The sequence below is a fragment of the Pinus tabuliformis genome, chromosome 1_1 (genome assembly GCF_031772625.1).
Source record: "Pinus tabuliformis cultivar Carrire ecotype Pingquan chromosome 1_1, CPIR1, whole genome shotgun sequence".
In the NCBI taxonomy this organism is placed as follows: Eukaryota; Viridiplantae; Streptophyta; class Pinopsida; order Pinales; family Pinaceae; genus Pinus; species Pinus tabuliformis.
Genome location: NC_142297.1, coordinates 940,355,880 through 940,644,237, shown reverse-complemented (window position 1 = coordinate 940,644,237; position 288,358 = coordinate 940,355,880). Strand labels below are relative to the sequence as shown.

General features: G+C 38.3%; 1 protein-coding gene across 2 annotated transcripts; it reads right to left on the bottom strand.

Moving 5' to 3' along the window:
- Positions 1–72,385: 72,385 nt before the first annotated feature.
- CSTF64 (cleavage stimulating factor 64) lies at positions 72,386–259,312 on the bottom strand. 2 transcript variants are annotated; one of them, XM_089393003.1, is made up of 11 exons: positions 259,016–259,312; positions 215,098–215,176; positions 168,880–169,054; positions 162,427–162,460; positions 162,009–162,259; positions 161,825–161,902; positions 74,309–74,344; positions 73,661–74,197; positions 73,359–73,457; positions 72,844–73,272; positions 72,386–72,760 (listed from the first exon to the last, which is right to left on the bottom strand). In XM_089393003.1, exons 1-11 carry the CDS (start codon positions 259,044–259,046, stop codon positions 72,617–72,619), a joined length of 1,893 nt encoding a protein of 630 aa, XP_089249129.1. In that variant the 5' UTR covers positions 259,047–259,312; the 3' UTR covers positions 72,386–72,616. The 2 variants fall into 2 exon arrangements, with proteins under 2 accessions (XP_089249129.1, XP_089249130.1); XM_089393004.1 differs by having other exon boundaries at positions 73,359–73,454; positions 259,016–259,310.
- Between the last annotated feature and the right edge of the window lie 29,046 nt (positions 259,313–288,358).

Genomic DNA, 288,358 nt, shown 5'->3' with positions numbered 1-288,358 from the left:
AGTTTTTCAATTTAAGTATCATGGTCCCATATTCCAACTTATTTTTCAGTAACCCATTAGGCTTTGTAGCTTTGAATAAATCCATGTCTTTTGATAAGATCCTCTTCCAAATTAGAACGCAGTTTCCTTTTGGCAATAACCACATACAATATCTTGATTTCATTATTGAAAAAATAGAGGTTGTGAAACAAGCCTGTGCCATACAAGGACTTGATTCATTGATTATGTATCAATTATGGCTCTTGATGTAACAATGTCTTGATTTTTTTGCTTGAAAATATAGGTTATGCTTTACTATTTCACATAATTTCTTACAATCTTTCCATAAGTATTGATTTTTAATCCCAGTCACTAAGGGATGACAGTAATGACAAAGGTAATATTCAATGGTTTGAAGTTCCCCTCTTACTAAATATTTAAATATATCACCACAATTTAACTGTTAGTTAAAGGAATTGTATTTGATTTGTAAACAATTCATTGCTTGATTTATAGATTTTAATTTTTTCCCTTTTTTACTTTTTTCTCAGATTTGGTATGAGATATCTTCCAAGATTTGGGTTCCCTAATTTCCCCACCATAGCGATGAGGTTCAGATGCTATCGTTAAATATTCTCAGAATGTTACAAATTTTGCATTAAGTGTGCTTTGAAACATTGTTGTTGCTTTTCCATGGTGTTAATGCAAATAAGCACTGCAACTAGTGCCATTATTTAGATTAAGTGCTGAAATCTAGGTGGTCTTGTAATGATAGAGTGATTGTTTTCTAGCTACTAAGGCCATATGCATTTTTATCTCTTATGTTGTCCTAAGATATTCAAATTCAGAATAAGAATTGAGGTCTCGTTTCCATTGTAGATTGTAGTCAGTTTCTTGAACATAATATATAGTAGATTATCTTTTACTAATCAGCTGTGGATGTGATCCCTTGCAGGAAAGGAAATTCAAAGTGACTTTGATTTCACGTTGATTTGTCAAAACATCCACACAGGAAAGGAGATTCAAAGTGACACTGTTTCACACTGATTTGTCAAAATGGAGGCAAGAGAAAAGGAAACTTTGTATTCAACAATGCTCTTAATTTCATATGTACATGCACAGACATATTAGTAGAAAATATTGAAGGGTTGCCGAAGTAATATTTTCCATTCCACTACATTCTTTATAGCTTGTAAATAAATAACTTGGAACAATTCATTACACTACTTGTTATTCTTTATTTATCAGTGGTTAATATTTTGATATTAAACTGGCTAAGATTTTTCTTCCTTCTATGAAATTGTGTGTTCTATAATGCTTCTTTTCCATTCACTATGTATAGCATATAAAGTGTGTCTAATGGAATAGGAAGATTGGAAAGTCTTGTGATCCTTGAACTATGTTACAAGGCAGAAACCCAACGGAGCAGGGTAGGTGCATCCCCACAAAGGGGTCACAAATACCAAAGTTGGTATTGGCTAGTGCCTTGAGCTAGAAAATTTCCTTTACCCTTGTATTAACAATGAATTTGGAGAGGATTCTAATATTACCTTTATAAGATTTATATCAGTTAAGATTGATGAACAAAATTCATGAGACATGAGCTAGGATGTCCTTGCAAAGTGGTTGTTGGTTATTGGAAGCTATGATGGCCATTATGTCAGGCCAGGTGGTCGCACTCCCTTGATCATGAGCACAATTGTGATCAAGATGGAAGACTTCATGGTCTAGATTGATTGTTTAGCAGTGATAGTTAGTGGGCTCATTCACAAAAGCTTCTATTTCACTAATCCTTTTTATAGAGTTGTCAAATTCAATTTCCAAAGGTTTTAATTACATTATAGAGTTGATTTCTAAGAGAGTTGTGATTCACAGTGTTAAGTATAGCAGCTATGACACTTGAATGAAGACAAGCATAGTAGAGGTATCAGACTCTGTTATAAGCTTACATGCATATTATAAGGGACTTGGTTGGCTTTTTTATAATTTTATAAACAAGTTCCATGTCGTGGAAATGTGAAAAAAAACAGTGATATTGCCATCATGTGGCCCTTGTCATATATGGTTTTATACTTTTTCAAAAAATTCTCTAAGAAGTTCACAATGCTAAGATTCACTAGGACTTTACAAAGTTTTATTATTTAGTGAAAGACTCGCCAAGATCTTACAAGATTTTATAATTGAGTAAAATATTCGCCATGCCTGGTGAGAGATTCACCAAAAAATTATATATACATATTATATTATTAATAAAATCGCCTTCCATTTTTCCTATATACCATGGAGATTTGCCCATTTCTTATACATATAAATTTTTGGGGGGGGGGTTTCTTAAAATTTTCCCTGGTCCTCCTCTAAATGGTGCCAGTCTACTTCATTGGTTTGTTTCTTCAGTTACGTCGTGGATGAAGTCTTTCCTCCACTATGGCTGTCAAACGGATTCCAAATCCTTACAAATCGCAGCGTATTCCTTCGTTGATTCCGCTTCCTCCATCAAGTTTGATCTCAGCGGTCCGATCTGGGGCCTCCAGATCCGATGCCATATGCACGTCCCACACAGTTGACTTGCTCGATCGATAATGCATGATCAATGGGAATCTTCTCTCACCTCTACTTGCCACGCGTCGATCATTGAGTGGGATCACTCCGCTTTTGTCCAAAACTATTTACCATTTGAGGGTGCCCTGATCAATACCACCAGTTTCCAGAGCACAAGTCCCACCTTTGTACGTTTAGCGTTGTTTTCCTTTTCCGCTCGTGGTTCTCTGGTTCGCCATGCGTCCGTGTGCTCAGGCTTCCCCCACTTTGACCCTGTTTGCTCAGTGATGCGTAATTAGTGCTAAGCGCTAATTGCGCATCAAAAATCCACCTCCTTTCCTTGATTCGAAGCTCCCAGGGGCTACTTTGACCTCCTGCGCAGTCTCCATGGGCCTCGGTTAGCATGCTTTGACCATGGTCCTCGTCGTTCCAAGTTGGCTTCCATTTCCACTGGTTCAAGGGTGTTTTTGATCGCATTTTTGGAATTCTTGAGAGATTTGTCCCGACCTGATATAGTCATGGTTCTTGACAGTATTTTATGGCTCCAATTCGGATCACAGCCTTCCCACTGAAAAAGCTTTTGGACCACCAAAAGTTGGTTTTATTTCAAGCATCGACTAAGTGAGGGTATTGCTTTCTCACTTGTCCAATCTCAATCCACTCTGCACTGCTCGTCTTCGAACCTTTGAGTCCAATTCTGAGGTACTCAAAATCTCCTCTGTGTGTTTTCCTCACCTTCCTATCCAAGATTGTGTCTTCCTGCAATTCATTAAGATATTCAGGTAGAAGGTCATCAATAGAAGGCAATTGACTTTGCTCTTTACGATCCTCAATCATTGAAGGTTCAAACAATCTCAAGCAATCTGCATTTACGACTGAGTAGATGTGCATGTAAGCTGGTAGATCAAGGCGAAAATCATTTTCACCAATCTTCTCAAGTATCCTAAAAGGTCCATACCTGATAGGCTTTAGCTTCATACCTTCACCTTGCATCCTGTCCTTGCTGATATACAGCCAGACCTAGTCTCCAACTTGAACACTATGCTCCATCTGATGCTTGTCATGCCTAGCCTTGTATTTAGCTTGGCTCTTTTCCAGCTATTCCTATACTACTTGGTGAATCTCCTAGATCTGTTCAATGAACCTAGTTTCCTTGTCCATATCACTATGTCCATCAACCATGGTATCTTTACCAAAGACAAAATCCTAGGGAGATCTTGATATCAAACCAAAACAGGTCTCAAAAGGAGATCTCCGTGTAGAAGAGTGTTTGGCTCTGTTGTAAGCATGTTGCACATAACACAAGTGTTCATCCCAAAGCTTAGGATGTTTGTTGCAATATCCCCTGAGTAATTGGATCACTGTCCTGTTAACTACTTATGTTTGGCCATCGGTTTGTGGATGAAAAGATGTGATTTTCTTCAGTTGAGTGTCCATCATTTCCCACAGACTTGACCAAAACTTCCCCACAAATTGGGTGTCTCGATCAGATACAATAGAAGTTGGTAATCCAAAATGAACCCATACATGTTCAAAGAATAACTTTGCAGTTTGTTCAGCTGTAATCTATTTATTACAAGGTATCAAAATACACATTTTGCTGAACCTATCCACAACCACATATAGATAATCATGACCTTTCCTAGATTTAGGCAGTCCTCCAACAAAATCCATGGAAACACTTTCCCAAGGGTGAGAAGGAACTAGTAAAGAAGTGTCAAGCTTAGTTTTCAATTGCTGGGCTTGCTTTTAGCACACATAGTACACCCTCTTACATGTCTAGAAATTGTCTCATTCATTTTCAGCCAATAACAAAATCTTTGCAGTTGTGCAATTGTTTTACTTACCCCAAAGTGACCTGATATCAGAGAAGTGTGTGCCTCTCTAATTGTCTTTACTCTCTTTGTTTGTGGAATGCAGAGTTTCCCACAATGGTATAAGAGTTGGTCCTTCACATGATAGTCCAATTCTTCTACCTTTTTTCCTTCACTCAAAGTTGCATATACATCTTTAAAGTCCATATCCTAAGCATATTTTTTTATGTCGCTTTCATGTAGCACAAAATTATGCTTAAGTATAGTAGATGCATTTATAATGGGTCTAGATAACATGTCTGCAACTTTGTTGTGTATGCCCTTTTTATATCTAATGACTAGATGAAACTGTTGTAGAAAACCCATCCATATGTAATGCCTTGATTGCTGCAACTTAGTTTGGATGTGTAGATATTGAAGTGGTTGATGATCAGTATGTATTACTGTCTCTTTTCCCATTAAGTAATGTTTCCACTTTTTCACATTCTGAACTAGTGCATACAATTCTTTATCATAGGTAGGATAGTTAGCTACTGCAGGATTAAAAGTGTCAGAATGATAACATAGGGGTTTACTGTGCTGTGTAAACATTGCTCCTATGGCATAGTCACTGGGATCTGTTTGGATTTCAAACGGTCTTTGTAGATCAGGCAATGCTAGTACAGGTGCCATACTAATCTTTTCTTTGAAGGTGTCGAAGACTTTCTGATGTTTGCCTCCCCACTGAAACACCTTGTTCAATCCTGTCAAAGCATGTAAGGGAGCTGCAATTGAGGAAAAGTTTCTAAATGAACTTCCTCCAATATTGTGTTGCTCGTAAGATGCTTCTCACTTCTGTAGCAGACTTGGGTTTAGGCCAATTTACAATGATTGCCACTTTAGAGGGATCTATTTTCAATTCACCACCCCCTACTATATGACCCAAATAATTTAGAGATGTTTTGCCAAATTCACATTTTGAGAGTTTAACATAAATTTTTTCTCTTTTCAAAACATCTAATGTTTGCTTAACATGCTTTAAGTGTTCTTCCCATGTTTTACTAAAAATCAGAATGCCATCCATATACACAATAACAAAACCATCAAGAAAAGGTTTGAGTACTTCATACATTAATCTCATGAAAGTAGCAGGAGCATTGGTCAAGCCAAAAGGCATAACCAGCCACTCATACAATCCCTGCTTTGTTTTGAAAGCAGTCTTCCATGCATCTTGCTTTGCAACTCTGACCTGATGGTATCCACTGTGAAAATCCAGCTTGGTGAAATAAACAGCTTCCTTTAATTGATCTAAAATATCATTTATGCCAAGAAGGGGATAACGATTTTTTATTGTTATCTTATTCAGTGCTCGGTAGTCAATGCACATTCTCCACGAGCCATCTTTATTTCTCACCAAAATGATTGGTGACCCACATAGTGATGTACTAGGCCTAATGAATCCCTTCTCGAGCAACTCCTGCACCTGCTTCTTGATTTTAGCATTCTCTAAAGCAGACAACTTGTACATCCCAATGTTAGGCAATGGGACATCTTGCTACAAAATAATATCATGTACTATTTCCTTTTTGGGTGGCAGACCTTTAGGTTCCTGAAATAGGACATCATACTCTGAAACAATGTTTTCTATATCATCTTGCTGCTAAGCATTACAGCCCTCAAATACATTAGTTCTATCAGGTTTCTTTTCCTTTACAACCATTAGTAAGAATTGTTTGCATGAATTTATCATTCTTTTCATCTACCCATAATTTATGAGATATAATTATTCTTGAGCTTGTGAGCTCTTAAAAAGTATTCGATTCCATCTTTAACAAGTAGATACTTGTTCTCAGCTCTATAGAAAATAGCCTTTCTATCATACAAGTAAGGACTTCCTAAAACAATTCCACATATATCCAAAGGAATTATGTCTAACTCAACCTCATCTACAAATGCTGAACCAAAAGAAAACTTGAGTTTGCACTATCTAGTCACTTGTAGTTGTGCTTTATCATTCAACCATCCTAATGGGTATGGTTTCTTGTGAGGTGTAGTCGCTAATCCCAATTTCTTTACAATTTCTTCAGAAATCAAATTTACTTGTGAGCCACTATCAAACAAAGTATCAATCTTTTGATGCTTGGAAATAACTTGAATATGAAAAAGCTCATGTCTTATTCTCTCATGTTCTTCATCAATAATAATTTGAGCAAAATTACTAGTAGATGCTTCAGAATTCTTACCTTTTATACCTGTGGCTGCAATGATTGTTTCATCTCCTGAGTTTGACCCCAAATCTTTCTGAATAACTACAACAATCTTCTTCTTCTTGCCCTTGGACTTCTTAGGTCTCAGCTCTGGATGCAAAATCCAATAGTGCTCATCATCATGCCCCTCCTTTTTACAGTGAGTGCATGAAGCTTTGCTTTTCTGTGTAGTGTTAGCCTTCCTTTCTTTCCACTTCTGATTTCTTTTCTCCTTGCTCTTTCTTATAGCGGGTTGGGATGGTCCCCCAACTTCTGGATTTCCATTCTTTCCTCTAGCTTCTAGATGAGTAGCTTGTATAGACACCTCATCTATACTAGTTGGATTAAACATGAGGATGGTATGCCTCATGTAGCTGTGTAGACCACCAATGTACTTAAAAAGAGTCTCTGGTGAGTCTAATGGGATGCCCAACATCAATGCTCTCTTTCTGAACTCTTGAGTATACCCTTGTACACTTTTCCCTTTCAACTGCCGAAGAGTTTTCAAACTCATCATGGCTTCTTGCATGTAGGCCAATGGATAGAACTGCTTCTTGATTGCAAAAACAAATTCACTCTAGATAGAGATGGTCTTACCATGTTTCTTTATGTCAGCTTTGGTTCTGCCTTCCCACCAAACCAAGGCAATGCCTCCTAGGCATAGGCTTTCCAGCTAAATTTTTACTCTTGTCTAAGTTGATGTTTTTCACTCTGCAATACACATCAATTTGTCTAATCCAATTGTCCAACTTTTCAGCATTTAGCTCTCCATCATATATAGGCAAATCAAATTTAACATCTAGCTTAATCAAAGATGCTTTCTTATTATGCACAGGGCTATTAGGAGGTGTGAGAAAGCTTTCCTCTTTCCTTTTTCCTTTTGAGTGGTCATGGGAATGAGACCCATCTTCTTCTTTATCTTGTTTAGAACCTGATGAATCTTCATCCTTGTGCTTTCTAAAGTCCCTATACATTTCTTCTACCATAGACTTTATAGCTAGGAAATTGTCTATGAATTGAGGGTTTGGCCCCATAGAACCTTCCTTTGGCATTATCTTCTGAGGATAGACTCTCCCAATTTCAGGATTAGTTTCAACCAACTCTCCTTCTCCTAACTTGAGCTTTGATCTAGTGAGCATTCAACAACTAAACCAACACAAGCTTGTCTAACCTTACAACCTAAAGCTCTGATACCTCTTGATCTGATATTCACCCTATGAGTGACATCAGCTGAAAATTTAGTGTTTAAAGGTATTACAGACTCATGTGTTGGTGTGTGTTATGTGTTACTGAAGCAATGGATCGATCAGATTGCCAATACATAGACAATAAAATGGAAAGACGGCAGAGAAATACAGTAAGAAAACACAAAGACACAAGAATTTTTAAGAAGGAGTTCACCTTATTCTCCAGGGCTACGTCTTCAGTCTAGCTTTCAGTGGTGGCCTTGTTTTATTGTGTCTTTAAGCAGAGAATTACAATACAGGGACTCAATGTGAGTTCTCCTAAAGTAGGTTTTGCTTGGTAGGGTGGTTCTTGGATTCCCCAAGCCACTGGAGTACACAGACTCTTCTTCTTCTTACCAGCTCTATGACCTTCTGGTCTATAGTGGCAAGAGCCCAATGTGGTGCTCAGCCTGGACAGATTCCTCTATGGGACAGCTTGAATATCTCAAGCTCTGGTGCTCGACGTTTCCGCTGGTCAGCTCGGCCCTCTATCTCTTTCTGCTTTTGCTTTACTACCTTCTTCTCTGGTTTTTGTCTCTCAATGTTCAATCCTCCTCTCGGGGTTTACTCTGATTGACTCTACTATCCATTATGTTTCACTGTTCATGGCTTTTAGCCATTCGAACTCATGTCCATTTGGTTCCTCTTCCGTCTCTGTCAATTCACCTTTCGCAGCTGCGCTTGGATTTCCCTGTTCGGCGTCAGCATGAACACTCAAGGAGTGGCCACATGTCCTCTAAATGGCGCCAGCCTGCTTCGTCGGTTCGTTTCTTCAGTTACATCGTGGATGAAGTCTTTCCTCCACCGTGGCAGTCAAACGGATTCGAAATCCTTACACATCACGGCGTATTCCTTCGTTGATTTTGCTTCCTCCATCGAGCACGATCTCAGTCATCTGATCTGGGGCCTCTAGATCTGATGCCATACGCATGTCCAGCACGGTTGACTTGCTCGACCAATAACACACGATCAACTATGGTTTTATCTCACCTCTACTTGCCACACATCGATCGTTGAGTAGGATCGCTCCGCTTTCATCCAAAACCATTTACCGTTTGTGGGCGCCTTGATCAATACTGCTGGTTTCCAGAGCACGGGTCCCGCCTTTGTACGTTTAGCATTGTTCGCCTTTTCCGCCCGCGGTTCTCCGGTTCGCCATGCATCCGTGTGCTCAGGCTTAACCCACTTTGTCCCTGTTTTCCCAGCAATGCACGATTAGCGCCGCTAGTCGCGCATCAAAATCCACCTCCTTTTCCCGATCCGAGGCTCCCAGGGGCTACTTTGACCTCCTGTGCAGTCTCCATGGGCCTTGGTCAACACGCTTTGACCAAGGCCCTCGTCGTTCCACGCTGGCTGCCATTTCCACTGGTTCATGGGTGTTTTTGATTGAAGTTTTGCAATTCTTTAGAGATTTGTCCCTACTTGATATAGTCATGGTTCTTGACAGTCTTTTATGGATCCAATTCGGATCACCCAATTTATGTGTTTATGTGGAAGGGGCATATGTAGGCACCTAGGTTACAATGGTAGTGATCGAAATTGATGTTGTATCACGCGAATACAAAACTGGTCTAGTTGATGATTCCTCTAGTTACAATTTATACCGATTAAAAAAAACAAAAACTAAACCCTAGGATTTGTATGAGAAAATAACAAGAGCCTTTAAGATTATTCTTTTGTGTGAAAGGATGGGGCATTGGTTAGAAGGGTTGTAGACATTATATATTAGTTGAATATGAAATTTGTTACCCAAGAACAAATTTTTAAGAAAAAGAGCGAAATTTTGGTGGTTAAAAGAAAAAAATATGAGTTCCTCAGTGATGTCTTAGGCATGGGGTCTAAGGTTCCACAATAGAGAAAAATGCCAAAAAAATAGAAGAAGGGCACGCAAGCTGAGAATTCCAAGTTTCACACCCACCTATTCTTTAAAAAGAAGTTATTGGTGCCAAAACGCCGCATCAACACACTTGAAAATGTAGAAAAATGGATGTGTTCTAGCTACAATATTATCATAAAATAACTGTGAATGTATGCTACCAAATATAGACAAAGAAATAGCCAAGGAACTATCTCAAATGATATATTTTTATTAAAGATGAAGTGGAAATACCCAGAACACCGGCATAAAATACACTTGGTGAAGCAACCTTGAGTGATTTTGCACAAAATAGGGTGAGATTTAAAATATATGGCAGATATCAGACCATCCATAAACTATATGCAAAAAAAATCAGATCCCTAGTATTCAAAGCCTCAACAAAACATAATGATGGCAGGGCGAATTGAATAAATAATTCTAACTTCAACCCTCCATATAATGATATCTAAAAAGTTAGGCCCACTAGAAAGTGTGCCTTGTAAGGCTAAAAATGTTACATTAAATACATTTTTGTGGGGCTCTAAAAATAGTTGTTCCTTGTCCTTTTTTAGTGATAAAAATAAATTCAAAATCATAATTTTGGTGGGCCCTAATGAGATGATACCTTCCTCTTTCCTTGCTAAGTTGGATAAAATTAAATATTACATGTGATCTATTAGGCCCATGAAGGTTGGCCCCCTTTCGTTAACTAGTTGAACGTATCACACAAATGAGGAAATGCCCATATGGACCCAATTCCACGTGCATGGTAACAAATTTTACAGTTGTATAGTGTTCACCAATCCCTTGATTGTCCCTAACCATAATGTCTATATTGACAAATTTGATCATTGTTGGATTTTTGTAGCTATGGTCGGCCTCCATAATTGGTATTATCCTTCCAAAATAAAATGAAATGACAAATATGAATTGTGTCTCAAGTTGGCTCCAACAAAAATAAAATTTGAATTTTTCAAATTGTGAATTTGTCCTCCAAAAATGTAAGGTTTGCTCCTCCATAAGCTTGTTTCAACTCAGCACCACAGACACACCACTTGGGGCACTATTGATCACTATAAATAGACCATTAATCCTCTCCATTTGGGAAAGAATTTGAATCACAAAAACTATATCTCCTGAGGTATAATTTTGGGCTTATTCGAGGCAATACAAGAGGACAAATATGAGGTAGAGATCGAAGGATGAATTTGAAACAGACCAAAATTTCAGGGGGGAAAATTTGTATTTATTTGACCGGGTTTGAAATGGTTACTGGTCAATTTGAATTTTTTGTTGATTGCAAAATCATATTGTATGCCTTGTTGAAATCAATAAATTCTCTAAGAAAAGGTTGTTGGGATTTTCCCATGATAATTTTTTTATCCCTTTTGTTTGGTTGTCTCTTTATGTTTCTATTGTTATTATTGTTTCAATGCTGAATTAATGATGAAGTGACATAATTTAAATAATGAAGAAATCATTGGAAGTAATTACCAATCTAGGAAATCTTGATACATCAACATGGTATCAGAGCTATGGTGTAAGAGATGCTAAAAAGAAAGATGGTTTTTAAAACATGATTGATTGAAAGGAAATACTATTCAGTTATTTTTTTGTGCCTTAAAAGAGGGTTGAATCCTCTCTCTATGACCTAAATCCCATGAACATAAGCATAAAAGAGGGCCACAACCAACCTAAGGCTAGGTCGCAACCCTAGTACAAGGCCAAGAATCCTAGGAAGAATCCTCAAAAAGTTGAGAGATCTCTATTACAGAAGGCCGAAAAGCCTCAAGGCTAGTTACACAGTGTCGAGGAACCTATGGACTAGGCCCTAGGCCTAGTAAAATTCAAGGTGAATTATTCTATGCAATATTGATCTGGTAAGTTAAGCTTTGTGAAATCATAAAGTCAACTCCCTACAAATTTTGTCTCTGAATAATAGCTTGTTAAAATGGGGACTCTATGGTAGTCGTAGAAATATGTTATAAGGTATCTATATCATGTAATCCACCTTGGTGTTGAAAGAAGCAATGAGATACTCATAAGCCTTGAATTTGGACTATGATAAGATAAGGACATATAACAGAGATGGACCAAGTGTGATGAGAATATTTGGCTTCCCAAAGTTTGATGTAGGCTAAAATTAGTAAAGGAAATTTCCTTTGATATGTGTTCAATAGAGTGTTGTCTTGAAATTGAAGAGGTCTAAGTCTCTAATTCTTTATACCTTGTACTAAATTGATATGTCTTGCATTGCACTATTGATAGTTTGTTTTAGATAAGAGTTTTGAATATATTGTAAGGTCACTTCCTCACAAAAATGAATGTATATCCATTATTCTAAGTTGTCTTGAGAAATAATGACATCATCACAATGTTGAGTTTTGATTTCAAGAAAAATAAGGTATGCTGAAAAGGGTTGACCAAATGAGTGGTATACACTTATGTTGAGACCATTTGGATTGAATTTTTGGATATTTCCTTTGATTACATCATATTGCAAGACATTTGTTCAAAAATTTTGAAGTGTTACTTTGAAATTGCTAATGCCATGACTGAGTAAGGGTTTCTAGTTAAATGATGCCTTTCATTATATTATTGGGATTATGATTATATTAACTAAAATATGGTGCCATTACTTATATGGCAGAACTTTATAAATATTGTAATCAAAGTATACATCACTAGTTGATCCACCAAGGAAGTTCCTCTCTGAGCTAGAAAGAGTTAAAAGGGAAATTAGAATAGGGTTTCCTGACTAAGAAGTCAAATTGTTGCCATGATAATCCTTTGAAGTAGTTATTCAACATTTGAGAAGCTTAGCTATTAGCACAGCTAAATCTGAAGAAGATCCTTTTATGGTCACTTGTTGAGACAGATTGAACATTGAATGCACTTGGCTCAAGCATCTTGATCTGTTAAGGGATAGAATTCAATTTTGTAAAAAGGTCATAATGCAAAAGAGGTTGAATTCCTCAGCAGTCATTGAGACTAAAATTTTCTTGATGAAAAAGGACAAATCATTATTATTGTTGAATGGTTTTGAAGAGGCTAGGATACTTTAAAGGCTAAGTCATTTCTGGAATTGAATATTTTCCTTAATATAATAGTTGTGAAGAAACAAAGCTACTTAATTTGAAAGGGACGAGAACAACCATCTCTGTGAACAAGATCGGTGGACAAAATTTGCTATTGATTCTAAAGGAATTTTATACCTTACTCATTATTGGAACAGGTTCTCATGTATGATGCTATAAGGGACACTACAATATCATTCCCTCCTTGAATATTTGTATCTTGTTCTAAATATTTGCATCATAATATGGAGGATTTTAGACCCAAATCTGTCAAGAAACTATAGAGTTGGTTTGGTAAAATTCTAGTAGACATTTTTTATGAGAAATTGTTGTTTATTTCTAAAATTAACTAAATGGTCTGAGGAAATTCCAAACCCTAGAGCAGGACCTAGATCAATGCTTTCACTACATGAAGAAACCATAGTAAAGAAAGGAAAGGAAAGCAACATATTGATGATGAAAAAGGATGAATATTTTTTCATATGGATGATTTCTACAAGATGGAAAGGATCAAGAGGGGGCTAATAAATTCCCCTCAATCCTCAAAAGACAAGTATCTTATATATCTCTTCCTTGATTATTATTGTTATCGTTTAATATTACTTAGCCAAGGCTCTGGTGGTAGATGAAAGTATTGGAAGAATGAAACAAAATGTGAGACATGGGGATTCTCCCTGGAGTGATTTGAATTCAAGAGGGAGAAAAATTGTATTGGTATCTCAAATCATGTTAGAAGGGTTCACTGGAGAAATTTTAAGGTTAAAAATGGGCCTCAAAACAAAAATGTACACAAAAATAAATTTTATACGAACCAATAAGATTCAATATGATGTTATCATTCTTGGGGGCTGATTCACAATTTTTGTAGTAAAAAGGATAAAAAGATGAAAAAAATTTGAAAAACTACTTTTTCAACTTATATCCCTACGATTTTACTCAAATTTAAAGCAGGAGCACTTGTTGGATGCAGAATTTAATTTTTCATCCAAGGAGTACCCACGTTGCATATTTTCAATGGTAAGCTACATGAAAAATGTGAAATACATGAAAAAATGTGATTGCAATGACGTTTTTTCATGTATTTCACATTTTTTTGTAGTAGGATCCATTGAAAGTATGCAATATGGGTACACCTTGGATGAAAAATTAAATTTCACATGAAACAAGTGCTCCCACTTGAAATTTGAGTAAAATCATAGGGAGATAAGTTGAAAAGTAGTTTTTTTTATTTTTTCCCTCCAAAACGTGATGTTGTATTCTAATCTTATTTTATTATTTCAAGTATTATTTTATAATATTCGTTAGGAGGCCCATTTTAGAACTCAAAATTTCTCTAATTTCTTGTTCAGAAGAAGTAGGTTAGCAAACAAAATTTGAAGGTCTCATCTATCAAAGGGATCAGTGATTGTAGAATTATTTTCCTTCATGATAGAGGGAGCAACCTAAATCACTGGGATGACTGAAAAGAAGTTGTGGTAATGGATCCAGTGAAGAAATGTAGTTTATGATTGAACCAAAGCATGTGTTGAGTATGTTGAAAATTGGTAGTTATGGTCAGAATTTCATCCTCAAAATGACAAGAAAAATTCATAATTATGGGTTTTTTCCTAAGACCATCAAGTCAGCCCCACAGTGGAAAGGGGTCCTCCTAAGACACATGTAAATAGACCCCTCGTTTACCTCATTTGGAGCATCTCACATCACATCAATCACATTTGAAATCGAAAAGAAAGTTTACATGTGTGAATGGAGGAGGACATTTTCTGTTTGACCAAGATCTGACCTTTTTGTTTTGTTTCTGCCTACGTTGACCAACATTGAATTTATCTGACTTCGGCTATTTTCTATTGCTTTGACCGAGCTCTTTGGTTGTGGTTGAAGGCCAAACTTTGAAGGAGACTTTGACTCTTTTTGATACCACTATCCTACGCACATTAACAGAGATTGACCGTAGGTCAACTCTCTCCTTTGACTGAAAATTACAGGCACTATTTGACCAAGAAATTAATTGTTGAAAGAGGCTGAAATTGTAGGGATATTTTGACCATCTTTGGCTGAAGCTATCTGCTCTTGTTCTATTCCATTGACTTGGTTTGACCATAGGGTTGACTATTGAGTTTGACTAAAAGTTGTAGGAGGCTGACTATGTTGAAAATATGAAACTATGGTAAAATTCTACTTTGGACTACTCATTTGATGATGATGGAATAAGATTCCTCTTTCTGAGAGGACCAAAATTGACCTAAATATATCCTCATTTGGACAAGCAGAAGTTGAGTTATGAATCATTTTATTCATACATAGATTATGGATCAGGATGACCCTATGCACATGTACCAATGGACAGGTCAAGTGGACCCTCATGGAAGCCTATAAATAGAAGAGACCTCAAGCTCATTTGGATACACAAAAGCTCTCTTCTTCTCTTCTATATTTTCTTGGCTCGCACAGGTTTGATGAAGGAATCTCGCTCAAGGATTCGAAACTTTAGGATGAAAATTTGGGTCCTTGGTCGCTGGAACAAAGTCTTCATGAGAGCGACCAGGATTCTGGGTCAGCTTGGTCCCCGGTCGCTCACACATAATGGTATGGGAGCAACCGAGCTGTCACAGTTACTATCATGTTGTTCACATAAAGTGACCATGTCTATCATATTCACTTGCACAAATCTTCCTCCCTGCGACTAGGACTCCAAGATGAGATTGCAGTATTTCGAAGATTTTTCTCAGTGACAAAAGTGTTCAACAGCAGGCTACAAGCAGTGAGATTACATTACAGTTATATAAATCAGAGTTTTGATGTTTAGATGCATTTCATGGATATTCTAGTTGTTGTGAAGATATGGATCATTGTACTCTCTTTTTCTTAATCATTTGATGACAATCTATTAGAAGAATATTTGCAAGGGTTTCCCCCATAATGGGTTTTTCCTTGGTCTCTGACCAATCCTAGTGTCTCTATGTGCGCGTGTTTTTCTTCTCTTGTTCCTTTATTTTTCGTTGCATTGATGATGATTTTATTGTTCTTTCTACATAGTTTCATATGGTAATGATAATGATGTAAATTTAAACAATGATATTATGATATGGGGTGAACTTAATGTATTAATGAAGAAATTCAATTATCAAAGCTAAGAACATTGTAGCCCTATGAAAAATTAACATGGTAACAGAGTTGGGCTGAAGAAAAGCCAAGGATATCACCTCCATGGAGACACTTTGGATGGAATCAAGAAGAGGATGGTGGAGACCTAAAAGAATGCTAGGGTATGAAGGAAACCCTAGGTAGTTAGTGCATAAGGATTTGATGGTTATGGTTTAAGAGAAAGCATGGTTTATGGAAAAGACTTGAGATTTGATGTATGAAACTATAACATGATCTATGTGAAGATGCTCAAGCACTTGGGACAGATTTGATGAAACCCTAGATGGTCGGTTGTTGATATAGTTAATTGAAGGCAACGTCTCATGTGGACTCTAGATAGTGATTATTCTTGTAGGCTAGTTCAAGAGGGAGAGGATCACCTCTCATTAAAGATAATTACTCCTTGACTTATGATGTTTCTTTGTTCTTTACTCTTGTTTAGACTTATGGATCTCATTATTATGATTATTATTTTATTTCTTATACTTCCTGCATATGTATTTGAGTATATGAATGTATCTAACCTCCTTGATGAGATTTGATAAGTGGATCCCTCTTGAGGATCATTTGAGATGTAGGAAAGAAAAGATAGATCTCAAAACAGGTAAACAGGAACTTAATGAAAAGGTTACAAGCACTATAAGCCACATATGAGAAGGTGCATGGGTATTTCAACACTACAAGGTATGAAAAGTATATTGTTATGTTTCAGCTATAAAATTGGATGACTAGGTAAGCCTTATGGTATGTTGAGAATGTCTCCTTTGTAAATGGCCCATGCTTGCATATGAAAGAGATTTGGATTTATGTTTCTTATAATGAAATGATGCACCTGGTACAGGCCACTTATTGTTGATCTTGGATATAGTGGCACAACTTGATGTTTGGCTAACATATGTTGCTCTTAGAGATCCCGATTCTGTAAAGAAGGCTAGTACCTTGACTCTAGTAACTAATACTCTTGACACTTGACATGCATAAGACATTATGGATCTCTTATAGAATATTACCTCATTGATATTGATAACGATTGTGATAATTATGATAAAAAGTATGTTGACACTTGTTATTTTGGTAAAGTTTTATTGAATGACCTGATTTGATCCTATGGTAGCCTTGATGATAGAACTATGAGTTTGATACTCTAGATATCTTATTAATTGTGGTCATGTCTTTGATATAATTTATGACATATGGTAAAACTGAATGCCCTAACTTGATGGATTGACTTGATAGAAGTGATATTGTGTTCATGATATTTGAAGTATGATGACACACCTGTCCGTTATTCCTATAATGTGAATCTAACCTTTGATGAAATATTGATGTCATGATGTAATGATGTAATAGCTAACGTGAGCATGTTATGACCATGATGGATATATGTTTGATTCTATGATCTAACAGATCTATTCTTGCATAACTCTAGTAAAAACGATCTGATGACATGAAAGAAGACGAATGAAGTAAATTCCCAGTCAGATAGAGAGTCTCTTCTCAAGATTCTTACTCTTATTATTATTTTTATTATGTATATGATTTATGTGCATCTGAAATTGTTGATCTGCAATAAGGTCTCAGATTTGAATCATGTACATAAATTAGGGTCTATTCTCTAGTCGCGGGCATAGAAATGGGAATACTCATCCCTGGGCACACACATGCTAAGGCTTAGGTAGTGTCCACGTAGCTAAAGTTGCTTCCATGCTAACCTAAACAGAGCGACCATAGGTTTGACTAATGTTGACCATCATCTGAATATTTATAAAGCTATCTGAACTCTGAATCAAGATGTTCACCTAGAGGATTTCAGTTCTGCAGATAAGTAGAAGATATCCGAAATATTTAAAAACTGGTAAGTTTGAATGTTTTCAAGTGACCATGAAATACATATAGATATGTCATTGTGTTTGAAGTTTGTGCTATAAGAGTTTAACATGATTTGGTTGATTGATATATGAGTTGTATGATGTTTGATGATGACCTAAATATTTGACTTAATGATTGAGATATGTCTTGGACTATAGATCTTACGATGATAACAAACTTGGAAATTGACATGATGTCTAATATTTTGACTTGGCGACTAATGATTTTCCTTGATGATATATGAGCATAATGACTTCTTATTACCTATATTATGGGAGTGAATTGATTGATATTGTGTGGTTGATGACAACTTGTTGGTATGATAATAGATGATGACGTGACTAGATGAAAGCCCTACCTATCATCTGGTTCAAAGAATTGACACTGAGATATTGATGACTTTGATATAGGTATTGATCTAGTTTCTAAACTTTGATGAAGAGATTTAGTTGATTTGTTTGGATTTATGAAAGGATATGGTTTGGTAAAGTGTTATGGTTGCAGTGAGCATTTCATGAAGCAAGTTCCCCCAATCCTGACATGTCCACATTGATAGATATCTGACGAAGCCAGATGATGTGTTGATTCAAGCCTTTATCTCAAAAGTGTTCCAAGGTATGACTTTGATTTTGGTTTTGGTTTTTATACACTGGAAATCTAATATTGTCAGGTAAAGAGCCTCTAATGATATAAGTAAGAGGGAGATGGCTTCTAAAGCTAGTAATCACGTATCATGGCATGACGAATCGATTTCTGAAGTTGGGAAAAGATAATCTATATTGTGAAGAAGCATTGGAAACTAGAAATGAAAATCCTTGGACACTTTGATTTGAAGTCAAAGATGTTGTTGAACTTGACATGGCATAGACAATTGATTGAAGCATTGATGTTCTATTTTTAAAATCCATCTATATCTATATATATATATATATATATATATATATATATATATATATATATATATATAGATATATACATATATGATATGCATAGAACCTAAATAAGTTCATGACTAAGCCGCTTCATAAACATTGCATTGTCTCCAATAATCCTTTGAGATGTTTGCATTATATGATCTACTCTTGATCTAGGATATTCTTATATATGATTGTATAGAGATGTTGATGTTGATTATTAATAAGCACATATGAGTGATGCCTTAGTACGAAATCTTCCATGATGAGAGGTGTGTGACACAACCGAGGTTGAGTACGATTTTGCTAGCATGACTAGCTATGAGAAGGATGCATAAGCTCCTCATAGAGTTGTCTGAGCATGATCTAGATATGACATGGATACACTGTGATACTAAAGAATGGGATCTGATTGGCAAAGAATCCCATATACATATATAGTTGGGACTGTGATACTCTCATATATTGAGATAGTACAAATGTGCGAGATAAACTTAGGCTTTTGGTTGGAACCTCCTTGAGATGGAGAATGATTATGGTATTCTTTTGTGATTTATGTTGTAGTATTTTCCTCTCAAAGATGTACGAAAAGAAAACACTTAAGACTATGGATGCCAAACAATCTCAACAATATAAATGGCTACTAAACATTGTATATTTATAGCAACTGATAGAAACAAAACCTATCAAAGTCTTGATCTATGCCACAATCATAGTTAAACAACAAAAAGAAATAGTAATAATTCCCATCATCCAATGGAAACCAGATATACAAAGAATAGATTTTATTATAACGTCTGCAAAGGGAACAAATAAACGTTACCAATCCCCCTCTATGGGATGGGTTCTTGGCTATACTCAAATGTCTTTAGCTTATTGATAGAGTCTCTCTCTTCTATAATGTGTAAACCCAGCAAATAAAATGTTTGAGCTCAATGGGAACTCAAATGGAAGAAAAATGGTGTGCAAGAGTGATAATAATCAAAGTTACAACAATGAGTGCAACAATGAAAATAATCAAAAGTCCCTTCGGACAAGGCCCCATCACTTGCCCTTCGGGCAAGACCACTGAAATGAATAAAGAACTTGCCCGAAGGGCAAGTCATTGAGCCTTCTAATGAATGGAAAACCCCCCTATTTATAACAAAATATTGAGTTATTCTCGAATAATGAGCAATAATAAAATATCACTAACCCCATTCTTGGGATAACGACTTAGAATATTTTATTATATTTGGTTAGGAGGGAAAAAGAATTTAAACTTTTATTTAGAAATAATAAACAAATAATGATTTATTTAATTATTCCTAAGATATTTGGTCAAACTTGACAAAGAATAATAATTAATTAGTGATTAATTAATTATTCTTAGAGAAAAATAAGATAATTAATGATTTAATTGTTTATTTTTCATAACTGGGTCAAATATGATAAGGAATATTAATTAAGAAATGGTTTAATTGATTATTCATAGAAGATAATTCAATAAATAGTGATTTTTTAATTATTCTTCATGGGTTTAATTATAAAGTACTTTAACAGATATGGTTTATTAAGTAATTTCTCATTGTGAAAGCAATTTTACTATAGTAAAATTGGCCTTATATGGTGTACTTCGATCCATCTAGTAAATTAGGCTAGATGATCAATTTTTTGGTGATAATAGATTCCCCCCCAACGTACAAGTGTTAGGAGAAAAACGTATGACCGAAGTACGTTGTAAAGACACAATCACTAGACAAAAAAGTGGAGTCAGAGAGAGAGAGAGAGAGAGAGACCAATAGAGCTGAAGCGAAAGAGGATAGGGATAGAGGGGGCAAGACCAATGCAAGTATCCTTTTATGTTGTGGTACCAGACCTCAATGAGGTGGGGGAGGCATACCTATACCCACCGAGATAACTTAGTGCAAAAATAATGTTGTGCCTAGAAACATAAAACTGAGCAATGAAGTACATGCTGAATCGTACATGACACACTAGCATAACTGAGCCAGGAAATAATACAATGTGTCCCATATACATAATGCACCTGGAAAAATATGAGTCAGGACTGATTACAATAATATTTGGGTACATGAGGTATAATGGCCCTTCCATAAAAAAAAATTGGTGGGAGGGAGGGTAGAACAAATAAAGAAGCCCTGCTGAATAGGGAAGTGATTTGCAAAACTGAATGGATCATCTAAAGGAGATATGCATGCTATGAATAGTGCAATCAGTAGAAACTGAACCCATCAAATCTGAAAAACTACATCTGAGGATGTAGCACAATAGGAATGAATCTAGTCATGTGGGGGGCTACCTGAAGGGATACCCCCTCATAAGGTCTGAAACATCTCTCACACACCCAGGAATCATTGGTCCAATCTGCTGCATCATTGGAACATCAAGTGTAAGAATCACGGACATGAAACAACCAAGTCAAACAGAAATAATGAGTCCCTCTGCTCAATCTGAGGCATCGAACAAGAATGGAAGCTGGAACTAAGATACACTGCCCTCTAGGTCGTTCTTCTAGAATAAATGAGCTGATGTTGATAGAATAGGGCCCGTGATAGGTGAGGTAATGAGGATCCTCAACCAAGGCATGAGGGAACATAGTAATGTGACTGATGGACTGATACCAAGGACAATGGAAAATGTGGGACTGAGGGGCAAACATACGACTTCCATTTTTAGAGCATAAAGTGCATGGTTGACCTTGCAGCAACTGACTTGACTCTGGAGGGGATGGGGGATAGTACGACTAGAGGAAAAAATGGGCAACACATGATGAACAATATGAAAAAATGGATGTAATACTGTGACATGATATAATGGGATGCGAAACGGACTCCATGTATGCTAAGGTGACTCATCGCGGATGCTCTGAACAAGAGTGACTCGATGACGCTACCATAGAAAATAGGCCCAATGGGGACCATGAAAGCATAAGTAAATGATGGTTACTCCTAAATAAAATCAACAAGTGAGATGAAAAACACCAATCAGATAATAATCCCACTATAAGGGTTCTAGGAACATGACTAAAAGTAATCGTTTCAAATTCATGTACCAACATCTTAACTCATAGATATTTTCTAAATAGGACTTGTTTATGCACATGATACACACCATTCAATTGCATGACAAGTAGCAAGGAATCTAAATGAACATGAAGATGAAGGATTTGATGAGCGAGGGCATCGACTAACATACGTATCATTGCATCATATTCAACCTGATTATTGGTGGCAGATCCAATGCACATTGTTGAGCCTCAAAATTACTCTTTCCCTAGCAACTCTTCTCATTCCTTTTATTTGTTTTTTCCACAAGAAAAATGCATTCTTATCATTAATAACTGGTGTATACTGTCTTAAGGAGGAAAATTAGTGATTTACATGTTATGCTTTTTATGTTTTTCTTTTGAATAATTTTTTTTATATTAGCTACAGAACGCAACCTATTCTGCAGCTAACCAGTTGTTCCGCAACTACCTCCATGCTTTAACAGGTTCTAGGTGTCAAAAGGAGAAACTAGCCACATGGGCAACTCCGAAACCACCATGACATGGACCTTGTCCTATTCATTCAACCCAAGTCGACAAAGAAGATGAAATAAGACTACGATTAATGGATAAGTCAAATGTAAAGAGATTGAGAGCAACAGGACTTTGCTTTGTGGTTAATTAATACGTTTCACAGTGATGGGAAGCGTTATCTAGAGTAACCACCTGTACCTACGGACTCCAATAGCCACCTCTATAAACGAATCCAACAACCACCATGTCTTGGATTTACTTCTCCAACAGCCAAGGAAGAAATTTTGCATTTTTTTCTTCTACATGTTTGACTGTAGCATGCTTTTCTCCACAAATAGTTATATGATTTTTCTTATAAATACATGTGTAAAGGATTGAAGAAGTTAATAATAGTTTTTTTGAAATCGAAGTTCTAGACTCTGTAACTTTTGGACGTTTTGTGTCCTTGTTTTAATAGAAGAAGACCACACGTTTTTTATGAACATCTGAAGGAATTTTCTTGGAGTTGATTGAGCAAGTGTAGCCTAATCAATTGCAGAGGACCCCTGCACTGAAGAGGTTTCATTTTATTTATTTTTCTTCTTCTTGTTAACTGTAAATTCATCATTATCTTTCTAAAACAGTGTTTATAATCATTTTATTACTAACAGTGTTTATGATGCAATTTCCGTCATTTTCTTACTAGCAGTGTTTATAATTTAAAGCAGTTTGCATTAGCTTGATTTCTTTAGAAGATAGAACTCAATAGTGTAATCTTGTTTCTTCAATTAAAAACTAACCTTGTTTTAGGATGAAAGTAAGATTGAAGAATGATAAGGATACATTTTTGGATAGTTTACTTCATTCACTATTTTTCTAGTTTAAATTCTGAATTAAACTTATCAGTGTCATTTACTGTTTTTTCCATTCCATTTCTAGTTTAAAATACTAACCCATGGTGTTAACGAATGTTTATGGAAAACCCTTCAAGTTGATAATTCATCCTTAACTAAGTGGTTGAAAACTTCATCTACGCAATGAGTTATTTCTGCATCTTTGTATTTTCTTTCTCTTGGATTACTGAAGTACATAAATACTTTAAATGTTAGCCCAAGGAGACTTTCTCCCAAAGTTGAGAGGCAGAGTAACCAAGTATTTCCTTTAGTTTTATTTTTGTAATTAGTTAGACATCAATTGCAAATTTCACTTTCAGTTTTAATTCATGCTTTAGAAATAATGATAAAAAAAAGAATAGAAACTTTGTTTTCATCTCCTTCTTAGCTTTGTTTTCATTTTTAGATTTGGAGCAATATTTAAGAAAGTTAGATTTAGTTTTGATAATTTACAATGTAAATCATTAGGAATTAAAAGACCAAAAACCACCAAAACAACATAAAACATAGAAACAACGAAGTAAGAAGGGTTATCTAGCACAAACAGTGCACTACACTTCATCAATTTACGATACCCGGATTGATAATTTATGGAGAGCAATTTAGGACACTAAATTGACCAAACATTTGACGTTGTTGCTGGGGAAGTGTAACTAGGTAACTTTATCTCTTACATCCAAAAAAAAAACGACATGCATAGAGAAAGAAACTCTAAGGGTAGATTTATAGCTAGGGGCAAAAATTCAATTCCTACAACACCACCTACTCTGCCAAGAACAAGAAAAGATACACCTCCATCTCAAAATCATACTCCCAATCATAAAATTCATGAAATTACAGGGTTAGAAATCCAATCAAAACAATATCCTACTTCATCTACCAAGTCAGTCCTAGGGGAGAAAAATATTGAATTGCCAACAGTAGGAGTAGCCTTTTTCAACTCCCTATTAATAGAAGAACAAGAGGAGGAGACAGTAACCTTGTAGGTTGAACCCTATACTGACCCTGAAGAAACTATAATGGAAAAAGAAGAACAAGATGGAGAATTCACACTGTTTGGAGGAGGGGGTAGAGGAAGAGGTAGAGGAAATAATGGAGGAGGTAGAGGAAATATGGAAATAGATAATTCTTTTGGATTCCCTATAGTGGATGAGGAAACAAATGCCACAACGAAAAATATCTCACCTTCTGCCCTCCCAAACTTCCATGGGTTAAAAAGTGAGGATCCTGAAACATTTTTATTTGAGTTTGAATTCTTGTGCAAAACCTATGATTATCCAGAAGACTCTCAAAAACTTAAGTTGTTCCCTTCAACATTGAAAGGATCTGCTTTGAAATAGTTCATGGGGTTAGTCACTCAATCCATTAGAACATGGAATGACATGAAAAAAGTGTTTTTGGATAGGTATTTGGATTATTGCATGCCTACCAATCATAAAGATCAAGTGTTCAAAATGATGCAAAGAGAGGATGAAAACTTAGAGGATTTGATTGAGAGATTCAACTACAATTTGAAAAGAGCAAAGATGGAAAATTTAGATGAAGATACCTTAAAAGCTCTTTTATTAAAATCCATTAGAGATGAGTGGATATATATCCTTAACATGATGGGGAAGGGAGATATCTCTCAACTTCCATTAAATGATATAGGAGAATTATGTGTTCATCTTTCAAGAGGGAAATCTAAAACTAGGAAAGGTCCAAGAGATCCTTCTCTTGTTAGAGTAAACAAATCTGCAACTGGATCTGTAAGTAGGGAAAAAATTGGTAATATGCTTGATGAATTTAAAACTGACATTCTAGGGAGTCTTAGTGAACAAATAGACACCCTTAAATTACAAAATAAGAAGAAAATCGAGGTTGATGCTTTAGCCATTTTTTTTCCAAAATGAAGAAAAAAACATGCTCTAAGAGAATGCCCTTTAGATGCAAAAGTTGTAGAAACTTGTATGATTTTCTCAAAAAGCCATGAGACCGCTTAAGAGTATCTTTCAAGGGGAAACAGTCCCAAATTTTGTAGAACCTCTTTGTTTTGTTGCTAGAAGACCTTGGCAGGGGCCACAAGATCAAGGATTTAACAATCAAATGTATCTTCAGCCCCCACCAAATTGGAATTCTTGGCAGCAACCATGGCCTCAACCTCAATCTCAATCTCAATCTCAATCTCAACCGTGGGCACAAGGAGTAGAAAATCCTTATGGGAGATTTTCTCAATATTACCAATATCCTCCATCATATTAGAATTATCCTCCCCCACACATTCCACAACAAAATCAGCAGCCACAACTTCAAAATAGAACCCTCAACTTTCATTACCAAATCCACAACAAAACAAAATCCTCAACTCTTACTGCCATTTCAGTAGAAACCAAATCAGCTACCTGCCCAACCATTACCAAACCCCAACAATAAAAATCCTCAGAATGCTTACATGGTAGAAGGACAATAATTTCCAACCTATATGATTACTCCTCTACATATTAATGATGTTCAACTAAGATCTGGTAGAATATTAGAAAAGGAAATACCTTCTGTAGTTATTCAAGAACAAGATAATTCTGAGGAAGATTCTCTAAAGGTCAATAAAAGTTTTGAGGGAATATCTCTCCAAAACCAAAACATTGAAAAAGAAAAACAAAAAGAATCAGTGAACACAACTCCTATCATTGAGCAGCCAACATCTACTACTATACCTTCTTTTCCTGAAAGATTACAAATTGATAGAGGAGTAGAAAAGCAGATTATGCTTCCCAATTATGAATTTCTAGATGAATTGAAAAGTAGAAAAGCAGATTATGTTGCCCAATTATGATTTTCTAGATGAATTGAAGAATGTTTGTAGCAAAATCCCTTTGCTACAAGCCATTAAAGAAATTTCGATTCTATCCAAAACAATAAAGGAGTTGAGCATAAAGAAACTAGGAAGAAAGACAAAGGAAACAAAAAGAATTCACCTGGTAGGAAAAATAGCAGACATAATCATGGGAAAAATTGCCATACAAAAATATGTGCATCCAGGAAGTCCAATTGTGAAAACACATATCAATGGAATTGAAATTCCAAATACATTGATTGACTTAGGGGCAGTAATAAACATCATGAGCAAACAAACTATAGAGCAACTCAAGCTTCCTAATATTCTTTACACACCTACCTTACTGCAACCAACAGATAGATCAGTAATCAAACCAAATGGAGTGTTAGAAGATATTTCAGTATCCTTAGATTCTTGGGAATATCTTGTTGATTTCATGACCTTAACTCCCAAGAACAATCTAGGAGCACATCCACTCATATTAGGAAGATCTTGGCTGGCCACATCTGATGCTTTTATTAGTTGTAGATCTAGTGACATGTATATTTCTGATGGTAATTCAACCAAAAAATTTACTCTATATCCTTTAGCAAAAGAAATCACAGAAATAGATGACAAAGAATGGATTGATGATGAAGATGATATTCAGCCTCTCTTTACTATTTCAGATATTAGTGAAGATAGTCAAATTTTAAATACATTAGAAAATTTGAATCATCTTCAAAATATGACCATGAGCAATTTCAAGAAAAATCTAATGTTGAATATTTGTCATCTAGGCAGATGTCTCTCTATTCTATGGAAGAGTTTGGTAGCTCTACCATTGAAATTTTTCCAGGTAGGACATTGAACATAAACAAAAACTTGAAAAAACTACAAGAAGAAGAGTTAACCAAAACATTACAAAAATGTTTTTCTGCATTTGCATGGGAATACATTGACATGAAAGGCATTAATCGTAAGACTTGTATCCATCACATCTACATTGAGGAAAATTGTAGACCTATCAGACAACCTTATAGAAGGATGAATCCAAATCTTAGAGAGATTGTGAAAGAAGAGCTCCAAAAATTACTAAATGTCAACTTCACTTACCTAATTTCAGATAGCCAATTGGTTTCTCCCTTCATAATTGTGCCTAAAAAGAATGGTAAATGGAAGGTGTGCATTGATTATTGAGAACTGAATAAAGCAACCCTTAAAGATCATTTTCCTTTTCCTTTTATAGATAAAGTGTTAGATACATTAGCAAGTAAGAATTATTTCTCATTCTTGGATGGTTTTAGTGGTTATAATCAAATTCAAGTAGCACCTAAAGATCAGGATAAAACCACATTTACTTGTCCATGGGGAACATATGCCTACCGAGTACTTCCTTTTGGGTCATGTAATGCACCTGCAACATTCCAAAGAGCAGTACTAGGAATTTTTTCTGATCTAATACATGATTGTGTAGAGGTATATATGGATGATTTTATAGTCTATGGAAATACATTTGAAGAAGCTTTGGAGAATTTGGAAAAAGTTCTTAAAAGATGTAAAGAAGCAAACCTCTCACTATGCCATGAAAAATGTTTCATAATGTTTACAAAAGGTATTGTTTTAGGACGTCACATTTCAGGAGATGGGATTAAAGTTGACAAATCTAAAGATGAAGTGATCTCTAAATTATCAATTCCAAATTGCCAAAAGGATGTTAGAAGTTTTCTAGGATTTACGGGATACTATAGAAGGTTTATAGAAAATTTCACTAAAACAGTATCCCCACTCTTCAAATTGCTTACCAAAGATTATGAATTCAATTGGAATTCTAATTGCCAGTTGGCATTTGAAACCTTAAAAACAAAAATTTCTGATGCACCCATTTTAAGAGGTCCAAATTGGAAAATCCCTTTCCATATTTCAATAGATGCTTCAGATACAGCTCTGGGAGCTATATTGGAACAAAATATTTGATTCCTTATGCCATTTACTATACAAGTAAGAATTTGACTCCCATTGAGTTAAATTATACTGTGACTGAAAAGGAATTTTTAGTTTTTGTTCATGCAATTAACAAGTTCAGACACTATATAATAGGCTATGAAACCTTTGTTCATACAGATCACTCTACAATTATATATTTAATGAATAGACCTATTACTAATGGCATAGTTACAAGATGGTTTTTACTTTTGCAAGAATTCAACATTACTATGCTAGATAGACCTAGAAAACAAAACACAGTTGCTGATTTCTTGTCCAGGATTCAGAATATCAAAGAAGATTCTCCGGGTGAAGATAAACTTCCTGATGAATATTTTTTTGCAGTAACTATTCAAACCCCTTGGTTTGTAGATATTGCTAACTATTTAGTCACATGAAAGTTACCTTCACACTTGTTTCCCAGAGAGAAAAGAAAAATTATTCAGGTAAGTGCAAGGTATTCACGAATCACTAACGAATTGTATAAAACAGGCCCAGATCTTATGATCAGAAGGTGTGTCAGGGAAGATGAAATGCGTGAGATTCTTAAGGCATTTCATGATGAGCCATGTGGTGGAAACTTTGCTGACAAGAGGACATCCTATAAAATCCTTTCTTTAGGATATTATTGGCAATCCATCTTCAAAGATGCTAAAGAATATGTCAAGAGATGTGACAGCTGCCAAAGGGTAGGGAAACCTGCTCCCTCAAATGAAATGCCATTACAAATTCAGGCGCTCATCGAACCTTTTGAAAAGTGGGCCTTAGATTTTGTTGGGCCAATTAATCCTCCATCTAAGCAGAAGAAGTATATATTGGCATGCACTGATTATGTCACTAAATGGGTAGAATCTAAGGCATTACCTTTTGCTAATGAAAAATTTGTAGTAAATTTTCTTTTTGAGGACATCTTTACTTGTTTTGGTGTTCCAAGAGAAATTGTGAGAGATCAAGGATCTCAATTTACATCTAACATGGTGGAAGGGCTTGCAGAAGAATATAAGATCAAACATAGGAAATATACTCCTTATCATCCACAAGAAAATGATCAAGTAGAATCTATAAATAAAGTGATTGAAGGAATCCTCACCAAGACTGTGCATCTACATAGAAGAGATTGGACGGAAAGGTTTCCTGAAGCTTTATGAGCCTACAGAACTACATGGAGGAACACAACGAGACATACAACCTATGAACTTGTTTATGGGAAACAAGTCATGTTCCCTATAGAGTTCCAAATCAGAACTTTCAAGACAGCACTTCAACTGGGACTAGATTTATCAGAGGCACAAAAGCATAGACTGGAGCAATTAAATGAACTTGATGAAATCAAGCAAGAGGCAGTTCAAAGGACTAGTATAGTCCAACAACATAGGGCTAAATGAAATGAAAAATATATAAAGGATAAGATATTTCAAGTCGGAGATTGGGTGCTATTGTTTGATTCAAAGTTTAAATATTTTTAAGGGAAGTTTCAAACTCATTGGCTTGGGCCATATGAGGTTGAAAAAGTCTTTAGCAATGGAGCAGTGAGGATAAGAACAATAGATGAAAGTAAAACTCCTCTTCTTGTGAATGGACATAGATTAAAGATATATCAGAAACCAATTTCAAAAGAGGAGTTCATTAAGATTTTCCAAGACAATTCTAAAATGAAGCTAGGGAAAAATAATTCTTCTTCTCCACTAACTTAGTCTTTATTTTTCCTAAAAATAAATAAATAGTAGTAATAAATTGTATAAGATTGAAAATCAATCATTGATTGGCATACTTATATAGAAAATACAAGGTGAAAATCAAAATTTTCTGACACCCTATATTTTCCATTTTCTTTCTGTAATAAGTAGTGACGAAAAGCTATAGTCACTCTGCAGTTTAGATTCTGCAAATTCATCATCTCATCTCACCTCACTCTATTTTATTTTTGCAGTTTCACTTCATCTCATTTTCATATTTCATCAATAAATTTTTCAATTTTTCCTTTCACAACTTTCATTTCATTTTCCATTTCGTTTATCATCTTGTCTTACATCTTATTTCATTTCACTTACATAGCCCCTTCCATTTCACTCATGATCCATAAGCCATATTTCACTTTCTTTTTCATGTTCTGCAGCTGATTCTGTTCCACAACTAATCTGATTCTGCATCTACAATTTGTTTATCAATTCAGGCACAAGTGTACAGCTCATAATAAAATCATGAATGCAGGGAATTGAAAAGAAAATCAATTTTTGAAGACCAACCATACTCAAGGTACCATGGATCAACATCAAACAAATTAGCAAGTGAAAGGTAAAGGTTCCAAAGGTAAATGCAAGGATTTATTTCAAAAAGAAATTTGGAAACATAAGTTTGCATAGTATGTATAATCACATGTCTCCTTAATCGACCATAATTTGATTTGACCGCCACTACATCTCCACCATATCTTCCATCTTTAATAACAAATGGTCTCAATGATTCTTCCATAACAAATCTCCGCTCCAAACTCCATAACCTGTACTCAAATGGTCCTCCACAACTTCACCTGTTAATGATCAAGATGACGATGTGACCTACCTATCTACGACTCTCTAAACCTTTATTGTCTATTTATTACACACAAACCCTTAATTGTATCTCTTCCATAACATGCAGTTATTCTATTACATAGACAACAGTCATTCCATTTTCATATACATACAGTCTTTCCATTTTCATATATACGCAGTCATTCCATTTCCATACTCACAGTCATTCCATTTCTTAAATAGCACTCGTTTTATAGACAGTCAATGTAATTTTGAAGGTGAATTGAAAACAGGAGATATGGGACTTATTGTCAGGACAGAGCCCGTAGGGGTAAAATATATGGAGGGGTATCCACAGCTTAAAGGTATGTTATAGAAGTTCGGATGGTTAATTTTATTGAGAATTTTGATGGCTACCACAAGGAAATTACCAAGTCTTTTGCAAGGTCATTTGAAGGCACAAAAGTGGAGATAGGAGATATTAAATTTGCAGTCACAGAATCCTTCATAGAAGAAGCAACAGAGCTGTCGAGACAAGGAGAAAGATGGTTTAAAAACAAATAATTTCATGTTGAATATTGGAAAGTGATCCTTAGAAACCCAGGTATGGATTTTATAGTATTTAGGAAGGGAATTCCTATTTCAGCACTCAAGAATAAATGGGGTAATATGCTGTTGATATAACAAAAATTCAATACATGTGAAGGAAGATTTGAGTCTATGTATGTTTACCATATACACTTATTAATGAATTTCTTAGAAAATGGAACCATAAACCTTCCCTTCTTCCTTCTAAATAGTCTAATAAGGATGGCTACAAATGTTCAAAGGAAAATTGAATCCATAGAAACAACTATGTATCATCATGGATTAGTGAAAAAACTAGTTGAATTCCATTCGAAAAGTATAGGGGATACCTGGGAAGATTTCTTGGTAAGAAATTTTTTCCAAGATGTTTTAGAGTCACCTAAAGAGAGTCATGTTAAGGAAAGTAGGAGGAGAAAGATCAGCATTAACATTCAAAACAAATCTGGAACCTCCTCACAAAAGAATGATGCAGAGACAGCTTCTAAACCAAAGGTTATAAAGCAGACTAAACAAAAATGAAAAATGAAAGAGCAAGCTAAAGAAATCAATGAAGACATTCCTGAACCTTCATCACCACAAGAATATGAACAGTTACTGTCCGAAAGACTGACCAATATTAGGGATCAAATCAAGGAAAAGAAGGAGATAGAAAAGAGGAAGAAGGACACAAGAGAAGAAACCATAAGCTTCCAAAACCTGAGAAGGATCTCTAGAATCTGAGGTAAGGTGAGGAAGGTAACATAAAAAGGATCCCAGTTCATAAACTTAGAAGAAGAAACCCCATTTCAATCTCTTGACAGTATTTCACCTGAACAGAGTCCATAAAACTCTCCTCCAAATAATTTTGAAGGCAGTCGAAGCAAAGCTTCTCTTGACATAGATCCAGTACAGCAGCAAGTCTATGAATACATAGAGTCTTTAGAAAGGAAGGATACCTCAATGGATCCAGGATCCTCAACCAATCTAGAGTAGCCTGTCAATCCACAAGAACCTCTAACTACCTCTCTCAAACAAGAAATCTTTGAGTTAGAGATTTTGAACAGGCATATTCAAAAATAAAATGAAGTCTTAAAGGAACAAAACACGTTGGATAAATCCATTCATGACAACACAATGTTGCACCTAGGATTATGGTACAAGAAAAATAGGAAGTTGAAGAGGAAAAATAGGAACTTGAGTAGAACAATTATCAACCTCAAATACAAACTTCTTATGAAGAAGCCCAGGATGGCAGTTAGTGCAAGAAGAAGTAAGAAAAGGAAGTTAGATGTGCTGGTAGAAGTGTCAAAATAGATGCAATAGGAGAGAGAAGTTCACATTTTTTAAAATTGCATAAGGACATGCAATAATTTTGCAGTGGGGGTATGTTGAGCCTCAAAATTACTCTTTCCCTAGCAACTCTTCTCATTCCTTTTCTTTGTTTTTCCATAAGAAAGATGCATCATAATCATTAATTACTGGTATATACTATCTTGAGGAGGAAATTTAGTGATTTACATGTTATGCTTTTTATGTTTTGCTTTTGAATAAATTTTTGTATATTAGCTACGGAACGCAGCCTATTCTGCATCTAACTAACTGTTCCATAGGTACCTCCATGCTTTAACAGGTTCATGGTGTCAAAAGGAGAAACTAGCCACATGGGCAGCTCTGAAATCATCATGACATGGACCCTGTCCTATTCATTCAGCCCAAGTCGACAAAGAAGATGGCATAAGATTACAGTCAATGGATAATTCAAATGTAAAGAGACCGAGAGCAATAGGACTATGTTTCATGGTTAATTAATATGTTTCACAGTGATGGGAAGCGTTACCTAGATCAAATGAATCCAACAACCACCATGTCTTGGATTTACTTCTCCAGCAGCTGAGGAAGAAATGCCGCATATCTGTCTTCTACATGTTTGACTGTAGCATGCTTTTCTCCACCTGTAAAAATGAATCCAATAGGAACCTATACAAATGAATCCAACAACCACCATGTCTTGGATTTACTTTTCCAGCAGCCGAGGAAGAAATTCCACATATCTGTCTTCTACGTGTTTGACTGTAGCATGCTTTTCTCCACAAAGAGTTATATGATTTTTCTTATAAATACATGTGTAAAGGATCGAAGAATTTAGTAATAGTTTTTGTGAAATCGAAGTTCTAGACTCTGTAATTTTTGGATCTTGGAGTTGATTGAGCAAGCGTAGCCTAATCAGTTGCAGAGGGCCTTTGCACTGAAGAGGTTTCATTTTATTTATTTTTCTTCTTCTTGTTAACTATAAATTCATCATTATCTTTCTAAAACAGTGTTTATAATCATTTTCTTACTAACAGTGTTTATGATGCAATTTTTGTCATTCTCTTACTAGCAGTGTTTATAATTTAAAGCGATTTCCATTAGCTTGATTTCTTTCTAGTTCTTATCAGTAGTTTAGAATATAGAACTCAATAGTGTAATCTTGTTTTTTCAATTAAAAACTAACCTTGTTTTGGGATGAAAGTAGGATTGAAGAATGATAAGTATACATTGTTGGATAGATTACTTCATTCACTGTTTTACTAGTTTAAATTCTCAATTAAATTGATCAGCTTCATTTACTATTTTTGCCATTTCATTTTTAGTTTAAAATAACTCCTGGTATTAATGAATGTTTATGGAAAACTCTTCAAGTTGATAATTCATCTACGCAATGAGTTATTTTTGCATCTTTGTATTTGCTTTCTCTTAGAGTAATGAAGTACAAAATTACTTAAATGTCAGCCCAAGGAGACTTTCTCCCAAAATTGAGAGGCAGAGTAACCAAGTATTTCATTTAGTTTTATTTATGTAATTAGTTAGACATCAATTGCAAATTTCACTTTTAGTTTTAATTCATGCTTTAGAAATAATGATAAAAAAAGATTAGAAACTCTGTTTTCATCTCTTTCTTAGCTTTATTTTCATTTTTAGATTTGGAGCAGTATTTAAGAAAGTTAGATTTAGTTTTGATAATTTACAATGTAAATCATTAGGAATTAAAAGACCAAAAACCACCAAAACAACATAAAACATAGAAATAACGAAGTAAGAAGGGTTATCTAGCACAAACAGTGCTATACACTTCATCAATTAACGATACCCCGATTGATAATTTATGTAGAGAAATTTAGCACACTAAATTGACCAAACACACACATCATTTGAAAGGACTAACGTATGCAAGATGGTAAAAATGGCCCAGGCTGTCGAGGCTAGATTCCTTGAGAAGCAACTCACACCGTTGGCATAACCGATATACGGTGTAGATGATGGATCCATTTGAAAGGTGCAAAATAAAATGGATGAGATGATGCAATCTACCTAAATTCATGGCAGAAATAAAGACACACAAATAAAAGTGATATGCTATGAGTGATATTTCTTGAGGTAGAGTGCATTGAGAGAATTAGGAGGGAAATGGCCTTCAGAATCCTCCAAAAATATGCCCCCTTGCCTAAGTGCAAGGGTAATCAGGGGTAGACATAGCTTCCATGATGTCCTCATCAGAATGGAAGATAGGCAGACAGGAGGAAGACTGACTACATGACGCAGCGATGGTACTTGGTGCATCAACCTGAGAGAGAAGGTTCACACATGCATCATCTAAAACGATAGACAACAAGCGAGTATATGGAGGATGTACGGATTTTGAGACATGGGATTCTATCATATGAGGTTTGATAGAAGTGCATGGAGAAACCTTAGAAAGGTTTTCTTGCAAGGAACTCAAGGATGATGACAGGCAAAGGATATGGTCCATGGAGTCCATCATCTCAACATCGAGGGGAGGGATCACGATGGTGGGGCCAGAGTCCCCTTGTTCTGGTTTACCAATGGTACTAGAATCCACGGGTAGAGGAGTAGGTGATCCACTATAAGTCATCTCGTATTCGCGAAGTGCCTCAAGGAAATCATGAAATTCATTGAGACAAGGGCAACAATGGGAGTAGTGACCATGATGATCACACAAGGCACAAGGGTGATTTGTGTGTAATGTTCTGAGTTTCTTGGCTAGACCCAATAAGGTAACATGGACCTCAGGGATATTTGACTCAAGGAACGTTTCATGAACCAAAAGTTTGAGATGAGGAAGTTCAGGACAATTATTGGTGGCCTACCCAACAACTTTACACAAAGTGCATGGAGGTGATGGATTTGGGGCCTTGGGGGTTGGAGTATCTTAGGTAGCCTTGTCCTTAGGTTCTTTCCTCTTAGCTTTGCCCCCCTATCTGAATGCTTTCACAATAGGAGTGGGTTCATGTTGAGGTTGTAATGGAACTAGAGCAATGGCAGGGGTAGTAGGACTAGTTGAACTGGGGTCAAAGCATGATAAGGTCTTAGGTGACTAGGCAGGATGCTTGTAGGGGGATCTATGTACCATAATGGGATCCCCAAAGTCATGTTAGGAAGGACCATTGAAGCCACAACAAGGACAAAAAATACTCCCGTAGGGGGAAATAAGAAAGGTATCAGGCCTGTAGGGTAATGTCCCAACGAAACAACTCCTGGATGGTTGAGACCTGGAGGAATAGTTCATGGTGGGAACATAGGAGAGGCACCCACAAATGGAGGAGGTCTTGGGGGGATGGATCTGGATGGCTTGGTTGAGAGGGTAACAACAAGGTATTGAGGAGATGGTTGTTGATCAGATGTACCAGACCGTTTGAGAGCAGCTCATGACGCTTGTAACATGCAATCACTCAAAGAGTTAGGCTCTTAGATGAGAGGGGGAGGACTAGGGAAAGCGCTCAACAATGAGGAATCTTTATAGACTCTGGGTGAAACACCGGTAAGAGGAGTTAAATACTGCTTGTCTGAAATTGACGAGATAATGGACTTGGGGGAGGTCGCAGATATTGGCTCATAGTAAGTCAATTGATCGATGGTAAAGATCTTCCCTTCATGGGCGAAGCACATCTTGCAAAAAACCACAAATGCAATGACTGACATGGCATATGTGTAACGAAAACCCAAGAGAATGTTATAATCTAAAGGGGCATCAATAACCTCGATGTCTACATCGACAGTCTTGCCCGCAAGAGTTACTGGATAGTTGCGGTACATGCCAAGAGGTTGGGAAGAGTGACCATCCCAAGCACACAAAGTGATGGTGGATGGGGACAAATCAGGTGACTTAAGTTGTTTCCAAATGGTAGCGGACATCACACAGGTAGATGATGGCATTACAGACTCAGACTAGTATCTAGAACGCAATGGATGAAGGTAATGGGGGATGTTCTTATGTATCAACTAGGAATATAATCAAACGTCGTCGAAAGGATATAAAGTGTCCAAAGCAGTCAGTAGAGATTTCTTTTGAGATGGGCATGACTAGAGTACCTCCAGTGTCGACATGGAAACAGGTGATTGCGCCAAGTTGTCTACTATACTACATCTATGGGCAGCTTGGTTAGAATCTGCATTACGACATAATGGTCCCTTTGGGATCTTGGGAATTGCCTCAACCTTAGTCTGAGGGAGCTGTAATAGACCATTTGGTGTCATAAGAGGCTTAGTAGATGATTTGGTTTTGGACTAAGTGGCAGACGAAGTCGATGGCTTGTCATATTGATGTGACCGAGTTTGCAGGTTGATATCGGAGGGATTAACCTCATCAGAATTCATCATGAGGATCTGGTATTCACTAGGACCAGAAGGTCAGGGGGGATGGGTTGCTTGACCTAGTTGAGATTGAGTAGAAACAAATCCTTGCTAAGGGAAAGGATTTGTAAGCACTTCGATTGAGATGGCCCAGGATTCTGAGGCGATTGTTGACCTTAAGAAGATGCTTGAGCTACCCACATTTGGTGCATCTGGGGTAAGAGAGGACAATCATGTGTATAATGGCCATGTACACCACAACATGCAAAAGGCTTATTCATACAAATAGCCTTGTTCTGCTTGGGTTGACTGCCCTATTGCTGGTTGTTAGTGTTAGGTTGGTTCCCCTGGGGTTCACTAGGTTGATTACTTTGATTACCCTGGTTACCCTTGTTACCTTTCCCCTTAGTATTTTTCTTTGAATTTTGGGGATTAGTCGCACTCTGTTGCACAAACACTTGACCCTCAGGGGGTATTGGCTGCTAGGGCTGAGGATGCATGGGATACTACGGCACTAATGCTTGAGGGGCTATAGCGCTTGGTTGTGCATAAAAAGGAGCAACAGTTTGGTAGATAGGTTGGGGCCCTACAAACATGTTACTAGCAGGAGGGGAAAAAGTGTTGGATGAAATTTGATGAATATATGGCGAAGGATGTGAAATGGTTCCAACAATACCGTCTATGGCATGAGGTGCCCCTGGTACATTGTCACCTCCAGGATGGGGGAGGTCTGGAATGACGGTATAGACATAACTTGATTGCGTATAAATCAGGTCATATCTCATAGTTGTTTGGAGAGCTTCTTCCTCTATTTGAGGAAAATAGGGCACATCTTTTCCAATGGGTTAAAAAAGGCTCCTAAGAAACTAATCTAGACAGACACGGTCTTCAAAGGGCGGGGCATGACATGTGCTCCTCCTTCTACACCATTCTTGAACATGATCGGAAAGATGAGTGGTAGAGGAATGACAGAATGAGGTCAATCGCTCTGTACCAGTGTCATATCGGAGTGGTAACTAAAAATATGAGAGGAATGCTTTAGAAAGTGTTACAAAAATGAAACGAGATGCGATGGGTTGGTCTACATACCATTTTTTAGTGTCTCCAGTGAGCGTGCGTTGGAACAATTGAAGACGAATGGATTCATCGGTAGTGGAGGTGGATGAACACCACATGTGGAAGGAGGAGACGTGATTGGTAGGATCCTCTCCAGAATTACCCTCAAACTTTAGGACGTCTGAGGGAAGATTAGCCAATATAGTAGGCCAACTAGCATCGTGGTATATAGGGTTGTTTATCAAATGGCTAAAATCCAGGAGACTTAACCCAACCATAAAAGGGATCATGGGGGTTATCGATATGGTCCCTAAGGCAGTTCCACTAGATGTGACCAATGGAGTAGAAATGGAGCCAACACCAAGTTGGGTTCTTACACCAGCTGTGGGTCCATACATGGTGTCAATATGCAGTGAAGAAGGCTCAAAATCAGATGAGGAATCAAGTGATCTAGGAGAAGATTCGGTATGGGGACTTGGAGGGTTATGAACTCAAACCCTACGGGGAGGAGTAATATGCCCAAGTGGAAACTAGGGATGAAGGCCTAAGAATCTCTGTGAAAAATGCCTTGGTAGTGCAATGGTGGTAAGACACACGTGACATGGAAATGGTGAACGGAGATCAACAATATGCCTTTGTCTTTGTGAGGGGAGATAAATTTATTATGTTAAGTCTTAGCTTGGTGGTGTAAACCAAGTGCCCTTTGCTTAAGGTGTGTTTGTGTGTGCAGGTGTGTTTATTGATTAAACTTAGATCATGTTTGAAAAAAGAAAAAATCTTGCTGAAAATAAAATGAAATTAACAACAGAAAATGAACAACAAAACAATTAACCAAATCCCACCCAAACTGGGTTTGCAAACACCGTGTTGGCTAGTGGTGAAATCGACTAAAAACAAACTAAAAAGGTCAAGATATCTAAGTGTGGGTGTGACTGGGATCAAATGACACTAGGCTGCTGGAAAGTGGTGCAACTACAACAAAAAACCACAAAGGAAGATCCCTGCAAAAATATAGGAAGATGGGTGGAAAACCTAGGGCAACCGAAGGGATCCTAAGGCTAATGATAAAACAAGGTTTAATATGAAACTATGGATGGGAACAACTTGTCTTTGGAGATATGAAACAAAAGGGTACAAATTTGGTAAATATGGCTGAAAGTGATGCAGAAACTCAGACTACTTACTCAACTAAACTCCTCCTATAAAGGTGGAAGCGTACTAGAAGCCCTAGGGGGGATAAACTCCACTTAAATGAGTATATCATAGTATATCAAGGCCTAATCGGGATGAAACAGAGGTCAAACAACCCAACATACAGCTCTCGACAAAACCCAGAAATAGATTTGACAAAAACCCGAAAACCCTAAAAAACACAAGTATTGACCTGATTTCAGGGGTGATCACACTTTTTGGATTGAAAGGTGCACTTTGGACTCCAAAACACACTTTTTGGGTAGAAAAGTGTGATTTTTTCTCCTTGATTCCTGGTTGGAAAATCTTAGAAAAATTGTAGTCTCTTTTGCAGTTGATTCATGTGACTTGCGGAAAAGACCAGAAAACTTCCAGAAGTCATAAATTTGATAGATCCGGGGTTAAAAAGCTAGTAAACAACATTAAGGGACTGAACAAAATAAGAAACCCTAAGTCAAAAATTGAAGGTCACCCAGGTTTCTAGATCTGAAGTAAAAATCTGGTGGATACACCAATTTTGTTGTAGTATTTTCCTCTCAAAGATGTATGAAAAGAAAACACTTAACACGGTGGATGACAAATAGTCTCAACAATATAAATGGCTACTGAACATTGTAGATCTACAGTAACTGATAACAACAAAACCTGCCAAAGTCTTGATCTATGCCAAAATCATAGTTAAACAAAAAAAAGAAACAGTAATAACTCCAATTGTCCAAAGGAAACCAAATATACAAAGAATAAATTTTATTATAACACTTATGAAGGGAACAGATAAATGTTACCAGTCCCCCCTCTATGGGTTGGTTCTTGACTATACTCAAATGTCTTCAGCTTATTTATAGAGTCTCTCTCCTCCATAATGTGTAAACCCAGTAAATAAAATGTTTGAGTTCAATGGGAACTCAAATGGAAGAAAAATGGTGTGCAAGAGTGATAATAATCAGAGTTACAACAATGAGTGTAACAATGAAAATAATCAAATGTGAATAATGAATGGAAAACCCTCCTATTTATAACAAAATATTGAGTTATCCTCGAATAATGAGAAATAATATATTATTAACCCCATTCTTAAAATAACCACTTGGAATATTTTATTATAGTTGGTTAGGAGGGAAAAGATATTTAAACTTTTACTTAGAAATAATAAATAAATAAATGATTTATTTATCATCTCAAGAAATTGGTTAAGGAATAATAAACAAATAATGATTTTTTAAATTATTCCTAAGGGACTTAGTCAAACTTGACAAATAATAATAATTAATTAGTGATTGATTAATTATTCTTAGAGAAAATAAGATAATTAAGGATTTATTTGTTTATTTTTCATAATTGGTTGAAATATGACAAGGAATATAATTAAACAATGGTTTAATTAATTATTCCTAAAATATAATTAAATAAATAGTGATTTATTCAATTATTCTTCATGGGTTTAATTATAAATTACTTTAACAAATATGGTTTATTAAGTATTTTCTCACAGTGAAAGCAATTTTACTATGGTAAAACTGGCCTTACATGGTGTAGTTCAATCCATCTAGTAAATTAGGTTAGATGATTAATTTTTTGGTGGTAAAAATTTATATGATTATTTATGCTCTAACATGATACTTGATTTGACATCATGTATAAACAGGTAACAACTGTTACTAATATATGATGACCACTTGAAACAATTATGATCATATGAGTACGATGAGAGCAGTGTTGATCAAGGACACTGGGCCAAGCTCTTCCTCCCTATTTGAGCTCCCAGGGTGAGGAATTAAGATAGAGGGATCCTGGGGTTGAGGAAACTCTGAAAAGTAGGGTATTACCCCTATCTGTTACCCATAGGGTTTGAGTAGTATCTCACCCTATCTTGGTCTTTGCAACGTATAACCCAGTTGGAATCATACCCACAAGTTGGGCTTGTTGGGATTACTTCTCCTCGTCTAGCCAACGAGTTGAGAGTATACTTGGGGGTGTAAAACCCAAAGTGATTATGATGCAGGTGTTCTACCACTTGACTATTCGGGGTTATTGGTGGGAAGATCAATAGGAAATAGGATGGTTTGAGTAGTAGCTCCCCTATATCACCAATTGCTCGATATGGGGTTGTAGTAGTAGCTCCCCCATGAGGTTATGGGTTGAGTAGTAGGTCCCTAATGTGGTTCTAGGTTGAGATGTTCTCTTTGATGCCATGCTCTCTGATGATGATGCATGTCATAGATCTGAATCACCATCGGAATTTCTGAGTAGTGTCCCAATGGTATTTTCGGGTAGTAGCCTAATGACATTTCCAGGTAGTAGCCTTATGGTATTTCCAGATAGTAGCCTGATGAAATTTCTGGGTAGTAGTCTAATGGTGTTTCCGAGTAGTAGCACGATGACATTTCTAGGTAGTAGCCCACTGGTAGAGATTTCGAGTTATAGCCCAATGAATAGAGGGTCGTAGCTTAAGCTCCCCTCAAGTGGAAAATTCTTCTTCATCTATATTTGATAATATTCATCGTATGAGACGGAAAAATCGAGAGATGATAAGGAATAAGCAAGAGATGTGCATTGATGATATGAAATGATGAGTCACTAGATACAGGACGTATGACATGTTGATTGATGGTCCGATATTGGCAAGTGTAATTCTCCCTAGTTGAGAGGGAGTGTTGAAAATATGCAATTGTGGTAAAATTCCACTTTTGACTACTCATTTGTGGAGATCATGATGTCGTCAAATTCCTCTATCTGGGAGGATGAAAATCAACCTAAATATCACTTCATTTGGACAAGCGAAATTTGAGTTATGAATTATTTTATTCATACATATATTATGGATCTGGACGATCCTATGCACATGTACCAAGGGACAGGTCAAGTGGACCCTAATGGAAGGTTATAAATAGAAGAGACCTTTATCTCATTTGGAAACACATAAAGCTCTCTTCCCCTCTTCTCTATTGTCTTGGCTCGTAGAGATTTGATGAAGGAAGCTTGGTCAAGGGTCTGAAACTTTAGGATGAAGCTCACACTGAACTAGGGTTTTCTGATTCAAAATCGCTAGCAAAAAACTGATCATTTGGGTCTTTGGTCATTGGAACACAGTGGTCATGAGAGCAACTTTTGGTCCTTGGTCATTGGCATAGAGTCTTCATGAGAGCGACCGAGAATCTAGGTGAGTTTGGTTCCTGGTCGCTCTCATAGAATGGTATGGGAACGACTGAGTTGTCACAATCACTAATATGCCATTTATAGAAAGGGACCATGTCTGTCATAGTCTCTTGCACAGTTCCTCCTCCCTACAACTATGACTCCAAGATGATATTTTAGTTTTCCAAAGATTTCACTTAGTGACAAAAGTGTTTGGTAGTAGGCTACACGCAGTGACAGTACATTACAACTATCTGAATCAGGGTTTTGATGTTTAAATGCATTTCATGGATATTTTAGTTGTTGTGAATATATGGATCATTGTACTCTCTTTTGTTGAATCATTTGATGACAATCCATTAAAATAATATTTGCAAGCATTTTCCCCATAGTGGGTTCTTCCTTAGTCTCCAACCAATCGTGGTGTCTCTATGTGTGCATGTTTTTATTCTCTTGTTCCTTTATTTTTCGTTGCATTGATGATGATGTTATTGTTCTTTATACATAGTTTCATATGCTAATGAATAATGATGTAAATTTGAACAATGTTATAATGCTACGGGGTGAACTTAATGTATTAATGAATAAATACAATTATCAAAGAAAAGAAAAATGTAGCCCTATGAAAAATTAACAGACTAAACTTCCATGGGCTGAAATTTAGTCCTCTATTGCAAATTATGATCATTGAACAAATTTGACTTTCTCTCTCTCCTTTTATTTTTTTTACTTGGTTGACTTGGATATTCAAAGGTTTGACTTTCACTAGTTTATGGATGTATTATTGGATTGTATCTCAGCTGAACATTTGAAGAATATCTAAGAAGAATAATAATTGATTTGGGTTTCCCCCTTGCGGGGTTTTACCCTGGTCTTTGACAAAAAATATTTGTGTCTCATTGTGCATGGTTGTCTTCTATTATGCATTATTGTTTATTGTTCTATCTATAATTGTTTAACTGTTACTGGAGTGAATGAAAGTGAATGCTATATATTTTTTAAGTGATTATATCATCATATAACACTGTGAAGAATCAAAGATGAGGTGCAGATCAGCCATTGGAGACCAAAGAATTAATGCATTGAGACATTTCTCTTGTTAGTTGATGACTTGTTCTATTGCTCAAGGTGACCTCCTCCTACTTCAATATTGAAGAGAAATTGAATGATACCTCCAACTTTGCAACATGGAGGGCTATATTGGATCTTACCTTTGAAGAGAACGATGTGATGGATTATTTGGAAGGAAAGGTAATTGAACCTCCTGAGAACTCCAATGCTAGTATCAAATCCAAGTACAAGAATGGTGAGATCAAGGCCAAGAATATCATCATTAACACTCTTAAGATCATCTCATAACTTATGTGTCCAAGCTAAAGAAGTCTAAGGAGATGTATGACAAATTGATTGGGATGTATGAAGCCACATCATTTCCTTGAAGAGTCAACTTCATGACATCAAGATGACTAATTCAGAATCTATAACAGAATACATGATAATCTTCCAAACAAGATACCAAATTCTTTCCATTGGAGAAATCATACCTAGTAGAGAGCTTGTGTAGATGACCTTTAGTGGGATCCCCATGTCTTGGGAGAAATTTATTACATGGATTAGTAGCAGAAAGCTCCCTTCATTTGATGAACTCTTGGGTTCTCGCATTGAAGAGGAATCTAGGCTCATTTCCAGAGGGAGAATTCAAAGACAAGATGAGGGAGAACCTACAACATTTGCAACCAATGTCAAGAAAGGAAAAGGGAAATGACATTAGAGAACTTTTGAGGTATAAAATGGGCCTCCTAAGAAAAATTTACAACCAAAATAAAATTTATAAGAACCAATAGTATTTAAGGTGATGATGTCAACCATGGGAGATGATTCACCATTTTTGGGGTTAAAAGGTAAAAAGATTAAAAAATAATAAAACTACTTTTTCAACTTGTATTTTCAACTTCTCTCCTTGAGGTTTTACTCAAATTTTGGATGGGAGTACTTTTTGGATGAAAAATTTAATTTCTCATCCAAGGAGTACACATGTTGCATATATTTTATGGTCCCGGCTACACGAAAATGAGAAATACATGAAAATTGTGATTGCAATCACGTTTTTCATGTATTTCTCATTTTTCATGTAGCAGGGTCCATCAAAATTATGAAACATGGGTACTCCTTGTATGAGGAATCAAATTCTGCATTTAACAAGTGTTCCCACTTAAAATTTGAGTAAACCCATAGAGAGATAAGTTGAAAATGCAAGTTGAAAAAGTAGTTTTTTCTTTGTCCCCTCTAAAATTTGATGATGTAATCCAATCTTATTTTATTATTTCCACTATTATTTTATAATTTCCTTAGGAGGCCCATTTTAGACCTCAAAATTCCCCTAATGATACCTTCCAAATGGAAGTCAAATAAGCGAGCTCAAGAATTCAACAATATTGGAAGGGACTTGTCCAAAGTCCAATGCTACAAGTGTGACAAATTTGGCCACATTACCTGAGATTGTCCTAAAAGAAGAAGTGCTTTGAAGCCCAATACCAAGAATAATGGAAACAATGACATCTTCAACAATAGAAGAAGAAGAGAAGGTCTAGCAACACATGCAAGTGTTGAAGAGACTCATTGCCCTCAAAAGAGGCTCAAGAACACAAGGTATAATGATAATGCTTCTAATACATAATCTGAATTTTATCTTGTTGTTGCTCTTTCTAGTTCATCTTCATATGGCATTGTTAGTTGGTTGGTGGATAGTGAGGCATCTAAACACATTACTGGGTATTGTGAAATCCACTCAAATTTTTTTAAGAGGGAGTCTAATTTGAAAATTATACTTGGAGATAATTCTACTCATCCTATCAAAGTGTCTGGCTTTGTTTCTTTTCATTTGGATTTTGGTGAACCCCTTCATCTACAAGATGTGTTGTATGTGTTGAGATTGAAGAAGAATCTTTTCTCCATTTCTAACATGGAAGACAAAGGGTTTAGAGTTGCATTCATTAATATAAAATTCCTTGCTTGGCCAAGGAGATCCACATTGAGGGAACCCTTCACACTTGGTGTAAAAAATGACGGCCTATACAGAGTTTGTGGATGAACAATTTAGGCATTGGTCCATGATACCACTGATCATTGTGAGCTTTGGCACTGGAGATTTTATCACCTTCATCATAAGGCTCTTCCTGACTTGAGAAGGATGGTTACAAGGATTCCCAAGATTCAAGTGGATCATGAAGGTGTATGTTGAGGATGTGCTAATGGAAAGAATGTTAAGGGACCATTCTCTTTTAATAGCAACATATCTAATGATATTCTTCAACTCATTCATTCTAAGGCCCTTTGTGAGCTTATGCCAGTGACATCTCTTGCTCATCAACTCTTGGGGGACAAGACTCCCAAATAAATTTTTACAGGTTTGAAACTGAAAGTTGGACACTTGAGAAAATTTGATTGCCTTGTCTACTTTCATGTACTAAAAGATGGGATATTGTTAATTTTAGTTAACAATGGTATGTTTTATGCTTAGCACAATTTACTTAAATATTCCTTAGCATCCCAATAACAATTTCCAATTTCCAATAGAAATCAGAATAATCAAATTAACAGTAAAAATAGATAGAACATAAAACAAAATGCAGAAGACAAGCCTAGACAAGAGAATGCCAAATTTGGCAAATGCTAGGGAAAAACCCCAATGTGGGAAAAACCCTGTGATAAATTCTTCTTATCTTAAAACTTTAGTAGAGAGAGAGTACAAAAGTCAAATTTACTAGCCCAATACAAAGTCAAAAGAACCCTGTAAATTTCTGCAGTCAAACTTCAACCCTAACTAGAAAGTCTACATTGGTCAAAGAAGCAACAAATCATCCTCAAATAAACTTGGTTTTCCTTAGTCAAACTCAACCTGAGTAGGAGGATGAGTTCATCCCAAAAAAACTTAGTCAAACTTAGTCAAAGGAGAGAGAAATTTTTTGTAATTTTTCTGTGGTCAAAAAACAGTCAACCTTGAATTCAACGTAGGTCAAACAACCCAAAATTTCTCGTTTTTTGTGCCCACAGATGTGACTTAGAAAAATCGAACCTTTGACCCCAAAAATACATTCAAACTCGGTCAACAAATCCTTGGTCAATTCTAGTCAAACCTATCCCAAAACTCTAAAATTTTGGTCTGCAATTCTGCCCAGAAACTCGTCCTCCTTACCACACGTGAGAGAGAGAAGCTGCCCAATATTGTACAAACCAATCAAATGAAGAGAGAAAAGAATGTGTGAGTGATGAATGTACCAAATGAGGTATGAAGTCTCTTGTATTGATACAATTCATTGTGGATAAAGACACATTCATTAGGCTTCTTGAGCCTACATAATGATGAGGTCAACCTGATCAATTTGCACGTGTGGGAATAAATTCAAAATCACACTTATACTTGTCCAAATGAGATGATATTTATATCAATCTTGGACCTCTCTAAAAGAGGAATATAATACAATCATCATCTCCATCAAATGAGTTGTCCCAAGGTGGAATTTGGCCCTAGTTTCCAATTTTAACACTCCCTCTCAACTAGGGAGAATTCCACCTTCAAATCCATCCATCATCATGATTCTATTCTGTCATCATGTATTATATTTTTCATGTCATATATGCTATGTTGAAACATGAAGTAATAATGAAGAAGAATCGATCAAGAGTGAGTCATAAGACCTTACCACTTTCCACTAACAAAAGTCAGTCCAGAGGTATAACCTCAAATGATCTCAAATCAAGTTGTTGAACACCATGCATCCTAGACATAAGGAGTACGACAATACACGATGCGTCCATTGGTAGTGTTATGGTCCCTATCCACATTTCCTAACTCATTGTCCAGATGAGAGGTATTTCCCATGAGTCTTAGTCTACATGGGTAGGATGTATGTGGGGCATCAACAAGAGAAGGTGAATCACTCATCCTACTCATTGCCATAGGAGAAGGTGAACCACTCAAAGGGAAGATGAACAACTCACCCTACACACGTTTCTAGTAGGGGAAGGTGAACCACTCATCCTACTCATTGCCATAGGAGAAGGTGAACCACTCAAAGGGAAGATGAACAACTCACCCTACACACGTTTCTAGTAGGGAAAGGTGAACCACTCACCCTACACACATGTCACCATGGGTTATCATAGGGGAAGGTGAATCACTCACCCTGTACACAATGCACCACATAGGGAAGGTGAACCACTCACCCTATGGTCTCTCTTAGCTCCAAGAAGTACCCTAATCCTCTAGGAGCTCCCAGAGCTCAGTCTCCAACTCAAGTGGGTCCCTTGTGGGAGGGTCTTTCCAGAAGGTTAAGAAATTGACCTTCCCATAGGCTTTGTGAGGATATCTACAACCTGTTCATCAGTCCTGATGCGTTGGAGCCTTATTTCTCCCCTTTGTACTATATCTCAAATAAAGTGATACCTGATATCAATGTGTTTGGAGCAGTCGTGGAACACAGGTATCTGTGAAAGGTGAATCCCACTATGCTTTTCACATAATATCATGGTGGTATCCATCACATTCTCAAATAGCTCACTAAAGAGCTCTTCAACCAAATAACTTCACAACAAGCCATACTAGTTGCAATGTATTCATCTTCGACGATTCTTAGTGCAACCGATTTCTTCTTCGTGCTCATCCAAGAAATTGAGAAGCAACATCCAGATGTGCTCTTACAATCCACCACACTACCAACCCAGGTAGCATCTGTATATCCATGCAACCTTAAATTCTTGACAGTGTATGTCAGTCCATAATAGATTTTTCCCTAAACATATCTCAAGAGATTCTTTGCAGTAATCCAATGTCTGTGATGAGGTTTGACCATAAATTGACTCAACGTGTTCACAACAAAGCATATGCCAGAGCGAGAGTTGACCAAGAACATCAAAGTCCCGACAAGTTGTCTATATTCAGAAGAATTAGCCAATTCAGGCCCAACAACACTTCCACATAGCTTCTTGAAGTTGAGTTCCATCAAAGTAGACATGAACTTGCAATCCACCATCCCACATATCTTGAGCATCTTCGAAATATATTTTCCTTGAGAAACGAAAATATCACCTGCCTTTTTCCAAAACTCCAAACCTAGGAGGTAGTGCATTAGTCCTAGGTCCTTCATCTCTAACTCCAAAGCCAACTCCCTCTTGCATTGATAAATGAGAGGGTCTGCACCTATCAAAAAGAGATCATCCACATAAAGGACCAGAATGAGAAGCATGTAATTCTCAAACTTGAAATATAGGTTAGGGTCAGCATTACTCCTTGTAAATCCAAGATTCATAAGATATCTATCAATCCTTTCATACCAAGACTTGGGGGCTTGCTTCAACCCATAGAGAGCTTTCGTCAACCTGCATATGTGTGTCCTTTAATCCTATACTTTGAACCCCTCAGGTTGTTCCAAGTAGACTTCCTCCTTAAGTGAGCCATGCAAGAAAGAAGCCTTCAAATCCATTTGATGTAAGATCCATCTTTGAGAGTCAGCAAGAGCTATAATCAAACAGATAGTGGTATGTCAGGAAACTGGTGCAAATATCTCATGATAGTCCACCTCTTCCTTTCGAGAGAAGCCTCGTGCAATGAACCTGGACTTGTATTTTTCAGCACTCCCATCAACTCCATGCTTGATTTTCTAAAGCCACTTAGACATGACAACATACTTATCATTGGGTCAAGGAACCACATCCCAGATATCATTCTTCATGATTGATTCGTACTCTTCATTCATCGCATCCTTCCCTACTTAGTATTTCACGACTACTTCAAACATACAAGGCTCATATTAAACAATGGTACTCATAGCAACAAGGTATCCTTCATACCTAGTGGGTTTCTTACTTTCATGAAATGTTCCTCCTGGAGAAATATGCCTTTTATCATCTTCGAGAGTGCCTTTTAGCCACAATAGTATTTTATTTGAGGTAGAGGGATCACTAGGAGGTGGATCAATGGGATCCATTGGACCTTTAACATCGGGCATATGCTCATTAGATGAAGGTTTTTCTTGCTTTCTGGAAGCATCATCATTTTCTTTTCCTAGAAAGGGGAGATCTTTGGCTCTCCCAAGAGTATTGTCTTCATCAAATGTAACATCGTGGCTTACTTCCACATCTCATTGACCAAGCACATAGATTCTATATACGTTTGGTTTTTCATTGTAGCCCACAAAAGTTCCTTTCTTCCCGCATGCTCCCAACTTGTTTCTCTTCTCTTTAGATACATGAAAATATATGGGATGACAAAATATTATAAAATGATAAACATCAGGTTTCTTACCAATGAAAACTTCTTTGGGTGTCTTGAAATTCAATGCTTGACGTGGGAACCTATTTTGAACATATATGGTAGTATTTGTAGCTTCTCCTCATAAGAACTTTAGTAGACCTAGATCATGAAGCATGGCACGAGTGGCTTCCATGATCATTTGATTCTTCTTTGAGTAACTCCATTTTTCTCAGGAGTGTATGCAATTGTTTTCTCCCTCTTAATGTCTACTTCTCTACAATAGTCATTGAATTTATTTGATTCATATTCAGTCCCATTGTTGGTCCTCAATATTTTGATATTTTTTTCAAGGCTTTAAAAGCATGTAACCATTTGAATACTTCATTCTTCTTTTTCAAGAAATAGATCCATGTTTTGCAAGAGAATTTATTTACAAAGATAACATAATATAAGTATCCTCATAATGATGTTACGAGAAACATACCAGATAGGTCATAATGGACTAGTTGAAGAATATCATAAGTTTGACTTTCGCTTGAGGGGAATGGTCCCCTTGTAATTTTTCTAGCTACAAAATCCTGAAAAACACCTTCATGATTCATGTTGAAATTGGGCATACATGTGACCATCTTCCTTACCCCAAGTAAGGCTTTGTAATGAGGGTGGGTAAATATTTGCTGCCACAATTCACATTGAAGAGAAGTGTCACAAGACATAGCTCCCAAAGGACTTCCTCCAACTTGATAAATACAATCAATCCTAAATCCAAGTGTAAATGCATATTTAGGGTTTCTTTGCCAAAGACGCACCTTTCCATCAATGAATGCCACCTTGAAGCCTTTATCTTCCATCACAAAAATAGATACCAGGTTCTTATTCAAATATGGCACATACAATACTTCTTGTAGATGAATGGTTTGACCTTGATTCAAGTGAAGAGTTATGGTACCTATTCCTTTCATGGGATAGGTGGTGTTATCTCCAAGTATGATTTGCAAGTGAGTCTTATTTTAAACCAAATTTGGCAGGGCCTCTTTATACCTAGTGAAGCGACTTAGGGCTCCACTATCAAGCAATGATCCACTGTATCTGAAGGAGAGATAGTAGATAAATATGAAATAAGATAAAATTCATTTTGTTTTTCTACAACATTAATTTCCTCATACCTGGAGTTTCTTGATCTTTTGGGAGGACGACCATTTCCATATTGAACAACAAGAGCATTCGTCTTTCCTTTGTCATTGAACTTGTTATTCCTTTGATTTTCATTTCCTTTGTAGTTGTTGTGGTTGTTATTGTCATCATCTATTGGAGTATCCTTATGGTTAGGACACTCTCTGGAATAGTGTAAAAACCCATTGCAATTGTAGCATCTTCCTTTTCTTCCTTCTTTGAATCCCAACTTAATTCCTTGAGCTTGTTTCCTTCGACTAGCATTGTTCTTCCTCTTAGCATGAGCGGAGAAAGAAGTAGGATCATTTCCATCTGAGCGCTTATCTCTCTCCATCATCATTATTTATTCTCAAGTGCATCTAGCCAATAATTCATCAAAACTTGGAATCTTATCATTGTTGAGGATGGTGGTGTTAAACACATCCCATGCTCTTGTAAGACCTCCAAGTGCAATTAGAGTGAGCTCCTTGTCACCAAACACTTCTCCAATAGATAGAATATCATTCTTGATTTCGGTAATCCTCATGAAGTGGGATTGAATAGAATCTCCTTTATTCATCTTGATGTATTTAAACTTGTTCTTGACAAAGAGGACTTGATGCATTGTTTACTTTTAACATCCCAACCATCTTATCATACATCTTATATGTTTCCAAATCCGAAATATAGGCAACCAAATGTTTTTGAATGGAATCTACAATAATTTTCTTAGCTTTAACCTCACCTTTCTTGTACTTTTTCTTTGTAGAAACAGGTGCATTTGAAGGAGTCTCCACCACTCTTCCCTTTATATAGTCCATAACATCATTCTCTTCCAAGGTCAAATCCAAAGTCATCTTCCATGCATGATAGTTAGATTTGTCCTTGAGCTTGTCCTCGGATTTCAAGTATGATGTAGTTGTCATTGAATCTAGACCAATATTCTTGTCCAACAACTTTCCTTAGTGATTGAATTATTTTCTCACTCTTGCTTGGGCTTTGTCTTCACTCGGGCTTTGATACCATGTTAATTTTAGTTAACAATGGTATGTTCAATGCTTAGAAAAATTTACTTCAATGTTCCTTAGCATCCCAATAATAATTTCCAATAGAAATCACAATAATCACATTGACAGTAAAAGTAGATAGAACATAAAACAAAATAGAGAAGACAAGCCAAGGCAAGAGGACACCAGATTTGGCAAATACCAAGGAAAAACCCCAGTGTGGGGAAAACCATTTGATCAACTCTTCTTATTATTAAATCAAAATTTCAGCAAAGAGAGAGTACAAAAGTCAAATTGACTAGCCCAATACAAAGTCAAAAAACCCCTGTAAAATTATGTAGTCAAACTTCAGCCCTAACTAGAAAGTCAACATTGGTCAAAACAACAGAAAATCATCCTCAAAGAAACTAGGTCTTCCTTGTTGAAAAATGTAACTAGGTTCGGTCTTCATAATAACAAGTAAATATGATTTTATGTAATGAGATGTAAATAAGAAAAATAAAATAATTATATTGACTTGCTTCATGGGTTTCATGAGCAAGGTTTTTTGTTTTCGAGTCAAGCCTCCCATTGAGAGTGTTTAGGATAGTCATAAAATGCAACAGTCATTGTCATGTAAATGAAGTCATGTTGCACTTTGTAAAAGGTCAATATTGTCTATGTGAAATATCCTCCAAGAACTTTCCACCTAACCTCTTCAATTCGACCTAAAAACAATGGAGAAACTTCTAGAACAAGTCGACCTAAAGACCCAATGAGAAGGTGTATATATAGGAGAACTCGGTTTCCATTCAAGCAATCAATTTCGATATGGTTTCAGCCTAAGAGAAGTGTGAATAAGGGTACAAAAGGAAGTGTGAAATAAAGGCATTGAAAGGGTTTCCTGTTGGGTTATGAATCTCACTCTTCTGGGGCAGCGAAGAAGGGATATTTTTTATCAACAAAGAAGGGAGTAGATAGGATTATTATGGCCATGTGAAGAAGGATTCTTCTAGGACCCATGAAGTAGGGTTTCTTCTGGGATAGGGAAGGAAGGTATCTTCTGGGGTAGCAAAAGAAGACTACTCTAGATGATCGAGAGACTGAGTTTCTCTGTAGAATACCTAGAGACTGAGATTCTCTAGGGAAGTTGTGAAGGTACAGTAGAAAATATAGAGACCAAGTTTCTCTAGAATAAGTCGAGGTGAAGCAGTTCAAGGTCAAGAAGAAAGGCAAGGAAAGAAAGAGGTAGATCATCAAGGTTAGTGACAAGTTTCTTTGGAGGATACTAGAGCCAAGGGTTTGTGTCATGGTCTTGGTACTTATCAATTGAAGATCTAGAAAAATAATTTTGATTGGGTTTTCCTCTCAAGAGGTGAGAGGTTTTGGCCCTAGATGGAGAAGCCTACACTTTATGTCACTTGTCCTTTATGCATATTGGTAATTGTCTTGATGAAAGAACACATTAATAAGCTAACACAGAAAATACTTTAACATAAATAAGTAAAATTACATCACAAGCAATTATCAAGTAGAGACATTGTTAACTTTGAATGTCCTAGATTTCTCAATATGGTATCAGAGCTTAGGTGTTGAAGACAAGAAGGGGTAGTCAAAGCAAGATGACACATAAGAAATCGATATTTAAAGTGGACATCAAAGTAAGTCGAAGGTTATCAACAAGATCAAGATATACATTGTAGAAGCCTTAGATCAAAGAAGGAAGCAAGAAGAAAGACCAAAACCCTAAAATCACTTCAGATATCGTCACATCATCAAAAGAGTGAAATCTCTCCAATTCAAGAAGGATCATGAATCAATCTCTCTCTCATCAATCACTCAAGAAGAAGGTCCTCTATCAACATCGAGATCAAGGAGGAATCAATAAACAATATTAAAAGTAAGTCTATGACTATATCTGATAATATCAAAACTTAATTTTGCAAGGAAAGCAACAAATTTGATGGGGCTATAAATTTGCTTACATGGAAGAAACGAACTAACCTAAATCTTATTGAGAATGAGGTCATGGATCACATTAAGGAATCATTAACCCAACCTCTAAAAGAATATACTCAAGCTCATGCTAGATACATGAAGGGAGAAGCGAGAACCCAAATGATTCTTATAGAATCTATAAAAGACTCACTAATCCCATATGCATCAAAATTAGAGACTACAAAAGCTATATATGAAAAACTGGTAGAGTTTTTTCTATGTAAGTACTACAGGAGAAGTAATCTCCTTAAGGCAAGAACTCTACAAACTAAATATATCCAAGGAATATGGAATAGCCTCATGCTTCATGAGGATATCGAAAATTCAAGATTAACTACAAGAACTAGGAGATAGAGAGATGACCATAGTGGTACTAAATGTACTACCAGAAGAATAGGGTAACTTCACTTCAAGATTATATGGGAAGAAAGAGACTACTCCATTTCAAGATCTATGGTCACTCTGCAAAATCAAAGAAACATTACTAAAAGAAAAGATTGATGTTGGACCAAGTGAGCAGAATCAAGCATACACTGCAATGACAAGAAGAAAGGGAATATTTGGAAAGTTTGGTCCTCCAAAGAAAAGAAAGAACATGGATAAGATAAGATGCTTTGAATGTCATGAAATTGGGAACTATAGAAGAGATTGTCCTAATCATGGTAAGGACAAGAGGAATAGAGAAGAAGCACACATTATTGAATAAGTGAAAGAACTTGAGTCAAAGAAGCCTAAAAATGAAGAAATAAAAGATCTCTACTATGAATGAGATGATCTTCTCAAGAAGGTACTTTCCACTTGTAAATTATGGATAGAGTGCAGTGTAAATAACATAGGATGCATCAAATTAGAAAATAGCATGATAGAAGCATTAGAAGTAGGAGTTCATGACATGGGAAGTAAAAAGTATGTTTGGTACAAATTCTATTAATTACAAAGAATATGAAGCTCTTAGGAAACCTCATTAATACCTCTAGAAGCAAAGGTCATAATCGTCGAGTATCATCATAGAAGAAAACATCTGTCGTGTGAGGATATCAAACATCCTCTAGTTTTTCTAATAGAATTCTCATCAAAGGATTCACCAATGTAGAAATGAAGCAAAGGTTTTCGTCAGGAATTCCAACTCTTGGGATTCAAGGAATGATGGTATGATGACATAACAAGAAAGCGGGTTTGAAGGATAAATTCCTTTCAAATGAAGTTGCTACAGGAAGTCTGGATGACCGAAAATTAAGATGAGGTATGTATGCTCACATAGACAATTATGAAAGTCATGTCATATGGTTGCAAACAATATGGATCACTATGTCCATCCTAGGAAATAGGATCAAGAAAAGAAAAGATCTCCTCCTCTAAAAGTCACACTAGATGAAATCAACATAATATGTTCTCATATGAATCATAAGGAAGTTGAATACAACCAAGTAACTCTGATCGGAAGCTCCTAAGAATAAAGTGTTTGAAGAGACAGGAAGTGATCATGATAATATGCAATGATGGTAGAAGGCATTCAACATCTAAAGACCAAGAAGATGTGACTATAATATCTCCTGGAAAGATGTGAAGACTCTGATGGAAGTCGGAAAAAGATAGAGACCTTTGACACTGAATAGTTGTGGGAAGATATGTCAGTCTACATGAAGGATGCTGATACTTACCAGAAGATGTCATGGTGAAAGGTCATCACAAAGGTAATTTTGATCAGAAGTAATTGATTATTTTTGAACTAACATATGGTTGGGCTTATGTAGAATTGTCAAAGGGAAGATATGTGAATGAATTCTAGGCATACCATATAGAATGATATAATTTCCTCCCGAACATATGGCATGAAATCCAAATGAAATAAAGCAAATCTAGATTAAAAATTCAAATGGATAACTTTCTGATGAGTTAAGAACATGACTAACTCGTGGGAAAAAGTGATGGATGATTTGAGCCCTATATAGAAGTTCCCAAAAGTTGAATACTCCTTAGCAAAAAATAAATTCATGAGATCAAAGGAAGGAGCTCCTCAAACAATTGGTAGTTACATGATCTCCACATGAAGAGTTTTGATAGGTCCCTGGTTAAGAGGGAGCCTGAGAAAATTTTTCTTACTTGGAAGAAACTTGGAAATTCCCAAGCAGGTAGCTTAGGCACATTCCTCTGTGATAGGAATGAGTACATTCCTCTAATGGAATAAAATCTCCTGGTTTGAAAGGGAGAGATAGACATGTTGTTCTTATCTTCACCTAGGAAGATAGAATGGAGTATTGTGTAATAATTTGGCATTCGATGCTCTTAGGGGATGAAATAGGGAATCCCATGAAAGACTAGTCATGGAGGACCAATATTATTTGACGGACTGGGGAGTCCAAGAAAAGAATATTCCTTTTGGATCATATCCTGAGAGAACCCAAGTGGGGTATGTTCTAAGAGAGACAATAGTGAGTGTGTCTATAAATCATTGGTCTCACTAGCATTGTGCTCTGATCTTGTTGAGAGATAGAGTTGTTATTCAATGTGTTGCTATATAACAATTCTCGTTGATATGGTTCTATATAAATGAGTTACAAATCCAAATTCTTCTTAAGAGATTCTTCAGATTGAGAAAGTCCAATTACCATTATGAATACCTCCCTATTTAAGAGGGAGCGTTGAAAAGTGTAACTAGGTTCAGTCTTCATAATGACATGCAAAAATGATTTTATGTAATGAGATTTAAATAAGAAAAATAAGATAACTATATTGACTAGCTTCATGGGTTTCATCAGCAAGGTATTTTTTTTTAGTCAAGACTCCCATTGAGAGTATTCAGGATTTATTTATCATCTAGTCATAAAATGTAATAGCCATTTTCATGTAAATGAAGTCATGTTACAATTTGTAAAAGGTAAATCTTGTCTATGTGAAGTATCCTCCAAGAACTTGTCACCTAACCTCTTCAAGTCAGCCTACAAATGATGGAGAAACTACTATAACAAGTCAGCCTAACTGTAGCTGTCAAGTCAGCCTAAAGACTCAGTGATAAGGTGTATATATAGGAGAACTAGACCTCCATTCAGGCAAGAAATTTCAATCTGATTTCGGTCTAAGAGAAGTGCGAAGAAGGTTACAAAAGGAAGTGTGAATTAAAGGCAGTGAAAGGGTTTCCTCTAGGGTTACAAAAGTCACTCTTCTAGGGTAGCAAAGAAGGGATATTCTGGATCAACAAAGGAGGCAGTAGATAGGATTCTTTTGGGCATACGAAGAACTATTCTTCTAGGACCTATGAAGTACGGTTTATTCTGGGGTAGCCAAGGAAGGTATCTTCTAGGGCAGAAAAAGAATACTACTATGGGTGATCGAAGTAGAGACCGAGTTTCTCTATAGAAGACCTAGAGACTGAGATTCTCTAGGGAAGTTGTGAAGGTGTAGTAGAAAATATAGAGACTGAGTTTATCTAGAAGGAGCCAAGGTGAAGCAATTCAAGGTCAAGAAGAAAGGCAAGGAAAGGGAGAGGCAAAGCATCAAGGTTAGTGACACGTTTCTTTGAAGGATACTAGAGTCAAGGGTCTATGTTATGGTCTTGGTACTTATCAATTGAAGATCTAGAAGAAGAATTTTGATCGAGGTTTCTTCTCAAGAGGTGAGAAGTTTTGGTCCCGGCTAGAGAAACCTACATTCTGTGTCACTTGTCTTTTATGCATATTGGTAATCGTCTTGATGAAAGAACACATTAATAAGCTAACAAAGAAAAGGCTATAAGATAAAGAAGTAAAAGTGCATCACAAGCAATTATCAAGTAGAGAAATTGTTAACTTTGAATTCCCTTGATTTCTCAACATCCCTTAGTCAAACTCAGCCTAATCAAGAGGATGAATTCAACCAAAACAGCTCTGTCAAACTCAGTCAAAGGAGAGAGAATTTTTTTTAATTTTTATATTGTTAAACAATAGTTAACCTTGAAGTCAATGCAAGTCAAACAACCCAAAATTTCTCATTTTTTGTGCCTAGAGATGTGGCCTAGAAAAATCAAAATTTTGACCCCAAAAAGGTGGTCAAACTCTGTCAACAAGTCCTCAATCAAATATGGTCAAACCTATCCCAAAACTCTGAAATTTTTACCTACAATTCTACCCATAAACTCGTCCTCCTTGCCACACGTGTGTGAGAGAGAAGATGCCCGATATTGTACGAAACAATGAGATGAACATAGAGAAGAATGTGTGAGTGATGAATGTGTCAAATGAGGTGTGAAGTCTCTTGTATTTATACAATTTTTTGTGGGTGAAGAGACACATCCATTGGGTTTCTTGAGCCTACATAATTATGAGGCTGACCTAATCAATTTGCACCTATGTGGGTATAAATTCAAAATCACACGTTTTCTTGTCTGAGCGAGATGATCTTTATATCAATCTTGGACCTCTCGAAAAGAGGAATTAAATGCATTCATCATATCCATCAAATGAGTTGTCCAAAGGTGTAATTCAGCCCTAGTTTCCAATTTTAACAGAGATCAATGCAAGAGGCTTCATGAAATAAAGGTACATTTGTTGGTCATTGTGAAAATTCTAAAGCTTACATGATATATGTGTCAGGTGAGAGGAACATTGAGTTTAGTTGGGATGTGACCCATGATGAAGATGTTTCCCTTGGAAAAGCAAGGGACCCTTGTCCCTACCAGCAGTAAGAGAAGAGATGATACTATGGATGTAGATGCAAAGCCATCTATGCATGGTCCTAACCTTTTGAGATGAGCCTATGGAAGCCATGGATCTTTTAGATCCTCCTCCTTGTAATCCCCCTTCTAGGAAGATACCTTTGTGGTTGTGATACATTACAAGATGCAGAGAAACATGTAGTTGATTGTAGCATTGGGAAGTTCAAAGTGAGGCTCATGGCTCGATGATTCTCCCAAAAGAGGGAGAATATTATGATAAGATATTTTCACCCATTGTAAAATATGCTACCATTTGATCTATTATTGCTCTAATTTCTAATCAGGGTTGGATTCGTCATTAGATGTATGTGAAGACAACCCTTTCTTCATGGAATACTCAAGGGAGAAGTGTACCTAGAGCAACCACAAATATTTGTTGAACATGACAGGGAAACCCTTGTGTGTAGATTGAAGAAATCCCTATATGGATTGAAACAAGCCCCCAGGGCTTGGCTTGCTTGGATCGAAGAATATCTTATGAAGCTTGGATTCAACATAAGCAATGTTGATCTAAACCTTCACTTCAAGGTTGTCCAAGGTATGCCTTTTATTTTGATTTTATATGTTAATGACTTGTTCTTGACAGGAGAAGAGCCTCTAATCATCTAGTGTAAGGGGGAGCTTGCCTCTAAATTTGCAATGAAATATCTTGGGTTGATGCACTATTTCTTGGAATTAGAGGTGTGGCAGAGACCTGGAGATATTTTCCTCAAATAATGAAAATATGTTGTCAAACTATTGGAGAGATTTGGGATGGTGGATTGCAAATCCATGGCTACACCGATGGAGGCAAACTTCAAGAATTTGTGTAGTGAAGTTGTTGGACCATATCTAGCAGATCCTTCCATGTACCAGTGGTTGTTTGGGGCTCTAATGTCTTTTATCAACAAAAGACTAGATTTATGTTTTGATATTAAAACAATGGGCCAATTCATGGTGGAAACTTTGCATCTCATTAAGTGGCCAAAAAACATGTGTTGAGATACCCACATGGGATGATCATTTATGGACTGAGACATGCCTTTGGTGATGATTTGAGACTGCATTGACATACAAATGAAGATTAGGATGGGAATGTTATCGACAAGAAGAGCACATTAGGGTGTTGTTTTAGCCCGAGATCTTCCATGATTTCATGGATTAACAGGAAGCAAACATTTGTTGCTCTCAGCACAGCCGAGGCAGAGTATATTGCAAATAGTATGGCTAGTTGTGAAAAAGTATGATTGTAGAAGATCTTTGCATAGATGTTTGATCATGTGCCATATACGACTGTGATATATTGTGACAAGCAAATTAGGATTAGATTTTCATAGAACCTAGTATTCCATGACAAATGGAAGCATATCTATATCAAGTACCACTATATCAGATATATGGTATAGAAAGGAGCAATGAGGCTCCAACACATTTTGACAGATGAGTAGATTGTAGACATTATAACTAAGCCTTTTATGAAAGCGAAGTTATTATTCTTCAAAGAGAAGCTTGGAGTGCAGGATAATGTATCCCTCCCTGAGAGGGAACACTGTTGATCAAAAACACTAAACATATCCTCTTCCCTAGTCTTTTGACTAGCCATGGACTTAGTTGGGGGGCGAATGAGCAATGAGGTTCCTAGGTGTGAGGGTACTCCTTGAAGCCATGGACCTGGATGAGTACAAGCCCTAGTATGCATCCTAACCACAAGTCACCTTCATGTCTTTATTGACTAAGGGCCATATTGGGATGGTTAAGCTTTCCAACATTTCCACCCATCTAGCCAGTGGGTGAGGAGACTTGGTTTTGTGTGATATTTACCAAAGTCAGATGCCACTACCATGGACTTGGTTAAGGTAAATTGATCTCCCTAAGTACTGGATGGAGGTGTTCTACCACTTGATCATAGAGGATCAGTCAGTGGACATAGTGTTCATCTAATCTTTAGCAAGGTCCATTTATGATTGCCATGGAATTGGTTGTGGTAAATCGATCTCCCCTATTATCAGACTAAATTATTCTTCTTCTTCTATGGATCAAGAAATCATTGTTCAACTAAGATGAGATCTATGATATACTCCTTTAGGTCATGGAGCTTTACCTCGAGACCATAGGGTGTGTGTGATATTTGCCAAGGTCATATATTACTGCCATGGACTTCGTTGTGGTAAATTGATCTCCCCTATCATCGACTGTGGATCATTATTTTCAATGAGATGAGCTGAGACTAGATGAACTTATGTCATGATGAGACATATACATCTAATATGAGACTTATGGTGTAGCTAGAAATTCCTCCCTAGCTGAGAGGGACTGTTGAAAGTTGGCAGCTATGGTCGTAATTTCATCATCAAAATGACAAGGAAAATTCATAACTGTGGGTTTGTCCAAGTCGTCCTTAAGACCATCAAGTCGGCCCCACAGTGGAAAAGGGTCCTCCTAAGACACATAAATAGACCTTTCGTTGACCTCAATTGGAGCATCTCACATCACACCAATCTCATCTAAAATCATAAAGCAAGTTCACATGTGCGAAGAAGGGAGGATATTTTTTGTTTGGCCGAGATCTAACTTTTTATTATGTTTTTCCTGTGTTGACTAGCGATGAATTTCTTTCACTTGGGTTATTTTCTACTACTTTGACCGAGCTCCTAGTTTGTGGTTGAAGGCCAAACTTTGAAGGAGGCTTTGACTTTGTTTGACCGCACTATTCTCGACACATTGACTAAGGTTGACCATAGGCCAACTCTCTCCTTTGACATAAAATTACAGGAACTATTTGACCAAGACTTTGATTGTTGAAAGAGGTTGAAATTGCAGGGATACATTGACCATTTTTTACTGAAGATATTTTCTCTTTTAGGTCATGGGTTTGATCGGGAAACCATGGTTTATGGTTGGAGAGATTGGCCATGTTAGCATTGAGGTCTGGATTTCTCTCTCAGTTAGTGGGGTTCCAACCATATTGCCATCGGGTTTGGATAGTGGGTTTATATTTTGCATTATGGAATTAGTCAGATATTTACCATTCAATGACATGTGATGACATTTGGGAATAGTAGATGGGCCCCAGGTTTCACCATGGGTTAGGTGGGGTTCCTAACATGCCTCCAAGTGACCACTTGTTGAGCTAGTGAACTAGAACTATTGGGTGACTAATTATTCCTTTGATGATAATGTGGAGATGCTCTCCTCGTGGTTTTATTGTTGAACATGAGGTAGATGAATTCATCAACATAGATGAGTTCATTCAACCTTTTCTTGGAATAGAGATTTTTTCAACAAGAGAACACCTGAGGAATTCACTATGAATGCCTCCCTAGATAAGAGGGAGTGTTAGATTTTTGTAGCTATGGCCGGTCTTCATAATTGTTCTATCCCTCCAAAATAAAATGAAATGACAAATATGAATTGTGTCTCCAAGTGCTCCAAAAGAAATAAAACTTCCTCCAAAAATGTAAGGTTGACTTCTCCATAAGCTCATGATGGTTCATCCCAGTAAACACACCACTTGGGGCATTGCTGATCACTATAACTAGACCATTCATCCTCTCCATTTGGGAAAAATTTCGAATCACAAAATACATCTTTTGAGGTAGAATTTTGGACTTATCAGAGGTAGTATAAGAGGATGAATATAATGTAGAGTTAGAAGACAAATTTCAAGTAGACCAATATTTCAGGCCGAGGCCAAAATTTTAGGAGGCTGAAGTTTTAAGAGGTCAAAGTTGTCTCTATTTGACCAAGTTTTACTTAGGTTTGGTTACTAATCAGTTTGACTTTTTTTTTTAACTAGGAAAACATATTGTATCTCTTATTGAAATGGACAAATTCTCTAAGAAAAGGTTGCTAGATTTTTCCCTTGGTTTGGTGTGTTCCCAACATAAATTTCATGTACCTTTTCTTTTGTTGTCTCTCTATGTTTCTACTATTATTATTATATTAATGTTGAAGATTTCCTATGTATAATTGCTTAATGGTGAAGTGGAACAATATAAATAATGAAGAAATCATTAGAAGTAATTATTAGTCTAAGAAATCATAATAAATCAACAATCACAACCTTTATTTGTTACTCGTACTTGACACATGTACTTAATGATGGAAAAACCATCTTATTGTATGTAGTTTTTGAAGAACTAGTAGAACCTACTGATCATATTGTGCATGCATGGGGTATTGGTTGGATTACATAAAAACAATGTTTTTATTTTTTGACAATATTTCTTTACTAGCATTAAATCACTTTCAACTTCAACATTCTATCATCCACTGTCATTTGTTTGCAAATTATTTTTGGTCAACATTGTGGCATTTTAATTTCTATGTTGACTACTTCTGCATATGATATTTCACAATTAGATTTGGTTTTCCTTGTGTTTTGTCTGACCAACCCTTAAGAGGTTCATGCAAAAGTGTTTTTTGGAGGCTATACTTTTGAAGTAGGGGACCATGTTTTTATTGTGAATTCTGAAGAGATTAGTGTGAAGGTTTTGTTGAATTTTCAAGATTTTATAGATTGATAATTACTTCCAATGATTCTTAAACCAATCAAGCTTATACCACATTCATCATTGAGTAATTATACAATAAGATATTCAATAGTAAAACATTAATGATAGTAGATACAACTAAACACAAGAGACAAAATTTATCCAGGTAAAACCCCAAACCAGGGGAAAAACCAACAACCTTTTCTTCGAGAAATTTGTCCAAAACAATAAGTAATATAATTTGAATTCCAGTCAAAACAAACCAAAATGAATAGTAACCAAACCCAGGTCAAACATGGTCAAACTTCCCTCAATTAACCTTAGAATTTGGCCTTCCTTGGATAATTAGGTCTACCTCAGATTTCATCCTTCTTTTGTCTCCCGCATATGAATATAAGTGATATGAATCATGCCTTAGATGATCTGAATTGGATTCTCAAATAGAGAGGAAGAATGCTAATATATAGGTGTTGAATGAGTCAAGTTTGTGTGTCCTTTCTCTGGGACCGACTTGAAGTTAACCTTACATTTGGAGGCAAAATTTCAAAGTAAAAATTCAAACTTTCTTCTTTTGAGGCAGACTAGGAATCCACATATATATATTTATCATTTCTTAAATATTTGGAAGGATAAAACTTGATTATGAAGACCGACCATAGCTACAAAGTTCAACACTCCCTCTTACCTAGGGAGATATTCATAATGACTTCAACATATGTTCTTTTGTTGAAAATTTCTCTATTCCAAGAAAAGATTGAATGAGGTAAACTATGTCGATGAATTCATCCACCTCATGTTCAACACCAGAACCATGAGGAAAGCATGCATGCATCAGCATCAAAGTAGGAACTAGTCACCCACTAATCCTAGATCACCAACTTAACAAGTCGTCACTTGAAGACATGTCAGGAACGCCACCTGACCCATGGTGAAACCTAAGGCCCATTTACCATTCCCACATGTCGTCACATGTCATTGAATGTTAAATACCTACCCAATGCTATGAGGCGCAATCTCAACCCGCTAGCTAAACCCCATAGCAATATGGTCAAAACCCATGACCCAAGGAGAAATCAAGCCTTGATGCTCACTGGGCCAATCTCCTCAACCATAAACCATGGTTTCTCGGTCAAATCCAATTACCTAAGGGAGATTCTCTGGCCAAAGATGTTATAATATAATCATTCCCTTCAACCAAGGGAATCATTCTCAATCATTCCAAACTTGTCCCAGAAGTACCCCAACTTCATCCAGGGATAGAGGCTTTGTAAGAATGTCAACAACCAACTCGATCATAGCAATAAATAGGAGTTTCAACAAGACTGACCTCAAAACGTTTTCTTGAGATTTAGTAGTGTTTATATCCAAGATTCCCTTTGAATATGACGACAATTTGTCCTCTTGGCTCACACAACTCTATGTTCATTCCAATGTCCTTTCTTAACTCCCTTTAGCTCAAAGAAGAATTTCGTTGGTGAATCAGTCAGAGATGTATTCTTTGATTTCCATATTTATAAAGCTCTACCATATAAGTAATGGTATCATATCTCAGTCAATACATTCATACTCACAACAATGCAATGCAAGACATATCATTGTAGTACAAGGTATAAGGCATTAGCGACTTTCAAATCCAGGGCAACACCTTATTGAACTGATGTCAAAGGAAATGTCCTACACTAAACATTAATTTCAACCCACAGCGTACTTCAGTAAACCAAATATACTTTGTCCATCTCCCTTAGTCATCCAAATTCAGGGCTTATAATGATTTCGTAGCTTCTTCCAATACCAAGATGGTTTACATGCTACAAAGACCTTATAACATCTTCCTATGAGTATCAAAAAAGAAAAGAAAAAGAGCCATAGAGTCCCCATTCTTCACTTCATTTTGACTGCCTTGATGATATGCTACAAAGTCCAATAAGTGAATCTCAATCTAAGAAGCATATTTTTTTCTTTCGCAAAAATTATCAGCAAATTTTGTTTAATGTCCTAAGGCATCTTTTGCATACTTGACAAAGGCCCTTACATATTCATTGCATTAACAACTTCAAAGTAACACTTCAAAATTTTGAACACGCCTTGCAATTGTAATCAAAGCAAATATCCAAAACTTTAATCCAAATGGTATCAGTATAAGTGTATAGAACTCATTTTGTCCAACACTTTTTTTTGAAGGCCTTATTTGCCTAAAATCCAAACTCAACATTGTGATTGAGTTTATAATGTCTTCAAAACTCTTAAATAAAACATAATCTTCAAGTCTTATAGGGTTTACAAACCCTAAGACAACTAAGATCATAAAAATTTGTCATGTACAAACTCTCTTGTCAATTCATCCAAATCATAAGAGAATAAGAGCGTACCGTGGAGTCCTATTCTTCTACATATTATCCTTCAAACAACAAATGTTTCATCATGCCAACAAAACAATTGGAATAAAGATAAGATGTTCTAATGTCTTCCATAAAAGTCTTCCAAGAGAGCTAGCCCAATCAACCGAGGCAAGAAAACAATGTTTAAGCTAGGATCAACTATACTGCCCTTGACTCACAGGTAGGAATGAACACCTTGATTTTTCTCTCAACTTGAGTTTGCATTTTCAACCTTGTTTGAGATACTCAACTATGTTTCAGTGAGTGCTCACATTCCAAGGATTCAAAGAGGGACATCAAACCTCAAACTTCAGTAAAATTCTTATAGCTTTTTTGGCCTCTTTATATGTATGTATGCCCATGCCTCATACTTAGCATTGTGGTGTCCCATGAGCCAAACAATAGGCTTTGATGATGTATCTTTTATCAGTCCTTAGCCTAGAACAATAGCGCCTTCCACAATCTAACGGTTACAATCCACCTTGTTCAAGAAAAAATTTAGCAAACCTTATGCACAAGAGACAACTTGCTCACTTTTTGAGATTCCTCAGCCTTTGATGTTCAGACTAAGGCCCTTTTTGAATTTTGGCCTCCTATTTTGCCTCGACCTCCTATTTTTCCTAGGGCCTACCTTAGACAAGTTGAAACCTAGTTATGAGGACTTTTGGCCTTCCTAAGGCTTGGACTAAGGTTTTTCTTGGCCCTCCTGCGGTTGGGACTAAGGTCATTTGGTCCCCATTCTAGGGCTTTAACCCTTCTTCAAGCCTATTCAAAACCATTAAATACAAAGAGGGTTTGACTTTCACAAAAAATGTTTATTCTTGGACAAGGATGAGGGCATTGTGATCTTCCTTTCAATCGTTTATGGCTTTAGTTTTTCTTCTGGTTGTTCTATAACCTGAGCTCTGAAAACATTTTGAATTTTCTGGATTTTCTAGATTGATAATTACTTCTAATGATTCTTAAACCAATTCATCATTAAGTAATTATAAAAGAAAATCTTCAACAATAAAAAAATAATGACAGTAGAGACAACCAAGCATGAGACACAATTTATCCTAGTAAAACCCCAAACGAGGGGAAAACCCAACAACCTTTTCTTAGAGAAATTTTTCCAATTCGACAAGGAATACAATCTGAATTTTATAGTTAAAACAACTCAAACTTGCCAATAACCAAACCTAAGTAAAACTTGGTAAAACTGCCCTTCATTAGCCTAAAAAAATTGGCGATAGAGAATTAGGTTTGCCTCAGTTTTCCTCCTTTTATTCTTCTTCAGATCTGTCCTCCTTTTTTCTCCCACGTGTGAATAGAAGTGATATGAATTGTACCTCAGGTGATCAAAATTGGATTTCTCAAATGGAGAGGATGAAAGCCAATATATAGGTGTCGAATGAGTTTAATTGGTATGTCTTTTCATTGGGGTTGACTAGAAGCCGACCTTACATTTGGAGGAAAAAAATCATATTTTCTTTTTTTGAGGCCGACTAGGAATCCACATATATATTTATCATTTCTTAAATATTTGGAGAGCTAAAACTTGATTATGAAGACCAGCCATAAATACAAAATTCAACAGGTTTTGGAGGCTGCAATGCTAAAAATTGACACTCAATTAAGAGTTGTTTCTATGCCTTTTCATAGTTGAGGATTTGTCAACTTGATCATTGTTTTATTCCCTACCCAATTAAACATGAAAGAGGAGATTATAGTAATGTTTATCTAGCTCAACATTTTTAACCACCATCTTTTGCAAGCATGAATATCAAAACGGGTTGTAGGGATGTGATCCTTACTTGGTCACTATTGTTGCACAAACTAGTGGCCTTAGTTTGTAGGCTAAAGCTAGAAGGTACAACAACCATTTAGAACAAGGCCCACTATCACCACAACCTATGTCCTCTTATGTTCTCAGATTTTCACCAATGAGAGGAGTCCCAGTGACCCTCACTTTTGATTAGTATGTACATACTAGGGTTTGAAGTGAAGCAAGGATGGCTTATTCAATGGAAAGATTCAATTAAGGTGTGAGTTTTGGGAGGACATAAGATGACTTTCCATAATAAACCCCTTGAGAGAGAGACTATACGAGACCTAGGGTTGAGAGATACACTAAAATAAATTTTCATCCAAGGTCAAGATAGCTAAGAGAAAAGGTTTTCAATGATAAGCTATAACTTGTCAACCTTCAAGAAATCCACAAGTCAAAGTAGCTTCAAGGCTCCCACTTGGTACAAAGGCTAGGGAATTAATTATCTTGAGATTCAATTGTGAGAATGACCCCAAAATCAAACAATAGCTAGGGGAGACACCAATGCGGAAGCTTGTCCAATTAGTTTTACAAGATCTCACTCCTAGAGGATTTTGCACCAAGCCCTAGAGAGGCTAGCAATCCTTGAAGGGAAGAAGAAAAAGAGGAAGAAAAGGTGAAAGGAATGATGTCTCATTGAGGTATTATGATCACCAAGGATTTAAGACCAGTGCCTAATTATTGGGAAGATTAGTGTCAAAATAATCAAGACTCAAGAAACTTCGCTCTTCAAAGAGGCCTAAAGAAGTAGTTTCAGTCTCTACGGATACAACTACACAACAACTTTAGACTTTTATACTTCGATATGGAGTTTCAAGGATCCACATGCAAACAATCAACGAGGAACATTCATTCATTCTTTGTCCAATGAGTAACTCATGCAAAAATCTTCAATAGTTTCAATGATCCCATTAATTTGCATTAATTAGGGCACATAAATTCACCATAAGAAAATAATTGCATGCATTAGACTTCCATTAAAACATAAATATAGCATTATATTGCACTTACAAGACAAAGAAAAGTATATCCATCCACAATCTTGCCAACAAGAAGCTCCAAGAGAGAGTGAAATCTTTCCACACATTAAAATGCATTTATTCATCCAAATCATTCCACAAATTGTATGTCAAACACCTCTAATGAGAGGGCCAAAAAATCCCAAGTGTGATGTCCAAATACAAATGAAGTCTCTTTAATTTATATGAGCCTCTCACAAGTTTGATTTGGTCTAATTAGCTAATTAAGCCCCTAACAATATTTTAATGTGCAAATAACAACCCTTTTGGTGACCAGTCCAGTAAATAGCTATGAAAGTGAGTAATAAACCATCGGAAGGGGGCCGAAATAGTGCATAATGGAGTAGGAAGGGTCGTTGGAAGGCCAAAATGAGTCCTCTAAGGGCCATGATGAAGAGAAAGGCTCCAAAATTTATGATCAAGGGTGTGGCCCCTTGATTTCCAAGCAAAACATCTTGTGGTGCTCCCAAGTGGCTGTGGAGCATAATCCATGGTATCATGGGCCTCCAGTGGCTCAATAACAAGTCGATGCTCCATCAGTAAGGACTAGAAGATGATGCATGCCCTCCTATGTCTCTCCAGATGAGCCAAAACACCATCTGGACCCTGGATCATCTGCCAAGTCTAAGGTACAAATACGTGGTCGATTGGGCAACGTGGTCCAAGTGCATCATCCTCTCTAAATTGCTAGGGCTCAAACATAAATGTGTGGTGTTAAAGAAGCTCATGGTGTGGCAATCAATGCTCTGTTGTGGTGGAGGCCCATGGCTCTCAACACTCACTTTATAAGTATTATTATAATCCTTTCAGAGGGTTTGAATCATGTTTAGGGAGACCAAGTCCAAGATAAAGACCCACTTGCAATCTTGTATAAGATCCAATGTGTCTCCTTACCTTCCAGTACAACAATCCATTAGTGCAATTGAGTAAATAAGCTTGCTAATCAAGGACAAAAGTGGACACTTCATAACAACATGCCCTTCCAAATGGCCTTTAGAAGGTACAGGTGTTTCCTTGCTCGACAAGAGAGAATAAAAGACCCTATTAGGTGGATTCAACTTCAAATGGCAAGTGTCGTGTGAAATGATGATGGAATGGAGCAAGGATAGAGGGAAGGCTTTGTTGAAATATGTAACTAGGTTCGGTCTTCATAAATGTATTTGAGTCACAATGAAATGTACTTATCAAAAGAAGGAAGAAAATATTAGTATTATTATTATTATTATTATTATTATGACTTATTAAAGCATGAGTTTCATACTTGGGTCATCTTTTTTAGGTCAAAGTCCCCATTGAGCGCTTCTAGGATTTATTCTAATTCATTAGAGTCATTTTCCATTAAAATAGACCCTTTGTGAGCTTTCAAATTATGTAGAAAGAATTATTTTTTAGTCAAAAATAAATTTAGTCTCCTGTACACCAAGACGACCTCAAAAAGATCAAGTCGGCCTCAAGAAGGATAATTCAACCTCATTGGAAAGCTATATATACAAGGTAGTTCAAATTCATTTGGAGAAATTCACTCTCTGTCATAGTTCGATGTCCTGAAGTTGGAAGCTAGGAAATGTGAAGTTGAAGAAGGGCTAGAAAGGAGTTGTAAAAGAGTGCGAAATTTTGGAGGTAAGAAGAAGTCATCAAGATCAAAATTTTGGGCCATCTATCTCTCACTCAGGAGGAGTATCTAGGGAGATCGGTGTTTTTCTTTGTCTAGTCGAGGTGGTTGTTGTTGTTGCTACCAATTGTTGGGTCAAAGCTGCTACTACAAGTTGTGTTATTAAGTCCAAGTCGCTATTGAAGGGCTATCATGGGCGAGAAGGATTGAGGGAGGAAGTCTTTGTCTAGGTCAAGACTCTTGGATTATCTCGAGAAACTATTGAAGGAAGACTTGTTGACTGGGTTTTCCCCTATATATGGGTTTTGCCCTTATAGAGTGCCTACATCTTGTGTCTTGTGTTTTTGTGATATTTATGCGCACATAATTTGGTAATTGCTTGATGAAAGATAATATAACAAAGAAGTAAAATAATGCAACATATTTCACAAGTAATTATCAAGAAAGAGAAATCTAACTGTAATTCTACTAGCATTGATTTCTCAACAGGCTCCAAGCCACATGCCATAAGACAATGGTAGTTATGATAAGGAGTGCCACATCTTGGGTATATGAATGTAGAAGGGAGTAATCGTGTTACATGAGTTACCCCGATTTTCATTTTTCTATCTTTTTTCATATTCCTTTTGCTTCTTGTTGATTTTTCTTTCTTTTACCACTTGGGGCTCAAGAGGATGAGAGCATGATGTGTATGATGATGCAGAGATTAGTTGGTCAGTTCATCGCCCACCAGGGTTTGTGACAGAGCTCCTTAATGATGTAAAGGGCACTCGTAGGGGCCCTAGGAACCAGGGTGATGGGCATAGTGATAGGGGGTAGAGCTCATGTTGGGCTTATGCCCGCGTGCTAATTTTTTATGTCTCAACCATCTTTTGCATTTTGTGGTACATTTCTTGTTGTAAGCGACCAAATTATACTTTTAACATTCTTTTTTGCTACATCTACCTCTGGGGCATCACTCGAGTCCCAACCCAAAGTGTGGATAGGGGGAGAGGGAGGTTAACACCTTGTGGACCCAATGGACAAATGTGAACCCGAATAATAAAAGTTCGAAAAGGGGTTATAATGAGCGGAAGGGAGTGAGATATATTGTGTCAGGAAGTGGGACCACACAACCAAAATTAGGGTTTCCCATGTATTTCCACTCCTAAAGCTAGTGGCCAATAGAGAAGATCCCACAAGACTAGGACACAAGATTAACCACTAAGTTGGGACAAGGGAACAAGAGTAAAATCTAAGCTCATACTTTCTGTTGAATCCCCCCACTAATCCATGTCCAAATGTGCCCAAGAAAAACAAGCATAAACACCCAATAACATAATGAAAAGTCATACCTTTGGGGTTGGAACGCCCACCTTCAAACATAAGATCATAATAGATGATTGAAGGCACATAATGGTTTGCTCAAGTGGCAGAGAATAGTGGCACATCGAACTATTCGGTGGCTGCAAGGGGCTACTGGTTGTCAACTGAAGACAAATCTAGGAGAAAAATTCTCTTATAGGGGTCACTCATTGGTGGTGGGTAACAATCACATATGTAATCACTTTGTAATCTTTTTCACATTGCCCTTTTTTATCTAAGAAAAACTTTAGAGAGATGTTTGTTTAATGATAGTTGCACTGGACTTTGTGGTCTCTTAATGGTCATTAAAGTCCATTATGACTCGACCTGAGTGGGCAGTTATAACCCATATTAAAAGTTAGAAGGTGCCCTCGGTGTTCCCTCTTTGATGTGGTGGTTGAAAGGTGACCAAGTGCTCTATATTTAATGCAGTGATTAACTTAGATCTAAAAAGCAATACATATAAAAAAAATTGTAGCATTGTGAACATCATCTCAAATCTCATTCTTTATGGCAAAGTTTATTTGGCTTACACGGTTATCTGTACCCAATTCTAGGGTTGTTTGTTTATTTTGCATATGCATGTTTGGAGGCCATACTTTCCTTGTAGCTCTACATATATGTGTGATGCACCTTGATTTCAAAAATGGTATCCACATACTCACATTTCACTCTCATGTACCATGGTTTCAAAAATGGAATTCCATACCCACACTATGTGCATTGTGTGTGTGTGAGAGAGAGAGAGAGCATGTACACTCAAAATGATCACATCAATAGGGATTATCCTTTTTTGTGAGATAAAGTAGCTACTTGATCTTTTGTGATGATATTTGTTTGTGCATTCTTTGATTAAAGATTTCTTTATCTTTTAATATAAACACCTTTTGTGATGATATTTGTTTGTGCATTCTTTGATTAAAGATTTCTTTAACTCTTAATATAAACACCTTTTGTGATGATATTTGTTTGTAAATTCTTTGATTAAAGGTTTCTTTAACTTTTAATATAAACACAGATTGTATAGTGCTTTAATAGAGTGTTGCAAAAGTGTTGCAAACATCTTGATTTTATTATGGAAAAATCACAAAATCATGGTTTTTTGGCCTAGCTGATGTTAGCCAATTTTTACCGATATTTTCTCAATTTTTATGATTTTTTTATTTTCCAAACCCTTGCCGATTTGATCCCAATGCCAATGTTTGCAACATTGCTTTAATACAAAAAAAGGGGGCTCTACTAGTGTAGTGTCCTCATGCAGTGTCCACAAACATGACAAGAAGAAAGCTCCAAAAATATAGGCTGACTTAATCCAAAACACTTGCAGCCAAGATGGCTTAAGCCACAGCACTTGCAGCCAAACAACCACTACCTAAAAGTCCATGGTCCAAAGAGATCTATGGTATGTAGGACACAAATAGTTGTAAAATCTTCCTATAATGAATGTACTCTTCACTGAAGCATGTTCCCTAAGTATTACTCACCAATGATAATATCTAATAGCAAGCTTGAATGGTTCTAGTATGATTTGCGGAATAATATGATCTATTTGGTGGAAATGGTAATAAAATACGTTTGCAAACACCATATCAGGTAATATTTCTTTCTAATTTCAAACATTGTAAGGGATTTTACCAATCCTGCAACTCTAGTAGGACTATTTTGTTAAATACCACTGGCTTGGGCACAAATAGCAGATACTTGAGATGAGTCAAGGCAGCGTATGTCAAAATCCCGCTTTAAAATTTGTAGAGATGATATGCTATAGTGTTTAACCATTTTCAACTTTTCACCAAGGAAAATAACCATTATTTTTTCACAATTGTATCACTGTTCCTTCTACATGATAGTAAGGTCAACAAATGGGAACAGAAATAAAAATTGTTTTACAATTTAAGGCACTTGAAAATGGTGTACTACAACTAGCATCATTCCTTCGCAAGTCTTTATTCAGCGGTTGTGTGGATTTGAGTTACATAAAGTAACATGACTTAATAAGGAACACCTTGTGTCAATATCATCTGCTGCAACATAAGTACTTGTTGTTGCTGCTCAGGCGGCAAAGCATTTATCTGTTCTGGAGTAAGACTCTTCACTTGTTGCAGTAATAAAAGTTCTTCTTGAGTAAGTGGAGCCTGAAAGAAAAAAAAAGTAATGTCAGGACCAAAAAGGATTTTTCCAAAAATAATTCAAATATAAAGAATAATCCATGATGTACCCCATGGGATGCAGGCTGTTGCAGTTGTGACATCCCTTCAACAGATGTTTGGCTGGGCCCTTGAGAATGAACAAGGCTAGTTCCTACTCCACTGTCTGAAGACCTAGAAGCAATCCCACCATTTCCACCACCTGCAGCTGTGTAGACCTTGCTTCCATCTTCTATAATAGGTAACCCTGCAGAAGTAGATGCAACTGTTGCCAAGTCCCCACAAGCACCACCAGCTGATTGTGGGAACTGAGACCAAGATACATCAGGAACGCCACCCAATCCTTGAACCAAATTAGATCCTCTTCCCAGTTGGAGTGCACCCTCAATGCCTAAATTTATGAGGCCAGCATTGCTTGGATAGTTGCTTGGGCCTGTACTTGAGTGAGTTGCATCAGAACCTACATGTAGAGCCGTGCCAACTGTACTACCAGATCCCATCTGCAAAAAGACAAAATCTAAGGTGTTTCAGATTGCCAATTGGAAAAGAAAATTTTCAATTGAACTGTTGTTTAGAACCCACTTACCTGATAAGACTGCTGTGGAGGTGGTAGATTGCGCAGTGGAGGTTGGTTGTGTTTCTGGAAAGGAATCGCCAAGGTATTCTGGGGATGGTTTCCTGACTGCTACCAAAAGAGTATCATTTCAAACAGCTGAAAAAATCATGACAAGGTAGACCCTAAATATGACAAACTAATGTGAAGGGGTTCCTCTTCTACACAGTTTGTTAATGACATCAAGTCTGAGGATGTAACAGTACTATGTATAGCTCACCGCTCCCCTTAATTAACTGAATGAAAACGGTATCTAATGAAAATAACTGTCATACCTGAAAAGGTGCCTGTGATGGCAGTTGGTGTGGCACACTTGATGGTTTGAACGCCATATTCTGAGTTGGTTGATTTTGCACCTGGCCTGCAGGTGGAAGAGATTGCAACAATGGCCTTGGTTGCTGTGGCAGTGGTGGTTGATGTAGACTCCCCAGGCTTGGCTGGTTGGAAGGTTGTTGAGGCTGACCTGAAAGAAGAGGAGGAACTTGAGACTGTACTGTGCGTGGGGGAGACTGCATTGGCGGTTGTACTGGCAAATTCAAACTTTGAGATGCCGATTGTAGAGACTGCAATATTGTCTGTGGCACTTGAGGTTGAGTTGGTTGGATAACCTGAATTGAAGACTGCACTGGAGGTGGTTGCATTAACTGTTGCATTGGAATGTTTTGGGATTGAGATTGCTGTAACAATTGGACCTGACTGTGCTGCCCAACCTGCATCTGGGTTTGCTTCCCAGGTTGAATCTGATTTTGTGCTAAACGCATCTGACCCTGTTGACCAGACTGTATTGAAGGATCTGGCCGGAAGTTGGGCAACTGCAAATGTGCCATTCATAACATTTATTAACTTATAGGAACTATATACTCCTTTTAAAAGAAATTCTATAGTCAATGATATACTAAAAATTAATAGAAAATTGAAAATACCATTTGTGGGGTCACCACTCCAAGCATTATCTGTGCCTGAAATATTCAGAGAAACAAAACAATTCAGTTGAGATAGCAGAATGAGTAACACATGAAAAAGAAACTGAAGTGAACAAGTTCCTTCTTAAGATTAATTACTCCAAAAAACTCGGAATATCAAATTATCCATTAAGGATATAAATATTATATTAAATATGTGAATAAGAATAAGAATGAATAACGAGAGGCTTGCTTATATACCAAGCAAGTGTCTCTTCATGAAGAGTCATGTCCTATTAGACATGCCTGTTCAACCTAATTACTAGCTTAACTAACTATTATTTATGATTATTATCTTTTAGATTATATTTATATTATTTATATATTTTATTCGTTACATTGCCTCCTTTTTCAAAAAGCTTTGTCCTCAAAGCTTGTCGATGAAAAAACGCTTGATCTCTTTTTCGGCTTTGAAAGTCTTTCTCTCTTGGAACAGTCATCTTCATCGATACAAGCTGATATGATCTTCTTAGTGACAAACAAAATTGTCGCACTGAGAAGGGATCAAACCATCCTAGATTAATCTTCTGTATAGCATTCTGATCACTAAAACTTTGTAACGACTTGTCCTCGTAGCACTGGGTTGAGGTTACATTACTCTTTTTTGGAACATTAGTTTGTTGTTTCGGTTCTGACTGGTTCAAATATGTAGCATGGTTGATTCATCTGTTCTCATGATTTGGATGTCGATATGGAACTTTTTTTGTTTGATTTTTCCTTACTGGGCATGTTCCAATTTTTATATTTTCTTCTAGCGAAGATGTTGTTGAGTTGGTTATGAAACATTCACTGGGGATGTTCATTGTTTGAACCAGTGTTGAAAATATCAGTATTGGCAAAATATCGGCGAGGGTCCAGAAAATATCTTATCGGCAATATCGGCGAAAATATCGGCAAAATATAGGCAAATATCAACAAGCATAAAAAATAATTTTTTCAAATTTTTAAATATAGCCGATATTTTCAAAATATCGCGATATTTTGCCGATATTTGCCGATATTTTGAAAATATCGCGATATTATCAAAACAGAAAATATCGCGATATTTTCTCGGCGATATATCGTTTTGCCGAAAATATCGCGATATTTTCGAATATCGCCGATATTATCAACAGTGGTTTGAACTGCAACATCCAAGCGCGTGTTTTCTTCAACTTGCTCGTCTTCTTCCTGAGTTGTGACATCCACTGAATCGATATTTGTTGTTTTGTCATCAACTTGAATTCCTACATTTGATACTTCCTTCTTGATAAGTTGTTAGACTTGGCTTTCTAATGACTTCTTATTCTTCTTAAGTTTCTTAATTTGTGTCAACAATTTTTCGCTATGGTTTTTAAATCGAGAAACTTCCTCATTTTTGTCAACATTGATTTTGTCAATTTCTTTTTGCATATTTTGTAATACCTTTTTACCTTCTTGAGACATTACTTTTGAAATATCTGAGATATCTTCTGGTGTTACTGAATTTGGTTTTAGTGTAAAATCTTCAAGTGTTATTTTCTTTTTCTTGTAAGAAAATGTTAAAAACTTCTTCTTTGTATTTAGAATAAAGGAACCTAGAGTTTCCATCCAAGGTAACCCCAAAATGATGTCACTATCAATATCGCTATCGAAAAAACATAAGGTTTTCATGGTGAATTTTGAGGTAAAAGTATAATCTCCAATATGTAGGTGTAAATTGCTTATGTCATATTGTTTGTCATATTCGCCAAAAATATTCTTTTCAACTATATTTGATTCAGGAATCACCAATTGGTTAGCACATTTAGGACTAACATAATTACTTTTTTCAGCAGGACTGATAGTAATTATAATATCTAGGACTGATAGTGATTATGATATCTCTTCCTGCGAGCGATCCTTTGATTTTAAATAATGTATCAACACTTTTACTAAAGGCTTTAGGAAACCTTTCATTACTAGTCTCCATTTTACTCTTTAAATATTAAATACCTTTTCAAATCACTCTTTTTTTTATAATAATTTTTTTTATATATAAAACTTTTTTTCTTTTTAATTTTATATATTCTCTTAATTTATAAAATATATTTCCACTTCTCTCTTATAAAAATCTATATATATATATATATATATATATATATATATATATATTCTCTTCTTCTTCTTCTTCTTCTTCTTTTCACTCTTTTAATAAATTTTTTTATATAATAATAATTTTATTTTTATATATAATTATAAATTACATATATTATATAATTTTAATTTATATATATTATAAAATTATAATTATATAAAATTTATATATACTTTTTTGAGACCCACTTTTCCTTTTATATGTAACTATATAAGGCTTATATAGTATCTTTTTTTATAATTATAATAATATTTTTTTCCGAAAATTTGAATGAGTCGTGACTAAAAGTTCATGGAAAAACCAAGTAAACCACAGGGACACCATTGGCAGAATTTATATGATGATAATGGGGAGCAAACATATATACAAGTGCGCACCAGTTTCCTCTAGCTAGTCCTACAAATAATAGGCATTGACCACAATGGCCAATCCATGTTTACAACGTGTTGTCGCACAGAATGTCCAGGCACCGTGATAACAACTCAGATCGGGGGCTATCACCTTGCTCCCCAATCTCTACATTTAAATTGTCTCCCTACAACAGACTAAGCGGGGTGGACCCTACGGAAATGGAATGAAAGAGGACTAGTTGGGAACCAACCAGTCCAGGAGACACAGTTGAGCAACCAAATACTTTTAGATCTAGCAAGACTAAAATGATTCAATTTATACAATTGATACTAGTGCCTTGTGGAGTCAACTATCTTGCTAAGAAATTTAAGACCAAGTACATGATGGACAACTGCTGCTAAGGAAAATATTATTATGATGAAAAGAGATGCAAGATGCGATTAGCAAAGGGATGAGTGAGTAGTCTTGAGGTATGATCATTTAAAACTTAAGTACTTAGTATTGATTAACTTTATGACAAGATTACTTAATGAAATGAAGAGACAATTTTATACAAGACAAAGTGCCAAATATCTCAATTGCCAATAAGATACACGAGATATATGCTCTTAAAGAAAGATCACTAATACGCCAAAAAACCACAAGCCAATAATGATATTAATGTTAAGAAAGAGGATTAGAGCATTTATCCAATTTATGCTTCAATGACAATTACTTGAAAATTCCAAAACTACTTAAGAGATATTCAAATAGCCCAAGTTTTCTATTAGATCCAAATTGAATGCAAGCCTTTACAATGATACTTAGCTCAATAGATTTCAAAATATTTACCATCCACCAAACAAGAAAACCTTTGGGCAATTTAAAATATTAGACTTCTCTATTCCAAGTGTGTGAAATTAATTTCCTTTAGGCAATGAGCTTATGTGTTTGTGATTCAGAAAGTCAGAAAATAAGAGTTTAAACTTGGATTTTATTGCCAATAATTGTACCAAAAATTTGTTGACCTGAACTTATGCAAACAGTCATCCAAAAGCAGTTATTTTCAAAGATTAGATTTAGGACAACAGCGAATTCTCTAATGACAGCAGTAAAATTAAAATGCCAAACATGTCAAACAAATTCTAAATTGTGTTATAAACTCAAATCACTTGAAATTTCAGAATTTGATCTATGGCAGCGAATATGTTTTAGTGACAAAAAACGAGCAGCAGAAAGGACTCTTTAATAGCAAGGAAATGCTTGTTACAATCAAGAAGATCACCCTTCAAGATTCTTATGATAGTTACTTCTACAATGATATTAAAACTCTTAACATTTAGAGAATTGTTTTTTAGGACAGCAACAAACAAATGTTATGACAACAGCAATATAACAATGAAAACAGTAAGGTATAAATGCTATTTTTATACCAAAAAATTCTGAAAATTTTCCAAACTTGCCCACATGAATTATCAAAAAATTTCAGCCTATTATGATGTGATTTCCAGAATTATATCAGATTTGATATACTTATTATAGTCAGCAATTAAAATATGAAATAAGCTTAATGATGGATTCCCAACTCAAGAAATTAATTCCTTAATGTATTAGACAACTTAGGAACTGATTTTAAGCTAACCCACATGAAATTTTGCCACCATTAAAAAGGTATATGATCGTTGTAGCAAGCAGTGAGAAAAAATAGGATTTAGTGATCAAACCCTTAGGCCCTAGGCCCTGAAGATCACTTGCCCAAGTTGCCAAAAGAAATTTAAAACCTGAAACACATTTTTTACCAATTTTTTTGCAAAAAATCACCAATGATCAGCTTCAAAAAATTAAATATTTAGATCAGAAATGGAACAAGGGGAATCTAGGGCCAACGAGGGCTAGCACTAGGCCCAATAGGGCTAGAGTTGGGCTAGGAGAAGTCAGATCTGGGCTTAAAACCCCCAAAACTTGAAACTTTTTTTTCTAAAAAAATTATTTTGCTTCAGATCTTCAAATTTGTTGCAAAATCTTTAATGGTTGGCCCTGCAAAAATATTTGGGACAAGATCTTGCCCTTCAGGGCCTAGATCTTTCTTAAAACCCCCATATCTCCCTAAAAACTCTCAAATCTAAAAATTTCCTGGGATGATTTCCCAGATCTATTCCTACAAACAATCTTTGAGCCTACATCTTGCCCCCGAAGGTCTAGATCTAGCTCAGATTTGAAGATTTCCTTGGCTGATTTCTCAAATCAATTCTTGCACAACTGAAAAGAGAAAAACCCAATACCCAATATGTACAAAAATAGAGAAAATCCCAAAATCCCAAGTGTTAAAATTCAAAATTATGTTATAAAATTTCAGATTTACACAAGTAAATAACAGATCAATACAAATAATTTAAACATCTATCAGATCTGAGGAGTATGAATGCAACTCCGCTCCCAGATCTGATAATCTCAAGCTCTTAATAGCTAGATCTATCAAATTTTCCACAAAAAAATTGATTTTTAAAATTTTAAAAGGAGGTGCTAACTCAAAACCCTGTGTGTATCACTAACAAAATCTTATGTTAAGCCCGAATCTAATTTAGTTAGGCTCTTCAGAAAACATATATTAAGAGTTGGTTGGTCCAACTAAAAACTTCCCCTAATGCCCAAGGATCTAAAATCAAGATTTTTCTGCAAAACTCAATCCAACCATAAAAATAAAGAAAGAAAATAATAATAAAATTCAGACAAATAGAGATACCTGCTATTACGTTCAAAATTTAAATTATTCAAACCCCATCAATGGCTTTTGTAGTGCCCTAATTCCTAATTTGCAGTAACCAGATAGACACGCATATGAAATTTGAAAACAGTAATACATAAAATTGAAATCTGCACCTACCTGAGCTGCTTGCCGACTTCCGATTCCGCTGCTGAACTGGTAATCCTTTGATTCAATTTCGAGATGGCCAATACCACCCGACCAGACAGAGCAACCTGGTTGCCCGATCCAGAGAAGCTCTCCACAGAGGCTCTCTGTCCCTCCGTGCCCAGAACTCAGATCACTCAAAGCTCTTCCACTGTAAAATCTCTTCTCCGGGTTTCCTGCTAATGAGTCTATACTTCTCTCGTTTTTCCGCCCCCCTGCTCCCGGCTCAGGCTTCTGCTATATATCCCCCCGCCTGGCGGTGGCCGCCCTCCCACTTGCAGCCACCGCCTCTCAGCATTCATGTCTCTCTGCGATATTTCTTTGTCATAAATCCTCAGTAGGTAGGGTAGTCTTTATGAGTTCAGATATTCTTTATACGATCCATTATATCTGATATATATATAGTTTGATTGATATCTACGTTGACACGTTATTGCATAAGTTCATAACTTTAACTTATATATATATTCATGACATTTCTTTAATACATGGTATAACTTTAATGATATTTCTTATAACATTTCATTTAATATATTTTATAAACATTAAATGATTTTTCCTTATAACATTTTATCAAGTATATGTTATAAATATTTAATGATATATATATACTTATAACATTATATTTGTAAAGTCTAACTATATAGCATAAAATTTAATGTATATATATAGATATATTCATATATTATAAAGTTTAACGTTTTTATTAATGGGTCAATTAGATGGGTTGTTACAGCTTTAGAAAAAATTATGAATGAAAACAACACATCTTACAGTATTCCCATGAAGAGTAACACTAACAGAATTTAACCCCAAAATCTTTCTTTATTATCCAGAAAAAAGATTACACCAGAGCTTCTTGCTAGGCACACGATCAAAAGATTAGATGGATCAACTGACAAATGACTTCTTATTTAAAGATAAATCCTCTAATAGCTAGTTCGAGTGATCATTGTTAAAGCAATCTCGATCGTTGATAAAGATTAAAATTTCTTAAAGATTAAAATTTCTTTTAATCTCATCTGTTGAAATATTTAAATATTTGGGGAAATTCGAAATTTTTAATTAAATGCATTTTAATTAACTCAAAAATAGAATTTTTGAGCTAATTTCCCCAAAAATTTGACTTTGACTTAATCCCCAGGAATCAAAGCTTTAAAATTTAGTAAAATAATTAATTTACCTTAGTCTTGGGACCTTTTAAACTTTAATTTTTTAAGACCGACCAATTTTTCCTTTGGAGAATTTAAGTTTACCTATGACCTAGAATTAATTAAATTTTTGGCTTAGGATTTTAATTAATTCTTGAGCAGAAAATTTAATTAATTAAACTGAGGGGACAAATTATTTTTCAATGTTCAAGACACTTTATATCATGATTTTCATATTTTTTACATTATAAGAGGGAAAACCTATTTGTAATAGGCCCTCACAGAGCACCCATTTCTGTGACACAAATATAATCCAACAGACTAAGCAATTTGTAATAACCTAACCTAACCAAATAGTTAGGACTATTCCCAAATCACTTTTACATAGACTCAATCTAAAACACTAAGACTCGCCTAAGATTCTAGCGAATAATTCCATGGATCAACTGACAAATGACTTCTTATTTAAAGATAAATCCTCTAATAGCTAGTTCGAGTGATCATTGTTAAAGCAATCTCGATCGTTGATAAAGATTAAAATTTCTTAAAGATTAAAATTTCTTTTAATCTCATCTGTTGAAATATTTAAATATTTGGGGAAATTCGAAATTTTTAATTAAATGCATTTTAATTAACTCAAAAATAGAATTTTTGAGCTAATTTCCCCAAAAATTTGACTTTGACTTAATCCCCAGGAATCAAAGCTTTAAAATTTAGTAAAATAATTAATTTACCTTAGTCTTGGGACCTTTTAAACTTTAATTTTTTAAGACCGACCAATTTTTCCTTTGGAGAATTTAAGTTTACCTATGACCTAGAATTAATTAAATTTTTGGCTTAGGATTTTAATTAATTCTTGAGCAGAAAATTTAATTAATTAAACTGAGGGGACAAATTATTTTTCAATGTTCAAGACACTTTATATCATGATTTTCATATTTTTTACATTATAAGAGGGAAAACCTATTTGTAATAGGCCCTCACAGAGCACCCATTTCTGTGACACAAATATAATCCAACAGACTAAGCAATTTGTAATAACCTAACCTAACCAAATAGTTAGGACTATTCCCAAATCACTTTTACATAGACTCAATCTAAAACACTAAGACTCGCCTAAGATTCTAGCGAATAATTCCATTCCAACTTTGGGGTAAAGACTAGAGGAGAAAAATCTATCAACCATTCAAGAATGAATTGGTGAGATAAAAAACCTCCCAGAATGGAGATCATCACTAGAAAGGTAGGTTTACCTGAGTTGTTACATATATGACACGGTTTTGCTGAGATTATTTACATCATATACATGAAGATTGGGTTTACATTATAACATGATGATCAAGTTGATGATGATAGCTAGACGACACAGACACATCGATCAGGCGCTATCCATTTTGCGAAAAAAGGGGGAGTACTATTATGGGTCGTTGAAACGTAGTGGTCAACACAATGCATTCCAGAACCAATAAATCACCCTATGGCATTTCAACTAAGGAACATGATGATATAATCTATATGCAACAATAAAATTGCAACATAATCACTAACGCTACCAATAATAATGTCACAGTCACCATCAGGTGAAAAGTCATAAACTAGGGCACGAAGAATAGACCAATAAATAAACCATAACATTATACAGTAACTAGCCACAAGGGCTAGCTCAATTGATAGATGCTCTTGTGCAAAGTTCATAGAGGTCTTGAAGCAACAAAAGTTATAGCTTGTTGTCTTTAACGTAAAAATACACAAAAAATATTTGTAATAATAATTTATTATATATAAAATGTACGAGTGATGTTGAATGTTACAATGAGGACTCGAATATATACCTAGGCAGGTGTCTTTTTGTGACCGGACATGTCTTTTAGACATGCTATTTCATTTAATGATTGTTTAACATAATCATCATTTCATTATTTATTATTCATATTTATTTTATTTTATACAATTTATGCTCGTAACATTGCCCCTTCCTTTAGAAGCTTTGTCCTCCTCACTTTTCTTCACTTTTCTCATGTTATTTTGACCAACGTGACTGGTCACTCGTACCAATTTTCTTTGCTTTCGTCATTTTTTCTGTTTTTAATAACTGGTATTATTTTGTAAATAGTTTTTTTTAATAATAATACTATATGTATATATATATATATATATAGATATATATTGAAAGAAAAATTATTAAATAATAATTAAATGAATTGAATGAATTTAAATAATTAAATCGAGTTTTAATTATATTTACATTAAACATGTTGAATCGAATCGTTGTTTGACCGACTCGACGACTAGTGACAGCCGCCCGTGACAACACTTAAGACAGGACGTCGGGCAAGGGTTTGAATTTTGTGATGGATGGACAGAGACAAGAGATAGGGATAGAGGTGTCGGATGGAGGTCGTGATAGTGGGGATGACTCAATGGCAACGATAGTTGAAACAATGGGAGGACAGGCATGGAGGCGTCAGATGGAAGTCGTGACAGTGGGGACAACTCGAGGTCATCACTGAAGCGACGAATCTTGTAGCTTGTTGACTTAATATGCAAAATACACAACAAGTATTTGTAATAATTTTTAATATATATATATATATATATATATATATATAATGTACAAGTGAAGTAGAATGTTAAAATAAGGACCTGCATATATACTAGGCAAGTGTCCCTTCACGATTTAGAAATGCCTTTTCACTTAACTTGATGACTACTTAACATAATCATTATTTGATTATTTATCATTTAAATTATTTATATTTATTTTATTTTGTTATGAATTATATTCATAACATTGCCTTCCTCTTCAAAATGTTCTCCTCAAATCTTATTCATTAATAATTTCCTCCTTGCCCACATCTTTTTGGTATGTGTAAGTCATCGGTACTAATGTCTTGGAATCCGGGTATTTCAATTTCTCCTTCAGATTTTTTTTAATAACAATATTAAATTTTTTTATATAATAATATATATAGATTTTTTAAATAATTGAATTAATCAAATTATATAAATTAATTAACTAAATTAAAATTTAATTAAGTATATATATATATATATATATATATATATATTAGTGTTTAATTCTATATATTTTGATAATTATATGATCGAACCACCAAGTGACTCATTGTAATTATACGCTCTAACCACTAGATGATCCACGATATCCACAAAATATGACACGCTGTATGTATATCTCGAGCCAATTATATGCTCATTCGAATGACCCGACGTCGCCATTGACCTTTGAACCAGTGCTCAACGGCGGATACCACGACTTTTTAATTGTATCAGTTTGTCTGAATGGCAAGGAAAGTTTGCAGTGGATGGTCCTCTGTTCGAAAGGCCTGACAGTACAAACCAAAAAATGTGGCGCAACACAATGTTTATGTTGTCGCAGAAGAAGCAGCACTTGGGAATAATTATTATGGAGAAGATGGGTTCCTCGTTATCCCACTAAAGAACACACAAGACTTGTGCTTTTAATGAGATTAATGTCGCAAGGGTTAGTAAATTTGCCCACGCAAGAATGAGTCACAACAGTGAGTTTGTGAGTTGTGAAAACATAGTTCCAGACACTCATTTTCTTCCTTGTTAGAGACTTGAAAATCCTATGTTTTGTTTTTTTATTACATAGACAAACTTTTTTCCATTCAACTTCAATATGCGAACACAGTCACATCCCTTGTGCTCCACTAGCACCACTTGCCCATTGTAATCAACTAAATTTTCACTAGAAAATCTACATGCTTGTGGCAACGGGACTTTTGTCCAAACTTTGTTAGAAATATTGAAGGTTATCATGAGATTCTTGGGATTGGGAGAGACACACACCTAGTGAAACTTGCCCTTAAAGTAAATCCCCTTTCTAATAGGCCGAATATGGTCGGTGACCCTCATTGAACTTTGAGTCCATGCGTTGGATTCTGAATCATAAATCCACATCACAATTCTCCTTCGGCGGGTACAATAATTGTCGAACATAAGAGTGCAATGCCTTGTGGAAGAATCGAAAGCCAATCCACTAAGAAAGAAAGCAGATATAGGAGGACGAGGCAAATGTCTCCAATTCATGGTACCAGGAATGCCTATGGAAAGATCCACCTTATCACCCTTGCGATGACAACAAAAGGTACTCTTGCAAGTATCCACAATGAAGTGATTGAGCGCAGGAACTTTGTACATGTCTAAATCCTTAAGTTCAATACTTTGTTCATTTTGATCATGGTTTTCTTCCTTCTCTTCCCCATATCCACTTTTTATTTTTCAATAATATCTTCTTCTTTTTCTTTTTCCACATTTTTCTCTTCATCATTATCAAAGTCTTTTTCAACATCTTCGTCATTATTATGATATTGTTCATCTTCTTGTTTCTCAAGATAGTCCTCATCCACATCATCTTTATCTGGATCCTCATCTTGATCTATATCAGCCTCATTGGAATCATCATCTTGATCTTTTTCTTTTTATCTTGCTTCACCTTGTTTCATTTCTTCACCATCACTATCATCTTCCTTATTATCGATTTTCTTTAGACATGCTTTAAATTCTACATACGATTTGTCCCATTGCTGAAGTTTTTCTTGAATTTTACTAAACTACTCACTGAATTCAAGACGTAAACGTAATAGCATATTGTGCGGCGAACAACATTCAAAGACTCGCATGGTTATATTGTGCGACAGATAATGTTCAAAGTCTTGCATGGCTCCGATACCCACTAAAACAACAAAACTTATAGCTTGTTGTCTTTAATGTAAAAATACACAAAAGGTATTTGTAATAACAATTTATTATATATAAAATGTACAAGAGATGTTGAATTTTTTTTTTGAATCTAGGATAATCGGTAACTGGTGAGAGTTATCCTGAACAGGCCCAGGATCAAATCCAACTGGCTACCACTATAAACCTAGGCTAGGTGCAATAGCCTGCAAGCAGCACACAATAGCAATTAACATATGCCTCAACAAGAGCCGAGACGACTGCTCGGGGGTCGCCTACTCTTCTAGCCAAGACACAACAGGCCATATACTCAATGAGATTTGAACCTCCATCACGTGGGTTTCACCCAGCGAAACTTATTGTTAAACCCCATATCACTGTAAACAAGAGATGTTGAATGTTGCAATGAAGACCCAAATATATACTTAAGCAGGTGTCCTTTTGTGACCAGGCATGTCTTTTAGACATGCTTTTTCACTTAACTTAATGACTATTTAACATAATCATATTTCATTATTTATTATTTATATTCATTTTACTTTATACAATTTATGTTCGTAACAGGTCTTTGGATCAATTCTCATTTGTTCTTTTGGAGTTACCAGTCACTTCTATGGTTGATAGTCAATCTGCTATCCATCCCGAAATTCCAGGGAGGAAGGGGGAGCATCTTGCAAGGGCCAGCCTAGTACTAGCACCCCCATTCTTCACTAAAGTATGTGAGGGTGGGATGAGATTGTTTCCTTGGATAAAACATTATATAATCACCAAAAGAACAGGAATAATCATGTGACACCTATCAAAAGGGCTAAATATATATTAAAACGCAATAAAAAAAAACCAAGTTATGGTTTGAGTGAGGGAAGGATGAGATTATTTCCTTGGAAAAAAACATTATACAGTCACCAAAAGAAAAGGAATAATCATATGACACAATCAGAAGGGCTAAATATATATTGAAATGCAATAAAAATAACAAAGTTAAGGTTTGAGTCAGGGTGGGATGAGATTGTTTCTTTGGAAAAATAACATTATACAAACACCAAAAGAACAGGAATAATCATGTGACACCTATCAAAAGGGCTAAAAACATGTCAAAATGCAATAAAAATAACAAAGTTATGGTTTGAGTTTAGTTCACTGCTCTAGGTCAACTTGAAAATCCCTATGTGCAGGTCTGCATCAAATCTGACCCTAAAAACTAATAGCTATTATCTAAAGTCCCAACAAATATAGTCCACAGTCCAGAAATTATAGTTGAATTTGGACAATGGAGCTCTAAAAGGCTCCCTATAGTAGAGTACAATTGAAAACCCCAAGATATCAAGGTTGTTGCACAATCTAACACCTCATATATATTATACATGTTGTGGTGTACATTAAGATGCAAATGGCGCCCACTTGCCAAGATTTTTTTCAAAATGGAATTCATTGTAGATATTATGGAGGCTAGTTCAATTAGTCATAAAGGTACTGTTGTCGCACAGATTGTCTAGGTATCGTGACAACGCTCAGATCGGGGGCTGTCACCTTGATCTCCAATCTCTCTGTTTAAGCTTTCTCCCTATAGCAAGCTAAGGGGGGTAGACCCTATGGATAAATGGGATGAAGGAGAACTAGCTCGGAATCAACCGGCTCGGGAGACACAGTGAGGCAACCAAACCTAGTAATGATATTATTTTCAATGAAATCCATAATGACCTTTTTAGTGGCATTCTTAGCAGGGATAGCTTCAACCCATTTAGTGAAGTAATAAGTAGCAGTCAAAATCCATGAGTAGCCATTGCTAGAATTTTCATGAAACTTCCCAATGAAGTCCAGACCCCAAAGCTGAAAGGGTGCCTCCACAACGACAGGTTGTAAGGGCAAGCCAACAAGCTTCTGTTTCCCAGTGAACAGTTGGCAGCCTTGACAACTTCTAGCAAACTTATGCACATGAGAAAAAATCGAAAGCCAATAATAACCAGCACTCAGAATTTTGTGGGCAGGGCAGTAGTTCTAGCAGCATAATGACCACCACAAAACCCTGAATGAAACTCAGAAACTAAGTTCTTGGACTCAATTTCGTCAACACACCTAAGTACTATGCCCTCAGGATTTCTCCATCCAAGGCCATCCTTCATGAGGCAATACTTAGTGGCTTTTAATCTAAGAGCCCTTCTCTTATGAGCGACTAAATGGTTAAGGCATGTAAGATTTAACAATTAATAAATAATGTCCTTGTACCACTCATGCTCTTCTAATCTTTGCAGCTCAAGTGAAGATGAATCGTTAAGACAAATCAAACCAAGAGCTTTTTCATTACCTTCAATCATGATTTGAGCCAAGCCTTGGCCTTTGACTAACTTAGTGGGTCTAATCTCTAAATCATATTCTTGTATTTTAGTAACCCACCTAGCACAAGTCCCTAAGCAACCAATTTGAGTTAATATATCTTTAACCGCAGAATGTGGGACAAAAGCAATGGATTTGGAACAACCCACATAAGTCTTGAAATGCTTAAGAGATTTGACTAAGGCATAGGCTTGCTTTTCCATGGTATTGTATTTTAATTCATAATTTTGAAGTGTTCTACTCATGAAAGCAATAGGCTGCTCGTGACCATCCTTATTTTTTTTCAATAAGACACTAGCAATGGTATTTTCAGGAGCGAAAAAGAAAATCATGAAATCCTTAGAATAATCAGGGCTGACTAAAACAAGGGCTTTTTTTAATTTCCTAAAAAGTCTTTTTGCCATCTTCTTGCCAAACAAATTTTACATCTTTTTTTAGAAGACTTTGAATAAGCTTAGCTACTTCCGCATAATTTGGAATAAATCTTCTAAGAAAATTTGTTTTTCCAAGAAAAGACTGAAGGGACTTAAGATTATGGGGAAGAGGAATCTTTTGGATTGCCTCAACTCTTTCAGGATCAATCTTGATTTCGTCTTTAGAAATGATGTGACGAAGCAATTTCCCCTCAGTTACTCCAAAAACAGACTTAGTCGGATTTAAAGAAATCCCGTATTCTCTACATTTATCAAAAACTTGCCTAAGATGACTTATATGGCTAATACCATCCTTAGAAAAAATAGTGAGATCATCCTGATAAATTTTGATAAATTTCCCAATTAAACCTTTGAAGGCATAAACCATGGCCCTCTGAAACATAGCCCCAGCATTGGTTAACCCAAAAAGCATCCTAATATATTTGAAAGTACCCCATGGTGTGGTGAATATAGTTTTGTGATGATCCTCCTTCTTAACCCATACTTGATTATATCCAAAAAAATCATCTAGCAATGACATCATTCCAAAACTAGTTACTCTTTGCAACATAGACTCCATGTTCGGCAAAGGGTAATTATTTTTCTTACATGCTAGATTAAGGTTTCAAAAATCAACATAAAGTCTTATTGTACCATTCTTTTTCCTAACAATCACCAGGTTGGAACACCATGTTGAATGCCTCGTTTGAGCAATAATTCTTGTTGCAAGCGTCTTTGAAAGCTCCTTTTGAACCAAAGGGGCTAACTTAGGATTTATCTACCTAAGCTTCTAACGAAATGGTTTAACATTTTCATCTTTCAAAGGGATAGTGTGTTCCATGACATCTTCCCTATAACCTTTTAATTCATCATAAGAAAATGGTAAAACATCCTGATATTCACGAAGTAAATTGGTTAACTTTTTTCTTTCTTCAACATTAGTACCCTTACCAATTTTAATAATCTTTCGATCCCTAGAAGTACCTGTTAGAGTCGGTCTTCTAGCCCTCCATCAGCGATCAAAGCTCTTTGCATTTGCATAAGTAGGTGTCTCATCAGTGTCAATTTTTGCATTCCATTAGGCATGCCATAACCCTGATGGAGGAGCTGGTGTCCTTGTCCCCCTCTTGGCATTGCTGGATCAAAGTCATTTCAGTCTTTAGTCACTTTCAAACTTGTCTTGTCTTGTCTTGAGGTCAAATTCCTAGGTCTAGCGTTTTGGTCAAGTTTGTTTACAAGGTCATGTCTCTGAAGGTCAATAAGTGCCCAGCAAGCCAGAGGGATGATTTTAAAGGTGTTTCTTCGCAAATTTCAATCTTGTACAGTTAATCTTTACCTTGGATTTAAAAACTCTGTTTTTAAAGCCAAGGTTATTTTTCAAATTTTTGTAAAAAGTAATGAAATTTCAAAGAACTTCCAGAGACAGCATGTACCCTGACTCCCTTGCCAAGATCCCTCAGATGATATCCCTGCAAAAAGAATTGAGCAAAAACAATAAATCAGTCAATTTCAGGACAAAGGAAACCAAGAAAAGTCAGTTTTATAAAGTGTCAAAGAAAATCATTATAAAGTGGGTTTGGGCATGAAATTATTTCAAATCACAGCTATAAAGGCCCAATCTCCCTCCATCGACCCTCATTGTGCATCCAAGTTATTTGCAAGAGTGATTGAGTCAAAGTTTGAGCGAATTTGGGAGTTGGACAGCGCGCGTCGACACGCGACCCGTCAGCAGCCTTCCAGCAGTGTAATTTTTCAACGGGCGCGACCCGTCAGTGGCGCGCGACCCGTCAGTGGCGCGCGACCCGTCAGTGGCGCGCGACCCGTCAGTGGCGCGCGACCCGTTGGGTGAGGCGCGCGACCCGTCAGCGTCCTCCTTACCAAAACGACTGCAAATTTATCCAAGGACCCTCCGAAATCGCCAAATTGCCTAAGGTAGGCTCTCCAACTTAAAAATGGTTGCTGGTTATGGTTAAAGACATCATGAATTTATTTTTAAAGATCTCCTTGTGCAAGAGAAAAAGCTCCATGTTGTAAAAATGCTTAGGGTTTTATGCTCTCTGAAAGGTATTCCCCTTGTAATCATTTTCCCCATTTCCCATGTCATTTTCCTTGTCTTTCTATATAAATTTCCCTTTTAAATTTGTAAAGAAAAATCCAAACCCTACCCCTCTTCCCTAACAAGTAAAAATCAAGCCCTAATCCTACCCCTCATTATGCCCATGTAAACAAATGTATATAATGATGCATATGCAATGATTTTTGCAATGTTTTTTCCCTTGAATCCCTGTTTTATATATTTATTCCCATTTTCCCTTTAAAAGTGTCCCTCCCCTAACATTCCCCTCATGCTCCTTGTCCCCTTGAAACAGCATATAAATCAGCATTTTACAAGGCAGAAACAGCAGTACATTTTGGCCACTCTACTCCTTAAACAATGTCAGAAACCAAAACCTATGAGCAGAGTGATGACCAGGCATCAGCTTCAGAGATTGAGGTACAGAGGAGGCCACATAAGGGTGGAAAGGGTGGTCATCATAGGCGAGAGGAGCCCACCTCTTTGACAGATTTACAAGCTTGTCCTATGGCAGTCTCATGTTTCCAGTACATGTCTTGCTATGAGTTTTGTGAGAGGATCTCTCGGATTCAGCACCACAGAGAGTTGGCTCGCCTGTTTGTTTTACACTTGCATGATGGACATGTCAACCTTGCCGGGGTGGACTTTACATTGACACCCGAGGTGATTTCACAGGCCACAGGGATACCTAATGTCGGAGAGGTATGGAATAAGCGCAAGGTGCTGGACAGTGTTCATTTTGAGCCTTTCGTTAGACCAGCACTCATGAGACACTTGACAGGAGTGTTTCCCTTCAGATTTCTCAGGAGTGAGTATGCTCCCATGATGAGGCTCATCATGCTCTATTTTACCTGTGAGGGCAGATTTTCACAGGTATATTCATACCATATTCGCCTATTGATGCACTTCACACGGGTACGGATGATGAACATCCCTGTTTTCTTCTATCAGAACATTGAGAGGATGGTGTCCATGATGCAGAGGAAGAGCCCGGCACAGCAGTATAGGAGCCTTTACCATTATGGTTTGATTCAGCTAGTGGTATTACATCAGTTGGCTCAGCAGGGCATCTCATGGGAGGAGTTCATCTCTCGTGAGCTTTTCACAGCACCACCACCGCCACATCCTGAGGGTGTTCACGAGGAGGGAGGACCATCACAGCAGCATGACATCCCCGTCACTAGACATGTCAGCTCCTCACCATTGGTCACTTATCAGAGAGGCCAAAGGGCCTTATTTGCAGCAGCTCGGCGAGTACTTTCTCCACAGCATGTGGAAGGGGTCTCGCCTTCATCATCAGCTCAGCGAGTGTTATCTCCACATCAGGTGGAAGGGGCCTCGCTTTCTTCAGCAGCACAGGTACCAGGGAGGGGCAAACAGCCCAAGATTGATGAGGGACCATCAGGTGTTCCGGATATAGAGCTTATTGATCTTGATGTCAGTTCTCCTAGCCGAGAGTCAAAGGAGATCATTCAGCACCTTAGAGATGAAAATGAGGTATTACAGAAGAGACTAGAAGGGGCACAATGGACAATCTCATACTTGGAGCAGCGCAACAAACAGTTGGAGGATGAGAAAACTCTTGATGAGTTATGGAGGATTCGTAGTGACCGCATCTTGAACCGAAGAAGGCCCGGTGATTTAGTGCCAATTGAGCGGGAGACCATGCTTATCCGGGTCAACGCACACTTAGAGAGGCTGTTGGCTAAGGCCAACCAAGATAAAAAATTGTTAAGAAACATGAAGAACCATTATTGGGCGAGAATGCACGTGTGCAAGGCAAAGATGAAGATGTTCCAAAGGCGGTTGGCCAAGGCACAAAAAAGGAGAAAGAGGCCCGATCCCCTCCATATCTTGGCCGAGGCTTCACTGAAGGACCAAGGCACTAAATAGCCCAGCCACAGCACAAATCCCAAGAAATTTTGAACATTTTGGGTCAATTTTGATTTTTCAGGCAATTTACAGGTTTTTGTCCATTAACGGGTCTCACCCCCCGCGCGACCCTTCATCCCGGCAACTCCATTTTGCAAAAACTCAGCATTTCCAGATTTGTCATGAGAAGTTACATATGCTCATCAATGGACTTGAGATTTTATGAAGTTTTGAGCCTCCAGAAAGTCAAAAAAGGAGCAAAAAATGACTTTCTGCCACATTTTTGAGACACAGAAAGTAGTCTTGGGAGATTGCACTTTTGAAGGGGCAAATGACCACCAAATTCAGAAATTCCAGTTGGGTTGGAAAGTAGACTCACAGACCTTTCCAACAAGCCTACTCTTGCTCAATTTGGACACCGGGAAGTGCCCCAAATGTGGTCCCAAAGGCGCGCGACCCGTCAGACAGAGGCGCGCGACCCGTCAGGCAAACTTCTCCAAATTTCAGTGTACAGCTCAGAAAAACGCAGTTTGACCCTATTTGACTTTTTGGGGTGGATTATTATCCTCTTTGATGTAATTAATGTATTTTTATAACACTTTTACTCTTATGTACCTCTTCTAGAAGATTCATTCATGAAAAAGGTGAAAATTAAATGAATGAATTGGTTTCCTAGCTTATAGAGGCAAGTTGTTTTGACTGCCTAGTTTGTAGTGCTTAGTTTAGAAGTGGTTGAAACAGCTCCTAGGATAGTGAGCTCGACCCATGGAGGCAGGGAAAGAGGTTAGATGATCTATATTATGTACTTTCTTGCTCATTTTCATGGTTGGACTCTTGAGGGATAAGCTATCATTGTATTATTCGCTGTATCTCTGCAATTTTTTGCTAAGGAAGACCAGGGTTTTGCAGTCCTCTTTGGGATTCTTGTGGTTACATGTATTGATGGTGTTTTTCTCTATGTACCTGTAAGTGTGTTATGTGAATCATTTCCTTTCTTTTCCTTCTTCACATTAAACAAATGAAGTGTTAAAGTAGAATTCATGACTGTCATGCTCTGTTTTTAAGTTTGTTTAATTTCAATGTTTTCTACTGTTTAAGGAGTATTCAAAGTTATTGTTTGCTCTCCTTAGCTCCTCACCTGTCTTTCTCATCCATCCACCTCAATCTAAGGCATCAATACTGTATCCTATCTCGCCCCAAAGAACCCCCTGCGAAAACTGTGTCCAATCCCCGCACCTAAAATTGCCATTTCACCAATTTTCCACCAAAAACCCTAAAAATCCCAAATCAACCCTTTTGATCAGTTTACTAGCCTAAAATCAGTGTTACCTTATTGGTTATCTCGCCCATTGAAGATCTTCATCGAGATAGACCGAAGAGAGCCCTCTCTCGCCTCGTAGGGCTAGCTACGAGGCTAAGTGGTTTGATGTTGCCTTGAGGTTTACCTTTCTCAGCCTGAGGTGAAATTTCAAGCGCTAACAATACCAATGTTTTCCTCGATGTATTCGCCTGGATCCATTTTATTTTCCTCTTTCATCTTTGTGGCATCATGTCGATCAAAGTGTTGTTCTAAAGAAACCACATTCCTAAGAGTAGGATTTATGATATCTTCATGATCATCAGATCCATCCTCCTTAGAATCTATCCGAAAATTTTCAAACTCATTCAAATTATCAAGAAAACGAATCACCTATTTCTCGTCATCAAAAACTTGCCAATGCTCTGAAATGGTTTAACATTTTCATCTTTCATAGGGATAGTGTGTTCCATGACATCTTCCCTATAACCTTTCAATTCATCATAAGAAAATGGTAAAACATCCCAATATTCACGAAGTAAATTGGTTAACTTTTTTCTTTCTTCAACATTAGTACCCTTACCAATTTTAATAATATTTCGATCCCTAGAAGTACCAATGTTTTCCTCTTTCATCTTTGTGGCATCATGTCGATCAAAGTGTTGTTCTAAAGAAACCACATTCCTAAGAGTATGATTTATGATATCTTCATGATCATCAGATCCATCCTCCTTAGAATCTATCCGAAAATTTTCAAACTCATTCAAATTATCAAGAAAACGAATCGCCTATTTCTCATCATCAAAAACTTGCCAATGCTCTGAAATGGTTTAACATTTTCATCTTTCAAAGGGATAGTGTGTTCCATGACATCTTCCCTATAACCTTTTAATTCATCATAAGAAAATGGTAAAACATCCCGATATTCACGAAGTAAATTGGTTAACGTTTTTCTTTCTTCAACATTAGTACCCTTACCAATTTTAATAATCTTTCAATCCCTAGAAGTACCAATGTTTTCCTCGATGTATTCGCCTGGATCCATTTTATTTTCCTCTTTCATCTTTGTGGCATCATGTCGATCAAAGTGTTGTTCTAAAGAAACCACATTCCTAAGAGTAGGATTTATGATATCTTCATGATCATCAGATGCATCCTCCTTAGAATCTATCCGAAAATTTTCAAACTCATTCAAATTATCAAGAAAACGAATCGCCTATTTCTCGTCATCAAAAACTTGGCAATGCTCTGAGTTATCTAGAACAGAAGGCCTAAATATAATTTCAACTTTTATCTTATCCTTAATCAGCTCATCAAACAACAACAAAGTAGCAGCAGCTACAACAAGCTCATCTATCAAATTATTCCGCTCTCTTGGGATAGCCTCAAGGTCAAGGGCATCAAAGTGTTCCATAGTATGCCATACAACATTTCGATAATTCCTTAACTTTTGATTTTTACATGTAAATTTATTTTTAATCTGCATGATAATTAAGTTAGAATCCCCCTTGATGCTAAGCAACTTAACTCTTAAAGCCTTTGCCAACTCAAGACCCAACAACAAAGCTTCATATTCAGCAATGTTGTTGGTTACTTCAAATTCCAATCGATAGGCAAACTTGAAAATATGACCAAGGGGTGATTTTAATACTATTCTTGCACCTTTACCATGCCTAGATGATGCCCCATCAAAATAGATGTACCAAACTTTATCCTTGAGACCCCCAATGTTTTTATCAACCTTATCATTGGGAAGAATGACGGAATTAAACAGGATAGCATAATTTCCAATGTCAGATTGTTCTTTAATTATTTATGAGGTCTCCTAGGATCTTCAACATGGAATCTTCTCTCAAGCTCTCTATTAAGTCTCACAAAACCATCCCCTCCAGGAGAAGGAATCCTAGCATATGACCAATTCATTTGAATACTACCTCCTAGATCAGAGGCCCATTTTCTAGATAAAAGCATACCCCAAGCATCAAGCACATCAACAACAATAATGTCCATAACAATCATAATGTCAGGGTAAACTGATAAATGAACTTGTAAATCCTTGATCAGACCGTGAACTTCAATCTTCTTAGAATCCATGGCACATATATTGTAGTAGGGCCTAGAAACACTTAAATTAAGTTATTCCATGACCCTCTTGGTCATGACACAAGCTGACGCACCAGAATCCAGCATGCAATTATTTAATTTATACCCATTAACCATCAAAGTAATAAAGAACCACTAATGATCCTTGTTATCTGAATCTAAACTTTGCAAATATATAGGAGCATCCTGATGATCAACCTCAGGAGCCTTCTGTTGAGAAACATTCAATTGAGGAGCTTCAATAGCTTTTAGTAACTTAGCCCTTTGGGAAGGAATCTTGGCAATCTCGGATATAGGAACCCATATTTTTGCATTATTAAACCAACTTCCCATATCGACATCTAATCCAGAGTTTAAAACCGGGTTAAAAAGTCGAGGGAGAATTTGATTCCCACTTTGATCTTTATCCCTTCTCTGATAAGTTAAACATTTATCTTTAGCAATTTCCATGATTCGCTCTGGAGAAGGCTTTTCACCATATAATTTAACCATCATATCATCTTCATTCTCAAAATTATTTATACTAAGCGCCAAGGTGGGAGTTTTAACATCTCGATTGTTTTCCTTAACTTCCATCCAGTCTTTCTTAGACAAAGAAAACTCTTTACCCACACAATTTATTTGATTCCCTGCCCCAAACATTCCATTATCCAAAATCCTTCTAACTATGGGGCAAGTTGCCTCCTCATGAAGAGACAATAAGGCGAAGCATCATCAACCAAATTAGTATCTTCAAGCGGATTAGATGGTCTCTGCTCACTAGATTGATCTTTTTTTTACCAATTATTATTTCAATCATTATTATTATTCCTAGGCTAGAAATTTTGCATTTGAGCTTTTTCCATTTGGACCAACCTATTCTACAAAGGAGTTAGTTCTTTAGAATAGTTAGAGGTTAATTTCGCTTGGTTAATCTCCATGCTTTCAAGTTTTTGCAGTAATTTCTGAACAAGGTCGTTATCAGATTCTTGAACCTCTTTTTTTTAGGTTTTTTAATTTTGTTGAAGCCCTATCAAAACCTGGGATTTCAGACTTCCTAGTTGCTGCCTTATCCTTTTCAAGCTCTACTTCTAAAGCTTGACAATTCCTATAATTAGGCAGTTTAGCACGTCTTAACTCATAAGAAGGCTCAATGCTAAAGGCATCAATATAAAAGTCCCGAAGAGATTTATCAGTAGGTTTGTAATCTTGAGGTAATTCCTTACTAATATCATTGAACCTCTTGTTAAATTCTTTTGCGAACTCATTTTCTCTCTTTTTAATGATACTGATAGCTTTTACAAGATGCCTCCCTTCTCTTTTATCTCCATACTTTTCCTTAAAGGCATTAACAATCGATTGCAAAGAATCAAATGAAGTTTGAGGCTTTTCCATAAACCAATCTAAAGCAACCCCCTCTAAGGTAAGAACAAAAATGGTCAATTTTACATCTTCATGATTAAAATCAGTAATCCTTACATACTTACCTAGCCATGAACTAAAAGATTTTAGATGAGAATTAGCGCTAATTGCATTATTGCCCTGAAAGATAGGCAATTTATCCATCCCATGCTTTGAAATATCATTGGGATAACCTTGAATGTTAGCAAAGTTACAAGGGGCGAATATGTCCATGATGTCGTGCTCCACTGGGCTAGTAAAAAGCAAATGGATATCAGAGAGGGCTTCTTGTCCGAGATTAACAAGAAGGGTACGAGAAGAGAGCTTGTGTAATCGTACTCTGAGAGCCCTTTCAGGATCAGGAGCAGGATTAACCAAACTGCTTGGATGTCTTCTAGTATACACTCTTGCAGAAGATAGATGAAGTGGAGTTGCCACCCAGACAAAAAGTTTAACTCGAAATAACCCGAAAGGAAGGAGACAAAGACTGGAAACTTATCCTGGGAAGAGACAAAAGGATGAGAAGAAAGGAAAGAGAAGAACGTCGAATAAACCAAGGACAGAAAAAACTCTATCTCGGCAACGGTGCCAAAAAATGTTGTCGCATAGATTGTCTAGGAATCGCGACAACGCTCAGATCGGGGGCTGTCACCCTCATCCCCGATCTCTCAATTTAAGTTGTCTCCCTATAGCAAGCTAAGGGGGGTAGACCCTATGGATAAATGGGATGAAGAAGAACCAGCTGGGAATCAACTGGCTCGGGAGACACAGCGAAGCAATCAAATACTTGATTAAGGCTTAGCAAGATTTAAAATTTGATTAGATTTTAAATGATTAATACCAGTGCCTTATGGAGTTAATGATCTAGGTAATTGATTATCAACTGCTACTTAGAAAATAGAGATATGAAAACTCTTTAACAATCGCTTGAGAATATTTGCAAAATGTCTAACACGTAACAAGCATTAAATAATCCAAGCAGTGACGATAGATAGATGCACAATGTTTTAGCAATTAAATTTCAAGGGATACAAATACATTAATCAACCACGAAATTTAAAAGCTAACCAGTTCAAAATTTAAATGATTATGCTTAGTGACCCAAATTTAGGAAATTCACCACTTTCAAATAGTTAATCTTCAGACATAAAAAATTAAGCACATTTAACTATAGAGAAATGGAAAATACTAATACCACAAAAGTCTCTTTTAGATTTTACCCTTGATGAATGTGATTAGTCTTAGGAAAACTTTTCGATGTACTAAGCAAGACTAAATGTGGTAAATGATTAATCAATATTTTCTTTTAATGTGACCAAAGTAAATCAAGAGATTAAATATATATATTTTTTTATTTTTTTTATGGGCCAGAGGCCACATAAATTAAAAAAAATAATAATAATTTAAAATCTTTTAACTCTAAAAATTTACTTCTAATTTAAAAATTTAGGATCTCTTGATATCGCAAAAATTGAAAACATTTTTCTTATGTATTGAGTTTTATTATTTTTTTAGGGTTTTGAATTTTTTTTATTTATTTTATTTTATTTTTATTTTTTGAATAATATAAAAATAAAACAAAGTAAGAAAAAAAAAAAAAAAAAAAGAAGAAGATAAAACCAAGGTCAGAATAATGAAATATCAAAAGAAACCAAAATCTTTTGAAATTTTTAAGTTTTAGATCTCAGAAAATTAAAAAAAAAAATGAAAATGAAATGAAAAATATCAAACCTAAACCAAATCATAAACCAAAAAAAAAAACATATGAAAGTATGCCAAATTGAAACCTACCTATCTAACCCCAACCAAAGCATACAAACAAGAGAAAGTGGGAAAAATAAAAATCACAAGTCTAGCAGCAGCATGGAGATCAAAGACGACATAGAGAGGAGGAACAGTGAAAAGGATGCAAGGGGAATGGATGCGCGTGACGAATGGGATGGACGCAGGTTGGTGAGAGCAGCGAGGGAGAAGAATGCAGCCAATGATGAGGGTTTTCAATAGGCTGCAGAAAGAAGCAAGGAGCTTAGAAGATGGACGTAGGGAGCTGTTAAGAAGCCACGGTTTGCAGGTGGACAGCTATGTAGTGTTTGGGAGCACCATGTGAGGATAGTAAGGGAGAAACTACAGGCAGCGAGTAGGGTAATGCGCTGCGGAATAGATTGTGGGTGTGCGTTTGCTGCAGGGATACGTGGATAGTGTGGAGTGAGTAGAGAGGAGCTACGATGGAGTAGAGATAAGAAGTGAGGATTGGGCAGCGATAGCACCGTATAGGAACGAAAACGCAGGGAACAAGGGATGGCAGCAAGTTGCAGAGAAAGGGGTTAGTAAGTTGTGGGCTTTACTTGCAATAAATGGAGCTGGAAGCTTAAGGTGGCAGCTTAAAGAGCAGATGGGAAAATCGACGGCAGATGGGGGGACGCAGGTTGGTGACAGCATGCGAATGGAGCTAGAAGGGCAAAAGGCAAATGATGGGCAGCATGGAAGGATTTTAAGGGTTTGGAGATGAGAGAGGCGTTGTGGGCAAGGTTCTGCAGACAGTAGCAAAAAGGCTGTGCGCCTAAAAAAAAATTCGAAAATTTTTTAGGGAACAGAAATCTGCAGACAGTAGCAAAAAGGTTGTGCGCCTAAAAAAAATTCGAAAATTTTTTAGGGAACAGAAAAATTTGAAGATCCCACGTAGCAAACAGGGAAAGAGAAAAGAAGCCCAATAAACCCTTAAAAATTTCCTAGATATTTCTGAATAAAATGTATATGTTCTGCTTCAGATTTACTACTTGAAACCCCTGAGAAATCATCTCCAAATAAAAAATATATAAAACCCTGGACTGCAAAAATAATGCCCCTGCAAGAGACAGCTTTGAGGCCAGATCTTACCCTCCAAGGCCTAGATCTGGCTTCAAAATCAAATCTCACCCTCAAATCGGCAACCTGTACCTGAAAACACAAACATCCAGGATCCGAATATGCAAAAAAAAAATGAAACCCCAGAAAACCTAAGTTAGAAATTTTTTAAAAAAATCACAGATCTATGCACGGGAGTAGCAGATCTACCAGATCTGGCGAGTGTGAATCCAACTCCGCTCCCAAATCTGACAATATGAGGCTCTTAAAAGCCAGATTGATCAACTTAGCACAAATTTTTTTTGAGATTTTAAATTTAAATGGAGGTGCTTCGCCCAAAACCCTTTATGCATCAACAATGAAACTTCTTATGATAAGCCTGGGATTCAATCAAACTGGGCTTTTCAGAAAATACTAATCGAGAGTTGGCTGGTCCAACTCAAAACTTCCTCGAACGCCCGATGATCTAAAAATCAAAATTCCCTGCACAACTCAATTCGACCATTGATGTAGAGCGAGAAAACGATAATAAAATTCAGATTTAATAGAGATACCTGCCATTATATTCAGAACTTAAATTACAATTCAAACCCCAGTGATCAAACAAGATACCTGTGCTTAAATCACTCTTCATAAAGCTACCATCAATGGCTGAAAGGAAATCTATGCATGAAAATAACACATCTTACAACATTTCCACGAAGAGTAACACCAGTGGAAATTAACCCCAAAGTCTTATTTTATTTCTCATTAAAAAAAAAAAAAATTACAAAAGAGAACTCTCTCTTAGCACACGACTCAAAAATCGAATGATCGACCTCCTATTTAAAGATAAATCTCCCAATAGCTAGTTCGAGTGATCCTTGTCAAAGTGATCTCGACCGTTGATGAAGATCAAAAATTTTTTTAATCTTATCTGTCAAAATTTTAAATATTGAGGAAAATTCGAATTTTTCAATTAAATGCATCTTAATAAATTCAAAAATTAAAATTTTGCATTTATTTCCTCAAAATTTTGACTTTGATTTAAACCTAGAGACCCAAGGAATAAAATTTAGCAAAATAATCAATTAACCTTAGTCCCTGGACCTGTTAAGATTTAATTTTTTAAAGGATCCACGAATTTTACCTCTGGAAAATTTAAATTTACCTAGGACCTAGGACCTATGAGGGGATAAATTATTTTTCTAACCCTCAAGACACTTTACATCATGTTTTTTACATTTTTTACATCTCAAGAGGGAAAACCCATTTGAAAAAGACTCTCACAGACTACCCATTTCTACAACACAAAAATAATCCAGCAGGCTCAGCAACTGGTAATAAAATAACCTAACCAAATAGTTAGGATTATTCCCAAATTACTTTTACATAGACTCGGTCTATAACACTATGACTCGCCTAATATCATGGGGACAAAATTCATTCCAGCTTTTGGGTAGGACTGAAGGAAAACTCTGCTGACTATCCGGGAATGGATCGATGAAACAGAAAACCTCCCGGAATGTAGAGTGTTACCAGCAAAATAGGCTTATCTAGGCAATTACATACATTACACAGATTTGCTGAGATTATTTACATCACATATATGCAGAATGGGTTTACATTATAGCATGATAATCAGGCTAACGATGATAGCTGGACGACATGGACACATGGATCAGGCGCTATACCTTTTGCGAAAAAGCGGGTGTACTGCTATGGGTCATTGACACGTAGTGGTCAACAGATACAACCTACTCTCGCTCAACATGCACAAATGAATAAAAGATGAAATGCGAGAATTAGGGGCATATACAACTTGAGTTGGCCTACTTAAGCAAATGTGTTTCTTCCTTGGAGGTCACAGGTTTGAAACCTGCAAGTGGGGGTGGGGCAGTACACCTTTGTAGACTAGTCAGTGAAATTACTACATGGTGGGGATCCTTGCCCTACAACAATGGGGTCTCATGTCAATGTTTCACATCTGGCTAAGCTATGACCTTAAAAATAGTTATTATTATTATTATTATTTGGACACCTTCCTTTCCAAACTATCATCTAATGGGATACAACAAATGTGAACTTGTAATAGCATGCCCCCCAATAAGGGGACATCTACTTTATCAATGGTGTCCAAACAAGGGGCTCTTTAACTTGGGAAAATCTCTATCATTATTAATCAAAGCCTTTATTAATTATTCGGCACACAATATTTGTTAGTATCAATTAATGTTTTTTTATTTAAATAGCTCTAATCTACAACATATGTCCAAACATGGAGAACTTAGTTGTCACACATCAATTAATTTATTTTTATGCACAAAGATTTCAGTGCCAACACAAATCCACGTATGGAAAACTTATTTCCCATTAACAATGCCAAGTTTTACAAAAAAAAAAATTGGCAGATTTAGAACGTTCCCTCCTCAAGAGACACTTATCATACTATTACATTAAAAAGTTCTTAAATTTTTAATTTCACAATGTTTGATCCTTTCAACCATAATCCTAAATGCATCACACACATCTTGTTCCACTTCTCATATACCCATCAAAGTGGCCAACATATCATCATATATTTGGATAATGTATCTTTTAAGAACACATTTTCGAACTAGGGTGGGAATAATGTCCACCGAAGGAGAGATCCTAGCTAGTGTGGCAAAGAGATCAACCAAAACTACTAAGGATTTCACTTGAAATCCTCAAGACTAAAATTCGTTTGCGCTTCTCTTCAATGGCAATGAGAAATGATGGGAAAAGAATCAATTTATCAAAAATGGTCGATCCAGTGGTTTTTTGCCCAAAATCAGTCTGAAACGAGCCTCAAAATCAGAATAGGCCGATTCAGTGTTGAACCAGCGCATTCCACCAAACCCGCCAGTTCCAAACTAGTTCGTATAGCCCATACTCGTGAGGCCAAGTACAAAAAATTGCCTTTTTTATTTTTTTATTTATTTTTTTGTTTCATAGTTTCTAATTTTTTTCTAGCCCCCCTAAACTTATTTAAACACACCCACCACCTCTCTTTCGCTCACACTATTCATTTGAGTCTCTTGACATTTTTGAGCTTACTTAGGTGAGGTGAATTTGGAGAGTTTTTTGCAGGATTGTTCTGTAGGAGTTTTTTTGCAGATTTGAAGAGTTGATTGGAATCTTGGAGAGTCGTTGGGAAAATTATTACGCGAGATTTTTGACGTTCTTCAAGAATTGTCTTTTTCCCAATGTTAACTTTAAGTGCTTTTTGGAGCTAGTTGAAGGGTCATTTTTTTATTTTGTGGAGGCTGCTACAAAGCTAATTTGGGAGGATTTTGGAGTTGATTTTCTTGGGCAAGTCAAGGTAATTTTTGCTATCCATTGTTGTTCTATTTTTCTCCGGAAATTTGTTCTTTTTTCCCTAAAAATTTAAAAACCCTAGTGTTTTTAAGCAAATTTGTAATTTTTATTTGCAAAATTTCTTACGACCACTATCTTCTTCTATTTTTTCCTCAATAACTGTTGTTTTCCAAGGTTATTTTGAAGGACTTCATTGGCAAATTTATAAGGGAGATTCTGATTGAAGAATTTATTTTCTAATTTGTGGGAACTTTTTTTCTTCTCAAAATTTACAGATCTTCTCCAGGTATTTCATGGCTTCTATTCCTCTTTTATTTTTCTCGAAAAAAGAATTCCCTAGAATTTTAAAAACCCTGCGATTTTCTATGCAATTTTTCATTTCTTCTTGTAGAAGTTGCCATGGCCCCCAAAAGCATGAATGATCAAGCTTGGGTTCACTATTATTTAAATGAACAAGGGATAAAAATATGCAGCTATTGTAGGAAGAAAGTTAAGGGTGGGGGAATCCATAGAATTGAAGAACACCCAGCACATTGGAAAAGGCAAGTAAAACCTTGTGACAACGTTTCTGGCAATCTTAAAGCAGAGATGCTAAGTCTAATTGAAGACTACAACAAATAAAAGGGAAAAAACAAGAGAAATAGAAAAGATATAGGCAAAAGTCAAAAGGATGATGTTGTTCTTAATGACCCTAATTTTGAAGAATATATGCCCAATTTTAAAAATTCCTCTAGTTTCCCCGCTAGAGTTGGAGAGGGTACTTCTAGCCCTAGTTCAAGTGCTTTGAACTTGAAGAGGACAATAGCTTGTAAAGGTATTGACTCCTCTTCGTACCCTACACCACCCCTAGTTCTCAACCCACCCTTGATGCGAAATAGAAGAAGATAGAGAAGGAAGTTGCATATGAATGCATTGCTAGATGGTGGTATGATGCAGACGTACCTTTTAATGTCGCTAATTCTGCAAATTATCAGCCCATGATTGAAGCTACAACTTCATGTGGAACAGTCTTCAAAGGCCCTAGATTTCAAGATATCAGGGGGGCACTTTTACAAAATGAGATTCAAAGAATACAATGGTACCTTACATAGTTCAAACAATCATGGACCAAAACAGGATGCACAATTATGTCTGATGGATGGACTGATGGTAGATCTCGCACCATATTAAATTTCTTAATTGCTTGTCCAAAAGGTACTATGTTTCTCAAATCTATTGATGCATCTAATTAAGTGAAGGATGCACAATTACTATTTCGTCTTTTGGATGAAGTAGTTATGGAAGTAGAGGTTGAAAATGTTGTACAAGTGATCACAGATAATGCCTCTAACTATGTTGCAGCTAGAAAGATGTTGGAGGAAAAACACACCACCATTTGGTGGTCTCCATGTGCAGCCCATTGTTTGGACCTCATGCTTGAGGATATTGGCAAAATTGAGTGGGTGAAGAAGTGTGTGGATGATACAAAATCTATGACCAAGTACATCTACAACCACTCATGGGTTTTGAACCTTATGAGAAAGCACATTAGGGGTAAAGAGCTTGTTCAATCAACCATTACACGATTTGCAACAAACTTTCTTTTGTTGCAATCCCTTGTTCAACAAAAATCCAACTTGAGGAAGATGTTTTCCTGTGATGAATGGAATGCATCTCAGTGGAGCAAAAAGGCTGAAGGGAAACAAATGGTTGACCAAGTATTTGACAAAAAAATTTGGTCAAAGGCAGAGGAGATTGTGTTATTTAGTGAGTCTCTTGTCAGAGTTTTGCAGATGGTGGATAGTGATAAACCTACCATGGGTTTTGTTTATGAGGCCATGGATCAGTCCAAGGAACAAATAAAGGCAACATATGGGGATAAAAGGCAAAAGTGCATTGCTCTATGGAGAATCATTGATGAAATATGGGACAAACAACTCCATAGACCTTTACATGCGACTGGATACTACTTAAATCCAAGGTATTTAATTTTGGACTTCAATGCCTATAAGTTTTAACTTTTGTCATTCATTACTAATTAGAAAAGCTTTACAAAATATTTGAAATTAGTTGATGAATATGTTTTTGTTATCTAAACTTTGAAGATACCATTACACCACAAATTTTGAGGTTGATGGGGACGCATTAAGGGAATTGTATAAATCCATTGAGGGCATGATCCCAAATTCCAAGACTCAAGATCAGATTCATAACAAGCTCTTGAATTTCAGTAAGAGTATCGGTACCTTTGGCATTTCTATTGCTATAAGAAATAAAGAATCTACCAGGTAAGAACTGTAAAAATTTGCAAATTATTATATTACTCATTTCAATTTGCAATTGTTGAATCCAAGTTTCAACTTTCAAATTCATTTGCTAATGCTTGTTTTCCTTCCACCCTTTTTGCAGCCCATTGGTGTTGAAGTTTCTAAGTTTACTTAATTTAGAAACCTTTCATGCACTTTTCCTGATTTATTCCTACTTAATTTTCCTTTAACAAGTTATTTACAAAGTAAATACTAAAAATAAACACCAGCGCATGCTCAACATATTACAGATCAACAACTAAAAGAAACAAGAACAAACACACCACATGACACCATTATTTTTGGACCAACGCCCCCGGAAAAACCCAATACGGGAAAATTGGTGCAACTATTTGAGGGTTTTCTTATTAAGCAATATCAGAGTACAATCTGGATGCCGAAACTGGCCTACCCAACAGAGAATTTCCTTAGCAGCGATACCTCACAATTTGAGAGAAATCTGCTTGCTGAAAACCCGAAAAACCCTTCCAACAACTCCTGAGCACAAACTGCTCCTGCAACCCCAGCGTCTTCCCAATCTGGACTGCGCAGCCCCTCTTAGTCTCATGTTGGTCCTGCGTCAGCCCTAGGAGGCCCTACATCAGCTCTGGGAGCCTTTGCCCCTCTGGTGCTCTGCGCAGCACTTGGCTGCCTCTACGTGGCCCTACGTGAGCCCCTACTGGCTCTGCATCACCCTCCTTGACTGCTGCACTACTCTCCTGGCACAATCTATGCCTTATCTATTTCTCTGTACTCAATGCCCCTCAGCTACTCTCCCGATCATTGATTCTATCTCTCTTAGCAAACCTCGCTCTAGAGAATAGCATGATTGATCATCTGGTGTGATCTCCAAATGACCCTCAAGCCTCCTCTTATACTTTTCTTGTTGAGGATTCAATGGCCAAGATTAAGTCCCTAATCAACGACTAAGATTAGATTTGGTTTGATCCATGTCTTTTGGACCATTCTAACACAGATTCATAATAATACACATTAATATTTTATTTTCCATAAGTTTAGACTTAGGAACTCCATTAAAAATATTAATTATTTTAATATCTCATGATCTGTTTAGAATATGCCCAAACCCTTTCTGAGTATTGGAGATCTCATGTACCCCAACCTCTCCACCAAATTTCATGGCTAGAGCACATCCAATGCTATCCCAAATTAACAATTGGTGGCAATAATTTGGTGGTGAATGCTCTCAATTGCAAAAAATTGCAATTCGAATATTGAGCCAAACATGTAGTGCTTCAGGGTGTGACTGGAATTAGAGTGTGTTTGAACTTATACACACTAAGAAGAGGAACCGTTTGGAGAAAAAGCAGTTGAATGACACAGATTTTGTTGAATACAACCTTAGGTAGAGGCGCAACCAATTGTTGAACAAAACCCCTGAATCAAACAACATTGTCTTAGGTGACTTTGATCCAACATTAAAACGAGTTGTGGAGAGTCAAGCACCAACATTTGACAATGAAAACTTTTCTTGGTTGGACTTGGACCCACCTCCATAGGTTACAGAGGCAGATATATCAGAACTACCAATACCAGCTTCAAGGCCAAGGGAATCAAGTCGTAATCCCATTGCAGACTTGGATGTTACTCACTGTAAATGAGGATGAGGAGGATCAAGTGTTGACTTGTGGTAGCATCGGATGTGCTCTAGACATGAAAATTGGTGGAGAGGCTAAGGAACATAAAGTTTCCAAGACCCAAAAATGGTTTGGGGAAATTCCACCCCATTGGGGAGATATTAAAATAATTAATATTTTTAATGGAGTTCCTAAGTCTAAACTTAGGAAAATTAAAATATTAATGGGTATTCAAATAAAACTTCGTGAAAATGTTCTAAATGACATGGATCAAGCCAAATCTAATCTTAGCCATTGATTAAGGACTTAATCTCGATCGTTGAAGACTCAACAAGAAAAGTATAAGAGGAGGTTTGAGGGTCAGTTGGAGATATACACCAAATTGATCAATCAGTTCGATTTTCTGGAGCGGAGTTTGCTAAGAGAATCAAACTAGTGATCTGTTGCAACAGGGAGCAGTTTGGTATGAGGCCGAGAATACATAGCAGAGAGGAGGCAGAGATAGTACCAGAGAGATAGCGCAGAGCCTGGAGATGCTGACGTAGAGACAACTGGGAGCTACGCAGAGACTGAAAATGCTAGCATGGGTGATGCAGAGGGTCAAAGCATTGATGCAGAGGCTTCAGTAGTTGCGCAGAGGCTAGCAGAGTTGACGCACGGCCAAGAGGCAGTGCCAAGAGATTTTTCGTAGGCCAGATTGAGTGTTGGTAAGCAGAGAAGGGTGACATAGAGCAGCAGAGAAGCTTGGAGCAGCTTTCGCTGTCTAGCTAAGGTGCTGCCATAGTTGTTGTGTGTTAAAATTGGCAATTAAGGCCAAACTCCATGTGGGTCATCTTATTCATGGCTAATAATATTTTTATTAGACTCCTCTTGTTGAGAGGTGTAGGATTGATCTAAATATCATCCGATTTCGATAAGTATTTATGGAGATATGAATTTATTTTGATTATGGAATAATTATCAAGCCTACCAACAACTCATGTAGGCTCAGAAGCCCAACAATCGCATCTATTCAATTATCATCAGATGTGTATAAATACAGGAGGACTTTTCCTCATTTGGACTCACTCAACTCATCACATCTCTCTCTCTCTCTCTCCAGCGCAGTAAAGAGTCTCATCTCTCCTGCAGAGTAGGTGACTCTCTCACACAGGTGGAAGGAAGAACGCAGAATTTAGTGCTACAACTGCAGAACCAAAGTTTGACCAGCATTGACCAGAAGACTCCCTCCTTAGAACTGCGCTGCAGGTCCATCTGAAACTCCTCTGAAGGCTACATTTTTTGGTGGTGGAATCAAGCCGATCTGACGATCGATTTGCGAGATATCGACTACCCTAGTTTTGATGATGAAGCCGCTAATGCTGATGTTGTTGATCTAGTGTTTGCTACTGCTGATATAAATCAAATTTTTGTACTATTTCTCTCTACTGAATTATTGAAGATAAAAGAAAATTTGATCAAAGGGTTTCCCCATATTGGGGTTTGTCCTTGGCTAGCCGCCACATCTTGTGTCTCGTCTTGACTTGTTTTCTGTTGATCATTTAATGTTCTATCTACACTTTACTTATGCACATGTGATTGCTAATCTGTGAATAATAATAAGAAAGAAAAAGTAAATTGCTCTAAGCATAGAACATACCATAAATTAACATGGTATCAGAGCTGAGGTGAAGACAAAGCTCGAGAAAGAGCAAGAGCAATCACCAAAGAGAAGATTGGCAAGGCTATCCTAAAGAACTATGGGGTCCTCAACACTCTTCCCTGCCGAAGACAAGCTTTGTGAGAAGTCTAACTATCACGGATGGAAGATGTCTATCGATCTAACCTTAGAAGATCAAGGAGTGTTGGACCATGTGAGAGGCAATATTATTGAGCCTCCATCAAATGCACCTGCTGCTGCGAGGAACAAATGGAAAAACGGCGAAGTCAAAACAAAGAAGATCATCCAAGACTCTATCGACAAGCATTTGGTAGCCTACATCTCTGATCTAAACACCTCCAAGGAAATCTAAGATAGACTGATGAGTTTATTTAAAGTTAATGATGCAAATCAAGTTTTGTTTCTCAGAAATAAACTGCAGGAAATTAAGAAGGGCAAAGATGAGAGTATGCAAGCATACTTCTTAAGGATCACCAAGATTAGGAACGATCTCCTATCTATTAGGAAGCCTATTACTGATAGGGAAATGGCACTCACAACTCTTGGAGGATTACCATCCGAATGGTACGTGTTCAGGACTACTCTTCTGAACAATAATGTAATTCTTGGTTTCGAGGAATTAATGGCTAGATGCATTCAAGAAGAAACAAGGGTTGAGGAACAAGAAATGCCCATGCCTAAGGGTCCTCCTACTACTTTTTCTTCTCATGCTAAGAAAAGAAATAATTCCAGGACTAAATCAAAAAGAAAGGCTAGACCTAAGGGTGGAAGAAAAGGATGATGTTACATTTGCGATAAACTAGCTCACTATGCAAAGGAGTGTCCTGATAGAAAGATCTCACACTGGGACGATGATCAAAATTCCTCTCATGCAATTAGAGGAATGGGAAATCTAATAGCAAAGGTAAAAGGAGTGTTGGTAATCAAGGAAGAGGACAACCATTCAAGAAGGCTAAAAATTCCAGGTATGAATCCAACATTGTTGAAAATAAAAAAGATGAATATTATTTACCAGCGGCTCTATCTACCTTTGCTCCTTCGGACTCAATGGGAATTTGGCTCATTGATAGTAGTGCATCAAGGCACTTCATTGGTTACAAAAGAAGTTCTCCATAGTCTAATAGAGAAGGAAACTAACCTAGAGATTGTCCTTGGAGATAATATGAAATACCCGTGAAAGATGTAGGCAATTCTCTCTTAAATTGAATCAAGGAAATACGATCCACTTATAGGATGTATTATATGTACCTAACCTCAAGAAGAACCTGGTGTCCATCTCAGCAATGGAAGACAAAGGCTACAAGGTGACCTTCAATGATGGAAGGTACGTATATGGAAAAATAATGTTAAAGATGCCTTCACTCTTGGGTTTCGAGTTGATTCATTATATCAAGTTGGTGGAAGTCCACTAGGTGTGATGTCTTGTGACACATCTATTCAGTCTGAACTTTGGCATCGAAGGTTTGCCCACCTTCATTATAAAGCTCTACCCGATGTAAGACAATTGGTAATAGGGATGCCCAAATTCCGAGTAGAGAAAGAAGGTGTATGTCCGGGATGTGTTGAAGGAAAGCTCAAAAGGGGACCATTCCCCTCAAGCCAAAGCAAGGCGTCCGATAGATTACAACTGATTCACTCAGACATATCTAGTATGATGCCTGTGAACTCCCTAGGAGGATATTTATATTATCTTACTTTTACAGATGACTATTCTCGAAAGACTTGAATATACTTCTTGAAAAGGAAGAATGAAGTGTTCTCTTGGTTTTGACACTTCAAAGCTCTAATCAATAATCAAACCGAAAAGAAGATCAAGATCTTAAGGACTGATAATGGGACTGCATATCAGTCTAACGAGTTTCATGACTTTCGTAAAGAGGCTAGCAACAAGAGGAAGACTACTACACCATATACTCCTGAGGCAAAATGGTGTGGCGGAAAGGAAGAACCGTACAATTGTGGAAGTTGTCTGTGCCATGCTCCATGATCAAAGACTTTTGAAGTTTCTATGGGCCGAGCTACAAACACCGCCGTAAATGTACAAAACCGATGCCCTCATCAAGCATTGGGTTCCAAGACTCCTGAAGAAATGTTCACTAGTAAGAAACCTGACGTATCTCATTTTAGAATTTTTGGAAGCCCTGTATATTTTCATGTGCCGAAAGAGAAAAGGAATAAATTGGGTACATCTGGAAAGAAAGGAATCTTCGTGGGCTATGGTGAAGATACCAAGGGCTATAGAATCTATGTTGGCGGTCAAAGGGAAGTCGTGATTACTCATGATGTCACCTTTGATGAAGATATGGCCCTCAGCAAGGTGGACAATCTTCCGACTTTGAAGAACTCTCAAGAAGCCGACACCAGGGAACCGAAAGAGAAGGATGATGAAATAATGCTTGACGTGGAAGAACCCATGGATCCTACCGATCCACCTGAACCCTCCTCTTCCAAAAAGAGGCCCTCTTGGCTCAGGGGGCTTCTCGATGATGCTGAAGGACACACTGCACCCCAAGGAACCTTCCGTGAAAGTAAGAAACCCAACAGGTATCAGGGATACCTGACCATCATGAGCACGATCATACAAAATAAGCCTTCATCATTCTCAGATGTCATCAAGCATAAAGTATGGAAGGATGCTATGACCGAAGAATATGAGTCTATTATGAAGAATGATGTCTGGGAAGTAGTTCCCAAACCCTAGGACAAGACAGTTGTCACTTTTAAATGGCTTTATAAGATAAAGCATGTAGCAAATCGAAGTACGGAAAAATATAAGGCTCATTTTGTCGCTCGTGGCTTCTCTTAGAAGGAAGGTATAGACTATGACGAGATATTTGCACCTATTGCCAAATATACCACCGTCTGCTCAATCATAGCCCTTGCGGCTTCACAAGGATGGAATCTACATCAAATGGATGTCAAGACAGCATTCTTAAATGGTTCAATCAAAGAAGAGGTCTATGTGCAGAAACCCGAAGGATTTCAGATTCATGATCAAAAAATCTCATGTATGCAAGTTGAAGAAAGCTCTCTATGGGCCGAAGCAAGCACCCCGAGCATGGTATGAGAGGATCGATAGCTACTTGATGAAGATGGGATTCACTAGGAGTGAAGCCGACCCTAACCTCTACTTCAAGGTTGAAGATGACAAGCCTCTCATATTGGTGTTGTATGTGGATGACCTCTTCCTAACAGGTGCAGACTCTCTCATTCACAAATGTAAGAGGGAGTTGGCTTCTGAATTTGAAATGAAGGACCTAGGACTAATGCACTATTTCCTAAGACTTGAAGTTTGGCAAAAGTCAAGGGAAATTTTCCTATCTCAAGGAAAATATGCGGTGAAGATATTGGAAAGATTCAGTATGGTAGACTGCAAGCCTGTAACTACCCCAATGGAGCTTGACTTTAAAAAGCTAAGTGGTAGCACTGCTAGACCTGTTTTACAAAACGCCACCGAGTATCTCATCGGAGCATTAATGTTCTTAGTGAACTCCCGTCCAAATATATGCTTCGCAGTCAACACGTTGAGTCAACATATGGTTGAACCTCGCCACATACATTGGATTGGTGCCAAGAATCTATTGAGATATCTTTGTGACACAATCACTTATGGGTTAAGATACATTGCCGGAGATGTGAGACTACTTGGATACACTGATGCTGATTGAGCAAGTAGTGTGGTGGATCGTAAGAGCACTTCCGGGTGCTATTTCTCCTTGGGATCTACTTCGATATCCTGGATGAGCAAGAAGCAGAAGTCGGTGGCCTTGAGCACTGTCGAGGCTGAGTATATTGCTGCTAGCATGGCATCCTGTGAGGCAGTCTAGTTGCGAAAGCTCTTCAGTGAGCTATTTGGATTTACACTGGATGCCACCGTGATCCTATGTGACAACCAGTGTGGGACTCGTTTGTTAGAGAGTCTCGTATTTCATGATCGCTCCAAGCATATCGATATCAAGTACCACTTTATTCGAGATATGGTGCAATGGGGAGCTATCAAGGTCCAACATATCGGTACAAATGAACAGGTCGCCGACATTCTGACAAAGCCCCTAGGAAAGGTCAAATTCTTGACATTCTGAGAACGACTTGGTGTCGTTCAGAAACCCTCTGATGAGAGTCCTGTATGATGTATTGAGCTCTGGGAGCTCCGGGGCAGGGTACTTCTTGGAGTGACATATGACGACAGGGTAAAAGAATCAAAACTTTCCCTGTATCACCCCGTGGCGACAATGTAGCAGGATGATTAGTTCTCCTATGAGGTCTGGATGATGTGTTCTCCATGACAATTGTAGCAGGATGATTAGTTCTCTTGTGAGGACGGGATTGATTAAGTTCTCCTGTCAAGGCATCCTACCCATGCAGTCAGGGACTCATGGGAAGTATCTCTCATCTGATAAATGAGCAGAGAAATGAGGTTAGGGACCATAGTAGTACCGATGGATGCATCGTTGTATCTACCGTACTCCCTATGCTAGGATGACCTTCATTGATCTAGGATCAATGATACTAGTTTGGGACGAGTGGTAGGAGTGGTACCTACTATGACGCTGACTTCGGGTCAGTTGAGACTGCTCCGGGACTAGTGGTACGCACTCTGACACTGACTTCGAGTCAGTGGAGGATGATACTGGTCTGGGACCAGTGGTAGGAGTTGTACTCACTGTGACGCTAACCTCGGGTTGGTTGAGACTGGTCTGGGACTAGTGGTACATACTCTGAGACTAACTTTGAGTCAGTATGATGCATCCTCGATCATTTCTTCTTCTTCATAATTCGAACAAAAGCAGATCAGAATAGCACAAAGCAGAACAGTACAGATCAATACAGGGTAGAACAAGACAAAGCAGAATAGAGCAAAGCAGGTCAAGGGTCAAGTTGTATAGGGCAGTGCATTTGATGGATGAATAGTAGCAACTGATACACAAATTGCAGATGGAGTTCTCCCTAGTTGAGAGGGAGAGTTAAAATTGGCAACTAGGGCCAAACTCCATGTGGGTCATCTTATTCATCGCTGATAATATTTTTATTAGACTCCTCTTGTCGAGAGGTGTAGGATTGATCTAATGATCATCCGATTCCGATAAGTATTTATGGAGATATGAATTTATTTTGATTATGGAATAATTATCAACCCTACCAACAACTCATGTAGGCTCAGAAGCCCAACAGTCACATCTATTCAATTATTATCAGATGTGTATAAATACAGGAGGATTTTTCCTCATTTGGACTCACTCAACTCATCACATCTCTCTCTCTCTCTCCAGCGCAGTAAAGAGTCTCTTCTCTATTATGTAGTAGGTGACTCTCTCTCACACAGGTGGAAGGAAGGACGCAGACTTTAGTGCTACAATTGCAGAACCAAAGTTTGACCGGCGTTGACAAGAAGACTCCCTCCTCAAAACTGCATTGTAGGTCCATCTGAAACTCCTCTGAAAGCCGCATTTTTTGGTGGTGGAATCAAGCCGATCTAACGGTCGGTTTGTGAGATATCGACTACCCTAATTTTGATGATGAAGCTGCTAATGCTAATGCTGCTGATCTAGGGTTTGCTACTGTTGATATAAATCAGATTTTTGTACTATCTCTCTTTGTTGAATTATTGAAGATAAAAGAAGATTTGATCAAAGGGTTTCTCCATATTGGGGTTTGTCCCTGGCTAGTCACCACATCTTGTGTCTCTTGTCTTGGCTTGTTTTCTATTGATCGTTTAATGTTCTATCTGCACTTTGCTTATGCACATGTGATTGCTAATCTGTGAATAATAATAAGAAAGAAGAAGTAAATTGCTCTAAGCATAGAACATACCATAAATTAACATTGTGGGATCGTTCATCCGGTGATTGATTAGCCAAAATATCTGTCTGAGATGAGAGGTACTACTGCCGAGGACATTCTCTATAGCATGAGCCATTTTTGGCACCCTAGATGTATTCAGAAACTACATAATAATAAAACCGTCATATCTGTTGCACCGGTTTTCCGACATTGGGTTTTTCCAGGGACGATTGTCCAAAAATAACGGTGTCTCTTGTGTGTTTGTCTCAGTTATTTCAGTTGTTGATCTGTATATGAGTTAAGATTGCATTTGTGTTTATTTCAGTGTTTATATTTATAAATAACTTGTTAATGGAATAAACAAGTAGGAGAAATTAAACAAAATAATGCAGTAGGGATTTCTAGCATGTCAGACTTAGAAATTTCAACATGGTATCAGAGCATTGCAGATCGCAAGAGAACTGAAGGCACCAACAGTAATCTAGAGAATTTGTAGCAGTAGCAACTGTCCCGAGAGACAACGTTGTTCCAAAGAAAAAGCAACAGAGAAGAAGTGATGCAGAGGGCTTGCGTCATCATTTTGAGCTAGGAGGAAGGTCAGCGCAGAGGCAGAGAGGGGCAAATTAGACTTACGCAGTGCCCAGTCATCTTTCTCAGCCAGGAAGGATCAACGTTGTGGCTAGGAGCAGATTTTGTCGTTGCCGAGATTGCACAGAGCCTGAAAGTCTCAATTTCCTTAGTTGCCAGGGCTTGGGGAGCTGTGGGCAAATTGTGATTGATAAGTTGGTGGCGTGTTGTCTCTGTTGGTGCAGAACAGTAAGGGGACAAAACCAAGGTAGAGGGAGTCACTACCTTGACAGATTTCTAGCCAAGAAATCTAGATCCGAGTTGCAGTTGCAAGGAGGATTGGAGAGGAGCGGTTCGACATTTGGCGGGAGAATTTCTAGCAGGGAAATCAGGACTTAAAGGGAGATTTCCAAGAGGGGAGTCACAACTCAGAGGGAGTCCAAAAGAGGAGGTGAAATGGTAGTGAGCAGACTGAGGGTTCTGGATAGGTTGGACGAGGCTTCCAACTTTGTCATCTGGAAGGCCAAGATCCTGACAGTCCTGGATCGACATCGCATCAAGGACTTTGCCTTGAGAACCATGGCTATCCCGATCGACCCAGCTGAGAATGAGAAGTATGAGGATGCAATGGCGAGGGTGAAGTGCGTGATCCTTGACAGGGTCAAAGATCATGCGTATTACATATTGCTGAAAAGAACACAACAAAGGAGATGTGGGATACTTTGAAGACCTTGTATCAAGGCTCTTCCGTGCAGCGGAAGATGCTATTGGAAAAGAAGTTGTGGTCGTATCCGATGCAGAACGGGGATAAGATAGATCCATTCCTTCTTAGTTTGCAGGAGATTCACAACTAGCTCACTTCTGTGGGGTCTACACCAGACTAAGAATTTATGGTTAGGACTGCCCGGAATGTAGTCTCCAAGGAGTGGGAAACATTTGTCCAAAGTATTTTGGGCATGGCCACTCTCCCAGGATGGGAGGAGATGTGGGCATCTCTTCACCAAGAAGAGATCAGGCAAATGACCAAGGGGGGTAGTAGTCGTATGGGAAGTCGAATCAAGAAAAAGGAGGAGGAGGATACAGCTCTAGAATCTGTGAGACAGCAGGGTAAGAGGAAGAAGGACATCTCCAAGGTGAAGTGCTTCCACTATGGGGAGCTGGGACATTATGCATCCCAGTGTCCTAGGAAGAAAAACATGGGAGAGGCTTCTGACTCCAAGGCAGCTCCAGCTAAGGCGAAGAAAGAAGTCGAGTCTGATGATGACTGTGCCATGAGTGCCCATGCACCTATAGAGAAGAGGTGGGGAGACATCAAGCTGTATTTAGGAGGACTACATACTAGGGGCAAGATCCTTGAGGTGCCCAAACTCTTGGATCATATTCGGCTATGGAAGCCCTTAACGATAGTAGCAAAATGACAGAAATCGGGTGGAGCAAAGTGTAGTGGAACAGCAAGGCAGTGCTTGGGTGCAGAAATCTGAGGCAGCGAGGTGAAGGTTGCAACAATGCAAGAGGCATAGAAGTGTATGCAGCAGTGCAGTGGCAGCAAAGGGAGCACAAGATAGTAGCAGAGGCAGCTTCAGTTTCATGACGCTTCCAGACTGACCCAAATGTCAGTATTTGGGTAGATCAGGTAGTTACTTTTCGGTAACTGAGTTACAGTGTAGCAATTAGCAATGGCAGTGCTAGGGGCAACATGGGTAGCATATTGAGTGGGAGTTGTAGTATAGATGTAGCAATGGCAGTGGCAGTGTCATGGGCAGTAGTACAGGAATTAGCAGTGCAGGTGATGTGAGGCAGTAGACCAAACATCAACACAGGTACCGGTGAGGAGGATCAGTGTGATGTTTCAGTGGCGGAGCATTACTAAAGCACATTCCTTGCTAAGAGGGAGTGTTGATTTGTGGTAGCATCAGATGTGCTCTGGCCATGAAAATTGGTGGAGAGGCTAAGGCACATAAGACCTTCAAGACCCAGAAATGGTTTGGGGAAATTCCACCCGGTTGGGAAGATATTAAAATAATTAATAATTTTAAAGGAGTTCCTAAGTATAAACTTAGAAAAAATAAAATATTAATGGGTATTAATATAAAACTGGGAGAGAATGTTCTAAATAACATGGATCAAGCCAAATCTAATCTTAGTTGTTGATTAGGGACTTAATCTCGATCGTTGAAGACTCAACAAGAAAAGTATAAGAGGAGGCTTGAGGATCAATTGGAGATACACCAAATTGATCAGTCAATTTGATTTTCTGAAGCGAGGTTTGTTAAGAGAATCGAACCAATGATCTGTTGTAGCGAGGAGCAGTTTGGCACGAGGCCGAGAATACATAGCAAGGAAGAGGCAGAGATAGTACCAAAGTGTTAAAATTGGAAACTAGGGCCAAACTCCATGCGGGTCATCTTATTTATGGATGCTGATATTTTTCTTGGATCCCTCTCATTGAGAGGGGTGTAGGATTGATCTAAATATCATTCGATTCCAATAAGTATTCATGGAGATATGAATTTATTTGTGTTATGGGACAATTCATCAAGGTCGAGCAGCAACTAAATAACACCCACATGTGCTCAACGTTTTAGTATAAAAAGAGGTGACTTGATTGTCATTTCTACACACACTTCACTCTTTATTTCTCTCCACTTGTTCTAGGTTTTAGTGGTAGAGAATTCTAAGAGAGGAAGCCCTAAACGTTGAAGGGAAGAATCCCTAGCACAAGCCCTAAACGCAGTCAAGAAAGAGGGCTACTTGCTGGTTTCTACAAACCCTATACACAGTCCTAGATGATCTATGGATGACCTAGAAGAGATGCCCTAGCTCCTAACGCAGTTATAAAATGAGGCCTAAGTGCTCTCCACAAGGTGTCATGACAGGAAGGGTTAGGTGCCTTAGGTAATGGGGGAAGTTCAGCAATTCCTTATGTTGTCCTAACACTAAAGACTAGCCGCAATTAAGAAGGCAAAGGAGATTATAGGACAGCGTGATGTAGAGCAGAACAAGAGGCAACTATAGCGAGGTAAAGAAGGCAGCATGGAGCCTTCTAAGGGTTGGATGCCAATGCAAGAAGGCCGAGTATGTTCAGGGCTAAACGCGGGTCAAAGACAAGTCAATTCGGCAGCAAACATGGTAAGGAGTTATGTTTTGGAGACAGATGTGGGTGACAGCAAGGACTGTGGTAGGCCGCAAACCTAACCACCTCAAAACAGTGACATCAAGGAGGGTTTAGGGATGTACAGTGCTCAGAACAACAGCATGAATGGAGAGAAGCCTTACTAGCCTAGGCCCAAGAAATTAAGGGTTGATTTAAGCGTGATGTGTGGGGCATAAAGCTACAACAAGGATGTGTGATAGGTCGTAGTCCATACCATCACAGCAAAGGAATAGCGTGAAGACTAAGGGTTGTCCAGGTGACTGTTTGAGGGTTGTGGCAGCAACCTGAAGTGCCCTAACTAGTCTATATTACAACAGCAAAAATGGTGCATTGGGACAACAAGAAGGTATGGAAAGGCTATTGGGATAGCAGCAAGTTATGGCAAGGCTACAATGGGATAGTAGCAATGTACAACATGCCACATGGGACAGCAGCAAGCACGGTGTTGCAAATAGGACAACAAGCTACGACATGGTACAACAATGTCACAATGGGACAGCATGGCAAGCATGGTGCTGCAAGCACATTAGGACATCATGGCAAGCATGGTGTAGCAAGCTATGACATGGTGCAACATGGTGCAACATGGTGAGGTGCAGCATGATGATGAAGAGCAGCATAATGACAGGTGCAGCATGGTGATGGAGTCACCTGGGAGAATAAGTTGAAGCAACTTGTCTTCAACTGGGTTCAACTACCTCATGTATCATCTACTTGGAGATGATCTATGCTCACTCTTAGATAAGTCAAAGTGTTGAATTTTGTTGTATATGTACTCTCTCTCTCTCTCTCCCTGTGCTGAACTATTGAAGAACATATAAAAAGAAATGTCAAGGGTTTCCCCACATCAGGGTTTGTCCCTGGCTAGCACCACATCTTGTGTCCTCTTGTCTTGGCATGTCTTCAGCGATTTATGTTTATGTTCTATCTGCAGTTTACTTTAATGTTGATGTGATTGCTAATCTATAAAAGCCATTGAGCTAACTGTGAAAATTGAAATAAATTGCTCTAAGCATAGAACATCCCTAAACTTAACATGGTATTAGCGCTGAGGTGAAGACAAAGCCCAAGCAAGACTGAGAGAAAAAACCGAAGACAATTGGGAAAGGACAAAAGGATCAATGGATTCCTCATCCCTCTTCAAATTCACCAAGGATGAAGTCAAAGAAGAGAATATTATCAGAATGGTGCGACGGAAGCTTTTGATGGTCTAGCTACAGATCACTTCAATGGGAAGTCCGGATCTAAGGGTGGAAGGAAAGGCAAATGCCTTGATCAGCCATTATGCGAAGGAATGTCCAAACAGTAGGGACACATCACTTGATGATGATAACAATCATTCCAGGGATATCTTCAATGATCAGAGGAATGACAGGTAATGCAGGTCATCAAGGGAATGGCCGACTCTTCAAAGAAAGTAAAGAACCCCAGGTATGAAGAATCAAATGTTATTTCTGATAAGATAAAGAAGCGTTATCTTGTATTGGCCCTCTCCTTCAGACTCTTTGGGAATATGGCTTATTGATTGTAGTGCTTCAAGGCACTTCATTGGATGGAAGGGTGCTCTCTCTAATTAGGTAGAGATGGAAAGAATCGTGGGATTATACTTGGAGTCAATGCCACCTATCCCAGAAAGGGTGTAGGGAATTTTACCCCTCAATTGGATGAGGGTAACTCGATTCATTTACGAGACTCTTTATGTACCTGATCGCAAGAAGAACCTGGTGTCCATTTCAGCAATAGAAATCAAAGGTTTCAGGGTGGCATTCATCGATGGAAAGGTATGTGTTTGAAAATAAAATTTTCAAAGATGCTTTTACTCATGGGCTCAGGGTTGGAAATTTGTATCAAGTTGCAGGAAGTCCATTAGGGACCATGTCAGTTGACACATCTCGTCTATAGCACTGGAGGTCTACTTTATGGGGCCATACCCCAATGTGAGTCAGATAGTGACAGGGATGCCTGAATTCAAAAAGAGCAAGAAGATACATGTCTGAGATGTACCAAAGGAAAATCTTACAAGGGGACCATTCCCCTCATGTAGCAGGTCCACAGGTTTGGAACAACCTGAGGGGTTTGAGATTCATGATCAGGAATCTTATGTGTGCAGGTGGAAGAAAGCCGTCTATGGCTTGAAGCAAAACACCTCGGGCTTAGTATGAGAGGATTGATAGCTGTCTGATGAAGATGAGATTCACTAGGAGTGAAGCCGATCCAAACCATTGCTCGAATGTTGCTTGGGAGCGGGAGCGGGAGCGGAGAGCGGGAGCGGGGAGCGGGAGCGACGATTTTCAGAAGCTCCCGGTTTGGGAGCAAATTCGGGAGCGATTTTTTAAAAATATATACATTTTTTATATTTTTATATTTTTTATACATATATGTCAACAAAAACATGTAGAATGATGAATTAGACATAAAAAACATAAAAAAAAAAACATAGATTGATCATTGGACCATATCACATCAATCATCTAGAAATTATAATCGTCATCAACCATGTCCACAAGTTAGTAAAATACATATTACAACTGCAACATATTGAGTCTCATGAATCATGGTTCATCCAATTCAATCTTAAAGTTTCAACTTCAAGCTTTCAAAATTGAAAATTCAATAACATTTATCATCATTGATCACCAAAGTTGTACTTGTAAGCTAAGTTTAACCATTACAAGAAGTAATACCTTAGATATTTCTAAGTCTTAACTTCTAACTATTAACATGATATGAAATGTTATAGATTTATAAAATGAAACATGAATAATGAAATGAAATGAAACAACTTTAGTCTTTCACGAAGCATCATATTCATCATTCACAATCATTACCAATGAGTTATAATTTCCAAGGCCCAACTTCAAACTTCAAATTTTCACTGTCACAGTGATATATTGTTTACAAAAAATATCATTATGATATGAAAGAGTCAAGGACTCAAAACTCAACAGTTATGAAAACTAAAGTCTAATAGAAACTAAAAAAGACAAGTAAACTGTAAATCTACATGTGGCCCTTGCCACGAGAGTCTCCAGGAGTATAAACAGGTCGTGGTGGTCTTCTAGGAGTCTCCCGCACAGACCGACGACCAAAACTAGAACCTCCACGTGAGGGTGTAGATGGAGGTGGCAACAGCAAAGGAACAAGACTCGGACCTCAAGCACTGCTACTCACTGCTACTGGATGGTGGAGGTGGAGGTGGAGGTGGCATGGTTGCTGCAGCTGCTTCATCTTCATCCCTTACAAGTTCCTCTTCTAGTTCTTCAATATGTACAATGCCATCCTCCAAATTGTCATCCTCTGGGTGATTGTCCCAAATTTTATATGTGGGATCCTCATAAGCCCGATCACAGTAATGACTCAACAACCTCAAGTTGTAGTGCACATAAACCAAGCTTTCTGCTCGGTTTTCATTGAGTCTGTTTCTTTTCACATTATGTATGTAGCTGTAGGTGCTCCAACACCTCTCTGCAGAAGAAGTATTTACAACTTGTGAAAGAACTTTTTTTGCCAATTTTGGCAAAAGTCCCTGGCCGCCATATGTTTCCCACCATGTGAGAGTATCAAATCTATCTATGTCGTCCATTGCATGGAAGTTACCATACAAACCAGTGCCACTGAAGTATCTGCCTATTTCAAGGCGCACAGCTGCACATTCCTCCCTGTCAGGTACCAACTTTTCTAATGCTTCCAAATATCCTCTAATTACCTCTGGATCTAAATGGGGTTTGGTCCTAACCCCACCCCTTACTGCAGGTTGGCCCAACCAAGATGTAGAGTAGTATTTTGGCGTAAGGATATACGCCAAGCAATGTAGTGGAAGATTAAGTCTATTCCACCGTTCACACACACAATCGTGAATCAGTTTGTACAAGACAGGATCTCTATTATGAACAATATCTTTTATTTCCCCCAACATGGTATCCATCTGCTCATACACCTCGCTAATCACTGGTTTGTCTATATCTGCAAACCGAATCATGTGATAAATGGGCTTGGTGAAATCCAATACTTGCCTCACACTTGTCCAAAACTGACCATCAAGAGCGGCCTCCTCCACCATTTCAAAACCTCCCCTGTCAGCGGCATTTGTAGCCCTTTCCTTTAATACCTACCAATGTGGACTTGATACCATGCTAGCCAATGACTCTCTTACCTTCAAAAGGCGCCTGAAGGTGAGGTAATAGCTAACAAATCTGGTCTTCGCAATCTTCAACAACTCCAATCTCGAGTGATTGCGGAAAAGGCCATGGGTATTGTTATGATTTGTAATAAATTTTATCATTTGTTTTCCTTTCTTGTACAAATCACCAATCCATTGGTATTGTTCATTTTTGTTCTTGACAATATCATGCAACAGAAGGTTCAATGTGTGAACCAAACATCCAAACCAAAATATGTTGGGGTATTTATCCTCAATAATTGCTCCCGCTGCCTTACAATTAGGAGCATTATCAGTGATGACTTGGATGACATTGTATGGCCCAATACGGTCAATTGTTTCAAGTAATGCTTCTGCAATGTTGATGGCGGTCTTGAGCTTGTCTGAGTAATCATGTGCAATTAGAAAAATGGGACCACTAACAGACACAGCAAGAACACTTATCAATGGCTTGCCTTTTACATTTGTCCATCCATCAGATACAATGGACACCCCATGGTCAGTCCAAGAACTTGTCATTCTATTCAAAGAATGTGATATTTTTGCTTTTTCATGATCAAGGCCAACGGTTCTTGCCTTGTCATACCCAGGGCTCTTGTATCCTTTAGGGGCATCATTTATGGCAGAAACCATTTTGTGCCAATAAGGTGAGCGAAGAACATTGAATGGTATCCCACATGCATAGAGAAACCTGTAAACCTTTGAATCCACATCATTCCTACACCCCTCATCAAGGAAATCTGATATGGTTCTACGCCTTAAAGATGATGACCCTGTGCCTCCATATCCACTGCCTTGGGAGGATGCTGAAGGAGTTCTTTGTGATTGTGAGCTTGGTTCAAAGAAACCCCTTGACTTTTTTTATTTGTATTGGGCTTCCTCCTCTTCCCTTATGTATTTGGCTCTATCCGCTGTTGACACCGCTGTACAAGTTTTGATTCCTATTTGTTTGTCTCCATCCCATGGCCTTTTCTCACAGAGGTGTCTTCTAGCACGGGTGTATGAACTTGTGTAATCAGTGTTGCAATGGGGGCAATGAAATTTAGTGGTTCCACCCCCTCCCTGTTTCAGCCCTGTAACATATTTCCATAATGGGGTTTGGTCTTGTTTAGTTTTTTGAGGGTCATGTTCACCCTCCTCCAACTCCTCCTCACCGGGGTTTTCATCAATTCGACTTTCTCCAGCTTCTTCATCCCCCTCTTCAGTTTGGCCCCTCTGTTTCCTACTCTCTAGCACCATAATAACCATAAAAGGGACCAAGAAGAGGAAAATGCCAAGAAATATAGCCAGGTCCATGGTGTTTGATGTTTGAAGGGTTTTGAATCTGCAAATTAATTTAATTTATTGGGATTAATTAATTTAATTTAAATTCATGATTTTTAAACTAAATAAACTAAATTACTACCTAACTAAATTAAACTAACTATACTAACTAAATTACTAAGTTACTTACCTCTGCAGGCTTGCTCCTCGCTCCTCGGCGCTTGCTCCTCACTTCTCCTTGCTCCTTTGCTCTTGCTCTCCAACAAACTCAACTCAATGAAGTGATAATGAAATTTTTTTAGGCCCATTGGGCTTTTAAAACATTTTTTTTAATTTAATTTTTTTTTGAGGTCCGCGGAATTTTTTCCCACCGGATCGCTCCCGGCGCCGCCCGAAATGCTCCTGGAGCGATTTTTTAATGCCCGGGAGCGACGGAGCGACCGCTCCCTACAGCGCTCCCGAAAATGGCAGGGAGCGCAAATTTTTTTCGGGAGCGCGCTCCGGAGCGCGATTTGGGAGCGGGTTCGGGGGGGGGGCACTCCCCCGCAACTATGGCTTCAAGGTTGTGGATGATAAACCTCTCATACCATCCCCTTCTGAAGAGGACCTCTTTCTGACAGGTGCAGACCCTCTCATTTTGAGAAGAGGGAGTTGGATTCCGGATCGAGAATGGTAAATTGCAAGCCCGTGACTACCTCGATGGAGCCTAACTTTCAGAAGTTATGTAGTAGTAATGCCGGACAAGATTTGGGAAATGCATGAGTTTCATAAACTCATTCGCACTGATGTTCTTGGTAAACTTTCGTACAGACATATGTTTTGCAGTTAGCATGATGAGCTCATATATGGTTGAGCCTCACTGGATTGGTGCCAAGAATCTTCTGAGATATCTTCAGGGGCACAATCACTCATGGATTGAGATACACTGCTGGAAATGTGAAGCTGCATGATTATTTGAACGTTGACTTGGCAGGCAGTGTGGAGGATCATAAGAGCACTTCTGAGTGTTGGTTCTCTTTGGGTTCTGCCTCAATATCCTAGATGAGCAGGAAGCAGAAGACAGTTGCTTTGAGCACTGCTGAGACTGAATACATAGCTACGAATATAATCTCGTGTGAAGCTACCTGGTTGCAGAAGCTCTACAATGAGCTGTTTGTACACATGATTGGATACCACCGTGATCTTCTGTGTCAACTAGAGAGGGATTCGATTATTGAGGAATCCTGTATTCTATGATTGCTCCAGCATATAGACATCAAATACTACATTATTTGGGATATGGTACATCAATGAGCGAGGAGGCTCCATCGCATTGAAACTGATGTACAGGTCGCAGACATTCTGTCGAAGCCCTAGGAAAGGTCAAATTTGTGACTCTCCCGAACAACTTGGAGTCATTGAGAGACCCTCTTATGAGGGTCCTTCATGATGCATGCATTGAGCTCTGGGAGCTCTGGGGGCTTGGGGTACTTCTTGGAGCAACAAGAAACCATAGGGCGACTCACCCTCCCCTAATGGTGTGTTGTGTACAGGGTGAATGGCTCAGCCTTCCCCTATGATACCCTGTGACAACTTCGGGACAGGATGAGTGGCTCTCCTGTCGAGGCATCCTACCCATGCAGTTTGGGACTCATGGGAAGTACATCTCATCTGGCCATTGAGCAGGGAAATGGGGTTAGGGACCATAATAGTACTATCGATGGACACATTGTTGTATCTACCGTACTCCCTATGCTAGGATGACCTCTATTGATCTAGGGTCAATGAAACTGATCTGGGATCAATATGAGTGGTTTGAGACACTCTCTTGTGATATTGACTTGGGATCAATGAAACTTACTTCGAGTTAGTAAGAGTGATATGACTCACTCTCTTGGAACTGATCTGGGATCAGTAAGAGTGGTATAATATACTCTCTTCATATGGAACTGATTTCGGGTCAATAGAGAATGGTATGAGAAATTCTCAATCAATTCTTCTTCTTCATGGTTCAGCGGAGCAGAATAGAGCAGAGCTCAGCAGAGTAGAGCAGAGCCGAGTAGTGCAAGGCACAGTTGGCAGAGATAGTACAGTCTGGCTAATGGATCAGCGGATGTTTTTCTCTGTAGTTGAGAGGGAGTGTTAAAATTGGCAACTAGCGCTACACTCCATGTGGGTCATCTTATTTATGGTAGCTAATATTTTTCTTGTATCCCTCTCATCGAGAGGTGTAAGATTGATCTAAAGATCATTCGATTATGATAAGTATTCATGGAGATATGAATTTATTTGTGTTATGGGACAATACGTCAAGGTCGGCAACAACTAAATAACACCCACATGTGCTCAATGTTTTAGTATAAAAAGGGGTGACTTGATTGTCATTTCTACACGCACTTCACTCTTGATTTCTCTCCACTTGTTCTAGGTTTTAGTGGTAGAGAAATCTAAGAGAGGAAGCCCTAAATGCTGAAGGGAAGAAGCCCTAGCACAAGCCCTAGACGCAATCAAGGAGGGTTACTAGCTGGTCTCTACAAGTCCTAGACACAGTAGGGAAGGAGCCCTAGCATGAAGTTCAAAACGCAGTCCTAGATGATCTACACATGACCTAGAAGAGATGCCCTAGCTCCTAATGCAGTTATGCCTAAGTGTTGTCCACAAGGTGTCATGACAAGAGGGGTTAGGTACCCTAGGTAATGAGGGAAGTTAAGCAATTCCTTACGTTGTCCTAACAATAAAGCCTAGCCACAATTAAGAAGGCAGAGGAGATTATAGGACAACGTGATGTAAAGGAGAACAAGATGAACCTACATCAAGGTAAAGAAGGCACCGTGGAGCCTTCTAAGGGTTGGATGCCATTGCAAGAAGGCCGAGCATGTTGAAGGCTAAACGCAAGTCAAAGACAAGTCAGTTGGGCAGCAAACAAGATAAGGAGTTTCGTTTTGAAGATGGTAGTAGGTGGCAGCAAGGACTGTGGTAGGCCACAGGACTAACCACCTCAAAACAAAGACATCAAGGAGGGTTTAGGGTTGTATAGTGCTCAGAATAGCAGCACAAATGGAGAAAAGCCTTACTAGCCTAGGCCTCAGAAATGAAGGCCCGATTTGAGTGTAATGTGTGGGCCATAAAGCTACAACAAGGCTGTGTGGTAGGTCGTAGGCCATACCATCACAACAAAGGAATAGAGTGGAGAATAAGGGTTGTCTAGGTGATTGTTTGAGAGTTGTGGCAGCAACCTGAAGTGCCCTAGCCAGTCTATATTACAACAGCAGCAATGATATGGTGCATTGGAACAGCAGCAAGGTATGGCAAGACTATTGGGACAGCAGAAAGGTATGGCAAGGCTACAATGGGACAACAGCGAGGTACAACATGCCACATGGGACAACAGCAAGCACAGTGCTACAAATAGGACATCAAGTTATGACATGGTACAGCAATGTCACAATGGGACAACATGGCAAGCATGGTGTTGCAAGCACATTAAGACAGCATGGAAAGCATGGTGCAGCAAGCTATGACATGGTGCAGCAATGGCACATGGGTGTAGCATGGTGCAACACAGTGAGGTGTAGCATGATGATGAGGAGCAGCACAATGATAGGTGTAGCATGGTGATGGAGTCATCTGGGAGAATAAATTGAAGCAGCTTGTCTTCAACTGGGTTCAACTACCTCATGTATCATCTACTTGGAGATGATCTATGCTCTTACTTAGATAAGTCAAAGTGTTGACTTTTGTTGTATACGTACTCTCTCTCTCTCTCTCTCTCTCTATTGAACTATTGAAGAACATATAAGAAGAATTGATCAAGGGCTTCCCCACATTAGTGTTTGTCCCTAGCTAGCGCCACATCTTGTGTCCTCTTCTCTTGGCTTGTCTTCTGCGATTTATGTTTATGTTCTATCTACAATTTACATTAATGCTAATGTGATTGTTGTCGAAAATAGCAACAAGAAATGCTATAAATAGCATTTCGAGATATATTCCAATTTAGTTAGTCCCTGAACTAAAATTGAGAATTAAAATTCGAATTTGATCTTAGCAGTTGTTTGTAAAATAATTAATTAATTCATCTTGAGTTGATTTTCTATGTGAAGACATGCAACAGTGTCCCCTTTGATTGAGGAAGTTATCCCTTGATTAAGAAGATCAAGATGAGTCGTACTTTGAGTTGTAATTAGTTAGCTCAGTTAACTGAGTTAAGTCCAGTTATATTAGTTCCAACAATTTGTGGAACTGATTGTGAGTTCAGTTAGTTAATGCATGCATGCATGTAACTGCTGCACTTCAGATAACTGAATATTCTCTCATAAATAACTCATGCATGTCAGTTTAGCCAGAGACCCAATTGAGATCAGATGATGGGACAATGTACTATCAGTTGCAGGAATATTCCATTGAGGATATCTCTTGCATGTCGAAGGAATTCATTCCTTGGAGATTGCACAGTTACTTCTAAGCTTGGTGAGTTGTGTGAGAATTCAATTCACACAGGCGGCAGCATGAGGACCTAGGAGAAACTGCGCAAGGAAATAGGAGGCTTGGAGGACTGCAGGAGGGCATATGTTGTATCTATTCAGTCTATGAGCAGCATTGAGGGATTGTATTGAGAGTTGGATAGCTCGTGAGTTAAAGCTTTGTGTAATCCGAAAATATTTCCACTTGTATGATAATACAGAGATCAGGGTTTTTAGCTGAGGCGTTCGCCAGAGTATTCTTTTGTGTTCATGTGTGATTGCTTTCTCATTCTCTGTTATGTGTTCTATTTGATCTTGCTCAAATCGATTAAGCTTCCACAAGTTTGTAGAAGTAGATCAAGTATTTTTCTTTAGTATATTGCATAATCTGTTGATCTACAGTGGGAAAATTCTACATGGTATCAGAGCAAAGGTGATCAAAGCGAAGAATAGTATACAAAGAAGGGATAAGTTTGAAGTTTGAAATTCCTAGTTATAGAATTCAAATTCTTATCACATCTCAAATTTCACCAATGGCGTTCAATGGTTTGCGACTTGAGTATGCTCTTGATGGCAACTTGAATTATATAGCCTACAAGGATCGCATGGAAGCGATATTAGAGGACAACAGTTTGAAGGACTTCATTGATCAAGAAGTCCCCAAGCTAGAACAGCTATGGAAAACATTGAAGGATCTATATCAGAACAGTGGTGATCAGAGGAAGCTGGCACTGAAATACAAGCTTCGGAAAATCAAGTGTGAAAAGGGCAACACGATCTCTACATATCTGAACAAGCTCACCACCTGCAGGGATGAGCTTGGAAGTGTAGGGATCACGACAGCCGATGATGACATGGTGAGTCTTTCTCTCCAAGGTCTTCTTAAGAGTTGGCATAGCTACCAAGACTCGGTAAATGGAAGAGAGAAACTGCCAGATTAGGAATGACTTTGGTCAGATTTGATGCAGGAGGAGATAAGAAGAAGCACCAGAGATGGATCTTCATCAAAGCAAGATGATGAAGAAAATCTAGCTTTAGCGAGTAAGGCAAGGAAAGGGAAAGGGAAAGTATCCCATTCCAAATCCAGTTCTTCCCATGTTGGGAAGAAGATTGACAAATCAAAAGTGCGATGCTTTCATTGTCATGAGGTGGGCCATTATACTACGAATTGTCCACAGAAGAAATCCACAAAGGGATCCTCGAAGGGATCAGATGGTGAGGCACTGGCCTCACAGTTCGAATTGGATTTCACCCTCATCGCATGCATGGTTTCATCGATGGTGGAATGTGTTTAGTACCTGGACAGTGGAGTTTCATTCCACATGACCAGCGACAAGAATCTTTTCAGTACCTTGGAGGAGAAGGATCTCCAGATATGGATTGAGATGGGCGATCATAGAAAGTATCGTGTTTCAGGTGAAGGTACGGTTGTGTTTCAGAGGGAGCATGGAGCTCCTCTCACCCTGACTGATGTAAAGTATGTACCGGGTCTGAAGAAGAATCTTGTGTCCGTCGCTATGCTGGAAGACAAAGGCTATGATGTAGTCTTTAGTAAAGGAAAGGCATTCCTGAGGCATATCGGCACTGGACAGACCAAGAGGATTGGGATTCGAGTTAAGAATCTCTACAAGCTAGAGGTAGATGATTGTGCTGCAATGAGTTCCGAAGCAGAGTTGGTGCAGAGCCAAGATGTTGGCGAGCTATGGCATAGAAGATTGGGCCACTTGCACCATGAGGCCTTGAAGATCATGGAGTAGATTTCTACCAGACTTCCCAAGGGAAAACTGGAGCAGATGGATACATGCAAAGGTTGTATCATGGGTAAGTATGCGAAATCTTCTTTTCAGGATCGAGACAGTAGAACTGGAGAAATCCTGGAGCGAGTTCATACAGATGTGTGGACCATTCTCTACAGCCTCCACCGCTAAACAAAGGTACTATGTTATTTTTATTGATGATTTTTCTCGTACATGTTGGATCTACTTTATGCAGAAGAAGGATCAAACCTTCTCAAGGTTTTGTGAGTTCAAAGCCTTGGCAGAGAAAGAATCTGGAAAGAAAATAAGGGTCTTGTGTAGCGACAATGGTGGAGAGTATGTCTCCCAATAGTTTAAGGACTTTTGTGCTATAGAAGGAATTAAACGGGAGTTAACGACACCCCATAACCCACAGTAGAATGGAGTGGCTGAAAGGAAGAACAGATCGATTGTGGGAGCAGCTTGAGCGATGTTGCATGACCAAATCCTACCACTTCATTTGTGGGCTGAGGCATGCAATACAACAGTATACTTGCAAAACATAAGCCCGCATCGTATACTAAGAATGAAGACACCTATGAGGGCCTTTTCCGGGAAGAGACCAGATGTGAGTCACTTCAGGATCTTTGGATCATCAGTTTATTGCCATGTGACCAAAGATGCCCAAAAGAAGCTAGATCCAACAGCTGAGTTGGGAATAGTTGTGGGGTACATTGATACACCCCACAACTATCGAGTGTTCTTGCCTACCAGTGAGAGGACAGTGGTATACATAGATCTGAAGTTCAACGAGCAGAAAGCCATGCGAGTATCACTTGAGAGGGAGCTCAAATTGCATGCAGAGGAGGAACTTTTAGTTCCTAAGGATGAGGAGCCTCAGACTGCTGTGGAGCAACCGCATGCAAAGGATCCAGGAGTGGAGACATCCACTCATGTAGAGTCTTCCAAAGATGGGCGGAAACGCTCAAGGGAAGCTGACAGGTTAATGTTGGATGCGAGAGAGAATGTGGGACAGCCATCTTCTCAACACAGATAGAGTATGTCACCCAAGCTGTACACTAGTTACATGGCCCTAATTGGGGAGTGTGTAGAGACCGAACCTTCTTCATTCGAGGAAGCAGTGCAGCAACCAGTCTGGGTTGATACAATGGTGGAGGAGTATGACTCCATCGTTCGAAACTGTGTTTGGCATGTTGTCCCAAGACCGGAGGACAAGTCAATGGTGAGTTCCTAGTGGCTTTACAAGGTAAAGCAAGCAGTTGATCGCAGTGTTGAGAAACATAAGGCAAGGTTTCTTGCCCGTGGTTTCTCACAGGTCAAGGGGATCGACTACGATGAGACTTTTGCTCCTGTAGCAAGGTACTCATCTATCAGATTGATGTTGGCACTATCAGCTCAGATGGGTTGGAAGATCCATCAAATGAATGTGGAGACTATGTTCCTCAATGGGAAGATTGAGGAAGAGGTGTACATTGAGCAGTCGGAAGGTTTTGAGACCTTCAATCGTCAGTCGCATGGGTGCCAACTCAAGAGGGCTTTGTACGGGCTAAAGCAAGCACCTCGTGCTTGGTACACCAGGATCAACAGTTATTTCATCAATTTGGGCTTCACCAAGAGTGAAGCAGATGCGAACCTTTACCACATCATGGTAGAAGATAAGCCATTGATCATTGTTCTTTATGTTGATGATCTAATATTGACAGGTGATGATCAGTGGATCAAGTCTTGCAAGGAGGCCCTTGCAAGACGGTTTGAGATGAAAGACATGGGTCTTATGCACTACTTTCTAGGCATGAAAGTGTGGCAGAAAGATGGGGAAGTGTTTGTGTCTCAAGGCAGGTATGCCAATGAGATACTCAGGTGATTCCACATGGAGAGGTGCAAGCCCATGCAGACTCTTCTAGCTGGTAACTGGAGGAAGGAGGATCCTACTTCAGGTGAGGAAGTAGCTGCTACTGTTTATCAGCAGCTTGTGGGTTCATTGATGTATCTAGTGAACACATGACCAGATTTGTGCTTTGCGGTGAACCAGCTGAGTCAAGCTATGGTTCAGCCTACCAAGCTGTTTTGGAAGGCAGTGAAGCATGTGCTGAGATACCTCAGAGACACATCTCAGTATGGATTGTGGTACAGACGGACAGAGGGAGTGAAGCTTCAGGGCTTCACAGATGCAGATTGGGTAGGGAGTCCATCAGACCGGAAGAGCACTTCAGGAGGAATTTTCAACCTTGGTTCAGTTGCAATTTCTTGGTACAGCAGGAAACAGAAGTCAATTGCACTTAGCTTAGTAGACGTTGAATACATGGTTGCTAATCAAGCAGCATGTGAGGCCATTTGGATGCGGAAAATTCTAGTTGGACTATTTGGTCAGAGGATGGATCCAACTATGATCTACTGCGATAATCAAAGTTGTATCAAACTCTTTGAGAATCCAGTATTTCATGACAGGTCCAAGCACATCGATATCCAGTATCATCATCTTCGAGACTGTGTGGTGAAAAGGATCATGTTGTTGCTGTATGTTTCGACCAAGGAACAAGATGCAGATATTTTGACTAAGGCATTGTCAAAATGCAAGTTTGAGTTCCACAGAGACAGGATTGGGGTCACTAATAATCCCTTTCTTGTTGAGAGGGAGTGTTGAAAATAACAAGAAATGTTAAAAATAAAAGTGCTAAAAGTAGCACTGTTATAAATAGCATTCGAGATACATTCCAATTTTAGTTAGTCCCTGAACTAAAATTGAGAATTAAAATTCGAATTTTGATCTTAGCAGTTGTTTGTAAAATAATTAATTAACTCATCTTGAGTTAATTAGTTGTATAAAATCAAACATGAAGTCTATGTGAAGACATGCAATAGTTTCCCCTTTGATTGAGGAAGTTATCCCTTGATTAAGGAGATCAGGATGAGTTGTACTTTGAGTTGTAATTAGTTAGCTCAGTTAACTGAGTTAAGTCCAATTAGATTAGTTCCAACAGTTTTTGGACCTGATTGTGAGTTCAGTTAGTTAATGCATGCATGCATGTAACTGTTGCACTTCAGATAACTAAATATTCTCTCATAAATAACTCATGCATGTCAGTTCAGTCAGAGACCCAGTTGAGATCAGATGATGGGATAGTGTACTATCAGTTGCAAGAATATTCCATTGAGGATATCTCTTGCATGCAAAAGGAATTCATTCCTTGGAGATTGTGCAGTTACCTCTGAGCTTGGTGAGTTATGTGAGAATTCAATTCACACGGGTGGCAGCCCAAGGACCCAAGAGAAACTACACAAGGAAATAGGAGGCTTGGAGGACTGAGGGAGGGCATATGTTGTGTCTATTCAGTCTATGAGCAACATTGAGGGATTGTACTGAGCGCTGGATAGCTTGTGAACTAAAGCTTTGTGTAATCCGAACATATTTCCACTTGTATGATAATACAGGGATCGAGGTTTTTAGATGAGGCTTTCCCCTGAGTATTCTTCTATGTTCATGTGTGATTGCTTTCTCATTCTCTGTTATATGTGTTCTATTTGAACTTGCTCAAAATCGATTAAGATCCGCAAGTTTGTTTGTAGAAGTAGATCAAGTATTTTGCTTTAGTATAATGCATAATCTGTTGATCTACAGTGGGAAAATTCTACAATTGCTAATTTGGAAAAGACATTGAGCTAAATGTGAAAATTGAAATAAATTGCTCCAAGCATAGAACATATCTAAAGTTAAAAGAGAGAGAGCGCAGAGCTTGGAGAGGCTGACGCAGAGGCAACTAGGAGCTCCACAGAGGCTAACGCAGAGGCAACTGGGAGCTACACAGAGGCTAAAGAGGCCAGCGTGGGTGACGCAGAGGCTTCAGTAGCTGCGCAAAGGCTAGCAGAGCTGAGGCAGTGCCGTGAGATTTTTCGTGGGGCAGACTGAGTGTTGGTAAGCCGGGAAGGGTGATGCAGTCCCTGCAGAGTGATGTAGAGCAACAGAGAAGCTTGGAGAAGCTTTCGTTGTCCAACTAAGGAACTGCCATTGTTGTTATGGGATCGTTCATCCGGTGATTGATCAACTGGAATATCTATCTCCAAGGAGAGGTACTGCTGTCGAGGGCATTCTTTGTTGGGTGAGCCATTTTTGGCACCCTAGATGTATTCATAAACTGCATAATAATAAAACCCTCATATCCGCTGCACCGGTTTTCCCGCATTGGGTTTTTCCGGGGACGATTGTCCAAAAATAACGTTGTCCTTTGTGCACTTGTCTCAGTTATTTCAGTTGTTGATTTGTATATGAGTTAAGGTTGCATTTGTGTTTATTTCAGTATATATATTTACAAATAACTTGTTAATGGAATAAACAAGTAGGAGAAATTAAACCAGATAATGCAGTACGGATTTCTAACATGTCAGACTTAGAAATTTCAACATCAAGATGATGATTCTAATGATGACAGTTAGCACTTATAGGTTGTATATTTAGTATTGAAGACTATAGTATCATACTATCATGTTATTTTGGACTATAAAGGCCTTTTAGAGCCTGCTTCTTGATGTTTTTTGGTTCAGCAATGTTTTGCACTAAGTGTTATTTTGGTTATATGCACTATTACTTGCTATATAAATGAGAACTTTTGCATATTTGTGTATATAAATGGTTTGGATTCATATGGATGCACATGAGTATATATGCTTTTCTTTAAAATATGAATATTTTATGTGTTTTTGGTAAAATTCTTTTTTGATTCGGTTTGTTTACCGGTTCCGAGTCCACAAGGTTTTCCAGTTCAATCATTGGTTCGGTTCTGATAACTTTGGATAGAATGATTAGCAAATGAGCTCCACCCCCCTCTTATAATTTTTCATCGAGTCTTCTCCAAACTTCTAGATCTTCTTTTAATATTATAATTTATTTTAATATTTATTGAAGAAGTCACCTTTTCCTCCTAAGTGACTTTTTGCCCCTTATTAATTGTAATTTACCCCTTTATTTATTAATATCAAAATTGAGTAAATTTCTTTGGGTCTCCTAAATAAATTTTCCCTTCTTACTAACCTAAAGGAGGAAATTAAGCAAGCAAAAACCATGGCTCCTACTCAAGATTCAGGGGATATTAAAGCTCTAAGCAACCTTCTTAACTTGAAGTGTTGGATGGGGATTTGTGAGCCTAAGAGAGCTTTGTTTATTAGTCAAAAGACCTCAAATAACACTACATTTTTGGCCTACTAAAGGAAATTCTTAGAGGTGGTTCTTAACTTATTTTTATTGCAATTCAGAAGATAAGTCAGTTTGTGTAGAGCACCATAAGTCCTCAAGGATGTGCTATAGCGCACCACAAGTCATTAGTGTGAAAATCTGGAAATTCCAAATCCTATTGCAACTAATAATATTTCTTCTATTTGTTAATTTACTGAAACAAATTATTTGCAGTTGTATCAAAATACATGCACTACAGTCTTCACAAAATTAATTACTACGGAAAATAAATGTAAGGAAAATACTAGCATGACAATAACACATTAACACAATGATTTTTGGACAACTGTCCTCGGAAAAACCCAATGTGCGAAAACCGGTGTAGTAAATGAGGGTTTCTTTTATTATTATTCAGCAAAATTTCATGTACAATCTACGGATAGCAAAATAGAATAAGAGTCACTGAGAGAAATTTTACAAACAAATTTCTCCACTCCATAGTCAATTTCTGACACTTGAAGGACATTGTGTCACCCTCTGCGTTGTCCCTCTGTCACTGCCTTTGCGTTGGTGATCTATGTCCCTACACTTAGGCATCCATTAAAAATAATTAATTATTTTAATAAAACTGTCTCCAAGTGAAATTTCCCAAAACAATTTCTGGGTATTCTAGATTACATGTGTCCTAGCCTCCCTGCGAATTTTGAGGCCTAGTGCACATCCAAAGCTACCAAAAATCAACAATTAGTGATGCACTACACTCCAAAACCAAGGCTCAAAAAAGCCATAATTTGACCTTTTTTTACCATGTTGCTCTCCACAAGTCCTCAAGGATGCACTAGAGGCTTATGTTTTAGCCTATCTTGAGCCTCCTTAAGTTCAAATTTGACCCATGCCTCCATAGCACCCAAAAGATCTCTTAATCAGTTCCACAAGCTCTTTTTCAAAATTTAGATATGATTCTTTTCCTTTTCTATCCCCTGTAGGGCCCTCCTAACTCTTAGTGGTTCGCTATAGCATCCCATAAATCCTTAATGACACACTATAGCACCCTCCATGTCACCATCAATGCACTCTTTACTCTAAATATTTCTTTCTTGAAGCCATTTCAAGGCCCCAACCTAATGTATAGCACTCCATAAGTTATCTTTAGTGCACTACAGTGCTCCACAAACCCTTTACTCAACCCTATGGCACTAGACTCATGGATTAACTCTAGTTTTTAATAACATTCTTCTCACTTTCAAAGATTTATCTTGGCTTTTAACACTTTAATTGTTAGAAAATGTAACTAGGTTCGGTCTTCATAATGATCTTTGTACTTATATCATTGTATATTTTATGAAAATGAAGAAAAAAAAAATTACTTTTCAAGCACGGGTTTCATACTCAAGAAATTATTATTTTATTAGTTAAGCATGTTCTTCCTGCCTCTAGGATATGATGAGTCAAAGAGTCCTACTTGGATCTATTGTAAAGAAAAAGGAAAAAGAATTTTTAAATAAGTAATTTGGGTCAAAAAACCCCTCTAGATGCCAATTCGGCCCTGCCCCCAAAGGACATGTCCATTCAAACCCCTCTGGACTGTATAAATAGAGGGAAGTTGGCTCTCATTTGGACACACACAATTTGCAGGAGTTGGTCTAAAATATCATAAGAAGGAATAGCAAAGAAGAGGAGGGCCAAAGTCTGAGATTAAGGAAGGGTTTCTCTTCATATCTGATTTGTGGAAGTTTTGCCTTGTTGAAGATTTGTTATTGGTCTCTTGTTGATAGATCTGTGGTGCAGAAGGAGGGTTTCACTTGGCATCTAGAGGGTTGGTTATGGGTCTTGGATATCTCACTTTGATTTGATTCTATAAGAAGAGAATTTTTTGGGTTTTCGCCTTGAAGGGGTTTTGCCCTGCCTTGGAGACTATATCTTTTGTTTATCTCGTATTGTGATCTTCATGTTTTTACGTTTGGTAATTGCTTGATGAAAGAAGAAAAGCACAATAAGAAAATGCCAATAAATTCACAATTATCAAAGAAAAGAGAAATCTAACTTAATTGCTAGCTTCCCGATTTCTCAACATGGTATCAGAGGTAAGTCTTGAAGAAGGAGGCCTGAAGATCACATTGTTGGCATTTGGATCAAAGTCTGGTGCATCTAGTGGGTGAATTTTTGTGACTATTGTTGACAAATTGCTACAACTTTTGTGGATTAGAAGAAATTTTGGATCTCTTCTGTGACATAAATCCTAATCTCAGTAATGATGCAAAGGTCTATCTCTATGGCTCGATTATGGTCTACATCTTACAAAAAAAAATGCCTTAACTTGTATTTTTATGTGGCGTAGATTGTATGGCATATTTTATAATGGTTCAATCTTAAAAGCTTGCACTCAAGGCATTGGCTAAATGTAAAGGGTCATTTGACTTCCAATGGCTTGCATGTACATGATCTGTGGCATCACAATTTATATATTGTGGCTCATACAAATTATTGTAGCTCACACACATTTACTATGGTTTGGAATTATCTTTGTGAATCTCGCACTTGCGTATGACAGTGATAATGAGAATGTTACATTATTGTGGCTTATGGCTCGCTTTTCTTGCTATAACTCGGATTTTGGTTTGTGACCCTCATAAATCGATCGGGACATCACATCTAATGCTCTGCAGCATCTTCATTTTGTGATTCTTATGGTGTCGTATATGTGATTTTGCTCTGTGGAACGCAAAACTTATATACTTGAAGGTTGACATTATGTAGTTTGTATTTCTCCTCTGTGATTCACATTTCTTGAAGGCATGATACAAAGGCTTGGTCTCTACAACACATCCACTATGGTTCGATGATATACTTTGTGGCATGCTCGATGGTGCACTCTATTACTCATATTTGATGACTCGCATTGACCTCGCTTTGTGGTGGCATGAAATCGCAACATATTTAAGTGGGTATCGAATTATACCCTAGCATCACATGTTTTTTGGGGATCATATGGCACACAAACTTTTTTGCGGCTTGCTTCCAATTACAGTAGCTTTCCTATATGCATTTAGCTCACATATATTGAGGCCCGCATAACGTACTTCTGAAGTTAGCTAGATCATGTTATCTTCTTGTTTGCATCCTTCTCTATAGTCATTCAATAGATCACATTCATTATTTCGAGGCGCAATGTTATGGCTCGTATAGCTCAGTAAATTGTGAGGCAATGTTATTCCTATGGTTTTTTTTCGTTAGGCATGCACAGTATTCCTGAGGTTCAAACTTGAAGTATGAATAGTCAATGACCTGGAGGCATATGTTGTATACATCAATGAGGAATGACTATAATGTGCATGAGCAAGTGATCTTGGTTTATATGATTATGAAGAGTTATGATAACCATGTCCTCTATGGCATACCAGTAACCTTGTTTGACAATTAAACCGTGATCTGTGATTACAAAGGCATGACTGTAACCTACATGGCAGTGACTAGATGGTCATGACACTAACATATAGCTTGACAATTATTGACAATGATGGTTGATGGACAGTTGTTTGGATCATCTCCAAGAAGTATGATGACCTGGTTCAAGAAAGGGTGATATCAATGAAGTCGACCTGAAGCTATCTCTTATGAATAAAGTTGACTTGAGAATCGAGACGAGATCAATGCATAAAAGGACAGGTAAAGTTGTAGAGGCATGTATAATTGTTATATACATTTCATGTTATGCATCAAGATTATGGTGATGATCATTTGAAAGGGTCTACATAGATATAGTTATAGGAGTTTCTAAGGTTTCACAATTGATCCTCTGCATGTATTTGAATTCCTTGAGGATCTAAATTAAGTTAGAAAACCTTAGCTCTAGGAAATTAACATCTAGGGTTTGTAGGACAAAATTTTGAAAGGATAGTCTAGGGTATGTGGTAAAACCCTAAGCAAGGGTTGAATTAAAATGAAACCTAGGGCTCGAAGTCAAAACCCTAGGATTGGATTTTCCACTATAAGTAGAAACCCATATAAGGATTGAATCAAGGAATATCTAGGGTTTGTAACTAGAACCCTAGAAGTACACTTTTGAGAAATCATAGAAACCCTAGATTGACAAGATTGACATCATGCTCTTGTCTTTATATATTTTGCTTGTTTGTACTTGTTGGTGAGTGTTGCAAGCACATAATGAAGGTTGTCAAAATTGTGGAAGCAAGATGAGAATGATTAAAGAACAAAGTAAATAAAGACTTGTGATTGATGGTGACCTAAGTCACCTAACATGGGGGCACAAAGGACATGAGGATTAGAGTGTCGGACACAGACACACAGACACGAACATGTTGACCCCCCAGAACAGGACATGTTATATGTTATTTTATTAAAAGCTATATATATATATATATATATATATATATATATATATATATTAAAAGTTAGATATTTCTTACACAAATTTTCATTCACGATACAAATTCATTGATTCAAACATAGATCTTCATCTAGATGTAAGTTTTGCATTGTACAAAGTAACATTATGCATACAAATACAATTGTGACATAAATGATAATACATATTCATCAATGATCCAATAGGAGAAAGACAATACACTGTAATTTTCTCATTGAGTCATCAAAATCACAATGTGTTACATAGGTAGTAGCAATGCCAATGGAAAATAGAACTAGAAAATACAAAACAATTACAAGCCTCAAGGTGGTAGGTAGCTCATGAGTCATCAATCCTCATCATCAAAATCAACATCATTGTACCCATCATCATGGTCATTATTGCCCACCACCTTGTGGGTGATATACCCAAAAGAAATTTTTCTCCATGATGAGTCTCAGCCGACAATCCCTTGATGCCTCTTACTAGCTCATTGTGCCACTTCTCTACCACTTGAGCCAGCCATGTGGTCCCTCACCCACCTATATTGATCGTATGTTTGAAGGTGGGACTCCTCAATCTAAAGGTATGTCTTGTCATTTGGCAGTTGAGTATTGGGTTTACTTCTCATGGATATCTCTGGGTATGGATTGATGGGGGGATTTGGCGAAAAGAGTAGTCTTAGATTGTGCTCTTGTCCCCTTGATCTTTGTTGGGTTGTTACCCTTGATCTTAGTCCCGTGGGATCTCCTTTATTGACCATTTGATTCTAGGGTGGTACTAGTTGGGAAACCCTGATTTTGGGTGAGTGGTCCCGCTCCTTCATCCGCCCATATAACTCCCTTTCCACTAACTATAACCCCATTCATCTTTTCTCCCACCTGGGTCCATATTCCCATTCTGGATCCACATAGGGCTAGCCTCCCTACCCCCTTGCCCCCACTTTGGATCAGGCCTAGAATGATGTCGTGGAGGTTGAAGCAATTTAAAGAAAAAGTGAATAGCATAAATGGCCACATTTAATAGGAAATTGTAACACAAAATGCAAAAGATGGTTGGGACAAAAAATAATTAGCACATGGGCAAAAGTCGACACATGAGCTCTACCCCCATCCACCACCCAAGTTCCATAGGGCCTAGATGAGCCTTCTCTATCATTCAGGAACCCATGATTGTTCCAACCCCTAGAGGGAAATGAACCACCCTACCTCAAAAGGGGTAATCACTGCTATATTATACACATCATGCTCTTGTCCTTTGAACCCTGAGCAGTTAATTAAAGAAAATTCATAAAAGGAAAAAGGCATATAAAGAAGGGTGGAAAATTCAAGGTTGGGGCACCTCACGTACCACAACTATTCCCTCCTATATATTATATAGCCAGGTGTGGGCTTCCCCTTAACTAGCTACCCCTATGCCCCATTTTGTGGCCCAGGGCTGTCCCTCTCATTCCCTATTCCATCTCACCTATTTGTCACATGCCACCCTCATTAGAAGGATGTACCTTGGACATACTATCCCTTCTAAGGGTTGAAACCACCTAATAAGGTCCTTGACTAACCCCCTTTGGAGTTTGGAGACACTACCACATGCCAAAGCCCACTACGGAAGGGCATGCCATTATGAAGTACCCACCTTGTCATCCATGGTTTGTAAGCTCCTTTACCTAATTATTTTAATGACCGATTGTACTATAAGCCTAGGGGATGCACTCGATCTTATGCAGGATTGCAGACGGTTTCCATTTGGGTTTGGCTTCCCTATATGGGATCCTGACCCCCAAAGGTCCACTTTGGCACATGTAGGTTGTGTATAGAGAGCCATGGCCCTCCACAGCAACAGACAACACTCCATAGACCTTCATGGATGTTCAAAGACTACTAGCAATCCACTTTTGGGACGATGGTGACATGGTTGGTACATTATGCCCGGTAGGCCCCCACACTCTTGGCAGGTGTCCCAGCACTTGCACGATGTCATGACAACATTCGTTCCACCATCGGGACTATTGCAAAGGATCTACGTGCATCTCCGATTCATATGGAGATGCATGGGGTCATCAATGTGCCCTCAGACCCACTGAGAGCACCACAAGTTTACTACTTGGAGAACAGGGGGCCACTCCCTTGTCCATCATATTCCGAGGAATTTATTCCTCAATATGGCCCAGCAGGATGTTATTGAGCCTTTGGAGGGCCCTACGACATGCATACATCATTATTTGGCCCCTTATGAGGCTTGTTTTACATTATGAGCTAGTATGGTGGGCTTGTCACCATTGGGAGTTATTATTTGCACATTATTTTATCTTTAGAGATCCCATAGGCTAATTCGAATTCATTAGGAGGTTATATATTGATGTTAGACACATTCATTTGTATCATCACTTGATTGGGATCTCTCTAGTCTTAGAGAATTTTTGCACTTTTTTCCTTGGAGGATATTTTTGGATGATGGATGAATTTTGATATATGTATTTGGGCTATTTCTCTCATCTTGGAGCTTTGCTATGCAAACAAATTGTTGATTGGATATACTCTATAATGTTGTAAGTGCTTTTTATTGTTGTTATTTTCATTGCTACATACAGCTAAAACTAGGGCTAGTTGCTGCATTATTGTAATGTGGAATTGAGCAATGTCTTAGTTATTAAATGTATGGGCCAATGTTATATGAATGAAATGTCCTAGAGATTATTCATCTCGAGAAGCTTGCATCATTTGCTTTAAAGTATAAATTCTTGAAAGTTGTTTTTCTTTCCTCATTATCTATATTGGATGAAGTTGACTTTTCAGGCCTCCTTGATCAAGAATCCAAGTTCTTACTGAATACCATCCTTGACTCCATATCCCCAAGTGAATTATGCACCGGTTCCATAAAAGGGTGATCATCTCAACTCTCATTTCCCTTTTTTCCCCTTTTTTCCCAAGTCTAGCCCCATTAGATCACCTAGGGCATCAATTTTCTGGCAATTGAGCAAAGGAAAAATTTTGATCTCTCTAGGCTACTGCGTCGGTGGGTTGCCTCCCTCTCCTCAAAATTTGAGACCATTCTGGCAGTGGAATCTCTAGAAATCCCAAGTCCTAGCTCTAGGACCGAATTTTGCCTAGGTATCCCCAAGGCTAGACCTTAGTAGGGTGAATATTCTTGTTTGGTCCTTTCCCCTCGCCTTGTCTAGGATAGGAACATCATTGGTTGTTATATTCCATCCCCGAACCTGGGTTGGGTCCACTTGGCCCCGTGTGGTCCCACTTCTCAATAAAGACTATTTGTCAAAGGCCACTTAGGAATCCAAGTTTCTAAGGATTATAGGGATTGATAAACCCATTTATATGCCTATTCTTTCTCCCTCAACCCTCCAATCCTCACCCCTTTACCCCTGGTAGATCAAGTCCCTTGCTTAGAGAGCAAGCAAGTTCCATTTTTCACTCCATCCTTGGGAAAGGGTTTTCAAGGTCACTAATCACATATCCATTGACATATATCTTACAAAGTGATCCCTACACTACCTAGACTCCTCCCATCGGTGAAAGCCATAAAGAGTTGGGAGACTTAGCTATAGTGACAGTGGGTTAAGCCTCCATCATTGCCCTTGATCTAGTAGTTGCCCTCTTAGGAACCCCCTTTAGGTCCCCTGCTAGTTTGAGTGGTAACACACCTGTTTTAAGTCCCCTACTAGTTTGAGTGGTAACACACCTGTTTTAAGTCCCCTGCTAGTTTGAGTGGTAATAGTCACCACTGCTCTCCTTTGTTGCATCCTCCTCCTCTGTATCCAATGTCATTTCTGCATCTGTTGGTGTACCCCTCTACAGTATCACCATCATCAAAAGTGATAAGCTCTAACACTGGCTCATATAGATCCCAAGTTGACCAATGCCAACTCAACACTGTTGTCCAAAACCATATCATCAGGATGGACATCTCACATTTTTGTCGTTCCTTTCAACCACTCATCCCTCTGCCTATAAATAAGATGAAGGTTGGTGTGCACATACACCATTGTCACTACCCGGGACTGCTTAAGCCTGCTCTTCTTGACACTATACAAATTCCCAATGTGCTCCAATTCCTCTTGCAACAAGAATATGAAGTCACCTGAGAAAGGAGCCTCATGGCTAACTGCTATAGAGGAGGGCTTGTTGCCCCATGAGTTGCCCACCAAGAATAGAGCTTCTTATCTGTCTTGTCTATAATCACATCATATCCTTCAAATCGACCAGTACCAGTGGAAAACTCTACAAAGGAATCCTCCACTTCATTAAGGGATGCTCTATCTTGAAAAATCCACCTCAATGCATTTTTCCTCCCCTATGAAATTTCCCCATCCATGTGAGGAGGGAATCTGTAGGAAGGTCCACCATTCAGCCACTCATGGCTATAATATTTTGGGTTCAATGACTGAGCCAAACAATGTAAAGGTGTGCAATTCTTGTCCCATCTGCTGACAAGAATATCCTGTATGGTGGTGAAGAAGGCCTTTGATGATGTCTCATACTCGTGGCACTCACTGTAAAATAATGCTCCTCATAGACTCAATCATTGAATCCAAACCCTCATAAACCTCTTCTAGGATGGGTTGGTCTACATCTGCAAATCGAAGCAAAGAAATGATAGGGTCCATGATCTGAATAAGTAGATCTACCCTCTCCCACCAAGCATCATCTAACATTGTGTCCTTCACTCTTTTTAAGGCTACTTGATCTGTCTTTCTCCAAAAAGACGAAAACTCTGAAATAACAATGGCCCCAATAGCAGTCTTGACCTCCCTCAACCTCTTCAACATGATGAATAAAGAAGCAAACCGTGTATCTGCAATCTTCAACAATGATAAATTGGTGTACTCCTTGTAGACAGTGAGGGCATTTGTATGATTTTGTACAAAGTCGTGGATATGCCGTGCATCCTCAATAATGCATCCAATCCAAAGCACATCAGAAGCAATAGATTCAAGTGCTCAATTCAAAGAATGTACAATGCAAAGTGTCCAAAATACTTGTGGATATTTAGCTTCCACAATCAGGCCAACAACCTTGCAAACAGGTGCATTATCTGTAATTATTTGCACACAAGAATCAACACCTACATCTTCAATAACTTTAATAAACAACTCACCCATATATTGTGCATCCTTGTATTGTCCAAGTGCATCCATTGATTTAAAGAAAACGGGACCATTCAAGGAAGACACCATATAGTTGATAAGTGGGTGTTGTGTTGGATCTGTCCATCCATCAAAAACAATGCTAACCCCAGATGTTGGCCATGCTGATTTAATAGGCTCAAGCATTTTGTCCACTTCTTTCTTTGCATTTGTCAATAATTTGGTTCTAAGCTTCTCTGATCCAGGAGGCACATACCCTGATGGAGCCCCTTGAGTTAGAGCTCGGCAAAGCTCAATAAATAAAGGTGAGCGTGCAACATTAAAGGATATGAAGTTCTGATAGAAAAAATGCAATGGTGAGATCAAACTCTTCTTGTTTCTCTTTCTGAAAAATCTTGTCCATTGGACCAAGTGCCATCGTCTTTCTTTTTGCTGCTTGTCCCCCACCAGTACTCTCCAATGGAAATTTGTTGTTGCTTTTCTTCAGGAACGGAAGGGGGTCTTCGTTCTTGTTTTTCTTAGATGTTGCAGCCACCTTTGCCATACCAGCATTGGCCTCTTTTTCCATTTCCTTCCGATTAGCTAAAGACACTTGTGTACATGCTGCAATTCCACAACTTGGTAAAGCCAACAAATGAGCTTTCACATGGAAATATGTGCTCATGAAATGAGTTTTGCAATCACTGCATTTCCAAATAGCATTGCCTCATCCCTTCATCTTGTTGCCTGGCCCTTGCTCTCTTGTGACATATTTCCACAAGGGATATTTGCTATCTTGAGGTTGTTGTCTTCCCTCAATATTTGAAGTTGTTGTTGCAACCCCACTTGCAATAAATGGAACACTTACAGACCCTGATGAAATCGAAAGAGGAGGGGCATCTCCAATGGGGATATTCTTCCCTTTCCTTTGCCCCTTCCTTGTTGCCCTTGATTGATCCATGAATGTTGTAAAAAATAAAGAAAAAATGCACAAATTTTTAAAACAAATGCACATGAAAACTGTGTAATAAAAATGCAAAAAAATTAGAGAGAAAATTGTTCCTTCAATCGCCTCCAAAATGGTCCCTCACCCTTTGCTCTTCGCTCTCACACACCCACAACAAAAGAGAAAGACTTTGGTGATGTTGGAATGGGCCAAATCGCACTTTTATAGCCGCACGAAGGGAAAAAACAAGTGACACGTGTCCTAGAACCAAGACACGATCCAAAGGACACGTGTCCCACCAAATCGTGTCTAATTCGTCCAATTTGGGACATGTAGGGCCTGGGCAACAAATCTATTTCTCTTTCTGAAAAATCTTGTCCCTAACGAATCAGGGTTCCTACAACTTCAAGGTAGTGCTATGGTCCTTAAACATCTTTTCCCAACTCATTGGCCAGATGAGAGGTACTTCCCATGAGTCCCAAACTCCATGGGTAGGATGTGTGTTGGGGCATCGGCTGGAGAAGGTGAACCACTCATCCTGCTCATATGCCATAAGAGAAGGTGAACCACTCATCATATGCATATGTCAATTGTATGGGAAGGTGAACCACTCACCCTACACACATGTCAACCATCATGGGGTATCATAGGGGAAGGTGAACCACTCACTCTCTATCTAGCACACCACTAGGGGAAGGTGAACCACTCACCCTATGGTCACTCAAAGCTCCAAGTACCCCAAGCCCCTAGGAGCTCCCAAAGCTCAGTGTCCAACTCATACAAGACCTTCATAGGAGGGTTGTTCCACGACTCCAAATCTCTCTCGAAAGGTTAAGAATTTGACCTTCCCCAAAGGCTTCGTGATAATGTTTGCGACCTACTCATCCGTCTTGATGTGTTGGAGCCTTATTGCTCCCTATTGTACCATATCCCAGAAAAAGTGGTACCTAATATCAATGTGCTTGGAGTGGTCGTGGAACAAGGGATTCTCTGTTAGGCGAATCCCACTCTCGTTGTCACAGAAGATCACGGTGGTATCTAGCACGTGCTCAAATAACTCACTGAAGAGCTTCCTCAACCAAACAGCTTCACAACAGGCCATACTCGCAATAGTGTATTCAGCCTCGGCGATGCTTAAAGCAACCAATTTCTACTTCCTCCTCATCCAAGATATTGAAGCAAAACTCAAAGAGAAGAAGCACCCAGAGGTGCTCTTATAATCCACCACACTGCCAGCCCAGTCAACATCTAAATATCCATGAAGCCTCAAGTTCCCGGCAGTGTATCCAAATCCATAGTGGATTGTGCCTCGGAGATATCTCAAGAGATTCTTAGCCACAATCTAATGAATGTGATGAGGCTCAACCATAAATTGACTCAACGTGTTCACATTGAAGCATATTTCAAGATAAGAGTTCACCAAGAACATCAAGGCCCCCACAAGTTGACGATACCCAGAAGGATTCGCTAATCCGAGCCTAGCAGCACTTCTACATAGCTTCTTGAAGTTGAGTTCCATCGGAGTAGATAGAGACTTGCAGTCCACCATCCCACATCTCTCAAGCAGCTTCATAATGTATTTTCCTTGAGAAAGGAAAACCTCACCTAGATTTTGCGAGACCTCCAGGCCTAGGAAGTAATGCATCAAACCTAGGTATTTCATCTCAATGAGAGGGTTTGCTCCTGTCAAAAAGAGACCATCTACATAAAGGACTAGAATGAGAGGCATGTCCTTTTCAACCTTGAAATATAGGTTAGGATCAATTTTGCTCCTTGTAAATTCCAGCTTCATAAGATAGTTATCAATCCTCTCATACCAAGCCCTAGGGGCTTGTTTCAACCCAAGAGGGCTATCTTCAACCTGCATACATGTGTCCTTCGATCTTGTACTTCGAACCCCTCAGGTTGTTCTACGTAAACTTCCTCCTTAAGCGAGCCATGCAAGAAAGCAGTCTTAACGTCCATTTGGCGTAGGCTCCATCCTTGAGAGGTAGTAAGAGCAATAATAGATCAAATAGTGATATATCAAACAACCGGTGCAAATATCTCGTCATAGTCCACTCCTTCCTTTTGAGAGAAGCCTCGAGCAATGAACTTGGTCTTGTATTTTTGAATACTCCCATCAGCTCCATGTTTGATTTTGTAAAACCATTTAGAAGTGACCACAGACTTGTCCTTGGGTCTAGGAACCACATCTCAGACATCATTCTTCATGATTGATTCGTACTCCTCATTCATCGCATTCTTCCAAACTTGGTGTTTCACAACTTCTCAAGAAGGAAGAGGAGGAGGATGCAACTCTCACATCATCGGGACAGCATGGGCAGTGGAAAAGGAAGAAAAAGGATATAACCAAGGTTAGATGCTTCAAGTGTGGTGAACTAGGACATTTCGCCACTCAGTGCCCTCGGAAGAAGGGGAAGAAAGAGGCTTCTGACTCGAAGGTTGCTCTAGTGAACACTGACGAGGAGGATGATGAGGATTGTGCCATGAGTGCTCATGCACCTCTAGAAAAGAGGTTGGGTGACAGAGAGTTGTAGTCGGGAAGACTACACATCCTTGAGGTGCCCAAACTCTTGGATCACATACGACTACGAGAGCCCTTAACGACAGTAGCAGAATGACGTGGTGTCAGTTGGTGCGAGGTGTGATGCAGCAACAATGGTAGAGCTAGAGTGCCAAAGTCCGAAACAACGTAGTGAACGTTGTAGCAATGCGAGAGGCACAGAGAAGATTGCAGTAGCACAGTAGAAACAAAGAGTCAACACAGATTAGCAGTAGAGGTAGCTTCAACATCGCAAGGCATCCATACTGACCAGCATGTCAGTTTTTGGGTGAAGTTTCAGTTACTTACTTCTCAGTGACTGAGTTGCAGTGCAACAGTTAGAAGTGGCAATGTTATGGGCACCATGATGCAGCATTTTGAGAGGGAGTTGCAGTACAGGATGCAACAGTGCAATGGATGAAGGGTAGTAGGCCGAGCATTAGCAGCACAGAGGATCGATCCCGTGGATCAGTGTGATGCTTCTATTGAAAAGTATAGCTAGAGTACATTCCTCGCTAAGAGGGAGTGTTGATTTTAGGTAGCATCGGATGTGCTCTAGCTCCGAAATTTTGTAGAGGGGCTAGAATACATGAGATCTCCAAGACCCAAAAATTGTTTGGAGAAATTCCGCCTGGATTGTGACTTATTAAAATAATTAATATTTTTAATAGGTTCCTAAGTCTAAACTTAGGAAAATATAAATATTAATGGATATTAATAAAAATATGGGTGAGAAGCTTCTATGAGGCGAGGATCAAGTCTGTTTTAATTTTAACCATTGATTAGGGAATAAATCTCATATGTTGATTCATCTACAAGAAAAGTATAATAGGAGGCTTGAGGGTCAGTTCGAGACACACCAAGTGATCAGTCAATTCGATTTTCCTGGGGTGAGGTTTGCTGAGAAAATTGAATAGGTGATCTGAGTCGTAATGAGAGGAGCGGTAGCAGAGAGTTGGATTGAAAGAGAGTTCCGAGACAACGAATACCAGTTAAAGAGGCAGCGATAGCATCAGATAGGCAGCGCAAAGGCCTACGCAACCTAGGAAGGGGCTCATGCAGAGTTGACGCAGGCCAAGAGGGTTCTTGTAGTGGCAGTGTGAGATAATCGTCGGGAGTTCTAGATTTTGTTGGTAGTTCGATGTTCTGAGCCGAGAGGCTAAAGTCGAAGCTCCTAAGAGCAAATCAATCCAACAAAGAAGTGACACATTCTCCTAGAGGCAAGACACTAGCCCACATAGAGAAAGATTGTGCTGGGATTTTCACAGTGCTTGCCGAAGTCCGCGATTCAGTGGATCAGTTGTGACTTAGAAAACGAAGTAAACCCTCGTATGTATTTCTTGTTGCCGATATTTCTCTGGAAGGTTAGCCGATGTGTGAGGCAACCTATTGTACTCAGATTCTACTTGCTTAATAATACAAACCCTCTATATGTTGCACCGGTTTTCCTGCATTGGTCCTTTTCGTGGACATTTGTCCAAAAACTAACGGTGACCCTTGTGTGTTTGTCTTGTATCTATTTCATTTTATGATCTATATGTCAATGTAGTCTGCAGTAGTGTTTTTCATCACTGTTTATAAATTAAATAACTTGTTGAATGTAATAACAAGTAGGAGATGACAAACCAATGATTGTAGTAGGATTTCTAATATATAGATACAGAAATTTTCACAAAGAATAACCCTCCAAGCAAAGTCAAGTCTCCTCCAAAGCAAAGACACCTCTAAAGAAGCCATCTGAAGAAAAGATAGCAAGTCGTCTTGCTAGTCAGCCTAAAAGGATGGACAGTCCTCTATATATAGAGGTTGTCCACTCCATCATAACATCAAGCAAGTACCTCTTAAATCTGCGAACTGAAGGGACAAGGAAAGGGTAGAAAAGAATGAAGGAAAGGAGCCTCTAGTGCAGCTAAGAAAGGAGGAAGAAAAACCGAAGTGTTAAAGGGTTGTTACAGTCACACATGCGAAGAAAGGAAGCCCTACCTGCGGTCAAAACAACACCACTATAACAATCATATAATCTTGTTGGACTGTGTGACTATAACAACACCACTATAACAATCATATAATCTCGTTAAAACCTAAGTGTTAAAGGGTTGTTACAGTCACACATGCGAAGAAAGGAAGCCCTACTTGCGGTCAAAACAACACCATTATAACAATCATATAAGGCCTCTCACTCAAGCGTGGAAGAAGGCTATGCAAGCGAAGGGAAAAGGAGAAGTCTAATTCTTCTGAGGGTATTCCCTGACACATGCGAAGAACTAGGGTTGTATTACTGCTGCTCAACTCTGCAATATTTGGGAAAAAGAAGAAGGCACGGTTGGGAGGCAACAAGATCATCTCCTTAAGTTAGAAAGGCTCCAAACAAGCGAAGGAAGAAAAGGTCGAAGGTCATTCTAGAGTATACAATCCAAGGTTTCTATAGCTACCGAAAGAAGTGTCATAGGAAGAAATACAAAGTGTTCGAAGGAGGAGGACAAAGTGTTGCAAGAAGTAATCTTGAAAGCGCTTGACTTGTGCTTGGAGGATATTCTTTTCAAGGGTCTAGGGTTTGGCATTGACCAATAAGAAGCTTCAATAAGAGAAACTTACTAAAGGGTTTTCCTCTCAAGAGAAGAGAGGTTTTGGCCCTGGCAAAGAGACAATATCTTGTGTTCTTATTCTTATGTTTTTGGTAGCAGTTTGTTGAAGTACACACACATGAATTAATAAGAAGAAGAAGAAGTTTAAGCTAACAAGAAAAAGTCAAAAGACTCCACAAATTGTTATCAAGTCAAGAAGAATCACACTACACCTAATTGCCCTTGATTCTTCAACATGGTATCAAAGCTAAGGTGACACATCAAGGAAAGGGCATCTCAAGAACACTCATCAAGGAAGAACATCTACAAAAGTTGAAGCATCTAGCCAAGAAGTCTCTATCACATCAAGGACAAGAAGGTCTACCAGCTATCTTTCATCAAAAAAGCCTACAAAGCAAGAAGAACAGCCTGAAAAAAAAGGCACCTACCAGAAGAGTAAATCAAAGAAGGACCTACATCACACTACAAGTCATCGAGCAAATCTCATCATCAAGCAAGCCCACTTGGAGAAAGCAACTTGAAGAACATCAAGATCAAGGCAAGCCATCAAGTCTTCAAGGAGAAAGCAAGTCTACTACATCTCAAAATCTATCAAGTAAGTATATGTCCCCTTCTGAATATACATCAATGTATTTTTGCAAGGAAAGCAACAAATTGGTAGGAACCAATAATTTTCTTGCATGGAAGAAGAAGACAAATTTACTTCTCAAGGAGAATGAACTCCTAGAACACATCAAAAGGAATGTCACTATTCCTACTAAGGAACAAACTCAAGCCTTGGCCAAGTATAATAAGGATAAGACAAGAGCTCAAAGGATTTTAATAGAATCCATCAAAGACTCTCTCATTCCTTGTGTCACCAAACTCGAAACATCAAAAGAAATCTATGATAAACTAGTAGAGCTATTCTCACAGCTGGAGAAGGGATATCTCTACGAAATGAATTGTACAAAATGAAGATATCAAAGGAAGGAAGAGATCCCTACTTCATGAAGCCCTCTGAGATGAGGGATCAACTTCAAGAGCTATGGGAAGTCATATCTGACAGAGAAATGACAACTATAATACTCAATGCTCTACCTAAGGATTGGGGCAACTTCACATCAAGCATATATGCAAAGAAGGAAGCCACCCCACTAAGTGAAATGTGGTCTCTATGCAAGATAGAAGAAACAAGAGTCAAAGAAAAAGAGGATGTGGGATCAAAGGAGCAAGCATTTGCTACCATGGCCAAGAGAGGGAAAATTTGGCAAATTTGGTCCACAAAGAACAAACAACAAAAATAAGTCCAAAATCCCATGCTATGGATGCCAAGAATATGGACACTACAAAAGGAATTGTCCTAAACTAAAGAAGGACAACAACAACAAAAGAAAAAGGGAAGAAGCTCACATGACTCAAGAGGTGAAAGAAGAAGAAAAGAAACAAAAGAAGGAAGATCCTTTGGATCTCTACTATGACTAAGTCAAACTCTTTACTTAAAGTCTTCTTTCAAATTTTTTAGTAGGATAGGAGCATATAGGAATAGAATAAAATTGCATGGCTAGAAACATCTTTTAGAATCTAGAAGCATGACATAAAGTTCTAAATACTCGTGTAGAAGGAGCATTTATAATAGAACTAAATGCATGGTTAGAAATATCTTCTAGAATATAGGAGCATGGTAGATATAGCTCAAGAAATTCACGTAGAAGGAGCATACCTAGTATAGGACCTCATCCACAATGAAAGAAAATTGATCATGATTAAGAATCTTAGGAGACCTCCATCATCAAAAAGAAAGAAACATTTGCAAGGTAAGGGTCTTCAAGATCCTATGATGGAATCTTAAAAAGAAGATTCATAAACAAAAGTAGATGTCTCATTGGGAATCCCATTCATGGGATTCAACAAAAAAGATGATATGCAGGCAAGCTAAGATGAAGCAAGAAGGGCCACACCAAGGACAACCAAATCAAGCTAAGATGATCAAAGGAGAATCAAGTTGAGGTATGTATGCATCAAAGTTTAGTCGTGTTATCATTTGTATATTATTGAGTCGTGGGACAAGTTCTATGACATGATCAAGTAGGAAAGAATCTCTTTCACTAATGACATGCTCGAAGGCATGTACTACAAAAGTCAACAAAAGGAAATACTCACATAAGGACTATAAAATTACTGACTAAGAAGCAAGTGAAGAAGAAATGTTGACTAGTCCTAGAAGCAAGCAATGAAGAAGTGCTCCCACAAGGAGCATAAGGTGGTTGAAAAACCTATCCATGAAGAAGCAAATGAAGAAAAAGATCAAGCATGTGAAGAATGCCATTATCACAAAGAATCTCTCAATCTGACAAAGATACTTTGAAGACATCTCCTGAAAGAATCATGATAACTTTGACAAAGAAAGAAAAAGATCAAAGGACCCTTGACACCTATGAAGGCCTTGGAGATATGAAAGGTGCGGATAACTAATTCTACTCTACGAAGATGTCAAGATGAAGAAGCTATCCAACGAAAGCACCATTTAACATTGAAGCAATATCAAGATGAAGTCATCAAGGGCTACTAGATAAAAGCACAGGACCAAGCAAGTACAAAGAAGAATCCATGTGAAGAGTAGTGTGAAGCATAGACAAGATGACAAGGAATAACCAGATGACAAGAGAACCGGAGATATGACAAGAAGGCCACTTTCCACGAAGGAAGTAATGACATGACAGACCATGAAGGAAAGTGATTGATGGATGGTGCCTTACTGAGAAGAAGTTCGAATAAAGACTTCATGACATCAAAGGAAGGAAGGAGATCAAGCAGTTGGAAGACCCACAAAGAAGAAGTTGCTGATGAATGGACAAGTGCTTACCTAAGAGGGAGTTATAACAAGTTCCCAATTACAAAGGAACTTGGACAAGTACCTTGTCAGAGGATACTAGGGCATGTCTTCCTCAATTTAGAGGAAGTGATAGACACAACATTCTCGTCTTCACTTGGGAAGAAAGAATGGGAGGATTGGATAATCATCTGGCATCCAATACTCTTTGAGGATGTGTAGAGCATCCAAGACAAGAGTAGGCAAGAGGACCGATATTCTTTGAGGGTTGGGAACCCAAGATAAGAATAGTCTTAAAAGGTCATACTTAGTGAACACCCGGGTGGGTATGTAACTTGAGAGACAATGACTAAGGTGTCTATAAGTCATTGGTCTCGCCAACATTGTGCTCTAATCTATTGAGAGATAGAGTTGTCAGTCAAGGGCTTGCTGTGGAAACAATGTTGATTACTATGACGCTATAACAGATGGATTGCCAATCCGGTTCCTCTTATGTGAATTCTTCAAGATTGAAACATAGCCAAACACCTTGTGATGTTGTATGAATACCTCCCTAGTTAAGACGGAGTGTTGAAGGAAATGTAACTAAGTTCGGTCTTCATAAATGTACTTTTGATTTGTATTTATTCAAAAGAATAAATAATATTTTTATAATATATGTCAATGAGTTTCTTGCTCATTGAAATAGGTCTAGCACATGTTAAAGTGTTATAGGTGAGTCAAATGGTCAAAAGAAAATGTTGAAGACCTTAAGGGCATGTTACTCCATGTACATGTTTGTATAAGAGTCAAAGAATAACCCTCCAAGCAAAGTCAAGTCTCCTCCAAAGCAAAGACACCTCTAAAGAAGCCATTCGAAGCAAAGATAGCAAGTCGGGCTACAAATAGCAAGTCGCTTGCTAGTCGGCCTAAAAGGAGGGACAATCCTCTATATATAGAGGTTATCCACTCCAACATAACGCCAAGCAAGTACCTCTGAAATCTGCTAAGTGAAGGGACAAGGAAAGGGTAGAAAAGAGTGAAGGAAAGGAGCCTCTAGTGCAGTGAAGAAACGAGGAAGAAAAAAGCAAAGTGTTAAAGGGTTGTTATAGTCACACATGCAAAGAAAGGAAGCCCTACCTGCGGTCAAAACAACACCACTATAACAGTGATATAATCTCGTTGGTTGGGCTAAATCATTAAGCCGATAAGGCCTCTCACTCAAGAGTGGAAGAAGGTTATGCAAGCGAAGGGAAAAGGAGAAGTCTAACATAATTCTTGTGAAGGTATTCCCTCAAAGTGCGAAGAACTAGGGATGCATTACTATTGCTCTAAGTCTGCAATATTTGTGAAAAAGAAGAAGGCTCAGTTGGGAGACAACAAGATCATCTCCTTAAGTTAGGAAGGCTCCATCACAAGCGAAGGAAGAAAAGGTCGAAAGTCATTCTAGAGTATACAATCCAAGGTTTCTACAGCCACCAAAAGAAGTGTCGTAGGAAGAAATACAAAGTGCTGGAAGGAGGAGGACAAAGTGCTGCAAGGAGAAGTAATCTTGAAAGGGCTTAACTTGAGCTTGGAGAATATTCTTGTCAAGGGTCTAGGGTTTGGCATTGATCAATAAGAAGCTTCAATAAGAGAAACCTACTAAAGGGTTTTCCTCTCAAGAGAAGAGAGGTTTTGGCCCCGGCAGAGAGCGAACATCTTGTGTTCTTGTTCTTATGTTTTTGGTCGCAGTTTGTTGACGTATACACATGAATTAATAATAAGAAGAATAAGTTTAAGCTAACAAGAAAAAGTAAAAAGACTCCACAAATTGTTATCAAGTCATCACATTACACCTAATTGCCCTTGATTCTTCAACAAATCATGCATTGGAGTGGTTTGCGGATATTAGGGACTCCTTCCTTGGCTATTTAGGAGGTGTTGGGCTTAAATAGCAAGGGTTTGGACCGAGGTGATAGTGGGTCCCTGTCCTCTGTGTGTCTATGCAACAAATTGTCAGGACCTTAGCAACATTGTCGATTTGATCAGTAACATTTTTTGGCACCATCTAATTTGAATCATGTAGACACCAACATTATTCATTTGAGACATTGCTACACAAATGAGCCAAATGTGGACATATTCACCAAAGCGCATGCAAGAGAAAACTTTGAAAAGTTTAGAATGATGCTCGGACTCACAAACACCCCTTTGGCTTAAGGGCATAATGTTAGACACATAATCCTTCAAGGTTATTATTTTTGTATCCTAATTGTACATAATTCAAAGGTAGGTGAAATAAACAAACTTGGGGCAAACCAATAGTCCCTCATAGAATGTGAAGTGAGTAACCACTTCCTCTTAAATATATGCATGTTTTGAGTTAATAAACAACATCGAGTGTGGAGTTATTCCTCTCCCCATCAAGCTCCCCATTAGCCTGATCCGGATTTAGACAGGAACGCAATAGATTACAGAGATAACCATAAATATAGAGATGCGATAACCATAAAAACAGAGATGCAGTGGAAATAATACTTCATTTCATTAATGGAGAATACTGAAATATGCTTACAACCAAAAATGGAAATAAACCAGCTAGGGTGATGGTAGCTTATCTCTGAGAAGAGATGTGGTGGCTACATGCCTCTGAACTGTTCCGAACTATGTTACAATGAGGCTCGAAGGCCTATTTATTATTGAGAAACAATGGAAAACCCTTCACATCCCGAAACCTAACCCTAGAAGATGAAACGCCAAATTGTGGGCCCCGTTTTGGGGTGAGTTGGACAGCCAACTTCCCAGGGTCGCGAATTGGTCGCATTATCTCCATTTGACGCACATGATAGCCCGTTGGAAAGATCTCTCTGAGGACTACGACGGAAAAGGTGATTTTTATCAAAAAAATCATTGGCGGTGGATTTCCCAAAAAACGTCGTTTAGGGCCTCAAAACGGCTCCGGAAGTTTAGGACCCGAAAAACTGCTAAAACTAGTATACTGCGCTATAATTAAGGAAAGTGAAAAACTGAAAGAGACCGTTGTGGGAGTCCAAATGGGATAGGTGGGTGGCCACCAACATCCACTTGGATCATTCCTCCCCCCTTAGGAAGCAATGGTCCCCATTGCGTTGAGTTCCTCCCTGAGATGAGGGAGCTTCTGCTGAGCTGGGTCTCTGGTGAGCTATTCTGCAATATCTGATGCATCCAAAAATGGTGGGAAGCATGGTCGACGATGGTCCATATTGAACACTCGGTGCAAGCGAAGGAATGGAGGAATGTTGTGCTTCCAAGCATTGTTTCCCGTAGCCTTGGTACTAGTGTAAGAACCATGTCGGAGTGGTCTGAGTTTCTGATGGGTTCTGGTAAGGCGTTCTTTCTGCAAATGTAACCAGACTTTGTTGCCCACCTGAAACTTGTGTGTTATCCCCTGTGAGTGAGAAGAAGTTGTTACTGTGTTCTGTTCTGACTGTATCCCTCTACTACTGCTACTGCGTGGAGGAACCCTTCGTGGGGGTCATGGATGTAGCAACGATCTTCCCCTTACTTTGGGAGCGAACCAGACAAAAAATAAATTTCCTATTCTGTGAGATGAGCTTGCTTCCTTTCTTGGCAGTGATCAAAGAGGTGGCGGTAGGTGGGGCTACCTCTGGTATCCTGTATAATGAATTATCCAAAGAAATAATGACAGCGCGAGGCCTTGATTCATACACAACATGTCGCCTCCACAAGTATGGTTGGCCTACTAGTACATCACAAACATCCAAAGGTGTAACATCACACAATACCTCATCTGTGAAGGGCTTGATGCTGTAGGGAAGGCGGCACTGTTGGCGAATTTTGAGATCTCGTCCTTCATGAAGCCCCCCGATACTGTACGATTGTGGGTGTGGCATAGTTGGTAGGCCCAACCGCTTCACGACCTCTGCTGAAACGAGGTTCTTTTGGCTGCCATTGTTGACAATGAATTGCAGCGACGAACCCTTCACCCACATCTGTGAGTGGAAAAGACGTTCCCCCTCCTCTGGCTCTTCGGGCTCATTCTTCTGGATCTTGGCAGTGGCAACAGTGGCACTAGGATCCGCATCAATGATTTGCTTCCCTTTGCCATCCCCCTTGTCGGGTTCTGGCTCAGAGTCGGAACATGCATCTGATTCGAAAGCCTTCAACTCGACCACCAGCGACTGCTTGGTCCGACACTCACTTGTGTTATGAGTGGGACTCTTGTGGAACTCACACCACTTTCCTGTGTCCCTCTTTGGCTTCGTGGTGTTGTTCTTTTCTTGCAGCTTCGAGGGGTTGTCCTGGGTCACCCTGTCTTGGCTTTGTCCTTTAGGCTTCAGATTTGCAGATCCAAAGTCTCGCTTTTTCTATTTTGAATTTTGCTCGATTTTGACAGCGTATCGGTATGTTGTGCTGAGTGAGGAGATGTTCAAGAACTCCATCTCTTCCTGGATGTATCTGTGTAGGCAACCGCGGTATTTGAGTACCAGATGCAGCTCAGAACCTTTGATACCCAACTGTGTGCGAAGGGTATGAAAAATGTTTGTGAACTCTGGCACAACTTGGTCTCATCCCTGCCGCAGTGTGGTCCATTTAATGTATTTGTCCTCATAGCTTTTGACAGGGTAGTACTGCTCCTTGATGGCATCCCGGAAGTCATTCCAAGTGGGTGCGGCTAAAAACAGTGAACCTGTACTTTCATCCTTCTGCTCACAGTAGGTTTCCCACCAGTCCTTGATGTGGGGGGCTGCTTTGAGAAGAGCGAAAACAATCTTTTCCCGACTTGAAAATTCATGAACAGAAAAATACCCATCTAGCAGATTTAACCATTTATCTACGGCATCTGCGTCTATTTGACCCTCGAAGATGGGGATTTCAAAATTAACTTGTACCTTAAACAGTGTGGTGTTTCCAGAGTAGCTGTTGGAAGCCGATGCGTCGCCTCTGGGTAGCCGCTGAAGGATCTGGGCAAAGTTGTCCATCATCGCATTCCTTTGTCGCTCGAGGGCTTCTTCGAGCAAGATTTTGATAGGATCTCCTGACCTCTCGTTTTTCTTCTCATCCGCCATGGGAGTCCATCGAGATTTGCGAGGCTGGTCTTGCAAAGGTTCGACCAGTTCAAGCCCTAACTCCTTATATCCCGACCTCATTGGGGACATGCAAAGAAAAATAGAGAAAAAGCAGACCGCTCTGATACCACTGATCCGGATTTAGACAGGAACGCAATAGATTACAGAGATAACCATAAATATAGAGATGTGATAACCATAAAAACAGAGATGCAGCGGAAATAATACTTCATTTCATTAATGGAGAATACTGAAATATGCTTACAACCAGAAATGGAAATAAACCAGCTAGGGCGATGGTAGCTTATCTCTGAGAAGAGATGTGGTGGCTACATGCCTCTAAATTGTTCCGAACTGTGTTACAATGAGGCTCAAAGGCCTATTTATTATTGAGAAACAATGGAAAACCCTTCACATCCCGAAACCTAACCCTAGAAGATGAAACGCCAAATTGTGGGCCCCGTTTTGGGGTGAGTTGGACAGCCAACTTCCCGGGGTCGCGAATTGGTCGTATTATCTCCATTTGACGCGCATGATAGCCCGTTGGAAAGATCTCTCTGAGGACTACGACGGAAAAGACGATTTTTATCAGAAAAATCGTTGGCGGTGGATTTCCCAAAAAACGTCGTTTAGGGCCTCAAAACGTCTCCGAAAGTTTAGGACCCGAAAAACTGCTAAAAATAGTATACTGCTCTATAATTAAGGAAAGTGAAAAATTGAAAGAGACCGTTGTGGGGGTCCAAATGGTATAGGTGGGTGGCCACCAACATCCACCTAGATCATAGCCAATGCAAGGGCACATGATATCCTTAAGATTGACAAATGTTGAAGGAACCTCAATACATAACACAAGAGGGAGAACAAGAGTAAGGAAGCCCCACTCTTCTAACGTCCAAGGCAGTGAGCTTTTATGTTTTGAGGCCAAAAGTGCCTATGTGATTAAGGCCAGAGAACCTATGTGCTAAAAGGCCAATGCGTCTAGTGATGTAATATGTAATCACACTCATGTTAATAAATACAACACTACTGCAAACCAAGTCAAACACAAGAGATGGGCGGTTAGGACTCCACAAGAGAGAAAGGTGAAGGGTTAAACCATGACCTGGTTTCTAAGCCAAGAAAATAATATAGCATTCCAAAAGCCACTATATGGAATATCACAGAGGGAAAGGTAAGGGGGGTAAACCATGACACGGTTCCTAAAAAAATAATATAATATTCCAAAAGTCACTTTATAACCCTAAGTCATAAAGGGCGGGGTATAAGTCCAAGTCTTAGTTCTATGTTATATCTTAAGTCCAAAAGTGAATGAATATTCTAATTGAGTTCCCAAATTGTGGTGGTGATTTCTTTGGGGGGGCACCTGGCAAAAAGACACCTTGTATACATAACTCTTGTTTTGCCATGGTAATGGAAAATTCTTTCCATGAATCAACCATCATTCTTCCTAGTTCTTGCTGGAGACTGGAGGAGGTATAAGCTTGGATAGCCATTGAGCCTGGTACCCTAGTAAACCATTGTGAATCCTAGGTACGATACTGTTGCCAATTCTCATTGGCCGCCTTAGCTCGGAGAGAGGGAATTGATTGGATGGTATTGCCCAGTGTCAGGCATGAGGGGTTCCTAGAGACTCTTGAGAACAATTGCAACTCCTGACACTATAGTACTCTAAAACTTCTTGGCTGGCCTATGCTGGAAGCTCTGGAAGGGTCATGGCACGGGCTCAGGGGCTACAAAGGCAAAGAACGGGGTGCACTACCTTGGGTTGTGTAGTCTAGGGGATGAAAGGCTATATGTTGGGAAGCTACTAGAGTTGGTGCCTTACCCTAGTACTTGTTTGGCATTGACTATGTGACGACAGTTGGCTCTAGGTGAGCCTTTGCCTTGGTGGAGTCATAGCCCCAACATGGGGAAGACCCATTGGTGAGATATTTAGAGCCATAAGGTCTATGGATGTGTGGAACATCTAAAGTTTGCAGCCAGTCAGTGGACAATTATAAAAGATAAGTGTTCTTGTATTTCATGTGATGTTTATTTAGTGTAATTACTTGTGTTAATTATTGTTTTTAGATTAATAAGTGAGTTGCACTTAATCTTTATAAGGTCTAAGTTGTCATGAGTTGTATGTCTCTGGACTTGCATATCTATAGCATATGCAGGGTATGATTATTACACAGCAGTTCTGTATAACCATCAACAAGCAGTAAAATTTGTTTACACAATCAATGGATAATAAATGCTATTGAATTGAGGCTTCTGTGATCCATATCAAGTTTGAGAGAATTTTTCGGTGTAAATCACATGATGTTTCTTTTGTCGACGTGTTTCGAACCAACCAGTGTGTTTCATCATCAGGACAAGTTGAAGAATCAGATCCGGCTTCGCATGTTAAATAGTGAGAGCGGAACCTCCAACGGCTATAATTCAAGATCAGGTAACAGTTAAAATGACTAACAGCTGATCTTATTTTAACCGTTACCTGATCTTGAATTATAGCCGTTGGAGGTTCCCCTCTCACTATTTAACATGCGAAGCTGGATCTGATTCTTCAACTTGTCCTAATGATGAACCACACTGGTTGGTTCGAAACGTGTCGACAAAAGAAATATCATGTGATTTACACCGAAAAATTCTCTCAAACTGGATAATAAATGTGTCGATAGTTGATGGACAGTAGATCTGTGCATACAGTCAACAGACAGTAGATCCATGAATGCAGTCAACGGGCAGAGTCGACAGACAATAGATCCATGTAGACAGTCGATGGGCCAGTTATAATCATCAACCAATGGGCTAAGTCGATTTCTTGGGCAAATTTTCTGTCAAGAAATAAGTCTAGTGAGGGAAAACTTGGTATCAGAGTATACAGAAGCAGGAAATTGTGTTTTCCAAAGTGCCCAGTACTCTCAACAGTGAAAAGAGAGTGCCAGGTATGCTACACATCAAATTCCTGCATCTTCAAACCAGACTCCTGAAATACTTCTAGGCAGAAATATATCTCTGTATCTTAAATTAGAATTGTGTTTACTTGTTAGTCAATTGTTCCATTGATAATAAAATTTACATTTTTTATTTTTTAGTCAATTCTTCCATATTCCAAGTGAAATGGAAGACAATGGGAGCATATCCTATCCCCTTATAGTTGGGTAGTTCCCTCAAATCATCCCAGGAACTTTTCCCCCATGCCCCACTGCTCCTTTTTCCAAGCCTTGGTAAATACTCAAGAAAGAGTGGAACATAATGTTTAGAATGCACTAACCATGATACCCATATTCTTTCAACATTGTAAAGAGCTAAAAATTTTAACAAAAGAATCCAATCTTCTATTAAGAGTTGAAGGTTCATTAAAAAAGCATTTTTGCAGACCAAGATTTTAAGCCAAAGCCAACATATGCATGTAAATAAGCCTTTGTATTTGATGTTTCACGGAATGACTAACCTGAAAAATAGCTTTTGGCAATTGCGGATGCAGAAGCAAAATGTGGCGAGCCTGCTGTTGATTTTGTTGAGCTAGAGCCTGCACTAAGAATGTTTGATGGAAATAAAGGTGATGAATATTTTCACTAGATACATAGAAGGAAGGCCCTAAATTAAACACCGATATATAATACATTATACATTACCTTCATCTCATTCAGGAACTCACAGAGCTGGTTCCTGGACATGCCAGCTAAATAAAGGGTGAGAGGATCATTTCCTCCAACATTAGTTTGACCTTGGATGGCATTCTGATTTTGATCTATCACAGATGTCTGTGGCTCTCCCAGTGTTCCTGCCATGACAGATGCTGCAGCAGCTGCCACTGTAAGGCCTATAGGTTGATTAAATGATGGATCCCCAGAGATAGCAGGGCCTACAGACGATTTCTGACTATCTGCAGAAAAATATTTATAATGTTTAGTAGGTTTCAACATGTCTGGAAAAACAACTGAAAAAACATAAGCATTGACTAGCGTAGGAAAAATGGAACAGAGGTAAATGCTCCAGAAATCTAGTAGCATGATCTTCTTTGGGTAGATATAAAAGATACATGATACTGACCAAAATTTGAGGCCAGACCAGGTCCACCTCGACCCTACAGCAGCAGATAGAATAATTAGCATTGTAAAACCGTTTAATAATATTTTAGTGACAATAGAGATGAAAGTTAAATAACATCATTGAGCTAACCCTTTTCCAGACACAAACTTGCAAGAGCAAAAATTTACACTAATGAGTGGCAGTGTGATGCATTTTATTTTTAGGAAAATAGCATCAGATATTTTGAACAAAATAACGAAAGAACTAACACTTTTCAATATCAAGAGAAGGTAATTATAATTTATCATAACTGTAATTGTAAGAAGGTAAGAAGGCCATCAAAAATTAAAGCCATTGACAGGGTCATACCGTGGAACTGTCTCTCATCACACTGCCACATAGTTTTATATCTAACTAAAAAAGGAGAAGCTAGCCCACTATGTAAGTACAATGTATGTACTACATCTCTAGGGGCAAATCAATGGTACATCTATCATATCCCAAGTCAAGGGATAAAGCATGCTCATTGAAAAACCTCTCCTGCAGCAAAAGTGTCATATGGTTGGCAACATTCAATGTTCATCACCATTATCCATGAACCAAAAGACACAGTAATCATAAATCACTCCATTATGCCACCACCAACATGTCCTCACTCGTTCATATCAAAAATGAATAATTTTATAATAAACATTTCCATTGCAAGTGTATATGTAACAATACAAGGTAACTTTCAGAGATATATTTATGGCATCACTCCAATTACGGATTATTACATCCCAAACAGTGCTACAATAAGATGTAAAGCTTTATATTCCAAGTGGCCAGCCAAAATTATCTAAAAAATGGTCTCGATATTAAAAAATTTCAAGTTTTCATTTTGTGATGCATCTTTTGGGGCCTTCCCATGCATTTTTGGAGGCTGTTAGCACAAAGACCAGGGACTTGACCCTGCTTACTAATATTAAACATAATAAAATTTGTACTAACATATATTATATTTATTAAATATTAAATATTATTACAATATACTAGGATTGTATTGTTAATTTTAATTATGATCAATATTAATATTATTAATCCTAATTATTATTAATAATTATTATATTAGTAATAATTATTATTATTAATAATAATATTGACAATCAGTATTAATAATTATTCTTATATTAAATTAAAAGTAACCTATTATTAAAAATATTATAATTAATTAATTAAAAATTAAAAGGAACCAATTATAATTAATTAATTAAAAATTAATATTAATTTTAATTATGATAATGATCAACATAATAATAATTTATATTAATTTAAATCAATTAAGTAGCTCATCATTAATTAATCAAAATTATTATTCAAAAAGGAAAGAGCCGACATTCCTCTCAATTACTCTCTTCTATTATTAATCAAAAATTATTATTCTAAACAACAACAACAACAACAACAAAAAGAGCCGACATTCATCTCAATTTACCCTCCTCATCACTATTTAATCTCTCCATTAAGCTCTTCTTCTATCAAGCATTCAAGTTGTCCTAATGATGGATCCCAATTGGGATTTGAAACGGTGGCAGAAAATGGTTCTTACTGTGGATTCTCTGGTAACAATGTCAAAAGAAATAAACCACAGAGGTCTTAAATCCAGAATATTTAACAAGCTAAAGAAGACCCAAAATGGAGCACCAACGGAAAATTTATCATCCTAGAGAGGCCCCCCTTTTTACGTCAATTCAAAGATGTCCAACTCAGCATTCCTACTCATCCCTATTCATTCTGGGGTTAGGGTTGCTTCCTTTTAAATTTTTTTCTTTCTTTTCTTGGAATCATTACAAACCCAGTTTCAGCCTCATGTTATAAGCTTTTTTCAATTAGCATTGTTGACTTTGCCGCCTACAACTACCTACAAGTTAGTGAGAAAAGCCTTCAACCCCACAAGGTGTGGTTGGTGGCAAGGAACTCAAAGAAGGGGTTGTCATAGTAATCCCAACTCTCTGCATTCGAGTTCTCTTAGGTTAATTAAGGGGGGTGGTCTCTAATGAAAAGTTAAGTTAAAAGATGTGAGTTTCTAGGAGAGCATTATAGTGAAAATGGATTACTTTCAAGGATTTATATGCAAATATGAAGTGAGCAACTTGAAATAACAATGTCAATCATTAATATGACAAAAACCATAAAACCAGTGCCTTATAAGGAATGTTCTCAACAATTTAAAGATATATTTGCTCAAAGTAAAATGCAATGCTCTCAAAAGAGAAAGCAAAGTAACCATAAAATGTAAACAAAAATTGTTAGCACAAAATATGTAAGATACAAAATGTTTTTGAGATGATACTCTTTATAAATCAAAACATATGATTGGCAGGGTGGTGTTGGGGTAGGTTGGAGCCTGTACAATGTGTTGAAAAATCCTTCCAATTGGAGCTAGGAAATCAGGGCGTTGGAGCATCCTTCAGGTTGGAGTCTGTAAACCAAGGCATTGCAGCATCCTTCCAACTGGAGCTAGTAAATCAGGGCGTTGGAGCATCCTTTAGGTTGGCGCCTATAAACCAGGGCATTGGAGCCTCCTTCAACTGATATTGAAAATCTTAGAAGTTGGCACTTCCTATTGATGTAAATTTGACGACCTATATTAAGAAGCATTCGGTGGCTTTTCCCCTGAAAGGGTTTGCACCTAAAAATCTCGTGTATAGTCTTGATGTCGTGCATTGTTGAATGGTGTTGTTTATTGTTCATGTGATGTGATGTTGATTTATGTTGTTCTAATGCTAATGTCAATTTAATGCTTCGAAGTTAAAATTAACTGATTAAAGTGAAATACCGATTCACCCCCTCTCAGTATTTCTAACAACTTTCACTAGAATTCATGTTGTTTTTGTCAGGTGGTTCAACATCGCAGGTCTTCGGCAACTTCTCCATAGGTACCCATGTCCTCCAAAGAAGTATATTGGCACAAACAGGCGAAGGGTTGAGACTCTTAGGCCTCTGAGCAGTAGCATCAGATAACACATCCCAAAGCACCTCCTGCACCTAGGATGTTGATCAGTTTGTACCAGATTTGATGATTCTTTAGGATGACGCAATTGGACCCAACATGCCCCCAGGTCAACCTTGACATCAACTAATGGATGGCAGTTGATTCAAAGCCCAGATGCAGATGATCTCACCATGGGATACTAGGGAGGGCTTGTTGCACTTGAGAAGTCGTCAACGTTGGAGAAAAGGAGGCCACTTTGAGCAGTTTGAGACTCATGGAAACCACTTTGTGGTGCCCCAATTGGATCTCGAGACCTACACAAGGCAATGAAGTGGGTTTGAGGGCCAATCCTCAAATCATGTACTTGACATGCTTCTACACCACCTTGGTCACTTCATCAGCCTTAGACATGACATTTGGGGCACCCTCATTGGATGACGTCAACCTTAGAGATATTTCATCTCACAAATGTGGGCTAATTAGGGCATATTTGCATAAATTTAGTGGTTTGGATTGTAACCCAAGTAGATTATGATATCAAACAGGTTTTAGGGGAGTTATTAGGCAAATTAGTAGTCATCCTCCTCGTATAAATAAAAGAGAGGATCATTGTATCTCATCATCATTACTTGTGATAATTTCAACCTCTTAGAGATTTTAAACTCTTGGATTCACGTGGAAACGTGACTCTATGGTGTATTTTGACATATTGGAGCTATTTCTTGGCATTGGAGATGTTACTTTGGATAAATAAAGGATTGTTCATGCATTTTATCTTGTAAGTAAGCCTTGTATTTAAGAAATCGTTATTCTTGTGTCTAATATATGGAATGAATTGTGATCTAGGGTTTTTCTATTGTGCCATTTATTATTGAAGATCAATTGTATAGAATGTAGATAACATCATTGTATGCAACACTCATGCATGAAATGTGAATGGCAATAACCTTGGTGAACCTTTGGATTAGCTCTCACAAGTGAATTTGATCCCTCACAAAAGTAATAGCTAGGGTTTTGAGCTAGGATATCAAAATTCCCTCACTCCTTACCAAGATTTATCAAATATTTCACCTCCATAGACTCCATCATCTGAAGGACTAAGCACCAGCCTTATCCTTTTGGTGTTCAATCACAAAATCAACCCCAAACTCATTTTCACTCTCTTTTTTCTGATTTCAATTTTCAGCCCTCTTAAGGTCAATCCGCTAGCTAGGCTAAGGTGCAAGTTGACCTAGAGGTGAAATTTTGGCTGGTGGGAGGATCCAACATCAAAAGGAACCTTGATTGCCTCAAAATCGAATCCTTTTAGTGGTCAATCCTTCCATTCTAAGGCTAAATTCTCTTGCCCTAGGAAACCCTAGTTTGGCTTAGGCTTCAACTTGGGGGCTTATTGAAGGTTTCCTACTCAATTTCATTGTTGATATTCATTGTTGGAAACCTTTTCTTGGCCTCTTGATTCTAGGCTAGTCCATTTCACTTGATGTGTCTCAAGCACTAGATCAATTGTGCCCTAATAAGGCCTTGTTAGAAGATGTCATTTGTGTTTCCTTGCTTGATTGAGCCTTGTACTTAAGAAGACCCATCCTCTATTAGCCTCTCTTGACACCTTGATTCCTAAACCTAACATACCTCTCATAGGTGGTTTATCTAAAGGGAAGCCTCCTATTGTTGAAAGTTCATAAAGAGGAGGTAGTGGTTGTGGTGATAGTGGGCCACACCTAATTGTTGTCCCTTAGTCTTTTTTTTTGTCTTGTAGGTTTTTTTTTCCTCGTAGTGATCTTGGGCGGGCCCACCCGAAGGGGCCCCATACCCAACCAGCTCAAACTACAGACCTTGACCCTGATGGGCCCAAGGAGGATTGAATCTATGCCTCATGACAACGGGCCAAGGACTTGGCAAGGGGGGCTTCAACCAACAGAGCTACCCATCAGGGCTTTTTTGTCTTGGCCTCTAGATTTTGGAGCAACAGTTATGTCAAGGGGTCATGTTGGACAGTCCTAGGCAAGACACCAAGCCTAAGGAAATACTTGTCTTTGGTACACTTTTCTAACAGAATTAATTTCACATCTCATAAAATCAAAGATGTATTCTAACAGTCATGAAACTACTAAAATGCTTAAGAATTATCATTAAGAAAATACAAAAAGAAGAGGAAATTCCAATCAATCACAATGGAACAAATCACCAACCACAATCTCAAAAATCTCCTCTACAACACTCCAAGTTCATTTAGACTCCATCTTGTCTAGATTCTAGGATATAATCGACTTCTGCGCTTAAAAAAATGCTCAATGAGCACCTAATTTTTATAGGAGGCAAAATTACTTTCAAAAATATGGGCGGAAGAGGTCTCAGAAGTCTTGGGAAGTTCAGCAGCTTAAGCCTTAAACAACAGCATTAATACTACTTCTTGAACCAACATTAATAAAATTCGTTGAATAGTCATTGAACATTAATAAAATTATCTTATCTTATCTTTGGCAGTGTTGCACTACTCGCGATTTTATTGTGATTTTATCGTAAAATCGTGGTTTTTTAAAACCAGCGATACTATTGCCCGATAAATACAACAATTTTTTTTTGCGATTTTTTCATCGAAAAAAATAAAAATATAAACATGAACAAATAAATAGATAAAATTATGAGGAGGTGACACAACCTACCCAAGCTACCCCTGTCACCAATAGAGGACGTGGTCTACCTCCTGTAGCTTCTAGAGCACAGCAGAGTCCCCTACCAACTCCACCGACATCTACATCTAGAGGGGCAGAGGAAATCAGTAGTATTAGACTTTAGTTATTTGGTTCATTTCATTTTATATGACATTATGACTCATGATATGAGATACATTATTATATTTTTCGTTGATCTTTTGAGGCTGACTTGGGACTCAAGAGTCAGGACTTACTATTCAGGACATGATTCATTGTTATGTATGATGTCACACTAGAAATTGTATTACACATCTTATATATTAGTTCTTTTATCATATTTATGTGTCAATGTATTTATTTTATGTTGTAGATGCTTTAGATATTAAAAAAATTTCAAAAAAAGATGAATATTTTTGTATATTACGATTTTTTCCAATTTTTTCCCCTCGCCGATAATATCCCGATAACAATTAATGCAACATTGATCTTTGGTGAACCAACAGATGAAACACAAGTAAAATTTGCAATAATAAAGAGGAATGACTTTAAACAGAGAAAGCTTTAGTAGGGTCTAAATCCAGCAAAGTACACAAACCCTTCCAGGCTATGATACTGCAATGCCTTGCAGGTTTGCACATATAAACACCACAACACTGTCGATCTAGGATTTAAGAGCAAAACACTTATGAATAGAAACACAAAGCATAGCCTGAACAAACATAGCTGAAGATTGGAACTATGTAGAGTCAACTATGAGGAGTTGCAAAAGCATTTTCGGGCAGATCAAAATCTTAAGCTGAACACCAGGATTATTCTTGTAAAAAAGATTTGAAATTAAAACAGTACCTGCTCCCTATTTCTGTCCACACCTTTGTCATTTTCGGCATAGTCAACACGTAGCTGCCGACCATTTATCTCATACCCTTGGAGATTTCTACGTGCACTAGCTGCTGTCTCTTCATCTCTATACTCACAAAATCCATAACCCTTAGGTTTCCCAGTTTCTCTGTCAACTACCAATCTGAAACAGGGGAACGATGATTAGGATAAAAGCCACAAATATATAGAGGCATGGTGTTTTGTCTATCCATATATTTATTTTGTGTTATGTCTAGTCCAAGCTCATACTAGTCTAAACTAAATTTTAACAAGTTACAAAAAGTACATTAATCATTTTTGACAATAGTCAAAGAATCAGCTTCACAGCATTAAGTAAAAGGTTCTAAAATATAGCACCCGTTTGAAGAATTGTACAAGTAAAATGCATTATAAAACATCCCAGACAGAAATGCGAACACAAAACTATAAAGCAATTGGCACAGTATAATTAACATAGTTGATATTACCAAAAATTTATAACTAGACTACCATTTTAGTTCCTTTCAATCACGCTCAATTTCATCATAACTACGGAAATTAAATTTTGACAACATCAATAGACAGAATAATTTAGTAGCACAACATTAGTATAAAAGTTTTATGCCCTAAAGCATTCATGAGCCAAATGACATTAATTTAACCAAATTACAGAGCATACTGAGTGCTCTATATCAAACAACATAGACAGTGGGTGGAATGGCTACTATCATGGGAGACCGTTCGAACTTGAACTTCCTTGGATTCTGGGAAAGAAGGCCCAACCTGACATTCCAATATATATGAAACAATCTGGATGGCCAAAGGTCGGACTAACAGGCTATGTCACAAGGTTCAGCAAATCTCAATCTTGAGGTTCAAAATTCGGCGTATCTCAAAAAAACTTGAACCTCATGGCCTTTGACCAAGTTCATAGTTCAAGCTCATGACCTCATGTTGCATGTCACACTAGTAATCTATCTGTGCAATTTCCAAGTCTATGATAGCAATTTTTATTTTTATTGACATTGGTTTCATAAAATTCTATGCTATATTTCATTTTAAAATTTATATTTATTATTAATATATATAGAAAGTGTATATAGACGAACCTAATGGCGAACCTCATTTGATCCCCACCAAAAAATTCAAACTTGAACCAAACCAAATCATTGTTGAACCCGAACTCAAACCCGAACCTTGTGACTTAGGTAACAGGTAGCAGACTCAGTCATTCCCTGCTACATTGTGGGATGTTGCCAATGATTCTGCAGAAGGCCATTTCATCAAAAGAAGAGATCACCATGACAGATTGGAGAAAGAAAATTTATGTTCTCAAGGAAAGTTAGTGAACTAGTAGATGGAATATACATTCTGAAGCAACACTGGGGAGAGAACATTGGATTGTACCATCGATGCCATATGCACCTAATCATGGCCCAGCAAAAATATGGTTCATGGGAGACTTATACCTGGATATTGATAAAGTAAAAGGTGATTATACAAAATTCCTATGATGGAGATACCGAATAGCCTAATAGGCTCTAAATATGGAGATAGAGGACAGAAGAAAAACCTGAATGAAAATTCCCTAGTACTAATGATGACTTCTCCTGTCAAGGCATCCTACCCATGTAGTCTAGGACTCATGGGAAGTACCTCTCATCTGGCCAATGAGTAGGGAAATGGGGTTAGGGACCATAGTAGTATTATCGATGGACGCAGCGTTGTATTCTACCTTACTTCCTATGCTAGGATGACCTCCATTGATCTGGGATCAATGAAACTGATTTGGGATCAGTATGAATGGTTTGAGACTCTCTTGTGATATTGATCTGGGATTAGTAAATCTGACTTCGGGTCAGTAGAGAATGGTATGAGAGATTCTCGATCAATTATTCTTCTTCATGGTTTAGCAAAGTAGAGCAAAGCAATGCAGGCACTGATGGCAGAGATAGTACAGTCAGACATATGGATCAGAGGATGGAGTTCTCCCTAGTTGAGAGGGAGTGTTAAAATTGGCAACTAGGGCCAAACTCCATGTCAGTCATCTTATTTATCGCAGCTCATATTTTTCAGGTCAGCATTGTGATGATGGGTGCAGCATAGTGCAGCACGGTGGCATGCAGCATGATGACGGGATGTAGCAAAATGATAGGTGAAGGAGTCACCTTGGAGAATCAGTGGAAGTAATATGTCTTCAACTGATCTCATGTATCATCTCCTTAGAGATGATCTATGCTCTTATCTAGATAAGTCAAAGTGTTGACTTCTATTGTAAATGTACTATATATCTCTCTCTACTGAACTATTGAAGAACATGTAAGAAGAATTGATCAAGGGTTTCCCCACATTGAGGTTTGTCCCTGGCTAGCGCCACAGCTTGTGTCCTCTTGTGTTGGCTTGTCTTCTGCAATTTATGTTTATGTTCTATCTATAGTTTACTTTAACGCTGATGTTATTGCTAATCTGGAAAAGATATTGAGCTAACTGTGAAAATTGAAATAAATTGCTCTAAGCATAGAACATACCTAAAATTCACAATAAGATTACACAATAATTAGAGGGATGATCCATTCAGGTGTACATAGCTATGTGGAAAAGGTGGCCTAAGCATTAGTCTACTCCATTTTTTTTTTATGCAAGGGGATTACTTGGATGAAGATTGGACCAACCTTTGAGGAGGTAGCATCAATCTGGAGAAGAGTAGCATCTACTGCACCATTAACCCAAAGATTAGAGACACCACGATAGGGGCCACTCCTAGTTGGATCTAAAATGTGTGGAGGTTTTTATGATAAAGTTGGGGGCAATTTTCTCTTTCAAGACCAAACCCATCTCGCAGTCCAAAATACATAATCGACTTAAGGGGGATCATGTTCACAACCCATAATCTTGAGGTAAGGTATTGTGGTAATTAATACATCTTTCTTCAACAATCATTATTTATTTTAAAAATCCAAAACTTTAGTTTCGTTTTAGATTAGCTTCATTTACTAGCTTGCTTATTCAAAATTACATTTTAAATAATCAGTTTTACCTTGGGTGTTTGAGCAATCAAGTTATGTTTTAAACCAAGGATCATATACCATATTTGAGCTTTATTTCCATACATATTTCCCAATATATTGAATGTTCATATTGCAAATCTATGTTATTTTCTCGTTGTAATATAATAGATATATCGGTTTTCTGAGGTTCCAATTACTCTCCATGTATGTATTTTGCAGTGGAACTTCATAAGTAGGCTCTATACTAGTTATATTTGCTAGTTTTTCACACTTAAAGTCTATAAAACGTTTTTTTCCAACTGCATTAAGGTTAAATGTATTGTTAGAATTTTTCTGAGCATAGTACTCAGTGGCATTTGATCCCTTAACCTCACGGGATCGATTTCCAGCTTGACTGAAAATGCATCCTTGCTACTGGTAAAAGACTTAGGGGTGATCCTAAAAGGTATAAACATCCCCTAGCCTCCCCACCCCTAGATCTTTGATCTAAACTGCTAAGTGTTATCTTTTGTAGCATCGGACTTCTAGTCTCAAAACTTTGTGGAGAGACTAAAACACAAGAGTTCTCCAAAACCTAGAAATCGTTTCTAGAAATTCCACCTAGAGATAGCTCAATTAAACTAATTGACCATCATTTAAATTTTTCCTAAGTCTAACTTAGGAAAATTGGTTAATTAATACTAATTAATTGAGAAATGTGAGAATTCTCTAGAAACTCACATGAATCGACTTGGAGATGATCGCAGCCATCGATTAAGTTTTAATCTTGATCGTTGGAGTCTCAACAGGAGATTACAAGAAGAGGTTGATTGATAGATGGAGAAACACACATTACAATGAGTGAGAGCCAACAGTGCAAGTTTCTTGGGCAGTTCGAGCTAGCCAGCAGTAGAGTTCGAGCCAAAGAAAGGACGCGGGACTAGAGAGGGGCAGAGACAATGATCTAGAGGAAGATTTTCCAGTTCCGGAGAGGCAAGAGAGGTGGCTGAATTATTTCACCAGGAGGTTGCGTAGGGACTGCGCAATGCCTCAAGAAGTGTTAATTTTTAGTTAACATGTTCCTTTCTCAGATTAGTTACTTCATAAGCCCATTATCAATTCCATTACACCATAAAAAATCACTTTAATCATCATCATATGACAATAACTAATGAAAGAACATTAAATGTAAGTGCAGAAGACAAGCCAAGACAAGAGAACACAAACATATGGCTCAAGCCAGGGAAAAACCCCAAGATGGGGAAAACCCTTGATCAATTCTTCTTGTTATTATTATCAAACATTCAGCAGAGGATGAGAGAGTACAATCAGTGTCAACATTGACTTGTCAATGTGATAACTAGGACCATTGTTCAAAAGCCAAATAAGCACCCCAATCAAATATGCATTCTGGCAGTCACAATTTGTCCTGTTCAGTGGACAATGGTAGACAAAGCATAAACTGAATCTAGGTAAGGGTTCATAGGTTCATGACTATAATACCTCCAGACTTCCTTTCAATGCTGCAACCTTTCTTCTAGGGTCTCTGTTCACATCCAATCAGTAGATTTGAGCTAGTGTAGGCCTTTCGGTCAATCTAAATCAAGGAGACTAGGCTTGTGGCCTAGAAGAGACAACAACCAGACTTTCTACCTTCTGTGTCAAGAGACATAAGTTTGCAGCCTTCTATGCCTAATCTTAGGAGTGCAAATAACAGTTGAGGAGGAAACCCATACATACGTGTGCCAAAAACATCATCCAACAGCCTTTGATAAGTGTGGCTCACTTTTTGCTCAATCTCGGTCCTGTAATGAAGATAAGTGAGCCCAAAATATTGTATAGACAAGCCCAAACTGATTTTGGCCTCTTGCTTGTGGAACGCAGCCCATGAAGGAGACTAAATCGATCCCAAACTTGCCCTCATTACCTTCGCTGGAAACCTTCTTTCATTTGCAGCTATTTCAGAGAAATGAATGAGATATGTGTGTCCAAATGAGGGTGAAGGCACCTCTATTTATATAATTCGATGGGGAGTCAGGAGACGTGTCTAATGGACGTAATGAGCCAACATAGAGATAAGGACGACCTTGATCATTTTTGTGTGAGAGAACATAAATTCAAAAACCCACTTCTACTTATCCAAATTTGACAATCTTTAGATCGATTTTGGTCCTCTCAAAGAGAGGAATTTAATGCAATAATTATCTTCATCAAATGAGTTGTCCAAAGTGGAATTTGGCGAGTGTTTCCAATTTTAACAAGAAGGCAGTTCGATTTTGCTGGAGAGGGGGTCATTTTAGTGTCTAGAAGCCAGGTGGATTTTCTAGTAGGCAAGAGAGACACTTCCCCAATCAATAGCAAGCAGGATGGCTTGATTTGCATCAATTCCAGGTTGAGTGTGTGGCAGGTTGCATAGCGGTGACGCAGGGCTTGTGCAGAGCATTTGGTCGGCTTATTTTTCACTTGTCAGTTTGAGTTAGGATCGCTTGGAGACCAGAGTAAATTCTCTCAAGTGATTTTGTCAGTATTTCTCTCAGACTAGATAGCCAGTGGGGCATCCAAATTTATTGTACTCGGTGAAGAAATTTCAACCCCCACTCTGATTATCAGTTTTCCTTATCACTTCATGCATTTAGTTTTAAATCTAAGCATGATAAAAATTCTAAAATTTGGAAATGACAATATTTTTCTGAAAACACAAATTTAGAGATTTCACAACTACTGAAATTGCAGAAATAAAACACAGCAAAATTATGACAACCACACACAGAAAATAACATAGTGATTTTTGGTCAATGTGACCCTAGAAAAACCCCCTAAAACTCTTTGGGAAAACCAATTTGATGGCTCTTCTTTATTTCTGAAAATGCTTTTACAGAGAAACTGAAATGCACAGCAAAAATTCTAGCAAACACAAATTACAACTTTTCTCAATTTCCATGCTTGAACTTTGCCTCGAAAATCGTGCCAATCAGCGAACAACCAAAACAGAAAATTTACCAACAATAAAACAGCATTAAATGTTGTACAGCTTGCCTCAAAAAATGTGCTTGGAACTTGATGTACGGACCATACAAATTTCAACAATATGATTGCCTCAATATTTGTGCCCTTGTTGTTGTCCTCTTCCTCGATTTTTGTGTCTTTCTCCTATTGTACGGTTTTGCCTTGGGATGCGTGCCAATAAACGCTACTGCCCAGATTTGATGAAATGTCTTCTTGTTGCTCTCCTTCACTTCCTCAGTGCTCAAAAATTTTCTCCTTGCTCTCTCTTCTCTCTCTCAAATGCTCATGAAAGAATGAATTGATCTATTTCCTCTTCTCTTTTCCTTTTACTCTCTAAATGACCTTTTGAGTTACCCTAAGATCTAATGGCTGAAATTCATTTAGATCTAGGGATGAGAATAAATGTGCACTTATTTCTCACTTTCTATTTTTTAACTCACCCATTTAAATAAAAACCCACTTAGTCTTTTATTTCCAGTCACTTTTTCACTTTCTAATTCTTCATTGGTTTAATAAAGTCACATTTAAATTAGAATGTAACTATACCACTTATAATGTCACTTTTAAATTAGAATATAACTTTACCACTTACAAAGTCACTTTAGGAGACAAGTACAAATAAATTTGGACACTTTTCCCTAGGCCAAAGATCAAAGCCTTAGGGAACCACTTGTCCTCTGGTACCCAAATTTTAACACTCCCTCTTACCGAGGAAAGTGTTCCTCACCACTCCCATCTTGACTCTGAAGTAGACATGCTTGCCACGTAGTAAGGCTTTCACGAAAATGTTCTCTACCTGCTCATTTGTGGAAATGTACTCAAGCTTGACAGCTCCCTTTTGGACATAGTCTCTAATGAAGTGATACTTGATCTCAATATGCTTTGACCTGTCATGAAACACTGGATTCTCCGTGAGTTTTATGCAACTCTGATTATCATAGTAAATTACCGAAGGTCTCAATGCCTGACCAAATACACCAAACAACATTTTGCGAAGCCATATGGCCTCACAACTAGCTAAACTAGCAGCCATATACTCTGCCTCAGTTGAGCTCAATGCAACTTGTTGAACACTGGAGTGGCACCTAATGATTATATGAAGACTCCATGCCAAAGGATGATCCAAAGGACACTTGTACCATCAGATATCATTAGCCAATAGAGTTTTTTAACTCTACTTCTATCTTCTCATCATCTTTCTTGTACCCAAATTCCACACCCTGCCGGGAATTGTAATAAGTGATACTAGTAATGATGAGTTTTTGAATCTGTAACAGGCCTAGGATGTTGGGACTTGATCATAAAACGAGTACACCTTGGAGTGTTTTTTTATCCAATTAATTAACCCTACTTTTTCAAAGGCGGATAATTTTTTGGATTTTTTCACTCATTTTTTACCCCAAAGCGGAGGTGATAGTTTGAAGATTGAGCCCCTAACACATCTTAGTGTCTAGAGTCTATGTATATTACCATACTAGATCACTCAAAAAAAATTGTGGAATTTGGCTAGGTCTAAGTAGGATTTTTTAATAATTAAAAATTTCCAGCAAAATGGGATTCTTTAGTTATTTTCTATGTGATGATGTAAATAAGTGGCCTTAGGAAATGTTTGGGGCGTGTGACTACTCGAAATTCATCTTCAGTGACCTAGCATTATCCTAGGACCCACTTTGAGGGTCAAAAAATGACTTATAGTCCCTCAAAAGCCGATTTTCCTAGTGATAGTGGCAAAAAATGAGAAAAAATGAAAAAAAATCAATAATTGGAAAAATATCTAAATTTTTCCAAAGTCAAAGAAAGTCAACCAAATGACATGGTAGCTCCAAATGAAATTCAAAGGTGATGTGACAGTTACATGGGGCCCACCAAAAAGGCGCTAACTCAGTTACAACTCAAAGTCAAAGCAAGTCAAAGGGTGGTCAAAAAGCAATCAACAAGGCAACACAATGAAGTTTGGAGACACCATGAATTATTTAAAAGTGGATTTTATTTAATATAAAGTCTAATGTTAAAGGTAATATGAGTGAGGAATGGACCCCACTCATTTTCCATTGTATATGTATATTCCAAGCTAAAGTTTCATGCACATGCCAAATGAACTCCACGCAGCCAGGAAAGTGAAAGTTTCAACGCACATGCCAAATCAGAAAATCAATGTTGATATGAGATTGGTTTGGTGAGAGATTTGTGGAGATTGGTCTCCACATACTTCCATACACTTGTACGCTAATTACTCCTAGCAGCTTCCACGCATTTTACACAGCAGTCAACGCACTAGCAATACCCATACGTTGATCTGTTTGGCAGCTCTACGCATCGGTAGATTTGGCATAGGAACTCGTGGCACTTGGTTGTTGAGACTTTAGTGGGAGTGTGCTCCCTTTTCGCCCATCAGATTTCACACTTGGCAGCCCATCAAATTAGCACATGAAGAAAAGAAAGATACGCAGCAAATTAACGCACAGTTAACAGCTACACGCAGATTTTCTACAACAGCTTACACAACAGTTAGTTGGCTTCACTGTTCGAGGTGCCAGCAGTAGTTTAGAGGCAGCCAAACACACAGCAGATTTGAGGATATTTGATGGACAGTCAAGGAATCAAGGTTGCCACCTACAGCCATTCATCTTGCCACTTGTGATTTGATTTTCTACATTGGGATTATTAATCCATCTCCACTTGTAATTGGAATTTTCCTTGGGATCATCTCCAATTTTCTTATTTATATGAGTCTTGAGCTCTCATTTAGAGGATATAGAACGAGTTGTTGGGCTTGCAGAGAATCTGATGGATTTTGTATTCATCTTTCATATAATAAAAGAGACTTTGGGGTACTATTGTCTTGGTGTTCCCCTTCAATTTCTTGTGGTGATGTTATTTCAATTTTTGTGCTTTACATTCTACATGTATGTTGGATTATGCTAGTTATCATTTTGCCACTTGTTTGGATTAACATATGTAAACTATCTTGTATGGTTTTTTGGGTTAGAGAAATACTCTAAGAAGAAGAGCACTAGGAGATTTTTGGTGAAATCTCTAGCCTTCTCCTCCATTGTATAATCTAATCCCTTATGATTGCTGACATCTTTTTCCAAGTGTGTAGAGATCTTTAGATTTGGTTGAAGGATTTACTTGGGCGTGGGGTAGCTATCCGATAGACGAACTAACTCCCAAGATCATGAATAGAAGGACCCAATCGATTTGCCTCAAAGATCTCATCAAACGATTTTGAAAGAGGGAGTTTCCTTTCCTCTAGCCTACTAAGATCACATAAATTTATGTTTTTCTTGATCAATATCTTGTGCTTTCAAAGATTTTATTTGCTACCTAGAGCATGGTTTTAATTAGACAAATATGGAGTTCTCCTTGCATATCTTGATTTAGTTCTTGTACACTAATTGTAGATTACCATTTTGACTCTTTCATGTCATCTTTGTCTTCTTTTCAGGATTATTTTGGCTTTCCATTTGAAAGAATTTCACTTCATTTTAAGCAAATACAATTTAAATTCTTAAAGAGCGATACTTTTAAGGCACTGATTGTTTATGTATTTCAGGCTTGTTATGTGTATTGGGTTATTGTTCATATCAAATTTTTTTTGTTTATAAATCTTTAAGAAATAATTTGTTTAACTCTAACAGTTATCCTAGAAACTCACATCTCTTTTTAACTTAACTTTTCATTAGGGACCACCCCCCTTAGCTAACCTAGGAGATAGCTTAAACGGAGAGAGAAGGGATTCAGTGCGACAGACCCTTCTCTAAGTTCCCTGCCACCAACCACACCTTGTGGGGTTGAAGGCTTTTCTCACTGATTTGTAGGTAGGTGTAGGCGGCAGGGTTAACACAATTGACTGTTGTTTCTGGCTGATCCACAACACAACTGCCGAACCCAACCCAAAACGACACCTGGAAGTACTCTTCCTATCTGAAGCACAACCTACCCAATTTGAATCCGTGTACCCTGTTAGTCTCACTCCATCACCCTGTCTATAATCCAGACCAAAATCCACAGTCCCCTGGAAGTAACGAAGAATGTGTTTTGCAACCACCTAGTGCACTCTCCTAGGCTCACACATAAACTGACTCATAGTGTTAACTGCAAAACATATATCTGGCCTAGTGTTGACCAGATACATCAAGGACCCAATCAACTCTCTATATAGAGTACGACCCACCAACTCGGAATCAAAAGCGTGAAGCTTCTTCCAGTTAGTGATCATAGGTGTAGACATGGGTTTGCAGTCCTCCATGTGAAATCTATTAAGAATATCCACAATGTACTTCCCTTTTCCCAGGAAGAAATGCCCCTCCCCTTGCCACACCTCCAATCCCAAAAAATAATGCATCAAGCCGATATCCTTCATTTCAAACTCTGAAGTGTTGGAAATAATACTAAGAGGGGGGTGAATCAATATTATCAAGTTAATAATTTTATTTCCCAAACAGATTTGTATACGCTACTTCAGCTAAGTGAACCAGCGTGTACACGCGACTGTACTTAAGCCAACCAGCCTATATGCAGAGAACTTTTGAATTACCCAATTTATCATGCATTGAACTTCAACTAGTATATTAGAAATTTATTAGACAGTGCAAAAAAAAGCAAAATAAAGCATCACACATGAGCAATACACATGAACACCATGATATAAGGTGGAAACCCAATGTGGGTAAAAAACACCTGCTGCTGTCATCTCTGTCTTCTTTTAATAATAAGAAAACTTGTTTACAATCTTGTACTAGTGCAAACTCATACCAGTACGCAGGCTTCTACCTGCAGAAGGTTACAACCTTCTTTCATTCTCCAGCTTCTACTGGAAGGAAGCTACAACCCCCTAGCTCTTGTACTAGCCAATATGTTTACTAGTACATAGGCACGACCTACAGAAGGCTACGACCTTCTTTCTTCCTCCAGGGACCACGTTTCATAATTTTTCAGACTAGATCCATCAACATCATAATTCAATCATCAAATACATTTGCATCAACCAACCACTGAAACTCAACCACTACTGAATCATAACCCATCGTCAAATCACAATCGATCTAATCATACAGAATATTGTCACCAGAATACAGTAACCAGAGCCCACACCAGAACCCAAAATTCTGCAACAGCAAACAGAAACAATTGAAACATACTTTATGAGGTATATGCTACTTCCATGTGTCGAACCTGCGTGTATACGCGTATACATCTGCAAATATTAATTCATAATTTTGCAGCTATTACAGACTTTAGTTATACCCAGATCATAATATTTACAAACTAACACATGCGTCAATATTCAGATCTAGACTATACATGATCAAACCACATAATGATAATTCATTTCAAGCCTTAAGATCCCAATCCATCATTAGATCTTATCCTTCATCAACCGCTAAGGTTCGTCCTTGGTTCAAATCAAGCACAGCACCATAAACCAATAACCTGCATACTAGATCTCACATTTCATTAGATATTCGATTCTTGCTCACCTGGCCTAATGATCTTCTCCTCCTTTTATAGTTTTAGGCCTTTCTCAATACCATGGACCAAAACCACTTAGGACCAATACCTTGGACCAAATACCTAGGGTCAATATGTCAGACCAAATACCACGGACCAATACCATGGATCAAAATACCATGGACCAAATACCTAGGACTGAAAACTTAGTTTTCCAAGATATATGCGCTTTTCCTTCTATAAAAGTGCGTGTGTACGTATACACTACTTGTGGTCAGTGAACCTGCGTGTATAAGCGGCTTGGTCAAGGTGAACCTGCGTATACCTCTCTTTCTTCATTCTGTGTAGTCTGATCTATAATTCTTTGTTGTTAACCTACTGTATTGTGATCTTTCATCTGAGTGAATTGCCATCAAGGACAACACTTATATCATAATGCCAACATGAAGCAAGATTTCTCCTGTAGCCCTCAATGAGTCTCTCTGCACCACTAATGATCAAGTCATCAACATATAACACCAGAATGGGAGGCTCCTCAACCACCACAATGAAGTATAGGTTCGAATCAGCCTCTCTCTTTGTGAAACCCAACTGCTGCAAGTATGTATCAATCCTCAAGTACCAAGCTCTAGGAGCTTGCTTCAGTTCATAGAGTGCCTTTTTCAATCAACATACATAGGACTCCTTTCCATGCACCTCAATGCCCTGTGGCTACTCAATATAAACCTCCTCCTGAATAAAGCCATTGAGAAATGCAGTCTTCACATCCATCTGGTGGATCTTCCAACCCATCTCTGCTGCAATCGATATAATGGAGCGAATAGATGTATACCAAGCTACGAGAGCGAAGGTCTCCTCATAATCAACTGCCTCTACCTGTGAGAACACTCTCGCCACAAATCAAGCCTTGAACTTCTCGATGCTGCCATCTGCAGCATGCTTTATCTTGTAGAGCCATCTAGAAGTAACAACTAATTTACCTTCAGGACTCGACACTACCTTCCAAACATCGTTCTTCATTATAGAAGAATACTCCTCCATCATGGCTTCTCTTCAGACCTGCTGGCTGGCTGCCTCCTCATAACTAGAACGCTCAGAGTCAACAATGCTTGTTACCAATGCCATGTAACTACAGAGCCGCTCAGGTGGTTTACTCTCACTAACCTGTCTCTTTGGCCCAGCCACTGATGTGGCCTCGCGCAAGGTATCTTGAAGCCATTTGGGCTTCCTTTTCCCTGAGCATACTTCTCCCACCGGAGTGAAAGAATCCTCATCATCATCAGAAGCCTGAACTCCTGAAGGCCTGCCAACTAACCTCATGCATGAATCTGTGCCTGTAGATGCTGAAGTACCGTGCAAATTGTCCATTAGTGGACTACCCTATGAACTGCTCTGCAGACTGCCCTGCATGCTGCCCGAAGAACCACCCACCTAACTCTGAGAGCCACTGCTCACTGATGGACCTGACACTGTAATCGATGTACCTTCTGATCCCTGACCACTAGATTCCTGTGACTGACTCAACTGCTCCTGAGGATCTGGTGACTCTAGATACTCTAACTCCTGTGACCTCCTAAAAGCTCTCTCCTCCTCGAACTTCACATCCCACCTGACAACCACTTTCCTTTGCGCAGGAATATAAATCTGATAAGCTTTCGAGGTCTCGCTATAACCCACAAAGATGCCCTTGTCTGCAGTGGGCTCTAGCTTGGTCCTGTTCTCCTTGGGGACATAGGAATATGTAAGGCACCCAAAGATATGAAAGTGCCCAACATCAGGCTTCTTCCCAGAAAAAGCCTCCTCCAGAGTCACATTCCCCAAGGCATGATGTGTACTCCTATTCTGCAAGTACACAGAAGTGTTGCAGGCCTCTGCCCATAAAAATAAATGTAACCCCTAACCATGAAGCATGGTTTTGGCAACCCCTATAATGGATTTGTTCTTCCTCTACGCAACCCCATTCTACTGGGGGTTGTAAGGAACAGTGAACTCCCTCCTAATGCTTGCCTCGACACAAAAATCAACAAACTCACCAAGGGTATACTTCCCTCCATTGTCTGCCCTGGCGACCTTGATCTTTCTACTTGTCTGAGTCTCCACAAGAGCTTTGAACTCTTGAAACCGCTTGAAGACCTCACTCTTGGTCTTCAAGAAATAAATCCAGGTCTTCTTGGCTTGGTCATCGATGAATAAAACATAGTACTCATAGTCACTCAAGGATACATGAGACATCCGACCACTCACATCGGTATGAATCAAGTCAAGGATCCCGGTCGCTCTGCTGTCACTATTGGGAAAAGGGGATCTGGCAAACTTCCCCATAACACATCCTCTGCACACATCACGGTGATCAGAACTTAAATCTAGCACACCAGTGGTGATCTCCCACAATGTACTCAAGGCCCCATGATATATGTGCCCCATCCTGCGGTGCCAAATCTCACACAACTTTGAACTACTAGATCTGTTGTCGGTCCTGTATCGGGTGCTGCTACTCAATGCCATCAGGGGCTTGAATGAGAACTTGTACACCTTGGGATGGCGCACACCAATCACTCTAGCTGAAGAAGCTGGAGTTCCCCTAGGATATATAAGCACATGCCCTCTCCTGAACAACACATCATACCCTCTGTGCTCAAGTGCTAAGACGGATATCAGGTTCTTCTTCATTCCAGGCACATATAGAACATCTGACACTTTTAAGGGAGGTTTGGGTGTCTTATCAAATGTCAATGTCCCCACACTGACTGCTCTAACAATGTTGTCATCACCAAGTTCTACCTCCATATCAGTATCATCCTTTGAAAGCTTTGAGAAGTACTCTTTGACTCGTATCATTTGGCAGGAAGCACCACTATCAACATACCAAATGCTAGAAGATGCTTTGCCAGTAGCGGGGAGTGCACACTCCCTCTGAACCTATATGGCAGGTGATCCTGCACTAGTGGCCTCACAAGCTATGAACCCAAACTCCCAATCAAAGCTCTCTGAGAAGCTCTCTATCTCTAAGGAAGTTTACATGGGTTTGTCTCTCCCTTTCTTGTTCTTCTTCTCTGGACACACAACACCATCGTGTCCCGAATTTTGACAATTCCAACATTTGACTTTGGAATAGTCCTCCTTGTTTTGTTGTTTGTCTTTAGCTTTGCCTTTGCCTCCACTGTTGGAAGCTTGTTTCTCTACTCTGCCCTTCTTGCCTCTTGCTAATAATGCCACATTGTCATCCTCCTCCACCTGTTTGGCTGCCCCAAGATGGTTCTTTCTTATCTCATTTTGAATGCAATCATCCCACAACCTCTCCCAATCTGGAAGGTTTCCCCGTGCAACAATGCCATCCACAAAATTCTCCCAAGCCTTGGGAAGACCATTAAAAGCAATCCTCACCAACTCAGTGGGTGCAATGATCTCACCTACAGTTTCCAACTCATCTCTCACTAAAGTGATCTTTGTGAGGTATGTTGTAGCATTGTCAATCTTAGCCAAACTCTTGATCAAAGCTCTCTGAGAAGCTCTCTATCTCTGAAGAAGTTTACATGGGTTTGTCTTTCCCTTTCCTATTCTTCTTCTCTGGACACACAACAACATAGTGTCCCAACTTTTGACAATTCCAACATTTGACTTTGGAATAGTCCTTCTCCTTGTTCTGTTGTTTGCCTTTACCTTTGCATTTTCCTCCACTATTAGAAGCTTGCTTCTTTTCTCTGCCCTTCTTGCTAGAGCTCAAATGAAAACAATGCCACATTGTCATCCTCCTCCATCTATTTGGCTGCCCCAAGATGGTTCTTTCTGATCTCATTCTAAATGCAATCATCCCACAACCTCTCCCAATCTGGAAGGTTTTCCCGTGCAACAATGCCATCCACAAAATTCTCCCAAGTCTTGGGAAGACCATTCAAAGCAATCCTCACCAACTCAGTGGATGCAATGATCTCACCTACGGCTGCCAACTCATCTCTCACTGAAGTGATTTTTGTGAAGTATATTGTAGCACTGTCACTCTTAGCCATTTTAATGGCCTTTAGTTTCTCCTTTAAGACCATTTTTCTGTTTTCATTTGAGCTCTGGTAAACACTGGTCAACGTTGTCCACATATCATGTGCATAAGTCTTTCCTTTCACATGAGGAATGACATGATCTTTGATTCCTTCTAGAATCAATCTTTTTGCCTTAGCATTCTTTTTGTTAAACTTTGCCAACTCTACAGGGTCAGCAGGTACTACTACTGGGTTCGGTGTAGTATTTACCATAATGCCCCAACCTTTTGCTTCCTCAAAGATGCTCTAGATTCTCTCCTTCCATGCACTATAGTTGTTTTGCCCATCCAAATTGTCTTCAACTCTCAAACGCAGAGACATGTTTCACTGTCCTACCAAACTGAAATTTTCAAATTTGTGGTAAAGGTTTCTGTTTTCTGTGTAAAAATCAGCTCGCTGTAATTTTCACTTTGCTGTCCCAAATTGCACTTTTCAACGAACCAAGCTCTGATACCATGAAGTAATTTCAACCCCCACTCTGGTTATCAGTTTTCCTTATCACTTCATGCATTTAGTTTTATATCAAGCATGATAAAAATTCTACAATCTGGAAATGACAATATTTTTCTGAAAACACAAATTTAGAGATTTCACAACTGCTGAAATTGCAAAAAAATAAATCACAGCAAAATTATGACAGCCACACACAGAAAATAACACTGATTTTTGGTCAATGTGACCCTGGAAAAACCCCCTATAACTCTTGGGGAAAACCAGTTTGAGAGCTCCTTTATTTCTGAAAATGCTTTTACAAAGAAACTAAAATACAAAGTAAAAATTCCAGCAACCACAAATTACAACTTATCTCAATTTTTGTGCTTGAATTCTGCCTTGAAAATCGTGCCAATCAGTAAACAGACAAAACAAAAAAATTTCCACCAATAAAATAGTATTAAATGATGTACGGTGTGCCTCGAAAAACATGCCCATAACCTATTGTATTGATTGTATGAACTGTACGGATTTCCGCAGTGCAGCTGCCTCGAAAATCATGCCCAAAACCTGCCTCGAAATTCATGCCCTTGCTGCTGTCTCTCTTCCACGATTTCTGTGCCTTTCTTCTGCTGTACAGTTTTGCCTTAGGATGCATGCCAATAAATGTTGCTGCCCAGATTCGCTGAAATGACTTCTTGTTGCTCTCCTTCACTTCCTCACTACTCAGAAATTTTCTCCTTGCTCTCTCTTCTCTTTCTCTCAAATGCACATGAAAGAATGAATTGATCTCTTTCCTCTTCTCTTCTCCTTTGACTTTCTAAATGACCTTTTAAGTTACCCTAAGATCTAATGGCTGAGATTCATTTAGATCTAGGGATGAGAATAAATGTGCATTTAATTCTCACTTTCTATTTGTTAACTCACCCACTTAAATAAAGCCTCACTTAGCCTTTTATTTCCACAGTCACTTTTTCACTTTCTAATTCTTCATTGACTTTAATAAAGTCACCATTAAATTAGAACGTAACTTTACCACTTATAAAGTCATTTCTAAATTAGAACGTAACTTTACCACTTATAAAGTCACTTTTAAATTAGAATGTAACTTTACCACTTATAAAGCCACTTTTAAATTAAATTGACTTTACCACTTATAAAGTCACTTTAGAAGAAAAGTACTAGTAAATTTGGACGCTTTTCCCTAGGCCAAAGATCGAAGCCTTAGGGAATCACTTGTCCTCTGGTAACCAAATTTTAACACTCAAAATTCACTGTTGCATAATAATAAAACCCTCAACTTTTGCATCAGTTTTCCCACATTGGGTTTTTCCAGGGACATTTGTCCAAAAATAATTGTCATTTTTATGTGTGTGTTAGCATTTCTCAATTCCTATTTTTGCTTCTGCAACATTTTATTTGGTGAAGAAATCGCAATGTGATTAATTCGCTATTAATCAGAAAATTAATAAAATGTTAATCAGTTAAGAGAATTAATTCCAATACCTGCATTTCAAGGGATTTTCCCATGTATCAGACCATATTTTATGGATAGAAGGCTCAAAGTCGGAAGAAGAAAATTTCATTGTTCAGAGGGAGCAGCAGGCTGAAATTTTAAGAGATTGTGCATTCCCTATTACTGCTTAAACTAGAAGGGGTCCTAGGAGAGGATCCTACAAAGCAACTACTAGGTCAAGGGACAACGATGGAGCGATAGCCCACTGTCACCTCAGCTAAGGCTCCCTGCACTTTACAGACTTTCAACGGGGGGGGAGACTCAGTATGAGGAATCACTAGAATGAATAGGTTAATGAAAGGATGAAGGGTGATTCCTAAGGCCCATTCACAGGAGAGACTCAATAATATGGTTTTATTGCTTTAAAAGTAAGGTGATAGGCTCTCTAAGAAAGGCTATGAGGATTCTTTAGGTTAGGGTTTGGGAGTATATCTTATCAAGAGGTTTCATAGACCCAAAAGTCCTTGTAGGGAATTGGCCTTTATGTGATCTTTGTGGAATTAGAGTTGTAAGGCTACGGGACCACATGGGACCAAGTGAACCCGAAATTAGGTCAAGGATGTGGAGTTGATTAACCAAGGAGGGGCTTGACCTAATTATGGAGAAAAGGACCAAAGAACAAATCTTCTTTTGAGAATTGAATACAATGATCTAGATAAGGACACTAGCCAAAGGAAAGCCATGGCAAGAAATGATCCTTGAGCGAGGGTTTGTTATATCTCAAGATCCCACTATCAAAATTTCTTGAAATTTGGAGGGCATTTAGAGAAAACCCTAGCACAATTATGGACAGGAGATCAAACTTTTTTCATGGCTACAATGGGAGAAAAATGATGCCCTAGGTGACCTATGGAGGCTAGGCCTAGAAAGAGAGAGAGGTGAGAGAAATGTTATTTAAAAGTGACCACCTATGGAAGGATTAGTGCCTTATCTTTTGGGAGAGATGGAGTCAAAGAGAATTTATTGTTTGGAAAGGATTTACACAATCAAGGAGGCCTTCAAGCAACTTCGCATGGCATTAGGGTATGAGAGCAGCAACTCAAGGTCTTTATACTTCAATATGCAATAATTGATGAATTATCAAGACGTATTCAACAACAATACTCTCTGGGAACATTCACCCATTCATCTATGGCCCATGCAATGATGCAACGCTACAAAAGATCAAAATTTCCACAATTTCGCATAGAAAAGCAATAAATTTCAGACTTTCATACCAAAAATCCTAACAACATTTCATGTGACAAAGTAAATCACAACAATAAACTATAATCATCAAATTATGCCAATAATGAAGCTCCAAGACAAGAGAAATAAATCCAAACATCAAAATCCATCCATGTAATCCAAACTCATCCTCCAAAAGGGAATGCGAAATTCTCAAGTAGCTACTAAATCCTAATCAAGTGATGATGAGATAAATGAATCACCTCTCATCTATTTATACCATCTCTATTGAATTTGATTTGCCTAGTTGGCCTAATTAAGCCCCAAACAATAAAATAATATGCAATAATAACATCCCTTCATGACAAGCCCTCCAAGATAGCGCTCAATAACATAAAAAAAATAAGCCTCTCAAGAGGGTAGAATGATCAATAAAATGAGTCGTTGGGCCATTGGGAAGGCCTAATGAAGTCCAAAGTGTGTCATGATGTCAGAATGGACTCCAAATATAGTGGACAAGGGGTTAGTCCCTTGTTTTCCAAGTAAATCCCTATGGTGCTCCCAAGTGGGTGTGGGGAAACAAAAACATCCTCATGGATCTCCAAGTGGATTGAAAATATTTATAAACCATCTATAAGGGCTAGGATGACGATATAAGCCCTCCCCTTGTCTCCTACAGTGAGACAAATCCTCATCTGGACCTTGGAACATCTGCCAAATGTATGGTATAAGTCTAGATCCAGCTGGGCATGGTGAATCAAGTGCATCATCCTCATCCAAAAGGTGGAACATGAGCAATCAATGAGCAGTGTTGGGGATCCATGAAGTAATCTCTGCTATAATGCAGGCCCATGGCTCTCAATGCTCACACAACAAGTGTCAATGTGGCCCTTTAGAGGGTGAGGACCCCGTATAGGGAGACCAAGCCCCAAATGGAGACCCACCTGCAATCCTACATAAGATCCAATGCGTCCCCTTTCCCTCTAATACAATAAATCATTAAAATACTAAAGTAAAAGAGCTTACAGGTCACAGAATCAATGGGGCACTTCATGGTGGCATGCCCTTCCATAGTGAGCTTTGGTATTTACAAGTGTCTCCAAGCTCAATAAGGGGGTTAATCATGGACACTGTTGGCTGGTTTCAACCTTAAAAGGGGGTGACATGTCCATGGTACATCCATCAAGTGGTAGGTGGCAAATGATATAGCGATGGAATAGAGTGGGGATCAAGGGAATGCTCCAAGCCACATGCCATGGTACAATGGTAGCTATAATAAGGGAAGCTCGCACCAGGGTATAGGAGGGAGTAAATCGTGGTTCATGAGTTACCCTAGCCTTTGTTTTTTCACCTTTCTTCATATGCCTTTTGCCTTTAATTGATTTTTCTTAACTGCTCAGGGCTCGAGGAGATGAGAGCATGATGTGTAAGATATAACAGTAGGTACCCCTTTTTAAGGTGGGGCATTTCATTGCTCACCAGGGGTTGGGACAATCATGGGTCCCTTCATGATGGAGGGGGGTCATCTAGGGCCCATAAGAACTAGGGTGATGGCCATTAATAAGGGGTAGAGCTCAAGTGTGGCTATTGCCCATGTGCTAAATTTGTATGTCTTGGTCATCTTTTGTATTTTGTGGTACATTTCTTGTTGAGAGTGGCCAAATTATGCCTTTTCTTTTCTTTTTAGCTGCATCAACCTCTAGGGCATTGTTTTAGGCCTGACCCAAACTGTGGACAAGGGGAGGGGGGGCTAACCCTATGTGGACCTAGTAGACACATGTGGACCCGAATGGGAAAAATGATGAATGGGGCTAGAATAAGCGAAAAGCAGTGATGTATATGGTGTCGAAAAGCAAGACCATGCAACCAAAGTCGAGGTTTCCCATGTAGTGCCAACCCTAAAGCTAATGGGCAGTAAAGAAGATCCCACGAAACTGGGATACAAGGTTAACCACCAAATCTAGTGGAGGAGACAAAAGTACAGACCTAGCCCACTCTTTCCGCCAAATCACCCCCCACCAATTCATGCCCAAAAGTGTCCAAGAGAAGTAAGTAAAATTACTCAATTATACCAACCTTTGGGGTCGGGAGGCCCACCTTCAAACATACAATCATAACAAATGGGCTAGGTACCACATGGCTGGCTCAGCTGGCAGAGATAATGGCACATCAAACTATCTGGAGGCTACAAGGGGTTGCTGGTTGTTGACTGGCAACCATCTGGGAGAAAAAAATCTCCTATGCATACTACCCGCAAGTGGTGGATAACAGTGCCTCGCCAAGCAGTGTGAATTGCTAGACAGGATTCGATTTTCCAATTGCATGGTGCAGGAAAGTTCGATGTGTCCAGAGAAGCAATTCCTACAAGCAGGGAGAGCAAAAGCTCAGTATTTTCGCATAGCAAATTTATTATCTAGGCACAAAGAGTTTGCAACAGGTTGCTAGAGAAAATTCAGTGCAGCAGACAGATTTTCTCACTCCATAAGGGAGTGTCAATAGCAGAGCTAGTACCTGAGCAGGAGGAAGAGGGAGATTTCCATTACAGGTTGAATGTTTGCAGAAATGGACACAGCTGGGCTTGGATATCAAGACAGGTTGGAGGGAGCTTCCTACTATATCATCTGAAAGGCCAGGATGTCCTTCCTACTAGATAAGCATGGTCTGAAGACCTATGCAGACAACATTGTGGCAGAACCTATCGATGTTGATCCACTAAAGAATTTCAAGAAGGAGATGGCCAAGGCGAAGCAGATCATCATGGATGGGATCCACGACCATATAGTCTCATATATATATGGCAATAAGACTGCCAAAAAGATGTGGGTGCTCTCTCAGGGTTGCATTAGGATCCTTCCGAGCAGCAAAAGATGTCCTTGAAAGAAAATTTGAGGAACACCAAGATGAAGAAGGATGAAGACATTGATCCCTTTCTCACCAGACTTCAGGGTATCAGGGATGAGTTTGTAGTTGTAGGAGAGACGCCTCCACCTACATAAATGGTGAGGTTAGCACTCAACAGTGTCACCGAGGATTGGGAGAATTTCGTCCCAAGGCCTTCTAGGACAAGATACATTTCCTGGGTAGGACCGGATGTGGGTTGATTTCTCACAAGAGGAGATGGGGCAAGCTCTAGTAAAGAGCTCCATCAGCGGCAAGGGAATGAAGGGTGTGAAGGAGGAAGACAATGTGACCATTGCATCAAAAGGGAAGGCAAAAGGTCCCAGTCAGGGATAAGGCTCGCAAGGAGAGAAACAAAAGGAGGATCTATCTAAGATCAAGTGCTTCAGGTGTGCCAAGTTTGGTCAATAAGTTACTCAGTGTCCTCAAAGGAAGAAGGACAAGAAGGAGAAGCAAGAACAAGCGACAACATCTGCAAAGATAGACAAGGTATCCTCCCAATTGAAGGAAGATTTTTCCATGTATGAAGCTATACCTTCAAGAGAGAGGTGGGGGAATATGGAGCTTTAGTCCCAAAGTTGCATAGAACTAGGCAGGGTCCTTTGAAGTAAGCATGGGATGGTGTTTCCTCATGGATCATTACCTTGGCTATTGAATGTTCTAAGTCTACCCGTTAGAAAATTAATCTGTATTCTATTGGTTTATTTCTTCTACTTGTAAATTCTAAACAAGTTATTTAAAACATTTAAAGACCGAAATAAACACAATACAATCACAACATCTACAGATCATCAGCTAAAAGAAAACAAGCATACAAGTGACACCGTTATTTTTGGACAAATGTCCCCGGAAAATACGAGAAACAAGTGCAACTATTCTGAGGGTTATATTATTATGCAATCTTTCTGAGTACAATACCTCTATATTCGGAAACAAGTATTCAGAAAAACTTTTCCCACGAAACCCTGTCCCACACAACTGAAGCTCAGCGCTGGCCCTTCTGGCCTCTGCGTCAGCCTCCTGCTAACCTGCGTTAGCCCCAGGACCCTCTATGTCAGCCCTCTAAGGCACTGCGCAGCCTCTAGGACCCTCTGCATCACTCCAACAACCTCTGTGTAGATGACACAGTCCCTCTGGCCTCTGAGTTGTCTCTGTGTGGCCTGAACTGACTGTTGCTCTCGCTCTCTCTGCTTCTGCGCTAGTCTCTTAGTACTGTCTTTGCCTCTCTACCTCGTACTCACTACCCCTCGTTGCGGATCACTGATTCAACTTTGCTTAGCAACCTTGCTCTAGCAAAATGAATGATTGATCACTTTGGTGTGTTCTCCAACTACAAGCCTCTTCTTATACTTTTCTCGTTGGTCCTTCAACGATCGAGATTAAATCTCTAATCAATGGCTAAGATTAGAATTGGCTTGATCCATGACTTTTGGAACCTTCTAACCCTGTTTTATATTAATACCCATTAATATTTTATTTTTCCTGAGTTTAGACTTAGGAACTCCATTAAAAATATTAATTATTTTAATATCTCCCAAACTGGTTACAAGCTGTCCAAACCCTTTCTGGGTCTTGGAGATCTCATGTGCTTTAGCCTCTCCACCAATTTTCATGGCTAGAGCACATTCAATGCTACCCCAAATCAACATTGGCTACAGGGGCCTACAGTATTCAATAGCAAGAGGATCAGTGTCAATTGGTGCAGTTAGGTTCCAAAGTGGCAATTGCAGACTAATGACAGTCAGATATTGAGAAGCGCAGAGCATTGTTGATAGCATTGCAGGAGGCATAGTGCAGAATTAACAACAGCGCAAATTTCTCAACAGACAATGTAGAGGCTAGTAGCAGACAGAGACTCTGGAGATAGTTGCATCACAGAAACACAGTTGATTCAGTATTTTGGATGCTTCTCAGTTGCAGTAGCAACAGCAATAGTGAAGAGGGAGTGTTAGATGGGTTGCAATGTAAATGCAAAGTAGGCAACAGTACAGGGTGTACAGTGCAGTGTCAGCAGCAGCATAGATGCAGTGGTTGGTGGGTAGTGGTAGGCAGCTACAGTTGGCAAACATCAACATTGTATGGGAGGATGATGCAGGGATAGGTGTTATAGCAGAGCAACACTAGAACACCTTCCTCAATAAGGAGTGTTAGTTTTTGTAGCATCAGATGGTGTTCTAGTCTCGAAACTTTGTGGAGAGGCTAAAACACAAGAGTTCCCCAAAACCCAGATATTGTTCTAGAAATCCCGCCTAGAGATAATTAAATTAATTGACCATCATTTAAATTTTTCCTAAGTCTAACTTAGGAAAACTAGCTAATTAATAATTAATTGAGAAAGGCGAGAATTCTCTACAAACTCACACGGATCGACGTGGAGATCTAGGCCATTGGAGTCCCAACTAGAGATTATAAGGAGAGCTCGATGGGTAGATGGAGAAACACACATCACAGTGAGTGAGAGTCAGCAATGCGAGTTCCTTGGGCAGTTTGAGCTAGCCAACAGCAAAGTTCGAGCCAGAGAGAGGACACGAGGCTAGAGAGGGGAAACGATAGTGATCTGGAGGAAGATTTTCTAGTTCCAGAGAGGCAAGAGAGGAGGTCAAATTATTTCTTCAGGAGGTTGCGCAGGGACTACGAAGTGCCTCGAGAAGGGAGTTTGATTTTGCTGGAGAGGAAGTCATTTCAGTTACCAGAAGTCGGGAGGCTTTTCTAGTAGGCAGGAGAGATACTTCCCTGGTCAGCAGCAGGTAGGACGGCTTGATTTGCATCAATTCTGAGCTGAGCGTGTGGCAAGTTGCACAAATGTGACACAGGACCTGCACAGAGTGTTTAGATAATTTGCTTTTCAGTTGTCAATTTGAGCTGGGATTGCTTGGAGATGAGGGTAAATTCCCTAAGGTGATTTTGCAAGTATTTCTCTTAGATTAGATAGTCAGTTGGGCATCTAAATTTATTGTACTCTGAATTCACTACTGCATAATAATAAAACCCTCAGTTGCTGCACCGATTTTCTCCCATTGGGTTTTTTCGAGAACATTTGTCCAAAAATAACTGTGGCATCTTTATGTGCGTGTGCTAGCATTTCTCAATTCCTATTTTTGCTTCCACGGTATTTTATTTGGTGAAGGAAATGCAATGTGAATAATTTGATATTAATCAGAAAATTAATAAACTATTAATCAATTAGGAGAATTAATTCCAATTGCTGCATTTAAGGAATTTTCATACTAAGACACTATTTAGATGACTTTTTCTAAGGGGATTTGCTATTTTCCCTACATTTTTCTACAGATTTTACAATTTGCTATCACAGGACAAAAACCAAAATAACACTAGAACCTCTCTAACAAAACTTCAATCACAGAAATAACTTCACATTTGGTTTATATCATAGTTTTAAAATTCGGCCATTTCGAAACCGAAACGGCCGAGTTGATCCGTTTCGTTGCCCTCAGGAGTGACTCGGTAGAAGAAACGGCTCGTTTGGCCGAGTCATGGCTGACTCGGCCAACTCGGCCGTTTCCATAGTGACTCGGCCGAGTCACAAACAACGGCCTGTAAACCCAGTAAAACAGCGATTTAACAATTTTTTAATGATTTTTTAAGGTGTTTGCTGATTGGTTTGGACTCCAATGTGTTTTATGAATTAGTTAAATGTTATTTGGGGTCCATTTCCCCCTCCCAAACCCTATTTAACACACTGAGATGCTCTGTACTATTGATATGCTATTCAAATTTCATGGTAATGTTAAATTCTTAAAGTAAAAGTGATTACTTAAATTTTTAACATTACCATGAAATGACTCAGGATGTTTGAGAGTGGTTTTGGCCTCATTGGATTTCATATGGAGAAAGTAGAATTTTAGATTTCATTCAAAATTCAGCAGACTTATCAGTTTTTCAGGATTTCAGGATTGGGAATTGCAATGTTTCCATTGAATTTTGTCATGTATTAGGGTATGGAACTCGTATTTAATCAAGAGCACCAATCCCTCTATGTACCTTGATGTTAGTGACATTGGTTGTTGAACTCCTCTGGGATTCGCTCCCAAACCAAGAGCTTTTGAAAATGTTGCTCCCGCACCCGTATTCGCTCTCGCTCCCCACTTTTGCTCTTGCTCCCAAGTAACACTGAGCCAGATGATGTTGGCAACTCTAGCAGTAGCCACTAGCCAGTAGTACTGGTCACAGACTTTTGTTGTAGAGGCCATTTATAGCCTCCTTGGTTATGTGTTTTCGTTTTGATCTCTATATCATCATCGTGTATGTATTGGACAATGCACTGGGTGCCATTTTGAAATAATGGATATATTCATGAGCCTACTTTGATCATATGTTGTCTTCTATCTATATTCTAATGCTGTGTTTGGAAACATGAACGAAAATCTTTAAAATTATGTGTTTTTATAAATAAAAAAAATATTTAATGTATTTTTTACAACGACCGAGTCATTGAAATCGAGCCAGCCGAGTCGGAGTCGGAGTCGGAGTTTTAAAACTATGATTTATATATTTTAAATACACTCATTTTGACTAGTCATATTGATATATTTCTTGAGTTAGAGGGGTAATATATTGTTGTTTACAAATACTTCCTGCAAAATTTTACATAGTAAACTAGCAAGACAACAAACAATTAAGTTCTCCACTTCACCCTTACACCACATTTAAGTCTTTAGTCTTTACTTGGTTGAACGAAGTATCAAAATAGAATCCTCCCATAGCCTTTTCAAAGGAAGTTGGACTCAAAGTGTTGAAGTTCTTGGCAGCTTCAAAAGGCCTTCTACATGAGCTTGGTGTGTTGGCATGTAGAAGATGGTTGATTGCCTCTTTAGGTGCTTGCTTGTTGGAGCAAGTGATTTATGACTTCTTTTCTAAGTCTAACTTAGGAAAAGTACAATAATTAAAGTCAATTAATTATTGTGTACTATTAAGCCAAAGTATTTAAGTGACTTAGATATGATCTAAACCATTGAGCTCAAGTGAGGTGAGATATAGTCTCAACCATCAATCACTTAGGAGATTAGGGTTAGGGATTTGTCTTAATGAAGCTATAAAATAAGCCTAAAGGAGAGGTTGAGACACACAAGTGGAGGAAGCGATTTTCTCTAGAGCAAGTAGCTCAGCTCGACTAAAGAGAAGGGAGGAAGAGCGCAGGGAAATTACAGGAGTATTTCGACAAGGTCGAGTTCAAGAAATCGATAGTTGAGTAGTTAAAGCACAAAAGAGGTTGAGTTGTGGAGAGGTCGATTTATCCACTGGGCCCATTTTCTTGAGTCCACAAGGGTTATACGACGAGGAAAGGAGGGATGATTTGTTGGTGGTGGGCACTAACTTTCTCTAAGCCAAATTCTTCAAGAAGTTGATTTTTTTGTGGGCCGAGTTTTCTAGTGGGGGAACAAGTTACAAATTCCAACAGTGCATTTTTCTATGTATTTTACTTTGTGGGTCTAGGCCCCAATTTTCCAGAGGATTTTAATGAAGGAAAATTGTTATGGGTATATACATATTGTTGTGATATGATTGACCTCTCTAATTTTATTTTTTAGAAACAAATATTTTATTTCAAAAGTTAAATACCAGTGATTTTATTTTCACATCAATTCAGAATTTTTTTAACAATTTTTTCGGGAATAAAAATTGTTGAGATCTAAATAAATCTAGAATGGTATTGAAATTTTAACATGGTATTACAGCTTCAAAAACTAAGGTAGAGATCCGAGATCACAAGGGTCTAACAAAAGCAAGTTATTCCTTTTTACGACAGCAAACTTTTATTTTGCAACTAGAGTTTTGTGGCCAAGGTCGATTTGTGAAAAGGCATCAATGAGATTGAGATGTTGAATTTTCCTAGTATCTCAGATCAGGTTTATGTCTAATCACAATCATAAAGACACTAAAATACACAACTTCAACCACTTTAAATAGCGGAAATGTAACAGTCGTGAATCAACAAAGCACACAAAATTTTGTTGGCCCAAAATTTGTTTTCATTAGTCCTTCAACAAAACAACCATAGGACTCTTTGTACCAAGGAGCATACCCCTTACGCAAGCTTTGATACAAGACACTAGTATACACAGTATACACTAGGGCTTGAGGTTTGTCCTTTGATCCTCAATATACCCAAAGAACAAAAACAAAAATAACAAACTTGCTTGTTGATGTAGATCCCTCAACAACAATCCTTTCAGCGCTCTTCTTGTTGGCTAGTAGCCAAATAGAATAGAACAAATTTTCAAACTTATAACTACTTCCAATTATAGAATTTGACTTCTTTCGAATATTCCAATCATTAAGCAATTATACTTGAAAATTTCAACCATTGAGAATAGTAGAGCAGTAGAAATCACAACCAGACAATGAAACAAGAGACGCCAAAATTACCCTCGAAAAACCCCACTCCAAGAGGAAAAACCCTGCAACCTTTCCTTATGAGAGAATGTCTAATTCAAACCAATTTGTACATCAAAATAGCATATTTTAACAAGATTACATAGACAAACACTGACCAGCAAGATGACCTCCCACAAGTGCCAAGCCAACCCTCCAAGATCCAATACAAGGTTCCCTTCAATCATGTCCACAGTGAGTTCTATAATCAAATCTATCATAGCTCTCCAAGAGGGTCGAACTTCGACATTTTCCTCAACCTCAGAACTCGGATGATGCCACAGACAATAGTTCCTCAGATCCGCAGTGTTCCACAGAGTATGCCTCAGACATTTGCATGGTTCCACAGAGTACGCCTCAAACCTTCGCATGGTTCCACAAAGTACGCCTCAAACCTTCGCATGGTTTCACAAATAGTATGCGTCAAACCTTTACATGGTTGAACAAAGAGTATGCCTCAGACTTGCACACAAAACAGAGATACATGAGATGATCCTTTTGCACCGTTTGCTTTAGGGATCCTGTCTAGTATGTAGGCTTGGTTGTCATACAAGTGGTTTGAGTTTGCTTCGGACGGAGGTGGGACACTGACTTAGTCGAACGTATGAACCTCAACAAACACAAGGGAGTAACTGACGACTGTTCATAATTTGAATACCAAATAGCAGCATTAGAACTTAATAACATGAATCTCACTTAAAGTAATTGTTAGCAAAACCTCAAATCTAATCATGCCTATGTAAAGAATATGCTTAACGACTATGAAGTAGCTTACAGTAGCTAAGCATCAATAAACATAAGTAAATGCATAATCAACGAAAATATCATGCCAATATTAACAAAACAGTTCATCAATACAAGCACAGAGTTAGCATATCATATACCATCCATGTGTTGCAAAACTAGATTCATAACACAAGAAGACACATGAGAAGACTACGCATCAAAGAACCTACAGGAACCTTCTATCCATCAAGCAAATAATATCCATGGTACCACAACACAAAACACTCATCCAATCCAATAGTAGAAAACAACTATTACACCTTATATTTATTAGAAGAGCACAAGTCCTTTCTCAAAACAATATATCCCAAGGTAAGTCCCAAGTTTAAAAAAAGTCCTTTCCAATGTGCCATGAGGGTGTCTTTATAAAGGGAGAGTGACCTTTGGTCTACCCTTGACTCTTGGACATCCTCATGACCTTTCAACTACCTCACGACCTTTAGACTTCCTTATGGATCTTCACATCTATTACTGTTCTATTCTATCCTAATTTGCTAGTTACACAAAATAAGCAAATTCTATCATATCAACTTGACAGTAGACAGTTATGGGATGTCTAGGTGGAGTTGCTCTAGTAGATAAGTTCGCCAAAGCTTGTAGTCAGCTGTTGTGGGGGCTATATGCAGTTGTTCTTCATGTCTTTGCAGGCACTCAAGGGCGTCCGAGATGAGAATGCTTCTTTTGGTGTTCACTTGATTGGCTAGGGTCACCAGCTTTGTATACATTTTCACTAGTTCCACAATGTACCATGTGATGTTCTCCTTTGTAACCTATAGGTTGTCTGAGTGGACAGCCTACCTGTATGTGTCAACAAACGTTTGAACTTCCTATGAGATGTCTTTCTTCTTCCTCACTTGCCCGATTTCACTGATATATTGGACCCTATGGTTCTTGATCATAAATTCCAAACCACTAAAAAGGTGCATGTAAGAAGCCAACACTCTGTCCGCATCTTTGGCTAGTTTGTCTCTTAATTGGATCTTGATGCAGAGCCGGACTTTGGCATTTTGGGTGGTGATCCAATCCTTTTTTGGGAATACTGTCGGTGCACCTGGGTACCTGATGGACCACTCATGTACGCTATCCAAAGTTGCACTGTGCAACAACTTCCTTTAGCATAGCAGACCTTCCCTTTGTGTTGGTTTGTATGGCCAAGATCGGGCTACCATATGATGTATCTTTGACATCTCTTCATAGACCATAACCATGGCTTCACTAAGAGTCAGCGTCATCCCTCATTGCAGCTTGTAGCTCCTTTGTACTGGAGTGTACCAAGCGAAGGACTGCATTTTCTTCTTTTGCCTTCATTATATCTTCTTATGCTTTAGCAGCCTTCTGCTCTAACGCGTAAAGCTTGTTTTGGAGTTTCGCGATCTGCTTGCTCATCCTAGCAACATTGTGTTCAGTCACGGCTACAAATGCGGTCGCGGTTGAGGCGATCATCTCAAGGTTAACTGCAGTGTCATGAACAATTTCATTCGTTGTGGTCACTAATAGGAGTTCTACAAGGTTTTTGGTATAGCACTTTCTTCTCTCCTGCATGATCTTGAAGCTAACCTGGTCAAAAGTGAGCTTGGTGAGATCCAGCACTTCCTCTTCCTCTTCTTCAAGAATGCCCAGCTCTTTAAGAGGGAGATGTCCTCCGATGAGTGGAGTGGATGGGGGAACATCCAACGAAGTTAACTCAACTTTGCTCGGAGTCTTGTTGAGGATAACATTTGCTTCCCCTCATGATTGGTGAACCTTACAATGAAGGTTCCATCAGAGAATCTTGAGGATCTAGCATATCCTTTCCTGTAGATGATACCTTTTGTATGATGAGCCTTGTTCTAGATGACTTCTTTCTTTTACCATAAGTATCACTTGAGCTTTCAATGAGGTTTCCAAGAGCTATATTCTACATAATTGATTGTCATAGATTTTGTTCCAGATATCCTTCATTTTACCTATGTCGTGAGCTCTTACTTCTAATGCTTCTACCAAAATGCCATTTTCTAATATGATGCATCCTATCATATTTTCAATGCTTCCTATCTAGATAGCTATAATTTACACAATTGAATAGTACTTGAAGGAGATTATCTAAGTCATAGTAGAGATCTCTTACTTCCTCCTTGGGCTTCTTTGTATCAAGTTCTTCCACTTCTTCGGTAATATGGGCTTCTTCCTTATTTCTTTTGTTATTGTCCCTTTTAAGTTTAGGACAATCTCTTCTATATTTTCCATATTCTTGACATCCATAGCACTAAACCTTAGCTATGTTCTTCATTTTCTTCTGAGGACCAAATTTACCAAACTTTCATTTTCTTTTAGTAAATGTTTGACCCCTTTCACTTGGTCCTTCATTACTTTCTCCCTTCAACCTGTCTTCTTCTTTCTTGCACAGAAGCCACAAGTTATTGAATGGGATAGCTTCCTTTTCCTTACGAGCATTAGATATGAGGTTACCTTCTTCATCAATTCATGCATTTAGAACAATGGATATCATTTCTTTATCAGATATCATCTCTCCTAGATCTTGCAGTTGAATTATTATTTGAGATGCTTTTGAGAGACATGTAGATATCCCTTCATCCTTTGATACCTTCAATTTGTATAGATTAGATCTAAGTGATATGATATTTCTTATAACACTTTCAGAAAATAGTTCTACCAACTTATCATATATCTCTTTTGATGTCTTCAGCTCTACTATATATGGAATGAGGGGATCTTTGACAGATTTCATAAGAATCTCTTGGGCCCTTAGATCCCTTTCCATGAATCCAGATAGTGCTTAACCTTCAGATGGTTTGGAGACCTTTCCATGGACATGATCAATGACTTCATTTACTTCAAGGACTATGTCTATCCTCCTTTTCCGTGCAAGGAAGTTCGATAACCTAACTAGCTTATCGATCTCCTTGTAATATTAAGTCATTTTATTTGTTTATTAAAGAAAAGATACTAGTCAAGTGAATATGGAATCTTCAGCTTGATCCCTTTGTTGATGATGATTGATGAAGATGTCTTAACGCTTTTCGGATGACCTTCTTTAAGGATAAGGAGGTCCTTGCTCCAATGAGGGGGAGACTGCCTTGGAACCTTTTTGATGACAATGTCTTTAGCCTTCTAGCCTTCAAGATACTTTGACTTCTTCAGTGGTGAATGAGTGCAGTTTAGAAATGCTTATAGGGTTTTGACCTTCTCTCTGCTTCCTCCTTGATGATGATTCCAAGACTCTTGCTGAAGTGGATTTCTTTAATCTAGGGTTTCGGTATGATGTAGATCTTGAAACTTGATCCTTGTGTGTCTCCTTGATTAGATGCCCCTTCTTGACTTTAGCACCTTAGCTCTGATTCCATGTTGAGAATCTAGGGCATCAATAGTTAGGTGATTTCTCTACTTATGATAATTGGTTGTGATAGTATTTTTGCTTCTTGATTACGATCTTCTTTTATTGAGTTATTATTGTGTTGTTTTCATCAAGACAATTACCAAATCATGAACAATAAAGAGACAAGAGACACATTATATAGGCTTGTCAGCCAGGGCCAAAACCTCTCACTCTTTGAGAGGAAAACCCAAACAAAATTCTTCTTACAGAATCTTCAATTGACGAATACCAAGACCATGACAAAGACCCTTGACACTAGATCCCTCCCAATACCAAGTCACTAGCCTCCTCTTTAATGCTACTCTTCCTCTTTCTCTTCTTGGCTTCCTTCAAATTCTCAGCCTCTTCTTGTAGGTCTGCAACCCTACAACAGAAACCCTAGATAACTTTTGCTCCTTGGATAGTCTCCTTAAGAGGGAGACTCCTTTCACTTCCTGACTCGGCTTCCTTAAACGAAGTCTTTTTCCAAACTTGATCACCCTTGTATCACTACAAACTTTGGTCTGTTATTGCCAACTTCTAAACTACAATCTCTCGCACGCGAGGGTAATATGGCCCAAAAACAATCCTTCAATGATGACCCTCTCCTTCGCTATCCTTCCTTCTTCACTGGTTTTAAGGCTCTTTCTAAGATTAACTGCACACTAATTATGAGAGACTTGCTTCACCAAGTTGATTACCTTCAAATGAGGCTGAACACTGCTATATATACTTATTTGTCCATGTCCATTAGGCCGACACTATCTCTCTCCAATCATCCTTACATTGTAAGCTGACTTGAGTGAAGGCTAGTGACAAGGTCTTGGAGGGTTACTTACAAAGACAAGTACGACTCTTTACAATGTGTAACATGCCTTCATTACATGACAATGACTTTATGGACTTTTATGACTAGATGACAATATCCCTAGGGGCTCTCAATGGGAGCCTTAACTAAAAATAAAATCTCTTGCTCATGAAACCCATGATGCAAGCATTATAATAAATTTATGTTCTTCTTTACATCTCTTACATAAAATCACAATTACATGTCATTATGAAGACCAAAGCTAGTTACACTTTTCAACAGTTTTGACAGGATTGGAGAAACTCATAAGAATATGCAAGGATGACCTTGCTTTGGAGTTGGAGATGAAGGACATTGGCTTGATGCATTCTTTTTCGGGATTGGAGGTGCGGCAACAGCCAAAAGAGTTTTCCTAACACAGGGCAAGTATGCAGTTGAGATCATGAGGAGATTTCGAATACTGGGTCCAACTTGGGGGCATGTTGGGTCTAGTTGTGTCATCTTGAAAAAACCCTCAAATCTAGGACAAAGTCAACCAAAATCTTGCGTGTTGGAGATGCTCTAGGACATGTATCATCCAATGATGTTGCTAGGAGGTTGAAACGTCTCAACGCTTCACCTATTTGTGCCAATGCACTTCTCTGAGAGGTTTGGGTACCTATGGAGTAGGTGTCGAAGACCTAGGCTACTGAACCACCACAACAAGAACAACATTGATTCCGGTGAAAGGAACTACTAATTAGGGACCAAGATCAATAATCTATCTAAGTGAACCAAACTTGAATGTTAAGGGCAATTTGATACTTCAAAGAAGGACCCCCTTCCAAAATCAAGACCTTGATCTTGGTGTTTTCTCCTTAGGTAAGGGTGGCTAAAGGTGAATCCTATTATGTGCTTCCAACCCCTATGGGGAAGTAATAGTTCCCTGGTCCACCCTTCAATTGATAGGTGTCAGTGAATAATAATGATGGTAATGGAGGGGATAAGACTTCATGGCCAAGTGCCATGGCCAAGTGACATGGCCAAAGGGACCAACTAATTGGGCTGTCTACATCCTGAGTGTATAGATGTGAGGAGGGATCATTTGTGGATACATGAGTTACCAACTCGACCCTTGTTTTTTCCACCCCTCTTGTGTGTGTTTTACTTCTTCTTGCTTTTTGCTTGTATAACTACTTGTAGTTCAAGGGGTAGAACTTGCTTTGTATGATGTAACAATTGTATTGCCCTTTAAGACGAGTCATTTTATCACTCATCAGAGTTGCGACATGCAAAGGTTCCTTTTTGTTGTAATGGAGCAACATGTGCTCAGGAACCAAGTGATGGCCATATGAGTGAGGTAGAGCTCATATGCTAGGCTTTTTCCCACATGTTAATCTTTATGTCCCTGGCCATCTTTTGCATTTTGAGTTTTCTTTCTTTTATTTTGTTGTGCCCATGATATGCTCTTTCTATTTCTTTTAGTTGCTTCAACCTCCCAAGGCTAAGTTTTCGGGGCCTTGTCAAGGTATGTGAACATATGAGTGTCAAATCCTCAAAAACCAATAGGAAGTTGAACTAAATGGAGGTGAGATATTGGCTTGTAATGTAAGATGGAAGTTGCTAATTATGTCATATGGGAAGATGGAACTATGCTATCTCAATCAAGGCTTCCTAAGTAGTGCTCCTCCTATACCCAAACAGCCTTAAGGGAGGTCCCACTAGACTAGGATCAAAGATTAACCCTCCAAGTAAGGTGAGAGAACAAGATGACAGTCAAGGTCTGTCAATCTTCCAGATCACCCCATAATCCATACTAAATGCCCAAAAACAAACAAGTATAAGCACCCGATTGCAAAATGATCAAAGTACCTTTTGAGTGGTAGCCCACCTTCATCAAGGTGCTAATGTCGAATGGGAGAGAAGAATGTGGCTGATGTAAGTGGCAAAGATACATGGCATATCATCAACTAATGGCGGTTAGCAAGGACTGTTGGCTATCAACTAGCTGTCAAATCTAGGAAAAAGTTTTCTCCCATGGGATAACCAATTTTGATGGGTTAGAGGGCCACCCCCCTGTGTGTCAATCATAGTGAGTTTCCAAGACCCTAGAAATCTTGCTAGTGTGATTGATAACATAACTCACACTTTCCATGACAAGAAATTTGAGGCACCATCCAATCTATCCTTGAATCAAAAGCTAACCAAGACCACCTCTGATATCTAATGCACAAAGTTCAAACACCCAAATCTGAAAAATTACTCCTTAAGAGGAGTATTGAAACCCTCTAATTGTTGGTCCTTTATGACAAATCATTTACCATTGTAAACCCTTGAGAATCTCAATCAAAGAAATAGCTTGTATGCCATCTAAATTTTTCAAGCCTGGGTGACTATTGTCCTAATGTTCTCTCTCATTAAATATCTCAAACAAAATTAATTTAATAGCAGAAAATTAAATTTTTGAATATTATATCGTCACATAGTAGATAAAAGAATAGTGAAAGAAATAAAACGCATTTATAGGGATTTCTCCTAACCATCTTTTCATTCCTTTGATCAAAGCTTACAATGGGATATTTGTAGCTTCAATGAACCAGAAACTGTAAGGTCTAAAATTTAAAACATCACCTAAAATAGCAATGTATGGCTTGTGTCTTGATTTTAGGGCTAAATAGTTCTATGTTATAGATAATTGCAATTTTAGAATTTTTCAACATTTTCACATTACATTCACCCCATAGTAGCATATCATCATAAGCAATTATGTAGAGAGAACATAAACAATGCAGCAAAACAATAAGGAACAATAGAATAAAAGCATACACAATACGGACACCAAGATCCTTGGTCAGAAACCAAGGCAAAACCCCACAAGGGAGAAAACCCAAGAATCAATTCTTCTTCTTCATTAGATATTCATTATATGTTTAGTTGAGATACAATGTGCAGATACAATGAGACACAAGTCTTTCAACATCAAATATATAAGGCCTCCTCGAGCCAATACAAGATCCTCATCCACAAGACCTTTGATAGATCTCCATATCACTGTCATAAGCAACATATATCTTTGTCAAGTATAACTGTCACAAATGGTATTCTCATAAGTACAAGTTTCATTGTCATCCATCATTGTCATAAGCACACTGCCAGACACCACTGTCATAAGAATATGGCCATCCATCATTGTCATAAGCACACTGCCAGACACCACTGTCATAAGAATATGGCCATACATCATTGTCAAAGCACTACCATATATCGATGTCAAATCACTGCCATGTATCAATTTCAAGTCAAACATCATTGTCATATTACTGCCTTACAACACTGTCATTTCACTAATGGTGAACTTTGTAGTTCACAGAACTAGGGCACAAAAGAAAGCCTTCTTACATATCCTTTCACTGCTCCAAATTAACAAGACTTAGGGCATAATTCATAGAAATAAGCTAGCCCTTGTTCACATTGCTAGGGCACACCAAGTAGCCTTTAACAAGTCATCAATCTCACTAAACTTGAGCTACTTAACATTGTTGTTCAAACACATACAAAGACAGACCATATTATCTAGTCAAATAGCAGTCATAGAATATATTTGCTCACCTTTGAGGATGCCAACTTCTACTCATGAAAGCTTGTCCCTGTTCACACTTCAACCCTGATTAGGGCTTTTGTAGTTGCAGCTACAGCTCCAATTCAAGCCTCCAAACCACTTGCAAACTGACCTTATCTCCTGCATTATTTCACTAGCAATTTTGACCCTTAGACATATGATTGTTCCAGCATTGAATGACCTCAAACCTGATCCTTATTAGGGCTTGGTCCTTCTGAGGTATAGAGAGAAAATTATCCTTCCAATTCAGCCAAGAAAAATGCCCTAACTTGTCCCATACAATACAAAGACAAGTAACCACAAAGAATAGGTCACATATGATCCTTAATGAAGGCCACAAAGATCCTCAGAAGGAGGTTGCACTGATCCATAAGGAAGGCTGCAGAGATCCTCAAAAGAAGGCCACATTGATCCATAAGGAAAGTCGCAGAGATAGGTGACAATAGGCCGCACAAGATGAATGATAATCACAGCAGAGATGTACGAAAATAGGCCACAGAATAGATGCCTCAAATAGGGTGAATTGATTGTGCCAAATGGCAGGATAGGTGCCAAATTTATAGTTGTTTCTTTGAGCAAAGGGTCACAACCATTGGGGCAAGCCGACATGAATATTATGAGGTCGACAAGTATTTGTTTTTGGAGGGAAAACCATAAATTCAAATTTGCTAATTGAAGCCGACATAAATACTTTCCCATATAAATTTATGCCATATTAAATAATAATGATATTTTTTCTTTAATCCCATTTGAATCCTTTCTTTGGGGGCCGATGGGCATCTTTTGGGGTAGTTGGATTTTCCTTGGATAAATTCATGCCATAGCTGCCCCAAATTTCAACACTCCCACTCAGCTAGGGAGGAATTTTCGGCTGCACCATGTGTCTCATCTCGAATGTACATGACTCATCATAAGAGAAGCTCATATCGTCTCATCTCATTTCATAGAAGAAGAAGAATCCACAATCATTGGTAGGGGAGATCGATTTACCACAACGAAGTCCATGGCAATCTCTCCAGGTCAAGCTCCATGACCTCGTCAACTGAACAATGATGACTCGATCCATAGAAGAAGAAGAATGATCCACATGACAATAGAGAAGATTGATTTACCACTCCTTGGTAAAGATCCTCCATACCCTAAGTCATACCATGCATCCCAGAGTTAGGGAGATCTCATCTCATCTCATCTCAGCTCATCTCTGCTAAACAATGATGCCTCAATCTAAAGAAGAAGAATCATCATAGGTGAGGTCAATTTACCACTAGGGTAAAGATCCTCCAAACCCTATATCCAATGACAATAGTGGAGATCGATTTACCACTCCTTGTTAAAGATCCTCCATACCCTATGTCTACCAGTTGATACTCATCGACCATAGGGAGATCGATTTAGCACAAGTGGTAAAGATCCTCCATACCCTATGTCTACTGGTTGATACTCATCGACCATAGGGGAGATCGATTTACTACAAGTGGTAAAAATACTCCATACCCTATGGCATGTCCAACATGATCCTAAGTGATCAAGTGGTTGAACACCATGCATCCCAAACTTAGGTAGATCAATTTACCAGACGTGTCCACCATAGATAAAGATCCACCATACCTAAGTCTCCTCACTCATTGGCCAAATGGGTGGCAATCCCAACAAGCCCAGCTTGTGGGTAGTATGAATGTTGGGGTATGTACCCTATCAAGCCCTAGACTTGACTAGGGAAGATCAACTTATCAAAATGACAAGGATCCTCCAAACCCTATAGCTCCAAGGAGTAACCCATGCCCCCAAGAGCTCCCAAAGCTCAATGTTCGTGATCAACTAGGATCCCTTCCCAGAAGGGATACTTTCTCCACAACTCTAAGTCTACCATCCACCGTCCCTCAAGTGTGAGCTCAAGGTGGAACACATGCTACCTCGGTTATCAACCACGCCATCCCTAAGCCTGTATCTGACAACTCATGCACCTACCGAGGGTCCCAACTGGAGAGTCTCCTCCCGGCTCATGAGACATGGTGTTTCATCCAACTATCTAGGGTGAACCTCCCATGTCCTCCTGCCTGAATGGAGAGTGTCAAGGGGAAACAACCAAATGCTCTAACTGTAAGCAAGACTGGAGGATGATGGGTGGGTATGTCCCAAAGGGTATGATCAAAAGTCTGTCGGAATGCTCAAGAATGATCCTACAAACAACACTCTCTCTACCTCGTATTTGCTAATAACTCCCTTTAAGCCCTGTCTCCACTAAACACAGTGTCCCGAGATGCTCAACAATATCCTCATCAATGTTAGGTGAGCTACATCTAATGGTACACCCAATGCCCCAGTCCATAAGTCTCCTTGGGAAACACTCCAAGAGTTTGATGCGCTGCGTCATGTATCACCACATACCACTAAGTATCGATGTACTTTTCGGCATGCCACTATAAGCTACAACGTGTCCCTGCACACCATTGGATACCCCAGGCTAAGGCTATACCATCCTATAACGCCTCACGTCCTGTTTGCGTCAAGGCACCAGTCACTCCCCGCATGTACTCAATGTGATGGAAGGCACTCCTACTCCACAATGTGATCCAACACACTACAGTACACCACCATGCATCTGCATGTCCCCTTGTAGTCCACTGCTCAATACTAGATGCTCCCACACATCCCTGGATGTGATGGCCTAGAGTTGTGTCTCTACGTGTCACCCCACACCTGATCGGTATCATCACCTCCACCATCGCATCAATATACCTGCCGATAAATGGATCTTCACTCCAAATCCCCCTTGAGGGATCCGAGAAGTGAATCTCCCTATGTGTCAGCAGTGATGCTACCACTGTGCAACTCCTCTGGATCCTATGTGCCCCACACAAAAGTGAAGAGTCCCCAGCTCCATACAAGGCACCATCCGGTGGCCTAGCAATACCACCTCTGACAAACTCATGCCAAAGTATGTTGATCACCCTGTGATCCCGTGAACAGACATAATACCAAGACAACAAAAGGAGTCTGTCCATAAATTGGTTGGCCACTAGTGCTAACTGAGACTCCCCTAGCGAATGTGAAAACTCAACTATACCATCCAAGTTGTAGCCAACCGGCATACCTAGGAAATGATAAGTAGTCCCACTTGGAACCCAATGCCAGTCTACCCTATTGGTATCCCCAATGCTTGGAAGCTCCTGCTGAGCTACACCCAAGTCCACCACCATCTCCATAGCCCACTCCACAGGGTACCAACTCAAAATCTCTCACCATCTAACTCCAAGAGAGGGATCGAATGCACGAACTCCAGCACATAGAACAACCCCAATATGTGGATGCTACACGCTATGCAACTCTGATTGTCTCATCCTGCTACCCAGGTCAACACATGAGATCTGACTAGCTAGCTTTGTCTCTCTCTCTCTCTCTCTCTCTCTCTCCAATGAGCAAAGGTGACCCAACAGTGTTGCTAACTTATTCATCCCCTCTGGTATGCCTAAACAACTCCGCCTCTCTCAATCCAATGTGTAGGGATGGGCTAATAACGTTGTAGAACCTGTCAGTGCGCCTTTGAAGTGAACTGTGTTGAAATCCCAATGTGTGGTCTCTATGTTGCCCTTCATCAATGGCTCGCCCAAAGGATGGTTGCACATCCTCCTCCATCATGGGCTTGAGATGAGCCTACAACTACTCCTCCATAGACAACCCAACATGCAAGACATGCTCACCAATCAGTTGTACGTGACTATCGTCCGGCAACTCTGCCATAGATCTGGATGCCCCTATACCTATTGGCTCCTCATCAATATTGGAGATGTCTCTTGGCACCTCATCAACCTGTGGTGCGCTACTATCACCTAAGAACTCGGTCATAACCCGGGATACCTCATCAATAGATACCTCAACAACGAATGGCATCTCATCAAAGGGTGTATGCTCAAATGTCTCCTTGCCAACCATGGCTCCTTGAACTACTCTCTCGTTTTCTTCCTTAATCCTCCTCATCATCCCTGCAAAATTCCATTGAATCTCCATTGGTTTATGCATGTCTCTTAGTTCACAGAACTCCAACAAAGAGAGGGACTCCTGAATGCCATGACCCCACATCAATCATCATTTATTGCATCTTAATCACCTCATTCAAGGTTACCGCCATGTTGTTTGATTCTAACCTTTCTTTGGGTACCATGATTTCTTAGGTTTTTTTTGGTCTAGTCATAGAATGAAGGGTTTCCCACACGCTGAGCGAAGATTATGGCTCTAACACCACTGTAATATTCCTAGGGAATTTTTACAGTAAATAACAAAGAAAACATAAACATAATCCACAAAAATCAAACAAATGAATCAAACCATGGAATTTCACCAAAATTTGTGCTGCTGAGCCATTTTATTAATAAATAAGAGGGCACAATGTGGTGTTGGAAAGAGTGCACCCTGGCTTCCTCAAGGCAAGCTAGGTAAGCCCAAATGAACAATAAGAAATCCCTCTCAAATTTTTTGTTGTTCTCTCCTGTCTCTGCATTGAAACTACCCAGAAAATATGTTGTTGGCTGCAAAGAACTATTGCTAGGGCCTCCTCGGATGCTCACAAAATTCCAGGAAATTAACCTCGGGCTCTCCACCAATAACTCACAAAAACCCACGAAGGAATTGGCCAAATGTTGACCTCGGAGTTTTGGCCCAACTTTCCCCTAGCTCCTCTAGCTGTTGACTAGATTGGGACCCCTGTTTGACCCCTCAAATCTGCCCAAAAAATTCAGCCAAATTATTTCTGAGGTCTTTGTCAAATACCCAAAAAGGATTTGTCCTAAATCTGACACTCCAAAATTGGTTCTGACACTCCAAAATTGACCCCAAATGCTTGGCCCTCCTCCACAAGCAAAAGATGTAACCTATAGCAAATGTTACATTTTCTGCTCCACCAAAATGCAAGAATAGCCCCCACAACACTTCCCAGGACTCCACCATGTTTTAGCCCAAACTCCCTTCACTCCTCAACTCCCAAGTGTGTCTCCTCCAAGCACTTCGCAGTCCCTACATTGATGCTAGTGTCTCCTCCACACAAACTCGCACCCCCACTGCTAGAACAATCGGAAAAGGATGGAACTCCATCCTTGTGTTGGCACTCGAAGTCCACAGAAGCAAAGGTTGAGATCTACGCTCAGAGACACTCGTGTGCTAAACAGCGCTTGCAGATTTGGCTTCCGCTCAAGCATGCTATGTCAAAGACAAAGTTCTGAATAGATGAATGAATGACCAAAATGAGTGCCTCTTGCTCTATTTATAATTCGTGGCTCCTCTCCTTGTGGTCCCCACTCTCTCTCTCCCCTAATTCCCACTCTCTTCTCTTTCCTCTCTCTTCCAAGGGTGTGAGTTCCCTCCTTGGATCGAATTTATCTTTCTTGTGGTGCCCACTTTCCACTAGAGCCGCAATATTCTCTTTTCCTCGTAATTCCCGTTGCCGGAATTGCGTCCTCTCCCCAAACTCATCTCTAATGCTGAAAATTAAAATTGGGGATATTAGTATTACACCTCCTTAGGCCAGTAAAAGATCCTCATCCACCATACCTTTGATAGATCTCCATATCACTGTCATAAATAACATATATCTCTGTCAAATATAACTGTCATAAATGTCATTGTCATAAGGATAAGTTTCACTGTCATCCATCATTGTCATAAGCACACTGCCACATATCACTGTCATAAGGATATGGCCATACATCACTGTCAAATCAGTGCCATATATCAATGTCAAATCACTGCCAAAAGTCTTTACCATTCATCATAGTAATAAGGTCATTGACATACTTCATTGTCATTAGGTCACAGTCATAAAGAGGACTGCCATACATTACAGTCATATGACAGCTATATAACACTGTCATATCAAGTCAGACATCATTGTCATATTACTGCCTTACAACACTGTCATTTCACTGATGGTGACTTCTGTAGTTCACAGAACTAGGGCAAAAAAGAAAGCCTTCTTACATATCCTTTCACTGCTCCAAATTAACATGACTTAGGGAACAATTCATAGAAACAATCCAGCCCTTGTTCACATTGCTAGGGAACACCAAGTAGCCTTTAACAAGTCACCAAACTCGGTGACCTCTGTAGTTCACAGAACTAAGGCCAAAAAGAAAGCCTTCTTACATATCCTTTCACTGCTCCAAATTAACACGACTTAGGGAACAATTCATAGAAACAAGCCAGCCCTTGTTCACATTGCTAGGGAACACCAAGTATCCTTTAACAAGTCACCAAACTCACTGAACTTGGGCTGCTTAACACTGTTGTTTAAACACATACAAAGGCAGTCCATATTATCTAGTAAATCATCAATCATAGAATATACTTGCTTACCTTTGAGGACGTCAAGTTCTGCTCATGAAATCTGGCCCTGTGCACAAATCAATCTCAGACGATTCAGCCCTGGTTAGGGCTTCTAAGTTTTTGTAGCTGAAGCTACAGCTCCAATTCATCCCTCGTTAGGGCTTCTAAATTCTTGTACCTGAAGCTACAGCTACCTTATCTCCTGCGCTATTTCACTAGCAATTTTGGCCTTAGACATATGATTGTTCCAGCATTGAATGACCTCAGACGTGATCCTAATTAGGTCCCAGTCCTCCTGAGGTATACATAGAAACTGATCCTTCCAATTCAGCCAGGAAAAATGCCCTAACTTGTACCTTACAATACACAGAAAAATAGCCGCAGAGAATAGGCCGCATATGATCCTTAATGAAGGCCACATAGATCCTCAGAAGAAGGCCACATTGATCCATAAGGAAGGCCACAGAGATCCTCAAAAGAAGGCCTCATTGATCCATAAGGAAGGCCACAGAGATTGGTGACAATAGGCCGCGGAAGATGAATGATAATGACTGCAGAGATGCATGACAATAGGCCGCAGAATAGATGCCTCAAATAGGCCAAATTGATTGTGCCAAATGGGAGGATAGGTGCCAAATTTATATTTGTTTCTTTGAGCGAAGGGTCACGACCATTGGGGCAGGCCAACATGAATATTATGAGGCCGACAAATTTTTTTTTGAGGGAAAAACATAAATTCAAATTTGCTAATTGAAGCGGACATAAATGCTTGCCCATATAAATTTATGATCATTTTTCTTTCATCCCACTTGAATTCTTTCTTTGGGGTGAGATGGGCTTCTTTTGGGGTAGTTGGATTTTCCTTGGGGAAATTCATCCCATAGCTGCCCCAAATTTCAACAGTGTAAAGAAAACATAGCTACAGCAATATGGCCTGCTCTGTTTCAGAATTTCTTGGACAGGAAACCACTCTCTCTCCTTTCAACAGCTACAGCTCATTCCAGCAATCCACAGAAGACTGTGTATGGCCAGATTTGAAGGTGTATGGCCTATGTTGCAGGAAACGTGGTACAGAGGTTAGTTTCCATACGGAAACTGGTACAAAACGCGGAAACGCGTTTCCGGCCGTACTGCCACGTTTCCCGAAATGGAAACGTGGCCAGTACAGCCAAAAATGCGTTTCACGGCCGTACAACCCATGTTTCCTCATTAACATGCGTTTTTTTTTTATTTTGTTTTTTAATTTATTTTTAGGGTATGTTAGTGCCTTCTAGTTGCTTCTAGATGCGTGTCTAAAGTTATAAAAGTGATTTTTTGCCCTAGTGTTGATATGCAGTTCATCAGGAAGTTCGAGGCATATGTAGTTCATGGTAATGTTAAATTCTTAAAAGTAAAAGTGATATTCTCCTTTATTTTTCATTTTCATCATTTTACTTAAATTTTTAACATTACCATGAAATGACTCAGGATGTTTGAGAGTGGTTTCGCCCTCATTGGATTTCATATGGAGAAAGTAGAATTTTAGATCTCACTCAAAATCCAGCAGACTTATCTGTTTTTCAGGATTTCAGGATTGGGGGGATTGCAATGTTTCCATTGGATTTTATCATGTACTAGGGTATGGAACTTGTATTTAATCAAGAGAACCAAGCCCTCTATGTAAGGGAAACTCCCAATAATCAAGATCATGTAGAGTACTAGGGTATGAAACTTGTATTTAATCAAGAGCACTAAGGTCGTTTGACTATGTAGGAGGAGACTCCCAATACAACAGTGGTCCTTCTAAAAAATGGGATGTGGATGCAGAAAATCCTAATTTGGATCTCTCTCTTGCAGCCTTATAGTCTTTACTATACTTGCAGCCTCATATATTAATATAAATAAACACTGATTTTGAGATTGGATATATAATAAAGGTTGCTTTTGGATATTCTGATATTTTTATTTTCATTATGTGATCATCCATGAGTAAATGTGATGTAAATTAAATCTTAATTTTTAAGTGTAATAAATTATAATGTATCATTTATGCTTTATGATTGCGCGCGCGCGCACACACACACACACACACACACACATATATATATAGATAGATAGATATATATATATATATATATATATATATATATATATATATATATATATATATATTTGCGTTTCCCCGTTTCCAAAATTTGGGGAGGTCGCGTTTCGTATCGCTTCCTGTTTCAGAAACTCATACCCGTTTCCCCGTTTCATGCAACCTAGTGTATGGCATGTGCATAAGAAAAATACAGCTACAACAGTGGTACAGCCTGTTGGTATGTCAATGGTCTCTTTAGTAATTTGTTATTCTTCTCCTTGAATACACTGTTCCTTATTCAGCTCACTCTTGCTCTCTTCTCATATGTGATCAACTTCTCCTCTCTTGTCCTCTCTATGCTTTGAAAGGCATAACTAATCTCCTTAATCCTAGATGCCACCAATCTCAATCATGACATGTAATGCTAAGATTAAATCCTAATTTAAGTCACTAGAGTTCTAGAACTTCTAGAACACTTTATTTAGATTCCTAACATTCATTGGCTTTTCTTCTATTTTTCAAGTGACATTACAGCATGGAATAATTTCCCACTTTTCCTTAAGTGGTCACTAGTCACTAAAGAAATGTTTCGAACCACTTCCTGCACATTCACACTGAAATGTGTGCACAGTTCCTGCTCGAGCTACATTTCTCAACAGGTGTTGAGTCAACTTATCCTTGTAGACATCAACATGTGGACGGAATATAGGTTTAGGGTCAGATAACCTCATCTTCAAATTGACAAATTCTTGCAAAGAAGTTACATATCACATTCTAACATTGATATAATTACTGCCACGTTTGCCATCCAGCCAGCTAGGTCAGGTTGCGCATTAGATTGTAGGGGTGAAGCCAAAAGTCAGCAAACCCTCATTCAGAACAGTTTATTAATATAAATTCATAGCATAAGAATTAATAATTCCAGGAGTGCAGCTTCAAAAGATACCTCGGTTCTCACATCTTATCTGTCAAGAATTTGTCCAGAAAATTTATGGAGGCTCCTTTACTTGATTTTAGTGAAACACTCCAGCAATAAATAATTAATAGAGACTTAAATACTGCAGAAATTAGATGATGCTTACATAATGTATTATTATATACTATCCTCAACTTGTAACAATAAGATTTCTGATAAAGAACTATATGTCAACTTAAAATACAGGATGGTGACAGGCAAAAGTAATTCAAGGACCAAAAAAACATTTTCAGACCATCTAGAAATTTAGGATGCATGAGGCTTGTGCAAACACAAATCAAACATCACACAAAGGTAGTCATATCTTGTTAATAAACTGATGTCCATTTTATTAGACTGTACAAGGAATCCATCTTTTGAGTGACAAGCAAAAGAGTAAACCAAAAACAAGTCATCCTGGATAATGCAATTCAACGCACCGAAAAGATACAACAGGTCCAACTTCTTCACATATCTGTACCAGTTGTTCTTCTGTTGCATCATATGGTATATTTCCCACTGCAAACATCAGTAAAAGGAAGTTGGATCTTTAGAATACAATAGCCAAAAAATCTAGAACCTTTAAAATTTACAAAGCCATGATTGACTATATAAACAAGTTGAAACTGTCTTCAGATTCTCTGGAACATTCAGAAATTTACATGCACAAACATGGCTAACAGTTGATGTAATTATACAAACATAAATCAAAGAAAAGAAATAAATATAAATTGAACAGTTGCATTCGTATAGAATGCCATCTATACCAAAATCCAAACCTGAACCTCATCACCAATATCCAAATCCAAATCACCAAAAGTGAACCTCATTTTTACTATGATCCTTTCTAACACTCTACCCCATATTCCATTTATGAACTAAATTCTGGCTTCCATATGATTAGTATTTGATTTTTTATGGATTATTCAAAGCACAGAGATTTTGTTGCTTCTTTCTAATAAAATATACAAGATGGCACATGCATTTATACAAAAAAAATGTGCTGTGATAACAACCAGAAGCTAAGGCCAATAAGCCAAAAAACCAAGCTACTCATACCTTGCCATGCAAGCAATCAAAAATTCAGAGTCTTTTAGTGCCATAACTCACAACATAAACGCACAGAAGGCCAACTGACTAGATCAAGATGTCATATCAAGCCACTGCCAGAATCATGACAGTGTCGAGGAGAGGGGATGCCACACATCTTACCATTACAGCTACTTAAATGCAGAAATTAATTTGTATATCCCTGCTTCCTATTTCACTGCATAAGGTGAATGTAAATATAGCTTACAGACTGGATTTAAATGCATAAACAGTACTAAAGTAAACAATCATAAAAACTACAATAATGCAATTACACCCTGGAAACCCTTAAACATAACAGTAATGTAGATATGCTAAAGAAACCTAATTAGGAAAACCAACAAATATTGACTTCTCAACTCTTCTTTACTTTGAGAATTACAAAGCAATGAGTGACATTCATTTTCAATTGTCCTTACTTTCCTTTCTCATTTCTTTGAGAACTTCACAGCTCTCTCTAGTTGTCCTCATGGCCGTGGACAAGCAATATTAGCTTTCAGCCATTCAGCTCAATCTTCTGTCACCGCTGCTTCATCTCTGATTCTTTTGATCCTGAAACTATTCATTTAATCTCCAGGAATTGTTGCAACAAATGAGGACAGACTTTGGTGCTGAGTCTCCATCGTCCATTTTCAGAACAGTGTTCTATTTACTTTCTGTATGAAGGTCAAGTGACCAAGGGGCAAGTAAACAGTGCCCTCAAATCCCCACCTCTGCTTCACTGATAGACGGTTTAGTTCTGCTGTGGAAAAGTATTCTTCTGTCCATTCAGCCTTTGGAGCAGTCCCTCTATCTATTCAAGTTATTATTACTCATAAAATGCCTTTGGCATACACCCTTTTTTCTTTTGCTGCTGCATCTCTTTACTGCCTTCTGTCCATGAAGACCAATAGACCACCCCCCTCATCTTATGCCTCATCACAAAGGCTACAAAAGGCCAAGTGACCTAAGGCATAACTGCCTTTTGACAAAGGTAGCATCCTCCTCAACAGCTCACCAATGGTTCTGTGGCCTGATGGTTGGCATTCCTGCCATGACCACAAAAGCTAGCCTCTTGTCTTGGATCAGTTTGTCTTTTGCCATGTATTCAGAGTCCAGACATGACAAACCTAAAAGGAGACTTTCCTTCAGCAGACATATCTTTTGCATCACCATTCTGATCATCATTATCAACATAGACCTCAATCAGCAGGCACCTGCATTGACTCACTGAGCAGTCCCTTCTATAGAACTGTCTTTTGGCAGTCTTCCACAGCAGGCATGAGTGTGGGATCTGCACCAACTTGCATCAGGATTTGTACAACATGCCTACATTTCTGTAGCATGCCTTCTTCTACAATATATATTCCTTGTAATATATGGTGACTCTTGCATTTCAAACTCAGCCAACTGTTAAAACTTAAGCATGAAAACTAGAGTCATACACCAGATCCATTTTGGATCACACCTCCCTATTTTTGGCTTTTCAGTCCTGCAAAAGCTCTGACATCAGTTTTCTCCAAGCATCTCAAACTTGGGCTTCCAATACCATCAGTTCTCTCCAATTACTGAAAATTGATTCTGATTATTCCCTGTGATTTTAGCTTACTGTTTTCCAGTTCATGAATAAACAGAGTTGCAGATTTGAAAGTCGGACTTTCTGAGCATGTTTTCTGTGTGTTGTTGTCAGTCATTTCCAGCAGTATGACAGCAGAACTTGTGTTTAAGTTATAGCAGTTTTGGTTGAAGTTTAAGGCCTTAATTTCCTAGGGTTAGGGTCTATATTTAAATGCCGATCTGACTACCATGGTCTAGAAATTTAACATGGTACCAAAGTGGCGTAACTGAACTTCTGAAGCCTTCTAGAATCCATGTATGAAGAGATCAGCCTTGAAGATAAGATAATTTTATTAATGTCCAATGAATGACCATAAATAGGTCAACGGGACTTGTTGTCACACAAAATGTCTAGGCACCGCAACACTGACTCAGATCGAGGGCTGTCACATTGATGCCCAATCACTCCGTTTGAGTTGTCTACCTATAGCAGACGAAGGGTGGTAGACCCTATAGAAATGGGATGAATGAAAACTAGTTGGGAACCAACCAATTTCGGGAGACACAACTAAGCAACCAATCATTGTTTAGATTGCGCAAGATTTTGAAAGATTCAATTTTATTTGAGGAAATTAAATCCAAGGATGGGAAACTGTTGCTGAATGATTCGATTGTCTTATATGCAGATGCAAAACTTAAAGCTATGTGAAATGCAAAGACTTGCTTAATTTTACTTAAATGAGGGCTCAAAAAAAAGAAGGCAATCTTAATGTAAAAGCAAGTACTTATACCAGCAACGTGAAATGTAAAATCTGCACAATGTGAAATGTAAAATCTGCACAAGTAATCACTGAAATGTACAACAGGACTTAAATGTAAAATGTTGGAAATAAAACACTTAATATTTAGAAATCCATTTGCATGAAATACTCAATCCAAGATCATTTGATGCATAAGTGAAACTAACTTAATCCTTCTTGAATGAGTATGTAAAAAACAAATGTGCTTCAGTGAAATATCAATCTAGTAATTTGCTCTTAAAACAAATGTCAATGCCAACAATATATTTTAAATCAGTGGTCCCGTTACCATGCAATATTCAAATATTTTCTAGCAGCAGAAACTTTTAAATGACAAACTGCTAACTACAAATTCAGAAAATTTTTGAGTTTAACTATTCCTAATCTAGTGATGCATTTGATCTTAAAACTCAGAAAATTACTGAAAAAACAGTGAAATAATATTCAGAAAATAGCATGCAAAAGTTTCTGAAAGTAATTATATTTTTGAAATGTATTGCAATGAAAAATGCAAACTAATTTGCTGCTAAATTTCAGTTAACTAAAATCTATGTCAGTATTAACCTTGCTTTCAATCAGATAAATGAAAAGAGGAAAGGTTAGAGGGTGTGCACCAGTCAGCGCTTAGGGGCTTGAAGGCACTTGGAGATATGCTGCCTGAATCACTAAAAATTCTCTAATTCCAAATACCAAACTCCGAAAAAAACAAATTGAGAAAATTTTGTTTAAAAATTTGTTAAAACATTTTTGGGAATTTTATGGAGAAAAGTTGTGAAAATTTTATGATGAAAGAGGCTGCAAGGATGAGAAGAGGGAGGCTGAGAGGGGAGGCCGAGAAGAAGGGAAAGAGAGGAGAAGGGAGCAGGCCGTAAAGGAGAGAAGGCAGGCCGAAAAGAGGAGGGAGGCGGAGAAGGAGGCTGGAGATGGTCAACGCATGGCTTCCAGGCCCTAAAAAATTTGCCCATGATCCTTCTGAAATTTCTCCTCAACTTGCAAACAACATGGCGATACTCTCCGAGGTTTAGATCTCTCTCCGAAATCCACAAAAATCACTTGTAATCTTCAGATTTGTTCCTGCACAAACAAAAGACAAAAAACCCCAAAGCAAGTATATACAAAAATATGAAATACCCAAAACCCCAATGAATTAAAAATTTGATATTTACAAATCTACAATAATATTCTATAGATCTAACAGATCTACAGATCAAAGCCCTTTGTTAGCAAGATTTTAAAAAAATTGCACAAATTTAGAAATAAACTGAAAGTTTTAAAGAGGCACAAGCCCAAGAAAAACCCTGCAAGTAAAATGTTTTGTAAGATGACTTCCGAAATTAAAAAACAATGAGCTCTTTTGATTATGTGATCTGAGTGTCAGTTGATCCAGCTGAGGATTTCCCCAAACACCCAAATCTGGAATGATGACTTTTGCACACTAAGATCTGATTGTTAAATTAATACAGATTTCAAAATAACCATAAAATCATCAAGAAATAGAGATACTTATTACTTCTATCAAATCAAAATGATATTTTAAAAACCCATAAATTTGTGCAAGATACCTGTGCACAGATCAATCCTCAAAGGCTATTAACTAACAAACGCAAATAAAAAGCTGCGGAGTATTAAGAACAATATTACTACATAAATCTAAAAGAGGGACACCACGGTCTGAAACCCCGAAATCTTTGTGTTTTATTAACCAGAAAAAGTTACAAGAGTTTTCTTAGAGCAAGTATATGATTCAAAAATCGGATCCAAATAATGGAGAAAGGCCTCTAATTTATAGAAAAATTCTCCAACGGCTAGTTGGCTTGGGTCCCCGTCAAATTAATCTCAACCGTTGATGAAGATCAAATGATCTTTTAATCATCAATGTTGAAACAAAATTACTTTTTGAGGAAATTCAAATTTCATTTTTAATTTCCTTTTAATTAACTCAAACATTATTATTTTGAGTTAATTGCTGCAAAAATTGACTTTGGCTTAATTACTATGGCCAAGGGTTCAAAATATCTTAAGATTTTCAATATTCCCTTGGTCAGGGACTTCCAAAAATTAAAAACTTTAGAACCCACGAATTTTAAATGTTGGAGAATTTAATTTTTCCTAAGACCTAAATTAATTAAATTTCCGACTTTAGCATTTTAATTTATTTTAGCCAAAAAATTTAGTTAATTGAATCATAAGGGGATTACTAATTTTTCCAAACCGCTAACATTTAGCCATGGTGTCTAAGTATGAGGGACCATGCACTAAATATTTTTTACATGAAATATTACATTTCTAACCCATGAAGGGGGAACACCCGTTCGTTATAGACCCTACCCATTTTTGCGACATAAAATATGATCTAGTAGACTAAGTGACTTATAATAAAATAATCTAATCAAGTAGTTAGAATTATTCCCAAATCACTTTTACAGAGTCTCGATAAATAACACTAGGACTCACTTAAAATCCTGACGACAAAATCCACTCTAGCTTTGTGGTAAGGCTGGAGGAAAAAACTCTGCCAATCATCCGTGTTTAGAAACACACAAGAATCGGTGAGACTAAAAGCCTCCTAGGATAGAAATCATTATCAAAAAGATAAATTTACCTAGATTGTTACATACATTTGTCTTACTAGGATCATTTACATTACAAAACGCAGAATGGGTTTACAAAACTCTAGTGTACATATAGCTGATAATGATGAATCTGTGGATTATCTGAGTGCTCAGACATGATGGAAATCCATGCATGAAAAAATGTACAGCTATGGGGTAATTGACATGGGGTTGTCAACAAGACTGAAGGATATAACCAATACAAATACAATGTGGGAGTGCAAATGCAACTCCTAAAAAATGCCAAAGCTAAATCTAGGATAAAATAAAGTAAAGGATACAATAATAGTACAGCATCATAAACATGTATATAACTGGATCATGCAAAATGCTACGTGAATAAGTCAAGGGCTAGAGGTTGGTGATGTCAAGAATGTCAGAGTTTGATAACCGACAGCGAGGGGTAGCGACAATGGCACTAGCTCGCTAGCAGAGTCCTTTGGATCCAACAAAGAGTTTGAAATTTGGAAGCATGATCCTTGGGGGGATGTAGGACCGAGGGATATTACTGACATCCGAGGCCAAAGGAAAGAAGCTCTAGAAAAGTCTTTAACCGCTTCACAAGGGCTAGGGAGGAATCGGTCGAGGGGGGGTTGTTCAGGAACCGTCTGGTACTACACCCTCTAATGCTCTAGGTTTGAGTAAACTACTGTGTTGTTCGGCACCTCTGCAACAGTCTCAAGGGTATCAGTTCGCCTCCCAAAAGGGGGGATGAGGGGACATCTGAGGTCTCATTGCTCTACTATCTAAAATACACTGGAACTCAACCCATCGCTTGTTGCTCTGATCAGTCAGATCAACCTGAAAGTATGATGTGATCGTTGAAATCATCTTTGAGTGAGGTGGGTTATGTAGGATCTAAGATCTGTGTCTATAAATATCTCCCTCATGAAGAGGGCTAGGCATCTCTGGTCAAGATACCAGAAGAAGGCAGGGATGTAAAATTCCCTTGTAAAAATACCTTTGTTATGCCAACATCTAGGTGACGAACATCTTGTAGGTGATTTTCATCATTTTTGTTTCCAGGACAATTTATATAATGTCTCAACATGTATCAAACAGACTTTTAAAATAAACTTATACTAATTATATCAAACCCAGAAATTTACACATTGCTAATATATGAAAATAGCACCAACAGAAAAGTATTTTCTCACTCAACATGTGAATACACAGTGGGCAGATCAGAAAGAATGAACCTGGTAAATACACCTACAAGCAGTCAAGACACAATATTTGAATTTGGTGATAGATATCAGCTTCCCACTGTTAACTACATACCCAAAAATTAGTCTCCGCGGTTTTATTTTCTTGCCAAGATATGTTACAGGACCCCATCTAAGCCTGTGTAAAAGCCCAAATTTTACAATTTTACAATACCAGAATTTAATGCCCTTAAATTACAATTAAATCAAACAATTTCAAAAGGGAAATATACCCAAACTTTGCAGTTTATTCTGACAATCAATTTAACAATTTAATTGCAGAAAATACCTGTATAACTGTTTGAAAAAAAAAAAGGTATGTTGCTCCTATCCCTGTCCCGGTTTGGCTCCTATCCCTGTCCCCATTGCCAAACCGACTTTTCCTCCCAGCCTATCTGGGATCAACCTATCCGGTTCCCAGATCCAGAAAACTTCAATATTGAAGAATTTTGGCCTCGTGCCCAAAATTCCAAGAACAGTTGCTCAAATTTGCCAAATTTCAGACTGGTTCCTTAATGGTGCCTCCTCCTCCCCTTTCCCCCTTCTTTTCCTTGTCTTGTATACAGTCCCCTCCTTCAAATGGTAGTTGCCTTCCTTCCTTCAACCAAAGATTATGTGTAGTCGAACCCATGTGTGTGTTTGCCACTTGTGCTAATGGTTGACAGCAGAGCCAAACATACAGTTTTAATCGAGAGGCTAGTTTTGATTTATATTTGGCATTTGAAACATTAACATAATTTATTGCATCCTTTGATCATATTCATGAATTTTATGGCATTTGTTTATAATTATAACTTATTTATATTATTAAATTAATTTAATCATATATTATATAAATTATAATTTATAATTTATAATTTGTAATTTTGAAATTTTAATTATATTTCTTGATTTTAATTTTATGAATATTTCATTATTGTTATTTTATGAATATTTCTATATTAATTTACTCATAAATATAAGTATCAAATTTTCTTGTGAGCTATGTATTTAATTAGTATACATACTAGTGTAGTATATGTGACGCATGCATATGTAGTTTCATATGCATGCCTCGTATGCATGGTAGTATACTCATTGTAACGTAATTCAAAATGGCTCATTAAAGGCTGATATGTATGCACAGGGATCTGGTGTTCGTTCTCCCACTTCTGAAGTGGCTTGATTCGATCAGCAAATAACATAGCCTCCAAGCTTCACTCGTTGAGAGCAACACATTTAGCTAGGAGACTCAGAACTTGGCCTCAGCAAAGTGATACTCTGGTTCAGAAAGTGTTAGTTTTTGTAGCAATGGACAAGTGTTCTAGCGTAGATTTGTGTTAGAGAGGCTAAGGAACACAAGATCTCCAAAACCCAGAAAAGGTTTCGGGAGAAAACACCTAGAGCCCACTCAATTAAGTTAATTGATCAATAACTAAAAATGTCTAACTTACGAAAATTGATTAATTAACAAAAATTAATTGAGAAAGATCGAGAAAGCTCTAAAGACTCACATGGATCGAGTCTAGGATGATCTTAGTCGTTGATAACGATTTAATCATGGCAATTGCTGCTCTAATGAGAGATTATAAGAGCGGATCAATGACATGGAGAAATATACATCAACCAAGAGGGAGAGCAAGTATCCTTGGCAAATCAAGCTATCTAGTGGCATAGATTAAGCAGGAAGAGGAGTTTGAACCAAAGAAGAAGAGCATCAATGATTGAGGGAGTAGCAGAATATTTTTTTGGTAGAGGTTCTTGTTGAGAAATCTATAGGGCTATAGTTAGGATTACTTCTCTTAAAATTGATAACAGTTTGTGACGTCTTTTTATTTTTTCTTACTTATTAGCTTCTTCTCGTATTATTATGTTATTTTTATCATCAAAGAGCTACCAAAACAAGAAGATCAAAAGTACACAAAATATACGCTGCAAGCCAGGGCCAAAACCTCTCCACTTGAGAGCAAAACCCACAAATCTCTTCTCTTCTTATAGATTCTTCAAATGACGAATTCCAAGACCTCTAGACCAAGACCAATACCCTTCCAAGACCAAGTCCGACCTACTTTATGATGTGCTTCCCTTGTCCAAGTCAAACCAAGTCAAATTTCTTCCAACGGCACAACTTCAACCCCTAGACATAGAATTTTGGCCTCTATTGCAGGTCTGAAATTTTCAGCCCCCAATAACAATTGTTGCCTTCACACGTGTGAGCAAATTAGGGCTTCCAAAGCTTCTTTTTGACCTTCACTTGGGTTTCTCCTTCTTCTAGGGCTTGAGGATGACCTAGTAGACCTTCCTTCGACCTTCTTTCTACAATTCCTTCAAGTTCGATCTTGCAGCAACAAAACCCTAGCCTCCTTCCTTCGCACATGTGAAAAGAGAGAGAAAACAACCCAAACACTTGTCCTTTCGTCCTTCCTTCTTCGTTGCCCTTCTTCTTCTCCTTCGCTTGAATGATGAGAGGATGAATGATGTCTCTAGGAGGTCGAGTTCCCTCCTATATATAGGCTTCCAAGGTGGATGAAGTACCCTAATTTAGGTCGACTTCTTAGCTACTAGGCCGACTTGGCCTTGGAGGGTATTTTGACTCTTTTAAATACAAAAATAATTCTTTTTACAAGTTACAATGTGCCCGATGGGGTCTTCTTCATATGACAATGACTCTTTTGACATCTTGACCCTAGGACAAACCCTAGAAGCACTCAATGGGTGCTTGACCTCTAAAATAAAAGACCTTGAGCATGAAACCCATGCTACAAAAACAATAATAATAATTTTCTTTCATTTTACAATATACAAGATTCAAAAGTACATTTCATATTTATGAAGACCGAACCTAGTTACACATTTTTCAACAGTTCCCAGCGTATTATCAGTAGTAGCAGGGAGGTCGAATATTTCTGCAGAGAGAGCCGCATAACCAGTGCGAGTGGCCAGATACCCAGTTCAAAGTGCCAGAAAGGAGGCTGATTCAGTGGTTGGAGGTTGGGAGATCACCCGGCAGGTAGAGCAACTTCTTTCCAAAGGCGACTCATTTGGAACCAGCTAACAAGCAGTGTGAATTCCTGGAGGCTCAATTTTTTCAATGGGGTTTGAACAGGTCAGAGGGAGGTCGAGATTATTTGCAGAAGGGAGAAAAATTCTCCAAAAATTATTTTGCAAGTCGATTATTCTCCAAAGTATTGCCAATAAGGCATCTAGATTATTGCACTCAAATTTTACTGCTGCATAATAATAAAAATAAACCCTCATTTGTTGCACCGATTTTCCCTTCGGGCTTTTTCTGGGGCTATTTGTCCAAAAATTATTGTCTATTTTATTATGTGTGTGCATCTATTTTGTCAGTTCCAATAATTTATTTAGCTTCCGCAGAATTTATTTGTGAAGAATTGTAGTGTGATTTATTTGGTATTAATCACAAAATTAATAAATTCCTAACCAGTGAGAAGAGTAAATTCCAGTTGCTACAATTTGAGGAAATTTCACATGGTATCAAAGCATTAATTATCAAATCAAAGGCTCAATAGCGAGAAGGAGAAATTGTGCAGGTTCAGATGGAATACTAAGGACAAATTTCTTAGATCTATGCAAGCCACCAAGTAGTGTGAATTGCAGAGATAGAGGGTTCGATTTCCAGATCCGAGATGGAGGAAAATTTGATCAGCATCAAAAGCAAAGTTTGTAGGCAGTGGATTTGTCAAATAGAGGATTTCAGTGAGCAATCAGTGATTTCATTGAGCAGATTTGGTCGCAGTTGATTTGCAACAAAGTTTTGCAGCAGCAAATCAGCGTTGGGTGTAGGAAAAAATCACACTAAAGAGGAATTTCGAGAATTTCTCAGAGGGTTTTCAGATCCAATTTTTTAGAGGAGATCCGAGATTTCCAATTGCAGTAAGTCGTAGCAATTTTGCCAATCAGCTAGTGCGAGCATCAGGAGCAATAGATCGCGTGCTAGATTCTGGAGGACTTCTGGAAGGTTGAGCAAGTTGCCCAGTAGGAAGCAATAGGGAGCGTGAGAATCGGAGAAGGATTTCTACGGGCAAATAGTAGTAGATCTACGCATTCCTAAGGGAGTGTGAAAGCAAAGAGAGGCCAAGCAAGAAAGAGAGGAGATTTCCAGTTTATTTCCCAATTTTTGAGTTTTGCAGGAATGGCCACAGCAAGTCTCAGAGATCAGGATAGACTTGACGAAACCTCTAACTTTGGCGTATGGAAGGTTAGGATGACTCTCCTATTGGATAAGTATGGACTGAAAGAGTTTTGCGGAGAGTGTTATTGTCATATCGACAAATCCTCAACAACAGGCAACCTATAAGAAAGAAATGGCCAAGGCTAAGAGGATGATCCTAGATGGGGTTTGAGATCATATTGTTCCACATATTGCAGATAAGGGAACAACAAAGGAGATGTGGGATGCCATTGTGAAGCTATACTAAGATCCAACTATGAATCGTAAGATGATTCTCAAGGAGAAGTTGAGGACCACAAAGATATCGAAAGCTTAAGGCATGACTCCTTATCTCACCAAAATTTGGGATGTCCGTGATGAGCTAGCAACAGTAGGTGAAAAACCAAAGAACAACGAAATTGTGCGAATAGCACTAAATGGGTTTACCAGAGAATGGGCAACATTTGTTCAGGGAATCACTGGACAAAACAAAATGCCTAATTGGGAATGCCTATGGAGTGATTTCACACAGGAGGAGCTAAGGCTCAGTCTTGTCCAAGGTACTACCAGCAGCAGTAGCAAAGGGCTGAAGGTTGAGAAAGATGAGGAGAACATAGCCCTTGCATCTAAAGGGAAGGCGAAGAAAGTTCCTTGTCAGGGACAAGGCTCAAAGGGGGGAGAGAACAAGAAGGATCTGTCAAAGATCAAATGATTTAGGTGTGGTGAGTTTGGTCCCAAACCGAGAGCTTTTGAAAATGTCGCTCCCGCTCCCAAGTAACACTGCACCCCTACTTGACTCAAATGGTACTATGAATGAAGTCTGAAAGACCATGGGCCATCTTGAGGCACCCCGTTACTGACTCAGACTCTCATGATAGTAGTTAAGAGGGTCCCTGACATGCCAATGTCGCAGTCTCTAGAACAATGTCTCACTTGGAACCGTGTCGAAAGCTTTCAGGAAGCCTATAAAGCAACTGTAAACCTGCGAAGAGCGATGTCAAGCCTCCTTAATAATGGCTCTAAGGGTGAAGATGTGATTAATCGTCTAGTAGTCTAGGAAGAAGCTTGCTTGTTCCTCTAGCTCTGAGATGTCAAGTCTCCAGTTCCTCAGAAAGCCATTGGTGTAGGACTATGGCATAAAGCTTGGAGAATCTCTAGCCCACCATGATATTTGTGTAAATATTCGAATCAACACTACTCCCATATTTGTGATTCGGATGGACGATATGTCTTCGAGGAAAGAGAATTATATGAGATTTTTAGTGCGTGACATGTCCATGTTTTAGTGACTGAAGTAGGTATGTGCCAGTGATCAACATATGCACCTAAGAAGAGTTGTGGGTGTTAGATTATGCAACTGGGGTCAAATTCCACTTTGGATAGCTCATTTGATGAAGATAATTATTGCATTGAATTCCTCTTTTCGAAAGGACCAAAATTGACCTAAATATCACTCAAATCGAACAAGGAGAAGTGCTTTTTAATTAAAGCCCACGCATGTGCAAATTGTCAAGGTCGGTTTCAACATCATGTAGGCTCATGAAGCCCAAACGACATGTCTTTTCACCCTCATCGATTCATATAAATACAAGAGACCTCCAACCTCATTTGGCACCTCACTCATATCTTCTCTCTCCTCATTTGGTTGGTTTGTACAGCTATTGGGCAGCCTAACTCTCTCACACGTGTGGCAAGGAGAACAAATTACATGACTGAAATTTCAAAGTTTGTTTGTGAAAAAAATTTTCTATTGCAATAACTGGATATTATTCTCCTAATTGTTAATTTAATTTAACAATTTATTTGCACATACAAACAATGAATAATTCTCTACTGCAATTTTCACTATAAAAATACTGCGGAAAATAATATACTGGAAACTAAGAAATTCTAGCACACAAAACTTAACACGGTTGTTTTTGGACAATTGTCCATGGAAAAACCCAACTTGGGGGAACTGGTGCAGCAGAACAGGGTTTTATTATTATTCTTCAGCAACAATTTTGAGTACAATAATTTAAATTCTCTACTAGCAATCTAATTTGAGGAAAAATATTGGCAAAATTATTGTGAGACTTTTCTCTCACCCCACAACTATTTTTTGTCCCCAAAGCTACCTCCCTAGCCACACGCAAATCCTTTTGCGTCAACCTTTGCGCAATGCTTGCGTAGGACCTTTGGGAATTTCGGCCTACCTCTCATTGCCTCTCCCAGAACTGGAATACTTCCTCCGAAAATGCTACTGACCTCCTCTACCACCTACTACTCACCCTCTAGCTCTATGCTCTCTACTGAGTCTCTGCTATTGAGAAAATCGAACTGCTTTGGCAACTGAGTTTCTGCACTGGTGTGTTCTCCATCACCACATCCATCCCTTCTTATATCTTCCTTTTGGGACTCCAACAACCAAAATTAAATCTTAATCGATGGCTCAGATCATTTTTGGATTGATCCATGTGAGTTTCTAGACTATTCTCACCCTGACTTAATTAATTCTTATTAATTAACCAGTTTTCCTAAGTTCAGACTTGGGAAACATTAAAAAGTTGGTTAGTGGAATTTCCAAAAACGATTTAGATCTCGTGCATTCTAGCCTCTCCACCAAATTGTGGCTAGAACACATCCGATTCTACAGAAACTAACACTCCCTCTTAGCGAGGATTATGTTCTCTATAGTGATGCACATCCTACCACAACATCCTGCCTTTGTATCACCTCTTGTCACGTTGTTGATGTCTGGCAATACTACCCACCAACCACTGCACAACTTTGATGCTACATATGTGCTACTGCTGACACTGCCATACTGTTGCCAACAGTGCAACTCCCTCTCATCTGTTGTTGTTGTAACTACAACTAAGAAGCATCTGAAATAATTTGTCCCTACTACTGAAACGGGGTCTCCACCATGCCCATTTGTTCTCTGAAATAAACAAACTTAGCTCTCCTTAGAGCTTTTGTGAGTATATGTGCAACTTGCTCTTATGCGGGAACATAGTGTAGATGGAACGCTCCACGTTGTACACAATCTCTAATGAAATGACACCGAATATCTATGTGTTTCGACCTGTCATGAAACACTGGATTCTCAAAGAGCTTAATGCAACTTTGATTATAACAATAGACACTAGTCACCTCCATCCTCTACCTGAACAGGCTTACCACCAACTTCTAAAGCCATATAGCTTTGCGCGTGGTTGTGCTTGCTTCCATATACTTTGCTTCTGCAAAGCTCAGTGCTATTGACTTCTGCTTCCTGCTACACCAAGAAACCATCCCTGATCCAACGCTAAAGCCGTACCCAAAGGTACTTTTCTTTTCCATTTAACTGCCTACCCAATCTACATCTGTGAATCCACATAGTCTAACATCAACCCCTCGAGTATATCTCAACCCATACTTGATTGTACCGCACACAGACCTCAAAATATGCCACACTGCTACCCAATATACCCTCTTCAATTCTACCATAAACTAACTGAAGGTATTGACTACGGAGCAAATATCTAGCCTAGTGTTGACCAAATACATGAGAGAACCGATAAGTTGTCTATATAAGTTCGGGTCGACATCCTTGTCATTTGATGCATCTATCTTCTTCCAGTTGGTGATCATGGGCGTAGACATGGGTCTACGATCCTACATCCTAAATCTCTTTAGAATCTCTGTAGCGTATCTTTCTTGCCCAAGGAAGATCTCCCCGTCCTTTTTCCACATTTCCAATCCTAGGAAATAGTGCATCAACCCTAAATCCTACATATCAAACTCTGCTGCCAAGTTCCTCTTGCAATCCTCTATGAGCCTGAATGATCCTGTCAAGAAGAGATCATCCACATACAATACTAGGATGAGTGGCTCACCCTCTACCATCAAATAGTAAAGGTTGGGATCTATGTCACTCTTGACGAATCCCATCTGCTGCAAGTAGTTGTCGATCTGACCATACCATGCCCTGGGAACCTACTTAAGCCCGTATAAAGATTTCTTCAATCTGCACACACAAGTGCGCCTCTCATGAGTTTCGAAACCCTCTGGTTGTTCAATGTACACCTCTTCCTCTATCACCCAATTCAAGAATGTTGTCTTGACATCCATCTAGTGAATCTCCCATCCCATCTGAACTATTAGGGATATAACTGACCAAATAGAGGTGTATCTGACCACTAGAGTGAAGGTCTCCTCATAATCTATCCCTTCTTTTTGTGCATACACCTTTGCCACAAACCTAGCCTTGTACTTCTCCACACTGGCATCTGCAACATACTTGATCTTGTAGATCCATCGAGAACCTACAACTGACTTGTCCTCAGGCCTCAGCACCACCTCCCAAACATCATTCGTCATGATAGAGTTGTATTCTTCTACCATGGCATCTACCCATACTTGATGTTGTGCGGCTTCCTGAAAGCTGGAAGGTTCTGCGACTTGAGCTACCAATGCTTGATATCTGTCAGGTTGCATGTGCTACCTTTTGTCATCATAGGAGCTCCAACAAACTCCTCTGCATCTCCCAATATCTGAAGAACCTCTTTGTTGGCTCGACCACTAGTCGTGGGAGGTTCTACTAGGTCCTCCTCATCCTGCCCCTGTAGCTCTATTTCTTGAGATCTCACTGGATTTCCCGCTCCTGAGGAACTGCTAGTATTGGCTACTATACTAGATCCCTATGACTATCCCACTGGTTGCTTATGTGGTTGTACCTATTGTTGGACCAATGGAGCTTCAGCTGGCTGAATCTGATCGCCTGCAAGCATCTCACGAAATCTCTGGAAAGCTCAATCTTCCATGAGCTTTATGTCTCGACTTACTACAATCTTCCTATTGTTAGAAATGTAGATCCTATATGCCTTGGACGTCTTGCTATACCCAACGAGAAACCCCTTCTCTGCAATTTGATCCAATTTGGTACGGTTCTCATCTGGCATGTGGCAATAAGCAATGCTCCCAAAGATCCTAAGTGACTCACTTCTGGATTCTTCCTCGTGAAGACCCCTTCTAGCGTTTTCTTCCCCAATGCCCTATGAGGAGTCATGTTCTGAATATACATTGACGTGTTACATGCTTCTGCCAATAGAAACCTGGTCAAATCCTAGTCATATAACATAGCTTTTGCAGCCCCAATTAGGAATCTGTTTTTTCACTCTGCTACCCCATTCTACTGTGGATTATATGGAGTTGTCCATTTTGTTCTGATGCCTTCCTTCGTGCAGAAATCAATGAAGACTTTATCAATAAATTCTCCCCTATTATCTGAGCGAAGCACCTTGATTTTCTTCCCTGATGCATTCTCCACGAAAGCCTTAAACTCTTTGAAACGATTAAAGACCTCAATTTTGGTCTTCAATAAATAAATAAAGGTTTTTCCTGGAATGGTCATCAATAAAGGTGGCGAAGTATTCAGCACCACTGAGAGCTCTAGTGGACATCGAGCCACAAATATCTGAATGTATAAGTCCTAACATGCCATCTGCTCTGTTGTCACTTCTTGCGAATGTTGCCTTAGCATTCTTTCCAAGCATGCATCCCCTGCACATATCATCGTGTTCCGTGCCAAGTTTTGGAACCCTTATTACTATTTCCATGAGCATCCTGAGTGCTCCATGGTGTAAATGTCCCATTCTCCTATGCCATAACTCATTCAGTTTCTTCCCACTGCTACTGTCACTCCCAATTAGTGCCATTAGAGAGTCAAGCTGCAATCTATATAATCTGTTGCTTCGAATTCCAATCTGTCTTATCCTCTTCTAGCTTGAGTGTTTGAAAAACGCTTTCTTCCCTAAGAAATGGATATCATATCCCTTATCCTGTAGTTAGGATATTGAAATCAGATTCATACCCAATCCTAACACATGCAATACCTCTGTAGCACTGGTGCTTGCTCTTGACTCACTCTGAAAATCGATGGTACTTCTCCCTATAGGAGTACACTTTGTTCTGTTTCCCATCGTAATCTGGAAGTCCATCTACTCCACCTTGTAGCTAGAGAAATATTCTCTAACCCCTGTCATATGAGTTGATGCTCCACTATGTATAAACCAAACACCCTGTGAAGTTGATCCTGATAGGCAAGCAAATTCGTCCTCTGACCCAGAAGATAAATCTGAAGCCTCCTAAATGTCAATTTTGTCCATGGTCATACTGAAGAATTTATTGTGTATTATTCCTCTTCCAACCTACGTTGATTTTTCAACTCCAAACTGCTGCAAAAACCCTCTACGTCCAATCAAGGAATCTGCTCAACGAAAATCTGAGTTGTTGCTACTCCCTTCGACTGTTGGAATCACTAACCTGGGCAACTCAACATTTCTGCAACCCTGCAACTAAAAATCAGATTCTTGCCCCAACAATATGACCTGCTTGTCTGAGCACTGCGTTGCCTCTAAGAATTTCAACTTGTTGCTCCCTCTGAGCAACGAAATTCTCTCCTTCGCTTTTGATCTTCCCGGTTGATCACTCACGCTCTGATACCATGTGAAAATTTCATATATTGCAGTAACTAGATATTATTCTCCTAATTGTTAATTTAATTTAACAATTTATTTGCACATACAAGAAAAATTAATTCTTTACTGCAATTTTCACCATAAAAATAATGCGAATAATAATATACTGGAAACTAAGAAATTCTAGCGCACACACAAAATTTAACACAGTTGTTTTTGGACAATTGTCCTCAGCAAAACCCAACTTGGGAAAACCAGTGCAACAGATGAGGGTGTTATGATTATTCTTCAACAGTAATTCTGAATACAATCATTTAGATGCTCTACTAGCAATCTAATTTGAGGAAAAATACTAGCAAAATTATTATGAGAATTTTCTCTCACTGCACAGCGAATTTCTGTGCCTGGAACTACCTCCCTAGCCACACGTAAATCCTCCAGTGTCAACCTCTACGCAATGCTTAAGCAGAACCTCTGGGAATTTCGGCCTACCTCTCACTCCCTCTCCCGGAACTGGAATACTTCCTCTGGAAATGTTGTTGACCTCCTCTACCACCTGCTATACACCCTTTGGCTCTATCTTGTTGAGTCTCTGTTACTGAGAAAATCGAATTGTCTGGGCAACTGAGTATCTGCACTGGTGTGTTCTCCATCACCACATCAATCCCTTCTTATATTTTATTGTTGGGAGTCCAACAGCCAAGATTAAATCTTAATCTATCACTCAAACCATTTCTGGATCGATCCGTGTGATTTTCTAGACTATTCTCACCTTGACTTAATTAATTATGATTAATTAACCAATTTTCCTAAGTTTAGACTTAGGAAACATTGAAAAAATGGTTAATAATATAATTAAGTCATTTCTAGGTGGAATTTCTAGAAATGATTTCTGGGTTTTGGAGATCTCGTGCATTCTAGCCTCTCCACCAAATTTTATGGCTAGAACACATCTGATGCTACAAAAACTAACATTGTTGCATGTTTGACCAGCGTTGACCAAGGGTGTTTGACCACATTTGACTGCGATTTTTCCACCAAAATTTCAATCTTGAAGGCCGCATCTATTGGCACAAAAACCGAGGAGTTTTTAGCACGTTGACAGAGGTCGATCGTAGGCAAAAGAGAAGATTTTGACCAATTTTGCCCATTTGTTTTGGGATTGTTTTGACTAATCTTTGACTAGCATCTGAGGCCAAATTTGACAGTCCTAGACCGAGCTACTGAAGGGTCGATTTGACCGTGAACTGTTCATTGGTTAGGGCACACATTGTTGTTGTTGACTATTGTTGACTGGGACAGATTTGCACTTGAGTTGACTTTTGTTGACTCTCTCTTTTGTCTCTGATTTGGATAGTTGATTGGATATTGGATATTGAAATTGATATTGGATGATGTACTCTCTCTACTGAACATTTGAAGACAATCTATTAAGAGGAAGAATTTCAAGGGTTTTCCCCATAGTAGGTTTTGCCTTGGTCATTGACCAAATTTGTGTCTCGTCTCTTGGTTGTCTTTCATTGTGCATTTGATTAATTGTTCTATCTACTATTAGTCTACTGCCATGGATAATTTGAAGAAGTGAAATTGTTAAATTGGATGTTATTGGATATTGTTGAAGTGATAGTCGCAGCATAGAACAAATTGATGAAAACTTAACATGGTATCAAAGTTGAGGTGAAGACAAGCCCAAGAGACAGAGCAAGAGCATCCACCTTCTAAGCAGTCGATTAAAAGAGGAAAATCTTTTGGTAAAAATGTGTACCTCTTATTTCAAGGATAATGAAAAGCTAGCTGACTCAGTTGGCTTTGCAGCATGAAAGACCAAGATCAATGTCACCTTCGATGAGTATGATGTCTTGGAGTATGTGGAAGGGAAGATCTCACCACCACCAGAAAATGCTTCTCAAGCTATCAAGTCCAAGTATAAGAAAGGTGAGATTAAAGCTAAGAAGATCATTATTGCTTCTTTAAGAGATTATTTACTTGTCTATATTTCATCCTTGAAGACTTCCAAAGAAATGTACGATAAGATTGTTGGCATACAAGAGATAAACAATTTGAGTCATATAATGGAATTGAAAAATCAGCTCAAGGAGTCTAAGTTACATAAGGGAGAAATTGTGCGTTCCGTCTTCATAAGAATCACTAAGATCATGGACCAACTCTAGACCATAGTATTCAAAACTGGAAAGGGTGACTAGACCAGTCCACCTATCAAATCGGGACTGATCATATCTCAATGGTCCGGTCTTTAAAACAATACATGAAATAATTAGTTTTTAATGAAAAACACTGCTTTTAAGATTTAAATCCATGATTCCAAGCCAATACAAACAAAATATGCAAAGTTTGCCCATTTATATACCATGTAAAGGTGAATATATCAAATTGGCACCTAGTACAATACATATCAGCAACAAAATATATAATCAATGAGGCTCTAAATGGCCTCTGGAGTCCAAAAACAATGCTATAAGCTATGGGGTCACTAACCTACTACAAGTCTACATATCAGTGATCAACATGATCACTCCTCATCATGATCAAACTCATCACCACTACTAGACAAAGGATCATCAACATGAGCTGCATAAATAATTTGGCTCAGTGTTTGAGGACTCCTAAAACTCCTCTGCAACCTTAGCAGTAACGGTAGTAGTAGCAGCAAAAATAGACATGAAAACTCCAAATCATTGCTCAACATGTTCACTCACGAAACTCATCATTGATTCAGCGCTACTAAAAATGGGATCATTAGCAAAAGATACATAAACATCATCTAGCTCAAAATCTTCATGCTTGGATTGCTCAACCTTATAATATGATAGAAATTAAAAAAGTTAAACATGCATAACGAGTAATTTTGGTTTGAGTGGAGGGTTCATCTCCTCAACCTTATAATGTGGTAGAAAAAGCTTATCATGTCTAACCAGTTATTTTCCTTTGAGTGAAGGGTACATTCTTATTAAGGCCATGGTAGAGGAGTTCAACAATCAATACCACCAACATCAACGAAGTTCAAAAATCAATGCCACCAACATCAAAGTTCTTAAAGGGATTCATGCTCTTGATCAAATGCCAATCTCATACCCGCACGCATGATAGAATCAAATGGAAACATTGCAAACCCCCCAAACAATCAAATCCTGAAAACCATTAAGTTAGTTGAATTTTGAGTGAACTCTAAAATTCCAGTTTCTCCATATGAAATCCAATGAGGTCAAAACCACTCTCAAACATCCCAAGTAATTTCATGGTAATGTTAAAAATTTAAGTAAAAGGATGAAAGTGAAAAATAAAGGAAATGTTAGTTTTACTTTAAGAATTTAACATTACCATTGATTGCTAGTGTTGCTAGGGTTAAAATGTGTGAGGCAAATGAGAGGGGAGGTGTGCTTTTCTTGGAGGGGTTGTTTTTGGAGGGAAATTGTTGAAAAGTGTAACTAGGTTTGGTCTTCATAATGACATGTAATTGTGATTTTATGTAAAAGATGTAAAGAAGAAAAATAAAATTATTGTAATGCTTGCATCATGGGTTTCATAAGCAAGCATTTGATAATAGTCCTCCTTTCCATATGTATTTTAAGATTGTAACGTTGCTTCTGTGATCATTGAGACAGGGAGGAGACGGAGGACATTCATCTTGATAATACCCATTCGAATAACAGTGGTTTCAAAGTTTTGCGAGATCTTAGGATTGTGAGTACTTAATGTAATCACCACCAAAAACTTCAAACATATTTGAGGTTCTGTCTTCTTGTAATGTGGATACTTTCCACGCCTATTTGCAGATACTTTCCATTCCTATTTATAGTAGTTAGTCCCTTGTATTAAGCAGACGTGTATCCATGAAGTTTTGTGACAATTTCTTTGAGTCGACATAAGTGGATTTAACTTTTTTAGGTCGACATGACTATCTTTTTTATTGCTTTGCTTGCAGACTTCTTTTGTGCTCGTCTTGGAGGATTGTGCTTGTCTTGGAGGGCCCTTTAGACTAATATGCATTTACATATATGCTCTTTACATTTCTTTGACTCTTTGACTTTCCTAGACCTATGGAATGAGCAAGAAACTCGTTCTTATAATTTACAAAAATAATATTTTTTTCTTGATAAATAAAAAGATTAAAATTACGTTTACAAATACCGAACCTAGTTACACTTTTCTTCAACAAAGACTATCACAAGCAATTATCATAAAGCAGAGAAATCACCTATCTATTGATGCCCTAGATTTCTCAACAGAAACAACCCCAAATTTCCCTCAAAACTCTCAAAATTGCATTACATGGGGTTCGTAGCTGGTTTGGCAATTGATCGGTTGGTTTATGACAAAACCAACTGATTTACAGGAAAACCGGTCGATTTTGTGATAAACCAGCATGTTTATGGTCGGTCCGACCAAAAAGCCGGTGGGGTCGCTCAGAGAACAGGGTTTTTCAACTGATATGATGGCTAGAGCTAATGAACCGACCGCTTTGATCGGTTTCTGGTTCAAACCGACCATTTTTTAATACTACGCAAGTCCAAACTGCTCAAGAAATCATATCTGATAGGGAATTGGTGATGACTTCCCTTAATGGCCTTCCTTCATCATGGGATATGTTCATTACTTCTATTAGAAACAGGGAAAGGATCCCTTCTTTTGATGAGCTACTTGCTCTATGCAATCAAGATTAAAGACTAATGATATCTAGAGGAAGAATTCAAAGGCCAAATGAAGGACAGCCCACTACCTTCGTTGCTCAAGGGATGAAGAAGAATGTAAAGAAAGGGAAATCCATTCAAATCAAGAAGACCTCCTCAACCCAATCAAGATTCCAAGGACTCAAGAAAATGAAATAGAGATGTTGAATGATACAATTGTCATCAAAAGGATCATTATGCTCGAGATTATCCCAGAAATAGAGATGATCCAAAAGGAAACTCTTCAAGGTCCTACAACTAATACTGCGGCGTCAACAACAACAGGTCATATGAAAGAAGAGACGATAGAAGAAGGAATGAAAGAAGAAGAGTCGCCCCCGATGATCGTGAAGATAGCTTTCGTCCTCCAATGAGGTAAAGGAACTCTAGGTATGAATGAAATGCTACTAGTCAATCTGAATATATTCTTATTTCTGCTTGATCTAGTTCATCTCCTCCAGATTCTTGGGATAGCTGGTTGGTTGATAGTGGGGCCTCTCACCACTTTTCTAGATATAAGGAGGTTCTCTCTAATCTCTAGAGTGGGAGACCAATTTGAACATTATTCTTGGTGACAATACCAATCATCCCATAAAGGGTTTTGGTTCTATCAAATTTCCTTTGAACTTTAGGGAATTTGTTTTGCTTCATGATGTATTATATGTGTCGGGATTGAAGAAGAATTTGGTTTCAATATCTGCTTTGGAGGATAAAGGAATGAGGGTTTCATTCATGAAAGGAAAAGTACTCACTTGACCTATTGAATCCTATATGAGAAATGCCTTCACATTGGGAACTAGTTGAAGGACTCCATAGAGTCATTGGAAGACCTATTTTGGAAGACCTCATCTAGCTATGGTCCATAATGTAAATCTTCAAAGCGAGTTGTGGCACCAAAGGTTCAAATATCTACTTTGGAGGATAAAGGAATGAGGGTTTCATTCACTAAAGGAAAAGTACTCACTTGGCCTGTTGAATCCTATATGAGAAATGCCTTCACATTGGGAACCAGGTTTGAAGGACTCTATAGAGTCATTGGAAGACCTCTTCTAGCTATGGTCCATAATGTAAATCTTCAAAGCGAGTTGTGGCACCGAATTCTAGCCCATACACATTATGATGCTCTTCCAAAATTGAAAAATTTGGTTTTCAAGATCCCCAATGTTCAAGGTCAACATGATGGAGTATGCCCTAGATGTGTAAGTGGAAAGAAGACTCGGGAACCATTCCCCTCTAGTGAAAACAAGACCAAAGAAATCCTTCATCTCATTCATTCTAATATATGTGGACCAATACCCATGCATTCACTTGGGGGTCATCTTTATTACATCACCTTCATTGACAATTTCTCAAGGAAGACATGGATATACTATTTAAAGCACAAAGATGAGGCATTTGAAATATTCAAGGAGTTCAAGGCTTTGGTTGAAAATCATGCAGGGAAGAAAATAAAGATCTTCATGTCCGACAATAGCGGGGAATACATCTCAAATGAATTTAGAGACTTTTGCAAGAAGAAAGGAATTAAGAAGGATACCATTGTGCCCTACACTCCCGAACAAAATGGAGTGGCTAAGAGAAAGAACATGTCCATTGTAGAAGTTGCCCGAGCCATGCTCCATGATCAAAAGTTGCCAAAGTTCCTCTAGGCTGAAGCAACAAACACAGCGGTATATGTTCAAAACAAGTTGCCTCACCAAGCTTTGGACAACAAGACTCCCGAGAAAGTATTCTCAGGTGTCAAGCACAATATTGGTCATCTCCAGATTTTTGGTTGCCCCGTATACTTCCATTTGCCGAAGGGCAAAAGAAACAAGCTAGAAGCTACATGAAGGAAAGGTACGTTTGTTGGATATAGTGAAGATTCTAAAGCATTTATAATATATATTTATGGTCAAAGGAAGGTTGAAATTAGCAAAGGATTTAACATTCGATGAAGATGTTGCCCTTAGAAAAGATGGGACCTCCCTCCGCCTCCTCCTCCTCTTGAAGACAAGAGTGATCATATGGATATCCTAGAAGGTCCTTCTCTGCCTGAATCCGACAAGGACATCGTTGATGACCCTATGGAGCCTATGGACCCTTTGGATCCTCCTCCAGGGAATCCTCCTACCAGGAAAAGACCACTTTGGCTCAAAGACACACTATGAGATGTCGAGAAACATGTTGTTGCTCATGGAACCTTCAGGGAAAGCACAAATCCATGCAAGTACCAAGCATGTGTTGTAGCTATGAGCAATATGATTCAAGTTAAACCTCGTACCTTTGAAGAAGTTGCGAAGGAACAAGTCTGGAAGGATGCAATGGCTGAAGAATGAGTCTATTATGAAAAATGATGTATGGGATATTATGCAGAGACTGAAAGGAAAATCTGTGGTAACCTCCAAATGGTTCTATAAGATCAAGCATGGGGTTGATGGAAACATCAAAAAATACAAGGCAAGGTTTGTAGCCCATGGATTCTCTCAAAATTAGGGAGAATATTACGATGATATATTTGCTCCTATGGCCCGATATACAACCATTTGCTCAATAGTAGCCCTTGCTGCATGTCAGGGATGGAATCTCCATCAAGTGGATGTGAAGACCACTTTCTTTAATGGTTTGATTCAAGCAGAAGTTAATGTTGAACAACCTCCAAGATTTGAAGTTCATGATAGAAAGACTCATGTATGTCGATTGAAGAAAGCTCTTTATCAATTGAAGCAAGCCCCCCGTGCTTGGTATGTTTGTATTGACAGTTACTTGATAAATATGGGATTCACAAGGAGCAATGTTGATCCAAACTTGTACTTCAAAACAATCCAAGATATGCCTCTCATTTTGGTATTATATGTCGATGACTTATTCATGAAAGATGCCGACCCTATCATTCTAGAATGTAAGAGGGAGTTGGCTTCTGAATTCGAGATGAAAGACCTTAGTTTGAAGCACTATTTCCTAAGACTAGAAGTATGGCAAAATTCGGGCGAGAATTTCCTTTCACAAGGAAAATATGTTATGACACTTCTAGAAAGATTTGGCATGTTTGAGTGTAAGTCCTTGCCTACACCTATGGAGATGAATTTCAAGAAGTTGTGTGGAGAAGTTGTTGGACCAGACCTAGCAAACCCTTCTGAGTATAGACAATTGGTTGGTGCTCTGATGTTTCTCGTGAATACTCGCCCCGACATATGTTTTGCACTCAAAACCTTGAGCCAGTTTATGACCAAGCCTCACCATGTACATTAGGTCGCTACCAAGCATGTATTGAGATATTTACATGGGACTATTAACCTTGGACTAAGAGATGTCGTTGAAGACATTAGACTACATGGATATACAGATGCAGATTGGGCTAGAAATGTTGTCGATATGAATAGTACTTTCTGGTGTTGTTTTAGTCTGGGATCTGCCATAATATCATAGATGAGCAGGAAGCGAAAATCCATAGCCCTTAGCACTGTTGGGGCAGAGTATGTTGTAGCTAGCCTTGTCACTGTGAGGCAGTTTGGTTAAGGAAGATCTTTGGAGAGTTATTTGAGCAGGTTCTAAACACGACAATTATGTATTGCGACAACAAGAGTGTGATTCGTTTGTCAAAGAATCATGTTTTCCATGACAAGTCCAAGCACATAGAGATCAGATATCATCTTATCCGAGTCATGGTGCAGAGAGATGCCGTAAAACTTCTTCATGTTTCAACAAATGAGCAGATTGTCGACATCCTCACCAAGCCTTTGTGGAAAGGGAAGTTCTTGGTATTCATGGAGTAGTTTGGACTAGTTCAAATGACCCTTTCGAATAAGGGTTCGAGCTAATCAAGAACACTGAGCAGTGCTCTTCCCCCCCTGGTTGAGTTCCCAGGGTGTGAAATGGAGCTATAGGGCTCCTGGGGATGAGAGACCTCTGACCAATATGATGTTGAGACCTGGGATCTCCCCTAGTCAGTGTATGCCCCAGTTAGCATCTTGCCCACTCTATGGGATAACCTCTCCCATCTGGCCAATGGGTTGACAGACTTGGGATAGAGTGTGATCCCTACCCCTTGCAGTAGGTGGATCTCACCCAACTTGGTGGATACATGTGTTCTACCATATGACTCTTTAGGGTTAAGATGGATGATTAGGGACAATAGGGTAGAGTGTGATCCTTATGTTGATCTCACCTATTGTCAGGGACTTTGGGATAGAGTGTGATCCCTATGCTTGGGCTAGGTTTGTCTCGCCCATTGTCTTTGGTTACAAGTGGTAGCTATGGCTCCTCGACGATGATGATGATGATGATGATTCTGGGTGGTAGTAGAGTCTCCCCAATGGTGATAGCGGCAGGGTGGTAGTTGGAGCTCCCCTACAGCATTTCTTCTTCTTTAGATTCAAGAATGTTCAGCATGAGATGAGCAGAGACAAGCAGAGATGGTACATGATGACAGAATGACATGATGATTGATGGACAGATATTCACCGGTGGAATTCTCCCTAGTTGAGAGGGAGTGTTAATTTATGCAACTAGGGTCAAATTCCACTTTGGAAAACTCATTTGACGAAGATAATTATTGCATTGAATTCCTATTTTCGAAAGGACCACAATCAACCTAAAGATCACTCAAATCGGACAAGGAGTGATCGGACAAGGAGAAGTGTGTTTTTGAATTAAAGCCCACACTGTGCAAATTGTCAAGGTCAGCTTCAACATCATGTAGGCTCATAACGACATGCTTTTCACCCTCATCACTTCATATAAACACAAGAGACCTTCAACCTCATTTGGCACCTCACTGACTCACTCATATCGTCTCTCTCCTCATCTGATTGGTTCATACAACTATAGGGCAACCTAATTCTCTCACGTGTGGTGAGAAAGAAGACAAATTGCAGGGCCAAAATTTTAGAGTCTGTTACAATTTTGACCAGCGTTGACCACGGGTGTTTGACCACATTTGACTGCGATTTTTTCACCAAAATTTCAATCTTTGAAGGCTGCATTTATTGGCACAAAAATTGAGGAGTTCTATGAATGTTGATCGTGGTTAACTGCAGGACTAGCCGCAAGTTTGACCACAGGCAAAAAAGCAAACATTGACCAAGTTTGACCATCTTATTGGGATTGTTTTGACTAATATTTGACCAGCTTTGGAAGCCGAATTTGATTGTCCTAGACCGAGTTGTTGAAGGGCTAATTTAACCGTGAACTGTTCACTAGTAAGGGCACACACTGTTGTTGTTGACTGTTATTGACTAGGACAAATTTGCACTTGAGTCAACTTATATTGTCTCTCTCTTTTGTCTCTGATTTGGATAGCTAATTGGATTTTGGATATTGAAATTGATATTGGATGATATACTCTCTCTTTGTTGAACATTTGAAGACAATCTAATAAGAAGAAGATTTGCAAGGGTTTTCCCCATAGTGGTCACTAGGTTTTGCCCTAGTCATTGACCAAATTTGTGTCACGTCTCTTAGTTGTCTTTCATTGTGAATTTGTTTAATTGTTCTATCTACTATTGCTCTATTGTCATTGGATAATTTGAAAAAGGTGTGTTGCCACTCACTGCTTCAGTAGTTATCAGTTGCCCAGAATACACAAGAGCAGTGAAGTTTGAAGCCATTTCGAAAGCCACGAAAGCTCTCAGTGCTAAATCAGACTCTCCCCATTGCATAATGCTCTTAAAGAGCTTTCCAATGGTATATGGAAGTCCAAAAATGGACTTCTAGGTCAGAAGTTAGAGCAGTTTGAAGATGGGGGTTATGTGGCCTTGAAATGAAAGAAGAGCACATTGGAGGGTCCCAGGCATAGCAAATCCCGCATTTCCCGCAATACCGCAATCCCACATCCCGCATCATCGCAGTCCCACACATTGGCTTATTGAGCTTATCGGGCATATCGGGGGGCCCCGAGAGTTCATTGGCTTATCGGCGGCGAGAAAATCCCGCATCTCGCAGCCCAGCATGGCCCCCGCAATACCAATGGGCCATTCTTAAGGAATTGCGGGGGGAAATCGCTGATAGTGTTAATAGCAAGGGAGGGGCAAATTTTATTTTACAAAGGAAATGCACACAAAGATAGGGATAGGCGGGCCCTTTCTCTCTCCTCCACCTAGCAGTACGGTTTATCGAATCAGAGGCAGTGCAAGTTGTTGGGAAGTGCGAGTGGTTGGAGAGAGGCCGAATTGGTTTGCAGAAGGAGACTTTTTGTCTCCAATATATTTTGCCATGTGAGATCATTAGATTGTTGGAGGTTTTCCAATTGGGCAACCGGTTGTAAAATTTCTCTCAAATTGTTGCATAATAATAAAACCCTCATTTGTTGCATTGGTTTTCCCTTCAGGATTTTCTAGGGACAGTTGTCCAAAAATAATGATGTTATTTTGTGTGCGCATCTATTTCTCAGTTCCGTATTTTATATTTCCACAACGTTTTTATTCTGAAGAATGCATCAATGATTTAATTGTTATTTGTCGAATAATTAATTTAGAAGACAAATAAATTGTTAATAGTTATAAGATTAAACTCCAGTTGTTGCGTTCAGGGAATTTTTCACATGGTATCAAAGAGGCTAAGATCAGATCAGAGGCTCTAAAAGCAAAGGAAGCGAGATTTGTGCAGTTCAGAGGGAGATTTGAAGCACAGAAAATTCCATATCTGCATAGGCCATCCAAGCAGTGTCAATTGCAAGGAGACAGAGATTGATTTCTAGTCAAGTCCGAGGAAAAGTTCGATTAGTCTCAAGGGAAATAGCAACAGGCAGTAGGATTGTTGGAGAGGGTTTCCAGCAAGCAAATTAGATATTTCACAAAACATATCTGGCATAGAGATTTGTAACAAGGGTTTTGCAGTAGCAGATTTGCGAAGGGAAGGAAGAGAAAGCACACAAGGGTTTCATTTCTCCAGATTCTGAGAGTAGGAGAAAGGTCAGTTTATTAGCAGAAAAGAGGGTCGTAGCAAGCAAATCGAATAACCAGTTTTCCCAGTTCACAGATCTGGAGCAATAATTTCATTTCCAGTTGCTAGATCTATTTATTGGAGGAAGTGCGAGTAGCTTCAGAGGGCAAAGGGAGGTAGTATATTTGTCGGAACAAATTTCTTAAAGCATTTCTCAGTAGCTAGTGCACGTTGCAAGCAGAGAGTGTGAATCTGCAATAGGAGGCAAAGTTGGTTCTAATAGCGCAAGCTTAATGTTTCTCGATTGATTTTCCAATAGGAGTGAGCATTCTCCAGATTATTTGAGTATCGCAGATTTTTACAGATTTCCAGAGATGGGCGTAGAAGATTGCCAGAAGAGGTCACGTGAGCTAGAAAGAATGCAAATCTGGCCAATATATTGACTTCTAGTTGTCAGAGATAGGTGCCAAAGGAAGTGTGAATTGTCTAGCACGGGTTGCAAAGCGAAGAAGGGTCCCAAAAAGGAACAAGACTCAAAAGGAAACAAGAAGAAGGGAAAACAAGGGAAGCGAACAGTTGCTTCAGCAGAGATCAAGGATTTGTCTTCCAGATTGGAGGATGAATTCGCACTGGTGACACTAGTACCTCCAGGAGGAGGAGTATGACACCCTAGTATGTTTAATCGGGCAGGATCCGAGGAAGGAGCAGCAAGGATGTCTAGATCTAGCTAAGGAGGGCTTGATCAACAGATCAGACCCAGTGGTTATTCCGAAGATTCCTCAGCTGGACCATTACCCTTATTACGGGAGCCCACAGTAGTACAATGGCAGGAGGATCAAAGTGTCAACAACGCGTAGTCACATTCTTGAGAGACAATTGCAGATTAAGTTGCAGTATGAGCAAGTCGCAGTCAGATACTCGAGTGATAGTTGCAGAGCTAGCTGCAAGGACACAGAAGATTAGGAGAGATCGAGTTTCCAGTTGCAAGTGTGAATTACAAGAAGTTCGTGTAATTGGGGTGGCAATGTGAAAGTTGCAGAGCTAGCTGCAAGGATACAGTAGATCAGGAGAGATCGAGTTCCCAGTTGCAAGTGTGAATTACAAGAAGTTCGTGTAGTTGGGGTGGCAGTGTGAATTGGCCATTTGTAGAGTGCAAGTGCAGTTCCAGCCAGAGAGAGACTCCAGGAGGGAGTTTCCATCCAGAGTAGTTTCGAGCATTCCAACGTAGGAAGGGAGATCGAAATTTCCAACAAATGAAGGTCGAAGCAGTCAATGTGAAATGCCAGTGTATGTTGCCATATCATCCAATGCGTGTTCAGAGGCTACAAATCATGTGTCAATGTCGAACAAGGACATCCAAAGGTAGAGCAAGTAGCTTCAATGAGCAATAGCAAGCAGTGTGATGGTTGGAGGACTTCCAGAGGCAAGAACGAGTTCCCCAATGGCAGTGCTATGTAGTCCAGTTGGCCATTGCTAGTTGCAAGCAGAAGTGCAAGTAGCCAGGAGGTTCCAAAGAGGATTTTCGAAAGCAAAATGAGTTTCCCAGTAGCAGTGTTGCACAGTCTAGTTAGCTAGTGCGAGTGAGCAAATAGGAGCGCAAGTAGTAGGGAGGAGGCCACGTTAATTTTGTTGGAGGAAAGAAAATATTTCCCAACTCTTATTCATAGGGAGATCAAGACTCACTATAGCAGTAGTCGTAACAACAATGCAGTGATAGTAACAACGCAAGGACATCAACAGTGTGAGTAGCTCAGTGGTAGCGCAGGTGATTTAGCTACAAAGATAGCAAGAGAATCAAAGTATGCGCAATAGCATGGTGGACAGTGTTTGCTAAAGTGTTTCTTCACAGTGATTTCCATTGGCAGGGATTCAGATCAGCTTGAGGATGTGAAGGAAAGAGGCATTGCAGCTATCAGAAACCAACAACGTAGATCAGTTCGACTACAACATGTTCCCAAAGACCAGCAGGTGGTTGATGTACTCATGAAGGCTCTAGAGAGAGCCCTGTTCATCTACTTCAAAGAACAAATGGGTATAGTGGAGAACACCTTCCTCGCCGAGAGGAAGTGTTAGTTTTTATGAGTTTGGTAGCAGCAAATAGGTGTTCTAGTCTTGGATTGTGTCTAAGAGGCTAAGGAACACGAGACCTCCAAAATCCATAAAAGGTTTCACGAGATAAGCTTGGGAAACACATTAATTAAATTAATTAGCCATCATTTAATTATTCCTAAGTCTAACTTAGGAAATGCGGTTAATTGAAGTTAATTAATTAAGGATGTTCAAGATTGCTCCAGAGACTTCTATTAATGAAGTCAAATTGATCTTAGTCGTCAATAGAGATTAAATTGTCGACATTGAGACTCCAACAAGAGATTATAAGAGCAGATCGAAGGGCTTGGCGATAGCATCGGATTATCAGTGGAGCAGTTCGACTTACCCAGTTGCAAGTATTCAGCAAGGGTGTAGTTAAAGCTACGAAAGAGCATTAGAGTGAGGGAGCAGTAGACATTTGGGAGCAGAGATTCCAGAGGAAGATTTCCTCAGTATTTCCAATGTCTAAGAGATAAGAAAGAGAAGGTCAAGTTATCTACAAAGTGTTGAGAAATCTAGGGCATCAATAGTTAGGTGATTTCTCTTGGATTAGTAACTACTTGTGAGTGCTTTTTACAACTTTAAATTAGGATCTTCTTCACTTAATTTATTAATGTTCTTCTTCATCAAACAGCTACCAATGCATGAATATAAATAGACAAGAGAAGAAAACCCACGCAAATTCTTCTTATAGACATTTCGATTGACGAAAACCAAGACCAACACCCTTTACCTAGTTGCCACTCCAAGATCAAGGCACAAGTTCTCTTGATTGTCTTCTGCTCTTTTCCTCTTCTTGATTCCTCTTCCACTTCGACCTTCTTAACGTTGAGATCATCTCCTATTTGAGCATATTGTGATAGCAACAAACTGTAGACACACCTGAGATGGCACCGAAACACATCACTGTGATGTCACTGAAATGTCATTACTGTAGCAGCACCAGAACACTATGATATATCACAAAACTGTAGCCCCTTCATAGTACCGAACCATAGTCTCTATTCCTCTGACAACTGTGTGCTTCTGTTGAAGCGCCGAGACCAAATTCGTCTCTTTGATAGTCACTGTCATTGTGATCCAAATCAAAAAGATCTGAACTTCTTTCTATACATTGTCACTGTAACTGTGGTCCGAGTTCCTTGACCGTAATCCTATCCGAACTTCTGTGATCCAAACTTCTCACTTAATTGTCCACCCGAAATTTCAGAGAGATATCTGAACTTTTTGTTTTTGTGGAATAGGTCGTCCCTGTATATAGTAGTTTGTCCGTCATAAATTAACCGACATGACCTTTTGAAGGGATGCGTCTCTAATTAGGTGAGCCGACATGAGTCTTCTACTTTATCTTGAGGCTAACTTGAAGTGGAGAACTTGTGCTTGTCTTTAGAGGGCTTCTAGACAATTCTATAGACTCATATACATTTGTAATATCCCCAAGAAGGGTTCTTCATACATGACATTGACTCTTTTGAATTTAATGACAAATCCTAAAGGCTCTCAATGGGAGCCATCTAAAAATAGAATCTCTTGCTCATGAAACCCATGAAGTAAGCATTACAATAATAATTTTATTTTTCTTTTCATCATTTACAAAAATCACAATTACATGTCATTATGAAGACCGAACCTAGTTACACTTTTCATCACTCCCTCTTAACTAGGGAGGTATTCATAATGGTACTTGGTCATTCTCAATCTGAAGAATTTTTCATAAGAAGAGTCTCATTGGTAATCCATCTGTATAGCATCATATCAACCAGCATTGTCACATAGCAAGGCCTTGACTAACAGCTCTATCTCTCCACAAGATTTGAGCTCAATCCTAGCGAGACCAATGATTTATAGACACCCTAATCATTGTCTCTCGCGGAACATGCCCCACCCAAGTTCTCAGGGTGTGTTCCACCAGGACTATTCTTATCTTAAATTCCCAGTCCTCAAAGAATATCGATCCTCTACGTCTACTCTTATCTTGGATGCCCTATCTCATCCTCAAAGAGCATCGAATGCCAGATGATTACCCAATCCTCCATTTTGTCTTCCCAAGTGAAGATAAGAATGATGTGTCTATCTCTCCCACTTAATTAGGGAGGACATATCTATTCCTATACGGGAATGTACTCATTCCTACAGAAGGAATGTACCTAGGGTGGAGATAATGGGACAACCAACTGCTTGAAGAACTCCTTCCTTCGATGTCATGAATTTCTTCTTCATTATGGAGTCTTCATCTTTTGGGACTTCTTCATAAGGCACAGACCATCCATCACTTTCATCCATGAATCAACCATATCATCATTCCTTTCATCAAAAAGTGATCCATTAATCTACATCTGGCCTTACTTCATGTCATGTTTCCTTCTTCATGTTGTCTTCTTCAGAAGGATCTTACATTCTTCTACATGGTCCTCTTGGAAGACATCCACAGTTCTTCCCTTGGAAGTCCTGCATAAGCCCATTCAGATATTTGTTCAAAAATGAACACTTAAATCAAAATTACCTTTGTGATGGTATTTCATCATGACATCTTCCAGTTTGCAACAACATCCTGCATACATGTTGACATATCTGCCAAAGATATCCATTGTCAAGGGTCTCCATCTTTTTCGGACTTACATCAAAGTCTTCATATCTTTCCAGGAGATTTCCACAATTTGTAACAGGGTGTTGCTACAGAATTTTGCACAATTTTGGTTAAGGAAGAGAACCCATCATTTTCGACTTAGGGACTTAGGAGGTAATTCGACTTAATTTGGTTGCTAGTGGAATGTGGGGGCCACCCACGTGGGAATTCGAATTGGCCCATTCGAATAGCTTGGAGAGAAAGTCAAATAAGTGGATGGAGAGGCTCACATGAGGCAAGGGAGGCCCAAGGAGTTATAAGGAGGGAGCAGCTCTCATTTTGGGATTCATTCATACATCTTGCAAACAAAATCACTTGATTGTTCACTCTGTTGTTTAGCTGAGTCAACCGATTGTTTAGCCACGAATCTCTCAAGCGGAAGATTCAACCTCTACTTTGGGAGACCATCTATGCCCGCCCTAGAGAGGTAATTCCACAAGGATTTCAGAAGTTCTGAGGCAGTGACATAGCACCACCAACCAGAGCAAAGCAAGTAATGTGTATTTCTGGGCAACCAGAGAATACGCTGAGAGAGATAGAGGCTAGCAGAGATCAGATTGTTTGTCAGAGAGTTAGAGAGTTGAGATAGCAACAATAAACCAACATTCTTGCTGAGTTTTACAGCCAACAGAGCCAGCATTCCAGCAGTTCGAATTGCTGGGCTAGGGGACAGTGCAGAGGCCACTCAACAGTTTTTCGTGGAGCTTAGGAGCAGGTGTCTTAGGCCAAGAGCTCACCCGGGAAGTTAGGGATTGGATAGAAAGGGTTAGCCCAGCACTTTGGGTGCATTTTCAAGAGGATTTACAGGCAGTTTCCAGCAGGCCGAGTTTTGCAGTTGCAGCTGAGGTTGGACTCCAAGGGGGTCGAATTTCAGAAGTCTAAACCAGCCAAAATCGTTTCTGGGTTTTTCTAGGTTTTTTACAAGGATCCCAAAGTTCATAATTTTCTAAGCAACTAAGGTGCGGTTTTAAGTCGGATCTTTCCAGCAGAGAGTGTAGAATTATTGCCATTGGGGATTGAATAGTGCCATTGGGGGTCGATTTTACGAAGTCAAAATCAGGCCAAACCATTTCTAGGTTTTTGTGGGTTTTAGCCAAGAAGTTTGTCGCTGAAGTTTCATCATTTTTTGAGCACCGGACGAGTTTCTTGCAGTCCCTTTCCAAGCAGCAATGAAGTTTTCTGGGCAGCGCAGAGCATTAGAGGAGCAGCCATTTCCAGCATTTAAGATCATTGTATTATCACCTGGGTTCTGTCACGTTTGCCATTGAGGCAAGCCCAGGTGCATTCCTCCATACTATTGTACTTCCTCCATTGATTAATAAAATGGCTCAATTGGTTCTTAATTCCAGAGTTTTTATGAGCATTTGCTTATTGTTTAAAAATTGTGTTATAAATCGTTTTTGCTTTGCATATCACTATTTATTTAAGTTTGGAACATTATAGGTTCAGCTAAGGGGAAATCTTTGGTAGCTAAGGAGAATACCTCCCTCGCTAAGAGGGAGTGTTGATTGTTGTGTAGCATCAGGAAATATTTCTGCATGCTTAAGAGGTCTCCAAGTCGGCCTAAGAAAATTAAAAATTATTTTTGGGGTACCAAGTCGGCCCAACTCATGAAAGGATGTGTCCCTTGGGTAGTTTTACCCCCATTTAACTAGTAGATAATGTGACATTTCATTTCCTTCCCTAACGACGAGCAAGGACTATTCTTGTGTGGAGAGCTAGCAAGCAAGAAGCCGCAGCAAAAGATAAAGCCTGTGGAGAACCAAGGAAGAGCAGCAAGGAGTCACAAACATCAAGCAAAGAAGGTTGAGTTTTTGTGGTTGAGAGGAGGACCGAGGCAGTTGTTTGAGGGGTTGGCCGAAGGTATTAAGCAGTCACAGAGACGCAGTGTTACAGGTCATTGGGGCAAAAAATTAACTGTTTGCCCTTGTTACCCACCACTTTGTGGGTGATATCCCCAAGAGAAAAAATTTCTCCATGATGAGCCTCAACAAGTAGCCGGCAACCCCTTGATGCCTCCTACTAGATCGTTGTGCCATTTCTCTACCACCTGAGCTAGCCATGTGGTTCCTCACCCACCTGTATTGATTGTATGTTTGAAGGAGGGCCTCCCAAATCTAAAGGTACGTCTTGTCATTTGATAATTGAGTATTGGGTTTACTTAACATGGATACTTCTGAGTATGGATTGATGGGGGGATTTGGTGTAAAAAGTGGGCTTAGCTTGTACTCTTGTCTCCTTGATCTCTTTGGTTGTTACCCTTGGATCTTACTCCTATGGGATCTCCTTTATTGACCATTTGGTTCTAGGGTGGTACTACTTGGGAAACCTCAACTTTGGGTGTGCAGTCCCGCTCCTTTACCTGCATATATTACTCCCATTCCACTCACTATAACCCCATTCATCATTTCTCCCACCTGAGTCCACATTCCCATTCTGGGTCCAGATAGGGCTAACTTCCCTATCCCCTTGCCCCCACCTTGGGTCAAGCCTAGAATGATGCCCCAAAGGTTGAAGCAACTTAAAAAAAGGGAAAAGCATAAATGGCCACATTTAACAAGAAATTGTACCACAAAATGCAAAAGATGGCCAAGACAAAAATAATTAGCACATGGGCAAAAGCCAACATATGAGCTCTACCCCATCCATGGCCATCACCCTAGTTCCATAGGAACTAGATGAGCCTCCTCTATCATTCAAGAACCCATGATTGTCCCAATCCCTGGAGGACAATGAACCGCCCTACCTCAAAGGGGGTAATCACTACTATATATACACATCATGCTCTTGTCCTTTGAACCTGAGCAGTTAATTAAAGAAAATTCATAAAAGGCAAAAGGCATATAAAGAAGGGTGGAAAAATCAAGGTCGAGGCACCTCATATACCACGACTTCTCCCTCTTATACATTATATTCCCAGGTGTGGGCTTCCCCTTGTCTAGCTACCCCTATGCCCCATTATGTGGCCCAAGGCTGCCCCTCTCATTCCCTATTCCATCTCACTTATTTGTCACTTGCCACGCCCATTAGGAGAATGTACCTTGGATATACTATCCCCTCTAAGGGCTAAAACCACTTAATAAGTTCTTTAGCTAACCCCCTTTCGAGCCTGAAGACACTAGCACATGCCAAAGCCCACTACGGAAGGGCATGCCATTATGAAGTGCCCACTTTGCTATCCATGGTTATAAGCTCTTTTACCCAATTATTTTAACGATGGATCGTACTGGAAGCCTAGGGGATGCATTGGATCGTATGCAGGATTGCAGGTGGTTTCCATTTGGGTTTGGCTTCCCTATATGGGATCCTAAACCCCAAAGGTCCACATTGGCACATGTAGGGTGTGCATAGAGAGCCACGGGCCTCCGCTTTTGGACGATGGTAACATGATTGGTACACTATGCTTAGCAGGCCCCCATAGGAGCCCCGCACTCTTGGCAGGTGCCCCAGCACTTGTATGATGTAATGGCAGCACTTATTCCACCACTTGGACCATTGCAAAGGATCTACAGGCATCTCCGATTCATATGGAGACCCATGGGGTTATTGATGTGCCCTCGGACCCATTGAGAACACCACAAGTCTACTACTTGGAAAACAAGGAGCCACCCCCTTCTCCATCATATTTCAAGAAATTTATTCCTCAATATGGCTCTTCAGGATGTTAATGAGCCTTCGGAGGGACCTACGACATGCATACATCATTATTTGGCCCCTTGTGAGGCTTGTTTTTACATTATGAGCTAGTTGGTGGGCTTGTCACCATAGGGTTTATTATTTGTACATTCTTTTATCTTTAGGAGCCGATAGGCTAATTCAAACTCCTTAGGAGGCTATATACTGATGTTAGATACATTCATTTGTATCATCACTTGACTTGGGATCTCACTAATCATAGAGAATTTCGCACTTTTTCCTTGGTGGATATTTTTTGGAGATGGATGAATTTTGATGTATGGATTTGGGTTATTTCTCTTATCTTGGAGCTTTATTGTGCAAATAAAATGTGGAATTGAGCATGTTTTAGTTATTAAATGCATGGGCCAATGTTATATGAATGAAATTCCTAGATATTATTTATCTCGAGAAGCTTGCATCGTTTGTTTTAAAGTATAAATGCTTGAAGGTCGCTTTTCTTCTCTTACTATCTAAATTGAATGAAGTTGACTTTCTGGGCCTCCTTGATCAAGAATCCAAGTCCTTACTCACTACCATCCTTGACTCTACATCCCCAAGTGAATTAGGCACTGGTTCCATAAAAAGGGTGATTATATTAACCTTCTTTTCACCATTTTTCTCATTTTTCCCAAGTCTAGCCCCATTAGGTCACCTAGGGCATCAATTTCCCGGCAATTGGCCCAAGGCAAAATTCCAATCTCCTCTAGGCTACTGCACTGGTGGGTCCCCTCTCTCTCCTCCAAATTTGAGGCATTCTAACAATGGAATCTTCAAGAATCCCAAGCCCTAGCTCTAGGACCGAAATTTTCCTAGGTATTGCCAAGGTTAGAACTTAATAGGATCAATTCAACATTTTGAAGTGAATATTCTTGTTTGGTCCTTTCCCCTCACTTGTCCATAGTAGGAACATCATTGGTTGTTGCATTCCATCCCCAAACTTGGGCTAGGTCCACTTGACCCCGTGTGGTCCCACTTCTCAACAAAGACTATTTGTCAAAGACCATTTGGGAGTCCAAGCCTCCAAGGATTATAGGGATTCAGAAACTCCTTTATAAGCTTATCCTTTCTCCCTCAACCCTCCAATCCTCACCCCTTACCATTGGTGGACCAAGCCCCTTGCTTAAAGAGCAAGCAAATTCCACTCCTTACTCTGTCCTTGGGAAAGGGTTTTCAAGGTCACTCCTCACTTATCCATTGACATCTACTTTACAAAGTGATCCCTACACTACCAAGACTCCTCCCATCAGTGAAAGTCTATCAAGAGCAGGGAGACTTAGCTGTGGTGACAGTAGACTAAGCCTCCACCGTTGCCCTTGACCTAGCAGTTGCTCTATTAGGGAACCCCCTTTAGGTCCCCTATTGGTTTGAGTGATAACATGACCAATGTTGATTTGCTGGAATTTGACTAAGTTTGACTAGTATTTTTTACTTGGATTTTGGCACAAATTTCTAGACAAATTGGATTTGTAAACCTTGCCGCAGAATAATTTCTCCTAAAGAAAGGTTGTCGGGTTTTTTCCCAAGGTTGGGTTTCCCAGGGTAAAAATATTGTCTCTATTGTGCATGGTTGTCTTTCTATGATCTTTACTATTTCTGCTTCACTTACTATTGATATTTTCTATGTATAATTGCTCAATGATATCAATAGCATGAGATAAATTGGTTGAAGATCATTAGGCAGTAATTATCAGATCATAAAATTGTTTTCTATTGTGTACTTTATAGAAAATTCAACAAGGTCATAGCCCTTGGTTGTAGGCGCTAGACGGGCAAGCGCCAAAGGGCCTATCGGCCATCGGCAATCGAAGAAAAAGGACATAAATAAAGGTCGATGAGCGGCAAAGCGGCAAGCCGACAAGCAACGAAGCGGCAAGCCCACATAGAAGTAGCTTTCCATCACGGCTCCTGATCCTATGGAATAAAGAATGAATTTTTTGGTGCTGCAGTGTAATCCAGGTCGAAAAGAATCGAGGTGTACCATAATTTGCAATGATCACAAGGCTCCAGATCTACGTTTTGTTGAATATAGTCATATCATATGGTTTTGTATCTAAGCCCCAAAGGGCCAAGGAATCAAGTTATATCCAAGTCATCACGACCAAATTCCAAGCAAAAGAAAACAAAAAAAATGAAATAATAACTTAGATTGTTCAGTGAATTATCGGCCCTACCATGGTTGATCATTTTATGGAACTATAAATAAGCCAGAACACTTTGGAGTTGTGTGGGATGCGACCAGAAAAGAAGAAGTTTTGGTGAACTGTGGTTAAGAGTTGCAAAGGAAGCGAAATAATTAAATGGAATGAAGTATGTAGAGGACGTGTGATTACAAAAGAGGTCAGAAGACAAGCTCGAAGGGTGTCCATGAAGTTGCATTGAAGATTTAGAAGTTAAAGTTGCCATTGAAAATCAGAATTAGAATATTTGTTGTTGTCGGGGTAAGTTAAGATCAAATTAGAAGGGTGAATGTTTGCTTTTGGAAGTTTGAATTGAAGGTTTGTGGATCCATGTGTGAAAATGTTATGAAAAAGAGATCCACTATGATTGGCAGAAGTTGGTGCCTCAATCAGCTTGAAGCCTTCAGCAAATTGGTACTTGCATATTTCTGAGGTTGGTGCCTCAATCAGGTTGTAGCCTAAAGCAAGTTGGTGCTTGCATATTTCAGGGGATAGGTGTCCACTTTTGGTTGGTGCCAATAAATTATTGTAATCAAAGATTGAAGAAGAAAATAAGAGAATTGTGGTTCTCTTGCAAGGCTTTCCACATATATCTGGTGTTCTCATATGTTGATGTGATGGTTGATGCAATGTTATGTTCTTCATTTATGATGAATTGTGAATTTGTTTAAATTGGCCATTATACTAATTCATACCCCCCCCCCTCCTCTCACTATAATCATAATTCCAGCATAACTTATTTTATTCCACAAGTTAATAGTATACTTCTATTATATGGCTTTATGTTAATTTTAGATAACAATGGTACGTTTTATGCTTAGAGCAATTTTACTTCAATTTCTTCATTAGCCCAATATCAATATTTAGTTTAGCAATCACATCAACATGATAGTAAAATGCAGAATCCAGATAGAACATAAACATTAAGAGTAGAAGGCAAACCAACACAAGAGGACACAAGATATGTCACTAGCAAGGGACATACCCCAATGTGGGGAAACCCTTGATCAATTCTTCTTATTATTCTTCAAAAGCTCAGCAGAGAGAGAGAGTACAATGTAAAATATTCACTTGCCCAATCACAATGAAATCTGATCAGTCAAACTGCAGAAACAGAAAGCCCTAACTAGAAAGTCAACACTAGTCAACAGGACAGATTTTGACCTCCAAAACAACTCAGTCAAACTTGGTCAACTCGACCTCCAACAGCAAGTCAAATCAGCCCAAAAACAGTCTGAAAATATCCAGTCAAACCTGGTCAATGAAAGTCAATGCAACAGCAAGCCCTAGCACAGTCAACGTTGGTCAAACAGAGGTCAAACAGCCTCAGATTTTGTGCCCAGAACTGCGGCCTGCCCAAGAAGAAATTGCTCACACAAAACCATGGTCAAAGATGGTCAACGCTGATCAAAACAGCTTCCTGCAACTTTCGGTCAACGCTGGTCAACGCAGGGACAGCAAAAAAAGGTCCCTTCTTCGCACGTGGAGAGAGAGAAGCCTCAGAAGATCCATACCCAAAAAATGAAGGAGAGAGAAGAATTAATGTGTGAGATGCCAAAATGAGGAGGCTCATTGTATTTATATGCAAAGATGAAGGCTTGAGGGTGCTAATTTGATGGCTGGCCGACCTTGACAATTTGTCCATAATCAAAATAAATTCATAACTTCATTTGTACATGTCAGAATGGAATGATCTTTCGATCAATTCTACACCTCTTAGAGAGAGGAATCCAATAAAAATATCAGCTGCCTCATATCAGCTGTTCAAGGTGATGTTTGGCCCTAGTTGCCAAATTTACAACTTTAAAATTTGTATGTTTGATTGATTGCTAGAATCTAGATTCTATATGGTTGATGTTCGAATGATTAATCACTCACTCATACACTATGGATGTCATTTCTACCTTCATTAAAGTATAAATATGCATGTTTTCATATACTTTGCAACTAATTTGGTGTTGTGCATGTTTTTTAAATATAAATGAGCTACATATATATAAAACAAACACTCCTGGGATGCTCTACTCCTGAGTTTTTTGGAAAATGACGCTCCCACTCCCTAAAACACTCCTACTCCGCTCCGCACTCTAACGACCTTGATGTGGAGAAGCCCTCTCAAGCTCAAACAATGTCAGAAAGGAAGATAAGGAAATTGGTATTTAGAATAGAACAATTTATGTATTTCTCAATAAGGCCTCAATGCCAAAAGAAAAATGAAATACAATGATACATCATATAATTACATCCAATGTCATTTAATTAGTAAGAATCCAAATTGTCATAAAAAAAAGAAGAATAGAACAAAACCCTCCCACTTCCAAATCACCTCCCACCCCATCTATTAACATGGGTCCATCATTGTCACTTGGACCTCTCAGTCATATCTTCCAAAATCATCTGAAAACAATATTTTGATTCATGCATCATTACTTCAGAGATAAACGGGACCCCCAATCCATGTCGTTGGTCTGGGGCCATGCCCAAGCAACATCTGCTTTAGCCTTTTGCATCTATGTACTTGGGAAACTATAATTGTCACCCATGGAAATGTGAAGATATTCAATCATTAGTTCAATCTAACTAATGTTCTACTTTTTTCAGCCAAAGAAACGATAAACTATTGATGTTTTTCCAGTTTTTCACTAAATGAATGTTTGTTGGAACTGAAAATTTGGAATACAATAGAAAATCCTTATTGTACAAACTTGTCTTGAAAATATAGTACACAAAAACCCAACTGCAACGGTGCAACCTCCTTAACATGCTCAAACTAGTGTGCTGTACGTGAGAAACAACAAAGTTTAGGTTGTGAGAGTTATATAAAGAATAACAAGCAAAGGGAAGGTGATTGGGCCCTCTCCTGGTTTCTTTTTTTCCTGCTTTTTTTGTGTTTCTATTTTGAATGTCCTATACATGGCATTTTTGAGTAATCCCTAAGTATTGGTTACATCCCCCGTGAAGTCCCCAAGTATCAGGGACAAACAAAGGACAACAAGGGATATCTTTAGTGATGTCCCAACATCCAGGGACCATAGCGACGTGTCCACAAGCCAACATCCCTATATTCATTTTCGGCCTATGGTATATCACAGTATCTAATTATGCATACACAAAGGGATTATAGCAAGGATTTGTTACTAAGGATGGAAGATTCAAGATATCCATAGGTGGCAGGGAGGGGACACACAATAAATCTTCAAAAGATGTTGAATTCCCGCACTTTGGGGCTTCGGAAGTAGGGATTTATGGAAAGAGGAAATTTGAAATCACACTTTCGTCTGCAAAGAAAATAACATGGTAGATGACTGTCATCTATCATACATGGCAAATGTACAGTGTCAAAACGTGGGTTGTGGACAAATGTGCCCTAACACCATGTAAAATCCTAGGTTGTCGACTATAAAGTGGTGCAAGATGGTTGAAATCCATTGAGGAGCATAACTACCAGCTACATTGTCTCTTTGGCTAAAAGATGTGACTTTGTTCAACTGTACTTAGAGCTGATAATCATCCGATTGTGCTGCAACATGCCAACAGGGCATTAATTCATTCGTTAGACTGAATTAAATACCAAGCCATAAAACAGTGTTTCCACTATCGCTGTGGTCTTTCCCACTTGAATGGCATGAGCTTCAAAGGGATGATGCCTGACGCAAGTCCCGAGTAATTTAGGCATAATAGTTAACCCTTGGTTCAGGCAGTTAAGCCAAAGGAAGGCCGCTCTATGTGCTGTGGCTCGTCGCTGCGTGTTTGTCAAAGCATTTGTACCCGAAGCAAATTTTATTCAGTGGTAATGCTCATAGCCTTGCACTGCTAATTGCCATATGGCTGAGTATCCACTAACATGAAGGCGAGAGAAATTGGTAGGGATGTCCTAGTGCAAAAGGGTCGAATCCCGAAAGCTATGGTAAGATTCTCATTTCCTAGTGTTATCTAACCGAACTCTAAAAGATTTATGATTTATCCCAATACAGAGTTGAATCTCTGCGGTTTCTCTGATTCCGCAAAGAATCATCCTGAAAGAAAGTATATGCTTAAGATAGGTGAGTATTCATTAAATTTTAGGAAACTATGGAAGGATTGCCATTTCAAGAATGCAATTTTAATTCGCTGCTACAGCTAAAATAATGGCTTTGGCTGAGGAAGGGTGCGTTCAGAACAAGTTGCAAATAAAGTTTTTGAATGCAAACAAATGCAAATGAACTAAAATGAGGACTAACCAAGGCCCATCCTATAATGGAGCAGACATTGTTATTCAAACTCTCTAGCCCGTGAGGCTTTGGGATTTGTACCTTCCCACGGTTCAATTTAAAACGAGATTTGATATAATGAAAACAGAAAACTGAACTTAAATTGGATTTATAATGAAAAAGAATAGGAGGGAAAGAGTGTAATTTACCGAAAACACAGCGGTGTTGTGGGGTAGTCATGATTGAACACTTCTACGCGGAACCGTCAATTTTCCCTAAACACAAAGAAACTACCAACAATTATCACCACCGGAGGGGAATGCCAGCGCCGCCTCACAGGTACGCCTTACAACTGCTACAGCATTTCATAATTGTAACTCTCTCCTTTCCGCGCTGCCTGCATCCAAATGATTTGATATATACCCTACGACTTGTGAAATTACCGGCCTGGAGAGCTTATTTTAACCGTAAAGTTGGACATCTTCAAATATAATGTCTTTCTTAAACGGCTTTCGCATATTCGCAAAGCTTTCTTACACGATCTGACCATGAGAATTAATTTATTTGTAGGCTTTTCTAAAATATTTATTTAAAAAAGCTTCATGAATAACCCTCTCACATGTTTTTTCTAAAATATTTACTTAAAAAGCTTCATGAGAAACCCTCGGTGTCTTATGGTGCACATTGCAAATTAAATTAAGGTCATGTAGGAGAGGGAGATTATGGATAAAAACTCGTTGTTTTTGGCTTAAATTCAAGATGTTTAGGTTGTGTGAATGGTTTGTTACTTGTTTTTGAGATATGTTTTCGGTTAATCATATAAAAAATTTTAATCATCCAATGTGGTTTATTATTGTAGTTTTAAATTTTTGCTTTGATATATTTGTTATTTTATGGGTTGATTGGATTATACGATATCAATGAAGTAATTGAGAGTGGGATGAGATGTTTACAAATATTTTTAAACCCCAAAGATTAATTAAATTAATTAAACCACCCACCTTGAGTATGTTGTTGGTGGAGAAATCACAAATTATAAGATTAAATTTTTGAGATTACTATTAACAATACTAAGTACTTTATTAAGATTAAAATGTAAAAAAAAAAACACCAACAAACTCATAATATTATATGAATATAAAGGTGCTAACATTTTTATGTGAGAGTATTAACATGTCGAATAATCACATAATGACAGTCAAATTGATATGAATATTATTATTATCCAATTTTAAGGTCACGGTCAAGTCAGACACCAAATTAGTGTATGAGACCCCCTTGTTTGTGGGACAAAGGACCCACCTCTGCGTGGCAATTTGACTGTTGAGTCTACAAAGACATACATACTCTACCCCCCTCTGGTTTTGAACTTGTGACCTCTTAGGAGGAAACACATGCTCTTAACCATTAGGCCCATGTTGTCATTTTTCACATTGGAAAGAGGTATGAATGAGTGTTTGATTTGATACCATAGATTCAAATATGAAGGAGGTTAAATATTTATGAATTTGATTTTTCCAAGTTAGCACACTAAAGTGGGCATGCAATCTTTGTCAAAAATGTTTTTTTTTGTAAGATTATTGTTTTTAGTGTAAAAATGGATTTAGTGCCTTTTCATACCCCTTGTTACAACCAAACTGTGTAATGAGAACATTTGATATTTACAATTTCATCAATCCAAAATTATTCTTACTAAATTTCAAAGTAAATAACTAACATCCCTTCATGTTATTTTGAATGGCTTTAAAAAGAAAGAAAAAATGTAAAATGTTTATACTATGGCTATTAATATTAGATAAAGAGTATGGTAACCCAAGACTTTATTCATGGTGAATTTAATAAGAAAAGTGTAACGAAATTAATGTGCAACCAATATATGTTTAATATACAACTTGAAGTTTTCAAATCCCACTATCACAATTGGGTTTCAAGGAGTTCATTCTATAAGGCGGCCAAGGTTCAAAACTAAGAAGAGACAACCAAAACAATCTATCAATGTTAAAGTTTGGTTTGGCACAGGCTAGGTGCAAATCCCGAGTGACTTTTACAGCTTAGATACCCTCAGGTCATGGTCTCTTAGATCACGGGCTAGTATTGCAAGTCATGGACATGCTAGCATACAACAAAAAAACACCCAACTTAAAGTTGTGATATGAGAATTCAGCTTCAATAAATACCCTGAAAAAATGAGACACTCACTTGGATAATAATTTGTGTACATAAATGCATTAAACCCACTCTTCGTAAGTTGTGTCTCGATACATATGCATCAAGGATAACACTCATTGATTATGAATGCTAGATAGACCCACATATTGGCCCTCATTAAGGGCATTTCCCTCCCCACTACTTCTACTCATAATCACTCTTGCATGATCCCTATAAGGCCATCAACCATTTGCCACATGCCTCAAATGATGTTATAGTCCCCTCATTGCCATCCACACGTCCCTTCACTAGCCTAGACACTCGATACCTTGATTAAACAATGTTGCTTGTGTTATTTTGTATCCTTACACCCCCCACCGTCCATGACTCAGTTTGGCTCCGCCTCCACCAAAGACTATTCCCCTATTTTGTGGGTATTTTTATCCCCTTTAGCTTTGGCTCCGGTGTCACTAGGGACATCTCCACAATTGAGTTTGGCATGGCAAGGATTGCGGTCATGTTTCTGATTGAACAACACCCATTGCACTACTTCATATCATCATGTTCCCCCCTATGAAACACAGTTCAACTCTTGATCCCCTTTTTTCATGGACATCATTTCCCCCCTTTTATGACCAAATTCAACTCTTGCTCATGTATTGTTAGAGATGTCCTTACAACCAAGTTCAAATTTACCAAGGATTGTGGTGTTGTTTCAAGGGCATTGTTTTCCCTTCTCTATGAACAAGTTTAGTTCCATCGAGTATTATGGTGTTGTTTTGTTTTGTAGACATTGTTTTCACTTCTATGACCAAGTTCAACTATGTCAAGGATTGTAATATTGTTTCAATGGCATTGTTTTCCCTTATCTATGACCAATTTCATCTTTACTAAGGATTGCCACATTGTTTTCTCTTCTTTGTGATTGAGTTCAACTCCACCAGGGATTGTCATGTTGTTTTGTGGGTACCATTATCCCTTCTTTATGACCGATTTTAGCTTTGGTTCTAGTCCCATCAAAGATGAGATTTATCCTTGACTGGCTCCACTAAGCATTTTCAAGTTATTATGTTGCCATTATTTTTCCTTCTCCGCAACCAAGTTTCACTTTGCCAAAGATTGTTGTGTTGTTTTGCGAACAATGTTTTCCCTTCTCTATAGTTGAGTTTGTTTATAGTTCTCGTCTCGTTGGCCCCTCTAAAACGTTGCAACCTCATCCCTCTATGACTAGGTTCTACTCTAATCTTATTGGCAACCTAATCCCCCTATGACCAAGTTCGACTATGGTCTCAAAGGAAACCTTGGCTTTATTCCTAGCATGTGCTAGCTTGGTGAGTTTTCTTGCAAATCTTTAAGTTCATAATGTTGTTTTTCTACATATTTAAAATACTTGTCTTTTGTTTAGAGAGAGAGAGAGAGAGAGATATGTATTATGTCACTACACTAGCATTATACTTTCCCATTTATATAATGCATGTCACTGACATCATATTGATGTTATAGCTAGATATATCTTGAATATATTCTTTGTCAGTCTTACCATTATATAGGAACTCACATTATATGTGACATTTTACATAATGTCATTATCGGTATTATCGCACTTATTTGTGGCAAGTATATTTCAAATTATGGTAGACCACTATAAATTTGAGTTTATGCCTAATGGCTTCTTTGTTATGAGGTATAGGCCCTACCTAAAAGCCCTCCACTATGGCCTAACACATGTGTGCAATGGTATCTACCACATCAATACTAGGTTAACTTTCTGTGAGCAGTATCAACACCTGCACCATATACATCAACCCCTACCAAGTAGACAAGGGGGGGGGGGGCTAAAACATTATCAAAGTTCATGTTATTGTTACACGTCATTTTGTCACCATGACACTTGACTAGTAAAATGGATCTCTCGCCATCCATAAACATGTTCCATTGTACTCCCTTAGAAGTCAAACAATCAAAAACCCTTGAAGAAGATGTGAATTTTGGGTAAAATAAGCTTTATGAATTGTTAAGTATGACCTGCGTGCTTTTCCTAGTTAGTTTCCACGCATGTGTAGTTTCTATCCTTGAAATCTCCGCAGAACTGTGCTCTATCTTCCACTATAGACTGCGTAGTCAACTCAAAGGAAAATAAAAATAAAAAGTGAATTTGAGAAGCATTGTTGGGTGAATATATCTCAATTGAAAGCTTCTAAGGTCATATCTATTCGAGTCATACCCCTCAGATCATGGAGCTAATTCCCTCTCATCAAGGAACTCTAATCCCCCAATTAGAGGATCTCATCCTTCTCTTTTGGATCTGAAACTTCTTCCTCTTGGTCTATAAATTGACTACAGGTTAGAGGGATTAGGGAGTTCAGAGAAGATACACTTATGCTATTGGATTTAGATTGGAAGGCTCGTCATCTAAGGAGCGGGTTGGAGGCATTTGGGAGGAACCTCATGACATCAAGGCAGACGTTGTAAGGCTCTTCTTTATCCCCGAATTAATGCAAATGAATCCCTTTTTCCATTATATCATCTTATTGAAATGATGAATGATTTATGTATCTTTTGATATTCACTAAGATGATTCCAATTTCTAATCTCCTTAATCATTAGATTAAACTTGTTTGATTTTTATGTCGCATAAGTATTTGATGTTTCTTATGTTTGTGGTTGCAGGTCTTTTCGATCATTAAGAAGCTACATTGAAACAGAGTAGGGATCTTCATCAAGCATTTCACAAATAGGTAAGAGGCTTATTCTTCTTCTCTTGTATTTACATTTCAAACGAATTAAGCTTAAGAAAAGAGTTATTCAATTGTTTGTTTGTTTCTAGTTTCCTTTAAGATCTAGGGAGATCGCTCTTGTTAGCAAGAGGGATTCATATTCAAAATATTTAAAAGCAAGTAAAACAAATACCAACCTTGTAGGTATGCTAAGTTTTCTCGGCAATCAATGCCATTAGTGTAGATTGCAAATTCAAAATCTTTGAATGTGAATAAAATATGTATAGATTGGAATATCGTTCTTTTAAATTCTTGATGTATGAAAATACTAATTGTGGAGTACTAGAAATTAACAATGATGGTTATTGTGTTTGTGTATGTTTCACAGGATGGTTGTGCAATTTAACCTAAATAATCATAAGTAGAAGGAGGCTTAATAACATGACCCACTGTTACGGTGAGAAAAAATTCAATTGTCAAATACAAAATATCATTAGAATCGAATTGAGAATCATAAATTTGTAATTTTTAAGTTGTAGATTGCACATGAGTACAAACTTTCAATATTCATTTTTTATATGATTCAATTATATTTTTTTCAATTTGTTGATTAAATTTACAGTGATTTTTGGCGTGAGTGACATGTTTATATTCACAATTATGATTTTTTTATTTTTCATTTGATGATGTAATGGTTTTGTAAAATTTGATTTGGAGAACCTTTTGCATGGAGCAGCGAATCTCATTGTAAAGGGATAGGAGATATAATTTGTTAAAAAAAATAAAAAAATAAAAATAAAAAAATGTTTTTCTTCACATTTGGCTTCAAAAGATAGACTTTCTCAATCAATACATTTTGATTGAAATCTCAAACATAAAAGTTAAGATGATTTATACAACAATTTATTATTTTATGTCTATTAATTCTACTTCTTGTAAGAAATACAATCTAGATCAAAATTCCCCCTATAATACCCTAGAACAAGATATCCACAGTTTGAGGAATGAAGGTAATATCCTCTTGCTAGAAAGTTCAATACTAGAACTACAACTAACCAAACTATTCTTCGAAGCAATGATTCAAACCTTGATCCTATATAATGCGATAGACACTTTGTTTTAGCTAGTAAATACAAAAGAATTTTTGAAAACCTGACTGAGAGTTTGTTTTTGTTAGAATTCACAATTATACTTTGGTGTGTGGTTGCGGGGGGTGGGGGGGGGGGGGGGGTGTGGAGCGGGGGTGAATCAGTGTAATGACAAATTTTACTTATTTAATTCCATTCAAACATCATAAACATCAATCTCATAAACTGAACGAGTAACACAAAATATAAGTGGAAACTCTTACAGGTAAAAATCACAAAACTTTATTTATTTATTTATTATTAGTATTATTATTTATTTATTTTTTTCCCAAAGAAAAAGACCTATAAATTCATTCATATTAAAATGATGAATTTACATTATGCATATACACTTCAAGAGTGTATTCATGTATTACCCCAATCAAGTAACTTTACATTAACACTCACTTGAGGATAAAACCGATAAAAAAAGACTATACATTTTGTCATCCACAAAAAACTATAAATAAAGAAATACTACACCTCCAAAAATTGTTGGTAAAATTCAGAAATCGGGAATAAAAGTCAATCTATCCATGAGTGAGCAAAAAAAAGGGGGATTGGTAGAGTATAAAAAAAGTACGTAGTCGTCCCAATCTAGTAGACTTTTACACCACTTAGAGCAAGTAATAAAAATAAATATCAGACGAAAAACATAGTAGTCCATATGCATACAAAATAAAAGGGCAGTCTATGAATGTCAGCAATAAATTAAAGCTAAAACAAGAGTTGTAAACAAAGCCAAAAGAGATATAAAATAAATATATGTCGATCCATTTGTAAATAATATGAGTTTGCATTTGGTGCCCATATTGGATACCTAAACGGACGATGAAGGTATCCATATGATTGATCGTTAACTTATTCAATTATAGCCCAAATATTCTTTTCCAAAAGGAGACCATCTTTTGACAAGTTGTCTGCTGCATGATTCCTTTCCCTGTAAATATGTGAGCATGAAAACAATATGAAGGTATCAATAATACACTTGATCTCCTCTAGAATAGGAAATAGATAGATGTTCTTACAAACATTAGTGTTATTGAGCCAATTAATAGATAACATTGAGTCCTCGAATATGTGTAATTGAGTGCAACCCTTCTCTTTGGCAAACAAAGAAATTTTTTGCAGGTTACAAATTCTGCTTGATTATTTGTCCCAGGTCCCAACCCCATTTTGAATTTGAAACTATGATTTGGAGAAAGGAATGAGATAATTCCCCTCCACCATTCTCACCTTTTTGATAGAGGCACCATATAAAAATGCCCACAACTTAGAAGAATCAATGCTTTCAAGAATAATCGCTCTAGGGGTTGCAATACCTTTTTCTTGAGGGTAGTGACATAAAATGGCCAATACCTCATCTACAGTGTACACAAGAACCAAAATCTTGTCATAGAAAACCACCTTGTTCCTGGCCAACCATACCCACCAACAAACAATGGGGGTAAGAGATTTGAACAGACGATGGCTAGGGTTGGTACACCAAGTTATCCAGGCAACCTACGGATCCATCCCTTCCCAAGGAATAAAATGTCTCAGAGTAGCACTACATACATTCCACACATGTTGACAAAAAGGGCAAGCCACAAATAGATGAACAACACTTTCCCCATCATTTTGACATAACAAACACTAACGAGGTCCACGCATGAACCTTCACTCAAGAATGTCCCAAGTGGGAACCTTCTTCTTCATAGACACCACATGATATGAAAGATATTGTAGGCACCAACTGTTGAAAATGAAGCAAGAAAATTCTTAATTTGTTTTTTATCTTAACTAAATTGAGGAGATTTGAAATTCCATATCAACAAACAAATTTGATGAGTTAACTTAGGTGACATGGTTGTTATCACTCAATTAGCTTAGTTAATTTGAGTTAGGAGCATGAACTTCAATTGTGTGCAGTAATTACTAAATTTTAGGAGCCTAGGTTGAGTTAATTTCAATTGTAACAATTTAATTCAGCTAAATTGAGTTATGGTTAGTTAAGCTAGTTCTAACTATTGAGGGAACTAGTGGAAGGTCAAGTAGTGGGGTGTGACTTCAGTGATCGACTAGTTAACTGATCAATCAACCTAAATCAACTCATGCATGAAGATAATTTTAGTTACCTAGTTGAGATTGGAGTTCAAGGGTGGTGTACTATAAGTTGTAAATTGTTCCAAGTTGTATAGGTGGTGCATGCAGTCAGAGAATTGACCTAAAGGAATTGCGCAATCTAATGGAGGAAAATTCCTATTAAATAGGGGCCTAATTCCTCAAGGAACAACAAAAGGAATTAGGAGCTTGGGAAGGCTTGAAATTGGTTAATTGTTGGCCAAGTTCAGTCAATCAAGCAGAGGATAGAAGATAAAGGTGCAAGTTGTGCTCAAGCTTGAGCAAGCATATTGTAATCATCCATATTCTTTGAATAATGCGATATAGATAGTAAGGTGTTTTGAGCAGTTGCTTTCCCCTAGATAAATATATGTGCATGTGTGATGTTTCCTTTTCCATGTCTATGATTCTTGTTTTAGATGGTGAATTAACTTTCGCAAATCAGTAAAGTAGCTTCAAGTCTTGTGATTTAGCAAATTTCATGAGCTATTTTGAATCTACACATCATAATTTCTACATGGTATCAGAGCTAGAATTGTAGAAATTTCTACATGGTATCTGAGCATGATTCACAATAGAACTATTCCTTGAATTCCTCATGTACAATGATCATTAAAGAACTAATGATCTTTTAGGAAGTATTATGGAGCCCTAGTTTAGGGCAGATTGAGAAGAACCTATGTGCAAAATTCTTAATGGAGCTAGAAGGTTACTAGTGGACAGATCAATGAGCCAATGTTTAGTGACACAAAAAGAGCTGTGATAATTCATATTAGTAGATTAAGGAGCAGCGAGATTTCCCACAGGGAGATTGAAACTCAGAGGGAGTCTAGTTTCAGAGGGAGAAGCCCTATGGAAGATAGTACTTCAGGATCCGGGGAGATTAGACTCATTATTGCAGTAGTTTGCAGTAGCAATGCAGAAGCAACAAAAAATTAGTAACAACAATATATGAGTAGATCAGATTTCTCCATGCATGCAACTATACCTCTAGCAGTGAGGTGGGGCGATGTAGATCCCTAGTCCCAAGAGTTGCAAAGATTTGGGCATGGTCCATTGAGGTGATTTGGGCATGGTCCATTGAGGTGTTCTTCTCATGGATCATTACCTTGCTATAAGGGCCCACAATATTCAATAGCAGGAGGATCAATGTTAGTCATATATGGAGGAGTGCATAGCAATTTTGACAGCAGAGTAGGAGGATCCGTAGCAAAGTTAGCAGCAGCACATTTTTCCCAGGAGACAGTTACATACATAATTGAATCAATCTTTTTTTGGATGTTTCTCAATTGAAGGTGTTGTAGGAGCAAAAGTAACAATGGGAGGTGTTACATGCAGTACATTCCAAAGGTGCTAGATTAGGGTAGTTGAGAATCCCTTTCTTGTTGGGAAGGAGTGTTGAAAATGTAGCAAGAAAAAGTCTTAATTTTATTTTTTCCTTAATTGAATTGAGGAAATTTGAAATTCCATATCAACATACAACTTTGATGATTTAAATGAGGTGACATGGTTGTTATCTCTCAATTAGGTTAGTTAATTCGAGTTAGGGGCATGAAATTCAGTTGTGTGCATTGATTCCTAAATTTTAGGAGCCTAGGTTGAGTTAATTTCAGTTGTAACAATTTAATTTAGTTCAATTTTGTTATGGTCAGTTAAACTAGTTCTAACTATTGGATGAACTAGAGTAGTGGGGCGTGTCTTCAATGATTAACTAGTTAACTGATCAATCAACCTAAGTTAATTCATGCATGGAGAGAATTATAGTTACCCAGTTGAGATTGGAGTTCAAGGGCAATGTACTATCAATTGTAAACTACTCCAAGTTGTACAAGTGGTGCATGCAGTCAGAGAATTGACATAAAGGAATTGCGCAATCTAATGGAGGAAAATTCCTAATAAATATTGGCCTAATTACTCAAGGAACAACAAAAGGAATTAGGAGTTTGGGAAGGCTTGAAATTGGCTAAGTTTTGGCTAGGTTCAGTCAGTCAAGCAGAGGATAGAAGATAAAGGTGCAATTTGTGCTCAAGCTTGAGCAAGCATATTGTAATATTCCAGATTCTTTGATTAATGCAATACAAATAGTAAGGGGTTTTGAGCAGTTGCTTTCCCCTAGATAAATCTCTATGCATGTGTGATGTTTCATTTTGCATGTATATGATTCTTGTTTTAGATGGTGAATTAAATTCCACAGATTAGTAGAGTAGCTTCAAGACGTGATTTAGAAAATTTCATGAGAAATTTTGAATCTACACATCATAATTTCTACACCAACCTACTATTACATCAATTTGTAGGTACCAAACTACAAGAGACACCAATCCCCTTTGCTTTTTTGTAGGCACCAACCTACATGAGACACCAATCCCCTCTGTTGATTTGTAAGTACCAACCTACACGAGACACCAATCCCCTCTGTTGATTTGTAAGTACCAACCTACACGAGACACCAATCCCCTTTGTTGCTTTGTGGGAACCAACATACATGAGACTTCAATCCCCTCTTCTATTTTTTAGGCACCAACCTACACGAGACACCAATCCCCTCTACTACTTTATAGGCACCAACCTATAGGAGGCACCAATCCCCTCTGTTGATTTATAGGCACCAACCTACAAAAGAGACCAATCCCCATTGCTGCAAATATTTGTAGGAACCAACCTATTTTCTCACCTCTTCACATTGTCTCTTAGTTGCTTCTACTTTCACCGAGTTTTCTTTCTACTCCCATCTTCACCAACTCTATTAATTGCTTCTACCTTCACTAGGTCTACTTGTTACTTCTTCCTTCACCAAGTCTACTTCTTCCAAAACATGTTTCTTTTGGCTTATTCTCAAGAATGAATTTTCATGACATGCCACATATTCAATTTTGTAAATATAATTCTAAAATTTCTACTATAGATACCTAGAAATATCTTCTCTATCTCATCTAAATTTCACAGTTTGAAACATCTTAGAAATTTTTTTATAGAAAAATAACTAGCTAACATGTTTAAAGCATGTATCATGATCATTTAGGAACACTAACTTCCTCAAACCATATCTCTGAAATTGTAGTGAATCAAGGTCTAAAATTTCTACCACAAATACCTTGATATATCTTTTCTATCTCCTCCAATGCTTAGATTCTGAAACATCATAAAAATAAAGTTATAACAGAAATACCAAGTGGACTTGTTTGAAGAAGATTTCTGGAGTAGTCGAGAATCCTAACTTCCTTCGACCATGTATATAAAATTATAGAGAATCAAGGTCTAAAATTTGAACCACATGTACATGAAGATATTCTATATGTATCCTCCAAATTTCATGGTCTAAAACATCGCATATGAAAAGATAAAGTGAAAATGAGAAGATGACTCGTTAACTCCATAAATCACATTTTTTCTTCCACCTTTAGACTCCATGAATCACCCCAAAAGTTATTGCTCAACTCCTCTTGTGACCTCATATATGTTCTTCAATGAATTGATGTTAAAATTAACTCATATGCTCTTTATTTATAATGTTTGTATGTTCACTTATGTGGATGACTTGAAAAATTGGTTGGGTTGGCTTGCTTTTAGTTTGGATGGGTCATCATAACGAAATATTTTATATCTCTTCATTCCTATGGAATTAGAGGGAGTCCCATATACCATTGGAAAGGTCTTAGAATAAGATTTCCAACCATATATACTATGCTCCCATTTTGAGCTATGTAATTGGAGTTAAAATTCCTTCAAATATATGGTATCCAAATGGGGCATCAAAAGTCCAAAAACATTCGTTCCAACAATCTTCATTTTCCAATACTTATCTTGGACATAAGTAGCCTCCACCTGTGTTTGACATCAATGAAAATAATACTTCCAACAATTTCCAACTTTGTCATTGATGGAAACCTTTAGTCAATTTTGCAATAATACTATATAATTGGACCCGTATATGATATTCTCCTTATGCCTAAAACTTCTCCCCCTTTGACATTAATGGTAAAGGGATGCTCTCTATGAACTTATGTTTCTCCATATCTATAACCCTTTTTTTCTACAACTTTTATTAGCGTCTGCAAATCTACCTTTATTTGCAACTTCTCTTAGTGTTTTCAACTCTTGCTCTATCTGCAACTTCTCTTAGTAAATGTAACTTCTCTCTTTGTCTACCATCTCTCCTCACGTCTATGTATTCCCCCCCTTTATGAATGGAAAAATATTGTTTTTACTTACAGTTGCAATTTCTCTCCTTGAAATCTTGACAGTAAAATAATTACTTCCTCTGATTTCTCACTTCTCCTTTGTCTACAACTAGGCTCCTCCTATCAAGGTTGTATCTATATGTTCTTGCATGCAACATTTACTTTGTAGACTATTCCCCTTGTGCTTTAACTTCTTTTTACTTCTACTATTTGGGACCGATCCCCTTGGGATTATGCTTCCTTTTGTCTACATCTTAACTCTTTTAATATCAAAGGGACTCTCCCCTTGAACCAATGCTTCTCCTTATCTACAACTCTCATTTTGCTTTTATTGCCAATTGAATTTCACCATCCATTTTACTTACAACTGATAATCCATACGTTCCAATGATCTTCTTCCAATTGACCAACTACAATGGGCTTATCTTTAATATTTGCATCAATATTCATGCTTCCTAGTAATCTTACATTGATGTTTCCCCTATCTCTTTGCCTTGATGTGAATTCATTTGCTTTACCTCCCTTCATTTTGGGCTTGCATGCTTCTCTTTAATTTTTGTAGAATTCACTGTAGCAATTGCAATTCCAGAGGTCGTCTTATCTACTGCTATACTTGAATTATCATCCTCATGTCTATCCTGTAAAATTTCCATTTCATCATCATTTTCCTGTAGCTTACACTCAAATGTTCCCATCTTCTTAAAGCAGCTTGAGATGCTGCAGTCTCTCATTTGTATTTTACTGATAAGATGAGAGAGATAACACTCTCATACAACAATATTCTACTTATTTATTAAGGACATATTGTTAAAAATAACAACAAGAAAATCATAATTTAATTTGTCCTTAAATTAATTTGGGAATTAAATTGTAATTCTATTCTCATAGCAGCTTGTAGCAATTAACTAAGTTAAGTTGGCTTAGTTGGCTCAGCAAATTTGAGTTGGAAGTCTGTCTAGAGTCATGTAGAGTGATCCCTAAATTTTAGGGGCCCAGGTTGAGTTCTTATTGAGTTATAATTATTTAATTCAGTTTATAAACTCGGGTAAATTCAATTAAACTAGTTCTAACTATTGGAGGAACTAGTGAGTGGTCAAATGAATTAATTTGGATTTAATTCACATGTAGTGATCAATGAGATAACTGATAATTCACTCAAAAATAACTCATGCATGTCAGTTTAGAGAAAGACCCAATTGAGATTAAAGTTCAGGAACAGTGTACTATTAGTTGTATAATTTTCCGAGTTGTACAGAAGGTGCATGCAATCAGTAGAAGGCCTATGAAGGATTGCGCAGTTGTGGTGAGGGATTTTCCCAATTAAATATGGGCTAAATCCCTTAGGGATTGCACAAGGAAGTAGGGTCTTGACACACAACAGATTTGGCTAAGTGTTGACCTGAGTTGGTTTGTGAAGCAGTGCGATAGTTTGTACTTTTGCAGAGATTGTTCAGGTTGAACAAGCAATGTATTTTCTTCTCAGATCTTCTGGTTAATGTAATATAGATGGTCGGGGTTTTGAGCCATTTCTTTCCCTGGAAAAATATTTTTTTATGTGCAATTGAAGTTCTTCCTTTTCTGCTTGGTGATTTCATCGATCAATTTTTGTTTCTCCTGATGAGTAGAGTAGATTCATGTCTTTTGTTTTAGCATATCACATACGCAATTTGCATCTACAGTAAAAATCTACACATATATATTGTGTGAAGTCTTGGTTTCTTTTGCCACTAATTTTCCAGGGTCTTCTTTTCTTATTTCACATCTTTTAGAATTGAATGTGACCTTATGTCCTTTATCAATCAATTTGCTTACATTTAGAATATTATTCTTTAAACCTTGAACATATAGGCCATCTTCAACTTTAGTTTTTTCATTGCCACGGATAATTATTCCTTTTCCCATTATTTTGGTTGATGCATTATCGCCAAGATTTCCACTGCCACCTTTGACTTCCTTTACACAAATAGTTTTTTTTTTTTTTTTTTTTTTTTGTTTTGTTTTGTTTTTTGTTTTTTTTTGCCATATGATGTGAACGTCCACTATCTATATTTATTTTGAACACATAGAGATTGACCACATTCTACCTTCTCTTCTTGCTTTCTTCTCCATACCTTTATTCTTGATTTCTATTTCTGACAACATTTTATTCTCTACTTTAATTTAGGGTCCTCAAATGTACTACTTCTACAACATTAAGCTTTATGCCCAAAATTATTGCACTTAAAACATTCAACATGATCCAATATGTGGTAAAAAAATTATAATTTTTGGTATTATTATCATTAAAACTTCATGGATTGTTACTCATACAACCATTCCTTGAGATCTTATATGATTCCATATTTCTATTCCTCATATAGTCCTTTCGTACATAAGCTTTGCAATTTATTTCCTTATGACCAAAATTATTGCATGAAAAACAATACCCATAAAAGAAAATTTGATATATGGATGTGATGAGCCTTCTTGGTGGAGAAATTCTTCTAAATCCATTCTTGGGTCTCAGTTGGTCTTCACTTCTTTGCTTGGCTTCTTTAATTCATTTGAGGATTAGATCCCTGCTGGTCCTTAGTTTCATTTTCGGCTTTGTTTGCATTTCTACTAGATCCTTTTAGCACATTAGTATAGCTCTTAGGTTCTTCTTCTAGTGTCTTTGAGCTTGAGAATCCTTTGAATACCTCATGATATTCTTTAAGACCAAGTCCTATTTTTATGGATGTGATCTCTAGCAACTGAGAATGTTATCTAATGATTCAATCCCTTTTTCAAACTTTTTCATATTCAACTGAGAATTTTCCTTCTCTAAATCATTTTTTAATGATAGAACCTACGCTTCTAGTCTTTCACGGTTGATTTCATTTTCTTCTAGCTGAATTAATAATGAATTCTCTATTTTCTTGGCCTCTTCCATTGCTAACTTTAGGAGGATGACCGATTCTTCATCAAATTCATGATATTTATGTTGATATTTTTGTAATAGATCCTCCAATTCTTTATTATTTATTTAAACTCTATATATTTATTTTAGAGTGCAAATAAGCTAAGGGCCTTAAGATCTTTCTTACCTTCAACTTCTTCCTTTGAGTCTAAATCATCATTTTGATGATTAATAGCTTGAAGATTTGTGGCTTTGATTGCTTTAGTTCATCTTGAGATTGATTACGCTTCCTCGATATCTAACGTCGAAAATTAAAATATTGATGTGATGGATCTGTTAACACTCAGGTTGTCCTTAAGCTCTGGAAAGGATACGGCTGAGGTAACCACAAACCAAATTTGGACTGCAGGTTCTAGCCCACCTGCAGTCAGAGAGGGCTCTCTCTTTATGGTTTAGCTTTGTTGAGGGGGATTTTAGGCTAGTTATTGAGTTCAGGTTTTTTGTTTGTGTTTTGGTGGGAAGATTAATGTTTTCAGGTAGAGAGGCAATGCATATTGTGGTAAGTTTCAAACCATTGGGCATGGAGTCATGGAGTAAGACTGCTGGTGCGTTTTCTTGGTCACAAGAAAAATGAGGAGCAAGGTAGCTGCTCATGAAACAACTTTTGAGCTTTAAAAGGATGGAAAAGGGCTAAGGAATGAGAGGCAACAAAGAATCCCTCAAACAGGTTAGCAGAAAGAAGATGAATAAACTCTATCTGGGAGCAGCTAAGAATTCCTAGATGACAGTCATTCATATGTGAAATAGATCAAACATGAGCCGTAACAGAATTCATATTTATGTCTAGATCAAGAGGAAAACATTAAGAAACCACAGAACCTGGGCATAGAGTGCAGCTAAGCAAATTCTAAACCAATCCTTTGTTATGTGACTTGAGCATATATGAAAATGAAATAACAGAGGTAAGAAACACTTATTGTTTCATATTGCAGCACAAGAATTCCTCATTTAATTCTCCAGAGAATATTAACAACACATCAAACAGTCCATTCTCCAAGCTTGTAAGCAGTCTTTGATTATAGAAAAATATCAGAAATACAGTGCGAGTCTCTCCTGGATACATTAGCCGACCAACCCCTTTTACAATGTAGGAGGTCATATATATACAAAAAGAAGTCACAAAATATCTAGGTGATGACTCTTCAGGCAATAAATTACATCACCAACTCTTGCCAGGGAGTAAATGAAACATTAAACGCTGCAGTTAATATTGGCTTGCTAGCTGTCTATTTTTGTCAGAAAACTTTTGACTTTGTGGGCTGAGTGAGTGGGCTGCCTGCTGTGCATTTATTTAGCACGTGTCGCCCTGATGTTGGTACGTTGCCTGCTGTTGTCTGGGTCTTCATCCTGCGTGCTTGGCTTTTTAGCATTTGATGAGCTGTAATTATCATTTCAATTTTTCTCTATGCTGATTTACCTTTGACAGGTGCATCTTGCCATCTGTATATGTTGACCTGTAACTTGATCAAAAAATAATTAATAAACAAAATCATCTGAGCAATATCTCTTTTATCCCTTTCCACCAGTCCTCCGTAGGCAACTGATGCCTTTGTATCTTTATCAATGTTTCCTCAGCTTCTGTGTACCTATGGAAGGTGGGTTGGAATTCGAACAGGTGATTTATCTCATGTGCAATGTAGAATAGATTTTCTAATTTATTAAAAACACTCTGTCCTGATGGAGGCCCTGTTCCTTCTGAAGTGCTGGAGGAAGCTGTGATTTGGTTGGCAGCAAAATTATTGACTCTGTTAGCATAAAGGTCATGTGACAGCAGTCTTCCAGCACTGGTTAACAAACTTGGCAGTCCTCTGCTATGTAATGCCATGATCTTTGCCTTGAACTCATCCACCTCAGCTTGCATCTCTTGGAATTTTCTGTCCAATGCCTGCACAAAGTTCCTAAGGGTTAACACCTTTTTTATTAGCAAGATAGTTTCAGTCCTGCTACTGATTCCTAATGCTGCCAGCTGCCCCTTGGTGCAAGTATTCAAGAATTGGATCATTCTATTTGCTTCCTCGGGCATATTTCTCAAAGATGCTCTGGCCTTTTGGTTTTCGAACTGAGCCAAATTTATCAACTCCATTTGCTCGTGAATGGTTTCAATGGATTGCCATTGGTCTGTAATGGATTGGCCGATTTTGGCCCATAGAATTTTCTTTATATCAGCTAGAGTTCTATCAAAAGTGAGCTCTTTCTCTAGCTCTTTTATTCTTTTTTCTAAGGCTTTGACCTCTCTTGTCTTCTCAGCTACCTCCTGCTTTGATTTGTCATATTTTGTCTCAATTGTAGCCAGCTTTTCCTTGGTTTGTCTCAACTCTGTCATTTGCAATTCCAGAGCTTCTATTTCCTTCATCATATTGTCCATTTTCAAGCTGGTGTCTTTCTCTGTAGGTGTTGAGGTAGTTGCTGTAGTTGGTGCTGAACTTGAGGTACCTGCTTCTGCTGCTGGAGTAATAGGGGGGACTGTTGTGCTGGCCGTGGGAGGAGCGGCTGTGAGAATCTGAGCTGTTTGAATTGGCTGAGAGGCCAACTCTCCCTGTCTTCCTTGTAATGCTGCCTCCAAGGCACTCTCTGTTTCTACCAACCTTTTATGCAAGGTCATGAGTAAAGCTACTACATCCTTTTCCTCTTTTTGTTGAGCTACCTCTGTAGTCTGAGGATGCAACGTAGATGACAACTTGATTTTTTTCCTAAGGGCTGCTATGTCTTCGTCCCTCTTTTTTAATAGAGCTTTCACGCCCTTGGGATTAGAGGGATCATGTCCCATCTCTATGATAATCTCCTCCAAGGACTTGATTCTATTGTCCTTGGCCTGTGAAGAAGCCTTCTCCAACTCAAGTTGGGCAGCAGTGTTGTGCAAAGAGTTTTGCAATTTGTGGGCTAACAATGTCTTATCTGCTAGAGTAGAATATAGCATTTCCCCTGTCTGCTTGTGCAATTCAATCTGGTCCATTGGATGTATATCCTTGGCAAACACCTCCAGATTGGTTCTAATGTAATCAGCAGCTGATTGGGGTTGTTGAGTTGTAGGCCTGAAGTGACCAAGGGTCATCTTGCCTTCTTGGATGTCATAGGCCGCCATTAGTCTTTGCTGATTGGTGGGAGCCATCCTTATTAACTGATTATACAGTTGGATTCTCACTGGCTCATTCCTAGCCTTGATATCAGTAAATGCTTTTTTGATATCAGAGGGCTGTCGGCCATGTTGTATTGTGGATGTTACCTCCACGCCACGCTGTCTCTCATGCTCCTGCTGAAATGAGTTGGCCGATGTCTCCATGCTAGGAGGAACCTGCTGCTCTGTGGGCGCCTCTGGCATTTCTTGTTCTGAAAAAGGATTTAACCTTTGTCTTTTCTCTCCTTGCTGCTCTGTGGATGTGCCTGGAGGTGTTTCTTGCTGTCTGTCCCTTTTCTTTGATCTTTCTTCATTGAGAGGTGTCTGCAACACCGGAATTTCTGTTACCTTTGTTTGTGTAGACAAGTCTTGCCCTTGACTTTGTTCATCAGTAGAAACCGGTTGATCCACCATTTTTTCTTGCTGTCCCAAATTGTGTACCTGCTCTTCTGAATGCTGCACTTCTTTACCTTTGTCTATTGCTGCTGGTGGGACAGTCTGTTGGGCTGGTTGCTGGGGGGCCGTGGCAAATGAGGTGCCTACTCTAAGGTGCTGAGGATCTGTAAAAAAACACCTGTCCAAAAGATCCAAGTCAACCGCTTTTTCAAGGTTTTTGATTGCTTTTTCTACTATTTCTTCCTCAGATAGTTCTTCAACTAGTGTGCCCTCTACCCATTCTTGTTGGTTGGAAAATTGTTCAATTTGGGGGATATCACAGTGTTCATACGCTGCAAGCCTGTACTTGACTCTTCTAAGGCTTATAAAGTGATTGGGGTCATATGGTGCCCAATAAAAACTTGTTTTCAAAAACAGAAAGTCTTTCAACATCTTGTCTGCCTCCTTCCAGGCTTCTTCTCTTTTATTGAAAATAAATGGGCCCAATTGATGTCTGATTTTCAGCTGTGCCTTTTTGCTTTTGCCATAGAAGTGAAGCATGTCTGCATTACCAAATTGCCGGAAGTATTCCAAGGCAAATAGTCTCATGGGGACATATTTGGGCAATCTGTAAGGGGCCAACTCACACCCATAAATTCTGATTACTGTGTGGTGTTGATAAAAATACCAGTCTCCAATACTGTAGGTCTTGGAAAGTTGCAGGATCTTTTGCATTTCATCAGTGAGTCTAGGGAGAGGAGTGCTCACCAGTAAGGAGGAAGCTGGGTATATAAATAGGTCAATGAACTCACAGTAGGTGTACGGAGAGTAATGAACATGGTGGCAGACTGATGACCAAAATATTACAGACCTTCGCTTCCCTTTAGCATCCAACTTTTTGAGGAAGACCGGGAAACTATCAGGCTGATAGTACAGCAACAAGTGATATATGTAGGAGGTATATTTAAACACCCTTTCTCTCTCCAGGTTCATGAATTGCTCATGAATTTTGTCAGCTATGAAGGTAGCATAATCATACTGGACAACGGGGGGCTACCCTGGAGTAAACATGGATAGCATCACCAAGATTACCTCATCAACATACTCACTGGTATTGAATCCTAAGATGCAGGATATCATGTCTACTAGCAGTCTCCCTGTTTCATTGAACCAGACATGTAGATAAGGAGGAGGTTGCCGGGGCTGGTAATCTGGGAGCATGAATAATTGGCCAATCCTCGTGACCTCTGAGCTGGGCAGTTTGGTACCTTGGTTAAGTAGAAAATTCATAGAAAGGGGCACCAGAGGCTTAGTTGGCTCAAAGCTTAGCATCTCATTTATGGATTGAGGGGTGATGTGAAACAAAACAGTTCCAGATGGAGCCAAAACTGCTCTTTGAGTGGGTTCATAATGTTCACAACACTGATGGATGAAGTCTGGGAATACATTCACTTGTGGAAGATAATAGATGGGCAAGTTGGACTCCCAGATACCCATGTCATCAGTACCGCTTTTGTGTTTTCTCCTTATCTCACAGAAGGTTTCAATGTGATATTTGTTGCTTATTTCAACTGTTTCCTTCATTTGATAATCCCTGTCAGCAAGGGGCAGCCATTCCAAGTCCCTATGTGGAGCATTCAGTGGTGCAATATTGAGGGCAACTGGGGTCTCCATGTTTAGACAATGATTACAACTGGATTAGGCCAACTCTTCAGCAGAAATCGGAATTCTGATAATGGCTTTCCGGGCCAGGAATTCAGAGTTTTAAGCTCTGTGCAGATATGTTTTGATGAGCAGAATTCAATGAAATGAAGAGTGTGCAAGGTTCTGCAATAACTACACTGAAAGGGAGAAAAATAGAGGGCTTTAGTAGACTGTCTTCAGCGGTTCTGCGGACAAATTGGAGCTGGATTTTGAGCTAAATGGAAACTTTATCAGGGGACGACAGAGTTGCCAGGATTCAGACGTATAACAGGTTACACAGTGGAGCAGAGAGGAGAGTGTCGTGGGTGCCAATGGGTTTCAAGTGAGTTTTTAGGTGTAATGGCAATTTTTGCAGAGAAAATATAAAAAACAGGGTTACGGGCGTTTTTTCGGGTAAATACCTGGATTTAGGGCGCCGGTAGCGAGTGAGCAGGTGCAATGGAGAGCAATGGCGACAAATTTGCAGGCGGCAGCGGCTCGTTTGATCGAATTTTGCACTTGGGTGGAAAAACAACGTAAAAATAGCATGCAAAGAGCTCCCACAACTGAGCAGTGAAAATGACATAAAACGGTCGATTTGCGCGTTCTTATGATAATTTGACACTTTTGGTGCTTTTTTACTATGACGTCAGCATGACGTCATTGGCGGGCTGGGTACGGAGGGTGACGTGGCAGTTGACTGGGCCGATGACATGGCGCGGTGATGAGGCAGACACGTAGAACAGGATAGGTGACATGGGGCGCGCGTACAGAAGGCTGAAAGCGGTTTCATCGGACCGCTTTCTGTACAGGAGCGGTATCCGTCAGAGCCCTTCCGATGCAATAGAAAGTGGACAGGTGTCTTTTGTACGGCGGAGAAACCGCCTCGCCATCGGAAGCTAACGGCCGAGCAGTGGGGCGCCTCCGAAATCGCCGAGAGCCGTCGGATGGGGAGGGCCCGATCCGACGGTGGACGGAACAACGATTTGACGGGATGTTAACACACTGGGCCCGCCCGAATGTTAAATCTTTATACAGTGCTACGGGGGTTTAACTTTGGGTTATATGGGTTTAGTGGGTTTGCAAATGGGCGTGGGTGGCTATTAATTTGATCGAATATCAAATTAATTCCAAAGGGAATGTATGCGTGGAAGAACTTAGTGTAAAGTTTATGTGTGGGGGGGGGAACAATGGTTGTTAATTTAACCAAATGTCATATTAACCCAGGTTAGGACGCGGAAGGGTTAATGCCAGGCCCCAAATGAGCTTAGCATTCCCCGGACTTAGGAAATATGGCTATAGTGCCAAGGGGAGGGGTTACTTAATATCTTTTTTGGGGATTTCATATAGTTTTAGTAGTGAATAGGGATAGGGAAGAAATTAGGGAGCTACATAGTAGAATTAGGAGTTAATATGATAATGGTGGAGTGGAAAAGGAAAGAGAACAATGGTAAGTCTATGAAGTGAAGATAGACATAGAGATTATGTAGAAGATGAAAACATGATTTTTACACAAGAAATGTGGCTTCTTTTCATGAAGAAAGCCAAAAACCTTGACTTAATGTTTTACAAAAATGAAGTAAGACTAGGACTTGTTGGGCAGATCCCAAGGTCCTTTAAGGGGATGTTAGTAAGGAACTTTGAGGGGGAGGTGAGGAGGAGTTAGACATGCTTTTCAACATTTTGCCAGTAAGACACTGCTGTGATACCTCTGCCACTGATGAGATGAGCCTTCTTTGACAATGCCCAAAAACTGAAAATGATCTTGCTTCTGCAACCCCAGGCTACTTACCCAATTTACAACACCTAGCATTTTTTGTTTCTTCCGGAAAGGTGCACTTAGACTTGCAAACCCTGATTGCCCTTTTTCTTTTAAACTGCCTTTCCCATCCGAAAACTAGCCTTATTTCTTCCAAGGGCCCAGATTAAGTTGTTGGGCTCCTTCGTTCTCTACCTAGCTACTAATCTGTCAAGCTTAAAATGTTTGGACAGATAAACTCTCTATATACTCAAGCAAGAAATTTAAACCTAGGGAAACCGAGTTTAGACTTTTTGGTTTTCCCTTTAATTGAGAAATTTTTCAAAAATGGAACCTTTGCAGTAAGAAAAGATGAACATTTTTGGCACTTCCACTGTCAATCATGAAATATGAAACCTGTTGAAACAGGAGGCTAACAGGATCTAGAAGAGAGACGTCAAAATAATTCTACTCACATAAGCCTTCGTTCAGAAATCTAACTCATCGCTACAACAATCACAAGCTTTGAATTCCCCTGTCTTCTTTTCATATGCAGTGTGAATGTCATCTCCCTCATAGATGCTTTGTAGTTTATTCAACATTTCCTTTTCTTTTACACAATGAATCACCCTATCAAAATATGATTTTGATAGGCTACTCAAGATGACACTCATAAATTTTTCATTATGCTTATCATCCTTCCATCAAGTACAAATTTCCAAGCATCAATACTAAAAGACATCATAGCTTCCCTTAACTTTATCTTCCAAAAAACATAATTTGATCCATCCAATAATGGAGTTCTATTTTTGTAAGAGACATCCTGACTAGCCATGGTCCCTATGAGATCTTCCTTCTAGTGGTTAGACTACTTCTGAAGAAAACCGCTTTGATTCTAATTGTTGAAATTCACAATTATAATGGGGGGGTGAATCAACATAATGAAATTTTTTACTTATTTAATTACATTCAAACATCATAAATCATCAATATCATAAATTAAATGAGTAACATAAGATATAAATGGAAACCCTTATGGGAAAAACCACAATTTTTATTTTTTGGTTTTTTTATTTTTATATGAAAGATCTCTTAGGAACCAACCTACTATCACATCAATTTGTAGCCACCAACCTATAGGAGACACCAATCCCATTTTTTTCTTTGTAGGCATCAAATTATAGGAGACACAAATTCCCTCTAGTGCTTTGTATGCACCAACCTGCAAGAGACACCAATCCCCTCTGCTACTTTGTAGGCACCAACCTATAGGAGACACCAATCCTATTTGCTGCTTTGTAGGCACCAACATATAGGAGACACCAATATCCCCTGCCATTTTGAAGGCACTAACCTACAAGAGACACTAACTCCTTATGTTGTTTTATAGGCACCAACCTATAGGAGACACTAATCCTCATTGCTACAAATATTTATTGGAACCAACCTACTTTCTTGCTTCTTCACAATGTCTGTTAGTTGCTTTTTCTTTCAGTAAGTCTTCTTTCTGCTCTTGTCTTCACCAACTATGTTATTTTATTTTTCCTTCACTAGGTCTACTTGCCTCTTTTTTCATCACCAAGTCTACTTCCTCCAAAACTTGTTGCTTTTGGATTCTTCCCAAGAACAAATTTGCACGGATACTCAATTTTGAAAATCTAGTTCTAAAATTTCTACCATAGGTACCTAGAGATCTCTTATCTATCTCACCCAAATTTCACAGTCAAAACCATTTAGAAATAAAGGTATAGTAAAAATTACAAGCTAACTTGTTTGAAGCATGTTTCATGAGAATTAAAAAACACTAACTTCCTTAAATCATATCTTTGAAAATATAACGAAATAAGGTTTGAAATTTCTACCATGAGCACCTTGATATCTTTACTTTGTCTCCTCCAAATTTCAAATTCTAAAACATCATAGGAAGAAAGATATAACAAAAATACCAAGTTGACCTATTTGAATAAGCTTTCAGGAGTATTCAGGAATCGTAACTTCCTTCGACCATATTTCCGAAATTATGGTGAATAAAGGTTTGAAATTAGAACCACAAGTACATGAAAATATTCTATTTATATCCTCTAAGTTTCATAGTATAAAATATCACAGGAAAAAGGGTATAACAAAAATTCCAAGATGACTCATTCACTCCATAAATCACATTTTTGCTTCCACTTTTAGACTCCAAGATCACCCCAAGAATTATACCTTAGCTCCTTTTGCAACCACAAATATGTTCTTCAATGAATTGATGTTAATATGAACTCATATTTCCATTATTTATAGTGTTTATATGTTTACTTATATGGCTAACCTGTAAAATTGGTTAGGTTGGCCTGCTTGTACTTTGGATGGGTAATCGTGACAAAATACTTCATATCTCATCATTCTTATGGAATTAGAGGGAGTGCCCTATTCCATTGGAAAGGTATTAGAATAATATTTCCAACCATATATACTTTGCTCCCATTTGAGGTAGGTAATTGGAGCGAAAATTCCTTCAAAGATATGGCATCCAAATGGGGCGTCAAAAGTCCAAAAACAAAATTTCCAACAACCTTCATTTTCCAACCTTTATCGTGGAAATAAGTAGTCTCCCCCTATCTTTGATATCAATAAAAATAATATTTCCAATAGATTACTACTAGGCTAGTAAAGTTTGTAGTTATTAAGGCCTATCTAATGGTGTAATGACATGGCCAAACTCCAACTAGATGACTTGTATTCATGGATTGGGCAATATTTTCATGGATTATGTGATATTTGATATCATTCTTTCCAACCAAATAGTGAATTTTTACCTCTTAAATGATCATGAGTTTGTCTCCAATCATATACATTTAACTCTAACTCTAAAATTTGTCATGCACAAAATCCCATGAAAGAAAAAATGGATAATCAAAGGTACCTGCATTTTGAGAAAAATAAAATTGATCACTTCTTAAAGGATTTAAATAGTTATTTAAACCTCCCAACTTATAAGGGAATTAAAGACCTCTATCTTAGTACAACCCTTTCTACTTTCATTAACAAGTTGTCTATTGAGGTGTCACATCAAAAGAATAATCAATAACCAACCCTTTCTATGATATTGAATGTAAGTTTGCTAAAACAACCACTAGGGATGCTTCTAATGAACCTTTAAAACTTGATAAGATATATATGTACAAATCCCTTATTAAAAGGGAGAAAAATACTATACAAATAAAAATCAAGAGTGGTTGTTACACCTATCTAAACTAGATCCTAAGAAGTTTTGGATGAAAATTCTAATTCCTAAACTCAACGAAAATAATATGATTCGCCTGAAGGACCAAAATTTCTACATTACCAACCTTTATGAATCACCTAACACCATGGATACCATTTCAAATATTCCTATAGATGATGAAATATTTCCTCTAGAAGACATAGAGTTTGGGATTATAGTTTAGAATTGGGAAAGCTAACGACATTGAAGGCTACCCTGAAATTTTTAGAATCAAAGGGCCTATCCTCATCCCCACATACACAAACTCTTTAATTTGGCATTGAATTAAGGATTCCCTAAATCCTATATGCAAAGCCTCATTTTATCTATTTATAAAATTAGGGTTAAAATCATTCCTTCTAATTATAGGATCGTTATGATTAGCCCCATTTTAGCCAAGCTGTATGAACTTATTTTGGAAAAGAATATTAACCAATGGCTAGAAAGCCATGAAAAAGGATCTAAATGCCAAGATGGGCTTAGCCTATATACCATGTTGGAAATATATTTGTCATTGATTTCAATGATAGGGGGAGCCTACTTATGTCCAATATAAATATTGGAAAATGAAGATTGTTGGAAATATTGATTTTGGACTTTTGATGCCCCACTTGGCTACCCTAGATTTGAATACACTTTTACTCCAATTACCAAGGTAAAATGGGAGATATATATATATATATATATATATATACATGGTTGGAATTATTATTCTGAGACCTTTCCAATAGTATGTGACACTCCTAAATCCATAAGAATGAGGATATATGAAATATTTTGTCAACATGACTCATCCAAAATACAACTAAGCCCCATTTGGATACCCTATCTTTGAAGGCACTTTTACTCAAATTACCTAGCTCAAATGGGAGCATAGGATATATGTTGGAAATATTGTTTAGAGAACTTTACAACCATATATGGAACTTCCTCTAATTCCATTGCAATGAGGATTTCATCAAGATAACCCAATAAGATTTTGAACTTTTGTTTGAATGTAAAGAGACAATATTATATAATGTACAATGTTATTCACTTTTATGTTTGTTGTTGTAGGTTAAATGCCCATTATTGATCATTATCAGTGTTTCTGAATATATGAATGTTATCGTGTCAAACCCTTTGATATTGTTGGGACTAAATTGAATTGAATACTCTAAGAAATTTAAACTGGAGTGTTTCAGTATAAGAACTTACAAAAACACAATTACAGTAAATAAATTCAACATTAATTTACTGGTACATACACGAATTTGGAAAATAAACAAATGAAGCACTTCACTGACTCTATCTATGATTCTAGTTTTTATGCTTCTCGATCTGGAAATGACATTGTTGATCCTACTACAAACTTTCAAACAAATAACTATTGACTAGCATTTACTGAAATTCGGCATGGACTACCACTATGCAATTGCCCTTGTTATTATAAAGGGAAATAACTTAAAGTGTTAACCCTTTAAAAATCATTATAATGGTTTTATAAAAGCTTATTTGAATTGCTTGAAAACTTTTATTGACAAAATACCCTATACATTATTTGTTAGTGTACATTAATAATTTAATTTCATAAATTTTGGGACAAGCTTTCAAGTTTTGACCTAAAGTAGATTAAAATACCATATACATAAAAAGCAAGAGTGGTTGTTACACCTATCTAAACTAGATCCTAAGAAGTTTTAGAGGAAAATTCTAATTCCTAAACTTAAGGAAAATAATATGATTCGCTTGAAGGACTGAAATTTCTACATCACCAACCTTTATGAATCCCCCAACACCATTGGTATCATTTCATATTTTCCTATAGATGATGAAATGTTTCCTGTAGAAGACATAGAGTTTGTGATCATAGTTCAAAATTTAGAAAGCTAATGACATTGAAGGCTACCTTGAAATTTTTAGAATCATAGGGCCTATCCTCATCCCCCACATACAGAAAGTCTTTAATTTGGCATTGAAGTAAGGATTCCCTAAATCCTATATGCAAAGCCTCATTTTATCTATTTTTAAAATTAGGGTTAAAATCCTTCTCATTAAATGAGCATTAAGATTAGCCATATTTTATCCAAGTTGTACAATCTTATTTTGGAAAAGAATGCTAACCAATGGCTAGAAAACCATGAAAAAGGATCTAAAGGTCAAGATGGTCTTAGGATATACCATGTTGGAAATATAATTGCCCATCACCAACAATTTCGAACAATGAAAGTATGAACAATTGAATCAAGAAAATTATTTAAATACTACTGATCATAAATTTGATGGCTATGTTTAAATTAATCCAATGACTAAAAATCCATATTTGATCGTAAATATGGGATAGGTTAAACATGAGATGTGCATCCTATCGATCCAACATTGATTAGCACGTAAAAATTGATGTGTTTCATATCATATTGAAACCCAAGCTGAGTGGATGTTAACGACTACATGCATGTTTGAAGGATTGAATGATCCTTATTAGTAGTATTTTATAGTTGATATTCACATTGAGTCACAACTTACGTGGCCATTAATGGTTAGCTTTGCACCCGATAGATCATGTGGTTACCAGTGAATGGGATTTATGACTGTTATACACTCCAGGTGGGAAGTTACATAGTCAATAATGAGGGTTTGCTACCTAATAGGTCTAATGGCCCATCATATTTTGATTTGATGGTTATATAAAAGTTCATTAATTTAAAACACTTACAAATTGACATGAGTGGTTCACAGAAAATTGCATCAACCACCAATATTAAAATTGTCAAGTACTACCATAAATTTTGGAAGTAATTACACATTATTTTTACACTATGTGTGAACCTTACTAGTCATTTTCACCGCATTCCTAGGTAATTACTGAGTAACTTATCCATTGGAGAAATGTAATTCAATCGAAAACACTAATATATCAAAACCATTAAATTTCTAAATTATCAGGTAAGTGACAATATCCTTTCTTCTATGATTTTTTTTTGTTTATCATGGAAAATGTTAAAATCAACTTTGTAACAATGAAAGCAGCTTCAAGAAAGAAAGATGAGGCTTTAATAAAAAATATAGTAGTAATGGGGAATACTTGAGTTAGGAATATCAATATACATGAACTTAAGAGTAGAGTTGAGGCTGAATTTCAACATGGGACTAAGGAATTCTTATTTTTAAGTTTTGGGTTAATTAAAGGTGTCCTACCCCAACCTATTATCACCCTGATATTGTAATGTTTTTGGCTAACCATTATGACCCTACAAGTAAGAGTATAGTTTCTCTTTTTAGCTCTAAAGCCATCATTCAAATAAAACTTGAAGTCATAGGAAAAATGTTAAGGTTACTAGTATCAAGTAAAGTGATCAAAGAACCCGAATACCAACAAGGATTCACCAACTAGACAAAGGTTAATAAATTACAAGATTTGAAGGATGTTTCTAAATATCCAAAAAGTATTTTTAAAATAAAATTCCCTATTAAGACCAACACTATGAAGTCGGATGTCCAACACATGGATTCACTGCTAATACTTATTTTGGGATATAATGATGATGGCGAAATCAATGACGTCATGAGGCTCTACCTCAAGGAAATAGTGGCAAACCCTCAAAATGTAATTTTCAACTTTATAAGCCATATTGCAAAGAACATCCACTTTGATCTGAGTACAATCCACATATTTTTCCTATTTAGGTATCAAACATACTTAGTGCACCTTATTTTATTCAATTACACAAAATTCTTTAAAGAGCATGGGTTAGAGATTAACGTTTTAGGCAGTCAAGGTAAAGACAAAAGTATACTGCGTTGGACTAATGTTATATACCCAAGAAGGCCAAAATGAGATAATTCAGAATATGCAAATTATTTCCTTGAAAATATTCACTTTCTAATAATGAGGATAATAGACTGGCATTTGTTCAAAAATTACACAGTAATAAGATATATGGATTTGAGGGTGAACCTTTCTGCTTGTTATCTTCATCACTCAGATTTTTACCTTGGAGGTGGTTGGATAGAGGCTTGTCATATATGAAGCACATTTTCTGTTAAAGAGCATGAAAGAAACACTTGCAGCTATCTTATGAAATCTTATCATTTTTTTTATTATTAAAAGTAGAAATGCTTATGACGTCTTAGACAAAATACATTATCTTAGAAATGTAATCCTTTTCATACAATTTCTTAATTTTTTTCCTTAAAA

Excerpts from the sequence above, each read along its gene's own strand:
- CSTF64 (XM_089393003.1), bottom strand. The coding sequence starts at position 259,046 with ATGACTACCCCACAACACCGCTGTGTTTTCG. Across the intron at positions 162,260-162,426 it reads TGGTCTGGCCTCAAATTTTG|ATAGTCAGAAATCGTCTGTA; the intron begins GTCAGTATCATG and ends ATTTTTCTGCAG. Across the intron at positions 73,458-73,660 it reads CATCACAGGCACCTTTTCAG|CAGTCAGGAAACCATCCCCA; the intron begins GTATGACAGTTA and ends CTCTTTTGGTAG.